The 288,358-nt window shown below is 42.0% G+C and overlaps 12 protein-coding genes across 32 annotated transcripts in view; 7 read left to right on the top strand and 5 right to left on the bottom strand.

The window, feature by feature from the left end:
- col1a2 (collagen, type I, alpha 2) overlaps positions 1-14,633 on the top strand; it is a 15,062-nt gene extending 429 nt beyond the window's left edge. Inside the window, exons 2-48 of the mRNA XM_084378580.1 lie at positions 103-186; positions 773-829; positions 1,057-1,101; positions 1,219-1,272; positions 1,423-1,476; positions 1,569-1,622; positions 1,735-1,788; positions 2,405-2,458; positions 2,651-2,695; positions 2,889-2,987; positions 3,171-3,224; positions 3,572-3,670; positions 4,015-4,059; positions 4,364-4,462; positions 4,616-4,669; positions 4,786-4,893; positions 5,002-5,055; positions 5,202-5,300; positions 5,552-5,605; positions 5,743-5,841; positions 5,933-5,986; positions 6,103-6,156; positions 6,292-6,345; positions 6,477-6,530; positions 6,641-6,685; positions 6,830-6,928; positions 7,418-7,525; positions 7,624-7,677; positions 7,799-7,852; positions 8,874-8,927; positions 9,088-9,141; positions 9,230-9,337; positions 9,516-9,569; positions 10,025-10,078; positions 10,220-10,381; positions 10,503-10,610; positions 10,905-11,012; positions 11,128-11,181; positions 11,272-11,379; positions 11,508-11,561; positions 11,685-11,792; positions 11,978-12,031; positions 12,281-12,388; positions 12,546-12,789; positions 12,914-13,098; positions 13,207-13,449; positions 13,558-14,633. Coding sequence (XP_084234706.1) covers positions 827-829; positions 1,057-1,101; positions 1,219-1,272; positions 1,423-1,476; positions 1,569-1,622; positions 1,735-1,788; positions 2,405-2,458; positions 2,651-2,695; positions 2,889-2,987; positions 3,171-3,224; positions 3,572-3,670; positions 4,015-4,059; positions 4,364-4,462; positions 4,616-4,669; positions 4,786-4,893; positions 5,002-5,055; positions 5,202-5,300; positions 5,552-5,605; positions 5,743-5,841; positions 5,933-5,986; positions 6,103-6,156; positions 6,292-6,345; positions 6,477-6,530; positions 6,641-6,685; positions 6,830-6,928; positions 7,418-7,525; positions 7,624-7,677; positions 7,799-7,852; positions 8,874-8,927; positions 9,088-9,141; positions 9,230-9,337; positions 9,516-9,569; positions 10,025-10,078; positions 10,220-10,381; positions 10,503-10,610; positions 10,905-11,012; positions 11,128-11,181; positions 11,272-11,379; positions 11,508-11,561; positions 11,685-11,792; positions 11,978-12,031; positions 12,281-12,388; positions 12,546-12,789; positions 12,914-13,098; positions 13,207-13,449; positions 13,558-13,704 — 3,810 coding nt within the window. The 5' untranslated portion in view covers positions 103-186; positions 773-826 and the 3' untranslated portion in view covers positions 13,705-14,633. The remainder of the gene's footprint in view (positions 1-102; positions 187-772; positions 830-1,056; positions 1,102-1,218; positions 1,273-1,422; positions 1,477-1,568; positions 1,623-1,734; positions 1,789-2,404; positions 2,459-2,650; positions 2,696-2,888; positions 2,988-3,170; positions 3,225-3,571; positions 3,671-4,014; positions 4,060-4,363; positions 4,463-4,615; positions 4,670-4,785; positions 4,894-5,001; positions 5,056-5,201; positions 5,301-5,551; positions 5,606-5,742; positions 5,842-5,932; positions 5,987-6,102; positions 6,157-6,291; positions 6,346-6,476; positions 6,531-6,640; positions 6,686-6,829; positions 6,929-7,417; positions 7,526-7,623; positions 7,678-7,798; positions 7,853-8,873; positions 8,928-9,087; positions 9,142-9,229; positions 9,338-9,515; positions 9,570-10,024; positions 10,079-10,219; positions 10,382-10,502; positions 10,611-10,904; positions 11,013-11,127; positions 11,182-11,271; positions 11,380-11,507; positions 11,562-11,684; positions 11,793-11,977; positions 12,032-12,280; positions 12,389-12,545; positions 12,790-12,913; positions 13,099-13,206; positions 13,450-13,557) is intronic.
- A 3,039-nt stretch (positions 14,634-17,672) lies between these two features.
- casd1 (CAS1 domain containing 1) lies at positions 17,673-29,860 on the top strand. Its single transcript, XM_084379843.1, has 18 exons — positions 17,673-18,087; positions 19,277-19,373; positions 19,647-19,767; positions 20,534-20,578; positions 20,666-20,728; positions 21,040-21,084; positions 21,199-21,322; positions 21,754-21,968; positions 22,102-22,521; positions 23,794-23,883; positions 23,995-24,114; positions 24,313-24,469; positions 24,587-24,666; positions 24,999-25,100; positions 25,243-25,383; positions 26,320-26,397; positions 26,944-27,036; positions 27,344-29,860. Exons 1-18 carry the CDS (start codon positions 17,847-17,849, stop codon positions 27,611-27,613), a joined length of 2,502 nt encoding a protein of 833 aa, XP_084235969.1. The 5' UTR covers positions 17,673-17,846; the 3' UTR covers positions 27,614-29,860.
- A 90-nt stretch (positions 29,861-29,950) lies between these two features.
- On the bottom strand, positions 29,951-42,887 carry sgce (sarcoglycan, epsilon). Of its 4 annotated transcripts, XM_084379844.1 has the most exons (13): positions 42,569-42,887; positions 40,925-41,032; positions 37,397-37,519; positions 36,127-36,284; positions 35,537-35,609; positions 33,841-34,039; positions 33,146-33,308; positions 32,461-32,675; positions 32,003-32,029; positions 31,382-31,570; positions 30,960-31,003; positions 30,493-30,530; positions 29,951-30,353 (listed from the first exon to the last, which is right to left on the bottom strand). In XM_084379844.1, exons 1-13 carry the CDS (start codon positions 42,615-42,617, stop codon positions 30,303-30,305), a joined length of 1,437 nt encoding a protein of 478 aa, XP_084235970.1. In that variant the 5' UTR covers positions 42,618-42,887; the 3' UTR covers positions 29,951-30,302. The 4 variants fall into 4 exon arrangements, with proteins under 4 accessions (XP_084235970.1, XP_084235973.1, XP_084235972.1 ...); XM_084379847.1 differs by lacking the exon at positions 40,925-41,032 and having other exon boundaries at positions 42,569-42,884; XM_084379846.1 differs by lacking the exon at positions 30,493-30,530 and having other exon boundaries at positions 42,569-42,883.
- A 2,729-nt stretch (positions 42,888-45,616) lies between these two features.
- Positions 45,617-97,914, top strand: ppp1r9a (protein phosphatase 1, regulatory subunit 9A). Of its 4 annotated transcripts, none has more exons than XM_084379838.1 (20): positions 45,617-46,013; positions 47,397-48,912; positions 63,602-63,734; positions 65,259-65,379; positions 69,428-69,532; positions 75,083-75,218; positions 80,136-80,288; positions 83,759-83,812; positions 84,757-84,986; positions 86,459-86,555; positions 87,720-87,855; positions 89,535-89,623; positions 90,334-90,496; positions 90,625-90,694; positions 90,888-90,935; positions 91,094-91,151; positions 93,148-93,267; positions 94,152-94,175; positions 94,531-94,713; positions 95,265-97,914. In XM_084379838.1, the coding sequence occupies exons 2-20, from the start codon at positions 47,539-47,541 to the stop codon at positions 95,448-95,450; spliced, it is 3,480 nt and encodes a 1,159-aa protein (XP_084235964.1). In that variant the 5' UTR covers positions 45,617-46,013; positions 47,397-47,538; the 3' UTR covers positions 95,451-97,914. The 4 variants fall into 4 exon arrangements, with proteins under 4 accessions (XP_084235964.1, XP_084235966.1, XP_084235967.1 ...); XM_084379840.1 differs by having other exon boundaries at positions 91,094-91,142; XM_084379839.1 differs by lacking the exon at positions 45,617-46,013 and adding an exon at positions 46,023-46,119.
- Positions 97,915-98,808: 894 nt separating this feature from the next.
- Positions 98,809-103,883, top strand: asb4 (ankyrin repeat and SOCS box containing 4; the record flags this gene model as incomplete). Its single annotated transcript, XM_084378695.1, has 6 exons — positions 98,809-99,124; positions 99,878-100,177; positions 100,267-100,509; positions 100,618-100,865; positions 100,977-101,090; positions 101,289-103,883. 6 exons carry the CDS (start codon positions 98,809-98,811, stop codon positions 101,475-101,477), a joined length of 1,410 nt encoding a protein of 469 aa, XP_084234821.1. The 3' UTR covers positions 101,478-103,883.
- Positions 103,884-104,833: 950 nt separating this feature from the next.
- Positions 104,834-113,950, bottom strand: pdk4 (pyruvate dehydrogenase kinase, isozyme 4). The gene is made up of 11 exons (XM_084378968.1): positions 113,598-113,950; positions 113,006-113,147; positions 110,138-110,209; positions 109,287-109,471; positions 108,915-109,004; positions 108,525-108,602; positions 107,863-107,939; positions 107,673-107,771; positions 107,430-107,543; positions 106,947-107,060; positions 104,834-106,659 (listed from the first exon to the last, which is right to left on the bottom strand). The coding sequence occupies exons 1-11, from the start codon at positions 113,713-113,715 to the stop codon at positions 106,522-106,524; spliced, it is 1,227 nt and encodes a 408-aa protein (XP_084235094.1). The 5' UTR covers positions 113,716-113,950; the 3' UTR covers positions 104,834-106,521.
- A 1,176-nt stretch (positions 113,951-115,126) lies between these two features.
- On the top strand, positions 115,127-171,278 carry dync1i1a (dynein cytoplasmic 1 intermediate chain 1a). Of its 13 annotated transcripts, none has more exons than XM_084378846.1 (18): positions 115,127-115,978; positions 117,040-117,173; positions 117,431-117,545; positions 118,119-118,257; positions 119,575-119,616; positions 121,216-121,275; positions 121,407-121,522; positions 139,397-139,489; positions 141,665-141,836; positions 143,463-143,562; positions 143,665-143,790; positions 155,281-155,427; positions 156,945-157,058; positions 157,343-157,476; positions 158,008-158,152; positions 164,165-164,305; positions 167,562-167,687; positions 170,427-171,278. In XM_084378846.1, exons 2-18 carry the CDS (start codon positions 117,054-117,056, stop codon positions 170,535-170,537), a joined length of 2,001 nt encoding a protein of 666 aa, XP_084234972.1. In that variant the 5' UTR covers positions 115,127-115,978; positions 117,040-117,053; the 3' UTR covers positions 170,538-171,278. The 13 variants fall into 13 exon arrangements, with proteins under 13 accessions (XP_084234972.1, XP_084234970.1, XP_084234971.1 ...); XM_084378844.1 differs by having other exon boundaries at positions 117,040-117,161; XM_084378845.1 differs by having other exon boundaries at positions 117,048-117,173; positions 139,394-139,489.
- Positions 171,279-171,884: 606 nt separating this feature from the next.
- slc25a13 (solute carrier family 25 member 13) lies at positions 171,885-221,587 on the bottom strand. The gene is made up of 18 exons (XM_084378839.1): positions 221,488-221,587; positions 219,456-219,509; positions 219,149-219,291; positions 213,192-213,307; positions 209,590-209,729; positions 203,937-204,083; positions 200,988-201,126; positions 194,928-195,021; positions 193,825-193,909; positions 191,353-191,437; positions 189,549-189,707; positions 187,290-187,342; positions 186,743-186,823; positions 181,099-181,239; positions 177,242-177,380; positions 173,556-173,714; positions 173,182-173,272; positions 171,885-172,178 (listed from the first exon to the last, which is right to left on the bottom strand). Exons 1-18 carry the CDS (start codon positions 221,497-221,499, stop codon positions 171,977-171,979), a joined length of 2,040 nt encoding a protein of 679 aa, XP_084234965.1. The 5' UTR covers positions 221,500-221,587; the 3' UTR covers positions 171,885-171,976.
- A 15,209-nt stretch (positions 221,588-236,796) lies between these two features.
- On the bottom strand, positions 236,797-239,174 carry sem1 (SEM1 26S proteasome subunit). The gene is made up of 3 exons (XM_084379256.1): positions 239,009-239,174; positions 238,405-238,498; positions 236,797-237,011 (listed from the first exon to the last, which is right to left on the bottom strand). The coding sequence occupies exons 1-3, from the start codon at positions 239,082-239,084 to the stop codon at positions 236,969-236,971; spliced, it is 213 nt and encodes a 70-aa protein (XP_084235382.1). The 5' UTR covers positions 239,085-239,174; the 3' UTR covers positions 236,797-236,968.
- A 37,317-nt stretch (positions 239,175-276,491) lies between these two features.
- Positions 276,492-278,893, top strand: dlx6a (distal-less homeobox 6a). The gene is made up of 3 exons (XM_084379280.1): positions 276,492-277,053; positions 277,737-277,930; positions 278,140-278,893. The coding sequence occupies exons 1-3, from the start codon at positions 276,747-276,749 to the stop codon at positions 278,377-278,379; spliced, it is 741 nt and encodes a 246-aa protein (XP_084235406.1). The 5' UTR covers positions 276,492-276,746; the 3' UTR covers positions 278,380-278,893.
- Positions 278,894-282,698: 3,805 nt separating this feature from the next.
- dlx5a (distal-less homeobox 5a) lies at positions 282,699-284,588 on the bottom strand. The gene is made up of 3 exons (XM_084378925.1): positions 284,034-284,588; positions 283,430-283,614; positions 282,699-283,229 (listed from the first exon to the last, which is right to left on the bottom strand). Exons 1-3 carry the CDS (start codon positions 284,389-284,391, stop codon positions 282,915-282,917), a joined length of 858 nt encoding a protein of 285 aa, XP_084235051.1. The 5' UTR covers positions 284,392-284,588; the 3' UTR covers positions 282,699-282,914.
- Positions 284,589-286,765: 2,177 nt separating this feature from the next.
- The window catches only part of ago2 (argonaute RISC catalytic component 2), a 21,409-nt gene continuing 19,816 nt past the window's right edge, over positions 286,766-288,358 (top strand). For all 3 annotated transcript variants that reach the window (XM_084379678.1, XM_084379679.1, XM_084379680.1), the window contains exons 1-2: positions 286,766-286,980; positions 288,255-288,302. In XM_084379678.1, the coding sequence (XP_084235804.1) occupies positions 286,962-286,980; positions 288,255-288,302 (67 nt within the window). In that variant the 5' untranslated portion in view covers positions 286,766-286,961. The remainder of the gene's footprint in view (positions 286,981-288,254; positions 288,303-288,358) is intronic.

The following is a 288,358-nucleotide window of genomic DNA, read 5'->3' on the forward strand; positions in this document are numbered from 1 at the left end:
ATTTCATGAAATAGAATAACCTGAAACTCACAAGAAACCCTTCTGTCAGCGGCTGTTCATGCAGTTCCAGTGTTCACTCACCACACCATCTGTCTTTTACAGGGTCCTAAGGGCCCAAATGGAAGAGATGGCAAACCCGGACTCCCTGGCCCCGCTGGCCCCCCTGGTCCCCCTGGACTTGGAGGAGTAAGTCAGCTGTTTATACTCGCAAAATTGGTTGTCTGGCTTTGCAGTGTTTAGCTCAAAGGTGGTGCGGGAACTTTGACGGTGCAAATGCACAAGCTGTGATTTGACTTCCAGCGTTGGTCATGATGACAACCGTGCAGAAAAATATGTCTGCTCGATGTGTGAATTTGACCCACATTAGGGGTTGCAGATTGTTTGTCTGTGTCACACGAATCATGAACTATCTTGGAATGGCAAAAAAGAAATGGCTTTTAATAATGATGTCATAACCCTGTGACCTTTGACCTTTGGTCCTTAAGCCATCTGACACCATGGCTAACAGATAACACACGGATAATACACAACTACCTTACTACTGTAGTGCTAATTAAGTCTTCAAAACATAAAAAATACAGGATTCTCACTTGCTTTTTACAGTGCATCAGTTTCTATTTGTGTCATGCCGATAACATAGGCACGGACAATACTGGAAACCACTGCTATTTATCTGACCTGGATCGAGGCTCTGCCTGTCCGATAATGTCCTGATATATTATGAGAAGTTTGTCTACTGGCTAATTAATCTGTGTTTGTTTCTGTTTCACAGAATTTTGCTGCTCAGTATGATGGTTCAAAAGCCCCTGATCCCGGCCCTGGACCCATGGTGAGGGCCAAGCATACACATGATGACATCACACATGCTCCCACGCTGGTCCCATTCAATCCACAGCACTATTCAGATACCTTTATGTCAATAGTGTCTCTACAGTCTTACCTACACATGAATAATTTTGATTCCAGTTGCATTAACCCTAATGCCAAATTACACTAGCATAGGTTGACTTAATGTTAATGAATGACATTACTAATTGACTTATTTCTCCTTTTCAGGGTATGATGGGTGCTAGAGGCCCTCCCGGACCTCCTGGACCCCCTGTAAGTTCACACTTTTTTGATCAAACTTGACTCCATACCTACAACCTGAACACACAGCGTACTGTTGCTATGGTGTCTAAATGAAGACTAATTGCTGTGCCTCTTATCATTCAACAGGGTCCTCAGGGACACACTGGACACGCTGGTGAGCCCGGAGAGCCTGGACAGACTGTAAGATAATCCCCCAGTTTTCATATTATCACGTGATGATAAGCATGCTTTAGTATTACTTCTTTGTCACTGTCAGATGTCATAGATGCCATTGTATTTAAAGTAGTTGTTATATTTGAGATCTTATATGTTTTGTTTTTCTTTCCTTAGGGCTCCGTTGGTGCTCGTGGCCCCCCTGGACCCCCTGGCAAATCCGGAGAGGACGTATGTATATATTTGTGTTTCAACAAGCATTTTCAAGGGCCGCTGTTGTTTACGGGAATGTCACATACTAACGTCTTTTTGTGCTCTCACAGGGTAACAACGGCAGACCCGGCAAGCCCGGAGACAGAGGTACCCCCGGCCCACAGGTGAGACATTCTCTCCTAAACAAGGAGAATGAAACACAGAAAGATACAAACAGATATCTGAACTGTAAATATGGACTTCATCTAAGTCATATTTCTTTGTTTTGAATCGCAGGGTGCTCGTGGATTCCCCGGAACCCCCGGACTTCCAGGAATGAAGGGACACAGAGTGAGTGTTGATCGTGATTCCTCTGCTTGACCTGCCTGCGTGGTAATCACCTGAACCCCACTGGTCTGCAGCAAGCAGCCGAAACGCTCCAAAAATAAAAACATATGGCGGAAGAGCTCTACCTGCGTTTTGTAAAATGTGGACTCAAATGACTTGGAGTGTCACTTGAAAGGATTATGGAGCTATCTTCCTTATTACTCTTCTTTGCTGAGGAGCTAACTAGAAATAAAAGGAGTCTAATGGCTGCTATTTAAGATTTTTAGTCCCCGTTTTGTGTGAGAATGTCTCATCTGTGAAGTCACTTCATGGCTTTTAGGTATTGGAAGGCCCCTTCCATATAACCCAGAGCCAGGTGTTAACTTCCTGTGAAACTGCTTTTGAAGATACAAACGCTCCCTTATTGTCTCACAAGGGACACTGGATGTCTTATTGTCAATACGTATTCTTAATGGACGTCAAACAAGCATGCAGTATGTCGTGTTAAAAATCCGATTTTATCTAACAATCCCTGTCTCATCATTTTGTCCCTTATTTCATCTTTTTTATGTTTGTGTCTGTAGTATTTTAGTATGTGATTGTAAGCCTCTCCCATCATCACTTTCCCTCTGTGTTTCAGGGTTACACTGGTCTGGATGGACGTAAGGGAGAGCCCGGTACCGCTGGCGCCAAGGTAAGAAAGGCACTTTCCTCATAACTGCAGCAAAATGAGTACTTTATTTAATATAGGAGCACAGTTTTCTTTAAGTCTTAATATATTAATATTGATATAAGCCTGCTGATAACAAATCATTGACCCTTCAACCTTTGACCTTGAGTCACTTCACCCCAGACACTTCATCATCTTCTCCTGTCTCCCCTATAGGGTGAGCCCGGTGCACACGGAGCTGCTGGAAGTCCTGGACTCGCTGTAAGTTTTTTTATCGAGTTCAAGATTCACCATTTATGCACAAAACCTTAGTAAACCTCAGTAAAAGCCATAGCCACAGCCATATTAGATGCTTTATCACTCATGTTCCTCATTCTTATCATTCATTATTACATGATTGCAGTAAAGACGCTTTTCTCATCACTTCTGTTCTTCTTGTGTGTCCTCGCTTTAGGGATCTCGTGGTATGCCTGGTGAGAGAGGTCGTGCTGGCCCTGCTGGCCCCGCTGGTGCTCGTGGTGCTGATGGCAATGTTGGCCCCGCTGGCCCTGCTGTGAGTATTGACCTTTTAAACCCCTTTGCGATTGTGAGATTAATCCCCTTTGTGAATATTGAACTCAAAAGGAAGGTATCATCAAGGTACCTGTCCAGAATGTGCTTTGTAATATCTTATAACTTATAACTTGACCTTAATGTGACCTTACATTGATGCCATGTCTGGTGTTCTTCTACCTAGGGTCCCCTCGGTGCTGCTGGTCCCCCAGGTTTCCCCGGTGGTCCCGGCCCCAAGGTAAGTGTGATGCCACTTCCTGTTGCATTTCCTGTTCTTTGAGAACATATCCTCCAAGAGAAGCTCATGTTTAGTGTCACAAAAGGACGCAGTTCTCATTGACATGTAGTATGAGCATCTTCTTGTACTGTATAATATCCCCATGGGGATAGTTCATGCATGTAGCAGCCTCAGTAACTTCAGACCAAACATTCAAACCACTCATATCTAAACCACTGTCTGATCATTTAAATACACACCAACACATCCTTATACAATACCAGTAAATCGTTTAACTCCTTTCATCACAGTATTGATTTTTGTTTAATTTCATTATATGATTGTGGATGTGTTTTTGTCTTTGATAGGGAGAGATTGGACCCGCTGGAGCTACTGGCCCATCTGGAGCTCAGGGAGCAAGAGGAGAGCCCGGTGTCAATGGTGCTGTTGGTCCCGTTGGTCCCTCTGTAAGTATCCTGACTGAAGATGTTTCCACTCACCTCTCTGTCACTCTGTAAAACCTGGAAAACTTATAAGCAAAAACATTTATTTTTGTTTGTTTGAGTCCTGGATTTAGTCTTGATTGTTTTGTTGTTCCAGATTGAATAAATCAATCCACAAACTTATGTAGATGATTAAATGATTTGCATGCCCATCCTATCCATGTATTTGTCCCTTAACTTAAAAAGTTCTGTAAATAATGTTCCTTGACAGAACAGTTATATTGTTATTTAGCGACAGTGCCTGATATTATCACATTCCCCATATTATAGTGCTTTGGATTTCCTAATGTCTCTTTCTTCCCCTGCAGGGTAACCCTGGTGCTAATGGCCTGAACGGAGCCAAGGGAGCTGCTGTAAGTATTCAAGTTGTCTCATTTGAGTAGACATAGGTTAAAAGTCAATTAGGGTCGCACAGAGGTTACAAAAATTCACCTTTGTCATGTTGCAAAAACAACACATAAATATTTAGATTGTTTCAATCACAGAATATCAAGTCATTTTACTGATAGCAGGATGCAATTTTAATTTTCATATACTCTATTATTTATTGTGTATATATATTATGTTATATAAACAATAAAGGTTAAACACCAAGACATAGGCACAAGACAGTTAGGCTTGAGTGATGCTCACCTGTCTGCCTTTGCTGTTATTTAGGGTACCCCTGGTGTTGCTGGAGCCCCTGGCTTCCCCGGACCAAGAGGAGGACCTGGACCCCAGGGCCCTCAGGGTGCTGCTGGACAGAGAGGTCTTGGTGTAAGTACACACACCAACAGCCACAACATTAATAACCATAATACTCACTTGGAAGCATGCAGATGTACACACAACACATACGCCCTCACGCAGACACACAGAAACATTTGATGATTGATCTTTACATTGATGGTGTCTGTTTATGTGTTTCAGGGAGATCCTGGCCCTCAGGGAGTGAAGGGAGATGGTGGTCCCAAAGGAGAGCCTGTAAGTTCATATCCTGATCCTGTTCTTTACTTTATAATTCCACCAAACTGAATCTGAAACTGAATCTTCGCTTATACACTGTTTATGACTCATAACTTCTCTATTGCTTTCCTCAGGGTAACTCTGGACCTCAGGGATCCCCTGGACCTCAGGGTGAGGAGGGCAAGAGAGGACCATCTGGTGAGCTTGGTGCTACTGGACCTGCTGGCAACCGTGGAGCTAGAGTGAGTACCAGATAGCCATCTCTGAATGGATGATGATGCACCATACCAACACAAATCCAGAGGTTATGGTACTTGGATCCCCTGCTAATGCGTGTGCGTCTCCTTTAGGGTGCTTCTGGCGGCCGTGGTATGCCTGGTGGTGAGGGAAGAACTGGCCCAATTGTGAGTGTTCAGTGAGCAAATCTCATTCCACCAACATGCTATACATAACGCAAATCTCTCTTCTACTTCAAAATAAAGTCAACATTCAGTGATGAGATGAAGCTTCCTCCTCATTTCTCTTGGACCTCTTTGTCTCCTTGTCGTAGGGTATGCCCGGTGCCCGTGGTGCCACTGGTGCCGGTGGACCTCGTGGACCCCCCGGAGATGCTGGCCGTGCTGGTGAGCCTGGCGCAGCTGGTCTCAGGGTGAGTCTTATGCTAAATTCTTACCTGGTCTCTGTGTGAGTCTAGTAAATCACAGAAACCTGAAGGGGAAGTGGGAAATTGGGAAATTGGATTAGCTGAGTTAGATTAGCTTGGAGCAGTAGTCCGGTAATGGTTTTGCTACAAAGCTGCTGACATTGTGAATAATTAAACTCAAGAATTCAATGCAAGATAACAGTACACATTAATAATTACAGATACATATTAATTACTGACTAATGTTCATTTTTCAGGGTCTCCCAGGAAGCCCTGGAAGCTCTGGACCCCCAGGAAAGGAGGGACCTGCTGTGAGTAAATCTGAATGTCATAAATTTTACTTAAGAACACGGACATTGCTCTCAGTCTGCACTGTTTTACAATCATATTTGCTCTAATGAATGCCAAAAACATGACTTCCTTCTTTACTTCCTATTTTCTCCTCCAGGGTCCTGCTGGACAAGATGGCCGCTCTGGACCTCCCGGCCCAACTGGACCTAGAGGCCAGCCTGGAAACATTGGCTTCCCCGGACCCAAGGGACCTTCTGTAAGTAGAAAAAAGGCCAAGACTGAAAATGTTTCAGTATATCATTAAGTTTATCATAACCTGTGGTTAACTGACCTTTGACCTCCTTCAGGGTGAGGCTGGCAAGCCTGGAGACAAGGGAGCCACTGGCCCCACTGGACTGAGAGTAAGTAAAAAAACACCCAGCAACAAATTCCACTGTCGCTCACTGATAAAACATTTAAACTTTTAAACCATAGGATTTTTCTGTTGTTATAACAGTTAATTTATCTTTGTCTTTAGGGAGCCCCTGGAGCTGACGGCAACAACGGAGCCACTGGTGCCACTGGACCCGCTGTAAGTATCCTTAAATACAACATTCATGTTGCTCATACATACATTCATACGCACAAATACTTGCATTTATGATGTGATTACCACAGCCATCAGTGTGCCATTTTAAACATCGATCTTCTGTCTTTCTTCCTACAGGGTGGTTCTGGTGAGAAGGGAGAGCAGGGACCCTCTGGAGCTCCTGGCTTCCAGGTTTGGATCCATCTTCTGACTCTATTTAAACAATTTAGAGCAAATTTGCTTAGGAAATTCAGAAATTCAGTACATCGTTTCACTGCTCTTTTGAGTCTGTTGGTCCTGATCTTGCGGCTTGATGTTTTCAGGGTCTGCCTGGCCCCGCTGGACCTGGTGGAGAGGCTGGCAAGGCCGGAGACAGAGTAAGTAACACACAAACAGACACTGAATTTCTCCCATGTTACAGTACAATCAGACCACAGAAAATGTGGAATAAGCAGAACATCTTTAACCAACCATTTGTCTCTTTTAGGGTATCCCAGGAGACCAGGGAGTTGCTGGAGCTGCTGGTGGAAAGGTAAGTTAACCTGCCCATGCCATCCCTCTGGGTGTGTTTGCATCAAATGAAGCAATTTATTTTCTAGTAGCCTCACAGATTTTTGTAAGATGCTGAAATCATTCAAATAGATAAAACACTGATATCCTCAATGTGTTCCTCCAGGGAGAGCGTGGTAACCCCGGTGCTGCTGGTGCTTCTGGACCTCAGGGATCAATGGGAGCCCGTGGACCTGCTGGAGCCCCTGGATCTGATGGTGGCAAGGTAGGATGAGGCCATTGCAAAAAGAATGATCCTCTTTCAACCTTATTTTAACTCAGATGTACATTGAGGTAGAGACCTCATTCACAATACAGCCGATTAAAAAAACAGACAAAAGATTCTAGACACCAACAAACATGAAAAGGAAACTTTTGCACATTGGAAGAAAGTAGGTTTTTTTATAAGCGCAAACACAATCCAGTAATTTGCACATTTAAAGAAAAAAAACAGGAACTACGGACAAAAGTTAGCTAACTAGCTACCTATGGTACAATTACATTAATGTCTAAACTGAAATGTTGATTAATGTCTGTTGTCTCTGCTAAATTAAAAGCATGCAGTTATGATAGATATTGCCAGTTATAAATCTTAGTGCACAGTGATAGACAGCATCTAAGGGCTTCAGTGCTGCACCTGAAGCATTCATGTATATGTCAAGCTAATATATGTTTTATGGAAAAATGAACCATAGCTTGCCATGTTTGTTTCCAGGGAGAGCCTGGTGCTGCTGGAGCTGCTGGAGGTCCTGGACACCAGGGACCCGGTGGCATGCCTGGTGAGCGTGGAGCTGCTGGAACCCCTGGACCCAAAGGAGAGAAGGTAAGTTCCTAAATCTACCAGCTGCAAATAAAGCAGGATTTCACCCCTTAAATTAGCTCACGTTTGTTAATGAGAACATCTTCATCCATCTCCTATAGGGAGAGGGTGGACACAAAGGACCTGATGGTAACGCTGGCAGAGATGGAGCCCGTGTAAGTTAAACTCTCTAATTCTTCATGAGGCACTTGATATAAACGTTGTTGCCATTCACTCAATTAGAGAGTGTATCAACCAGAGCCTCAGTCTTAGTGTCCTATCCTCTGTCTTTTTTAGGGTATGCCCGGACCCGCTGGACCTCCCGGACCAACTGGAGCCAATGGTGATAAGGTAAGCAGCTAATGTATGGATATTATTTACCACAAAACAAATAACGACACAAAAGATTTGAATAAAGGTGTTTAGGGTGTATACTGTAACACAAATTAATTAATGTAACGGAGCTTTGTTACAGCCTAAAAATGGCTGCCTCCAGCATTAATCAAGATGGCTGACAGACTCTTGCAACAGTAGCTTACAATAGACAACCATCAACATGTGTTATTGAGATCAAGAAATGCTCACTGTTGACAAATCGGACTCCATATCTTTGGACATCCCACTTTTCTGGATGAGAAAATTGCGATTACCGGCACCTATACGATGCACTGTATCTGTAGTTACAAGCTCCACGCTGCCACCTGATGGCCATTTTATAATATTACAGTAATCACTCCACTATAATCTAGGACAGCACTGGTAATAACAAAACAAATGGGCACTTTATACATTATTTGTCATTTAAGTTTGATTTATTTTGACACATTTACTGTATCCCAAAGTACTGATGATACAGAACAAGTAAAAAAAACAACAAAAGAAACAAAACACACGACACCCCAATAATTCTACACACATACTGTATAAACATACAGTATATACATTCACACATACACATCCTATCCACTAGTACCCTACACCCTTTTTATGTTGTTGCTCCTTTGACTAGTGTTAAGCTACTCTGTAAAATTTGTCCTATGTGGGCTCTGCCAGTTGTGTAGAGGTTTGATACATTTAAATATTTTCATGATTTTGTGCATTTTATTGCATGTTTGCCTATGTAGACAACTACTAGAGGCAGAAATACAACCAAAACAATGACAAAACATTTGTGTTACTTGGCACAATTAAGAAAACAGAATGGATTTCCTCTTGTAGCAGCACATCAACTGATCAAGTTTTCAAATTAAAAAAACATATTTGAATAATCAGACAGCAAATGTGTTTCTTCTTCTACATACTACTGCTATTACTGTCTTAACAAAAGTCACCAGAGTACATTTAAAATAATGCTGATTTTGACCTCCTCCAGGGTGAGAGCGGCTCCTTCGGACCTGCTGGACCCGCTGGACCCCGTGGAACCCCTGTAAGTAGCTGTGGCTAATTTCCCTCGTCATATTACCTGTTTTACCACATCCATGCCAAAGGACCTGTTCACATTAATACAGGATGAAGAGATTATAACAAAAAACAGCTTTTGTGTGCAGTTCAATCAGTCTTCATGACCAATTGCTTGTTGTCCACAGGGTGAGCGTGGAGAGGTTGGACCTGCTGGATCTTCTGGATTCGCTGGGCCCCCTGTAAGAAAGCCGTCAATCACCTTTCAATGTAATATATACATAGTTACATATTGATATTGACCTAGCCCCTTACTCTTCCTCCCTACAGGGCGCTGACGGTCAGCCTGGAGCAAGAGGAGAGCGTGGACCTTCTGGAGGAAAGGGAGAGCTCGGCCCCGCTGGCCCTGCTGGACCCGCTGGACAGTCTGGACCTCCTGTTAGTACCATTTACACCAGAAAAATAGGATAGATCTGATATAATAGACTCAGTGTATGATTTAAGGAGCAGGAGAAGGTTAATCAGGTGTCAGAAAGATTCAAGATAGTTTAGGAATTTAGGATTGTAGTTGTGTACTCAGAAGCATGATGTCTGGTTTCTTCATCTGCTTATCTAGGGTCCTTCTGGTTCTTCTGGACCTGCTGGCGCTCGTGGAGACACCGGACCTTCTGTGAGTATTAAAACATAAAAAAGAATTCCCCCAAATTCCACTCATTGCATCCGTAAGCATGTAGGAGCCATAAAAACATGACAGCACAATTTAACCGCAGATATTATCACTGCTGCACAACAAGCACCTGCCACACTCACGCACTCACTTCAGCCCTTTCAAATCAAGGTAAAGCTACTAGAGCGTGGAGTGACTGAAATCTAATGAGTCATTTTGATCATAGATGTCTGTTGATTTTTTGTTTTCTAGTTTTTAAGTATAAAGTATACAAAATAGAACAATTGGTGTTCTTTAGATTTATTTCTTCACCTGTGGTCCATGGCCAGAAAATACAGAAAATACCCCCATCATATCTCCGATGTCCACTCTTATACAGACACACAGAGACACAGTTTACACCACACATCCTTGATGTCCCATCGATAACCTATGATTGTGTGTGTTTCCGATGTCAGGGTCTGACTGGTTTCCCTGGTGCTGCTGGTAGAGTTGGACCCGCTGGTCCCGCTGTGAGTATTGATCTTATATTTACAACCATTAGGAAACACACACGCATTCAGACCCACACTGGACACAATGGATTACATGAGTAGCTTCTTTAAATACAAACACACACTCACCCACCTGTACTATTCCTCTTACCTTCTCAGGGCATTGTTGGACCCCCTGGCTCTTCTGGTCCCGCTGGTAAGGATGGTCCTCGTGGACTCCGTGGTGACCCTGGTCCCGCTGGTCCTTCTGGAGAGCAGGGTATGGTTGGACCACCTGGTCTGGCTGGAGAGAAGGGATCCTCTGGAGAGTCTGGTCCTCCTGTAAGTTATCGCTCTTTTTTTCAGTCGAAATTATGAAGCTGTGGTGCACTGACATTTTGAAAGCAGCAACAGTTGGATGAATAAATATAGCTAAGCACTGATATGTGGTGTGTGTGTTCAGGGTCCTTCTGGTACTCCTGGAACCAGTGGTCCTCTTGGACTTCAAGGATTTGTTGGTCTGCCTGGTGCTAGAGGAGATCGTGGTTCTCCTGGTGGTCCTGGTGGTGCTGTAAGTACACATTAATCAAAAAAGTGGTAGAAACTACAATATTTGCCTCTTAAATTTAATGATGATAATGATGAAGAATTGTTAAGTAACATAAAATTGACATTGAAACTGACATTGGGTTTCAGGCATGCAATATTTTAAATGTGCATTTTATCAGAATAAAAGCCCATTTTGCAGCGTAGTTTGAATGAACAAGCGCTAAAGAAAAGATCAACACAGAAGGTCAAACATTGCTTCACATACAGTATGAAGCCTTTGATATGACCCAGTGATTTTCTCTGCATCCCATCACAGGGAGAGCCTGGTAGAGTTGGACCTGCTGGTTCCTCTGGAGCCCGTGGTCCTCCTGGAAACATCGGTCTGCCTGGTATGACCGGACCTCAGGGAGAGGCTGGACGTGAGGTAAGGCCAATTACAAGTACTGCAAAGATCTGTTAACAGTGACCTGTCTCGCACAAAAACAACTCAATTGAAGACTAGAAACTTTTAGTTGAAGCTTGATATTCTCTGCCTATAGGGTAGCCCTGGTAACGATGGACCCCCTGGCCGTCCTGGAATCGCTGGATTCAAGGTAATGCCCTCTCACACACCATAACTATGTTTGTATACACAACACACACACATATGCCTTGCTCTGACCTGCACTTTTAACCTTCTTCAGGGAGACCGTGGTGAGCCTGGATCTGCTGGTGCCATGGGACTTGCTGGTGCCCCCGGACCTGCTGGACCCACTGGAGGAGCTGGCAGACATGGAAACCGTGGAGAGTCTGTACGTATAAATAGTAACCCGGACACAACTACACAGATTATTTTCTATTACCTTGCAGCAACATTTGCAGGGTACAATCATCTGCTTGATTCACTCATCCTTTCATTCTTGTCTTTCTTTGTCTCTAGGGCCCTGGAGGTCCCGCAGGACCCGTTGGACAAGCTGGAGCTAGAGGCGCTGCTGTAAGTACAATAAACCTATATAGGTATAGAAATCACACATAGAAGAGTGCTCATTTCACATGTGCAGGACAAATTGTATCCTATTCTAGCAACGTGAGGTTTCTGGGTGTGTGTGTGTTATAGGGACCTGCTGGAGGCCGTGGTGAGAAGGGAGGTGCTGGAGACAAGGGAGAGAGAGGCATGAAGGGTCTGCGCGGACATCCTGGTCTCCAGGGAATGCCCGGACCATCTGTGAGTGACGGCACACCATCATAATTCACACGAAAATATGAAAGTGCTGATTTTTACCTGATACCCACGGACTCCAAATGCATCAGTTGGCATTTGTAATAGCACCATCATGTAAACACTGCATGTAGAGGAAGTCTCGTTCATCGTTACAATGTCATTCAATGATGCACTTTGTCTCCCTACAGGGACCCTCCGGTGACACTGGATCTGCTGGTGCTAACGGACCTGCTGGACCCAGAGTGAGTAGAATCCTAATAACTTGCAGTACACCTGTGGTTTTCTTGTTCCACCTGTAACCAGAGAGGCACCAGCTCTTACAGATGAGTTAGTAATGAGCAGGCATATAGATAACCACAGCAAGGAAGGTATCTGGGATTGATCGCCAAAGTACCAAAAGCAGGAGATTCTGTAATTTACAGTCATCTGTGATGAAGGATTGCTAAAAAGGACAAATATGTGACTGTGTCATGTGATGATCTCCTCTTCAGGGACCTGCTGGACCCCACGGACCCCCTGGTAAGGATGGTAGAGCTGGTGGACATGGTTCCATTGGTTCTCCTGGTGCTCGTGGACCCCCTGGATACGTTGGACCTGCTGTAAGCACTTCTACTTTGTCTTCATCTGCTCCAATACAGAATTTGGTCATTTTCGTAAACCAGATAGACAAGCTCCATTCTAAATGAAAGGATCCTCTGCTAAGGATCTGACTTCAACCCTGGTCTACATTTAAATCCACTCTCTTATCCATATCAGGGTCCTCCAGGATCTCCCGGTCTGCCCGGACCTCCCGGCCCATCTGGTGGTGGATATGATGTTTCTGGATATGATGAGTACAGAGCTGATCAGCCCGCTATGAGAGCCAAGGACTACGAGGTCGATGCCACCATCAAGTCCCTCAACACTCAGATCGATAACCTGCTCACCCCTGAGGGATCCAGGAAGAACCCCGCCCGCACCTGCCGTGACATCAAGCTCAGCCACCCCGAGTGGACCAGCGGTAAGCTCAACAAAATCTAGACCCACCTACATGGAGTACGGTTTAGATGCCTCTTTGAGCCCATATTAGTAAGAGTAAAGTAGTCTCTTTCCATCAGCTTGACTCTCTCTTTTCTGTCCTGCAGGATTCTACTGGATTGACCCCAACCAGGGCTGCACCAATGATGCCATCAAGGTCTTCTGCGACTTCACCACCCGCGAGACCTGCATCTATGCCCACCCTGAGAGCATCGCCAAGAAGAACTGGTACAGAAGCACCGAGAACAAGAAGCACGTCTGGTTCGGAGAGACCATCAATGGAGATTCCGAGGTGAGCAAGAAAGGACTATTCAAGCAGGATTCAGGCAGGAAATGACAAATATTTACATTTTCTACATATATTCCAAATGTTGACTGTCCTTCCTTTCCCTCCACGCAGTTTACCTACAACGACGAGACCATCAGCTCCCAGAGCATGGCCACCCAGCTGGCCTTCATGCGCCTGCTGTCCAACCAGGCTAGCCAGAACATCACCTACCACTGCAAGAACAGCGTTGCCTACATGGATGGTGCGAGCGGCAACCTGAAGAAGGCTGTGGTGCTCATGGGCTCCAACGATGTGGAGCTGAGGGCTGAGGGCAACAGCCGCTTCACCTTCTCCGTGCTGGAGGACGGCTGCACTGTAAGTAGCTTCTTTAATTGTTTTCCGTTTTCTGTTTATAAACTGCTAAATTAATGCAATTTTGGTGGCACTATTCTAAAACCTTCTTTTCTTTCCTTACGCCTGCAGACACACACTGGTGAATGGAGCAAGACAGTGATTGAGTACAGAACAAATAAACCATCTCGCCTGCCCATCCTCGACATTGCACCTTTGGACATTGGTGGAGCTGAACAGGAGTTTGGTTTGGACATTGGCCCAGTCTGTTTCAAATAAATAGACTCATGATAAATTAACACCAAAAAAGAGAGAAAGAACGAAAAAACAAAATCTCTGCCCTTCTTTCTGTGTTGTTTTTTTTATACTGAATGCTGATTTCTCTCTGCACATCCACTTGCTTAAGATGGGCAACTATCTGAGAGGACTGAACGGACTGAGAGGAGCGTTTGTGCAATGCAAATTAATACAGCAACCCAAAGGGACGCGGGAAAACACCTTGTTGTGGGACATCATGCCATCCTTTTGTAAAAAATAAAAGAAGTGTAATAAAAACGCTGAAAGTATGCATCACTTTGTGGTCTTTGTATATCTTCCAAAGAGGAGGTTTAAAACCACAATTTCCATGAAAAAAAGGTTTAAACTACCTCATGCCTGTACTTAAAGAAAATACTATTGACAAAACCTGGGTCCACAACAGAGATGTTACGACTTCTAATGCTTCAAGCTTTGTCTCGTATCGGAAGGTGCTCAGTTACTTGAAGCAGAGATCTATGGTGCTAATATGCAGCTGTGGAGCAAACCACTCTTATACTGTATTACTTTGTATTGACCTTTGAGGAGTCTTGCATTCGTCCCCTGATGCTCCCCCACTTTAAGCATGTGGAATGTTTCTAAACCTGATGTCTGGTTTTTTGTTTTGTTTCATTTCGGTTTTTTGTTTTTGTTTTGTTTTGTCTAGAAGGTTTTTTTTTTTTTTGTTTGTTTTGGTTTTTTGTTCAGGCTTTTTTTACTCTCCAAACCCCACACAGTGTTCATACTGACAGCACATATTTCATCCAATTCTGAATGGTTTTTTTAGGCGGCCTCTCTCTCTCTCAAAAAATGACACCACAAAGTCTATTGTACCTATTTTGTATATGTGAGATGTTTAAATAAATTGTGAAAAGTTCTGAAATAAAGCATGTCCAATGTTCCAAAACACACTACTCAGTGACTTAAGTGCTTTCGTGTTTTAATGACACCACTGAAGGTGCGTCACTGTATTTTGGTTCTCAGTTTGGCTGATGATTTACATATCATCTCTGACTTAAACACCTTCCTATTGTGGAAGCACAGCCATATTCTCATTCACCATCCCCCCGTTTTTTCTTGCTTTTCAACGGTACATCCAATTTTAATGTACAGTAAATTTCTGTTGACACTGTCCATGCCAATGTGTGATTACTAAAGTGCATTGTTTCTTGTAAATATGCATCCTCTGATGTTGCTTTTCTTTGCATAATACAGCTTTTGCATCCAAATAAATTTCTGTGATTTGGATCAAGGTTTGAATTGCAGTGATGCATTCATACCAATATGAGTTAGATTAAATATAATAGAATTACTGCAAAAATCACTTTTTTATCAGCTCTGCTCAGCCGGTGTCGAAGGGCGTCAATTCACTTGCAATACTTTCTATAACCACAAGAGGGCAGTATGATATTTATAAAGTAGCATCCCTAATTTAGCCTGATGGCCAGAAAAAAATTAAATTAAGGGTTACAAACACACATTTTTGTTGGTGCTGACAATGTATGGTATCTTTTTGAACAGTGGTGGTGGAACGCAGCAAAGTACATTTACTCAAGTACTTCACTAAAATACTATTTCAGACACTTCTTTGTCCTTTTTCTTCTTTTCCACTACATTTCTCTGACGGCACGACTTTGCAGGTTCAAGATTTTGCATTCAAAACAAATGATTGTCTAAAAAATATTTTTGCAAAAGTATAGTAGGCAGCCCCTGGAACAAGACTTTGCTGTTGGGACCCTTTGCCTCCTCCTTCATTCTCTTCTATGACACCAACCAGTACCTCTCTGCCGGAGTACATGTTCATGCAGGGTGACATGTAGCAAAGGGCCACAGTTCAGATTTGAACCCTACCAACTGAGCTACCAGGGCGCCCCATGAATGCATTTTCATTGAGGGATATGCATTATGTGAATACGGTGTAAAGTCTTAAAGTTATAGTTCAACACAGGGCCACAAAGACTGAGAGTGGATGGGTAATAATGCAGGGCCCACCTCAGCAAATGTATCAACATACAACCAACCTGCAGACAGTGAATCTGGTGGTGATGGAATGTACTGTAACTGAGTACATTTACTCAAGTACTCTGCTTAAGTACAATTTAAAGGTGTCTGAATCTTACATGAGTTTTTCCATTTTCTGCTTCCTTGCTCCCACTAGAGATAGCAGACTGCACGCTTCATCAGAGCCAAAGCACCAGATTGATGAAAAAAAACCCACTGATAGTCAGAAAATAGCTGAAAATCAGGCCCAGTTATTAGTCAGGAGGATAATTGGTCAGCCCATAGTATATACTGTATATACATACTTGTAAATGTATGTAGACTTTATGTAACGTATACATACATGCTTCTTGTTTCTTGCCCTTCTCTGGGGGCTCTTTGTCCGTCCCACCCAGGTGAAGCAATAGTAGCTGAGAGTATGTTTATACTTATGTTAAGTATGCCATGTTGTAATTGGCAGATTACAGTAATACTAGTGAATGACTGTGCAGCACGTAAATCCTAAGGAGTTATTCAGCCCTTTACAGAAACAAGCCTCAAAATACAGTAAAAAATCCAAAAAGACCCATAGGACACACACACACACACACACACACACACATTTACAAATCTCAAGCCAGGGGGCTCATACAATGGATTTCTATTTGAGTGAAATCTCTGTCACGGACATCAGTGCAGAAAACAGCTTTTAGATTCAGTTATTCCTCAGAAAAAGTACAAAAAACAGCCATTTATATTTAACAACATGGTCTTGTGTTACATGCTGCCCAGTGGGCCCAGGGGGAGAACAGCTGTGTCAGTCACTCAATGAAAGACTAATAGACTACACTGCGTCTTTGTTGGTCTCGCCGTCCAAAGAGTTATCTGTCGTTTGATCACAGGATGTCACGCGGCGATGATTAATTACAACATTTAACTACCCACACATAGTGGGGTGAATTAATGTAGGGCACTCTTTACTCTCTAGACTTCTGGAATATAATGTGAAGCCATACATTAAATCCACACTCAATAATTCTCTGAAATCCACAGGATGTGTCCCAAGCAAACCAAAAGAGAAAACACAGATATCACACTGATAGAAAAGATCAGCAATGTTAGTGTCAGGTTGTCTCAGACTATTTTGCTGCACAGGTCTGTGGGACACTGAAAAGTCTATGTTAAAAGGTCTAAATCACTGTAATTCATGTTATAAAAACGTATCAGATGAGAATTATACCACTTATAATGTTATTACTGCCTATGCTTATATGTGTGGATATTATATGGGGAATAAATCAACATCAGAGAAACAACAGACTACAATAGTGGTTGATGTTAGATGCATCTTGCCACATTAACGTACACATTAACACAACAAAGGGCCATAAAGGCAGCAACAGTAGCCCTTCCAATAACCCCTTATTTCCTTTGCAAATATTTTACGAGGAACACGCTGTGTCAAATCTCGAGGACACACACAATGTTTTTTTTTTGCAAGTAACACTTTGTTTTGTTAACAAAAACCTACACAAGGCATCTTTAATCTTAAATGTGTAAAAAAAAAAAATACACTAAAACACTAAAAACCCTGTAAATGACTGATATTATTGCACAGTCCATGCCCGTCCACACATTAGACAAATCAAACTGACCCTTACATGTCCTCTAGTAGGACAATGGAGGGTCTGATTATGGGGTGACCATATTATATTATAATGTTTCTGATGAACAAACACAGAAACAACTCATGATTATTTACCAGAAATTCAAACCCTCAGTTAACATTACGTGTGTCTACACTCTCCGTCATTGACCTCTGTGGTGCTTCCAGTTAGTTTGAGATGATTGGACATTTGGGAGATCATGTGGTTTTGAAAAACAAGTTTTCCTTTCATTTGTTTGCGCAACACCACAGAAGCTTAAGGAAATGGTCCAAGTCCAAAGATCCCGTTGCCTCAGCGAGTTAATTCACCTCGTCTCCGGTGATGACGCTCACAGTTTTGCTTTTTGAAGTCGTCAAACTTTGAACTGTCCCCGCAAAGTTCTCCTAAAGTTACTGTGGTCTCGTTTGTTTGAGTAATTTAGACTTGAGACACTTTCTGAAGCGTATTTGTGACGTGTTCCTGCGCTGACACACCGCGGTGATGCAGGAGGAGGCGGTGCCGCGGGGAGCAGCAGACCGGGCAGATGGTGCACCCGGAGAGGCGCCGCCGCGAGACTGCACAGGTGCTTGTTGTCATGGAGGAGCAAAGATGGCGGTCCTGGCCTATAGCCTGGGCAAACGCGAAATAAATCAACATTTCACCATCAAAAATGCCAAATTGATATCGATAGCGCTCGTCTTTTTACTCCTCGTGTTTCACACAGCTTCGCGGTATTATGGAGGTAAGTGGTCTCCCGTTTATTTAACTAGTATTGATGCAGCCAGTTAACACAAGCTATTGCTAATGTTAGCTAGCTAGTTAGCTGCTTGTGTCTGTGGCTACTTCTCTCTGCTGGTCGGCGCAGCGTCGGTATCCAGCGCTGCTACATACAGGTTATAGACCTTAAACCATATAGATAGAGGGTAGCGCACAAAGTTAGACTAAATTGACTAATGGTAACTTAGCTGCACGAATTTAAATCGGTTTTGACTGGCCAGCTTAGCTGACTTAAGCTAACACTGCGTTTAGCCAGCGTTAGCAGTGTTTACATGCTCCTGTCAGGACACGCTTGATTACTGCTTGGGAAGCCGTGTGTGGGTTGATGCATCTAGCAATTTACAGAACAAGGTTTTTAATAGTAGGAGATTAATGCCCTTTAATCGCCGGTAGCAAGTATTCAGTCAGCTTCTACAAAAAGGATAAATGCTGTCAGAAATGTGGTGTAGTAATGCGATCAGCAGCAGCTTTAACTTAGTGGTGTTGAACAGTATTGTAGCAGCCTGCTGTCTGTCTCCGGTCTGTCACAAGTTTGCATTGGCTTGTCTGGCAGATTAGTTAGGTACACTGATGCACACTTGGCACTCGTTTTCAGGTGTAATGGGTTAGATCTCATTTTCCTTGTCTCACATCCCTAGACAGACTGTGACAGCGATGGCACAAAGCCCAGAGTTGGACTGTAAAGAAATATGAGCATGGCATAGATCCACCTTCCAGCTGGGTTGCATATAGTGGACTTTGCCCATGAAAGGAGATAGGAACCAGAGACCTCTGTGTACACACACTCAGAGCAGCTGCTTTGGCTGGCGATGACACTACATGCCCACTTCTCTCGCCAGCCCGCCGACCCTTCATGTTCGCCTGTTTCTATGGGTTGATTCAGTTGCAGATGGCTCCTTTCATTTTACACACAAATGAATAGCTGGACAGATTTATAGTGGAGCTAAATTGCTGATGGCTTCATTTTGTACCATGGCCCCCAGCAGAGCCCTGTATTGTATACAAGCCTTTTGACAGCAGTGAATAAAAAGCCAGGGAACCAAAGAGACAGCAGGTTTCAGTTCTAGTCAGGGAGAAACTAAAAATGAAAGCGAGAGCTGTGTTTTTTTTGTTTGGTCTTACTTACTGGTAGATTCTGTGTGTCTTGCCTGCAGGCGGAGACTCATGTGAATGGCTGCTGTCCAGAGGACGGTACTTGGGGGAGAACGTATGGCAGCCGTACGGCTGCATGATGCACAAATACAAAAGCATGTGAGTCACACCAACAGTGCAAGGCTCCTACACGTACAGTATGTTTGAGTCAAATAATCAAGTGTCCTGCAGTGATAGATGAGGTGTGTGTCTGTCTGTAAGGGTGGATGGGTAATTTGTGAGCAAACTAACCAACTGAGTAGGTACTATCACATGGATAGACTGTAATAAGATCTGCTTTTGATTAGGTTATTAAAACAACCACTCAGCACATGAGTATTTGCTGTCTGTTATTGTTTTAAGGGGGTAGTTTTCCGTCATTTTGTCTTGCAGTGAAGCCAAAACCTGCCTTGCTGAAAAGCGGGTGGCCTTTGTTGGTGATTCACGAATCAGGCAGCTATTTTATTCCTTCATCAAAGTGATTGATCCTGAGCGAAGAGAAGATGGAAACAAGGTAATTCTGAGAAAGAGCACAAGGGTTTTTCTTTGAAAATTGTTCAGCAGCAGTAGCCAGAGTAAATATAGGATGAATCTAAAAACTTGTCTTTCTGCTTTAAAATCCACCTCATCCCATCACACTATAGTCACTCAACCACTATATTATGACAACTCCCATTCAAGATTCCAACCAAAGGCGTATGTAGAAGAGCAGACAGAGTGGTAGCGCTGCATCTGTTACAGCAGTGGGATGCAGGGCTGTTTGTGTCTTCCTGTACAACATGTTTTTTCCTCACACACTTCCCCAGTTGATTATGACAGATTGAGTGTAAAGATGTTTTGTTTTGAAGAAAAACTCGAAACATTTCTCTTGCTCCTTGGCACTGCAATACTCTGCTCTGATTATGTACAAAGATGACATCCTGTCATAATGCAAAATGTAGGCCTCATCACTGACTTCCATTCACACAGCTGAAATCTGAAAATATTCCACCATTTGTGATCAGTTTAAGATTTCATTAAAATGTGTAACTATCATTCAGCCTCTATAATGAACACCAGGAAACCCTGAAATAGGTGGCATTTAAAAAATGTACTGTGGCACTAATGTAAGTAAATACCAAGTGGTTTGGACAAAAAAATGTATCTACAAATAATAAAGCACTGGTATGCACTGAAATTATGCAACAGTCCTGACTATTTTGGGTCTGATCTCAAGAAGGGGAAAAAGAGGATCTGCCTCACAGCCTTTCTCTCTGTCTGTTCCTATGTAATGTCTGAAGCACGAGGACATTTCCTTTGAAGATGAGAGTTCCTCTGTTAATGTGGTAAGCTATTTCTGGTTACCTTTGTATCTCCTATTCTCAGTCTGTAAACACACGCCGATAGAAATGAAAAATGTCCTTTGTGTGTAGGACTTCCTGTGGCATCCAGAGGCAAATAATTCAATGAAGGAGCGTTTGACATCATGGACAAAAGTAAGATTAGATTGTTATTAACAAGTGATGAGCATTGTTATGTGAGGAAGTTTCAAAAACCTGCAGAGCTGCAATGATTTGTTGAGCCAAAAGAAAAATTAAATAAATGATTAAAGGATTTGCTGCTTGTCTTTGTCATCTATAATACTAAATGAAGAGTCAAGAGGAAATTGCAATGAGCATTTTCACAGTTCTTTTACACTTTATAGACTGAATGTTAATATGCAGATGAATGATGAAAATAAGTGTTAGATGCAGCCATATAAACCTGGATTTGCTTTTCTAATCTCAACTACTCCCATGTGCTGCAGGAAGCTTCAGCAAAGCCAGATGTTGTCATCCTGGGAGCTGCCACAGTAAGCTGTATAAATGAGTGCTTAGCAAAGCTTGCACATTTCGCGTTGGCTGAAAACAAGGCGGTGGCTGAGTTATGTCAATCTTAATCTCATCCATGAATCTATTTACCACAGTGGTCCATCAAGTTGCACGGTGGCAGCAACGAGGCCCTGCAGCAGTACAAAGTCAACCTGACGGCCATCGCTGTGCACCTGGAGAGGCTGGCTGACCACGGAGAGGTCTACTGGGTCCTGCAAGGTGAGCTCAGCTTTGAGGTTCCTTCGCTCCGTCATGTTAGTGAAGTATCACTGCATGTTCTCCTTCACCACAGTGAACTCTTTGTATTCATGTCAAATGGGATAACTGTTAGAACGACTTGATGGTTCACACCTTCCAAGTTATTTGACATGTATATTTTAGTCCCTCGTGATCATCTACACTTTATCATGCATGGCTTTGTGATGGCTAAACCTTGCTCTTCAGCAAACAAAACAGTCAAAACAAAAACATTAAAAGGCCTTACAGTTTAGGTGTTACTGTTTCATCACAAGATCCAAATTGTAATAGTAGAGCTTTTGACTAAAAAGTCTACATGACTGAAAGAGTTGCAGAATTTTGTGCGTGTCATTTTCTCATACATGCAGCCTCTAAACTAAATCTCACTCTGCACAAAACTACCTGTCCTCTAGACCCAGTAAATGAGGAGGTGTTGAGTGACAACAGGAAAATGATCACCAACCAGCAGCTTGAGCTCTACAATGAAGCGGCGGTGGACGTGCTCAACAGCAGCAAGCGTAATGGCAGGTCCCGGGTCAAGCTGTTGGCTGCGTCCCGCCAGGCTGCGATGGAAACTATCACCCTCTCAGATGACGGCTTGCACCTGCCTGAGAGCACCAGGAATGTGGTAGGCAGGATAACAAATTATTTGGTGGTAATTAGATGGTTCTGTTCAGTGGCTCAGGTTCAGCAATCATGGTAGCACAGTCTGGTTATATTACTCACATCTTGCTCACAACCCTGTGTAATCCTCGTGTCAGGGCGCCATGGTCCTCATGAACTCGGTGTGCAACAAGCGGCTAAGGCCCATTGACGGCTCCTGCTGCCAGACCTTACCACACCCAAACCTCCTCCAGAAGCTTTCAGCGTGTTTCTTCCTGGGCTCTGCCCTCATCTTCCTGGTCCTCCACCTCCTTGGCAACAACCGCCATCGCCGACCTGTGCCCCCAGACGTGGAGAGCCTTGAGGAGAAGAAGCCAGCGACTGCAGCTGTCCCCCTGGGTCCAAAGGCACCCTTCCAGGCCCTCTGCAGGATGGGCATCATCATGGGCTATTTTTACCTTTGTGACAGAGCAGATGTGTTCATGAAGGAGCAGAAGTTCTACACACACTCGACATTCTTCATCCCTCTCATCTATATATTTGTACTGGGAGTGTTCTACAATGAGAGCAGCAAGGAGGTGAGATGGCACTGCTCAGTGCAATATGTTTTATTATGGGGAAGCTTTAAACAAACAGTCTTATTTAGACATCAATTAACTTTAATCAATTCTGAGTTGGTGTTTAAAAAAAAAAAGATATAATTCCTGAAATGTAGCTTTGTTTGTCTGCCTACCAGATGTATTGATGGATGTGTTATGTGTGAATGTAGTGTGAAGTTATAATTTCCATCCAACGTTTTAACTGCATGCAAAACATATGAAAAGTATCCACGAGTTTTAACAGGGTTCCTACATAGTGAGAAAGAGTATGGAGTTTCATTTTAGTACTTTCAAGATCTTTGATAAGTGTGGTCGAAAAAAAGAAATTGAATGAAGCTCCGTCTAACAGCCAATATGGCAAAGTCAGTGGATTTCAGTTCTATTACTAGTGGGGTTGAAGGTATATAGTGGTTTAAATTAACATGATAAAAACTGATAACATTGCACATTATTTTAGCATTGCAGCATGAATATAATGTTTGGCATTGAACTTGTCGGGGTACATTACCCAGCTATAGTCTTGTAGCAGTTGTTACCTCTGCGAAGGAGGTTATATTTACATCTGTCGGATAGATTGGATGATTGATGACACAAAAACTACTGAACGGATTTCCATGAAACTTGGATGGACTATTGGTGCGGATCTGGATGAAAGGGTAGATCTGGGGATTTTTCTCACTTTCTTTAACGTTGAGAGATAATTTTTTCTACATTTTCGTTAATTTTCTCAGGGAATAATGTATGCCTCTTGATGAAAACAGGTGTATTTAGGTGTCTGGTATCTATTAATGAGTACACTTTGATGTGAATCCTAGATATGGTGAGCCTAAATTATAGTTAAGCAGTCATGGGTGGTGCGACAGGCCTGTCAACATTGATATTGGATTGGCTTGATTAAATTAAAGGGAACTTTTTGGCCTAGGTGGAGGTATGCGCTCTACTGAGTGTCATGTCAAATACATGTTAACAGTTGGCTTTATAAAACCATTTATTGACATAATAAACATCTAACTATTTGTACTCGTATGTCAAATATGGTCTGGAAATCTACCATGTAGTCTGGAAATTTGAGTCTGGAATTCAAATATAATTTTTAATTTGAAATGTGTATGATGTAAATTAGGACACAGAGTGGGAAAAAAAATCCCCCAAAACTGGATTAACCTAGCAGTTGGTAATAATGTACCAAGTTAAAGGTTGTGCTATCAGGCATACAATTCTACATGTTCTTTCTTTTCCTCTGTCAAACAGACCAAATTACTCAACAGAGAACAAACAGATGAGTGGAAAGGCTGGATGCAGTTGGTCATCCTAATCTATCACATATCTGGAGCCAGCGCGGTGAGTGCTAAATTGAGATTCTACACATCCATTTGGGAGTCACCAGCTTTGAGGCATTTTACATTGATATTCGATTTAAAGGCATACATGAATTTTCTTTCTGTCTTTCAGTTCATTCCGGTGTACATGCATGTGCGGGTGCTGGTGGCAGCGTACCTTTTCCAGACTGGCTATGGACACTTTTCCTTTTTCTGGCTCAAAGGAGACTTTGGCCTGTATAGAGTGTGCCAGGTGAGAGTACAGTTAGTTATACTTTAACCAGGATATACTGTAACTCTGCTATCATTATATTTTCATACTCGTATGAGATAACGGCAAATTCATAATAAAACAAACACAGATGTTTGGACTGGTGTGTTTATCAATGGGGTGTCGTCATCGATTAATCCATGTTCCTTTCTATGTTTTCATATAATTATTTCACTACAGGTGCTGTTCCGCCTAAACTTCCTGGTCTTGGTGCTGTGTGTGGTAATGGACAGACCCTACCAGTTCTATTACTTTGTCCCACTGGTCACCTTCTGGTTTGTCGTCATCTACGGCACGCTGGCTATGTGGCCTCAGATCCTTCAGAAGAAGGCCAACAGTAGGTTTTTATTTGTTTCACTCTTTAATATACATAATATACCAGACTCTGTGAATCAATAGCAGGTTTGCATTTCGAAAAACACTTTTTCTGATGGCTGTCTCGTCCTCCGAACAGATAGTGGCATGTGGCACCTTGGGGTCTTGGCGAAGTTACTGGGCCTCCTGATGTTCATCTGCTTCTTTGCTTATTCACAGGTAGGTGAATTCATAACATTGTAATCCCCCCAGTCACAACTGTAGTTTAGGGTTTGTAAAACATTAAATTGAAAACTGAATTGAACTTTATTACAGGCTTTTATTGATGCATGCAAGAGCTCACGTTAGTGTTATGCCACGCAGCACAATTTGAAAGAAAATGTAATTTGTTATATGAAATAGTTGAATATGCATCCAAATTGTGAATTTGTAGTCAATATGACTATTACTTAATGGACTATGCTATCACAGTTTTTTACTCAAATTCCTGGTTTGGTCCTCGTTGGAAGCCCTGATTATGTGATATTGATGTTTTGGCGCTGTCACTTCAGGGTTTCTTTGAGAGTATCTTCTCTGTGTGGCCCATCTCCAAACTCTTTGAGCTGAACGGAAGCATCCATGAGTGGTGGTTCAGGTGGAAGCTGGACCGATTTGTAAGTTAAATTTCTTTTGCTTCAGTTGCACCCAGTCAAGTCTTTGCATTAATACACATTCTGTGAAATAAAATGTGTGTCAAAGTAGATCACAAGCTTTTTCTAGTGGGGCCAAATTTTGAAACATTTTTTATTTTTGTAGGCAGTGATACACGGAATGCTGTTTGCCTTCATCTATCTGGTGCTTCAGAAGCGCCAGGTGCTGTCGGAGGGCAAAGGAGATGCTCTCTTCTCTGCCAAGATTTCCAACCTGCTCCTCTTCCTCTCTGTCGTCTCCTTCATAGTAAGACTCTTCTCACTTGGCCTTCTCAGACATGTTTTGTTCATACACGTAACACTTTATTTTATACTGCTGTAATTTATTCCATCTATGAGCATTATCCTTTTAATTCCTTAAAAGGAATTTAGCTTAGGACAGAATGGTTTCAGAGGGAGAGGTGGCCATTTATTAGTAACACCCCTTGTAGCTGCCTTGGCAACCACAATCTTCTGCTCTTAATGCTCTTGTGTATGTCTGGAGGAAGGTCTTCTTTCTATTGAGGAATGTCTGCAGTCGGAAGCCAAGAAGGGACGTGCTAGCAATAATTTCTTTGATGCTATTATGTGAGATAATAAAGTTTGTTTTCTCATGAAAACGGGGTAAATTTATGTCACTATCACAAGGAAGACATTTTCACAGGGTCACTGAAGTGCACTCTCCTGTGAAGTTGCAGCCAGACTAGTCTTCTCCTTAAATGACGTGGACTGATCTGAATGTTATCTCTAACAAATCAGTTGCTACAGTTGACACGACACCATTTACGCATTTGGCACTCCTGGTTTCTGGTTATCATAAGTGATAACGTGGCCTTTTGTTATCTTGTGATAATGGGTGATTATCTCCTTATCATGAGATAACAAAGCTTCTTTCTTCATCATAGTGAAATCAATAACTTGCGATCTTGAAAACAGCAATTACAGAATACTTTAAATTATGGCTGTTCTCGACGTCCATGCTGCAGAATGTAACATGAGCGCAGTATAGTAACAATCGGTTCATCTCACATAGATGATGCCTACCAGGTGCCAAATGTAGATTGTGTGGCAGTGAGTCAGCATTCTGTTCTTTGTTGAGTCCCTCAAACCAGTTCAGGATTGCAGTAGAGCCAGCTTTGGTTAAGGTCTGATCAAACAAGTCAACCAAGCTCAGTTAACTCTAACCCCCCCTTCGTTATTTCAGACTTACTCAATATGGGCCAGCAGCTGCAAAACCAAAACGGAGTGTAACGAAATGCATCCTTACATCTCTGTGGTCCAGGTAACGATTTTTATGTCCATCTCTTTTTTCTTCTTTTTTGCTTTTTTTGTTTTACAGCAAACATGTTGTGTCATTACTCATCTTTGGATAACTGTTGATCCTACAAGTGTCTTCTTTTAATGAAAGTGTGAAATGGTATTATTTTTAATTGCCCAACTGTAATTCCTGTGGATTTGCCTTGAGATGTCATTATCCTAGTTGCATAATGGGCAGAATGATGTGAATGTTACAACAAGGGAGTGCCTTCTTTCATGGATTAAGATAGTACTTGTATCATGTGGGGCCAATCCCCACTGGGAAACCGTTTGAAGTTGTACATTAGATGAGGTCATTAACAACATAGTTGAGCTTTTTCCTCCTGAACTTGCCAGGATAGCACATTGTTTATATCCTTCATTGGACTTCCTGTCTTTCTTTCACTCTAACTTTAGTAGTTTTGACGCTTTCACTTCAGCCTGCACCTTCATACCATAAGAATCTCATATTACACTCACTGTCTGTATGCATTTACTCTTTGAAGTGCCTTCACTCTGTCTTTGTCAACAGATTTTGGCCTTCATTCTCATCAGGAACATTCCTGGCTACGCCCGCTCTATATATAGCTCATTCTTTGCATGGTTTGGCAAGATCTCTTTGGAGGTAAGACGGAGCTGGCAGTAAAGTTGCAATAATATAATAAAAAGTCTACTTTTATACCCCACACTAAAGCGTGTGTATTTGCAAAGGGTAGAACAATATATGATTTAATCAGCAAAAACTGAGTTACGGTAATGGTCATAAAATGTAGGACCATCACCAATAAAATACCAGTAACAAGAATATGACTGCAAGTCAACGTCAAAAAAGCAACTGATAATTCATCCCAGCTTTATAAGTAATGTTGTGTTGCTCCCTGGAGCACAATTACATGAATTACTACTGATCATGCTTCGTTTGTCTCCCCCAGCTGTTCATATGCCAGTACCACATCTGGCTGGCAGCAGACACCAAGGGAATTTTGGTCCTGATCCCAGGAAACCCTTCCCTGAACATCATGGTCAGCACCTTCATCTTTGTCTGTGTGGCGCATGAGATTTCCCTCATCACCAATGACCTGGCCCAGGTGGTCATTCCCAAAGACAGCGTGGCCCTGCTGAAGAGAATGGGGGCCATGGCGCTCTTCAGTCTGGCTGTATTGCTGTTAGCCAGGGGCAGCCAGCCCACACCCGGCGCCTGATGGACACCTTGATCACTTCAAACTCGCCACGCCCCGGCCAAGTTTGGAGTGAGGTAACAGATTGCAGCGAGGAGCAGGCCTGGTTTTTCAGCCTGCCGGCTGCCACAGGAGTCTCCCTCAGTTGTGTTGAGTGAAAACACAGGGACACACAGGAAGACAGTGTCTCTCTGCTGGCCATGTTTGGGCAGAGTCTGTACTCTATTTGACTGTTGTGAAAGTCGCACACTGAAGAAAAGAAAATGCCCAAAAAAAGAGGGAGGTGATGCTCCTTACAGGGCAAAGTGCAAATTGCAAGAAAGAAAAAAAAAAAAAGGACAAAACGCTCAAAACGTCGCAGCGTCGCTTCTATTTAGCCAAACGTACTAATAAGAAGTTTATTTTGTCACATACTGTACTTCCTGTCATTACATCACTCTGGAAGGGATCACTAGGCACACGCTCCGTCCACATGGCAGTCGCAGTTGAAGGTGTTTTTTTCACTCAGGTGGATCCATAACCTACATATTCAGATATCTACAAGAAAATGTTCAATTGTGCTGCATTTTATTATCAAATTACTTTGTACAGTATTTCTGGTGACTTTCAAAATAGTGTTAGATATCTAAATATACAAAATATGGACCAACAATTAGCTTGGGTGATTAAAATTTAAAAAAAAAAAGGTCAGGAGTTAAGTAAAAACTTTTGAGTGCAATTGTTAAAATGTTGGATTATCCCTCAACATATTTTTGCTAATGTTTTTGTGAGTAATTTACAAATGTTTGCCTTGTGCTGAAAGGTACCGTGGTCACCTGCTGTAGCTCTGAAATTCTATGTGATATGTACAGTATTTAATGATTTAAATTAAGCTTATATTTTATACTTCTTTTTTTTTTTCTTTTTTTGGGCTTTGTTTTATTTTGTACTTTGCGCTCATGACTGCTGTTTGTGAAGGAAGTATTACACATAGATAGTTTTGTACCCATCCCAGCATCTCATAGATGATAACCTGCCTCAGAGACACATTGCAGAGGTTGAGCCTTTACAGTCTGACACCCAGTCTGTCCCATTAGCTCACTTCAAACTTTGTGTATATTTGTATGATAGAGGGCGAGACGTATTTTATACAGCAATGCTTCAGCTGTGTTTTTAGTCTGTTATCCTTCCATTGCAGTTAAAAACATGCCTCATAGCTCCGGTGGAAACTGCACCAGCTTGCACATGTTATTGTAAAATAGGACTAACAACTATATATAGATCCTCCCTCTGCTTTTGCAGCCAGTGAACCTTTCGGTCAGCGTGTGAGTGACTGAGCGAATAAGTGATTTCTTAAGACTCAATGCCTTTGAACATAGAGCTTTTCTCAGTGGCTTCTACATACAGAACATCTTCTGTGATGTAGCCTGGGATCACAATCTTCCATTTTATTTGACACTTTGCATCAGAGCCACATCAGCAATTCACAACCACTAGGCAATGCACTGACTGATCTGGAAAAAAAGAAAAAAATGGTATATTTTGTCATTTGACAAATAGATGATGTCTCTTTGCCTATATATCCTCAGACAATTAAGAGAGATTAGCACTTTTTATTGTACAACCTGCATTTTTGTTTCATCTTTGCAGTGAAATACACGGTTAAACACGAGTTTAACATGATGCCAGCACATTTTTATTGGATATATCAAATGTTTTCCAGGTCATTTAACAGATACAAAAAAGTATATTGTAATCTGTATTGAATACGAGTTTTGAGTATTTCATCTACCACAGGGTACTAAAAGGTTGCGGTGTTGATTGTTTTCTACACATTTATGTAGCTTCTCTATAAAAGAAAATATTTTTTTTCTGCATCCTGAAACAAACCGTCTTTCAAGGCTTCTCCTGTCATTCATCTGATGATGTGCGGTTCGGGTTGTGTTTTCAAACTGAATACGAGCCAAGAAGATTTATTACTTCTATAACCGGTCTCCACCTCATTATATAGACAAGAATGGCATTTCCATATTGCTAATTCCATTATTGTGTGAAGTTTACTGACCGTTTTCTCATCTTTGACTGGCTATAAATTTGGTAATTGTTTCAGGCCTTAATAGATCTTTTTGGTCGTGTAAAAGCAACAACTATTTATACCCCTGTGCAGGGCCTCTTTGAAATATGTTACATGTAAATCTTTTTGTGATGTCTTAAAAATGTGAAATGTATCCATATTATTTATAAATGCCTTTATTCTGTTGTACATTGTTAATAATACGTTCATAAAATGTGCTGGTTTGGCTTCTTTTTTTGGACAAACACCCTTTTCATGTCGTTCAGACATTACTAGAGTCTGGTAGAGGGACTTACAGTAGATGCAAATTACTTTGAAAGTATTTATTTTTATCATGTGACACAACACACAGTAACACATGACAACTAAAGCATTTCCATGTAAAACTCCCTTTTCCTCTATGAGGTCCATTGTGCAAAGCAAGTAGAAATACAAACATCATAATTTGAACATCTACACAAATATTTCAAAATATTCTCATTTATTTTATAATTGGCTAAGCTCTTTTGTTCTTCAACACTCTCTTTAAGGTGTAAGTGCATGTGGACGATAAATCTTTGCAAAGACACTTCTGAGGCATGCAGATTGGCACAAATGTTAGAAAAAAATAAAAAATATAGATATAGAATAGAAAGTCGGCTCCGACACCGATGTCTCTGGTCACAAATCCAGTGCCTCGGCCACCTTTCTCTCTTCAGGAATACCATTTACCTAGAATAAACATGAGAAAACAACACAAGATGTTATTGCATTGACATTTTGACATGATCTTTGTCCTTTTTAGCAGAAGAGATGAGCTGAAATAACTTTTTATTTCTGCATTAACTCACAAACATATTGCAACACCTACCTCCAGCCTTCGGAATGTCGACATGACATAATTATCTCCTTTGTTAGCAGTGAACAGAGAGAGCAGCAGGTTAGTGCAGCTTAACGGCATGCACATTGGAGGGCGCTCACACACCAATACCAGAATTGCAGCCATCCGAGAAGAAGTAAAGCTCTCATGCCTGATATCTTGCAGAGCCGTAGCAAAATAATTTGCTCTCAATAATCTGAGTCCAATTGAATAAAGTCTGGATGTTTGTATTGTTACAGGAAAGCAGGAGGGGGATGATCTAAGGACAGACTGTGGTTGTGAGCAACACAGCGAAATAACTAGGACTCCAATGTAGAAAGATGTGAAAACGCCCACGACAATAACTAGTCAAAGCTTAGGTGTTGCTCTGACATCTGCTCCTGTGACTATTAATCAAATATTAAACATGCAGATGGAGTCAGTCAGACTGCTATACAGAGATTTAAGGAGATACTAACCTGATGGCCGCTGCTGTGGTATCGTAATCTGGTTTTGCAGATTCCTGGAATTATATAAAACAGACATTCACACACAATACATGAGCCTTTAGTATCATGTGAAAGCGTGTTGTACTTAATATTAGCAAATTTTTCTGAGTTTCAAGCCCATTAGGTAAAATCATGGGACAGCTTGAACCTCTTAAGCTGCAGTCGCCCGACTCACTCGCTGCAGCTTTGGCTGTCCACATAGCACCGAAAACAAGATTAAACGATAATGGTGTTGTTTCGACTTATATTTCCCCATAATGACGCCTGTAAGCCATACATCTGCGTGCCTGCTAATGAGCGTGGGCGCATTTCATGTGTGCACAAATGAGCGTGTGAATGTTTGTGCACGTGCAATTCCCCCTCCACTCACGCCCAGTAACCCTCCAACTCACGTCTGCGTCTGCATGAGGGGCATGCTGGTGGTCTCGTAGTTGTCAGGGTGGATGGGCGGCACCACCTCGCCGCTGACCGGGTTGAAGACGGGCAGGGTGGAGAGGGGCCACGAGATCTCCCGGTTCTTAGACATGCTCCGCAGCTCCTTGCTGGACTTCTGGATGGAGCTGTGGTGAACCAGCTGGATGCTGGAGAGAGGAGACGTCAACATGCATGAGCTTGTGTCATAATGTTAATGGTCTCATCCCGTGTGCAATGCTTCACTTACTGAAACACATTTAAAGTACTTGAATATGCAACCATGCACAACAGAAATATAACATCCACCCTTACCTATCGCTGTGACTTCACTGACTTATGGTGCAAGATATGCTCTTCAAGATGTTTTTAAGCAATTTGTTACCGCTACAGCATGAATAACCTACATCTGGTCATTGAGTTTTTGAGCAGCCCATTGGATGAATGGATGTCAACACACAGATGAGCATATGAATGGTAATGAGGAAGCCGTCAATGATAACATGAGTGACAAAACTGCAAAGCAAAGAGAGAGAGAGAGAGGGGGGAGGGGACAGAAACAGACCCAAAATAAAGAAAAACACGAGAGGTAAAACACTTACTCTGGTGTTTGCATGTTTCTTTTTTCCCTAGAAACAAAACAAAATGGATGAATTAAATACTAATATTAATAGTTAAACAGACATCTACACACAAGTGAATGGATTGTTGGGTGGAAATGATGATGGGATGTGGAACAATGAGTGAACGAGGGGGGCACGTCTCTCCCAGCCTGTAAAATGATGAAGGATGATGAATGGCTATCGATGTCACGGCTTCGAAACATAAAGACGTATGTGATGACATTTAAAAAAAAAAAGAAGCTGTGACACATATTCATGGGGAACTCAATGTAAATGTACAACTGGATGGTAATGGCAAGCTGCAATTCCAGTCCAGATTATTGCTCTTATCCTGCACTAACCATCCTGTCTCCCACTTAATGTAACAGTTTTTTCCTCAAATGTCGTGGTGTTCGGTGCAATATTTGCATAGAAAATATAAGACCAAGCACACTTACACCCCTTCCCGTCTGCAGCACATAGTGTAGCCGAGGATGAAGAAGAGGACTAGTGCCACAGCGGAGGGAACAGCCAGTGTGATAAGGAAGTCTGAAAAGAAGTCTCTAGCCTTCAGGGACTCGGAGGGGGGGTCGTATTCCCCAAATTCAGGTAGGATCCCGGTGCCTGGGTCTGGACGGGTAATGTATACCGGAACCACTTTGTTGATGTCGACCTAAGAAAGTAGAAGTTAATAATAAAGCATTTGTGAAGTTTGTGTAAACTGATGAGGGTGTCAGTTGTTTAAAGGTGCAATATGTAAAATCTTAGTTAAAACACATGTTTTAATTAAATTAAATAATCAACAGAATCCGAAAAAATGACGTTAAGACGTTTGTGTATTGTCTTGCAGAGACAGCTACTGAAGTTAGCATGCTGGCCAGCTAGCCCCGGCCCGTCCTGGTTCAAAGCTCCTGTGCTAGTGATTTAGACACCAACGCTTCTCAAGTTCCGAGTCCGGGCTGCTAGCTGTATGGCTAACTGAGCTAACCAATCAACGGCAGCTAGTTAGCCACAGTTAGCGGTTACTCTAGCGATATGCTGCCACCTATTCGTTCCAGTTCTTACATGTTGCAACTTTAAAACTGGTAAACTTGTTCCTCCCGGGCCTCAGCATTAAAGAAACTGTACAAAAATGTTTCTTACCAGAGATATTTTGCACCAATCAATGTGAAACTGAGCTCTGAACTTCTTGTCACAGCTGATGACAGGGTCCATCTCCTGACTGCAGCGCAGTTGGTTATGTGGGCTTTCCACCTCCCGCAGGCACGACGAGAAGGGAACATCAGCACCAACCATCACATACACTCTGGGGAGAGGAGGAGAAGGTGAAATACAAAGCATGAGAGGGGAGAGGAGAGGAGAGGAGCCTCATTTTACATGTTCGTGCTGAGGCTCGTTATAGTTGCTGTATTCCTCCTCCACTGAGTGTTCTTTGAGATTCTTTTATCTTCCAAAACGTCAGCATGAATCTTTGATGCACAACTTATGGCAGTTCATGTGGGCTATTCCCCTCTGAAACAGACCAACTGACAGTGTCTGTCAGCGCTGATGGCCAAGTGTACTCATATAATTCACAGTGAGCCGTGGATCCCTAAGGCCCCAATTAAATAAAATGTCAGCACGACGTGAGGGGGCTGAAATTATAAGCAATTTGTTTGATTGAGAGAGGTGAAGACATTGCTCATGGAGAAATCTTTAAGGCTATTAAAGCTCATCCTTATCCTGCAATGTTTTTTTAAAAAAAAATACAAAATCAATGCAAAGTACTCTTAAATGAAAAGAAAAGAAAACTCATCTCACATCTCAGCTTCAGTATGAAAAATTAAAAGCATCCTCACCCTTCCTTGAGGTTGTTGATAGGCAGGGGCACACGGCCGCCGCGGTCCAGCGCCGAGGTGATGTTGATGGCATTGAGACGCTCAGGCTGCCATACGTTCTTCACTGCCCCCAGGAAGTCCCCCAGCACCTCGCTGGCAAGCATCTCCTCCACGTTCATGTTCTTGATGTAAAACTCTGCCTGGAAGGGCAGGGGGAACTCTGTGCACAGAGACAGAGAAGAGAAAGTGCGAGGAAAATGAGAAAAAGGTGGACGAGGGATGGAGAAGACAGGAGGGCAGCTCCAGTGCAGCTCTGCTGACTAAGACATCATTAATACTTTATTACTGCTGCATAGATGACACTGATTCCACCAGTCTGTCCAGCAGACGCTGGTGAGTCTGCTCCGCTCTGCTATGATTCGTCCTTCTGGGGCCAGATGGCAGATGACATCACAGCATAGGGAGAGTGATGTCATGTTAGCGCTGCAAACATCTGCTGAGTGTTCAACCAGCTCGGTTCATGTTGTACTGCATGCACCGTGACTGGTCAACGAGCCACTGCGCAAACATACCGATGCACAGATGTGAGGTGCAATCACAAAGATGGAAGAAACAGCTGCTTCATATAGATAATAATTTATAACTGTAACATGCTGCACAGGACTGTGTTTACAGCAGCCACAACATATACTGATTCATGATGACTAACCTGTCCCACAATTAAGACTCATTTTTAGTTGATTTTAAAACTAATAACTGTCGGTCATCAGCAGATATTTAGCTTATTGTCAAGCCAGCACATATCAGTCATATTGTGTTAAATGCTTGCAATACTAACACTGAATCTGGCTATTTTATTCTATAATCTTTAGGGTATAAACACTTTTTATCAATTCCCCTACCACTGTCATCAAAAGGAATTTAATGAATGGGATGTTTTTTGTGCTGTAAACAAGATGTCATCACTCTGTTCTATCTCCAACTTCTTCTTTTTCTGTATTGTTTGCTTGTTTATATGTTTTTTTTCTTTTTTTAAAGGTGCAATATGTAAGAATTTAAGTTTAAAACATTCAGGGGTTAACAACTAAAAGTTGATACTAAAATTATCAACAGAATGCAAACAAGTGTTTTGATGTTGTTTCAGAGTCATTAAGTTATTGTTTTGCAGAGATATAGTACCTACCAAAGTTTGCATGCTAACCAGCTAGCCCCACTCCCAAAATAATAAAACACTTCCAGCTCCCAGTCCGGACCAGTAGCTGCATGGCTAACTGAGCTAACTAGCTAACAGCAGCTACAGTTAGCAGCAGTTAGTGCTTACTCTGGTGATATGCTATTTTTTGGAGTTCGAGCGGTGGCAAATTCTTACAAATCTGCACCTTTAATTGTTTGTGTTTTTTATATTTACATAATAATATAAAAGAGTAATGATAAGAAAGGTCTATTGTGTAAAAAACAAATTAATTTGAAATTCTATAATATAATACTAATGAAAACTATCGCTGATTCTGTCAGAAAATATCTATCTATAATATATATGAACACGTGGTTAGATAAACACAATATGTTGCTCTTTAGAAGTAATTAGATCTTGTTAACAAAAGTAATCAAAGTTACATTTCCTCTTCCAGTACTGACTGCGCCCTCGGGATTTAATCAGGGAAGTTGCACAGTCTGATCTCTGTTTGCTCTAAGCTCCCATACTGGCACTTCTTACCTTCTGTACCCATGATGTTTATGACCAAGTTGTGCCGCGCCGTCTCGAAAGTGCGTCTGTTATAGGCAGTAATCTGCAACACACAGGGGTGAAAGTTTAAACCCAGATCAGTGCAGCTTATAATGCTGCAGCCCTCTGGACAAGGCTGAGCTAGATACACTACGCGGGCTCTGTACCCAACTGAGACGCCGTATAGAGGCACATGTGCGCCGCTGGGAACGTTAAGCCTTTTGGGAAAAGAATTTCTACAGTAGCTTATGGGGGACAAGAAAGCATAAAAAAACATAATGGAATCTAAGTCTGAAGACTCAGAGCGTAACATCACTAAATGCATACAAATCAGCTGTGCTCAGTAAAATCAATTCAAAATGTGTCACTACTCGATTATGTGTGCCTTGGCAAAGACTGCTAAGTATCTGATACTGTCTTGCCTTTAAATGACTGTCGATGTCTTTTGATTTAACGCTTTCATTTATTTCAACACTTTTATCACAAAAGCAGAATTCCTCTTCCTTCCTCAACACATTAAACAGAAGCACAAATGCATTCATCTTCCCTCTCCTCACTTTGAAAGCGGTCCAACCACCCACCTCTATGATGGTGGCCTTGCCAACATGCTCTGCAGTGGGGGAGCCATAGAGCACTCCGTCGCTGTGTGGAGTCCTCTGGATGTAGCGCAGCCAGCCCGGCCTGTCAGGGTAGCCCATCAGGTTGGTGTTGAAAGTGATTGGGTCATTGCTGGCATCACCTGTAGGCAGAGCTGTTTAATGTAGGGTGACCTGGTGAACTGTTACGGGTCAGAACCAATTCAGTAATGTACATTCAGACCCATTAGCTGAATTGTGGATGTGTTGCCAGCAGCAGGTAAGCATTTTTTTCTTTTTACTGGTGAAATACGATGAATGGACAACTCAATTTACACGACGACTGTGCCAACAACTCCCTGTACAAATGGTTCTCAAAGAGATTTAGATAATAAAAATAAAATTAGTTTTACACACACAACATTCACAACAGTTCACAATGCTCTTACCCTTTGGAAGGGTGTCCGGTACTTCGTTATTATATGATCATTATGTTAGTAAAAAGATACTTCACCCAGTCTAATTCCCTCACAGTTACAACACCAAGAAGAGCATTTCTCAACTGTGCTGTGTTATAGTGATGCCAGAAAACTGGGGGAGAGACACAAGCATTTACTAACTACTACCAAGTTAAAAATAGTAAAAAAAAATGTAACATTTTTAACACATTCAATGACTCCATGTCTACATAGTTCTTTTCTGATTGTCTTGATTGTTTTCTCATAATTCACAAACTTTCAATGATTTCAACTACTCGGCTTGGGAACCCCGTCATTGGCATAAAAAGGTCTTAAAATGACAATAATATTGTTTTTACAATTATTCCTGGGACAATAAAAGTCATCATGACTCGAGTCTGTCACTTTATATTTAAAAGTGGTGGGGACATAAAAGTGTGCTCAGATGAAATACATTTTTCTTCAACATTTGAAAATGAGGACAATGTAATAGGGAGATCTTTGTGGTCGTACACATATGGAGGACATAATTGCGGTAGGGATACGCAATACTACATGTGCAGATATCATAGTGTACTGTATGCTGTTTATATCCTTATATCATATCATATATCATTACGATTATATCATATTTCACACCAAAATCAGCAATGGACACTTTCAACTGCAGGAGCTGATTCCTTATTTGTTAGTTAACATTTCCATTGCAAGCTAATTTTAAGAACATTTCAAACAAATTATGCTTTGAAAAAGTAATGGGGACGATACACTTGTGTCCTGACAGGCCTACAGATTATGTGAATGTGGTGGTGTTATACCTGATTTTGGGTAGGGAGGAAACTCTCCTTTGAAGTACTCTCTCTCCAGAACATGGACAAACAGGACTCCCGCAGATGGGTAGACGTTACGGTCTGCGTGCGATCTTGACAAGATGGTGACCACTGAAACAGAGATTTCAAACAAACAGGAAATCACTTCCTGAAAGCACAACTTTTTCTATTTTTTCTGTTTCATAATGCATCATTAATGACTTGCCAGCAGCACTAATTAGAAGAAGAAGAGAAGGCATTAATAGAGGTGAAAACAAACAAAGCAAAGTTACTAGCACTTGCTAACCTACTTCACACTTGAGAATCAATAATTCCCACAAAGATAGATGTGCCTACTTTTCTTTACTGGCTCCTGCGTTCTTGTGAAGGCAAATGCACTCACTTTACATAAGGATGCAGTACAGAAACATCCAGGCTTGAAGGCGAGAATTTTAGCAGCCAGAAAAACTATGATTATGTATACGTGAAAAGCAAGCCGCTAAACCACAACAATGAATTTCAGGGGGCAAGGAGTGAGGTACTGGGAGTAAAAGCACCAGTAATGAGAGTCATTCAGACTGTACAGAGCTGTTTTCATCTCCTCCTCCCGCGCTGCCTCAATTATGCTCTTCTGTTTAGCCCCACTCCATTTCAAACACAAACATTTTAGTCTTTATTTGTGAAGGGCATTGCTAGGAAAATGGCAGCCCCATTAACAGAAGTTTACACAATGGAAGACTGGAGGTGATTTTCCAGGCTCTCTCCGTCTCTTTGCATCTTTCTCTTTCACTATTTTGTCCTCTTCTCTTGCTCACTTGTCTTCTTTAAACCTCTCAGCATTTTTGCACCACTCTCACTTCTTTCCCCTCTTTTCTCTCTCCCACGGTGGGTGGGCACTCCATTTTTAATCACCATTGGAGACAGAGTGTACGAGGAAGAAGAGGAGGAGGAGGAGGGGGAAGAGAAAGAGCAAGGGAGGGAAAACTGTAGATCTGTGCTATGGAGTGCAAGAGGAGGAGAAAGAGTTTGAACTGTTTTTGCCCTGTTATGCTCAGGATACATTAAGCAGCTACAAGAAGGCCAAATGTCACTATTGTTTATCTCCTGCTTCATCGACTTATGACCATCAAACCATCATAATATTACTGTACTGTAAGCCCTCTCTTGAATAGAAGATGATTTCGAAGGAGAGTCCCGGCTGAAGAGAGTAATAGAGCGGGATTTACATTTTAATCTGTGTCCATGAAAGAGGAAGTCAGTATGTGATCTTTGGTTGTGATCTATTACCAGGGTGCACAAAGGGGTTATAGAAGATTAGGTGACACAGTAAGCTCCGGATTATTAAGGAAGTCTACAAGGCCAAATTGCCCAACTGCAATCTAAGGGCACTGATGAGCTGCTGGGATTGTAAAGGTTATAAAACGGTCCCATATGTATGTGTGCTACATCTGTGGCCACAAACAGAGACGCCTGAACCAGCCATATGTCCCATCTCCCCGAGGGCTCGCTGACATCTAGATACAATCAATAGCATTTAGCGGCCACTAAATGTGGTGTTACTTATAGAAACCCGAGGTTATATCCACCACATCTCTTTCCAAGAACCACCTTAGTGCGACTAATCCATGCGATAGCTCTTCTTGCTGCTCCCGCTGCACCCGTGACATTAGGATCTAGGTTATTCAGACACCAAGAATAAAACCTCATTCAGTCTCATCTCACCAGTGGCGCCCTTCGCTGAAGACTTGAGTCGATGTGCAAATCCCACTCTGAATGCGCACGCTCGGATTCTATTACCCGACCCGTTGGGCCTCATCAATTCTTCGCCACACAAAGCACCGCAGTCACACACTCCCAGTCAAGGTCAAGCGCTGGCTATTCTGTTCTTCTCAGAGGCCGACTGGACGTGGTGTAACATTTACGACAGATGAGACAGGCAGGACATGCAAGCGAGGCCCAGATGGTCTGGTCTCACCTAATAGGCGGAGGAATAGGAAATGACCTGTGGGATTTGAAATGTGTTTTAGCCTATCAACATTCAAGCTTTGATTTAACAGCAAACACTTAGGCCTGAGACACACTCCTGACAGCCTTATGTTAGCCAGGCTAGCTTAGGGGTTCCTACTGGACTGTGTCACCACCGTATAAAATATGGACAGTGCTTCCAGGTCTTAAAAGCGTGCCGATGTGGAAGTGCCTTTAACCTGCGTTCATTCTTATGAAAGCTGCTCAGAGGCCAAAAAAGCTCAGTTCCCAGGTACAAAATTACCCAGATCTTTAGCGTTGTGGCTCCTAAAAACCATGATGGCGACTGCTGTAATGTCTCAAGTCTACAAACCAATGGGTGACATCACAGTGGGTTTACATTTGGTTTCACCCTCTCTCTTCTTGGTGTCTTCCATTCAAGAGCACCTAAGTAAAGATCATTGACTAAGCTACACTGAATCTCTGCTAATAGCATCAGATCTGCTTATTTGCGGCAGGCTGACTTCCTGCCAAGCCTTCTCGAGATGATGGACTGCAGCGCTCCTGCTCTAGATAATACATCACCAATTAAAGGTTAATACCAAACTGTCCGCTGAAGACTAACCTGTCAGCTCCTGCTGCAGGACAAATGTATAGACGGACTAACGATAAGCTACACTTTCCTGGTAATTGGTCTCCCGCAGACACTAGTATTCGAGTGTTCTTCACACATAGCACATAATAATAATACACTGACACACACGCCCATAAATGACACAGTAGATCACTAACAGGCCTTGGGGGTGGTGGAAATGGCTAACCAGATTTTATGCTTCTCTGGGCTGACCTTGAGCTAGCTGAAGTCTCAGGAGTGATGCTTTAGTTAAACCAGCCTTGTCCCTCTAATGGCTCCAGCTATCTGGGGCCTGCAGCTATCTGAGGCAGAGGCAAGGGAGGGATGTTCCTTCAGTTCGGCTGAATCAGTTTTGTACGTGCATGATGTCCGGGTCAGGAGGAATGCATGTGCTTCTTTGGTGTTTAGAGGGGAAGCAGAGACAACAAGGATTGCTACTGTTTGGACGGTAGCTTTGGTGTTCTGCCGGTGATGCGTTTGAGCCTCATGTTCGAAACACAGACCTGGAAGTGAAAGTAGCTGGCGTCATCACGAGCAGACGGCAATGGCTAAGGAACAGAGTGCACATAAAACAGCCTGTTCACTCTTCTTGTGCTCAAAAAGGTAAGTAAATTACTAATTTGCCTACTGTTGAGAAGTTGTGTGACATTCACAGTAATGAATCGGTGCTGGTATTATGTTAAGCAGAAGAAATAGATCATCGTCACAGAGTTAATGATTTAGGATAAATTCTACCTCTACCAAGGAAAAGGTTTAGTCAAATATGTAACTGCTGTTACAGCCAACGTAAGTGGGCCAAGTCTGTGGGACGGCAGACAACTGAAAACAATAAACCAGTATTAATGGGGAACCAGTTGAGCGTGTCACTGTGTTATGACAGGGGGGAGGGGACAGCTGGTCAACACATGAAGTGCACCACTGCACACATACCCACTCACCATCTCTGTACAGGGCTGTTCTGTGCTTCAAGCCCAAGGATCGCTCCATATGGACATTTCTCTCATGAAAAGGGGTGTCTTTGGCATCATAGGCATGCACAATGTAAACTATTGGATCAATGAATACAAGCATGAATTGAACATGTGTGTCTTTCAAGGGCATTTTGAAATATACACTTTGTTTCTCGCCAGTTTATTAGGTGCACCTAAGTGAGTTAACAGAGAGCAACAGCCGTGCAATAAATGCTTCATTCATAAAGGTTATAATGTTCATTTCTTTCTATTTTTGCAATGCAGGCATATCAGTTGATTATTTTCTCGATTAACTGATTTGTTAAAAAATATAAAATCTATAAAATGGTGAAAAATGTTTCCCACTTAGCTGTAATGATAGCCGGTGGTTTCCCCTAAGCTGACATCCTCAAATGTGTTGCTTGAGCCCAGTTCATTTTAGTGTCACAGAGGAACAAAGAAACCAGAAAATATTCACATTTGAGGAACTGGAATCAGTGAATATTTACTTATTTTTTTCTTAATTACTCAAACTGATTAATTGATTACCAAAATAGGTGAAAAAGTTGGAGCTCCAAAGAAAATAATGCAATTAACTTTTAGTTTCACTACAAGATAAAAGAAAACCCTTTAACCCTTGCTTTTTAAAATGATAGCAGGCTCATTTTGTATTATCTAACTGAATGTATCTAAGTACATACAGTATGTTTAAGTACTGTACTTAGGTACAATTCTGCGGTAGTAGTACTTTACTTGAGTATTTCCATTTTCTGCTACTTGATACTTCTACTCCATGACAATTGGGAGGTAGATATTGTACCTTTTACTCACTTTACTAGTTACTTTGCAAATTGCACGCTGCATCAGAGCAGAAGTAGCACATTTTAAGTTTAACTTATTTGATTGGCAATCAGATTAAAAAAACACTGATTCCAATAATCGATTGATCGTTAATATATACATACATGTAAATATATGTAATATCTGTTTTTTCTTACATACAGGCAGAACATATTGCAGGGCTGTTGTATTAGACTACTTTTAACTGTGTGTACTTAATAAACTGGGTAGTGTACAGTACATATTTTGCCCATAAACAATTTTTTTCCAGAGATAAGCAGCTGTAACAATAAGGATACTGTCACTGAGTTATTCCACGTGATGGAGCCATGTATAAATATTATCTCATCCATCCCCCACTTGTAAATATTGATAACATGAGCTGCTTTAACTAGCATTAGCTATTAAATTAGGCATTCATAACACACCTGGTCTGCATGTAAACACAGGCCTGCCAGGGGACGGCTCTTCTCCCAGAGGTAATTAAAGCTAGATGAATGACATAACTAGCAAGACGACGCATACTGTTAACCTCGCTGGAGATGTAAGTTTCTGTCCAAAACACACTTTTAAAGGTTGAATGTTTCGGCTCTCCGCCCGTATAACGGTACAGCTTGTCTACTGTTAGCCATTTTTCCATGTCTCCTCCTCCTCAGCCTCTTGGAAAAACTGAGCCGAGCAGCTAACCCGCAGCAGGCTAACGAGCTAGCTAGCTAACTAGCATAGATACCGCATCAAAGGGCAAACGCGTAGAAAACCCCCCCGATGTTCCCGAGTTTAATCGATACGTACCCGTACCAAGCCATACCGCGACAGCTGCAGCGGACATGGTGGACATCATCCTCGTAAATCTCACATGAAAACGTGTGTTTTATCTGACATAATCGCCACTGGGTTTGACAGCCATAATAATAAGCATCCTGCAGCATTCCTTCCTCCGCCTCCTTCTTGCTCCACTGGAAACAGCACGAGTCCTCATTGGCTGAACATCTGGATGGAAAAAGATGGTTGTCTCGTGAAAAGGGAGAGCCAAAAAAACCCTGATGTGACTCAGAAGAGGGGCGACATGTTTCTGTGGGATGTTGCTCGAGTTAAATTTGAACTGGGTCCGCCTGTATATCAAATATAAGGAGTGGCTGTTCCTGCTGTTCTGGCTCCTGGTGATCTGGGGCAGCATGTGGATGTCATTTCACTGTCATCATCTAATAGCTTCTTTTATTTATTTTTTTTGCTATGCTCCACTGAGCATCAGTGCTTTTTGATCAATGAGCTTGATGATTTCCAGATAATGAACTGAGGACCTGGACCCTAGACTTATGAGGACAGACACACCCTCTTACGCCGGTGTAAACATCATCACCTCAGGGGCTCGACCTCTTAAGCCCAGCTGTAAGAGGGCACAGGCATGTTTGAGGAGTCTGCTGCAGTCTGTCCAGACCCCCTGCAGAGACAGCCCTAGCAGACAGATGGTCATGTTTTGGCCCCTTGGGCTCCAAGTCAGTCCTGCTAAAGGGCTGTGGGATCCTTAATTCACCCCCCACTTCCCCCCTCGATGTCAGCCACCACTAAGAGAGCACTTTGATCCAGCAGAAAAGGATCCTAATTCTTGCTAACATGCTGTCAGTTGCCCACTGCATGCGTCTTGTTTGATAAAGGCAAATATTAAAGTGGATTCATGGCTTTCTCTGTGGTGATAAACACGATGCCATCCATCCTCTGGCTCTGCAGTGCGAGGCTGTTCTGTTCTCTCACCCTCCCTTTTATCCCCTTAAGATTATTTTTAGGGTTGCTTAGCAACATCTTCACATAGCCAGTGTTTAGAGCGGGTATGAATGTATCATAACAATCACTAAAAGTCAATGCATGCGGTAAGATGCATGAAGACTTGGGAAAACAGATCATTTCCCACATGGGGAAGAGGCTAAGATGTTTGCCAAATGAGCCTTGATTCAGATTGATTTGAGTCCAGTTCTGTTTCAGTAAAGTCTGCAGTGAGTTACACTAATTGTCCTGAATTTGCTTGTTTTGAGCAGCGAGGCAAGATGCAACATTCCCGTTCTCCTTAGCAGCGAGGGCTGTTGCTAATGTAGGAAAAACTGTCACTCATGTAGGTCTGTTTCCTGTGCCGCAGATACAATAGACCTTATGGCAAAGACACACTTTCACAAAAAATACTCTCTCAAGACACTAGTATGGAAAAATGTGTACGGTTCATTAAAAAAAAGAATAAATATGCAAACCGCCTCCGCTTTCAGTGAGCTCAGTACGGTCTGAAATGTTACATAAACGTGTAAATCACATATTTTGTCAGATTATATGACTGCGCACATTCATAAATGAGATTCAGATGATGTGATTTGAGAAGGTGACATTAAAATCATAAATATCTCATTCAATTTGATTTGGCAGCTTTAATCTGATAAATCAACCTTGAATGTATTAATACAAATTTTGATTCAAAAGGTTATTTATAACTTGTTTGCTAAAATATTCACATATCAGGATGTTGACAAAGCTGCCTTTCTAGTGCTTTATCACATGAACTCAGTCCCGTGCTCCAGCCGGGTTCTGTTGACTCCTGTGTGACCCAGCCAGCTAGAACTTTTACACTCTGATCTTCTTCAATATTAGACTGTTCAAATATTAATGCCCACAGATTGATTGAAGAAAGAGGCTGCAAACTTAAGAAAAAAAATGTTTTAAGCATCGTGTTTGATGTGTTTAGTGTGCAACTTTAATATTCAGAGGCTTTAATTTGATTATATTTGGCTAAATTCAGTCTGCTTAAAAACATTTGTCACCCTACAGACTGACTCAATGGCTATGAAAGGATAAGTTCACCGAAAAATCATTATCTACTCACCCCCCGTGTGGATGAAAGTCAAGTGAAGTTACATAGTCCAAAAAACTTTTCTGGAGCTTCACAGCAAAACAGCGTTGCAGCATTCTCGTAAAAACAACTGAAGTAGATGGGGACTAGTTTCAAAATGTAAAAAAACAAAACTCAAAAGAAACATATAATGGCTCTACACTGCTCATCTGGCCTAATCCAAGTCTCAGAGATCCCCAAGTGATTTGAAAAGATGCTTTTTACACTGAAATCTTCAGTGTAGCTGCTAAGCTAAAAGCGTTAGCGCACGCTCTGTCTGAAGTGGGTGCACAAGCTTAACCGCGCGGTGTAGATAAAGGTCTTCTCAAATCAATTTGAGATCTACGGGCTTCAGCAGACTTGGATTCAACTGGACGAGCTGTATGGCGCCATTTTATGTTATTTTTGGTTGGTTTTGTTTAAGTCCCCATCTACTTGAGTTGATTGGGAGAATACTGCAATGCTGTTTTGCTGTGAAGCTCCAGAAACGTTTTGTGGACTACGAAACTTCCCCTGACTTTCCATCTGCACAGGGATGGGTGGATACTGAATGAATTTTCCTTTTTGGGTGACGTTATCCTTTAATGCATCTCTATACAGCCTGATATGGTGGAGGAGGGAGTCAATTTTATAATACATTATCCTTATTTCTATCACTATTATGACTTTCATGAGTAAATCAACACAGAAATCAGACTTTACCTCTGATCTCTCTGGCTCTACCCCTCCTTTAAACTCATTAGGTCCCCTGGTGGTCCCTCACACCACATTTCTGAGCACCCCTAATTTGGCACAACCCTTCCTTGACCCCATCTACCCCACCCCAAAAACCCCACTGATGAACAATAAGCAGCCCAGTGAAGTTACAGTTGCTGTGTGCTGGTATTTATGCCAGACTGCAGCTCGCTGAAACCCCCTCCGCGCAGCAGATTATCGGACCAAACCATTGCCGCAGTTCAGGTTTTAGCACCTGTCACATGAGGCTTTACGCTCGCAAAACCACCGGCTATCATTACAGCTAAGTGTGTTTACTTTGCCACCGCCGCAGACGCATATCGGACGCTGCCCTCCTGCAGACGCAGCCACAGTGCAGCCCTCAGTGAGATGAGCTGCCAAATCGCACCGACACCCCTCCAGTGCGCCTGGCAGCAGCATCATCCACTGCCTGCAATGGCGTTGTAGCGGCTCCGGTGTGTCCAACGCGTCTCCTGTAGTGGCGATTCCGTCCCCGGACTATTTACGAGCGTATGGGATAACATGTTTATAACGAAGGCTTTTGCAGCGAGAGCATCCGTATTCCCCGCGAGTGCGCCCTTTGGATTACAGTTTATTCACATCACGCGTCAAAACGAAGCCGGAGCCATGAATGTAAGTCCGACTCTTTTGTTTTTGTAACATTGGAGCAACATCGCTGCCTGTGCGGTTTGTGGTCAACAGTTCAACTTGCTTCCTTTATTTGTCGATCATAGACGAGGTCAGTGTTGTTTTTTATACTGTTAAATGAAAATCTGCACGAGAGGGGAAATATGTGAATAGATAAATGTTTGATAGTGTGAGAAAAGGGGGAAACCTGAGCTGTCATGTTGTGTGCGGTGTGGCTGATGTGCGGGGCTCTGCCTGTTTGTCTGATCCCACTGACACACAATGTTAAAGCCCCAGTTTCATCTTTCATCTTTCACCTCTAACTTTATTTTTTATTTCTCCTCCGTGCAAAACACAGGGTGTTCCTCAAGTTCAAACGGATGATTATTATTGTTATTATTTAATTATTTATTTTTATGCACAAGGATTTCATGGAGCAGCAAGAGTCCGGCATGGTGAATAATGAATATTGAACCAGGACATGTAGGTTTCAGCCACTGCTGCTGTTGCTGCTGCTGCTGATGCATCCATACCATCAATGCAGGCTGTGGGTTTCAGGACAACTTAGATTAATGGATTCTCTGTGTCCCAAATCTCAGCTTTATTGTGTCATATTTCATCTGCCTCTTTGTGGGATGCATTTTCCAAACAGGATTAAACATTAATGGCTGTATGTATGGAATATTTAACTCAATGCTTCCCTGCTCTAACCCAGTATTACTGTCACTGGTGGGCGAACGCATAATCTCAAGCAAGTCTCTCAGTTCATGAAATGTTTTCTATTTTTGGTCCCTGGGATGGTATCAACACATTTTTGGTGCATTTCCTATGTGCAGTAAAGGTTGTAACTACCAGGCAATGCTTTGTTGGAGGGCTGACATTTAGGAGGAACCACTATAATGTCAGTGATGGTTTAGAGAGCTGTGGGTTGGGCTGTGCACAGGGGTCACAGCTTACTATAGAAAACATAGGGAGCGGGAGAGAGAAGAGAGGAAAACAGCAATATTTCATACAATATAGCTCCAGTTTAAACATGAAGGGCTCCAATCTTTCGACTGTTGTCTACAGTAAGTAAGTATTGATTTTTAGAAGGTAAACAGTGCAGCAGTGCTGAAAAGACAACATCATCAGAGTGCTTCTGGAGTCCAGTATGCTCTTATAACTAGTTCATCATTGCATGCATCTGAAATTCATTTGGCCCCCATGTTTCTGCATTAGTGATGGTGAAAATTATCTCCTGACAAGCTTTTGATCAAAAAGTGCCACTTTGAGCGTGTGTTAATATTGTGTTCATGTTTGAATCTCTCTTGAACTCACATAATGGTGCAGTGTTACAAAACGTTTCTATCTTATTTATGTTGTTTCTTTTTTTTTTTTTTATCTCTGCAGGTGTGAATGTGCCTAAAGGAACTTTAACATCAGCTGGATCAGATTAGGCAGCGCCGCAGTAGGTCAAACTAGACTCCTCACTCCCACTTTCTAATGAGGCCACGGCGATGCTGACATCCCCTCTGAATCCAAAGACATCATCATGCTGAAGACGGAGGCCTCGGGGGAGAGGACCAGCCTCCGGAGTGCCTCCCCCCACCGCAATGCCTACCGGGCTGAGTTTCAGGCACTCAAGAAGGCCTTTGACCAGCCTCGGATCGATGGAGACTCCAAGCCCAAAGACCTTGAGCGGGTGAAACAGCCGAGGGGCCGCCAATATGGCAGCCATGTCAGTCGCATTAAGGACATGTTCATGCAGATGGGCACAGAAACTCCCTCAGCTAAAGCCAAGGGTTGTGATGAATCCTCGCCGCAAAAGCTGGTCAAGCCCACCAACTTCATCAACAAGGCCGATGGATCGGTGATAAAACTCCAGCATTCCTCATCATCTGAAAGGATTGGAGGTGCTGGAGCAAAGTTCTCTGAAACCAGGAAGCTGTTTGAGCAGCAGTCACGTGACCAGTCCCAATCACCAGTCTTTCCATCCGGACGTGATAAAAGGGGTTCCCATGAGCACCTTGATGACTGGCGAGGTGCGAGGTCTAACAGAGGCAGCACAGACTCCTTGGACTCGCTTTGCTCCAGAAATGAGGCGTCCTCGCCAACTGTTAGTCAACTCAGTGCTGTTTTTGAGAACGCCGACCACCAAAACCAAGGTGTGTCCTACAAAGGAGTCAGCAGACGGGCCCTCTACTCACCCGATGGGTTCCAACGCCACGGAGGTGACCTCAGTGAGGATGATTCACGACAATCTCCAGTACGTGGAAGCTACCGGAGCAAGGTAGGGGGGAGGTTTCCCACGTCCTCGTCTTCGGAGGACCTTCTGAGCCCAAGTCCTGGGACAGAGACTTCGGAGCTGAAACCAGTACCACAAGAGGAAAAAGTCAAAGCAGACAAGGTTGAGACTACGGGTGGAGATAAACGCTGTCTTCCTGGGGTCACCACCAATGGAACCCAGGTCAATGGCTCTTATGAAGAAGAGGAGAAACATACAGAAACGAGAAAACATATTGAGGATCTGGGGGTGTCCAAAACTTCAAAACCTACAGAAGACAAAACTTTCGAAGATACAACCCCTGAGCCATTACCGACCCCAAATACACCTGCTGGGGAAAGCCAGGAGGACGGGTATGGTTCGAGAGAAGACAAGGCCTCTGAATCTCCCAAGGAGCAGATGGAAGATCCTGATGAGGAATACACGGGAAACGAGCGGGTGATTTTTAACGCAGACGGGGACGCCTGTTACCAGGGTTGGGGGGAAAGCTGCACGGATCCCGAGGACGACCTCTACGGAGACGATGAGGATATTGTCTACGACCCGGGCTCTGACCTGACAGAGATTCCAGGTCTACCAGAAGAACACAAAGAGGACGTCCCTCCAAAGAGAAAGATTTGCTTCAGCACTGCTCCCATCACAGTAAGTTGGGCTTCTGAACAAAACTGTTGTGGAAGCCTTAATTGTGTAAACACAGTGAACACAATCCAACATAAAAGCCCTTGTGCAGCTCTTATCCAAAGTAGGTTAAAACAACAGAGAGTTAATATCGTATTCAGAGCTCCCTTTTTTTTTTGGGCTCGTATTTTTAGTAACCGTTGAACTACTCATTGTGTTTAGCTTTGGTGTTTTCACATATATTTGAGGTTGTGTGATCTGACTTCAGTAATCTTTATCCTCGTAAAGCCTTTATAAAGTGCCTTCTTTTACAAATTTTCTTCCTTTAATACAGTCTGCTATCTTGTAGATAAGATAGCCGTTGCTCTCTGATGACGGGGGTTGTAGCTATTTTGTGATGCAGAGCTTCAGGGTCAAAACATCGCCCTCTGGGAAATTGACGTGTTCATGAGAAGAACATCTGTGCATGTGTTAGTCATGCTGGTTCTGCACCCACACAGTTTTCACACAAGATACTTTGTTTGTTTTTCTCATGCTGTTCCATCACCGTCTTTTAAAATTAGGAAGCGTTTCATGGAGCAGTTTGTTGAGGATATTTTGAAAATTTCAGTGGTCAGTTCTACAAAAATCCATCATATATACTGCTGGGGACCTGGTGTCTGTTTGTGTGTAGTATGTAACCTTGTTGTGTCCATTATGCGCAGTGGTATCAGGAGACTTGTGGTAAGAGATTACAGTACATATATTTTTATCTTCCATCCCACAAGGATTTCACCGGGGCAGCAAAGGTGGTGATTATACCACAGTAAGGTCATTGTTTCGGGTGAAAATGCAGCCATATTGCCTACTTCCTACACACCATTTCTTCTTCTTTTTCAATAAGCAGAATTGTTATCATGTCCCTTGAAGTATTTTGATACCGTTTTCAGTGCTGAGTTGGACACAATGCAGCCAGTGTTGTTTGTGGATTGGAAAGATGGATTTGAAAGATTACTGGAAATATTTTTCAGTCTTTATCCTCAAGCATTTTGAATCAATAAGCTTAACATTTGTAGTAGTAAACAACATATTTTACGTTGCCCTTTTTCATTTTTTAAGTCTTTTAAATCTACTTTTATTTCTGAGATATTTAGCCTGTTGACACAGAAGCGATGTGTGTTTGTGTGTGTGTGTGTCTTGGTAACATGTAAGGGCAACACAGTGGTGATTGAGAGAGCGAGGTTTATGTATGAAAGATTTTCGAGCTAACGCAAACATTCCACAGGTTGAAGATCAATCCTATTAACATGCTGTAACGAACCAGAACAATTAGCCCAGTTATTCTGAGGGGAAAACGTGATGTTGGCTCACTAATTACCCATGCACTGTCTCTGCAATGTGTGTCCTTTTGCGTCTTTGTCTTTTTTTTGCCCCTCAGGACCCGCCACACATGCATGAAAACACAACTTATATTATCCGGCCCAAAAATAGCCTCAAAAGTGATATAAATGTATGTTTTTGATACCATTTAGCCTGTTTTTGATTATTTTAAACATGTTTTTTCTTGACAAGTTAAGCAAATTTTATTTCCATTATGAAGTGAAGGTGACCACTACAAAGCGTGTTGTCCCATGGAGGTTGAACAGGAGGGGAATATGCTCCTCTAGTGTTGTCTGTGGCTTCAAGGCTTCTGTTTTCTGTGAAAAGGACCGACGCTCGTTCATCATATGGAATATTCAAGAGAGGCACTGCCCCCCTTCACACAGATGCACAAGCACAATTAGACATGCACCCCTCCCACTTTTCCATCATACTCGCCCCTCCTCTCAGCACACGAGGAACAAACAGGGTTCTGTCTTTTGTTCGTCTATATAGTGAAAGAGACAAAGCTATTTTCTCAGTCCTCTGCCCCACACGAGTCCAGCTTGACCCCTGTGGGAGGAGACGGCAGAGAAGAAACTGAAAAAAAAACTGCTGTCTTCTAATCTGATACTTAATATTCCCTCCCCTTCGTGTAATATTTCTTAGTCCTGCCCCGAAAAGCGGATAAATAATTTGAACATCCCGGCTTTGAAAGCTTAATTAATTTAGAAATCATCATGGCAGCCACAGGGAGAAGATGACACACAACCAGCTTTTGGCAACATTTTTGTAAGCATGCACGCTGACTTCTGTTTGAGAAAATGAAAAACAAGTCCAGATGCTCATAGGAAACTATAATTGTGTTGACTTTATACATCTTGTTTTTTGCAATGCTAGATGCACGGGTCTCTGGAGGGCAATATATATCTTTATTTATCTACCGCCACCAAGAGAGTGACATGTTTAGCTTGATATGTCTCAACATCTACGGGATGGATTGGCACGAAATTGTTGTGCACAGATCCATGATACCAAAACGATTAATGCTAATGACGCTGGTAATAACTTGACTTTCCTCAAGAGCCACCATGAAGTTCACACTTGTGTGAAATGTCTCAACAGGAGTATATATTGCCATTGCTGGTTCCAGCTTCTGCTTTTCTCTGTCATTTCTGATAGTAAATAAAGAGTTTTGGGGTTTGGACCGTTGGTTGGACAAAAGTAGCAATATGAAGTGTTCACTTTGTGCTCTAGGAAATTGTGATGACCATTTGTGATGATTTTGTGACATTTTATAGAGTAAATGATTGTAATTGATTGATTGTAAAAAATAATGCAGCTTAATCGATAATGAAAATAATCATCAATTGTAGGCCGATAGCTAATTAGCAAAAATTAGCATGCTTATACGCTAAACTAAGCTTGTGAACATAGTGAACATTATACCTGCTGAACATCAGCATATTAGAATTGTCGTTGGGACCACGTTAGCATGCTAACATTTAGCATTTAGCTCAAAGTAATGTGAAGCTGGAGCAAGTACATATCCACAGAGTTGCTGCTGTGTTGATACTACACATGGAGGGCTTTGTTTTTTATAATAATGATTACTTCCACATCCTTTCACTTAGCTGTAACATCCTTACTGACCCAGTGAGATGTGACTGCTTTGAGCCACCCAAGGCGAAGGCAGCCTTTCCTCCCGGAGGCACTGACCTACAGAGGAGAATTGGATCTCATGTTCATTCAAGCAACTTGTTTTATCCTTGACATTACTACCTCCAGTGTGGTTGTTCAGTCTGAGACGTATAGATCAATGTATTGTATTGAAATGGATTCACTTTGTGAAGTCCTGTTGTCAGAGTATGTTCTCTGCAGCTGATATGACATCGAGAATACAAAGTTTGATCTGAAGGTATCACACACACTCAGCCAGCGTTCAGAGTCCCTGTGTGGTTGTCTCAGGGCTTTAGAAATACCAGCCTTGAAAGCTTAAACCATCTCGCACTTGTTGCAGATTTCTTTCCATGCAGTTTGTTTTCTTTCTTTCTTTGTTGAACCGCACCCCAGGAGTTTGACAGAAGAAGTCTTCTCTCGCCACATGATGTCTGCTGTGTCAGTCTCCTCTTGTTTTCCTCTCTCCCTCTTTACGTGAATGGCATTCATATCGTCTTTTTAATGACACTTTTTGTGCCTGTAGAGCAACTGCATTTTCATCAGTTGAGACACTGTGATATCTTAATGGAATTAAACAGATGTGATGAGTGGAGCACTGGTTAAATGGCCACTGAAGTGGCTCTGTAATCAGCCCCTCCACTCTGCATGATGTCTGTTACTGGATCAAAGAGACTGGCATTTTGTCCATTAGATTCTGCTGCTGCACCGTTAGTGGAATGCTGAGTAGCATAGATCTGAGCTCAGAGCCATAATCAATATGATAGATGTGTGCTCTTGTCTGTGTAGCTGCAAGACTTTGTATATTTTTATGAATGTCTTTTACTGGTGTGTTGTTCTGAAACTTGAGGATGGTTGTGCTCATTCTTTTGTATTTTGTTTTTGAGATGTAGTTTCCTGTATTTATAAACACAGAGGGAATATGAGGCCACTTATGTGACAGTTTCCTCCCCCCCCCCCAGGGGCAAATGCCATCCTGAGTACACCCAGTTCAGAAGGTGATAGGTAGCTGGCTTGTTTGTATCATGGATAGATTACTGAACAGGCCTATGGGCCCTATAGCTCCTCTGGAAGAAGTGTGTTAACATTTCTTGTTGCAAAATAAATCAAAGAACCAAAAAGATACCAAAACAACTACAAAGACATGCACGACAACCACAAATAGACAAACAACAATGACAAATTCTTGTTTTTGGTTTGGTTTTTGTTGTTGTTTTGCACAGTAGTACAATAAATGAATCTTGAAACAAGACATGCACAATAACAAGACAAAAAAGCTCAGTCATAAAGAGATACAAAACAACTACAAAGAGTGTATGACTTCCATGAACCAGGACAGTTCACCTTAAAATCAAAAATACATATTTTACCTTGCACTGTACCTGTATATCCATTTATCTCTTTATGTCTGCCTTCTCTTGAATATAATGGAGTTAGATGGCATGCCACCCGTATCAGCGCGCAACAGGAAGCGTGTTCTAATCATGAACACGAGGCTTTTGCTTGTTACAGAGCTGGATGTAAACATTAGGGGCATTCTCCGCCACCAAGATATATAACGTTAGCTAGCTAGGTGGTGATGCACACTTCCTCTGCGGGGTTGAGTTGGCAGTCGTAGTTTAGTAGAAAGTTCCTACAAGTTCTGTGGATTATACTGAGTAACCAGGTCATGATATGTCTATATATATGTCTATATGCCGATATCTCCAAACTTGGCAACACCAAAACATCCTAGACAGATAAATAGATCTATATGTAAAAGGAAAATATGTATTTTTGATTTTGGGGGTAAACTGTCCCTTTAAATTTGAGTCTGCTGTGCCCCCAGTCTGCCCTCCTCAACCTGCGCACATTCCTTTCCTTGTACTTTTGCTGTATGCGGGTTTGCATTTCAGGCTGCAGCACATCAAACCAATTCAGAGGCTCATCTTGTACCGTGGTGAGGCATGAAAGAACATAAAGACAAAGTCGCTGATGCTTAGAAACAGAGAAAATGCCAACTAGCAGCCTCCCAGTGCTGTTCCACAGACTTACTGTACCAGGCATTTAGAGACAGTTATTTCTTTTGAGCATTTGAAAGCTCATTTGTCTGCCCTTAATACAGTACATGACCAGAGACTGCAAGCTTTTTGTCAGGATGTGAGTTCTGGCCGGTCCTCACTGCTGTACATGACTGCTCAAATCCTACAATGTTGTTACATCCATGCATCAACAGTAAACATCTGTATGATTGAAACGCCATCCTTATCTGGAACAGTCTTGTGCTTCACAAGCTCAAATGAGATGGCCCCCAGCCAGGCACTTAGCTTTCTGACCGTGTTTTCTGATGGAAAGGATTGCTCTACTTTAGGGCTGTCTGTCTTTCTGGCTGATGGTATATGTGAAACAGCACTGCTCAAATGTTGGAACCAATACTGACATGGATTTTGGCTGTGTCAGTTTTAAATAGCATTTAGGTCTGTATAGCATTGCTACAGCTTAGCCTCCTTCAGTGGATGTGCTGCAGTGGATGCCTCCATTAGGTAAACATATAAGTCCTTTCTGTTCCTATCTTTGTCAATGATTGCATAAAAGTATCCAAAAACATGTAACCTAATACATAACATATAACTGCCACTAAATTTTATTTTTCCATGTTATGTGTGTAACTTTCTGTACATCTCTTGCTACATTCTTAAGCATCAGCTATCTTCTGCTCTGATTTTTCTAGTGAAGCTGGCTGTCAACTTCCTAATTATGCAATCTGTGGCTGGGCATAATGGGAGAGAACAGGGTTTTGTTGGAAGAGAGATCTAACACTCTGCTACAGCAGCTATACAGCAGCTGACATTTTGGTTAGACCAGCAAAAACAGCAGCTGAGCTCAGGCGGAACGACAGTCGGGTATTTTGGTTAAGCCTCTTTCAGGGAGGCTAAATCGAAAATCTTGACTCACAGCTCGACTCATTACAAATCATCCGGTAGAAAGTTGTTTGATGGCTTTAGATATTATTATGTAGATATTACACTAAACAGCCAGAATATACAATCCAGCAGCAGCCCAATCAAATGAACTTGTATGTTTGTGTAATAGTCAAGCTGTGAATGAAAAAAGCGTCATGACTGTGAGGATTTTTGCTACCTGTCTTATCTCTGACAGGTACAAGTAATCCAAACTGTACTGGGTATGTGCATATTTGTGCGTATGTAGCTTAGTCACTCCATTATTAATGCAGTGGTGTTTTTGTTTGCTTGTTTCGGTGCCACCCGATCCTCCCTGGGGGATGCATTTTTAATGATCCGGGAAAGGCGAGACGTGCCCTCCGGGGTTTTTGAGGCCGGTCAGTTACCTCACACTGGACTGTGTCATGAACCATCATCTATCCAACCCCCTCGCCTACCCAATCTGCCCTGCTGCTAACAATATCATCAGCACACAGCCAGTTTTTTTTTATTGCAGTGTAAAAGAAACAGCACAGAACAGACCGTCTCACTGACGCAGTGTTCTCAGTGATTGCTAAGCCGGTGCTGAGGAAGATTCAGACTGCTGCACTATCACCATGTCCTTGCTTATAGTGAGTCAGGGACATGATTTAGTTGAATTTAAACATCTTCAGACCCTGAAATACCAACTGTCAGATGGATTTCTGTTGTTCCAGATCACACACAGTGGCTTTTATGCTGTGTATAATTATGAATACAGTGTGGTCCCAAACTCTGCCAAGTCATTGTTGCAGCATAGCATAGCAAGTGGGCATTAGAGCGTCAGTGCTGTAACAAGCAACACGTTGTTATTGTGTTACTTCTGATCCCAGCCTCCCACTCACTGTATATGACCAAGACGGGAAATAAAGCAGAGCATTGTCTGCAGCCATTCAGTTGCAGTTGTTTACTACGCTCTGCCCTCTGTTTAAAGCTGCGCTCTCTCTCTCTCTCTCTCTCTCTCTCTCTCTGTGTGTGTCTCTCATCCTATAGTTGACCAGTGGCTTGGTTTAGTTGGTGGGAGGGAGTCATGGCACCCAGTGGTAAATTAATTCTTCATCAGCTGACAATAAAACACAACTCTTGAATTAAATCGTAGTTTCATTTTGAAAAGAGTACATCTCGGTCTTTCCCTCCGTTTGCACAAACGGTGTGTGTGTCTCCTCTGTATGCAGAAGCTCCAACTGAAGTTAAAAAAAGAAACGCTGACTCGGCATCCCCCATCGTGTCAAAAGTCAGTGTCACTTCCTCAGTCAATGAGCGTCGATGTACATCAAGATGACAGAGAGGTGGGCTTTGAATTGGCTGTAAAATCCTGTGAGTTCACACTTATCTTTATATAGATCGGGTTACTGAACATCTCCATTTGTTTCGCACTCTCGCTTCTTCCAATCTCCACCTCTTTACATCCGTCAGTCACAGTCTGTTCTTGCAAGACATGAATTTATTTCCATCATCAGCAACTGTCTTGTCCCCTCAGTATCCAGACGCTTTCTTCAGCACCTGTCAGCTCTCCCCGGTGTTGCGTGAGTGGGTGGGTGGGTGGTCACAGGTAGAAAGTAATGGAATGTAAATGTGCTGAGCTGTCGCAGACTGTGTGTGTGCGTGTGTGTGTGTGTGTGTGTGTGTGTGTGTGTGTGTGTGTGTGTGTGTGTGTGTGGTGTGTGTGTGTGTGTGCACGCCAGGCTGTAGTTAATCCACTGCAGGGTTTGCTGGGCTCGTGCCACAGCAGTAGGAACATTTCTCCGGGGTTTTCCAGGCTCGTATTGCCCTGGGCAGCGTCCACTGTCTGGAAGGTGCAGTGGCGGGCGATGGCACTGGCACCCACGCACCGAAGGCCTAGTTTAATACCATCAGAGGTGGTTGGCTCGGCATGGGCACCATGCTGTGACATCTTAGGCAGGGACTCAAACAACCCTGGAGCAAATTACCCCTAGCCTCACCCGCTCCTCAGCTTTCCTTTTTTTTTTCAATTTCTTTTCTGTATTTCTGTCTTATTGCCTGTTTGGCTCTTCAATAGCCTTACTGTCTGCTGCTGCTGTAACCCATGAATCACATGAGTCACCCGGTTTCTCTCTCTCTCTCAGTGGATATTGCCTCCGATCTTCTGTAAGCTTGATTCTTCCTTTTCATTTGCTACTCTTTCATTTTCTCATCATCTTAAAGCCTGCTGCATTGCTTCTTGTGTCCTCTTTTGTCCCCATCCACCACCCCTGTTTCTAATTTTTACATCCCCTTCTTTTCCTCCCAATTCATGTTTTTCCTTTATTACCTTTTCTCCCCCGGCCTTACCCCCATCATGTTTCTGCTGCTCCCTCAGCCTCTCTCCTCCCCTTTGGCTTAATGGGCCCTTGGTTAAATTGTAACCCCAACTCACCTGATGTTCACATGTTGTTTTGTCTAAGTGAGTAATGAGGACGACAGTCTTTAGAATTAGTCTAGGATTGAGTGACACCGCTGCACCTGGCAGCCGCAGAATGGGCCGCATGTAATCCTTTAGGGCAACTGCGCACAGTCAAAGTACGACCAGTTAAAGTGCTTGCTTTTGACACTGACAGGCCCAGAGAGTTATTCCAAGTGTCTGACAACATTTTTAAAAGGATCCCTACTGAGATAGACCTTTTAGTTAAAGAGCAAGATCCTTTTTTTTCACCAGAAACTGTGGTTATCGCTCTCGATAACCACATCGCTCACCAGACTCCAGTAATTCTATCATTGTATAAAACACTTGATTCCAACCCTACATACAAAAAAGAGGATGAAAAATGCCGGTGTTACCCTTTAATCCATGCTACTCTGTCCCAGAAGAGAGCCATCGGGCTAGCACATGATTCTTGATTCAGGACACTAGTTTGGCATGCTTGTGCAGACATGTACTGTACCCGCAATGAAATTTCAACTGGCTGCACACACATGCACACAAAGCCTGCCTGCATACTCCTATTGTTATGACTCAGATACCTGATGTGCGCTTTAGCAATTCATACTCAAGCACCCATATACAAACAGGGCAGCACTTACGGTATACCGAGTGAGAGGGCTCAGCTTTAATCAAGTCGGTGGCTGAGGGCGTCTGCAGAGCCACAGCTACTGCTGCAGTGTCCACAGATGACAGTCAAACAGCATTTCATCTCAACAGTCAAGACCGAACTCCCTCCATCCTCCTGCGAGGCCGAGAGATCAGATAACAAGACTGCCGATTTGTGGATGCCCAAGCAGAACTGCTGTCCGCACTTGTGCCGGTAGCTTCATTGTGTAAGGGGTTAGATTACCAACAAAACATAAAAATGTCTGCGTCTGTATTTGGTGTCAGGGGCATCGATTAGTGTGCTGTTTGGGTGAAAGATGAGGATAAGCAGATAAAGAGGAGAGATATTGGTTGATACGATGAGGAATGACAGAATGAGAGAGAGAGAGGATGTAGTCATTATCAGACTTTACAGTTTGTCTGTTAGATAATATAGAAACAGGTGTGCCTGCATGTGTGTGGGTGGATCCGAAGTGATGTTACACTGAAAGAATTGCTGTAAGATGATGAGTGTATTTACTAGCTCCCATTTTAAAGGTGCATTATTTAAGAATTGGCCATCTGTTTGAATAGGCAGCATCAAGCAAGCAGGTGAACAGTAACTGTTGCTAACTCGCTGCTGTTCACTAGTCACCTGAGATAGCTGTGCAGCTGCTGTAGTGTTAAGGACTGGGAGCACCACGGGATTGTTGGTGTTGTTTACACTGCTAGCACAAGAGCTTTCGACCTTCGGCAGGAGATTTTAGGCCCAGGACGGGAGGAACATGCATTAGATCTAGAGCTGGGTGAGCTTGCAACGGTCAGGTACTATCTGACTCTTGTCTTTTGAGGTACGAAGTGGTATTACGAGACAGAACAGGATGGGGCTAGCTGGTAAGCATGCTAACTTCAGTAAATATCTGCAAAGTAGACATCAGATTATTATTTCCTCCTATTTTGTGGATAATTTTATCTTATTTTGATGATTCCTACATGTATTATCTTTATGTACGCCACTTACAGAAGTTTTAGATTTATATTTCTGCATTAAAATTGGGTAGCTCCAATTACCATTACCGCAGAGTCCATTGAACTATTTAAAACCCTATTTTATGATTTTGAATATAAATGGGGCCAGCCATCTGAATATAAGCCACCTTTACATATATCAATCCCACAAATCAGACTTTTTGTTGGCTCGAGCTTTTTTCATCCAAAGAAGTGTGTTAAGCTTGAGAGAAGAAGCAGGCAGTGCAGAGGAATATATTTACATGTAAATGGTTGTGTGTTGTGTTTAATCCTCCAAAAGACTATCCAGATTTAATTCCAAAGGGGCGCCACAGGGAGAGACGGCCCATTATACTCCTGTCTACTTTCACATTTAGTGATTGTCCTTGTGTGCTGCCTCTTCAATAAAAATGGAATTACAATTCAGCAGAATGACCTGCCTCAGCACACACCAACTGCACTTGAAAGTGGAAATTCATGGGTGTTTGTCATCTTGACGCGATGAGGATATAGATTTCACACAGTTATTACAGCAGATGAGGATGAAATGCTCTGACATTGCTGTTTCCAAGGGATCAGTTTATTGGATTATGTGGGTCAACCTATAGGACTGATATGAGTCATATTCGGTTTGAAGGAGCTGTCAAGATTTATTTTATCTCTTGAGCCATTCACTACATGCGGACAGTGTTTGGCTGTGTCACCTCTGTCAAGTTTTGCACCTTGTTTGTTTGCCTTAGATGGTGCATCCTGTTAAAGCCGACAAACACCTCCTCAGAGCAACCCAGACTATGAAAGTGTGGATCTTTAAAGTCAGAAGGATTCATCCTGTGGGAAACTGTGGGTAGATGTCAAGATATTTCTGCCTGGACCAAAATGGTAGACTAAACCAACCTAGACACCCCGAGAGCCATGCTGCCAGTGATGGATAGGAAAATTCTATAAAAGACAGATGTATAGGTAACAGGTCAGGTGTGAGGTTAGCTGCAGCCCCACCCGTCTTCTCCACAGCTGTCAGACTTGCGGTCTGTACTCTTTTCAGCTGCCTAAATGAGCAGAGACAGCAGTGTCCTGTCATGCCAACGAGGTTAAAACAGTTACACACATTACTGTATCATCCGACAATCTCCCTGTCTTTTTATGCCTCCACACCAGCTATAGCCAGTGCCGGAGGCGTCATGTTTTCAGGTTGTCCATCTGTCCCATTCTCATGAATGTGATATCTCAGGAACGCCTTGAGGGAATTTCTTCCAATTGGGCTCGACCGTCCACTTAAACTCAAGAATGAACTGCCATGAATTGGGTGGTCAGAGGTCACTTTCGCCCAAGCGTTCGCTGATAATGATTACAACTTTTCACAAAAATGTCTAAGGGGATAAAATGAAGAGGTAGTAATATATTATATTCAAAAGGTCAAAGGTCAACTTCACTGTGACATCTTAAAGTTCTGCAAAACCACTTTTCTGACCATTATTCCATGCCAAAACTCAGAAACAGAGGGGTACATGGGTACAAATTGTGTGGTGATTTAGTCGATCTGTGCTGCCTGGTTGAACATGCGTGAGAAGCATCCAGTTTTAAAATTTTTAAACAAGAACAACATCCATGGTTGAAGTATTGCAATTAACCACAGGCTCCATGGTTTTGCTGATATTTAGCTTCAGGTGGCTGTAATCGCACCACATGATGAAGCTCTCTATCAGTCCTCTGTACTCCTCCTTAAAATAGTCTCCAAGTGAAGACAGCTAGTTTCTCACTGGAAGTTATTCACTGGAATCATACAGTGATATCTTCCAGTTCACCCAAAAATACACTTAATACATTATTTAAATTCTGTTAGTCTTCACCACATGTATACTATTAAAAGGTGCACAGAGGCATACAATACTTGTTTGTCTTATCTTGAGTCTCTTCTGTTGCATCAAGAAGTTGTATTATAAGTCCAATTATTATTTTATGAGAATTGAATCTTAACATTTCATCAAACTCGTCCATCTCTTTTTATCCTTTTTAAGAAAGGGTCATTTTTGAGCTGTGTTGTTTCTTTGGATGCCTTAATATTGACCAGATTGACTCAACACAGCCTTCTCTCTCTGGGAAACCAGGTTGTGTTCGGACAATCTAAAGATATATACAGGTAGTTTTCATTTAGAGCCAGACGACGAATCTTGTGGGTAAATGCTTTCCATTTGATGGTGCAGTCTGTCTCTGTGTGTCTCTTTCTCTCTCTTTCTGCCTACCTATTCTTATTTCCCATGTGCATGCTCTTTCATTTATCTCTTCACTCCCCCTCTCATTCACCGTTGCTCTCTTGTCCACCCGTTCGCTTCTCAGTTCATCGTCTTTTTGAATTCCCCCTGCTGCCCTTTACTTATCTATCTCCATCTCTGCGCCTTCTCTGTCTGCTCTTCGTCTGCCCTCTTTCATGGATCCACCCTCATCCGTCCTCCTCTCTCCTCATGACCTCTCTCTCTCTCTCTCTCTCTCTCTTTCATTCTGACTGGCCACATGCTAATGTGTTTGTAGATAGCACACAGTGACAGAGAGAGGCCATTAGAGAGTGTGCCGACTGCCAATGGTGGCATCGTGTCCGGGACATCCAGGACAGTGCAAGTGCTGGTGTTAGCATTCATCAGCAGTGTGTGTCTATGTGTGTGGAGGGAAAGAGAGGTGTTTGTGCACCTATGTTTTTGTTTATATATTTCTTTAATGCTATGCATAACATTATCATGTATGTGTGTGAGTGTGTGTGTGCGTGAGTGCATGCAAGCGTTAATAATGCAGGCTTGTTGATCACACTGAATGATTGATGACAGCGGGGTCATGGATAGAGCTCACGCAGGCTCACACAGAGGAAAGAATAGAAACTAACCCTGGCAGCATCACGCTACATCAGTGTGCCCAAGCTGTGTGTACAACCGGCACAGTGTCTCTTACACAGAGAGCCGTTTATTTATTTATTTACCGCAGTTTGTTGGATCTTTATCATGTGGTAAGATATTAGTCAAACCCACGCTACATCCGCTGCAGTGTGAAAAATGTGCAGCTAAAAAGAACAAATAGCTTGACTGACATTATTCATGCTTTCATTTTTTATCTTTTGAACTTGTCCTCACACAGCTGAGATCCTGCTCCACTTCTGCGCACGAGTGACGAGCATAAATCTGGCTTTAGGCTTTAATCAATTCATGTCATGACAATGACATGACGCCTTATTGATCTCTATTGAAAATGTATTTCCTCTTCACCCACTTCAAAGAGGTCATGACCCTGGTATAGGAAGTGACACTGTGGGAATGAGATGTCATCTTTGCATCCTCAGTGTGTTTATTTCCCTCATCTAATGTAGTTCTGATTCGTGTACTCACAGATGAATAGCATGCAGCGCAGTGAATAACTTTGATAATGACTGATGTCATTAAAGAAGACTTATTATGGTTTTTGGTTTTCCCTTTCCTTCAGTGTTTTATAAAGGTTCTTGTGCATGTAAAAAATCTTGAAAGTTAAAAAGGTCCACACCTACAGAAGCTCCTCTCTCCCACAGAAAACACAGCTCCTGAAACGCCTCGTCAGTAGCCCTGCCTTTAATTCCGTGACTTTTCACACTAAGTCATAGAGTCACAAATTAATTTGCATACTGAATGTCTCTAAGATAGTCTGGCACGTTTGGCAAGAATTAGCACAGGTGCTCTGTTGTTGTTAGCGGTCCTGGGTCAGACATATGTGAGTTAACCAATCAGAACAGACCGGGTATCCAGGAGGAGGGCCGTAAAGAAACAGGAGCTAAAACAGTGTTTCAGACAGAGGGGGAATACGGTGCTGCAGCACTGGACAGTTTGAGCACTAAAGCATGTAAGCATATTCCAGCAGCAACCAAAAATGAAATTATGAACCTTAAAATTAGCACAAAATGTCTCCTTCAAGCTATATGTGTGCTCTCCTTCCCTGAACTTCCTGCTTTTAAGAGACAACACCATGTGGCATATGTCGCTAGTTTTTAGCTGCAATCAGTGTTGGTCTGCAGAGACGCACAGACAGCCGGTGTGATGCTTATATCGTTATACGTATCTGCATGAACACTTTTATACCCTTTTATTGAGCCCCAGCCGCCATCACAGAAGGCTGCACTACAGACGTGACAACAGCATGCACGTTCAAGCCTGCTTGTCCACAACTCTCTCATCTCCTCCCCTCCCTCTCTGGTGCAGAGAGCATTGAGATGCTTGGCCGGGATGAGATGTGAAGTGATGGCAGACTCTTGCTGTGGAGGAGAGGTTCATACGAGGAGGGCCACACAGCTTAGAGCAGGAGGAAGGCCTCCCTATCCTCATAATGTTTCTCCACACTAGGCTTTTCTCTTGTTGTGGCTGTAGCTGTGGCTTTGTTCTCAGGGCCTTTGTATACCACAGTGTTGTTAGCTTTGTTGTGTAGATAATGCATGGGTTGAGAACAAAAAGGCTCTTATTTACTTCCATCCATATTCATAAACTTGTAAAGAAGCTGCATTACTCTGCCTGCAGGGCAACCGTTGTTATCATCAAAGAATAGGAGCGCCTTGTCATATTTGTATGAGTTGTGATTGTTGATTAGTGTAGCATTGTAAACTTCGTTTAACCAAACCTTGCTGTATTTGAGACATTCAGTACAATATCTCCTGTTAAAAAACTTTATTCAACATCCAGAATCATGCTGCTCCGCTAACTCTTCGTGCCTTCCTCTCCAGGTGTTCAACACCTACTCCAACGAGGACTACGACCGCCGTAACGAGGAGGTGGATCCCGTGGCCTCCTCCGCAGAGTACGAGCTGGAGAAGAGGGTGGAGAAACTGGAGCTCTTCCCTGTGGAGCTGGAGAAAGGTGGGAAAGAAAATCTAAAAGCATCGTAATGCGGAGGTGGATCCTCTCAGTTATACCCAGTGGACAGATTCACCCACATATGGGTTGTCATTTTTTTTTTTTAATTAAAGGTGTGATATTTCTACTCTTCATCTTTATGTCCAGGTTCTGCATTTCCTTCTTTCAGAATTTCTTCATCTCCTGTCCCCCATTATGATTTAAGTTTTGAATTTTTGGCCCGACCATTAACAATGAGGCTGTCTCATCTTCAAACGCACAAAAATAACTTATTTTCAGTCATTTTTCAATGTGGCAGTTCAGTTCAGTTCTCCTCAGATCACATGAAAAGACATCATAGTAGCACAGTTTGTCCTAATTTCCCAGCACGAGCTACAAAGAGGTGATATTTCATCCTCCTCACTCATCTTTTCCTGTTGAGGTTTTCCTGTGTTGAAATCCAATAACGCCAAGGACCCAAAATAGAATGGCTTCACATCGTGGGGGGTTTCACCATCCACCCCCTGTTATGTAACTGTGACAACTCGTGAATAATTAACACAGGATGGAGATGGACGGATGCTACACGGGAAGGGAAATTTCCCATTATGTGAAGGCCACCATGCCTATATAGTAAATGCTCCATTAATAAAACAGTTGTTCTTCTGTTTAAGTGTATTCATTCAACCATTTTTCCATATTCAGCCCACATGACACCAGTTTTTACTGGGAGCCATTTTGGGTTTGTTCCAAGGTCATTGGAAAGTTGGGAAATGGAGGCTCTTACCCTGCTGTGCCGCATCACAAACTTAAACAGACCTAAAACACACTCATAATGTATGGTCCAATGCTGCAAGGATTAGTCGATTGATCAATTATTCATTTAACAGAAAAATAAATGCCAACTTATCAATAATTGATACTTGGCATAAAAATTACTGTTTTCAATTTTGGACTGACAAAACCAGACATGAAAAAGTTCACCTCGGACTTTGAGAAACACGAATGAAGGACATCAGGCCATATTTCAAAATAAAACAACATATATGATGACCCATTAGCTAACGTTAGTGTTTTACGTCTTCCTAGCTAACTTGCCGTTTAATTACATCCAGGGGTTTCACTTCTATTTTAGTACTATCAATCAATGTACATTGATATTTTAAAGTTAATATATTTATTTCCTATCGTACCCTTTCACACTGTCAACTAGTAATGTAAGCTAGGAAGTGGTTGACTGGTAACGTTAGTTCTTGCTAATGGGTCATCAAATATATTGTTTTACCTTGAAATATGGCCCCATGTCCCTCCGGATTTTCACTAGCCATCATCTTTTCAGCTGCTAATAAATCAGAAAGCATCGACATTTTGTCAGATTTCCTGCGTTCATACAACTTGCGACCTAGAAAAAAGCAGAATGACATCACCTTGGACTTCGAGAAACTAGGATGGACGCTTTTTGCTTTTTCCTGACATTTTATAGACCACATGATTGATCAGTAATGAAAAATAACAGTTGCAGCCCTAATGTAGTCTGTATGTTTCCAGATGACGACGGCCTGGGGATCAGTATCATCGGGATGGGTGTTGGTGCTGACGCAGGCCTGGAGAAGCTGGGTATCTTCGTCAAGACCGTCATAGAGGGCGGAGCTGCTGAGAGAGACAGCAGGTGAGAGCTGCTTTCCCATTGGACATCTCACAGACAGTATGACTCAGCGATTAGTAAGTCTGGAGACACTTTAAAGCAGATAAGAGCACAAGGAAGCTCAGCATGTGCACACCCAAACATGCACTTATCAAATATTGTCCAAAAACACACAGAGCAATTAAACAGCTATCTTGTTTCCGTTTAACGCCTTCTCCACCTCTCTGTAACAAACACACACACACACTCACTCACACACACAGTCACACACAAACTCACACTAACACTCTGTCCCTGTCAGATTTAGCAGCAGGGGTTCGGATTAGATCCACTGGGAGAGGCGCAGTCTGGGACATGAAGTCTCACACAAACAACGTACAGTGTGCAGTGTATGGTTGTGTGGGCGTGTGTGTGTGTATGTGTGACAGAGAGATGCATTAGGGTGTGTTATGTCACTTGTATTCCTTGCAAAAGTTAGTTTGAAGAAAATGAAAGGCCCTCCATATTCACAGTGCGTCTATGATGATGTGTGTGTTTTTGCGAGGCAGAAACTGTGTTGTGTGTCTGTGAGCATTATAAAGCGTCAACAGTGCAGAGTAAGCACTCAGGCAGGGGTAGAGGAGGAGATGACAGCTTCTCAGCAGGCAAGCTGTGGTTTTTTTTTCCACCTCTAAACCACCAGCTTCTACCTATTAGTGTGGCTGTGTGGTTCAGGTTCCCCATAACCAGATTAAAAACCTGATAGGCACTTCCATTCCAGGCAGTATGAGAGCAGTAAGTACTGTAAGCTCAGTATACACACCGGGAACCCTAGTGCACTGGGGTTGTTTGCGGTAGGTGTGTTTTTTCTTCGGGGATTAATTTTTTTTTCTTTCTTTTATGCAGCAGCCGGCGCTGGCATTTTCAGGAACACATGAGAGCGAGATTAGTTAAAATGTAGCGAGGCGGGGGAGAGGAGTGAGGGAAAGAAACAGCTTGTTCCAAAGTGACAAAAGTTGATCCTGTTCTAAGATGACAGTCGCACTGATTTCAAAATGTCTCAGTGATTGGGAAAAGTATGGAGAGTTGAAAAGATCAGAGGAAGGCTGCGCTGTAGCTCAAGTTCAATTCACTTCTGAGCCTGGAGGTTTTTTCCTCCTTTCTCTCACTTATTAAAAATGAACAAAGTCTCAGTTCTCCACAATCTACTCAATGTCGTCGCTGTTTTGTTGACAATTAATGAATGCGTCCCTCAAAAAACAGGGCCCATGTTGTTCTTGAGAAACTATGCTCGCTTACATTTTTAGCCTCACTAGCGGCATGGGTTCAGGGATTTTCGCATAATGAGAGTCAGTCTGCTTTGTGTGAGCATGCTAACACACTAAATTAAGGTGGTAAGAATGGTCAACATTATCAAAAAATACATTATAGTGTTATCTGTGTAGCATGTCAGCAATCAACTATCAACTATCTACTATTAAAATGTGGACATTTGTTAGATGGTACTGTAGATATAGATATTGTTGGAGTATATGGACCAAAGAACATATCGTGTTCTTTAACCCTCTCATCCAGATACTGCTAGTTTATCTCAATAAAATGAAATAGTTGTGGACTATAGTGTATACACAGCATTAACAACTGTATGAAGTGTGTGAAATACTCCATGTAGGGCAGGGAGATCACACACAGTAAAAATCCTTTCTGTGAAAACGCTCCGTTTACTAATCGGTCAGTGTCAACTTTGATCCCATTTGCTGCTGACCTTTGCACATAATGAGAAGGAGATAGAGGAGAAACACTTCTTCTTGACCTCTTTTAATAATGTTTTTGATTTAATGTAGTGTTCAGACACATGGCTCGTGCCTCTATTGCTGTAGGTGGCGGAAACAGAAAAATCCTTTTTTGTGAACCAGCAGTTCTGCAAGTGTTTCTACGACGGATTTCACAATAAACCTCCATCAAAATATGAGATAAAATAACTGAGATAACTTGTGCGTGTTAATTCGTCCTCTAAGTCCTGTCCCTCTGTCTCTCTCTCTCTCTCTCACACACACACACACACACACACGCACACATACTCAACGGAGAAGACACTAGCCAGAATGTAATTTCCTCCCATCATTACCCTCTCCAGCTTTAGGGTTTTCTCTCTTCTCTTGCTGAGTCAGACGTGATGGTCTGACACACACACACACACACACACACACACACACACACACACAAACACACACACACACGCACACACACAGAGTCAGACAGATAGATGGGCTTGGCTGTTGCTCACTGTATTGTTTGGTGCAGATGACCAAAGGTGTGTGTGCATGCTGTGGTAAGAATGAAGGTGTGTATGTGTGTTCTTTTGTGTCATCCTCCTTTGTTGTCAGTTTTTTTGTCTTGTTTCCCGCCTCCTTTGGTGTCAGTCAGCCATCGGCCCCACAAAGCCAGATTGAGATGTTAGATGCCATGAAGGTCAGAAAAGCATCTGAGCTGCTGACTGACAGACAACCAGCTCGCTCTCTGTCTACCTGTCAGGCTCTATACATCCATATGACAGCTCCGGTTGATGTGTTGAGTGTCAGGGTCGGATTGGATCGTGCTGTGCAGCTGCTAGATGTTGTGACAGTCTGAGACGGGAGCTGACAAGGACACTGGTTACTGCAGTTGTGGGTACAGCCGTCATTGCTTGATTTTGATCTTGACTTTGCAGGGAATTTGATCTAAACTTCAAATACAATCTGCAGAGGTTTGGCAGTAAGGAAATGTTGTTGAGTTGGAAATTGTAGGTGCCTGGGGCCTCATTTATAAAATCAGACTGAAATCTAAAAGTTAGACATAAGGGATTTCCCTGCTGGTTATGGGGGGGTATTGCAGTTTGCGATGCATAAGTGTCCAAGCCTATGAGCTGTGCGTCACAGGTGCATAAGTTACAAACTGGATTCTTAGAAGGTCAAGGTTTTTTTGTGCTCAGCATCTTTTTTGAATCAACCGTAAGCACACTGTCGTTAATGACCACTCTTTATTTGATCCGTCCCTTGTAAGTCACTCAAGTTTATGGATGAGAAATCAAAATTCATAAACGTTTGCACCAAATATTATAGAGTCTGCGTGCTTGTGTGTATTGTAGTAGTGTAATGTAGAATTAGTTTATCTAAAGGGTCAGGATATATGGAAGTTGTAGGCAGTGCATGTTAAGTGATCTCTGTAGAACTGGAGAAAACTCTCTTTTCACTGTCCTCTCAATTTACGTCGGTGTCATCCCTCTCCAGTCACCAGAGTGCTGGAGCTGGAATTGATTGGATCAATTGTCTGTGTTCATCTATTGAAGACATTGCTCCTTTATTTCTGCAGGCTTCTTACACATTGTTATTACTTGGACCAAATAGAAGCAGGAGCTTTGCAGAGGAGACCAAAGTTATTTGCTGTAGAAGAAATTGATGCATGCGTTGTGCCTTCACGCTGTGAAGTCTTACAACAATATGGTGTTTTGTTGAAAGAGAATGAGAGCTACTTATTGTTTTATTCATATGTCCAAGAAATTATTCAAAACTCAGATTTATAATCCTTCTTAGTCTGTTTGTTATGCAAATGTATAAGTGGATTTAAATCGAATATTTAGCAAGTGCATCTATTTGTTCACACAATTCACCCGTGTCATGAATAGTGGATCATCATGACTTTCATTTCAGGTCAAGAACTTAGTTGACCTCCCATCGTTACCAGAGCAGAAATTCCGGCTGTGTTGTGGCCCAGGGAACGGCTCGCCATGTCCTCGTTAGCCCTCCTAGTTTGTTTTGAGTCTCATCGCTTCTGTCTCTTTGTTAGGTAATAGTCTGGAGCTACCACAGTGGAAATCTGTGACCACAAGACAGTCTGGCACTTTTTTTGTGTGTAATTTGCAAAAAAATGTGAATATGCATGATAGGCCAGTTTGTTTGTCCCTTGTGCATGTTGTGGTAGTTTTGCTGCATGAGTCATAACATAATTTTGTTTTGAATTTTTCTAGACTGCATCCAAGACAGTAAACTTGCACAAAGGATTGTTACGCAAAGTGCTGACTTTTTGCTTGCTTGTGTGTGTGTGTGTTTGTCAGGATCAAGGTGAATGACCAGATCGTGGAGGTGGATGGGACCAGTCTGGTGGGTGTGACGCAGAGCTTCGCTGCCTCCGTCCTCAGGAACACATCAGGAGTGGTCAGGTAAGACCCACAGACATTTTATGATCCCATATTTTCTCAAGACGCAAAGATTTTGCCGCTGAGATGAGGTCATTTGAACATGAATGCAGGTCAAAGCAATGCCAGTGTGAAATATAATTCAAGAAAGTTATCAGAACGATGATTTACACTGGACAAAAAGTCAGATTAAAGTACTCCACCGTCAGATTAAATAAATTAATCATCAAATAAGATGTTCATTTCTTCTTAGATTGCAGACACACATAAGATTTGTATGTTTTCACCCACTGATGAGGATCTTTGGATTACTGTGAGATTATAGAAACCAAAGTGTGTCAAGCAGTTATCAGCCCCAAGAACCAGACGCCATCATCCATCATCGGACATAAGTGCTAACACACTTAGAAACGTCCTTTGAATTCAGCAACGATCGGTGACGTCCACGCATAAGAAGACAGCCTTCTCTCGGTGTAATTCTGCTGGTCCTGCTGTCGTGGTGCAAAAGTTGCTGAACACAGCCGCCTAAGCCGCCACACTCGGCGAGATTTTGTTTGGCAAGCGTCATTACCATATCTGAGACGGCTGACGATGTGGGAGCACAATATGTGACAAAAGTCTTGTGTGTTTGACAGTTGAGTGTTTTTTGGCAGGGGTCCGCTTAGAGCAGTGGGGAGCAGACCGCACACATACACAAACAGCATGGCAGGAAGGCTTTGATTTGGAAAGCCAGTGCTTATCCTTGCATCTCTTCTTTCTGTGTTGTTTCTGTCTCTTGTCTTTCCCTTTGCTTGGTATGGTTTATTATGGTCTTGCCTTTTTTCTCTTTGTCTTACCAACATCATCTGATGTTCGGCACTCTCCATCCTGTCTAACTCTTCTTTTTACTCTTACTCTCTTCTCCCTACATATCATATTCTGTTTTCACACCTCTTTACATCCTTCTGAAGCCTGCTATTCCTGTCTCAATTCATTGATCCGTCCGTCTGTAGACACACTACACATGATGAGACAGCTGTTATATTGAATAAAACAAGGCCTCTGTGTGGTTTTCAACCTCCATCTCTGTGGGATGTGGAAAGATAGATGTGTGTGTGGTGAGTACAGTGCCCGGGGAAATGCTGGTGGCTGAACAAAGACATGTCCGACAGTATCGGAACAGACTGCTGGCTGGACTGATGCTGTTTGCTAAGCTAATATTGACAATGAGGGTTTTCCACATACCAGGATGTGACACTACAGGTGAGGCAGCCTTGAAAAGGAGCTATCTATCACCTGTCCATCTATCTAGCAGGTATATATAGGTTTACATGAGCAGTGCAGAGAGATTTATAGTCGGATCCGTCTATTAAAGTGCTAGAACTACACTGAATTACATATAAGATATAGGACATTTTAAATTTAACACAAGTTGTAATAGAATCACCAGACCTATTTTCACTCTCCTCTCCTGCTCTGCTCTCTCACTATTTCAGTCTTCCTCCATCATGTCTCACCCACTCACGCCTCCTCCGCCTCCTCCTCCCACTCCTTGGTAAATCCTTCCCTCTCTCTATCTGATCACCAGAGGTTTCGTGGCCAACTGTCCTATATTTGCCATTTTAGCTATATTTAACCCGACTTCCAGCAGCAAATCATCCAGGTTTTAGTCAGAAGCCCCCTGACAGCATGAAACACAGTGTTTTAAAGGCTCTGTTTCACAGTATAGATCACTTGTGGGGGGTACACGAGAGAAAAAAGCACTTAATAGCAATAAATGAGAAAGAGAATGCATCACCTATGGAAGACATTTGCTGAATTTAGACCTAATTTTAGCCCAACATAGTTTGATGCATCTTTATTACCTATAAAGGGACGAGGTATTATTAAATAAATTGTGCAATATATCAGGTCTGTGCAATATCATGTGCCATTATTCTGCTGTTATTTTAGCAACTCTTCAACGTGGCAATTACTCCGGCGTACTGTGGCATCTTAATGTAAATTGTTGTCAATTATATTTAGTTATTACACAATATTATCTACAATGTAGCTATACTGCAGTATCAGGCACATATGTTTACATATTTTTATTTCAAGTACTATTTCTATTTCTCTCTATATATGTATATAAAGTTGTCATATGTAATACAATTCTTAATATATTTTTATTTTTACTTGTTTCTAATTATCTACTCTATATTTAGTTTTTTTCTCATAATTTTGCTATCGTGTGATATTTCTAAATTTAGAAGAAGCAACTGCAGCAGCATCCTACTCCGCATTAGTGCACAAAAGTCTGCAGCAAATGCACTTATTATTCTTGTTTGTGTTACATTTACTAAAAGACTCAGACTCCCTTTATTGTCACCCTGTCTACGTACAAATACACATTTGGTATGAAACGCTGACACTAGACAATGCAAGACATAAAATATGCAACATAGAAAGTAGGACATGAGCTGATCAAATCTGTGCATAACATCATAATGCAAGAGATGGAGACTGTAAACACAACATAGACTATAAGACAGGACACAAATGACAAAAACAGTGTGAAAATGGAAGGAAAGTGTAAAATTGTGAGGTTTTTAGCAGCAGGTACTTCAGAAAAGAAGAAGCATTTCTATAGCACTTTTCCAGTCTACTGACCACTCAAAGTGCTTTACAACACTTGTCACATTCACCCATTCACACACACTGATGGCAGAGGCTGCCATGCAAGGTGCCAACTGCTCATCAGGAGCAATTTGGGGTTCAGTATCTTGCTCAAGGACACTTCGACATGCAGCCGGGGCAAGCAGGGATTCGAACTAGTGACCTTCCGTTTACTGGACGACCTGCTCTACCTCCTGAGCTACAGACATTTTGGTCGCTGAGTTGCTGCTACGTTCTGCCACACAGCCTCTTTACTCTCTACAGTGACCAGGTATTTTTAGGAAACCTCTTCAGCTTTAGGCTTTTTCAAAAATGTAACAATATGCTGTATATGTGGCCTGTTTTTAAGGTTTAAAATCTCCTGTTCAACAGATTGGCTGAAGGCCACAGACTTAAATATTTACAGCATGATTAAAACAAAAACATAGTAAAACATCATATTTATCCTTTAACTAAGTCAACTATAATACACCAGATGTTCACAACCAACAGGAAAAAACAATTGAGCAAAAAGAGGAAATCCTTAAATGAGCCTATATATACACACACACTTCCACCTTGGTTGACCCCTCATATCTGTGAAGTGTGAAACTGTGCTCACATCCTCAAATGCTTGACAACCCAGCGCCACCTATTAGACACTGTTCCTGTTCTCCCAACCTAACTTTGAGCTTTTTTCACTCTTCAAGCAAATATTAGAAATGTTGTCCCTTCAAGTTCCTTAACTTTAAGAGCCATGTCTGTATGAATTAGAGTAAATGAGATCAGAAGTGAAGGTTTCTGCAGTTGAAGTGACACAGTGCTGTGTGGAAGCCCCAGAACAGTGGGAGGCAGGGAGGAACTAAGACAGACTCCCCTTGCGTGAGGAGAAAGGCTGTTTCCAGGTCAGCTGCTCCTCAGACCTCCCTGCTGTCCGAAGGCTTGTTCCAGTACAGTACTTAGCTTAGCCGGGGCCTCCTCTCCGTTTCCTTTTTTTTTCTTCTTATTTTCTATCTCTGTCGTGCCCTTCAGTTGTTCCTTCACATGTAGATCAAACACGCCTCTCTGCTGGAGCGTAAGGCCTTTTCCACATCGCCTTTAGAAATATATGAAAGAGCTCTCGGGAACTGTATTCACTTGATTAGGCCCTATCTTGAATCCACTCTCTCTCTCCCTTTCGCTTTCTTTCTGTCTCCCTGTCTCAGTCTTACACACTAACTTGTGCACAGACAGTAGATAGGACCACACACACACAGTGACAGAGCCCCTGCTGGGTTGGAGATTTCTTGGAACGGGTCTGAGGGGTTTTCAGACACCGTTGCTTGGTTTTCTTTGAGTTATGAGACGAATGAACTGGAGATGATGTTGGGAATGTTACAATGGAGGGAGAGTTCATCATTCTGCCTCTAGCCGTTTTTGTCAACTGTGTGTTCTTGAATCAAAGACGCTTCTTAGTCCCTGTCATACATACAAACACAAAAAAAGGCAGGAAGGCAGGTTGTATTTGCATGTTTTTCAGTTTCATCTGCTCGTTCCCCTTTTTCACTTTTTCTACAGTTTATCATAGTTGGGTCCCATGTGTGACTACAGTAGTCAGTAGTCCGTATAGCTCGGAGGCACTGCCTGTGTCTCTCTCCATTTCTATGCCAGGCTAATAACAGGCCGCCTGGCCGAGCTGACTGCCTTTTCACATTATTATGTGTGTCCCGTCTCCCGGCCCTGCCCTGATACGTCAGCAGATATTGCTGTCATCGCTATGTGGCTGTGGGCTCTGGCTGCTCTCACACAGTGGCTGCAGTGGTCATTTCACAAAAACACACACACACACACACTGTTAGAGGGAGACAAGAAATTGGAGCAGATATTTAGCAAAAGTGCAGGTGTATGAATGCTAATAGGTGTGATGCTCAGTGTACCTGTATATCTAAATGGAAATTCTGTGGAAGAAATACTATGTTGATAAACTTTTTTCATTTATTTGAAGGTGTTGACTGTCTTATTTTCAAACTTCTATATGACATTGTAAAATGAATAGTTTATTAACAAATATGACTTAGGCTAGAGATATGCTTGCTTTTTAACCACATATTTGTGTCGACAATCGGCTGCATCATGGACATTATTGGTCACACGCTTGTCTATATACTATGCATGTTACGGGAGGAATAGGAACAGCTGAAACTTTTTAGCCAGTTCAGGCATCTGATGTCTGGTGAACAAAACATGCCGTAGACTCTTTCCCCACTCCATTTTTGAACGTTTTCCGCTATACACAGACGTTACAGTCTTGGACTGGTACTTAGCTTTTGTCAGCTATTTTTACAAGCGTATTTGTCACTGTGCAGCGACAATGACACATCTTACCGATGCAGACTTGATCCATCAGCTTGTCTTCAAAGTTTTCTACCATTGTTGTTGCTGCTGATGTGCCTACTGACCCCTGATCCAACAAAAGAGCACCACCAGTGCTTTAAATTAGAGCTTAAAATTACTCGATTTTTGGGGCTGATGCCAATACAGATATTAGAAAGTAAACAATTCTGTTGAAATCGACATCTGCCAATAGTCTTATCCAAATATGCGAGGCAGACATAATGTGCATATGGACACATACTTAAAACTAAGTATATCTCTGGCCTTAGACAAATGGTCAACCCTTTTACGTACAAGCATTTATCGAAGACTACATTTCCCATAAACCCTTTCACTTCCTATTGCAACCCTTTGCTACAGAATCAGATTTTCTGAAATGAAAATGATGACAGATGGTGTAAAATGCATTCTGGAGGCTTGTGATGATAATTTTAACAGCTGTACTTACAACATAATTATTGAGTCATTAAATTAAAAGGCTCATGTAAATGCTGCAGTTATTACATGCAGTAGTAACTTTAATGTTTATAGCTGACATTGTGTATGTGTTGCCAGGGCTGTCTATAACAGCGCGTGTCGTTGCAGGTTTGTGATTGGCCGAGAGCGTCCGGGCCAGCAGAGTGAGGTGGCCACGCTCATCCAGCAGACCCTGGAGCAAGAGAGGAGACAGAGAGAGCTGCTGGAGCAGCAGTACGCCCACTATGATGCTGATGACGATGAGGTAATGACTACACATGACCCTGATACTAAAGTTTGAGTATTTCCAGTGTGCAAACAGGGAAAGATGCTACTTTAATAAACGGAACCTTATCTTATATTAATATGTATTTATTTTATATATAACTTTTTTCTACATATATTCATCTTTAAATATCTTTGAAATATCATTAAAAAAATGCACAGCTGGGATGGAAAGGCTCATTATATCGGCATCCATTTGAAGTTAATCTGCTATCAGTACACACTCTTCTTACACATGACACTATATCAGAAAAATGAGGTTTCTAGTTGTCACTTAATGTGAATCAGCTCCCTTTCATGACAGCTGACTTGAAGTTTTATCTTATTAATGCCATAAAACTGACTGACAGCAGGCTTTGATGCTGGCACACAAACACTCTCTCACAGACACACACACACACACACACACACACACTCTTAGAGGACACCATGTGAGCTTCAGTCCTAGAAAGCATCCCTCAGCGTTTCCCCCTCTCACTGTGCTGCTTACTCACAGCACATTTAATCCACCAGACACTGAGCTCATGGCCCTGCAACTCATGCTATCCGTGTGTGTGTGTGCCCTGGAGACACACATGTATGTAGACACGCTGTAAACACACCGTAGTAAAGTAAATCAATGCAAAGTGTACCCTCTCTAAACACATTTACATGCAAACACGCAGTCAGGCGTCTCTCCGTGCGGTATCTTCATCAGTGTTTGAAGTCTCTCATTTGCTGCTGAATGGTGGATCAAGAGCCTTCATGCATAAGAAAACTCGTCACCAGGGCCCAGAAGCTGATCCCAGCACTCCCATACTCACAGCCCCATTATAGAAATTTGAGGCTGGAATTCAGCCACTAACTGCGAGAAACCTCCCTCCGTCTGTTTTCTTCCTGGTCTCTGTCATCATCTCGATATTGACAGTGGTGGAGGACATGTTAATGTTGTTTACTTAAATATAATTACTACTGTGGTACTGTAAAAATACTCTGTTGCACGTAGAAGCCCTACATTGAAAATGTTACTTTTTAGTAAAAATATGCAGGTATAATCAGGAAAAAGAACTTTAAAGGTGTAATATGTAAGAATTATTGTTCAAAACATTAAAAAAATGAAGAAAAATGGACCTGGGCCTGAAAACCTCTTTTTCCCTCCGGTCCAAAGCTCCTGTGCTAGTTTATGTAAACACCAACACTCCCCTGGTAGTCTGGCTAGCTGCACAGCCAACTGAGCTAACAAGCTAACAGTAGCTACAGATCATGTACAGATGGATGTATAAAAGGAATAGCAGACAGCAGTTATACTGGCAATATGCTGCCCCTATGTGTTACTAGTATGGATTCAAGATGGCCAATTGGTTGGTTCTTAAAGCAACATTATATAGAAATTGGCATTTTGTGCAATTTGGCGCCCCCACAGTTTCTAAATGCAACTCCACTGTCTTAAATATAAAGCCCAGGTCTGTAACAATGTGTATGCTAACTACAAACAAAACTCATTACGTCGTAACAATGTTATATGTTGAAAACTTGGGACGGAGTGGCTGAGACAGAGACACCATTCATCCTATTACAAGACACTGTAGCATCAACATGATGTTGAAGCTGTTTTTTAAGCTAAAAAAGTTAAATAATGTTGCTTTAATTACTGTAAACTTGAATAAATATACTCAAAAAAAATTATTAAAATTAGGAGAAAAACTTGAGCTTTCTTTTCATTCAAATGAACAGCTTGTGCCACAGATCCCCCAAAGGACTAAAAAACATAAAAATGGTGATGGTATTCAAATTTTTAATCCATACATAGATTAGAAAAAGCTATAAGAACACTTAACCATCTATAACTGCCTACGTAAGTGCCGATAGGGTAAACAGTTACAAAACCATTACAAAGATCTATGGGGCAATAAAAGGAGCTCATCAATATTAATATCTCTATAAATATTAGAACGAGTTCTCACCGGGTGGGAGGTTATTTCTCACTCTGAGTGCTCCATGGGTAGATGTGACAGACAGCTCTTTATTGGTGCTGAGGGTCCTGTCCCAAGAGGAAGGGATGCTCCTTCAGTTAGCAACATCACACACACACACATCCGTCCATTTGTGTGTTTGATTATATCTAATCTAACACACATGCATGCCCATCTGTCAGCAGCTAAATCGAACACACAAGGGAAAAACATGTAGACACACACACACTAGAAAATATAATCTCAACTATTCCCATATTAACCTTTATTGTTGATTTATATGATTGTTAATTAAATTAGTTTGATTTTGAACTGTTATCTGGACAAAACAAGCAATTTGAGAAAATTGTGATGGTCATTTTACTGTGTTTTCTAATATATTATAAGCAATAAATAAATATCATTCATGAAAATAATCACAAGTTACAGCTTGAGACTGAGATACAATTATGCTTCTGTTACACATTATGTAAATGTGAAGCTGCAGAATAAAAGACGGCTTGTTCCACTCGACGCAACAAAAAGCAACACATCAATCAAGATTGAATAGAACTAGCGGATTTGCATTAACGTACTGGTGGATCAATTCTCTCATGGATTTCAAGACCAAAAACGAGACGCATGCACACACACACACATGCACACACCCACACACAAACACATGCACACACCCACACACACACGCTGTGTTTAGATCATATGGGATGAATGGTAAAGATGGAAAAGAGTCACATTTATCAGAACAGTTGCATGATTGCAAGGTTGGTCAAGTGAGGGTAAAAACGATGTGTAAATATCTGGAAGTACTTGTGTTGACATTTTAACAATAAATCCATAAAATGTAGGTGTAATTATCTTGAGCAGCCTATTTGTGGTTTATGTGAGGCATCCATTTTCTTTATTTTTCTTTATTATTTAGCGACTAGTCAGATATATTTTACTTATATTATTTTATTTATTGCACTTTCAGAAAAAGTTGATTTTCCCAGTCGTATTACAGATGTGGATGTTAGCCTGAACAATCTGTGAACTGCTAATTTTGATAACTCCCATATATCCTGAACACTGTTGTAAAAAGTAAAGTCATATTTAAGTAAAACCAAAGATATCATGTTAAAATATAAGTTTAGTCAAAGCAGGGTTGGAAGTAACTGATTACAGCTACTCAGGTAACACACACTAAGTCAAGGCTGCACACACAGTCAAAGGAGCAGCCAGCTCTTTCCCTCCAGTAAGTGACAGTCATTATGCCAACATCATGCTCATATTAGACATTCATAGTGCAGATCATCACACGCTGAGCACCTTCTGAAGAGCAAGCTTCCTCCTTAAATCGTCCCTTCCTGTCCTGATTCCTCATGCATGTGGTCACCGCTGGTGCATTTATCATATGCAAATGGCTGTTTGACTGCCCTCCCATGCATTTGACAGTTAACTCCACCTTCAGTAAATGGGGCCTTAATGTTGGATGCTGGTACCATGGCAACAAGCAAGCCTATTATGGAGAAGGGACGGCCATGCGTGCAAAGAAATCAGACCTGAGTGCTGTTATCTGAGTGGGAGATAGATGTAGGGAAATGCAGAGAAATAGATGAGGAGAAGATATAGGGCAAGCTGATGAGAGAGGAGATGAGACTGTGTGTGTGTGTGTGTGTGTGTGTGTGTGTGTGTGTGTGTGTGTGTGTGTGTGTGTGTGTACTACATGTGTGTGACAGATCAAGACAGAACGACAAGTAACTACAGAGACTTCAAATAGAAAGAGAGAAAAAAAGGAGAGTAGTGACAGAAAAATAATGAATTATGAATATTTACATGTAGATGATGACATGGAAAACAAGGACCGGAAGGGATAGGATCGTGTGATGTTAAGAGGGAGCCAGAGATGTTTTCAGAATAGCTCCACTGGAAATATCCGGCTCTGTTGGTCATCAGCCAAAGAGTGAATCAGCCAATCCATTTAGATCCGATGCCTAATGGCCAATGCCAACATTCATTATACAGTATTTTGAGAAAACAGAAAATGGCCTACATTAATCTCAAGCAGACAAAATGTTCAGTGTTTCAATCATTTTGAGTATTTTAAAGCTGTAATTAAAGATTGATTTAAAAATGCTAACATCTCCAAAGACACTATTATGGGCTCAAACCTCACCAGCTCCTGTAACCTCCTTAGACTTGAGGCAAGATGGTAACTTATGTTTAAAAGATAATAAAAAGTGACATTCAAATTTGGCCAGTAAAACTTCTCTTTTGGCTTATTTTTTATGAAAATGACACTCACGGCCGACTAGGCTGTCAAAGCAATTTATTTTGACAAAGTTCTGGCCAACTAAGTGGGTTAACCTAAGTCTTATATAACTGGTGGCATTAAAATAGCATTACTCATGCAAAGTAGAAAGTAAAAAAAAAAAAAAAAAAAAGAGGATGGCATGAGAAAAACGGCTGGGAATTCATGTTGGTGCTTGACACGCGATGTGCAGCAGGTAGTGCAACGTGATCGATGCACTCTGACTGGAGTAGCTTTGAGGAAAGATGTGTGGTAGAAGGATGAGGGAAGACAGAAAGAAAGAGAGAGACGACAAACAGATGCTGCAGTTGGATGTTTATTTAAAGTGTTTGTTTTGTTTTTGTTTTAAGTAATTTCCAGAATCCTCAGAGACCTTTATAACCATCTGGATGAATAAATAGTCTGTGTACTACGACATACTTTTTTTTTTTAACCCTTTTTAGGCTACGCAACCTTTTCCTAATCCAAACAAAGACGGTTGCTTTTAATTCTTTCATGCAAAATAATGTTATATTTTGGTTGTGTTTTACAAAAAAAGCAAGGACAACTGTCTCTCCAGCTATCTGGATTAGGAAATACACTAGGCCTAGATCTCAGAGTATTCTGTGCATGTGCAGAAAAGTCAACCACACGACTGACTTTGCATTTGTTATCACAGCAGACAGGAGAGTACGCCACAGATGAGGAGGACGCGGGGACGACAGTGCCAGGCGGGGAGAAGAGCATCGAGGTGTTTGACTTGCCGGAGACGGAGGACATCTTGTCTCCCTCGGAGTTAGACGCCACTAAACTCTACCAGAAGTTCAGAGAGGTAAACTCTACACGCTGTTAATCAGTGTGAAGATTACACAACTGATGGGAGCCCAGCACATTTTTATCTGTCAGTGCTTTGAAGAAATATATAAATATACCCTCACACCCACAAGAACAACCACAGAAGAAAAAGATCATTTAATTAAAACAACAAAAGATACCAACACAATGGATCCTATTACAACTGCTTTACTTGGCAGACTTCTAGTCTTTGTCAGGATCTAAGATCCGCTTACCCTCCCTAATTCCTAATCTGGATGATTAGAGGCGTGAACACAAACGCCATGTAAAACCTGTGCAGATTTCAACTCTAATTACCTGTGTTTGCTTAAAACCCACACATGAGGAGAAAGAGCGGACACTTAAACTTGCGTTTGAATCGATTCGTATCCTGAACTTGGCAGCTCTTCAAACAACCACCCTCTGAGAATAGAAACCCATTTTTGTTGAACTTTTGCTGCCATCGCTTACAATGAACTTGCCTTAAAATGCACAGCTATTAAATGGAAAAGTGAAATCACCGGCTGGTAACTCATTTATGCTTTTGTTGGCTGCAGAGACGCTGCTGATATTGATTGAACACTCCCGCACAGTTTTTGGCAGCGTAACACTTGAGCCCTTCTGCAGACTGCCACAATAGCTGTATGACACATTTAACAAATGGCTTCAGTTGCACCGCAGGCGCCACTGGGGATATCTAGTGAAGCTATAATGTAATCCCTGCTCACAGGATGTGTACATTTGTTCCATTTTCTAGGGATCTTGACCTCTCTCTCCCATTGTGTAGCTTTTACCTTCTGCTTCTGTTTAAAGGGCTCTCCATTTCCCACGTCTTCCTTGCTGCATTTACACACCCACAGAAAAGAAGAAGCCAGGCAGCTGGGAAATAAGCCTTTAAGAAACAAACGACAGCATGAAAGTGTGATAGTAAAAATGTTCTTGTAGTTCGACAGTGAACAAATCTCTTTTAAAATCTCTCTTTTATCTTTTTAATGTCCTTTAAAAAATGTTACTACCCACCAGGCTGCTGTTCAAGTCCATTTACTGTGTGATGATGTTTTGAACTATGTTCTGGAGGCAAGAGTCATCATAAATGCCTTCAGTCAACACAGACGCACTACTGACTGATTTACTTACACTTTCCTGGGCACGCACACGGCTGAATGCTCACACCAGAACCCACCGCCCTTCCCATCAGAAACTGTCGAACACTTGACATTTTTCTTCACTTTATTTCTCTGTTTTATAACATGGGGAACATGAGGTCACATGATTACACTGAAAGATATACACAGGAGTTGTTCGCCACAAAATGGCACCATTTCATTTACATTCACTTCTGTTTGATAGTCACACCCACCGTAGTTTCAGTTATTCATTAGCCAGGTATGTAACCCATTAAGCCCAACACTCTTCTCCCTTTTCTTTCTGTAATCTTACAGTGAATGTCATACGTTCAATACTGTCTGTGATATTTACAATATTAAGAAGGTGGGAGGCTCTTTAAGAAGCCGTCATCTTGTTATTGCTTTGTTATAAGCTTTTAAAACTTGAATTTAGGATGGTATTTATGTTATGTGCAAATAGTTTCAAAACTATTGATCAAATTTAATTAAGCCTGCAGGCGTCAACATATATCAATATAGATGGACTTCCATTACATTCAGTCCCTTGCCAAACAAGTTCTCACATCACCGGCAGATAAATCTCTCAGTATTTGTCATTATAGTCGAGTTTTTAAATCTGAAGTCTGTGGCGACCTTCCACGCTATGGAGCCCTGGTAGCAACAAGCAAAGATTGGTTTGCCAGAGCCGAAGGGGGAGAAACCGTAGTGACAGAGTGGGCTACAGCAACTAGGACTACGGCAGTGGCGATTGTCTCAAAAAAGCATGTAGACAGTGTTTGTGTAATTACTGTCACGAACAAAAAAAAGGGGGACAAAACTTAACATTTCGAAGTAATTTCATGAGATCACACCCTAAACTCTAAACAAGATGTCAAGAATAGCAAAAATGCCAAATATGACTTGCTGAGCTGAGGAAATGTGTTTAAAACTATGCCAATGTGTTTGAAAGATTTCAGTTTGATGTAATAGCGTAGCCAGAAGAAACATGGCACTTGGTTTTAAGCATCATAAAGCTTCAATTCACTTGGAACAAGCAAATACAGACTGTGAGCAAAATTATATTCTAACTTTAAAAGTACTTGCTGCTTCCAGTGGGAGTGATCCAGAAATCCAAAGTCCTCGTTTTGTGAAGAAAAACTTGAATGAAAAGGTGTCGAGTGTTGCTTTCTGCGCTGCAGAGGGATCGTAACAGAATGTGGGAATTTGTTACTAGAAAGACTTTTGAAGCTACAGACTCACTCAGACTGTTCGCTGCAATCTTACAAAGTTATTTTGTTAATTTGTCAAAAATATCTCATTACACTTTATATAAGACACAGTCATCCCAGAAAGTAGCACTTCAGTGCGTTAATGTGACCACTTCTTGGGTAATTTTCTTTACTTATTACAGGCAACAAACATCTTGTATTCATTGTATGTTTTTTTTACTTACCTTTGAAGTGCCACTTTTTCTGGTGTTGAAGCCTCATAATAACTGTGGAATGTGTTTTTGCACAGACGAGGAATGTGGATTTTGTCCACTTACTCTTACTCGTTCATTAAAGGCCAATTAGGACGGGATTATAACAGGAGGAATGATAAGAACACACAAAAGCTGTTGCCCCTAATGTTCATACAGGCTATTGTTTCTAGGATGGACTAAACCTATCCTTTAATGTGGGGAAAAAAAAATCAGACTTCAAAAGTTAAAAGAAAGTACGGTCATTGTTATTCTTCAAACTTCCTCCCCTCTTGTCTGTTTCTGCCTCACTTACTAGAGCCCTCATTTGCTCCTATTTCCACTTCTTTTGTTCCATATCCAGCTCTTTCTCTCCATCTCATTTTTATATCTGCTCGTCATTATCTTCCTCCGTGTCAGCCTCTAAATGACTGCTCATCTCGTCTTCCGTCCATAACTCTTTTGTCGCTTCCTCTCCATTTCCGACTCCATCTATCTTCCATGTTACACTTCAGAAAACATATAAGCCTTTCCTTTTTCTCTTAAGATCTTTTTTTTTCATCAGTTTTAGTCATTACTTTGGGAAAAAAAGGGACATTAACTCATAAAAAGATTTGTTCCCCGTTGCTCATGTAATTCTATGTCAAATGACTTTTTAAAGCTATCTAGATATTAATCTCCAGCATCTCTATCGTTCCATCTCTTGCCTCTCTTTGCCTCTCCTCTGAGAGTGTGTGTCAGCGCCGGAGCTGGGATGCTGTCAGGGGTAGGATGGGGTCGGCTGCCTCCGTCAGTCACACTGTATCGACAGCGGAGAGAGCCTGCGCAGCCATGCACTTGATTATCTGACCGCCCTCTCTTTTCTCTCCTGTCTTCTCTCTCCTCCGCCTCTGCTCCCAACAGCTCCAGATCAAACACACAGTGACCGAGGCTGAGATCCAGAAGCTCAAAAACAAGGTAAGGGATTAAAACTGATGCCGCCCATTGGTGCTGGTTGTGGACGCAAATGGCAGAAGTTTGTCAGAGGTCAAACTATTTGTAAGTGGGTGTGGGAGTGGTGTCAGGACAACAGGGGAGGCAGGGGAGTCATGTTTGGTTGGAAAGCTTTAGGAATGGATGTTGTTCAGCAGATTAGTTTACTAAAATAATTGCTGGTAAGGAATCTGTTTCTTCTGCAAATGTAGAAATCAATCAAGCTTATTTGAAGAGGCTAACTTTGCACTATATATAAAAAGTCTGTCATTGCATGTATGGTCGCAAATGTCTTTTAAGACAGTGAGAGCACCAAGTTTATTTCTTTTTCTGCAATGTTAATGGCTTACATTGATAAATTGGCAATTGACACGTCCAAGCAAGATTTAGAAAAGATCATCATGCTTTTATCCTTCGCAAGCTCGAGTACTGTAATGCACTTCTAACTAGCCTCCCCAATACGACCATAACATGACTACATCTCATTCAGAACGCTGCTGCAAGAATATTAACTTACACCAAAAAGAGAGAACAGATTCCTCCAATACTCCAGGTAATTAGTAAGTAATACATTTTTAAAGGAACCCTGCCAACCCTGTCTGTAAGTCACTCAGTGGTCTGGGCCCAAAACGTTTCATAGATATGTTTACTGAGTACAAGTCGGGCAGGTCTCTCACATCTGCAGGGTCTGCTCAGAGTTAAAACCAAGCATGGTGAAACCGCTGCAATCAGTTACCCTTGGAGCTAAGACTTACCTCAACTGTAAACCAAAGACTGTTCTATTTTCTACTGCTTCTAGCTGATCAGTTTTATGGTGCTTTTAGTAATTTTATTACATTGATTTTAAACTTGCCTGTACTTTTATTAAACTTGACTGTATTTTTATTAATCTGATCAGATTATATTGTGTTATTTTTGTCCCTGTCCAGTTGGCGTCGGTGGAGAGGGAGAAGCAGCGCTGGGAGAAAGAGAAGAGCCAGCTGAAGGCCAGCATCGAGGAGAACAAGGAGAGGATGCTGAAGCTGGAGAGCTACTGGATCGAGGCGCAGACCCTGTGCCACACAGTCAACGAACACCTGAAGGAGGCCCAGGCGCAGTACGGGGCACTGGAGAAGAAGTACAACAAAGCCAAGAAACTCATCAAGGACTTCCAGCAGAAGTGAGTATACCTGGGTCAAACTGGTCACCATAATCTACGATTGGGGAAGGAGGGATTAATGCGACTATAGCACGTTTCAGATTATTCTGATGGCATTTTTGTTTGCAGAAAAAGAGATAATTCCAGTGAGAATTTGTGCAGTCTTATGTTTTGCCTTTTAACCTCAGTGTTAAGTACAGCAGACAGGACGAGACTAAAGCTTCTTAGCTCAAGGTCGACTGACAAGCTTTTTCCAGAGCTGGGATGGAGTTTGCAGCATGGAACTGGTGAAAACAGGTCATATATGTCAGAGTTTGATGTAAACAGCCTCCTTGATCTTCTCTTTAACTCACTCTTACCTTTTACTCAGATACTGTATATTTGTGGGTATCCTAAATAATGTTGCTCCGGATACTTTATTCTTTGCTTTTCTTTCTTTATCTCTCGCGATATAATTTTACCTTATTCTTTTGATATAATTCTTTACCTTTATACATTATGTGTCATTGAAGGCACTCAGAGTGGAGAGCAGAGGAAGAATTTCATTGTACAGGGAGACTTCTCTTTAACTGTTCATATGACAATAAACGCTTTGACTTGACTTAACCTGTTTTGATCATAGGCAGCTTCAGTTATTGCGTCTTTAATGAGTTTTTGTTCATTTGCTTTGATTGAATGGAGCATAATGCAGTCAGAAAACTTCCTCTTCTCCACCGACTCTTTCACTTGCTGAGAGAGGCGCATCACAGCTTCAAATGAAACACCATTTTCATGTTTATTACAACACGTACACTTAAACCTTTTCTTGAATGAGTTCATTCAATCAAACCTGCCAATAAACATGCACTTTAGTTAATCATTTTAGATGAATTCCTTCATTATTCTTTTTACAGCCTCACTTTCTTCAATGAGTAGAAAAGACATTATCGAGTGGCAGAGCAGCTCTTTTTATAGCCTGAGTCTTGTCCCATTTCAACAGTAAGAGCCGTGTTTCCATTCTAATGCAGCGCAGCTCTCCTGCTTTTCACTGGGTTGATCTCTTTGGTCAGTCCCATCACAACCTCTCCAGCTCAGCTCCAGTCTGACTGCCTCTAATTGGCTCTGGCCCTGCAGGCCAAACGGAAGCTAACTGATGAAACAAACGCTCCATGCTGATCTGTAGAGAGAAAAGACAGCGAGCCCACAGACCAAGGGCAAAGCAGGCATGAGGAAATGGCAGAATTTTCTTAGGCATGCAAATTTATGTGTGTGTGTGTGTGTGTGTGTGTGTGTTTTAAGTGTAGATATGTGTTCACTACGAACAGCTGGGTCAGAGTGAACTGAGTCACAGTAAAATCCTGAAATAACCTCGGCTCCCTTATCGCCGCAGCTGAGCGAGAGGCAGGCCTCGTCACACATGGCAGAACACACACACACACACATACTGAGAGTGTATCTCCTGCGCTAACACACACCAGCACATTTACGTTTTGCCCTCCCTCTTGTCTTTCCAGAGAGGTGGAGTTCATCCAGAAGGAGGATGCGGAGAGGAAGCGACTGGAGGAGGCTGAGAAAGCTCACCTGGCTGAGATCCAGGGACTGCAAGTCAGGGTAAAGCAGATGTTTTTAACTGGGTTTCCATGGGGGGCTTAAAATCCTTGAAAATGTGTGAATTAGAGTGGGGAACATGTATGCCTTGAAAGTTTTGGAATATTGACAGGGGTCACTGAAAGTTCTTTGGATATTTTTCTTACTTAACATTAGTAAATAGGCTACGTTCTGCTGTCTGCATGTGTGTCCCGAGCAGCTTTTGAGATTGAGAAGTGTTCACACATTCAAGCCTCTCACTCTTATTTGTTGTCTTTGGGCTTCTGTAAAGCCTACTTATTATTCCTGGTGTTGTAACAGTAATTAACCTTGATCCGTGTGTCAAAGTTTGCTGTTTTGGGGTCATTGAATTTGAAGTAATTGGGCATGCAAAGCCCTTGAAAAGTCCTCAAATCTGAGAATACAGAACCCTATTTGAAGTTTAACATGTCCGTCTCTCACCTCCATCCTTCTCTGCATGCCTGTCTATGTTGTTAGTTGTTTTGTCTGTCTGCAGGATTGACCCCTCATGTGTGCTGCAGTACTTCTGTGTTTAATGATCAAGATCATTGGGTTTTGCACGTTTTTCAGAGACTCTTTCCAGTGATTAACGTGATCATGAGCATCTGAAATATCTGTACCACTTCTCCCACATAGAGAAAGCTTTCCTGCTCTTCAGACAATGACAGCACTTTGGCCCCTGGTCGGCTCCCTTGTTACACTCTGTATTGATTTTTTGTTTTCCTAGTCTAAAAACATGACAGTTGGGTTGATTTTTCCTCAAGTCTCAGGCCTTGCCCCACAGTTGAATGGGCAGTCAACCCGACTGCACCCTGCTATTATTCTGCACACTGAGCATCCATTCTCCGACTGCACTGCATTGCTAAGGGTGAATGGTGAAGTGTGGCTCAGGCTAGAGTGGTGAGGAAAGAGTATAATCTTGAATTTAAGCCAAGGGCGAGACGGGAGGCTTTAACTAAACATGATCAAATGAGGTGTAGAGTCAAACACTATTCATGTGCACTTGGCTGACCACTGTGAGACACTTAAGTATTTCCAAATGGAATCAAAAGATGAATTATGTGCTCCTCATCATGTAGGCCACTTGTTTCCATGCTTTAAAGCAGCTGTTTTGACAGGTAAAAGCCTCCGGCTGATTAACATTGATCTGTTCTTGTCCCTCCACAGATCGCAGCGTTAGAGTCAGAGCTAATGCAGCTGATGAAGCAGAACGGCATCCAGGTCAACAACAACAACAGCAACAGTGCTGAAAGGCTGAGCGCTCAGCAGTACAGTCCTAAAAGGGCTGCAGCACAAGCCAGAGGTTTGTTTGTGCGGGGACAGGGTCGTCGTTATGTTCGTACAATTCAGAAGGATAGTTCTACACTTTAAATGGCTGTTTTGTTCAAGAGTTACATGACAAGATCGACACAACTCTCACCTCTGTTAGCTTAGCTTAGCATAACGACTGAAAACCGGGGGAAACAGTTAGCCTGGCTCTGTCCAGAAGTAACATATTCAGCCGGTCAGCACCTCAAAAGCTCTCTAATTAACATGTTAAATCTCACTTGTTTAATCTGTACAGAGGAGAAAGTTTAATAACAACCTGAGGTTTTTTATAAGAGGGTTACGTGCGGAACTGTTTCTTGGTGGGGTGCATTGACTTCCAGAAATCACTGCTGGTTTCCTGTCTTTTGTACAGATTACACTAACAACGTGTTAAGTAGTGAGTTTCAGAGGGGCTGGTAGGCAGATTTTATCGATGGAGTAACGCTAGCGATTTCTCCCTGCTCCCAGTGTTTGTGCTAAGCTAAGCTAACAGAGCACTGGCTGTAGCTAGTAGTACTGGCTGAAGAGAGCAGTACCGATTTTTTCTTTTATCTATCAGCAAGTTAGAGTGTAAGCACATTATCCAAAACATAATCCAAAGTACATGTATTTATGTCTGATGTGCCCTACTGCATTTCTTGTTTAATTAAAGCAGTGGCTCTCTAACTTTTTCTGGCGTGCCCTCATTAACAGTGATAAGGGAAACAACTTATTAAATAGGAATAAGTTGAATTTTAAAGTCAGCAGGATAGCATCAGCAAACTCTTGTTTATTTCCCTTTTTTTTTCTAAATCCGTGGATTCAACGGAGCGAAGTTGCCCTTTACCTTTTCTTTGCCCCAGCAGTTCATCGACCATTCTTGCCCTTTGAAGGACAAAAATTGCTCTCAGAGTTTATGTTTGTTGTAAACATAAACTCTTACTACACACACACAGAATGCATTACATACACAGAGAGTGAGGCCTGGATCACTTAAGGCACGCAGTAGCTTCATTTTGGACCACCGGAAACAAAATAACAAACACGTAATCCCTTTTGAGCACATCTGTCTGCCTTTGTTCTCCTCCAGTCTTTTTAAGCTCGGCTGGCTTTATTTCACCGGCTGCATCTGTCAGAACGGAGCATGCACGGAGAAGTGCCGTATCTGATACTGTGCGGTGCAGACGGGGTAACAGAGTGATTGAATCTGCATTGATGCGAATAATGCAGCCCATTATGCAATATTAAAAAAAAGGAGGGGACCGACTGAGGGAGATGGCTGAAACAGGATATAAAGGAGAAAGAGGGAGAATGTGGGAGGAGAAGACAAACGTATCTTTCAAATTTAAGCGATTTCAGTTTTTGTCTCATCTGACAGCGTCTCCCTGTGCTCCCAAGAAATGAACATAAAAATGATAATTGCCTGCCTAATTAATAGTGTTACTTTGCAGGCAAGACTTGATATTTTAACTGAGTTGATGTATTTTTAATAGACTTATTTAATGGGGATGTCAACACCGGGGTCAGGCCGACTCAAGTGCATCTTAATAAGAGTGGGAAGAAAAATTAAAAACATGCACATAATTAATGGACGAATAATTTGATGAACGTGTCAGCTTAATCACAGTTGTTTTTACTTTCTTTTCTTTGTGTGTGTGTGTGTGTGTGTGTGTGTGTGTGTGTGTGTGACTCTAGACTTGAGGGAGGGCTCTCCCCATTCACCGAGCAAAAAGAAGAGCTACAGGGGAGTCGCCCGAGACAGCATCAGCTCCACCGAGGGAGAGGTTTGTATTAAAACACACACACAAACACACACACACATACTGTACATGCAAACACAGCATCATTAGCAACATTCTGATGAAATATTGATCAGATGTGATTTTTAATAAAAACAAGCGCTATTTTTCTGATTAGAATATTCTCACGTTCGACATGTCATTTAATTTCACCACAAGGTGTTTGATCAGTGTGTGTGTGTGTGTTGTGTGTGTCTGTCTATAAGCCTGTTTGTGTGTCTTTAACCCCTGTCCATTCCACTTTATCCCCTTAATGGATTAATTGCCGTGTTTTGCTCTGTGGCACTAATTGAGTCTGTCACAACTTATTGTCTCTCCCAGTGTGATAATAACAGCCACAGTCTTTTTTTCTCTGGATGAGAGGCTCTCGTCTGGCTAATGCTGTCACTTAACTCAGCTAGAGCAGGACCGAGTTCAGATCGGATAAACAACTCCGGAAAAGTGGATCAGAATTGGCAGGGACACAGAAAGCAGGCAGCGTGAGGCTTCCAGGGAAAAAGAGGGCGAGGAATTAGAAAATGGTGAAAGTATGTCAAGTGACTTCTTTCAGATTAGTCTGCCACTCTGGCTGTTCGCATCAGTTTTACTTTGATTGCACTTCTGTGACCGCTTCTGAACCCTTGCTTTCCTCTCTTTCAAATTACTTTTCCTTCTCCCTTCTATACAATTTGCTTCATCTTTACATCTTTCTTTAGGTCTCAGAGGGGCACGGCAGTCCAGCGCACAGTCGTTCCGGTTCGATTCGTAGTGTGGCCTCTTGTGATGGAGGAGCCACGGTCCTCAGAGGGCATGGCAGTGCAGAGAGCTCCCCCAGACGAACGCTGCACCCGCCGTCCACCGCAGGAGCCCTGCAGGACGGTTAGTACACCTGCACCCTCACTACATCATGTACTAAATTTCTCTCATTAACATACGTCTGTGTTTGCTATGTAAGCTCATCAATTAGGAGTAGGAGTAACCTCAATGTGGGGTGTTTGTGATCGCAGGTTCTCACTCTCCTGCAGTGTCGAGCCCCGCCCACGGTCTGGATGAACACAGACAAGCTCTGGACCCTGGGTAAGAAGATAAATAGTGGAATGACATGTTTTAGGATACAGAGTGTAATTTATTATTTCAAAGGGTTAACACTGTCAGAGTTGTACTAGTAATGAGGAAAACTAGACAATAGGGGTGACATATTCATATTTCAATGTTCAGCAGAATACATACGGTTAATATGTTTTCTCACTCTACCTTTTGTCCCGTTCAGATCCTCCCTCAGGAAATCTAAAGATCCCAGAGCCTCACCTGGAAACAGGTAATTAACAATTCCATCAGTTTACCAGTGTTATTTTCCTGCTGCTGTTCAGGTCCTGAAACTGTTCATGAAGGTGTGGTACAGTACAGTAATCGTCACCACTGACCGCTATCTAATTACTCCCTCCCTCCATTTCTCCCTCTCTCTCTCTCTCCCAGCTCCACAGAGCCGTCAGCAGAGGACAGCCCGGAGAAACTCAAGGCCAAGGTACATGAGGTCTGGCAACTGTAAATCCAGCAAATAATGATTCACTTGACAGATACTATGCAGTGAGGACATTAAAGGACACTTTGTTTCGCCCTCCAGTCAGAGCAGGCTTTTTGCCAGACCTACAGTACACAGTTATAGTCACATACTGGAAGTTTAATGACAAGTTTTCTTATGATGTTATTTCTGTTGAACAGACCTCCCTTTCATGGCCCCACTTCTTCTCCTATTCATATTACTTGGTATTGTATTCTGTTGTGTTTTGTTCCATTATACACCTCAATCCACTGAAATGAAAATGAGTTGGTCCTCTAAGAGGTAAACGGTTTGTTTTAACAAAGGGAATTATTGTACTGCAATTATAGAAATGCGTGATTGCATTGATAATCCTAAGAAAATCAATCAGGAAGCCCTCTTAATCCCAAATATCTCTCAACTGTCTGTAAAAAATGTCCGTCTGGTAATCGTATGGCTGGTTTTAAAGGAGCAGTTCACCTCAAAATCGAAAAGACATACAGTAGGAGCCGTGCATCTACTCGTGGATGAGAGGCTCGTGCTTGTGACAGTGCAGAATGTTAACATTAATGGCGTCCTCCTCAGCTGAGCTGTAACTTTAGCTAGTTTAGTTAGCTAAGGTAGATAGCGCCCTGTCCATGAGCGGTAATACAGTTGGCAGGTTTAGTTCAGTAGGAAGAAAATAGTTCCTACATGAAATGTGCCAAGAACAAGGCCTGTGGAGTAACCGGGTCATGATTTCTGGAAAGACACACCGCTGTTGAGTTTTCCATATGTAATTATTTGGCATTTTGAGCACCACAAGCCAAATTCTTTCTAGTTCCATTCTATTCAAGAGACGGTATACATCTCTGCAGCCAATATCTCCAAAACTTGGCAACTCGCACCAAAACAATCTAGAAAAAAGTGTATTTTTAATTTTGGGGTGAACTGTACCTTTAGTATTCAATTCCAAATTTGTGGAAACATCTTGAATCAGTTACATGTAATACTGATACGATGTGATTGATGCTGTTACCATGGACATTTGTTGCATTGGAGGAATTTGCATGAAAACTTTTTCTAATCCAGTGTCAAATCAGATGTATGTAGTTACCAGGACTGGAGATTGTTTTTGATTCTGTATTCTCTCTCCAAGGACATGCTCTCAGCCTAATATGAGTGCACATCAGACGATAATGTATGCCCAGTGATAATTATGTTGAGCTTTTAAGTAAGGATTCAGCCCCAAAAGCTCAAAATCTGAACTTGCGAGATTATTCTCGCTTTCACCACAGACAGCGCTGAGATTCAAAGACCTCCCTCCAGCTACACTGTATAGCTAAATGTAAGACAAAGCTCTACACGTTTAACTCAGAATCTTATATAAATGTAATCTTTGACGTCCCAGTAAATCTCTTTTACTCAGAAGAACAATGGATAAACTGATAAAAGGAGGTACAACACACTATTAGTTTAAACATGATGTTTTGACCTTCATCTGATATTTCCCGGCAGCAGCTTGTCTCTGGATGTTTCAGCGTACGTCCTGGACCTTAATACTGTAATTCCATCAGTGTCCACGCTCTCACACACTCACAAGGACACACAGAGGGAGAGAGAGGAGGAGAAATAGAGGGATTTTTGGAGTTGGAAAGCATCCAGCTCAATCATTTCCAGCCACTAATCACATTCACAGTTTCCGCCATAATGGCACGTCTTAAAAATGAGGGACGTGCACAACCGTGCCTTCTTCAAGTCAATCAAACATCTTAAATATGTTAGTCTAATGTACTTTTTATTGACTGTCAAATATTAGGAAGAAGCACGTAAGTCATCGTGTTGCATGCTCAGAGGAAAAGTCTTGATTCTCTTGATTCATTCACTCCTCGTTAATTCTCCCTGTTTAAGAAATTGAAATAGAGTAGCACTCCATCTAATCAACTCAATTCAGCCTCAGAGCCAGTTGGCTCTCACCACCAGTCTTATAAGTGCACTGTTGATTTCTCAGGGACCCACTTTGAACGATGATCTGAGTGCCAGCAGCAGCAGCTCAGCGGAGATCAGCGGGCTGCTAAATGAAGCGAAGACATCGGGACGCTCGCAGACGCTGATGCTCTCCTCAGACGAGGTACACAAACTTAAAATATTTATATTCAATATTTAATATTTAAAATATAAGTTCACCTTTTGGCAAGGTGATGATAGCTCCAAATAATCATTATATCCACATTACGGATGATTATTTATCAAAACTCTAACACTGTGTTAATATTTTGTGAAACTACCAATAGTCATCCCTACAATATTGAGTTATTTGATCAAAAAAATGTTGATATTTGATTATGTCACCCAGTCCTAACATTTATAAAGTGCTTTAGAGAATATTTCAAATGATCTAGATATGTACTGTGTATCGCAAAAGAGCCTAAAGATATTGCAATATTATTTTTAAGGGGCAATATGTAGTTTTAGAGAAGAAAAGCAATCACAGAAATGTAATATTTACAATATGAATGAGGTAGTAATACAAACTCAGAAGTATTTATCTTTTCCTTAACTGAGTAAACAAGCTGTTCTCAGAGGATAATAAGGTTCCCGGAACAGTTTGGAGCTAGAAAGGTGGCAGGGTCCGCCAAATATAAACAAAGTTAAACAATATGAAAATGAACTAAAAAATGTCGGCATCTGTCAGGTCATTTTTTGTAAAGACATTTTGCAAAAACATTTAAATGCAAGCAACATCTACATTATACATTTTCTCCCACAATGCACCTCTTTATTCTTTTTTCATTTGTGTCATTTGTGCCCCCATTTATAATCTTTATGGATTTCTCTGCAGCTTCTCTCACATTCCTCTGGCAGAAAACAATAAGCTAAAAATCATCGCTCCACTTAAGTCTCATTGTATTCAAACGCTGGCCGAGGCTGCTGGAGTGAAAGCCATATTGTTTTGTTTTTTTCTCTGCTAACAAGCCAGTCATCTTCTTTTGTTTCCAATGCTGCCACATTCAGAGCCTGGATATGATAGATGATGAGGTGAGGCTGAGGCTACAGGCCTCCAGAGGCTTGTGTGTTACTGCATGCGTGTTTTTGTGTCCGCTGAGTGTAGGCCATTTGTCTGCGTCTCGTTCCCACGCATCATTCATGGTGAATTTTTCGTGTCCCGCAGGGTGATATGTGTCGCTACAGGATACTGTCACTTGGGAAATGTGTTGAATGTGTTGTTGATTTCATCTGAACTCATTAAATGTTAACAAGCGTTGTGATTAAGCATTCTGTAGAAGGTTCACTGTTAGTACACGGTTAAACACAGTAAAATATGTTCGAGTTGGAAGGTTTTCTGCCTCTTTCTCACTGCCCCCGTCTGTCTCTCTCTATTGTATTTATTCAGATCCTTGACGAGGCTCAGTTTTCAAAGCAGTATCAGTGGCAGAGCTGCAGCATCACAGAGTGGACCTCCCAGCAAGTGGCCCGCTGGCTCACGGGCCTCAACTTAGAACACCATATCCCAGAATTCACTGCCCAAAACATAGATGGAGAACAGCTGCTACAGCTGGAGAGCCCTGAGCTCAAGGTCAGCTATCATGTTTATTCAATGAATTGTCTTAATTTATTTTATATATTTATTGACTTTTATTTAACTTAACACTTTGTTTTATTGCTGTAAGTCTTGCAAAATTGTATTTATTGTCTACTTTTCTTCCCTTTTTTGTCTGTGCCATTATTATTTTGCTCTGCGACGCATGCACCCCTAGAGAGAGCAAGCATCGCTCTAAATTTTAAAACACTGATTACTGCTCACAGTAATTAAGGCTCACCAGATCTAGGATCTGCATCAAATTGCACTATATATGCCAGATTTTTTTCTGTCAAGATCCACAAGTTATTCCCTGAGAAATGATCAAAAATGTCAAAAAACACAATGTTAAAGAAAGTGAGAATAAAAATTCCTGGATTCGTCCCTTTATCCCAGTCCTCACCAAAAGTTAATGGGGTCCATTCTGGGCTGAGACCCATCCTCCATCCAAGTCTCATGGAAATCTGTTCAGTAGTTTTTGTGTAATCCTGCTGACAAACCGACCAACAAACGGACACAGTTGTAATATCAATACTCATTTCTTTCAGGCCCTTGGAGTTACTTCTTCCCAGGACCGTGCCCTGATCAAGAAAAAGATCAAAGACCTTAAAGTCCTGATGGAGAAGGCCAAGAGGAACAGAGAGAAAGTGGAGAAACAGCGGGAGAAGCTACGGAAAAGAGAGCTGGAGCAGCAGCAGCAGAGAGAGGTGCGCAAAGAGTGCGCGACAGAATGAAGTGAACTCTTAGATCACCTCCTGCTTTACTGTAGCACCACACCAAGTAGCATCTCGAGAAACGGAACGTCAAGAGGCCCCGAAAGTGAACCCTGAGGGACGCCTACTCAGTAGTTCAATAGTTCTCAGTGGTGGAGCTACACACCCAACTGTTGGACAATGTGGAGTGACTTTTTTCACCAAGCAAATTAAACCAAAACGAGCAGTTGGATAATAGGATGCTACCCCGCTCATTCATTTGCCTCATTTTACGCCCACCCTGTGTTTTTAGCCATTTTAAGAATTTACTCAGTTCTATTTATTTTTGCTGTTTATTGCTGTAAATGGGGTTTATTTATTCCTATCCAGAGTAAGTCTGTGAAAGTGCACCTCATCCTCAACCCATATCATCTTCAGAGCCGTCTGTGTTACCCACCACAGCACCTTTAGACATGACGACCATGTACATGTACAGCGATGAATACAGATACTAATATGTCTGACGTGCCATTTTGATAGACTTGTGTATATCCTGTTCAGCTAGATAGATCAGCGGAGTCTCTCACATACAGGTCGAGCCTGTGTGGTGGAACATATGAGGCAGTATTCATCTCCCACCACTGGGTGTCCCCATGCTGCTTACTCTCACTACTGAAGAAGGCAACACTGGAACTGAGGAGGGAGAAACAAACGAACACTGGAAGTGCAAACACTGTAAATTTAACCTCTGTTCTGGCTTGTCCAATGCTCCTTACAGTATACATGTACCATACTGAAGCAATTCACAAAGTATGAATGACAACAAGGACATATTGTGCTCACTGGACTGGTTTTAATGGAGACTTCAGGTACAATATAATCATGAAATTTGTATCTTACCAATCCCGTACCACAAAAACAACAACAAAAAAAGTTAAAATGAAGATTCCTGCTTATATGCATAATGTTGCTTTGACTCCACTTGTAACCTGCTTTTGACCTCTTTTTATATCCTCTCTCAATAACAAAGTAATACCCCGCCGCTGCCTTTAGAAATTCTAGAGTAGTAGAATTTTTCTGAACTCTACCCGCTTCTGTGTGAGTGTCGAAACACATACAGTAGACTAAACATTTCTAATTGTCTATTATTGTTTCTTTCATTAAAATGACAGGTCACCATGCAAATTACTTTGGAATAATATTTAGGAATGCTGCCATATAGAAGGACACGTGCAGTGGGTCCGGAAATTGTCTTAAAAAAATAATCGTACTACTGGTGTTACACTGGAAATTGCACCCGATAGATGCAATATAGTTTTGATTTTCTTATGAAACCGGTTCAGTAAGACTTAACATTTTTGATTAACTTGTTAGATTTAAAAGAATATACCTTTGAAATTATTTTGACATATGTATTTTATGCAATTCTTTGTTTTAGGATTATGAAGCTCACTGAGAGACGTGTTCCCTGTGTTACTTCTTTATCATTCCCGAGAATCATTCCGTAGGTTTACATGAAATATAGAGACTCCAGTGTCACCGTGATAAAAAAAAAAAACTAAGGCAGCTCTGGTTATTTGAGTCCCTTTTTGTCCTACAAGGGCCCTGCCTGGTGCACTGTTAAGAACAAGAAGAATAGTTACAGATACCTCCATGCAATGCCACATTAACACAGGTATCACTGATCTCTTAATGTTATTATTTATTTATTTCTGTATTTAATGAAGCAACTGACTACTGTTTATGATAACTTATACAAAATAAGAGTATTATTAACACCTAATAATGATTTATCCAGAATTGTATGATTACTTCCTATTGCCAAAACATAATTAAAACTGTTCATGAAAAGTGATTTCCAATGGTTGTCGAATGGAGGATTTGAAGAAAACACAGTAAAACTTTCCCATCGTGCTTGTGGTTTTCCTTTAATACAACCATAGTGCTGCTCCAGTAGTGCTAGTCCAATAAACTGCTCATGATGTGTTCTTAGGAAAATTTTGTAACTCTTGAACCTTTCTGTGGATACCTGCCTCCCCTCCCCCTGTCGAGTCAGTCAGCCGACTGCACTCCTTTGACTCTTTTGTATGTATAGTAAAACACTGAGAGCAATACGCTGTAAGAATCCTAAAGAAGCCTTGTTTTCTATTTTGTCCGTGTGTGTGCGCAGTTTGTCTGAGGAGGCTAAAAGGTCCCACCTGAGGCCAAAAATGTGATTCCGGATATTTTCTACGTGCTTTACTGACTATGGATGAGACCCTGTTGCTCCTGGCAGGCAACAGATACACGTGTTTGAGTCGTGTCTGGAAGGGTTTGTCTTTCGTGTGCATAAAGAGCAAAAGATAATCGCCACAAACTGCTAACCATGCTTTCCCTCTTCTCAAAAGCTGTGCTTCTCCTCCCCTTCCTCCTTCTTTTGTCATTACCCTGCTCTCTTTTCGCATTCTAGAAAAAAGTTTGAAAGGGCAGCTACCTGTCACACTGAATAAAATGTGCAGCCACTGTCCATAGTTTGTTTCTTACTTTTTTCACCACTTGTCTGACTTTCTCTTCCTGAGTTTCGGTGTTAATTTGTTAGCCCGAGACAGAAATCTGTCACTTGCAGTCAAAAAAACCCCCAAACATTTTATGACCCTTATGATTGTTTGACCCTTTGTTGTTTTTCTTAGTTTATATTTTGTCAATGTAAACCTGATAGTTTACAATTTTAAAAAAATATGTATTAGCGTTAGCTAGCTTAGTTAGCTAGTTTCTTATCCGTGAGTAGATGCAGGTTTTCTGTCTGCACAGTGATGCCACTGGCAGATGTAGTTTGGTCAAAAATAATAATAGTTCCGACTTGAAACTCACAACAAGGCCGGTAGATCATCTCAAGTTACAGGGTCATGCTTTCTCAAAAGAGACATTGCTGTTGAGTTTTTCAGATGGTATTTTTTTTTTTACAAGTTGATTTACTATTGAGTTCCACAATATTCACCACTCACACCAAAGCAATCTAGATGGATCAGTAGCACTGCAGGTCAGAGGAGAAATGTGTATTTTTGATTTGGGGCTGAACTGTCCCTTTAAGATAGAAGAATAGAGCAGTAAAAGATAAACAGCTCTCTCTCCAAAACTGCATGCCATAATCACATGACATGTTATTTTTACCATGTGGCCATCCACTTCTCAGTGGACATCTGAGCAGACTGGCTGACATGGAGTCATCACAGTCAGTTGTAGCTCTGCAGTCCCTCCCTCTCTCCTTTCTATTTATATTCACCCTAATTTCCCTCCAGGTCTAATTTCTCCCTCGTGTCACTTGTTGCCTTTTTTTCTCCTTCTACTTCATTTCCATCTTCCTTCCTCATAAACCTCTCATATCTGATGGCTGGGCTCATGGAGGCCTTCCATTGTGGGTATGGTTGAGACTTTCATCTTTACCATTTGTGCCTTTATTTCCAATCTCCTCCATGCTGTGTGGAGGACGTTAGTGTCAGACTGGCCGGCTGGTTTGGCAGCGGCACGCGGAGAGCGAGTCCTCTCTTTAAGGGAGCTCATGGAGGAGCTGAGCCCCAGACAACTGGCTGTCAAACAGCTGAAGCAACAGTTCCTGGAGGCCCTGCAGGCCAATAATGCTCAGGAGGTCCTGCAGATTCTGCACACTGGGAAACTAGACATTGACACTGTGCTGGAGGTGGACGATCCCAGCATGGTACTGGCCTCATACAAACAAGGTAAAGAGGAACAGAGTGACCCACATTTCAACAGCAGCAATAAAATGAATGGTTATTTACTACTTGTTTATAAGCATTTAGGCCCAGAAAGATGAGTCCAACAAGAGCGGGGGATATATTTTCACAAAGCATTTATAAATATAGAACAGAAGGAAAAACTGAATGTAAACACCTCCTGAATGTCATTGTTAGAGGATTAGTTCTGTAGTTTATCCACTAGGTGGTGCAAAATCCCCATGGATCCTAATGTTGGACATTACAAAAACACTGTTGACACCAGGTGGATTGCAGGCTATTGGTGAATAAGCAGACTGCAATACAACAGCGAAGCCACTATGAGATATAAATCTGTGAGTCAGAAATGAGAAATGCACATTTGATCTTTACCTTAATAAGTCGGAATACACTGCCAATATTTTCCAACTCATTTTGGCCGATGCTGATTTGTGCACATTTTTTCTTTCTTAATTGCAGTGAACATTTAGTCTCTCCTGTACAAGAAATAATACATATTAGTGTGCCCACTGGTAGATGCAGACTTGTGATGCGTTTCAAAATGTACACGTTCACTGGGCAAAATAAGAAAACTCCTTAGTCAAGAGTTCATGTCACATGTGCATAATAGTCATCTTAAGAAAAAAAAAAGTAGAAAGGTAAAGAGAGAACACCAAAGTAAGTGCCTTCATCTTTTCTTTAAAACAAAAAAAAAGGGTTAATCAGACCTTTTAACATTATTGGTTGACTCATTTTTAGGTTATTGGCTCCCAGGCTACAAACTGGAGAAGTCCTGGGCGATGGGCATTCATGTCTGTGTGATGTACAATGCTCTGGAAACAGCACTGGTGCTCCTTGAGAATGGTGCAGCTGTCAACCGGATGCCCAATGGGAAGACGCCGCTGCACGTGGCCTGCGAGGTCGCCAACAGCGACTGTGTTGCGCTGCTTTTGGCTCACGGGGCAAAGGTCAACAGCCTGTCACTGAGCGGACACACACCGCTGCACTACTGCGTCACCGCGGAGTCTGTTGACTGTGCCAAGCAGCTCATCCATAAAGGTGAGGAGGGATGGATGTATGAATGGATGAAACTGCAAACACAGACAACCAAAACAACCAAATAACTTTGTTGTTTTCTTGAAATGAAGGTGCAACAGTCAATGTGCCCAGCCACAGCAATGAAGAGGACACACCTCTACACACAGTAGCCAGGGTTGGTGTCCCAGAGCTGTTGGCTCTCTACTTGGCCCACGGAGCGTCTGTGGATGTGGTCAACTCCAACCAGGAGACGGCTCTGATGACTGCAGTCTTCTGGTCTTATGACAGTAAAGAGCAAAACTACAGCCAGGATCACCATTTTGTCTGTCGCCTCCTGCTGGACCACCATGCAGGTCAGTTTTTGGACCAACAACTGCACATTATTTCCAGTTTGTTTACTCATATTGTGTGTGGTTTACCATGGAGGCCTTGGTTTCTATTCCATTGCCATTCTGTTGCAGATCCAAACCTCCAAGAAGAGGACCATAAAACAGCTCTCCACAAAGCAGCCTGGAACTGCGATCACATCCTGATGCAGATGCTGCTGGAGGCTGGAGCAGATGCTCGAGCCATGGACATCAATGGATGTGCCCCAATTCAGTATGTCCTCAAAGTGACTGGCGTCAGGCCCATGGCCATACCTGAGCTCTGCTATCAGCTGCTGCTCAACTACAACGCAGCACGGATCTACCCACCCCAGTTCCACAAGGTACAGACATGTGGTCGTTTACCTATTAACTACACTATCTACAGCAAATTAAATGTTGATAGCAAAAGGTATTGTGCTGTTTAATGTCATGTTTTGTGTTGTTTTTTGCAGGTGTTGCAGGCCTGCCATGATTACCCCAGAGTAGTAGAGATCCTGGTCAACTCTTATGAACGCTTGAAGCCCACAAGGAAGTGGAGAGCTGCTATTCCTGATGACTGCTACAAGGTAGGAAAGTGATGTAGTGTGTCTTCAGTGTAGAATCAAGCAGTAAAGTGTCACTAGTCTCTTTACTAAAGGCCCAGTGTGTAGGATTTAGGGGGCAGAAAAACACTGTGCACATGAATTGTAAAACAAATAACTCCTTACCTTGAATTATAATTCAGTTCATTCTAAATTGCCCTCTGTTTTTCTTTGTTTCCTCAGCGACATCAAGACTTCTACGACTCTGTGTTTGCGGTTTGCACCAACACGCCTCGCAGCCTGCTCCACCTGACCAGATGTGCCATCAGAGCCGCCCTGGGTGGGTTCTGTCAAAGAGGTGTAGCACAGCTGCCTCTGCCATCTCCCATGAAGAAATATCTACTGCTGGAGCCTGAGGGGATATTGTACTGATGGAGAGACTTTTGTTCATAAAATTCAACTACAGCATGGGCTGATTCTCTAATGTGCAGACTGTGCAGAATGAATGTGCTGCTAGTTGGAACTGGCACCAACATGTGTACCTTTTATATTTTTGCCATGCATACCATTCCCAGTGGCTTTTGTCAGGATTGTAAGAAATGCTGATTTATGAAAGCGATTTGAGGCTGGACATAACACAGGACGCCATCCAACTAATAAAAAAAGTATGAATCAACCATAAATATGCAGGGACAGGTGAGAAAATGGCAATTTACTGTGTATTTCTCCACATGGAACCATGTAATCACTGTATTATTTATACCTTTCACCTTCTATAGAGGCCCTATTTGTCTGTGAAAGTGACACGAGTGTCTGTAAGAATAATTAGCAGTTATTTTCCACCAACAGTGCTGCCTCATACTTGAGAGGATCCAAATCTACCTGGCAACCATGCCTTATAGCTCACTCTCAAGCTCGTGCTCTCGTGAAACTCCACTGTTTGCAGAGCAAACACTTGGCAAAGCCCTCAACAACAAGGGCTTATGTTTGCAGTGGATTGTACATGTAGACATGTACACGGACCAATACTGTTTGTCAGAAATACTTAACAAGCTGTGGTGGAGGAAGTATTCGGTTCTAATATTAAAGGAGACTTATTATGCGTTCATTCTTGTGCATGTAAAAGATCTTGAAATTTAAAAAGGTCAAAGTCCGCTCAAATCTTCACAGTTGAGAAGCTGGAACCATGAAATGTTTTTTGCATGAAAATGACTTAAAAAAGATTTATTTTCTGTCAATTGACTAATCATTGACTAATTGGCATAATCCTTTCAGCTCTACTTGTATGGACCGGTGGAAAGTTTAATTTCTAACAAAACATCATATTTTATACCCTTTTCATATCTTTTGCATGCAAAAATATGAATCTGTAAAGCTCTCCCTGAGATGTAGTGGAGTAGAAGTAGACAGTGGAATGAAAGGGAAAGACTCAAGTCAAGTACCAGTACCTCAAATTTGTGTTTATGGACACTACTCGAGTAAATATATTTAGTTACTTCCCACTGCTGTAAACAACACAGCACAAGGAGGCAAACTGACGCTTATTTTCTCAGCTCCCTCAAAACAGTGGTCACTCTGCAAATACAGTGACAGTAACTTCATATCAGCAGCAGATGTTATTTTAGAACTGCTTTCTACCTTCAAAGCTACTCCCAAAATGCACTCTGGACTTCCCCCCTAGAGGAAGCCCACTAAACCACTTTGAAAAGTCTCATGTGGACCTTTAATTCTGTACGAAGCGTGACCTGGGCCAATCATCGCAGTCACAGCAGCATGCAGTAATGGTGTGAGCCTCTCAGTCTCTTTTATCCAGGCGTTGAGGCTAATTTAACATGTGGAGATAATGCCAGTGTGCTATAGAAGGAAGCCCTCATGAGGCCGAGGCTGCCGCCTGTTGAGAGAGGCGCTGCTGAGCTATTAGTGGCTTTGTTGAGGAGCAGAAAAGGGAGAAAATGTACTTCAGGAAACATCATGATTTCAGTAACGAAGGATGAATTAGTGCAGGAGAAAGGAAATGCAGCTTCCTTTACTGGTCTTTTTCTTCATCTCCAATCACACAGATACACATATAGGAAAAGGTTATTTTAAAGTGTCACTAGAAAGGTATGTCTAGGATAAAGGACAATAGTTTTTCCAGCTAACATTTGAAGGAATGATTAATGAAATGTTTTTGAGTGTATTACTTTGAATATTTCCAGTCTGCATACATTCTTTGAACAATCCTAGTAATTGCTGTAATGTTGGCAGTCCACATGTCTGCAAACCATAGATATGTTAAAACTTTACATTGCTTTATATTAAATCTTTTGTTTTACGCTGTGACAATGCTGTTCTCATGGTCTGGTTTAGGTTTCGGCACTTGGTTAGGGTCAGGAAAAGATCATGTCTCGGCTTACTTGGCTCTGTTTCCACAAACTCGGCTGAAATTATCTCAACCTCTTGTCAAAATATCTGGTTATGTTGCCACTTTGACGACTGGAAAATATTCTGACATCTGGCCAAAAATATCAGGTTTTGGGGCCACTGGCACAGCTGGAAAATGTCCCAACATCTCGTTTAAAATATTCAGTGGTTTCATACTTACACATGTTAAAACTCCTTCTCCAACAGTGGTCATGGCTTCTCGCCTAGCTGTAACAGACCAACATCCTCTACCCCGACGTACAAATGACACAAGAAATGCCACCATTTTCTTTCGAGGGTCTGCAGTGCTCCAAATACAGTGCCTTATCTTTTCTTCCTATGACATTAAAAGCCACTTGGTAACTGACTTCACTGTCTAGCTCAACTGTAAATAATGTATGTAACGCAATTAAACATAAATGAATCGATATTGTATGTTGCTGCGTCTCAGCTCGTGCAGACTTGTACATGTGTGAATGCAAGGAAATGATCAGGTTCAACGCTGGAGGCCTTAATTTAACTCTCTGTAAAGCCCTGCACTAATGACCCTACAAGGGTTTAATTAACATAACAAAGCACAGGGGTGCGCTGTAGTTCCAACATTTACTCTTCATTTACATCAGCAAAAGTATAAATTAAGAAAGCAGCCTATTACTGTCTTAAAGCAGTTTCTTTCCCATTGAAATCAAAGCCTATAACAAAGTAACGGTCTAAAAGAGACCTCTGTTGTTGCTCTGTAAGTCTAAATGTGTGCCAGGCATCTTCTGCAAAGGCAACATTGTCTGGATGACTAAAGAGTCAGACCAGCTCCCTGACATCCTAAAATAAACCAGTAAAAGTCAGACAACGGAGATTACGTTCTTAAATCAGGCATTACAATACCGGGAAGGGGAAATTAGTTTCACATGTAATTGAACTTTGCTATAGTGACTCAGACTTTTTAAGAATTCATTCATCTTTGAGAGTGAGCTTGCATAACGCTGTCTTTTCATTGCTGCCATGCCAGTAACATCTCAACTGGAAAACAAAGAGACAAACAGAGAAAAGTAACACAACCAGAATGGAGCACACTAATGATGGGGCAAATCAGAATGGGACAGCCTGTTCTCGGCCTATTGGCAGCTGGCCACGAAAAGCCACTGAACTGTGTCTGCGACGATGACAGAGAGACAGAGCAAAGTTTCCGAAAACAAGCTGTGGAGAGAGGAGGGAAACAGGGACAAGGAGGGGAACAACAACTTACTTCTGAGATCTAATGAAACCTGGATCCTTTCATGTTGCCTGGATGAATTTGTCACAAAATGCCAACAAACATACAACAACCAGTAACTGAGGGCAAATAGAAGCCCAGGGCTGAGTCTACAAGAATACCAAATGATGCCATGAGAAGTTACACAAGATTTTTATTTGCTACATTCACTGGTCCTTTGTGTGGTGAGCCACAGCTTCAGTGCACTTGGCCTTTGAGAGTGATGTTTTTATTACACAAATGTTCCCAAATCATACAAATCTAAAACATATGAATTAATCAGCAAGTTCCCAGGGCAATTCTAAACGTTTCAAACTTGGCAAAGACTGAATTTGCTCTTACAAGAGAAGTGAATGAAAGTCTGGTATGCTATGAAGACACAGCAATGTGAAATTGTTGGATACAGATACGTAAATATCTATTACACAAATACAGCTTGCAATGTCTAAGCACCTTTCTGTGTCAGTGTCTATCATCCTAATATATATCACCAACCCGAGCATGATGGTTTACAGTATGTCACTCGGCAGAAAGCTTAAGTAGAGTTTCTGCAACATTTAACATCTCACACAGGCCTCAACACCCTCTAATGTGAGTTACTTAAATATACAATGCATGCATCATTACAAAACAATTTGGGTGAAATTATCATTAATGACCTTTAACGTGCAGACAAACACAGAAAATTCTCTTGGAAAAGGTGTAAAATGTGTGTATTTTAGCTCCTGCTGCCATTAAACACGTTTCAACAGAGGGAAATTATTGCGAAAGTCGAGGTTACCTTGGCAGTTGTTCCAAGTAAAATACAATTTCTCACACATCAACCATACATATTAACTTCAAATAGGTTGCAATACTATGTTTTAACAGAAAGCGCTTCTGTGGAAGGATGCCTACACGTCTTACAATACATTGTCTCAATATTCATAATCTTTTAAAAATGATTCAGCTTGCATGTGTTGATCGCTAAGGCACAAGGCAGGGAGATCATTAATAAACAGAATCCTCCATCAAAAATGATCGTATTTTGTTTACATCTTATCTTGAACAAGCTAAATAATTAAAAATTGAACAATTGTTTGAACAATAAAATAATTCTATTATACACCAATGTATAACCAGTGCAGATTCTTCTTATAGTGTCTTTGAAATGCTGGAGAAATGTCGAAGTTGTGCGTAGTGCTGCAAAGACTGAAAATGCCTATATGAACAAACGTAATGGAACATACTTTGTTCCCTTTGTGTGTATGCTGGAGTCATTGAACATATCCCCCCTGTGTTTCGTTACCCAGTAATTCAATTAACCAAAGAGCACCAGTCTTTAGATTACGAAATTATACGTTATGAAAGGCAAACCTGACATAAACACAACAGCTTGCATGCTTGATCTACAGTGTAACCATGCTGTTTTAACTAGATAACTGAAAAGTGTGTAATGAGTGAGGCAAGAAGACATTAATACTAGTTCCATTACCATTAGCAGCCTTTAAGAGTGTATAATGAAATTAAATGAGGTGACAGCTTGTTGGGTTAAATTGCCTATAGAGGCTGGCTGTAATAGTCCAGCAGCATTTATCTGATTCTTGACACCAACAATGAGCGTTTTTGTGTTTTGCGAGTGTTTTGTCCATCTAGGTTTCTCTAGATGTGATGTGGATTCCTTTCTCACACAAGTCCAGGTCCAGCAAAGTGCTGATTTGATGCCTTCTCCCACGTACAGTACAAGTCGATTCATTTCTTCCAACATGGACCTTCTTCTTAATCCTATTATTCTTTTATTCAAACTATTTTGTAGTGTCCTCCATTTCCTGCCTCGGCCCACCATCACCTGTCATACTTGCCCAGTTTCCTTGGATCCTTGCTGGGCATGCACCAGTCGTCAGCCTCTGTGGTCGTCTGGTAATGCCGTAGGGCTGACTTATTGAAAACAGGAAGTCTCTCCACTGACTCTGAGGACAAGGCCTGTGATACAGAGCAGAAGGGAACTTATTAGTCTGGAGTCAACATCTTTGTCGAACATTCAAAAGATGTCCACGAGGAGTCTATGAAAACCATATTTTACCATGTCAAACATTCATTGTGTTGGTTGTTGTTCCACTTTTTAAGAAACCTGATTCTAAACAAGTTAGGATGCTGTGTAAAACTAATCAGACACAATGTGATAACTGAAAGCCATGTTTTTGTCTAATTCCCACCATCCTGGCACCTTTTATTTTTGACATAGTGTAAAGAGGTGATGCTGTTCTCACTTTCAAGTATATGACAGCTGAGGTGCCGTAGCCCTCCATGGAGTAGAGCTGCAGGTCTCCCTGGAAGTACTTGGCATACAGACGGGAGATGGGAAGGCCATAGCCGAAACCAGCCTGAAGGAAGGAGGGAGGGAAGGAAAAATAACATGGTTACAGTATCAATATAGAAAATTAGATACTGAGCTACTGTCGAAGAGGGTTTTCTTTGTAGCAACTCGTCAGTTCTCATGTGGTAACACTTTAATCCAATGACATGAGGCTGACCGCATTTCTCTTCGTAATAAGCTAATATGCAACCATGCTCAGTTGTCTGAGTCTCAATTTAGTTTATTTTTAATCCCAGTTTACAACATCACAGGGAGGTTTTACTGAGCTGCATCTCATGTTTAAAGCTTGTAGTTTTGCAGCACAATGGGCACTAAGACACTCATCAACACCCAAGACATGAGCAATAAAGTGGTTATAAAACAGGTTTAATCTCACCAGAGGTGCATTGCGGGAGTTGTCTGCGTGGACTGGACTGGGAGCCGTGGAGTACATGTAGCTGAACAGACGCTCGATCTTCCTCAGAGGGACTCCGCCTCCTCTGTCAGACATCTAAAAATGTAGGAGAGGTATGTTAAGAATCACAAGGGTCTTCTCATTGTTCTGTCAGCAGGCTCACATCCAGTAAAATAGCACCTACAACAGTTGTTCTCCATCTAAACACTCTGTGTCTTCAGTTACCTTGATAGTGAGGTCCTCGCTTCCCAGTGAGACTCGCACTTTGATCGGGGGCAACGTCAGGCTCGTCTCATGGGTCTCTACTGTAGCTCTCATAGCGTTCTGACAGAGAACAATCACAGTGGATGAGAAAATTACAGAGCAGACACACGGTGAGGATAATATACATCTTCAGGTTCGTTGGGTACTGTACCTTGAAAAGCTCAAACAGCATATGGTAGAGATGGGATGGCACATAGACAATGTGGAGGGGCTGGCCAGGGTTTTTGGCTGTGAAAGACATTAAAATATTGCTCACATGACTGAAAGTACACCAGTGAGTGTGCCACAGTATGTTGAAACTTCTGGGAGAGCTGTGTGCTTTTTAAAAATACATACTAACTCTTTCAAGACCAACCAGCTAAAAAAGATTAGAGCCACTGTTGCCAAATCAAGCAAAGTACAAGACATGACTTCATTCATCATTTTGATTTGTATCATGTAGATCTCATCTGCCAAGAACATTCTGTACAGTTCATATTTAAAGCCACTGCAACAGGATTTTGAGTATAACTTATTTAATCTGTTTAATCATACTACCCCCAGTTTTTTCCAGTCTTTCCCTGGTCTGTCTCTGATTAGGTCATCTTTTTCTCAACTGTGGAATGTCAAATGCTACTGCTGGCTCTTGCCAGTTCAGCTGACAGTAAACAGACACAAAGGGCCTCAAAGATCAACAAATGATTAATCCTAGCAGCAGATGGTATGCAGAAAAATGCAGTGCAGACAAGAGCTTTGACCTATAAAAAATTTGGACAAACACATACAAGAAAATACCTGCAAAGAAAAACATCATGGCTGTCTTGCATGACTTACAGTTGACTTCTGTGATCTCCATATCAGGAGAGGTCAGGTAATACTGCTCGCACAACATCTTTGACGTCTCATAGGCATCTGCACAGTGAAACAAAATACATCTGTGGTTACTTTTCACCATGAGAAATTCTTAAGACTCGTGCTGAAATGCAGAAGAACATTGTTTTTTAGTGAATTAGTTCACACAGCATTCAAATGTGGGTCTATTACAGCCATGCACATAACGATAACACATTTCCACTTCCCCACTCTGTACAATGATTCTAAAAATATCTGATAATAAGAAGGTCAAACTGTCATGAATCTGCACAAACACAGGGCTGGAATATAGATAACACAATCAGCGTGTGTGTGTCTGTGTGTGTATAGCTGAAGAAGATCACTCATTACCTTTTACTACCTCCACAGTGTCACAGCTGGGGTCAATGCTGCCAATATGTTTGGGATGGGCTGGGTTCACACTGCCTTCGAAGATTAATGCTACAGGGCACAATGCAACAAATGTGTGTGACTCAAAAATGTACAGACGCGCGGTTCACTGTCCGAAGATGTTGTACAATCGTCAATATTCAAATCAAATACAAAGTACAGGCTGAGTGAGGTCTTTGCAGCTGGAGCACGTATTGCTAACAGAGCCTTAACACCTCTGAATGCTCACTCTCAAGCATCATCAGCACTCCGAGTTCAATTTAATGACATTAGCTTCGAGTGTGAGCAACTGTGTTGATTAACTCACAGTCAATCACCCAGTGCAATACTGACTGTGCTGGTTCATGAGCATGCGTGTGGAGATGCGGCTCATGTAGAAGCGGTCCAGGAAGTACTGGACGTTCTGGTTGGTGACGGGGTCCACGCCAAAGGCCTCCTTGTACTCCACCACGCCCTGAGCCATGGTGGGCACCACGTTGTTGTGCCGATTACGGACGTTCACCAGAGTCTGTGTGAAGCTGTGGGCAAAGACGTGATGGATATGTGAGTATATGATGGTACATGGCAAACTGTAGCATATTCAAATGACAAAAGGGCGTTTTGTGGAAAAAAGTTATGTAGTTGATTTCTATCTAATTGTATTGAAATGGGAATTTAAACTAGAACATTTTAATGGCATTTGCTGTGTTGTGTGAAAAATATATTCACATGTACAAAGCTGGAATCAGATCATTTTGTTTCTGTTTTTTAATAGTTGACAGCTAAATTATTTATCATTGCAGCTCCAGCACATGCATACACTTACATGCACAGACAAGCCTACTAAGAATCTACCAATATCCACTGGAGCTACTTCAAACAAGAGAGCACAAGCAGTCAGAGCAGTTAAATCTACTCAAATCAGTGCTGAAGTGTCCACTGGTGGCTGCAGGAGTGCTAATTATAACAGCATAATTCAATCATCAATTTGAAGTAACCCTATTCAAAGATTCAAAAGCTCTAACAGACGGCGCCGAATAAAAAGTCCCCACCAAAGCAGCAAATATTGAACTGTATGCTGAACATAAATTATATGACCACACCTGTTTACAATACAGCCAGTTTTCAGGCTCACCTGACAGAGACATTCTCAAGGTTTACACAGGTAAAAAGTATATGGTGGAAAGTGTCTGTACATGACTTACCTTTTCAGGACATCCTTATCATCTGGATCTCTTTCTAAAAAATCTATGAGCTCCATCAAACTCTGTGAATACCTGGTGGACAGAGAAGGAAGGGTCTCAAATGAAATAAACATCTCATGAAAACATTAAAGCAACATTATGTAAAGCCTAGGTGGAAGGTTTGCAAAATAAAAGGCTGCATTCCAGACGCCGCTCTGGACTTGTTGCTGTTCAACTATTTAGTAATTTTATTGGCTTACTTCTTGTGTTGTTGCACTTGCTCGATGCTTGCCTGTGCTCACAATGTCAATGTGCTAGTTTTTGTTCATAGGCCAAGTCAGTCCACTTAGACACCAATTTATCCGGTAGCATGATAGAGCCACGTGTTATTGTCTCAGCTTGTCTCTGGCTCAGCTCACTGTTCTGAGTAATGTGCAAGCTTGTGCAAACTTTGACTGTCGCACAGCAATGAAGGACTGAGCATGCATGCTTACTTCATAATATAAGTAAGTAAGTAAAAGGACATGGCATTGGTAAGATGCATCAGAATTTAGTTTGTAGTTAGCACGTACCTTTACTTACATCAACAACTAACATCTCACAATATTGTTACAGAAACATGTGAGGGTGACAAATCACTAAAAAATTCCAATTTCTATGTAATGCTGCTTTAATGTGAAACTATGCCTTTACATTAATGCATTATAATTAGGCATAAAGCATTTCCAAATGATTAGAATAGCACTGTCTACTCTTTATATAACAGCTGCTTGTTTTATCAGTACACTTCTTCACGGATGAGGAAGACTGAGAGTGCTGAGCTCATTAAGTCACACTCTCTCTCTCTCTCTCTGTCTCGCTGCAGAAAAGTGGGTGAAAGGTGAACAACAGCAGTGTGGCTGGGACTTTTTACATGCTCAGTTTGTCCCTCAACTGACCTTCGGCTCTTGGATTTGGCCAGTGCACCTTGAAATAGACTTTTTGCTGCTTGTAATTGTGCAAGCTTGCCAACAGATATCATGGCGTTGCCTCTTTCAACTGATCGGCAACATTAGCAAGAGGCAGATCAACTGTTTTGCTGTGAATCTAAAGAGCTCCGCAGCATTGTACAGTCCAGGAGGTGCAGTGGCCAAATACAGACGCTACTGTGGCAGGGGCTGGGTATTGACCTTATGTCTTCACGTTTACAGTAGAATACTGTGGTGTAACAGAATGCTAACAGGAAGTACAGCTGTGGTGGAAAAAAGAAATCCACAGAGAGATCTGGCAACTCTCCTACAGCTGTCTTCTTTAGCACTTATTCGTTGCAGTATAAGTAACAAACTGGAGGTACAAGACAGGAGAGTGCGGTTGATTTCCACCCAGTCCCGTGCGTCCAGGCTTAACTTCTGAAAGCCAAAGACTGACATAATTATCATAAACACACCTATACTTGGGTGCACACTCAATGCTTACAGCCTTGCACTCATTGTAGCATGTATACATGTTCAAGTGTTCTTAGAAATGAGTGTGTGGACATGCTGGTATAACTCTGTCTGAGGCTTGTAACCACAAACGAACAAAAAACTGTGGAACTGGTGAGTTGTATGCTTTCGGTACAATTCAAAGTCTGCGCTGCATCTTTATGGTACAACATGAAATCGCACAGTCTATACATAATCTACATAAGACACCTAATCTATTTAGGTCTATTACATAACATGACAACAGGGGCTGGGAGGTTAGTCAGTACATTGCCTATCTAATCCAAACAAAGATCATGGAGCATGTTCCCAGATCAATGGTGAGCGAGTGCACAGAGAGCAGCACTGTGAGGCAGGAGGGGAGTGACACGAGGACAAACCTCACACGACCTCTGACAACATCAACAGCTTTCAGCAGATGACAGCTGGAAGCATGTGACTAGTAGGCCTGCCACAATAATTACGTATACTGTCCAGAGATAGTTGCAATAAACTATTATTATTGTAATTTTATGACCATTTTATGCCACTGATATAACAATAATATAATAGTATAATAATGCATAAAAGTGCATCCTTTCAAAGATCGATGAACTATCAACTCTTAAAGGGGCAGTGTGTAGGATTTATGGGGCTCTATTGACAGAAATGGACTATAATATTCGCAGTTACGTAAAATTGTTGTGTTTAGATGTGTTTAGGTGGTTGTAATCTGCTAGATGCCACTAAATCCTTTAATATTTAGACATTGGAACTGTAATGTGAAAAACACTAAAATAGCATAAATAATAAACAGAAATAAAATGAAAACACACAACCTAAACAATAAATAAAATAAGAAAGAATGCTTTGGGACTGCACCCAAATCTTAAAATGACAGGGAAAACCCTGCTGGCATCGTGTTGGCATGGAAACACAACAGGCAATATCGAGGTCAGCAAAAACGATCGAGGTCATGTACAGTACATACAATTGATAGATGTGTACGATAAGATAAGATGTGTACAATAAGTCAATAAAGTAGTTACATCATGGCATTAAACAAAACTAAAGGGGGAATACTGCATACAGTGTATAAGAGGGCTGGAATACAAGTGAAGAATGCTTTATGAGACAATAACGAGAGACTTTAAATGACCCAGACACTACTGTTTCATAAACATCCCCTGTCAAATGGAGAACCAAACCCTGTACGACCTTGTGCAGTTGCGGAACATGAAAATAAGTGACAGCAGACGCACAGCAGGACTTTCTGTCTACAGTCTCTCGGCACCCTGATGTTCCCTTTCCTCATTTCTGTTATAACAAGATGTGACAATGTGTTGCAGAGAAGATTTGTTATTTTAGAGTTTGGTGACACTGATTTTTCGGGTACGACAGATTACAGGGCTATAGACAGATTTGCAGTGGAGTCTAGGGATCCTACCAGCTGGTGAGGAGCTTTAGGGATGGAGTGCCGAGGAGCTTGTCAGGGAGAAAATCAATTTCCTTCATGATGTTGGCCAGTCTGACAGGAAGCTCCTGCCGCAGGAACACAAACGAGGTCTTCTCACATGCATTGGCCGAGCCTGCAGTCACATGAGGGACAGAGAGAGGTGGGAAATTACTGAGCAAGCATCCAACTTTGACCCCATCCTGACAAAAAACAGCAGCTTTGTCCAGAATTAATTGTGAACTTATTCGTGCATATTTGTATGCCTATTTTTTTTTTTTTTTTTTTTTTTTTTGCTGAGGTAGCAGAAACATGAGCGGTTCAAATGTCAATGCAGAGATAAACCACATTGTGTTTCTTCTGATAATCATTGCAGGACCCAACTGTGTCCACCACTGAAGATTCAATCAGTCAGAGGTCAAAGTGGTAACCTCACAATCTTATACAGTGCATGTGTATTACAACTGCAGTCCTCCGTTATTGACTTGTAGCTACACAACTGTAGAGTTGTGCAACTGCCGTGTGAGTGTGTGGAAGAGTTATAAGTAACGTGCAGTGTCCAATACAAGCCACCCCAAACACTCACCAAAGTCAAGGAACTGCTTCATGGACAGGGGAGAGGGAGAAAACTTGGCAAACCTCTCCACTTGTTTCGGTATTCCCGCGACGGAGCCATTTTTCAGCAAAAACTGAGCAAACTTCATGTTTCCTCTCTTTTAACCTACAGACTCCAAGTGTCAGTGAATCGGGGACGAACTGTCCTTCCTTTCTTCAGCACGCTCCAGTTTGACCACAGTGAAGCTAGCAGGGCTAAAGCTACAAGAAACCAACAAGAAACCTTTCGTTAAACTGACATCTGTACGGATGCTGTTCACGAGTTCCCCATCATTGTTTTTCTCGGGCAGTTTCCTTCCATCTCGGCAAGTTGTTGAATGTCCTTCAAACACTACTTCCAACGCCGAGTGACGTGGGTTGTTGTTGGGCGGGGAGAGGGCGGGATTGACGTCAAAGACAACCATTGAGGGCACAGAGTTTTCCGGCATTGAAGTATGTGGTGGAAGTGTTATAGTAGTTTGTAAAGGGCCTATTGTAACCAGCAGTGGAAGGTAACTAAGTACATTTATAACAATGCTGTACTTAAATTAAAAAAAGTACTTTATATACTTAATAACACAAAACATATAAGCGCTTGTAGTGCTTTATTGCAGACATGTGACTCAATTTTGGTTCAAGTCCCAAAACAAGTCACATGTTGTGTCAAGTCAACACAAGTCGAGTGCCTGTGATATAATGATATTATTGGCCAGCCTGTTTGCAAAGTATGACAATTAATTAAATGTGTATTATGATTATTAATTGTCGGGGAAATATATGTAATCAAAGAAAAAACAAATAATTTTATAAAAGCTAGTGTACACAAAATTGTATGTTTTCAGTTGAGTTTCAGCTGCGTAGGAGCAGTAAGACCTTACCTGTGTGTACCTTACAAGTCGAGACATGAAAAATGCCACTAAGCAGAGAGAGCAAGTCTAAGTCAACTATTGGATGGATTTGTGAGGTCATGGAGACACCCACCCTAAAGCTTACTGGGAAGAGGAGAAAACATCAAAAACAAATCTTGGCTATAGGACGCAGCAGCAAGAGACTAGGAAAAGGAGTTTTTCCACCTGGGATATAGGTTATATGTGTGTTGACTAGAATCTCTGATGGTAGATTTGGAATTGCTTCTAATTGAGGGAAGAAATAAAAGTGCAGATTGACAAACAAGATTAAGCAGGTGTTGACCTATGGATCGAAAGATCCAATAACAGACAGTGTAATGATAGACTTTAAAGATAGCATTAAGGGGTCACATTGATTTGGGTTCTTGCTCATATAAGTGCTTTCAAAATAAGAGGGAAAGGACATTACATGGAAGAAAATCATTAAAGAGGGGCAACAGCGCTTGGATCAAGAGATGGCAACACAGAAGAAGAAGAAGAAGAAGAAGAAGAAGAAGTAGAAGAAGAAGAAGAAGAAGAAGAAGAAGAAGAAGAAAAGCTGTTAAAATAAAAAGACATCTGTCTCAAACTTTCAAAATCAGAGTTCAGGACATTATACCGAAGAAAATAATAATTAAGAAGCACTGAGATCCAGAGATGGCAGTAATACAAACACTAAGGATGCCAGCACCGACAAAACCTCCAAGAAGAAGAAGAAGAAGAAGAAAAGGAAGAAGAAGAAGAAGAAGAAGAATAAGCCTTTTTTCCTCACAACATCCAACGAGCTGTAAAACAGTATACTCCTTTATTACAGCATCCCCTACCGACGAGTTAACCAAAATACCTTTACATTATTTTACATTTTTCAACGCTTGTCGAATTATTTAAAAGACTATTTCTGAGATAATACAGGTCTTCATTTAGGACACAGCTGGACCAGCCGTTGCAATGTAGCTAACTCACGTTGCTGCTTCACTTTTTCGGTATTAAATATTAGCTGTCCGCTAACTAAAACTCACCAGGAAGGGGTTCAACCACGAGTTACATACTTTCTACCTGTCCCAAAACTTTCGAGACGGCGTATTATGGTTAAGTAATGTCTGAAAAGTATTAACAGTTGTTATAATCGGTTTTGGCTCCTCGAACGCACTTCTCCAAATGGCCAGAAGATGGCGGCGTTGCAAAAGCCATGAGACGATGACGGTGCGTGTCAGAGGAGGTGGGATTTCCTCTCCTCCTGCTCAGCATCATCCTACTCTTCCTAGGGATGTATCGGCGTGCTGTGCACCTGTTTTATGTCTTATTTGGGTCATCGACCGCTGAAATGCTCCGTTTCAACCAGTGTCACCAATAGCCACACGAAAAGGTTCAAACGACCTATTCGTTGGTGCCCGAGAGGCCTCGATTGATTTCCTTTCTTTCGGGGTGCAGCAGTGAGACAGCATCTTTGCCGGGTGACACATCATTATCAGTGCGAGTGGACAAGGTACGAGTGAAACAATAACAGTGCCTCATACGGTTATTTGAGATAAAATAGTCCCTTTTTTTGTTGGGTGTACGTTACCAGAATCCATTATAGTATTTATTTCAAGGCCTTAAACGCATTGACGTAATCACAAATGCTGTCATATTTGTGATTAGCTAGCTGCTAATGTATGCATGCCCTGCTAGCGTCAATTAGCTGGTTAAACGACCACGTAAAGGTTTTTTTTCTTTTCTTCCTATATTCACAATTATCTATATGGCTGTGTTTATTCTGTAAATGCATCAGTTCCTTTATTTTTCATGTTGTAACTGCGTACATACATGTATTAATCTCCCATTTATTGTTACAAATAGCTTTGACAGACGTTTTCAAACCCCCAGGGTCAAGCCTCCTCCATTCATTTGCATTGTCTGGGATGTAGGGATGTGACACTGGCCTAATACCCAGCAAATCACTGGCCTGGGTGCAGACTGCTATAAATAGGTGGCCCACCTTTCTGAAATAGCTCAGTGCATAGTCAGTGAGCCTGATACTAGAATCGCAGGGCTACTTTTAGTATGTTTCCCCCGACTTAGACTCAGTTATCTTCTGAATTAATCACGCTAGTATTTTCTGAATGTTCAGCGAACCTGAATAGTGGCAATAGAAGTGTTAATGTTTTACACCTTACTATGAAATCATCATCAAATTATTAAGCACAGTAGACTCATATTTGGGGAGTATTTTGCAACTATCGTGATCAACTAGGGAAGTGAACAGAAGAAGAAGTGGCTGTCTATATATAGCCTACATGCACTGGACCAGTTCTGCAGGAATAGGTATTCAAGTGTCACACCAATGTGAAAGTCCCTCTCGGCTCGGTGTGGCCTAGTATCGACAGCTGTTTTGCCAATATCAAGTCCTTGTAACTGCCACACCCATTGGGCTCTTTGAAGCATCACTGACGCTCACTGGACAAACCTATGCTCCTCTATACAATATCATGTAACAGTGAGAACAGAGCATATTGTCACATTGCCATACATAGCTCATCCCTGTCTGATCCTCTTCCTTCCTTGAAGCCCTATAGGACGCCATGTCGGACAAAAGCGACCTAAAAGCGGAGCTGGAGCGCAAGAAGCAGCGCCTCGCCCAAATCAGGGAGGAGAAAAAGAGAAAGGAGGAGGAGAGGAAGAAGAAAGAGGTAAGGAAAAAAGTGAGTAAAATCATACAACTGGCACTCATACCGTATGGCACTCTAGTGTGTGTTGTTTGTGTGTTCGATTGCTTTTTGTCAGGCCGTGACACAAAAAAGGCTGAGGTTGTGTGTGTCCATGCGTGCATACAAACATCTCTGTGTTTGCAGAAGGTTGGTCTTAGAATTCTTGATCAAAATGTGCATGCACGTGCATGTTTTTATTTGTTCTTTGACACGTGATGATAAGCTGACACTTCTCCATGTTTCCTGAGCAGTCAGAGAGCCAGCAGAAGAGAGAGATGACCCCAGAGGATTCAGACTTAGACCGCAAGCGCAGAGAGACTGAGGCCCTGCTACAGAGTATCGGCATCTCACCGGAGCCTCCTCTAGGTACATGATGGTCTTATACCCTAAACAATAAATGAATTTCCAAATGTTCTTTCACTGTTCTCTTGTGACTGTGCTGTGAAAGGTTTAGTTAGCAGTTACGACCTTGCCCATATTAAATGACACAAAACTTCATTAATAACAGCCTCTGAGGAACACTTAAATAGTCAAACTGAACTCAGCATACAGCAGAAATAATCTGCTTATTTCTAAGAAGCCCACATGTATTTAGAAAAGTTTGCTGCTCTTCCTTTTACTTGTGCCACAAATCTTAAAATTACTGCAGGTTGAGTCTCCTGGGTGTCTGTCACCTCCAGTAAGCTGGAAGCACTGTACTCTAGTGGTCGGAAACTGTAACAACACCTTCATCAGCACCGTAAATTTGGGTCACTGCTACGCCTGTTATCAGCTTAAGTTATTTATAATGCATCCTTAAACGAAGCTGAGTACGAATGAATAATGAATATAAAATCAGCCTTGCATTTAATGCCCTGCCTTCCCTCTCCTTCTTTTAATAATTTTATTTGTCCATCCCTCGTTTTACTACTTGCTTTTCATCACAATTTCTTTGAGCAGTCCATTCTTTACAGCCTTTAATGTTCGACTCATGTTATTTTCATTATTTAGTCCCGACCCCTGTGTCCCCATCCAAATCAGTGAGCACGCCCAGTGAGACGGGAAGCCAGGATTCAGCTGATGGAGGAGCAGCAAGCAGGTAACAAGGCACACAGAGTTCAATGTCCCGGACTGAAATGTGGACTTGGGTTAAGAAATGTCCTGTTTTAAATTACAAAGCTAAAAAATTAAAATACCTCAATATTTTTCTAAAAAGTAAGCGCTATAAATGTGAAAGAAATATCACACTTTATCAACCTCATTAAGGTAACCGGTAAACTGTGTGTGGTGCCTGAGTCTTACACTTGAAAGAATCTTCTTCAAGATGATGAAGATGTGAAGTTGCTTTGGGCTGTGGATATTTCTAGACACTTCTGACAAATATTCTGTCCCCTTTTTTTGTCAATGGCACAGCAGGTTTAGGTAAGGATGAGTGTGAGGTCGTGGTGCCTTGTTAGGTTTTAAATGTGGTATCTGTCACTTGTCATGGCATCTGGTGTTTTGATGACCACTGTAGCACAGCTTGTTGCGTCTCATGAATAGTCCTTAGATGTTAGGTCTGATCTTGAGGTAAGTCTGTTAGTTGTTGGTTTGATATTAATTAGAGACACAAATCTCCAGATATTATTTATATCATTATGTAAACCTTCAGAAAGAAGCCTTAGTGAGCAAGTTCATGGAAAATGTTTTGAATATAGAGCCCGATAGGCATTAACGTCAACATTTGCTGGAAGGGCAAATAGCTGATTTGAGCACAAGTGACAAAATGTAAGATTTTCCCATTGTCACTGTTTTGAAGGGGTCTCTTCACAGTGCTTACATGCTTATGTGCCACTGCAGCATGTGTTTATATGCTTATATACCTGCTGCTGTCTTTATCCTGTGCTATACTGAGCCAAATGCAACAAAACTTAATTCTGATCTGCACTGTAAAGTGTAATTTTGAATGACAAATAAAGAAAGTCTAAGTCTTATATATCCGCAACACCCAAGACCAGCATAGCAACAATTCACCTTTAAGGCCTGCACATGGCTGCTCTGGTGAATTGAACCCACAGTTGAGAAGAGAGTGGTCATCAAGCGCTTTCCATTTGCTTTTTAATGGCAGCTGACTGTAGAGGTCAGCGTGTGAGTGATGCCCTCAGGAGTCATTAGTGATGTGTTGTTCTGGTATGGCCAGGGGTGGAATTGGGGATGAAGAATGTGTGGGAACTCGCTCAAGTTCCCAGCAGAAATAAATTATCATATACTGCATAAGACTCTTTGTTCCTTTTTAGATTTTACCAATTGGATTTTACAAATTGGTGAGTCAGTGTCTGGAATGAAAGATTTTTTTTCTCCCCCAAATCCACCCTGGATGATGGCATGCCATTTTGAGCTTCTCCATTTGTGGCTGTGTATGTGTGTCCCTTCATAGGTCAGGTTTCTCTAAAAACAAGTCCCAAGCACAGATCTCAAGGTAAGCATTTACACGTCAAACCCAGGAATCCCCCCCACCTCTTTTATTTACTTGAGTATACCCACATGTGAACACCGAGAGCCACCCACAGTGTTGTCAGTGGTCTTAGCAATGTGTTCCCATCGTGATTTGCAAAATCAAAACGGCGCAGTGCCTCTGTTTCCTTCGTTCCTCTGCTCTCCCCTGGTGACTTCCTGTCTGAAGCCCCGCTGTCTCCCTTAATACCAGCTCCAAAGATTTCTGCTCGCATGAGTTGAGCCACAGAAGTCATTTCAGCCTTCACAGAGTTGACAATCTGCTGCTTAAAAAGTGTCATCGCTGTTACTGAAAAAACAGCCGGTGTGTCAGGCTTAAAGAAATGCCTTGACACTCTCACCTGGCGCGGTGTGGCACAAGCTGAAGGTCCAGTGGGCGTCTTCACTGGCCCTAAAAGGTATCATCAAAAAGTGAAGCGATGTTGGAAGCTTTATCCTTTCACAGCCAGTAGATTCCAGCCAAGTTGTCATAAAACTCTCTCAAGGTTTCACTTGCTGTTTGATTTCCCTGTAGGCAAGATATCCCTACCTCCCCAATATAAAGCAAGTTATACCTGCTGAAGAACCAAGCAAATGCACTAAAGAGATCAGCAGTTTACTCATGGTTTGTCAAACTCACTGATCATGCATGGCAAGTACCTTGTCATGCATGTTGAGCAAGCTAAATCTTTATAAATGCATTTTAATTTGATTTTCATGTGCTGATTGTTGTTGTGTGAATATACTGTATGTACAAAGATGATACACTGTATGTTGTGCTGTGGGTGTGAGGTGGAAATCATGTAGCTGATACATTGCTCATGGTTTTCATGTACAACCATGATAACAAAGAAGTTGGGACGCTGTGGTTCTTCTCACTTTGCTTGTTGCAGGCGTCAAATTCAACAAGTGTTTGACAATAAAGTTTCTCAATATATTGTTTTTGTACTGTTTTCAATGGAATATAGGTTGAAAAGGATTTCGCAGTATTCTGTTTGTATTTCCATTTTTCACAGCGTCCCAGCATTTTTGGAATTGAGATTGTATCGTTTGGCACACATTTGCATATGAAACAACAAGACAAAATATGTAATAAAAGAAACACAATATCACTCATGTTGCTAAAATTAGATGCTTTGTAAGATTAAAAAATCCAAATCAGCTTTTAAAAGTTGTTAAGTTGTTTTTCCACTGAAAACAATTATATCAGTTTGACCTTCTTCCACAAAACAATGAGATATTGTTTGTCCATAAATACACAGTATTTAACGAAATCTATTACAAGAGATAAGCAGAGATTTTAAATAAATACAAGACAGATTATATAGAATACATTGAAAAATAATGAAATATAATGTCTCCTTAATGTATAGCCCTCCCACAGTATATCCACTTATCTAAACATTTTCCATTAACAGTGCCTGCATGAATTCGATGGGAATCCCTGTGTTAAGCTGTTCTCTAGATAAGTGGTCTGTGGGTGAGTGTGTGTGTGCACATACATGTGGGCCAGTGTTTGTGTGTTTGTTATAATGTTTTTGTAAACATGCATGTCCTCTCTTCCCCCCCCTGTTGGTGACATCAGGACGCTGCAGTGGGACACAGACCCGTCTGTGCTGCAGCTGCAGGCTGATTCTGAGCTCGGGTACGTCTTCCTTTCCCTCTAATGACTCAATGTTCTGAATATTGAGCTCTACATGTTATTTATTGATTCAAACCTGTTGTATGTAGACAATGTAACTCTGCTAATAGGAACATCTTGTCTCTGTTACCCAGGCGCAGGATGCAGAGGCTGGGGGCCTCTAAGATCACACAGGTAGACTTCCTTCCCAAAGAGGTGGTCTCTTACTGCAAGGAGACACAGACACCGCTAACCGCCCACCTGTCTGAAGGTGAGTATATGTGTATGCATGTGCATGAGTGATTCCTCTTGACATTCCTATAATCTATAGTCTATGATTCAAGCTGTTTTAGGGTCCATGGGGCAGCAGAGGTTACAAGAAGCAACAAAAGGTTTCATGTTGCAGTGATTGTCGCCGTTGTGTGGTTGAATTTGATACTCTTTCGGTTAGCCAGTTCACAGCCTGGAAACCTGGAGTGATTTAAAGGCTGACAGATGAAAGTGAGCCAAGATGATTCTTTAAGGATGTGGGAGCATGGCTGTGTGTATGCATGTGGTATGCACACATAGATATATATTTGTGTATGTGTCTTACATATTCTTCAAATTGTTACATTTTTAAATACGGTTGCATAATTAATTAAAATATTATTGAAATTGCGATATTGCCATGTGCAATATCCAAGATAAAATGTGTGACAAAGCAGCATTATTATTAAAGTGGCAACAGATAACTTTCCCCCCAAGTGTTTCGAAGTGGCATTATTGTTACCACAGCTTTTGCAAAGACAGCTGGATTGTTTCTGTTGTCCTCAGAGTCGCAAATAACAACAACACAGGACAAAACGTGACTTTATTTAATCATTTAGTCTATAATAGAAATGGTTCACCAGGTAACCTTCACTTTTCCGGGTGACTGCTTGCCTGGTGGCAGACAAAATTGTGAAGTGACAGCGAGGTTTATAGGGAACCAGTGTTACACAGACGGTTTTATTATTCTATATCCCTTACATTGTGCAATCAGCATTTACTTCATAATGATATCTTGAAGCAGAAAACTTGTCTATTGACAGTTTAAGCACTGTAGTGCTGCAGAGAGCCCCTGTCGTACAAATCTTAATCTCCAAATGTAAGAATACATGTTTTTACAACTGACAGACAAAGGGATGACAGACAGGATCATCAAAGGTGAAAGTGAAATTCTTGACATCAATAACTAGAAGTGAAAAGAAGCTAGGTTACATGCAGTGTCCATGACTTTGAGTCATGTAAAGCTGTTGATTCTGTTCTCCTTACTTCAGAAGGAAAAACAAATGCATACATAGTAAGGAAATCACTTTTTTCCTGTATTTTTCACATTTTCCAGTAGCATGTCTGAGAGAAAAGCTCAATTGTTTGATACTATAAATGTCCTAAACTAATTGTTTCCATTCAGGTGTGGTTGGAGTCTCTTTACACAGCCATTTCCTGATTATTGCTTTTTTGTTACCTGCTATTAGTATTTGTATTAAATATCTTTCTTACTTTTTCAGCCCAAATACATAATGCTGAAATGAAAATCAAGGTCTGAGCTTATCATTGATCTGATCTCTGAGAGTTATCCTATTTTCAGTTGTATATGTATTAAAGTAATTACCAGATATTTGAGTGTCATTCCATCATGATTTAGTTTGGAAGTAATAATGGAATAGATTTGGAAGAAGATGGTACCCAAGAAAGCTTATGTGTGCTTCTGTGCGTGTGTGTGAATGAGTGTGTTTGCATGTGAGGTTATGTGTGCATAGATGTGTCTCTTCAAGTAGGCGTTCACATGTGTTCTGAGCTGCAGTTGCTAAACACATCCATATGGTGAAAACTGAGGTTAGTCCTTCACTGGATTTGGCATCATGTTGGTGGTTGTAAATTCAAGGCATATACATCCGAATTTTTCCTAATGGAGGAGAAAGACAATGGAGATTTGGATGGTTGACAGTTGTAGTTGTTCCACTTATTTAAAGTTCAAGCCTTTGTTCTTATTACAAGTGCAGATATACCATTTAGAAATGCCATCCTCACGTGTAGGAATGCACAGATACCGCTCCACTTACACATTCTCTATCCTAATTATATATATATATATGTGTATATATATATATATATATATATATATATATATATATATATATATATATATGTATATATATATATATATACCACGCACACACACACACACACACACACACACACACACACACACACGCGCGCACACACACATGCTCCCTATCATCTTCTCTATCTTCCCTCTTGTAGTTGCCAAGACAGCTGGCAGCCATGTGACTGTGAAGGGGTTGTACTTCCTGCTTCCTGTCATTATAATAGATGGTCTGGTGTGGATTCCACTGCCCTCCTCCACCATCAACCACCACACACCCACATACACACACGTCTGTCCTGATCAGCATCCAAATGGCCCGCCTCAACTCCCCCCACTTCCTTGACAGACCCAGGAATAGATCGTTTATTCAACAAGTGCACAGGCACTGACTCACATGTGTTTGCTGGGAGACATACACATGAATACACACATGCTCTCGCGCCAGAATCAGAATCAGGTTTTTTTTTGGCCAAGTCCGCTTGAACATACAAGGACTCCTGTTCACAAAAGCTGTCAGTGTACCTGTGTGGAGCGCCAAAACAACACACACACACACACACACACACACACACACACACACACACACACACACACACACACACAAACAATAGAACTGTCGCAAACAGTACAAGGCAATTATGTAGAAAGGTAAACACTAACAAGAAAACATCCAAACAAATAAACATGGAGTAGTGACTATACACAGGTCAAGTAGTCTGCGTATACATGCAAACAAATACACAGTCTGTGGCTGGTTATTGCCTCTGGCGATGCTTTATGTCGGTCCATTTAAGGTTGTTTGTGTTCAGCTTCCAACTTCATTTTCTGGAGGTCCCTGTGGAGGTGTGTATGTGCGTGAACATCTGTGAGCCAGAGCAGTGCTGTGGTGGTCTACAGGGAGGTGACCTTGGCCTTAAGAGACCCTGTCTTTGCAGACTAGCACAAAGCTTGTGTGTCTGGAGAAAGAGGGAAAGAGGCTGATGGTAGCACCTGCCTGCACTTCTAGATGTATGTTTGTTCAGGTCAGTTCCTTTTGTTGATTACTGAACCTAACATGCATCTCATTTTCAGGTTGCAGTTACAGGTTGCATGCATAATTATTAAGGCTACCAGCCAACATTCTCATTGTATGTGCACTGGTGGTTTCAGGTTTTTACATCATACTTTCATAAGCTGCAAATTTGAGCAGGATCGGCTTCCAAACTATTTGTGATGTCATAAATCATCCTTGTAGGCCCACCACTTCTGAGTCTGATTTTCAGTGAGCACAGAGAAACTTCCTTCTTTCAGCACAAACTTTGAAAACAGCCTTCTGGTGACAACCTCAACACATCCTTTTCTGAACAGTTAAGCTCAAACATCCAACTGTAGGGACAAGACGAAAATCATATTTTTGACTGGAGGAAGACTAATATTGAATATAAATCATTTGTGGATTTGTTTAGGGATCTACAACGATTCACATAATAGTGTTATTGAGGTGAACTGTAAGGTCGCACACCTCTAGGATTAAGTATGAGGTATTAAATGCAGGCTTATGTTCAGTATTTGTCAGTGTGTTTTTGCGTTTGTGTGATTGTGTTTGTCTTTCATGTACATCTATGCAGGCCATCAGTGTGTGTGTAGCTTTGATCTAAGAAAGCCAGTGAGCTCACCTTGAAGCTCCTGGTGGTTTTCACAAAAAGTGTTTCTAAAGGCTGTACTCTAACTGCTTGACAGATTTGACATGGCCAGGATAATACTGCGCTAACAGGGTGATCACTGAACCAAAGATAGTTTAGTTTTAATTTAGGACTTGCATGTATGCAAAAAGTTATTTATTTTCATGTATTTCTTTTTTATCCGACAAATAACTCACATTGAAAAGTGCCCTTCCTCCCTCTAATTCTGCAAAAAAAAAAAAAAAAGAAAAAAAAAAATGGTTTGTCCACCTTAATTTTATTATGCTTGGCACCATTTCAGTGTATTTTTACTCTTCTTGTACCTAAGGCTGTATTCTGCTTTATACTAAACCATATAAACTAAGAGAAGAAAGAGTGGGATTTAATGGGGGAGAAACCCAGCTGACTGCTGTGGGGGAATGAACAGAAGAAGTCTCTTTGTCTCAATGATGGTGGTGTGTCTCAGGACTGTATAAAGCTCCATGGAGGGACCTGTATCTCCTTTTAAACCACTGTATGTTGTTAATTCGTATTTATTGCATTTAATTTCAACAGTCGTCTCTATTATAAAACAATTTTAAATGTCACATGCGGCTAATTGATGCGTTTTATATAATTCAGATACAATCTCTATAACTGTGTTCATTGTTGTCCTTATCATATGTTATTAGGGCCTGAATTTGCGTGACGACTCTCAATGTAAGAGGTTGTTTCACATTAAAACTGTAATATTTATATCAAGTGTGTGTGAACGGAAGGATAAGTGTTGTCTCATCGTAATCACTTTACATGGTTGACGGATGACTCAGCGTTTCTCACAGCTCGTTCTCCTCATGAACTTCTGACCTCAACACTTCTCATATCTGACCTTAGTGCATGTGTGTGACGTGAGTATGCTTTAGAGCAGTGTGTGTGTTGGAGACTGAATACAGCTTAATCAAATTGGATTTGATCTGACTTTGTGCGTGTGCATCTTCTACACAAGAGTTTGTGTTTTAAAGCTCCCGTGGAGTTTGTGTGTGTGACTCTCATTTAAACCAGTTAATGATATGGCTTTTCATTTCCGTGACCAATTGCCTTCCTATAATCGTGATGTGTAGCTGGTCTATGTGTGCTCCTTTTCCCATTGGCTGCTCACTCATATGTCTATCCCAAGTGTCCATTGTGTCAGTCAATCAGATTAGCCCCAGTCACGGTTGGCTCCAACTATTTACTGCCATCCTAATGGGTATGAATGGACACGGTTGTCGCGAGGGACGGACGCTTTGTCTAACGACATAGCAGGGAAATAAAGTGAGGTCTAATGTGGTGTGTGATAGTAACCTAACCGACTGAGGTCAAACAAAGTGTGTGTTGGGTAGTTGCTGTTTCATGCCTCTATCTTGTGCCTGACCATGTTGACATGTTCTTGAGAAAAAGAACTGGCTTCTATTTCAAGTTGACTATTTACTTTTCACCTCTAATTGAATCTAATATAAATCAATACTGTTGGTTGGTTTATACTCTTGGCTTTAGTCTTCAAAGTAATTTAATACATTTTCTTAATACAAGCAAGGCTCAAAATTAGCACCAGCCACCAGCCAAATGTTAGCAAAATGTGCAAAGTGGCTGATAGATTTGCTTCACTCACCAACCAAAAATCTGTGATAATGTGTGGAGTGACAATACATTCAATAGTATTCAAAAGTATGGTGTGACAGGTGGATGCCTTTCACCACACCTGTGGCAGTGTTTGAGAGAGCTATAGCTGTTAGAGTTTAAAATGAGACTGCAAATATCATTCATTTCATCGTGATATGAAACAGAAAAAGCTTTACATCCTCACATTTGAAGCTGGACAATATTTTCATACTGACACCGGATAAAATCACCATGTGTAATATGAAAGTGGTTACTTGTTTGTCACCCAGCTCTGCAGTTCCTTTCAGCTCTGTGGAGCATTTTAGTGTCTTTCAGCTTATTGGTTTGGTTTCTATTAGTGATACACGATATATATATATATTGCCTCATAAATTGGCCTGATATTGAGACTATTGGACTGGCCAATTATTTATTATTTATATGAACATTTTTCATTATCAGAATCACTGCTTTTTTGTGTGAGGTTCCAGATGAATTAAATTAATTTAAATTGTGCTATCTTGATTCTAATGTCAGCTGCGTCTCTCTGTCTCTAGTCACCACTCTTTGGTCTCACTCAACGTCCAGCCTACAACACTTCCTGATTGGTTGCATGTCATGATAAATAGCCCATCAAAACTGAATAATATGAATCTACAAAGTAACTAGTAACTGAAGCTATCAAGATTTTCATTTGTACTGCAAATGCACATTGGTTTCAAATATCGGTTATTGGACTCCATTGTTACGAAAATTAGGTATCAGCCCTAAAACAAACGTATTGGTTGATTCCTAGCATTAGCAGCTTCATAGTCAGATACTTCCCTCAATAGTCAGATAGCCTGTTTACCAACATGTTTGCCAATGCAACTTCATGAGGTGTGGCCAAAACACATCAATTAGTGCAGGTTTAAGATACTGTAAAAGTAAAATTTTGACATTTGACAAAACATTGTTAGAAATATTTGGGATGATAATAGATTAAACAAGAGTTACAGATTGCTGTTTGCTTCTTAGACTACGGAAAATCCAGGCTATATTCGTATATTTTAATACCATCAGTGTAGTAAAAATGTAGGTTTAACAGGGTTTTTTGTTTTTGGGCTTGACCAAAACTTTACTCTGTTGTGACAGTCCTAAAAGCATTATTTGCAAACATATGCCTATGCTTAATGAAAATTGTGCAATATTTTTTCCTCATGTTCTATAATACAAAATGTAATCTTCGCTGTTGAACCCCTTGTCATGTCAACTATTTAACCACAACAGTTGCAATGGTCCAGCTCCATTTTCCCCAGGCCTGATAAAAAATTTTATAGAGCCAAGTTTTAAAGGTTCTACAGATGGGTGGAGGGTGTGAGATTTAACATAGTTTCAGCAAAATATGGGCAACCTTTCTGTCTCTCTCTTTGTTTCTCCTTGCATCCCTCCTCTGGACTGGTCAACCCCACTTGGCCATGAACAGAATGAATGTCAGTACTGTGACAAACCCACTCTTTTACTTTGCTGATCCCAATCTGAAGATAACTATCTATGTGTGTGTGTGTGTGTGTGTGTGTGTGTGTGTGTGTGTGTGTGTGTGTGTGTGTGTGTGTGTGTGTGCGCGTGTCTGCGCGTGTCTGCGTGCTTACTTGAAATGTTGGCAAGAGCAAGAAAGGTCAAGGGGATTGAAGCCATTTTGTGCATGTGCTTGTACACGTATGCATGTGTGCAGGTTGGCATGGGTGCAGTGTGAGCTTGACCCAGTTTGTAGAAATTGGTTTTGCTCAGTTGAGCCTTAAAAGATCCATAATAGGCTGCGGAGGAAAGGTTGCCAAAGAAATAGAGAGAAAATAGAGGGAAGTGAGAAAGAGGGAATATAAAAGAAGATGAGAAATCTTTGGACATGAGAGAATGAATAGAGGGATGGAGGAGAAACAGAGAGAGAGAAAAAAGAGGAGAAGCAGGCGAGGCCACCTAGGGATGTTGCTGCAGTTATGATATTACAGCAGTAATTGTTCGCAGTAAACCACCAGTGGGCCTTCAGAAATACAACTCTGTGTGTGTTTGTGTATAATTTGATGTTGCAACTTTGGAAAACCCCATTATTATTATTTAAGGTTAAAAGGTCACAAGGTCAAAAGTGTGTGTTAATGTTTGTGCATCCGTATGCAAAAGTATGTGTGCATGACTCTCCCCACCTCATGTATTTTCTGGCCCATTAGTTTTCAGGGTCTGTACAGCTTGAGTGTATAGTTGGTCAGTAATTCACTCCTTAAGTATATTTACGGCAATGAGAGGTTTTTCTTTTGACATGTGGTGGGCTGGTAATGGCCTCTAATTGCAAGAGAAACCCCATTTCCAAGCACTGATCTGAAAAGACATATATTTTTGTGAATGTACTTATACACATGCAGCTATAAGCAGACAGATTCATAAATGTAAACACACATGTGCAGACTAACATGCATGGGAATAAACAAGCATGCACATACACTGGTGTACATAGAAGCACACATGTGCACACAGGCAAAGTGGCCACACACATGACCTGAGCTCTACATAATACCATAATAGAGTAGTTAAGAAACCAAACTGCAAATTTAAGAAATTATCTTTGCATATTTGCAGCATGTTGGTCTGGTTAGAGTTTTCTACAAACTTCTAAATTTATTGAATATGGTTCAACAAGTCCTGACCTGGTTGGTTTTTATCAGCACTTGAGCAAAAATGTCCTTCAGGTATTAATCATGACTTTAAATTGGCACCAAAAGTATTGGAATATCTGTCTGAAATGTATTTAGAGTACTATATGACTTAATAGTTTATAAAAGAAGAATCTTTATTTTATCACAAACCATCATACAATTCACAACTTAATGAAACTGCCAGCGAACGTAAAGCGCTCGGGCACCAACCGGGTCAAGGGCAGTGACCAGAGAATTAACCTTATCTATATGTTTTGATGGTGGGGGAAACCAGAGCACCCGAAGGAAACCCATGCAAGCACAGGGAGAACATGCAAACTCCACACAGAAAGGCTCTGCCACAGCACTAAGTTATTGAAGTTTTTCTTTCACGAATGTGATGACTTTGTCTGTTATGCTGCGTAACGATATTGCGATATTGATTTAAACCATACTGCCAGTTCTAACTGGTTCACTTAACAGACCCTTAAAATCTTTTTCTAAAATCTATTCTTTGCAACCTGATGAAACTTTAAAGGATTTGTTTCAAAATGTGAGCACTAAATTTGAGTTCATATCGGTGCATTTGTAGCCATGATTTGTTGTAAAATGTGACTGATCAAACTGACATAGGGTCGCTCCAGTAGATCAGTGTGCAGCCCATGTACAGAGGCTGTGTCCCTGCCGCTGTGGCCCAGCGTTCAATTTCAACCTGTGGCCCTCTGCTGCGTATAATCCCCCCTCGCTCCCTGTTTCCTGTCACTCCTTGCCTGTCCAATCAAATACAGCCATGACAAGTTATAATAATAATAAAAAACACTAAAGCAAGTAAGCCAACTATCATAGCCTGGATTTTGTTATTTTTGAAATGCAGTAAGATTAGAGTTGTTCTGATAAGTAGTCTGGTCATCTTGTTTGATGCTTCTTTAATCAGATTTCTGTACAAATTCTTCTCAGAGTCTTGTGTTCAAGCAACATTTTAGTATTTTGTGGTCTGTGTTGTTGCAGTTTCTCCAACAGGTCATCATGCGAAAAGGAAATTTTACTGTGTTGGGCTGTGGGCTGAGGCTCAGAGCAAAACTCTCAGAACTCAGCCAGTTTATCAAGTGTCTGTCTATGGTATTTCTACAATCCAGTGAAGCACCGATGCATTCAAATAAAAACAGTGAATGAAACACACTCCCAGTCTATATGAAACGGACATGACTGAGGGGTTTGTGGGCAGTCTACATGGTCCTGAAGGGAGGAATGTGGTTGCACGAGTGTGTGTTTTGCACGGTTAGGTACTTATATGTTTCTGTATGTGTCTGCGTATGGTATGTGCGCATATATGTGTATGCAGCCACATATGGAAGCGGTTGTCTCATACATTGTTGTTGTTCCAGCCAGGCGGCTACAACAGCGACTGAACAGACCAGAGGATGTATGTGTGTGCGTGTGTGAGAGAATACATGTGTGTTTTCTACAGTCAAAATGCAAGTCAAATAGAGAATAACCACAGCGAGTGTAACCAGAGGACAAAATGTACTCCGTTGTTTTACTTTAAATGTGTTACACTGAAAGTGAATTTTAAAATTGACTTTCTCTGTTTGGTGACTTCTGGACATTTGGAAGAGTAAAGGTAGCTTCTAGAAGTGTTTTTTAAAACAAGTGTGCATGTGCTGTACGTGCATGTTCACACACAAACTCAAACTCCCGATCAGACTCAGGCTTTGCTATTATGATCCCCCCTCGTCTTTTCCCTGCAGACGCACATAATCGGCCGCTTCTCACTTTCTCTCTTCATAAAACAACTCTTGAGTTTTACTTTCATCATCATCGCCCTCAAAAGGGCGCAGCCTTCACTCCTGTTTCATTTCTAAAATTGATGCAGAGGTTCCCAGGCGGTTTCTGTCAAAATGGCCATGGCAGTCAAAACCCAGAGAAAACTCTTGATATTAGAGGAAAATAATGTCTTTCACAGTGTGTAAGGTATTCCAAGTGAGTCACAGATGATTGCAATTTTCCCCTATGACCACCGTATAATAAGGTACATGAACCCCCTTCTTCATCTCCCTCCCTTCCGGCTTTTTGTTTCTCTCTTTGGCAAAATGGCCATCATCCAAAATAATATTTGCCATCTGATGAGTGCTTGAGATGAGTAGGAATACAGTTTCATGTGCCCCCTTTTTTCTCTTTTTAACCGTGCTCCTTTTCACTCGCATTTTGTTGAACTTGACTTTTTGACATGTGTGCCCCACCCTCAACCCCCCCCCCCTCCCTGTTGCATTTTTTATACGTGTGTAAAACAACAGTGGGTCTTGAACGTTTGCCTGGGTGGTCTCCCTTGTACTCCGAGATCCCTTTCGCCTCTCCAGGGGTTTTCATTTGAGAGTGTAGCGGTTCACTGCCACAGCTAGCCTGCAGCTTATAGCCCTGCTTCACTTTAGTTGTTTCAGTTTGATGTTTGTTAACCCTTTGTTGTCATGTTTGTGCCTTTTCACTGTTTTATACTCTTCAAGAATTGGTGCCTTTTTAAGAAGTCAGTTAAACATATAACCCCGAACATTATTTGTCAAGTCAAAATAAATCTAGGTTGAAAACATGTAAGTTTGTTTTCAATTATTCTTCAGTCAAGCCTTCTAATCAAATTCAACAGGCTTTCAAATCAGCTCATTTTGTTTCAGGTTGCAGCCGATTAAAACTTTACATTTCCAGATCATTATCACAGTTTACGGCTTGACAGGTGATAGAAGAGAAATTTGATAACCGTGCTGATTTTCTGTTTGGCTGCAGTTGCATGCTATTTTGCAACGCTCCAGCAGGGAGCACTCTTGGCACACATACTTGAGGGCTCCCTCAAAGTCTCACCAACCAAAGATGTCAGAGATTTTTATTAGAATCGAGTATTAGATGAAGTCAAATTATTGGAATTAGAAAATAATAGTTTACAATTAATCTCAAACATGTGTTGGCTTTTCAGTTCTTAGTTTGATTGACAAAATCCCACTAGATTTTTGATTGGTGAAGGCATTGAGCAGAATAAGGGTTTGAGGTGCTCCGAATAATTGTGTCTATTTTACTGCATTCCAAAAAGATTCCACCACAAGCATTAACCTTTAGCACGCCTATAAAAACTGGCCCATCTGCCCATCCGTCCCTCATCAAAACAAAATGAAACACCAGCATCCTGAGCCACACACACAGATGCACACAGCCCTGTTTCTGAGTGACACAAATCCCAGCTCAGATGACGCGTTGAAAAGTGAGTCGATGCCACAGCGGTGATTTTTATGTAAGATTTTTTCTGTCGGTCTCCCTCTCTGACTGGGTTTTTGACAGTTTGGAAAGTTTGAAGTCATAGGTTTTAATCAGGGGCCTTGCGGCTGGGCTCATAGCATGGCGTGGCGTGGCATGATGGCTCAGTTTAAAGATGTGGGTCTGGGTTGGGGCCAAGCCTGGGTGGCACTGCTAGGAAGAGGGGGGGAGAGAGAAAGAGAGACAGAGGGAACGAGAGAGAAAGAGATGGGGGCAGAATCTATCCACAGCACACAGCAGAGTTGGCCGCAGACCCCCAAAGGCCTGAATGGGCTGCATTAACCAAAGCTGATTATGTGTGGGCATGCGTGTGTGCATTCAGTGCAGACTCCGTTGAACATAGACTTGAACACACACGCACACACGCACAATGTTTGATCAGTGTGGCGAAGTGTGGTGAAGAGATGAATTAATCTAAATCATCCTGCGGGTTTTAGCCTCACCAGTTTAACATCAAGTCCTGCTGCTAATGTGTGTGTATGTGGCAAATACTTTTACCCCTACTGTGGTAATCATGACTTGATGAACCATGATGAATTTTAAACATTATTTGCTATTAAAACAAAAAAAAGAAAACCCAACACGGAATCAAATTAACAAACAAAGGTACAAGGGTAGAGAGAATGAAAAGTCACCAATATTTTACACATTTTCACTTCTAGCTAAATTAAATCTTGGGTCACTCTGGGGGAAAAAAAGCCTTTTACAAGCAGTTACTCACCATTTAAGTCACTTCTTAGGAATACGATTTAACTTGTAAGAAGTTACAACTGTCTACTCGCACTGTTTCACTTCTGTCCACAGTCTGTCCTGTCTGTCTCAACCATCTACAAAACAGTGAGATTCTTCAGCAGGGTTGGACCGCCCTCTCACCTCTCAGAAAAAGATCTGTTCGACTTTACTGCGTGGCTGGCTCTCACCCATCAATTTGCTGTCCAACCTGACTAGCAGAGGTCCCTTAAAGTGTGAGCAGTGTTTCTCTGTGTTCAGAAAGAGAGTTATGGGTGTGAGTCCAACTGAGTTTTAACAAAAAGCCATGGATCTGCCTTGTTCACCAAGACACTTGTCAAGTCAAGTCACTTTTATATATATATATATATATATATATATATATATGTGTATATACATATATATATATATATATATATATAGCACATTTATTAACAACAGGAGAAGTTAGAATCGGCCTCAACACAGGTATACATGAAACAGTACATGTATAATACAGAGAAGGCACCTAAAACTAGTAAAAAAGGAAATTAAGAGAAATTGAATGAAAACCAACAGCAGATTAAAAAGCCCTTAAGAGTATGTTAGAAATTAGCTAAAAACAGGAGAAAAAGGTGGGTGTCTTATGTAATATAAATATAATAAGTAACCTTTCCGAATTAAAATATTTAAAAACTTTGTCATATATTTAGCCATGTTGTGTATTTGCATTACAGAAATCCGTAATTTTACTGAAGGTAACGGTCACCTATCGCTACTATCTCGCTACTACTTCCAAGAGAGACAGTCAGAGTCAGGGAATTAGACAAAACATAATGTGACATTACCTTTAAAAAATGACCATGTGCGACACATAGCAGCAGAAATCACGTACTGTGTGTTTGAATTTGATTTAAAATTGTAAATGGTGGAACAGAACTTAATATGGGATGATGAATCTGGAGCAGAAAACAGAAAAAGCCTGTTCACCTTTTGGTTTAGAGGCATAAGTGAAGGACTGAGAGGAGTTGTTGTGAGGATGACCTACATGACGTGGGCACAGAAAAAGCCATTAGCAGATAAATAATGTAATGTGGAGCTAATCTGTTTTTGTCACTTTCAAAACAAATAGTAAGAATTTAAAACTGATTCTGTATACCATTGCTAACTTATGCCAGTGAGCCTGAACAGAAGTGATTTGTAGTCTATTCTTTGCTCCAGTTTGTGAATGAGAAGAATAATTTAAAAGAGATGACTGGTTTAACTGTTAAGAGCATGAACATGAGGTAATTAGCAGTGTGTATTTTAATCTGTGGGTCTAAACTCATGAGCTTGTTGATGGCCTAAAATATGATGTTTGTCCTTTAGCTAAATTAGTCACCGAACAGTCTTCTGAGTTTTTCCAGATTTTGTAGAATCATCCTATAGCTACATATCTTTTAAAAAATGTTCATGATATCCCATGTGGAAAGACACATTTCCTGTAGGCCTGTCATATCACTTTTTTATTTATTGTAGAATTGCATTATTTTATTTGTGACCTCTATCATTTATGCTGTCTTTCATTATGGCTATATAAATCTTCTTTTGACACTTTAGATAACAAGGATTATATTACTGGAGGTGGGATGAATAAAAGTGAGAGAATTCCCCTGGTGCCTCAGGTCATGTGTAATATACGCAGAGGTGAAGTGGATGCAGTGTGAGTATGTGTGTGTCGAGTCTTTCTCTGACAATAAGAGTTCTCAGTGTAGTTAATTCATTTGAGTATGTGTGTGTCGTGCCAGGGCCACATTAGAGGGGCCTTTCAAGTCATGTCAGCCTCCTCCTACTCCTCTGCAATAGTGCATGTGTTGTGGTCAGCTCAACAGCCAACATCCCAGAACCCCTGCGAACTCTGAATGTGTGTATGTGTCCATATGAATGTGTGTATAATGTTGTAGGGTTATTCCCAGCGCGTGGGATCCCCCAAAATCTTGCTGTATTTGTCTTGTGTTTCCGCCGCCTCTTCACTCTCATATCAGTATCTGTCTTTCTTTGTGATTAATACAATAGAGAGCTGTAAAAATTATGAGTACTGTCAACTTGGATTGTGTGTGACTCAGTTTAGTAGTCACCTCCATACGGCTATGATAAGTCTGCAGCTCTGTTCCCATAATGTAGTCGATGACAAACTTGGGGCCCGGTCTCATCCTCTCCACTACACACACACCCACAGGTCTCTTTGATAACTATGCCAGTCGCTCCAAGCATGCACTGAGATATTTCAGCACACTAGCACTTACTGTGGATTGGGTTCAGAAGAAAAGGTTAGCTCAAGCTTTGATCCTTACCAAACAGAACACATGCTAGCACATTATTGCCGTGACACACCGCACCATTGTGCTTCGTGTACTAGCCGAAGGGGGAGCAGAAGAGAGCGTGTACGTCTTTTATATGCTGTCAGTATCTTCAAAACTCTTCTCGCCACATGCGCAATAGTAGCTGCCTACTGTGAAATAATACAAGATGTTTAAGCTAATGAAACTCTCAGCGGTGTATCACCCCTTCGTTAAGGCTATGTTTTCTTTAATCCACAAACAGATCAGCACATTACTCTCACCTGAACTATTTCACTCTTCTGTAGGTCCATAAAAGCAATAATGATGTTTATACCGACTAACAAGAGAAACATGATTATATAGTGCTAATTGGTCTCAATACAGTATTGCATTGAAACATAATTAGCTATCTTGTCTGATGAAAAGAGTTAAGAGGAGAGTAAATCTGGAGGAGAGATGTGTCTTAGAAGATTATTGATGTGGTAACAGCTAATGTTGCTAAGTTATATACACAAATTATATATACTATATATATACAATACCAAGTACCAGGTTGATACCAGTACTCCCTTTTCCCCCAGTAACCCCCTTTCTGTGGAGAACTTAATGGAACCATTTTTAATCGTTAAGTAGCATGAAAACTGATTTCGCTGTCAAATATATATAACAATGATTTTTTTTATGATAATGATAAAAGATCATGTGATTATATTATATATATATATATATATATATATATATAGGAGCATTGTCTTATATTATATTATTATATGACTTATGTAGAGTCTGACAGAGAAGAAAGGAAGGCTATGTTAGGTAATGTTGTTTTTCCATTCTTGTTAGCAGTGTAACATTTTTGTGCTTCCAAACAATTTAACTGATTCAGACGTGTGGGTTTGTGCCTCTGTTGTGCATGTGTGTGTGCATATGCATTTACAAACACCTTTACACGTCTTGTGTGTACTTGCGTATCTCCACACTGTGGATCTGTGTGTCTACATACCTGCTGGGCTGTACTGAATTGACTGGGCCCGGTCAGCATGAGTAAGCAGCCAGGGGAAGATTGAGGCAGCCAGATGCGGCGGCCCCGGGCTACCGAGGATATCATTACCCCGGGTGGGTAGCTGGCCAAAACGGGAGCCCCCAAGCGGAGTTTCATCAAGGTGGACCCCCGTCTGTGGCGAGGGGGAGGATACCAGTTAACCTGTTGTCCTGCAGTGAGGAGCGGTATTAAGCGGCAGGTGGAAAGAGAAAGCATCCCGTGACTAGAATGAGGTGGAAACAAGAAAGTGTGCAGATACTTGCAGGGTAGCAGGCAGACACACTCAAACTGTGGAAGATTGTCTCTTTTGATTTCCCTTCCCTGCTTCTTTTGCAACTCAACAGGAAACCCTGCAGTGCGTCTATGTGTGTGTTTGCATGCACATTTTACATAAAGTTTTATCATTTCTAACCCATGAGTCTTCCTTTCAAATATAATTTTTCCGCAATATAGCTTTTGCTTTACTTTGAACACACACACACAAATGAATCAGAAAATTTCCATTCAAAAGAAATATCCGGGATATTTTCAGTGCTGACAGAACAACTTGATGCATGGCCGCTGGCAACGACATCAGCAGTATCTTCATGCGGGAATTGGACCGTCTCCCCTCAGTGAGGTAACCCATAGGCCATGAATCACGCTGCCTTGCTCCGGAGTCCTGTGGTCCCGGGGGTTGACGGTTTGACCGCTCCTCAATGTGGTTTCTCTCCTCCACTCACGCTCCTCCCATTCCCATCGCCACACATTCCAACCACCGGACCGGTCACGTAAGGTCAAGAAAATAGAATAGAATAGAAAGCGATAGAATAGAAGTTGTGTATAATGTATCTTTTCCAATGCTGGTTAGCAATACCCCAGTTGCTGCCTCACATCCCGAGGCTCTTGCAGATTAATGACCACAGTTTGTGGAGGGGAAGAGGTGACTGACGGATGCCAAAACCATCAGAAGCAAATAAAGCATGGATGGAGAGACAAAAGGGCCTGAAAGGAGTGTTTTCCTGTTCCTTTCTGTTTGCAGCTTGTCTGTTTTGGCAGCTCAGACATGGAGCTAGTCTGGCAGTCTGCCTGTCTGGTCCTCTCTGGTCTCTCCTCCATACTGGTGGGTCACTGGTGTTTGGATCACTACAGCTGGCTGTTAACCACTGACTTGGACTGAGCCTGGCCGCCATGTGTTTGATTTAGCTTAGTCATTTATTATACACACACGGCATGAAAATTAAAGTCATCTATCAAAAGCTGTAGGTTGGGAGTGACAAAGAAAAGCAAACATGAAGACAGGGTGAGAGAAGGATGTACCAGGATGGCTAAAATAAAAAAATGAAATTAGGCCAGAAATGAGCGCAATCATAGTAATACAACCACTGAAGTGTTCCACCAATTACAATCGCATTTGTACCTTTTAAAGAGCAGCAGTGAGTTCATCAAAAGCTCAGGCGAGTCCGAGTGATAAATGGACAGTTCATCCGGTGCAAGGACGGCCCTTGAGCGAGTGGTTTCAACAGTGCCCCGGGCCATACTCCAACTGAGTTAAACACACCCCGACGTGTGTGTGTGTGTGTGTATGCTTGAGTTCATGTGTGTGAGAGAGAGACATGACACGTCTGAGGGTGTGATGTAGTCACTTCCTCCCACTGGACTGAGCGACTGTTGTCAGCTTGACCCTGCGCCAGTTAACCCCTCGCCACCCCTGGCATGGCAGGCGAGGGCCCCGGGTGTGTGTGCTTGAGAGAGAGAGAGAGAAAAGACAGATTGTACGTGTGTGTGTGTGTGTGTGTGTGTGGGTAGCGTGTGTGTGTTGGCAGACCACAGGTGTCTGGTCACGGTGTCAGGGTGTTAAGAGGTCCTCTGAGAGGCCCCCTCCCTGACTCTCGGCATCTGTTTTCGGAGGGAGGGAGGGACAAAAAAGAGGAGGAGAGGTTGGCGAGGGTTACCAACACATACCCCGAGGGGTGCGGGGGCTTGTTCATGGGGGGAGCGGGGGGGTAGTAGCTCACAAGCAGGTGCCTATGTTGACAGTAACCCTTCATACTTGAACCCCACCTCCTCACAAACACGCACACACACACTGCACACACTTACAATAAATCCTGGAGAGGCAAGCATAATTGCAGAGCCTGATTGGAGGGAATGCACAGGGAATCCCCTTTAACACACACATCACTGGATCTTTTTGCTTGGGGTCAAAGGTGAGCGAAAAAGGAGAGCGCACACAACTCTGACATTTCCTGCTGTGTGTCTTTGTGTGTGTCTGTGTGTGTGTGTGTGTGGTTGATTTGCATGCAGAGTGACCAATATGTCCACACATGCAGACCATGTGAGCACATGCTACAGCTACAGCCGAAAATGAGCTCAGGCTTACTTTATATTTCTACTTCCAAGACTACCCAATAACTAATACTTAATATTCATGTGCAAAAGTAACAGAGATTCTGCAGCATTTATGCTTCACATGTTTTTGTTTTCTGAAAAAACAAAAGGAAGAAATGCAAATACAAGTGCGTGTGTTTGTAAATGAAACCCATTTGGACCAAATGTTAGTTAGTCAGGTGTACTGGTGCATGTCTGGGAGTGATTATTTTGGTAAGGAGGGGGGGAAGGCAGCACACAGCGGGAGGTCGAGGAAAATTGGAACAGCTGTTGATTAACATGAGTGCTCTCTCTCTCTTTCTTTTTATTTTACTCTCTCTCAGTAGAGGAGGAAGAGGAAGATGAGGAGATGATGGAGGCGAAGCCGGGCCCCGAGTCGGAGCAGCAAGATGATGACGAGAACAGGGAAACCAAAGAAGGTACAAAGGGAGGATGGATGGATGATGGAAGAATAAAAATCATCAATTATTATAATTGTAGTGATCCTGAACCACCTTGTTAATTAAGTTGTCTTGAAGTCGTGTTAGCATGCAGATTTGAAGCATATTGGCTCTTTATTAGTGATTATAAAGCATTTATTAATGCCCCATTCTGCATGCTAGTATTCTACAACTACTTGGTCATTAGCTAAGAGTTCTCCCTCCTCAATACTGCTAATTATATATACATACACATACCTTAACAATTGTTGAAACAGAGCAGCTAATACTGCTCTAGGGAGAGCAACAATTTAGCAGACTGTAGAGTCAGATGCTCTGTCTGTCTGTTGACCAGTTTTTTCCTTAAAACCAAAATTATTTCCACACTGATTATTGATTCCCAAGAGGGCCGAACATGTCATCATCATCGTTTTCTTGGCTGCTTGCAATTATCTGACTGGCGCTAAAACGGTTTGAATGTTTCAGAAGGAGGTACGCTGCAGACGGACAAGTTGACAGATGTGGTATGGGAATTTCAAAATAAAGGCTGATCATAGAAATGATCATACGAATTGACGTTTTCACTGTGCATCGATGACATCGACGATCACATCATTAATCATTGATTCAATAAATAGATCCAGATTGATGGAACCCCTAGTAACAAAACACAAATCTGCAAATGTTAATTGTGTCCAAACAACCTTAAATGAAATCTTTCTAACTCGGTATATAAAGGGCCAATATGCTACTTACATTCATGCTAATAAGCAACTAGTTAGTGGTTAATATGTGTACCCTAATATAAAGTGATACCAAATTATGTAGCAGTTACCCAACACAGAGCAACCTTTCTCTCTCGACTTCTCACATGTTGTTGGTCAAACTGTCACGAAATGTGGTCACTTGTGTGTGACACCCGCATCCAGTCAGTGGGTGTATCAGATGGAAGGGTGGGGAGGTTAAGGCGGGTCCAGCATATCAGTTCCATGGCATGTGGGGGTCAGCACTGATTAAAAACCTGTCACTTGACCTCCCCGACCACACTTCAAAGTCGAGAGGCATGGAGAAGCGTGTGTGTGCATGCGTATGTGGTAGTTTCACGTAGTAAAATATGGAGAGTAGGCCTCGAGTGAGTAAAAACACAACGCATGATGCACAAACATATTCATATTCACTTGCATACACAGTCCTGACTGTGCCGTGTGTGAGTCAAACACACACACAGACAGATGTATGCACACACACACACTCATAAACACACAGTCATCCGTCTCCTCTCCATCCTGGCCTATTAGAAGGTCTGGCCTTTGATCTCTGCCACTCGATTCACTGGCTCTTTTCTGACAACTCGTAAGAAATACAAAGGGATGGAGGGGGATCAAAGTCAAGAGGCAGGGTAAAGGTCGATATATGTGTGTCTGTGCGTGCTTGTGTGTGTAAAATCGCATGTGTGCTGCTTGGGGACAGTGACTTCAAAAACAGGACGCCGTGCTGTGCGACCATTACGTTCAAAGGGAGGCGGGCTGCTCAGAGGGCTTTGTTTTTCTCTTGTTTATGAAGTTCTTACTGTAGGGTTTTATTAGAAAAGATGCATTAGGGACTGTTTGTAGTTTATTATGTCCCGGATGTGATTCTGGTTTTGATAGAGATGAAGTGAATGTTAATCTGACATCAGAAGCACATGATGTACTCAATTTTCTATTTTTTACTGTGTACTGTCAGATACAGTAAGATATCTGTACCGTTGTCAGTAATGACGGGACCCTTCCGAGTTTGACGCTCCTGAACAGCGATTTCAAAATAGGAACATACCTATACTTTACACATCATATCAAATACAGTGTACTTGAATATATTAGATTTAATTGTTAGATTTATTATATTTTGTATACCATATATAGTCCTCACAAATGCCTAAAACCTTTTCCTCTTTTCTTTCTCTTATAATTAGGATAAATGTAATATCTTTGGAACTTGGGCTAAAACATACATTTTTAGGATGTCACCTTGTGCTTTAGAAAAGTGTGATGGTCATTGTTAATCGCTTTCTGACAGAAAAGATATAAAGAACAAGAAGAAAGAAGAAGACAGAAAACACATTTAAAATATTTGTGAGATGACTCGATAATTAGAATAAGGCACATGTTTTTATGTTTATGTCCCCTCTAACAGGCTCATTTCCTGTGCTGCGGGAGCTGACAGAGGAGGAGAGGCAGCAGATCTTGCACTCTTCTGAGTTTCAGAGCTTTTTCGACTGCAGCATCCGGGTGATGGAGAGAGCTCTGGCCGAAGACGGTGACATCTTCTTTGACTACAGCGGCCGGGACCTGGAGGACAAAGAGGGGTGAGCAGGCAGGAGGGAGGGAGGGAGGGAGGGAGGAAAGGCGTCTGTGTTTGGACGTGAGCGAGCACATGTGAGTGTTTACTCACATGCCTCCAACTAAGAAATGTTCTCTCAGGCTGACTCATGCCCACTGTGTCACTCTAGGGGCCTGGAAGCTGCTTTGTTCTTCAAAATACATTTCTTCCTGCTGATGTCACAATCTCAGGGGGTTAAAAACTCCTCTGAACTGACAACCACTACATCCTAAGGAGCATTGTCTTGCCATCTGAAGGCCTCCAAATGGAGGTTATCAAAGTGTTGGTTGAAGTTATAAGTCATAAGTGCAGAGCTGCTATTACAGAAGAATTCTGCTTTCACCAGCTCACTTCAACTTTGACCACTGCAGCCTCAGAGGAGCATCAAGCCTGTGGTCAAATAGAGATTATGTCTAAAACAGGCCATGGCCCAGTGCTTCACATCAGCCCTCTTCTTTTTTCCATGGATGTGCTATTTGTGAAGTTGTAACAACATAACCTACATTTCACTACCTTGTTCCATTGCTGTTCATTCTCACATACTACTGCAGACAAAGCGGACCATTTGCAATTTTTAGTGTACAGAATTTGTTGTAGTTACTGCTCAAACAGGAGTTTATCTACAATTAAAGGTCTGGAAACTGTGGTGATGCAACATTCTGAAGTGGCCAGTGGCAATCTGTACAGGATCTAGTTTGACCGCAGGCAACATGTTGGCTGAAATTACTGACTCACAAGGGTGGACAGCGTCAGACAGCTCTCTCTCCAAATTCCTCTCATGTCAAGTCAATATGCTGAATCAGCCAATGGGTGCTGTTAAAGACTGACTTGAAAGTTTATTAGGCTGCAGCTAACGATTATTTTCATTTTAGATTAATCTGCTGATTATTTTTAGAATTATTCAATAAATCTTTTAGAAAAATGCTCATCACGTAAAGTATGAAAAATGCACATCACAATTTCCACAGTCCAAAGTGATGTCTTGAAATTGATTCCTTTGTCCAAACAACAGTCCAAAATCCAAAGATTCTTAAAATCCTTACATTTAAGAAATGAAAATGACAAACATGAATTGATTATCAACGATTTAATATGCTTCCCATCGACTAGTCATTGCAGCTCTTAACTTTAGACAACATTGATTGCCAACTGTCAACATGGCCTATCAGAAACTTAAATAATAAATACTGTATGATTGTTAAACAGAAAGACCTTGTTCCGTAAAGACTACTTTTGACTAAATCCATCTCAGTGAATTTGTATTTCTGACATAAGTCATGATATGATATATAATTCCACTTTACAAGTCAGTAAACTGTAGTGTAGCTCTGTGAATCAGTGATTGGTGTCAGCTGTCACAGGCTCTGTCTGCAATGTTTTAAAGCAAAAAAGCTTCTCCTCCTCCTCCGTACTTACTATGGCTGGTACGCTTTGTAAATATCTAGACTCAAGATACCTTAGCAGTGATCACAATTGACTCCTGCAGACAGAAGGCATTTTTTTCTTGGCAGGTACCTATTTCATGTCTCTTATGCGACTGGAACAAACCCGTTGTCTTCAGGTTTGTTCACAAAGTAACCTTTGACTGTTTTCTCTCATATCTTTCTCTCAGAGACTCGGGCAGTGGCTCCAGTTTGTCCTTAAGCAGACTATTCTATGATGAACACTGGTCGAAACATCGTGTAATCACCTGCCTTGACTGGTCCCCTCAGGTGAGTCCTGTAGCCTTGTGTATGTAGCTCAGAAAAGTCTTAGCAGCGATAATGCAAGTTTTATCACAAGTTGCTCTCTCTCTCTCTCTCTCTCTCTCTCAGTATCCTGAGTTGCTGGTTGCCTCTTATAACAATAACGAAGATGCTCCTCATGAACCGGATGGTGTTGCCCTAGTATGGAACATCAAATTTAAGAAGGCCACGCCAGAGTACATCTTCCACTGTCAGGTAATTATACTTATCAAACCTCAGGCGTTTTTCCTCAGCTGGGGAATATGATGTGAGTCATGATTGCAGGTCGTTGTAGGGAAGAAGTTAGTTGTGCTCTTTCTTTTGTTTCCCCCTGTATTGTGGGCGACTAGTTGAAAGTACAATCCTACAAACAGCTGCTGAAGAGCTGCATGAGGAAAAAAGAACAAGACATCTTCTTTTTGTGTCCTTGTTTTGCAGCTCAGAATTTCACACTCAAAAGCTTCTCCATTATTTGTCAGGCTTTACCTGGTAACCTGAGTTGCGCCGCATCCGGTAATCTACAGCGTGTTACTCTTTTCCACACTTTTCCATGACAACAGCACCGTTGTGACTTATAAACAAAGAGTAAAGAGGAGGTAAATGAAAGGCAGCTCCACATACATCTATTGGAAATTGGATTATAGGTGAACGCTGCCGCTTGGAGGTCAGTTTTAATGCGAGAAAGTTTAGTTTTGGTGGGAAAGAAACCCACTGATGGGCGGGATGCTAATCGCAAATGACACTGAGAAAATGGTGGAAGGAGGGAGGGAGGAGAGAATGGGTGGAAGGATTGGGTGTGAGGGCTTCATGGCTCCCACGAGACAGGCGAGGCCATATAGAGACGTCTTGGTAGTAATGTGATGTGGCCTACCACTTCCTAATCCGACGCTGCTACATGTGTGTGTTAGCCCACCCACATTGATGCTACGCCTAATGTCAGCAGTGCTGCATTTCCCAATATTTGACAAGTCTTCCTCATACACGTCACTGGAAATGAGGAAATACACCTGTGAAAGTATTAACGTCAGAGGCATTCACCTCACTGCTGAGAAATAATGTTAGAAATGCTCACACGTGATCTCAAATTCAAGTCTCAGCTAGGGGAAAAAAAGTCTCACTTTTTCTCAAACACACACAGAACCACATATTCCTGCAGACCGCACGCTGCGTGCAAATATTTCGATATGACGCTTGCCATATAAGACCAGCTCCATAATGGATTTTTAAAGCGCTCCATTCTTTCACTGCACCATAATTTATGTCGCTGCTGAAATCCATGTGGTCTCACGGATAGATTACAGCTATGCATCTTGTAGCTGTAGGATTCAGTAGTTTTTCCATGTGGCTCTCTGAGGAAGTATGTACAATACATCTGACTTTATTAACAGTGCGGTTTACTGAGCATGCTGATCTGTGAATTGTCAGTGTTTGAATATAAGACGTTGGGGAGCAAGGATATTTGTGTAAGCAGCCGATAAAACGCTCGGTTTATCAAAAGGGGGCAATCAGCGGCAAATGTCTACAGCAGAGGTGAGCTGGGAATGCGATCACTGGAATAGAGAAATCGTTATCTGTAACATAAAAAAAAAAAAAAACCTTGTTTCTGATTCTCTGACACATACAAACCACTTCTACAAGCACAAACTTGTTCATATCCATGAGAATGGTTTTAAGTGAGTGTTTACTGGAAAGATGTGCATCAGATGAAGTGATATCAGATGGAGAAGAGACATAAGAAAAACTGAGAAAGAACAGAAACTCCCAAGTGCCTCACTTTCCTACCCTGCCCCCCCCCCCCCCCCCCCCCCCACCACACACACACACACACACACACATGTTAGTCAGGGAGTTAGTGTGGCCTGGGGTTGTGCCATGTTCTTTTCATGAGGGGAGAAAGAAAAGTGAATGACAGAAAAACAGAGAAACATAGATAGAAAGATAGAGTTAGAAATGGAGTGGCCATATAAACAGTAGAGGATAAAATTGAGTGGAAAGAAAAAGAAAGAAGAGGTTGCAAGTCATTTGGAATCAGCCACGACTTCTCCTGTCACTCTTGGATTCGGATGAAAGGAGCACAGGAGCGGTTAGACGAGAGGAGAGACTTTTTTTTTTTTCTTGCTCCTTCTTTCTTTCTTTCTGCAGGGCCTTTTGCAAACAGAGTCGCGACTCTCTAGTTAGCCGCGGATCAGATGGCTCTTAATGTGCGAGCATGTTCTGCCGTTTAACCCCCGGAAACCACAGGGCCGGGCGCCTCTTCCCCTCTCTGTCTCTACTTTCTCCCATTTCTCTCCTCACCTTCCACCTCCCATCCTTGGCTAGAGGAACAAGCTGTTCACGTGCATTCTCCTTCTATCTGTAATCATACACACTCACTGTTTACTGCAGGTACACACAAATATATATGAGTTGGCACTCACTACTAGTGTTGGCAGCCCACAATAGACCTTATTTCAGGCATTTGAGACATTTTTTTCCCCACAGAAGCTGCTTTCATCTGTTGGAAGGATAGGTATCTGTGTGTATGCATATGTTGCATATGTGAGTATTGTACACATCTGTAAAGGCTGTGGCGTGTGTGTGTGTGTGTGTGTGTGTGTGTGTGTGTGTGTGTGTGTGTGGAGGATACAAAAGAATGACAGTGCTGGGTCAGTATTGGAGGCTTGGGGTTTGTGGTTGAGGTCTGCTTCAGCAGGAGCTTTATTGTATAAGGCTATGGCTCGTAGAAGGCTTCATGTTTCAGATGGGGTTTCGGTGAGGTCAGGCTTCTATATTTCTTGTCTGGCTGTGTGCAGTTTGGTGAATGGGCCTAGCAATGCAAAACTGTCCTTTTTAACAACATTGAACCTCATATTCAGGGTTAAAATATGTTTTGCCTAATCTCGGGTGTTTCCAGTGCATTTGTTTTTAATTCTGGACTGTTTGGTGCTGAATTTTTATATCGATTATCGTAATGATCTAATTTATTTGCACTGGACCCTACAATCTTTTCTGAAGTTAAACTATATTTACTTTGCATCAGCGTTGTCCTTGACGTGCTGGTGTGGTGGAAAGTGAAATATGTAAATGCTGGTGTCGGTTTGATTTTGGGAGTGTCAGTGTGTCTGCCTTTGGGCAAGTGCAATCTGGGGATTGTGCACAAAATTTTTTGGCAATGAGCAGCAGTGTTGTAATATTGTATTCTACTGCAATGCAATAGTTGGACAGACAGGTCCTGGTTTGACAAATGTTGTTCCCCTGTCGACTCAACAGATTTTAGTTATGCATTCAGTGTTCCATCTTTTTCTTTTCTTCCTGCTTTGCTGCATCATATCTTCCAGTCCTCAAGCTCTTATTTAGTGACCTTACTCTTTTTTATTGCAGCCATTCACAGAAATTTCTGGCCTTTAAGTTTAATGTTCTCAGGATTCTAACGAAAACATTCAAGGCGAAAATGTAATTTTAGAATATATTTCTGCAGATTTAACATTGCAATTTAAAGTAATCTTTGGTTGTTTATGCCCCTTTTTCATTCAGCTGTTGTTGCTCTTTGTGATGTTTTACTATGTACATCTGGTTAAGGTAAAACATCTTTTTTTATCATGAACTGCACTATACAAGTTAAAAGTATAATTGTTATCTTACTCTGTTTAATTAAGTAAATAAACTATAACTGAAATGAAACAGTATCTCAGTACACTACAGGGCCTTTTACGATCTTTTTAAGGGCTTGTGGCAGTTTCATGACCCCACTTAAAGAGCCATTGATTTGTAATATAGTGGAGGAAGTGTGTGAGCCATCAGTGTGTGGGTTGGGCTTGTACTTTAGGAAAGGGGCTGCCGCCGCTGTGGGTTCTGGTACCAGTTGAACGTGCCTTCCCTCATCATGGCCGTCCCAGCAGTTGGACCCATCATCGCCCCATCCCAGTTGGGTCCAATCTTGTAACTTCACACCAGCCTCTCAAGTGGGCAAAGTCACACCACATTAAAGGGCCCGTTTGACTTAAAACCTCTGCTGAACCCCCCAAACCACACGCCTGCCTGTAACAACCCCCGCCGCTACTGTCATATCCCATTGGACTCAGTCATATTTTTATTAATATCTCGCTGCCTTGCGTCGCTCCCTAGGCCTTTGGCACTTCTAGAAAGGTTGAGTAAGAGAAGCAGAGCAGGAGGAGAGGGAGGGAGGGTGAAGGTAGAGAGAGTTATAGAGAGGACTGTGCAACAACATTAATCACAGGCCTTGTCTAGGTTCAAACCCGATTGAAAATGCACCGAAGGATGAAGCTGCAGTGTGTTCAGAAAACATAGCAAAGATATCCTCTAAGTGCTAAAGTTAAAACTATGTGACTGTTTATTATTTGTGGCACACTTCTATTGGCAAAAATCAGTGTTAGAGTGTTGAGGTTTGGGTAAATTAGATAATTTTATTATATGGAGAAATTAAGACAGTCAATCTTTCAAGTGTCTCTCATTGTGAAGAAGAACTCAGAGAAACTATACTACAGAGTCTGTGGACCCAATACCATTTAAGCACCAGCCGAAAGGCAAATGAGTATGAAGACTGGCAAAAAATTCTTTACTCAGTACTCATGCATTCAGCATTTTGGCATGTTTTGAAATGATAATAGTTGAAGGAGTTCAATGTTTTACTTAATATGCTAATTTGATTTATTGCGGAGAGTACAATTTAATAAGATCGAGTACAATTAGATAAGATCGATACCACTCTTAACTGTAGCCAGCAGCCAGTTATCACAAGCTTAGCAGAAGTCTGGAAATGGGGAACGAGCTAGCCAAAATCAGCAGACAAGCTCCTCTAAAGCTCACTGATTACCAGGCTGCCACTCCCTTGGTTAATTAGAACAAAAATCCTTTTTCTTTTTTCTAAAATATTAAACAATTTCTTAAGATTCAGATTGCAACGTGTCACCCTCCTGAATGGTGGGAAAGGCCTTCTCTAGAGCCAGTGTTTGGTTTGTCTGTTCTGGGCTACTTTAGAAACATGATGGTGCATCATGGCAGACTATGTGGAAGAGGACCTGCTCATTCTAAGGCACCATAAACAAAAGGGTTCTTAGTTACAGGTGATTATACACTGATTAAAACATAACTCTGAATATTATATTCCATTTCTGCGAATTGATCCCCCTAAATCCTAAATACTGGACCTTCCCGCTTTGGAGTCCATAAATCCACACTTGTTTTTGCACCAATATGGAAAAATATTGTCACCCAGCCATGAAACTACAGCAATTGTTCAAGAGGAATTAAACATTTGAGTCCTTAACAGTTACATTTTATGTTTATTTTATGTCATTTCAGTTCTATAAAACTCTCACCCAAGTTTGTGTATGTGGCAATATTATCCTGTAAAATGCGATTGATATAAATTTCCAGAGAAGGAACTTGTACCATCTATATTTAGTATAGTATCGATATCTATCTAAGTTTCAATAGCAGAATAGAAACAAATGCATTATATTTATAACAGGAATCCAGCATTAAAGCCACAAACCAGCAAGAGTGAAAATATGAGCCAAGCAAACAAACAAGATATGGAAAATAAAGGGAAAGGAGCTGTAGGAGGCAGAGAAAGGCCTGTTTGTGTTCCCAGAGCTCTCACTCTGTCAAACCCTCATTCTTTGCCTGCTGAAATCGAGACTCGGCTTGGTATTTCTCTCTCCTTGCCAGAAACCACAGAGTGACAAAATCCGTGGGGTGTCATAAACGAGCGAAGCCAGGGGGAGAAAGGGAGGAGAAAGGTGGTCGGGAGGAGGGGGGAGGCTGAGAAGAGGGGATGCAAGGGAAGACAGTCAGATCCATCTGGTCCTGATAAGGCAGAGTGGAAAACAGATGAGTGCGGTGAGCGAGGGGGGAGAGGCGGGAGGAGAGGAGGGATGGAGCGTGGATCTACTTGGGAGGATATACTGTCTGGCGTGCCCTATCACCCCCCCACCCTGTCTCCCTCTTTCTTCTCACCATAGCACTCGCGATCCATTTCTGCCTTCCCAAGCCGACTTAAGCAACAGTTTGTTGCCCGAGGAAAGAACGAAAGAGAAGAGGAGGCAACAAAGGAGGGAGTGTTCGACTCTCTCTAGCCTTCTTTCTCCCTCTGTCATTCCTCCAAACCTCCCTAATCCCTCGCTGGGTGCCATCTTTCATCACAGCCTACCATGTGTGTATTATCCTCTACAGAACACTTCCCATTAATATAATAAGGGCTGCCAGAAGCACTTAGCCTTGTGAGCCTTGTGTGAGATACGGTAGATGATACTTTCTGTGTGTGAGTTTCTCCATCATGCACACACACACACACACACACAGAACAGACCTTGCCCGAGGAAAGAAATGAAGCCCACTGTTCTGACTGCGTGAGCGTCTCCCTGTAAAACTTCCACAATTTATCTCGGGCCCAATATACCGAAGTGACTCTCTCTGCTGCTTTTTCTTCCGGGAGCTGTCACTCCCCCACATCCTCTCCGTCTGGGCTGGCAGGAGATGACTTGGCAGGTGTCTGACCCGCGCCGCATGCGAGATGAGAACCATCCACAGAGCCACTCTGCGTTTGGAAATGAAATGTCAGGCTCGGTATCCAGTCAGCCCCTGATATGGAGATGCAATCATAGCGGGAGTATTGCCGACACGAGAGTTGTTGAGGTGTTATTTAGACAGATGTGGTGCTCGTGTGACTGGTATGTCCAGACTTATGAATCTGAAATATAGAGGAGCTGCAGGGGATGGGAGGAGTGTGGCTGTATTTCATTTAAAGGAAAAGATCGAGTTTTTGGGGAAAATATGCTTATTCACTTTCTTACCGAGCTAGATTGGTCTGAAGTATGAATGCTAAAGCCAGCAACAGGCTAAGTAAGCTTAGCACAAAGATTGGAAGTGAGAAACAGTTCGTCTGGCACCTCTAACACTCGCTAATTGATTTGTATTTCTTTTTAATACTGTAGGTACTAAAACCAGGGTGTTACTAGGGATGGGATTTGATAACACTCTATTGATATCAATGCCATTATCGATACTGATTGTTGATCAAATTCTTTTTGATTTCTTATTCATTCTTGATCAATTTTCTGTGTGGATGAATGTGCTTAGTCTGACTGCGTGGCACTAAAGTTATTATAACATAGGATATTTACCCTCTGTAATGGATGTGCTGCTCATTGGGAGGCAGCGGCACTTGTTCCTGGCTTTAAAGCTCATGTTTTGTTGAAAGATGTTTCAGGATATTGCTGCTGTTTCCACCCTGACTTGAATTTATATATTATGGATACAACAACCATCTCTGTTTCCCTCTTTGTAATTGAAAATAAGCTATGCTTTGGACGGTTTATTCCTCTCCACCGTGACTCTTCCTTGTTGCAAGTTTCCAGCAGTGTAGAGGCATGACTTTGATGTCATTGTTTTGTAATGCGCTACTCTCAGAAAAACATGGCCACATCAATAAAAGGAATAGATAAGCTCAAAGGCATACGATTCTGATGGATTGGACGTTAATTTGCCTCGTTTCAGGGTTTTATGTACCAGACCATTTCTTGGCCAAGACTGGTAACTGAAGTTAGCCTGTTGCAATCAGTAGCTTCGTATTTACTGTACAGACATGACAGTGATATTTAACCTCTCATTTAACTCTCAGCCAGAATGTGAATGCACATATTCCCCAAAATGTAAAACTTTTCCTCAGATTCAGTCATGTTTACAATTCTCTCCAAGAAATATATATGCAAAAACAATATTTGAGTCATTGATGCCAAAGCTTCATGAGTGAATAAAAAGTCTACAGAAAGACTTCCAGTCGAAACATAATCAAGCTCTCCATAATTCAGCTCTGAACTCAGTCATTAATATTTTACATGACATTCAAATTGAGAATCTACTTTAGAGTGTCAAGCAATTCCCCTCGAGCTTAAATCATAAACTTCCTTATAGCGCGGGACAAATTGATCTTATTTCAGCACCAAATGACATACAGTACATTTAAAAGGCACATAACTCTAAAACATATGTGCTGATGTGACATTTGATTAGAACCATTTAGGGAGAATTGCTTTCATGTTAAGTCCAAGTCGCTGCTGGCAGGCGCCTCAAAGAGCGCCATGGGGACAAAGTCGGGCTAATTTTCAGTAGCTCTTTCACTAAGCCCGACGGTACACGAGGGGAATGATGGCATAACCTGTGGTTTCTCAAAGAGGGGATTCAGAGTTTAGTCAGGATTTTTCCTCTTAAGATGGGGACACTGATAGGGCTTAGGAGTTAAACTAACATATGGAGCAAATAGAGGGGGGTCTTGATTTGATTTGGCTTCTCTTTGTCATTACTCATGTGGGGTAGAGATGTTTACTTAGGGTGATAACTGGTGGAAGAACGACAAGGAAGAGTAGAGAGCAGGGATGTTTTCTATTTGCTTGTGGATTTGTGTGTTTATTTGCTGGTGTTAATAGTAAAAGTAGGGCCATACTGGTCTTTACTGGAAGGATAAAATAGATGAAAGTTTCCACAGTGAGTTTAAAGATAATATAGTAATAGATCAAAGGTAGCATACTGTCTATGTTGCATTCCAGATTGTTCCCATTTAATAAAGATATTCAAAATTCAAATTGGAAATGACACTTTTATAGCCAGCTTATGGTTTCTATCTCTTTGGGCATGTAGATAAAGATATAGACTTCAAGACAGTGAGCAATGATGGAGGAAAAAGAATTGTTTCAGTAGTTTTGGGATATGCTTCGATTTGTTTTCTTGCCAAGAGTTGATGAGAAGAATGATACCACTCTAATATCTGCTGGAAAAATATTAGAATACAGCCAGCAGCCGTTAGCTTAGCTCAGGATGAAAACAGGGGGAAACAGCTAGCTTTGATGATGTTGTTTGTACACATTTTCTTACCAAACATGTGAGAGTGGTATCGATCTTATCGTCTAACTCTTGGCAAGAAAACAAATTTATATTTGCAAGAGTGATAAATGTTTGTGGTGGTGGAACCATGTGCGTGCATACAGTAAGTGTGTGTGATTGTGTGTGTTTGTGTACACAGATGACAGAGAGGGCAGGACTTGGTTTCATTAGCCCGCGGATGGAGTCTGATGGAGGGGGAGCAAACCTCAGACAGCAGCCTGTCAGACCACGAGTGTAAAGGTCATCCCAAAACTCTAGGATATTAAAAGTGATCTAGTGCAAGGCAGACTCATCCATGTGTATATGAGTGTGAGTGCTGTAGTTTTAGCTTTTGGCCTATGGTACTTTTCACCGTGAAAAAAACCTTCAGTCAATAGCCTCTGGCCTTCAAATCTTGTGCGCTAATGCATGCTAATAAACCTGAATTCCCTTTTAGTCTGACTGTTCAGATAAACTTTTCAGAGAGCGACTTTATTTTTATCACTGAAGTTCAGTTTATTTTGAGTCTTGACATCTGAAGCAACTCCCGAGCCATTCGTCCAGAGGCCGCGACTCCTCAGAAGACACAAAAAAGAGAGAGTGTTTTCTTTCCTTATGGTTTGTTTTCCAGTCTCCTTCCAAAATGAACTGGGGTTGGAGTTGGCTGCTTCACACATGGTGTGGTGGCGGGGACGGAGAGAGAGGGGGAGCGCCAGGGAGAAAAGTGAAAAACAAGACAAATGTTAAACTATTGAATACTTGTAGGTTGTCTCAGTTCAGTAAGGTCATCTTATTGAGCTTCATGTTAAGGTAAACTCTCTTGAGCTACTTTGAGCAAGAACAACTGTTGTGAGTGTGAGTGAGCCCTTTGTCTGAGGCTACCTTAGCACAGTTAGGTTTCAGTGGTCCCAATAAATTGATTCGTACATTCACATTTAGCATTAACACAATTGCTCTGTTATTAAATAATATCTATGTGGTCACATAACTTTAGAGGTATAAGAAACTCTTGAAAGAAAAGTCATAAAGGATGAGATATTCCAAATGTAAAATTTAGAATGGTCAGTTGACCTTTATGGTATTAAAACCATGACAATGTAACTTCTGAAATCATAAATGACAATAATCTTAGAAATGATACTTGATCCGGTATGACCAGCAGATTATGGTCACTAAGGTGAGCTAATGTTAGCAAACTTTATCTAGAATCTAGCTGAGTTTTGCAATATATATCTGAGTCAATACTGAGTTAGATTGCTGACTTTATAACTATTCTCTACTCTTGACAGTTTTACAGTATGATTTAGTGTTTGCCATTAGCCCATAGTTGTCCCCTCGTAGCTGCTGTTTAGCAAAAGATACAGAGTATCACCCATCGTTCTGAGTATTAGCTCAGTCTCACTGGTGTGGAACATTAAAATCACACAGTCCCTGATGTGAACTATTATCTGTTTTGGCTTACTGGCACCCGCAGGTGGGTTGCTCCCCAAAACGCCATGACAACAATGAATACTGGAAAAGTAGTTCCTTGTGCACCCTTGTGCTTCAAGTGTGTATATGAGGTTCAAACTGATGTTTTACAAAGATGTAATAACTATGTAATAACTGTATGATTACATACTGTATGTTCACCAATATAATTATTGGACAATATTAGAGGTCATTCCTATGAGGGGATTCATGTAAGCCATAACCGGATCATCATAGAGGTAATTAATTCTCAGAATCACATTCATTGTTGTCTTACTGGCTATTAAAACCAAATCAAATTAGTAGTATCATAACTCTGTAAATGTATTACATATATCTTAGAATCATTAACTTGTTAATACAGCTATTCATTTTGGATGGTTCTGATAATTAATAGCAAGCTTTCTCTCCAAACATCGTCTCGGAGCTGTTCATCTGCCACGCTGTTTCCAGGAACACTAAAACTGTCAGCGGCAGCTCTTCCAACAAAATCTACGACCATATTGGGCAACAGTGCTTTTGCGAAATTCACCCTGCATGTTTTTATAGTTTACTGTTTTTAATTGTGCTGCATGTTTGTGAGCTTCTTGTTTAATGCTCTCATGGCCCCATCTTGACTATAAATTATCATTCCTCTCAACATGATCATGCTGCGTTACTAGATGGATGGATAGAGGGATGAATTTGTAACACCACTTACCCTCCTGTAGCACCACGATGCTAAAACAATTTCTCATAACTTCACAGCGCAGATGCTTCATTGGCTCTGGGTCAGGGGAGGCTAGCTGCTGCACGCAGAAGCCCATATGGGACAAGCACTGAAGAGGAACCAAAACTCAATAAACACGGCATCGGGGAGGGAGGGAGTTCAAGGGTGCGCTTGTCATGATGGAGGCTACAGTGAGCGCTCCAGTGGCTGCTGGGGTTTTGATGCTGTAATGTGAAACGGCTGGGGGAAAGAGGACTACAATTCCCCTCTTTGTCTGGTCTCCGCCCTAGCGTCACCCCTCTCTCCTCTCCTCGGCGGACCCTCACCGTAGCCAGACTCATCATCTCCCTCGCCGTCTATCTCCCCTCATCTGCCACCCATCACGCTGCCTTGATCACTCGTTCTCGCTCACGCTCCGTCTAGCGTTACCGTTTTCGCTTCATATCTTTCATTGTTTTTGCTCTTTTCTCACTGTCTGCTGTTCTATCTCCACGTTTCATCGGACTGAAGCATTCCAATTGTCACCATGTTCCTTGCTCTGTCGATTCATGATATTCTGTCTTTTTCATAACTTTTCCCACAAAATAACCTCACATCAGAATCATATGTGTTATGTTCCTGCTATCTCATCCTCTCCTCTCCTCTTCTCTCTCTTTCTGTTTCCTCAGTCTCCTGTAGTATCTGTGGGCTTCGCCAGGTTTCATCCCAACCTGGTGGTGGGGGGGACATACTCGGGACAGATCGTCCTGTGGGACAACCGCAGTCACCGCCGGACCCCTGTCCAGAGGACTCCTCTGTCAGCTGCTGCACACACTGTAAGGCTGGCTCCATTGTCAACATGACATACAGTTAAAGTCCAATACAACAAACTGTGTGCAGGGATCTGACTGCGACTCACATCACTCAATGGTAGATTCAGTACACAGCTGATATTTTTAGTTTTGACACAAAACATACAAAAAATCATTTCAAAAAGCATTAGATGTATGCCTCAATTTTGAAGTACTTTCTTAATTTTTTACAGGCTATGTGTTGTTTTTATCACTGAAATGATTTGATTTGTTGATTGAGAGAAATTAATCACATTTTGATCATCAGTTTAATAATTAAGCCATTTATCGAGCAAAAATGTCAATTATTTGCTAGTTTTAGCTCCTTAAATGTGAAAATACTGTAATTTCCCCTGGTTTATATGATTACTAATTTGAGTACTGAATACATTTGAAGACTTTTTACTATTTTCTGATATTTTTATAAACTGAACGATTAATTCTATTATGAAGAAAAATAATCAAAAGTTTAATCAAAAACAATTGTTTGTCGCAGCCCTGTTGAAACAAGCCCTGACCTAAATGAAAAAGCTCCCTGTCGTGCTTTGATTAGTTACATAAAACAATTGGAAATAAACATATTCAGAAGAAAAATTCCCAAAGAGAGTTAAGATTTAAAATATTGTGTTATAAACATCCTGATGTTCAGGTATGAAATTATATATCGACATACTGTTTTTGAGAGCCAAGTATTGCATTTTTCATATGATAACACACACACACACACACACACACACACACACACACACACACACACATAACTGAAAGGACAGCTCAGTTTTGATGCTCCAGTGAACTCACTGACCCTCAACAAATTACTGACCGCTATACACTAGTAATATCTTAAGACCTGGGCCCATTTATAATCACAGCTACAGAGGGTATGTAGAAACACACACATACACACACACACACACACCACTACACACCACTACATGCCGTCCACGCTGTAGGTTTAAACCCCAATAATGAGGCCGTCGCTCTCGTCCTCTCCAGTCAGTGAGTCCAGCCTGCTAGCATGTTGCTGATTGCTGAATGGATTCTTTGTGCTGCCCGTCCGGTACACAAATCAATTACTGCCCAGTAATGACATAATGCTTTCACACACTGCTGTGGATTTGCAGAGCAGCGCATGTCTCCAAACGGAAGGAAGGAACGGCTGCACACTGGCATGTGAGCTGTCTGTGTGACCGCTGCATCTGCTGGTCCACACAGTGTCTAATGATGTCATGTGTTTAAGGTTAAAACTATGTTTTAAGATCATTTTTCAAATCGTATTTTATTAATAGTAACATATCAAATGATGTAAATATTTTATGTCCATGACATTAATCAAATATTCTATTAGACAAGCTGCCAGATGTGGAGAGATTTAGTGGAGCGTTTGTTGTAGTCGTATCATAATCATACTGAAAACATTATTTATTGTATTGTGCAAGTGCTTATCTCCACCCATGTCCTCCATTTTGTGTGTCTTTGTCTCTTTGTGTGTGTGCGTTTAGCACCCAGTGTACTGCGTAAACGTGGTCGGCACCCAGAATGCCAACAACTTGATCACTGTGTCTACAGACGGCAGGATGTGCTCCTGGAGTCTGGACATGCTCTCCCAGCCGCAGGTACACAACACTTAGCACACTGTCCACACAATCTGCTGAAAGCTCAAAAAGACTCAGTGAGTCAAAGGTTGAGTCACTGAGGGTAAACAGTGTTTTGTTGCCTAATGCTAGATAAAATGAGTTTTAGTGTTAATGCATCTGGAATTCCACATGTATTTCTATAAATGTTGTAATGTGTTTAAATAGGCTCACAATAAGGCTTCCTTCTGTGTGTGTGTGTGTGTGTGTGTGTGTGTGTGTGTGTGTGTGTGTGTGTGTGTGTGTGTGTGTGTGTGTGTGTGTAGGAGACCATGGAACTTGTGTACAATAAATCCAAACCTGTGGCGGTGACAGGCATGGCTTTTCCCACGGGAGACGTTAACAACTATGTGGTGGGGAGTGAGGAGGGCACTGTGTACACTGCATCCAGACATGGCAGGTTTGTGGACACACACACACACACACACACACACACACACGCATACACACACAACAAAACATCAGAGACAAATCTTTGCTGGATCATAATGTATATGTATGTTTTGACTGTTGCATTCAGTCTATATGCAATCCTAATGCTTTTGCTTAGATGATGAAGAATTATATCACGACAAAAGAACTCTGCCCAAAAAAAGAAACCAAAAAACACTCAGGTAGTTAACATAAAAAAAAGAGTCTTTCTAAATTACGTACATTGAAGTGTTTTTTCTGCCTTGTTGCCTTTGAAAATTGAATAAAGTCAGAATTACAGGTAGGGTTAGAATTGTTTTACTAAAATTAAATGGATTATTTTCTCCCAATTTAAGGAGTTAATCGTTTAATTTTAATCAAAGCTCCCTGACTGCGCTGCTAATTTATTTTGAGCATGAGCACCCTCAGTAAGGTGCAAACCACTTCACTGCCTTGTATTTAAAAAAGTTAAGACCACTTAAACACAGCAGAGCTGAACCACCTGTGTCCCTCTCCCCAGTAAGGCAGGTATCTGTGAGATGTTCGAGGGCCACCAGGGGCCCGTGACGGGCATCAGCTGCCACAGCGCTGTGGGCACCGTCGACTTTTCCCACCTCTTTATCACATCCTCCTTTGACTGGACCGTCAAACTCTGGAGCACCAAGGTATGGTGTGTGTGTGTGTGTGTGTGTTTGTATGTGTGTGCAAGACAGAGCGAGAGGATGTGGTGGGGGGTTGATTGTGGATTGTGGAGGTTGTAGAGAGAGAAAAAATGTGTGTGTGTGCGTGTGTGTGTGTCAGAGAGAGAATTAACTAGTTAGTGGAGGGGGGCTAAGTACTTTAGGGGAGCAACTTCTTGGAAAATCAGTCTTTCTCTCACAACTTGTATGCATCTGTGTGTATGTGTGAGTGAGAATAAGTTGGGTAATATCTGATACTGAGTGTACAAGTGCTGGAGGTTGTGTAGTATTTAATAGTAGAGTGACACAATTTGAGCCTTTGACAAGCTGCACTTTTAGCTCCACAAGTTGTTTTGGCACGCTGATTATTACGACCTGAATTTAGCCGCCCATGTTGTGTGCTGCCCCCGCTGTAAACCCTACTAACAAAGTTTAATCGATGGTAGAGAACAGGTGTACAGCCGATACTGCAGAAGTAAGCCGGATGACTTGACTACATCAGAGGAAGATTTGCCTGTGAGGCCTAACTGAAGGAAGATATCCTCCTCCTCCTCCTATTATTTTCATACCTTCGTACCTTCCTGGTATTTCACAGGGGTAGACGATACCATTTATGACATTGGGCAACACTTCATAAAACTTTAGTTAATAGTTATTTCTCTGTTAACAAACTTACTTTGTCATGTCTTGCTTGGTTTAAATACTTGAGAGGAAATAAGCTCCCTTCTTCCATAGATTCTTGCTGGCAGACCAGATGACACTCGTTGCTGTGGGGCTGAATTGAGGTGGTGTGCAGGTGGTGGTGGCAGCAGACTGGCAGATGAATAAAATTACGTGGCTAATAAACTTTTCCCGTGTTAGCTGCTTGAACTTTATCATCTGCCAGGGCTCTGTTAGCTGTAATCTAATAGCTCCATTAACTGTTAGCTCTGTCAGCTAAACACACCGCAGGACTCTGCTGCCCATTGGGCTGCTGACAGCTAACTAGCTTTCCTCCTGCTGATTTTCAGCATGGCTTTGTTGTACACAATGTAGCATTATCAGGGAAAAGGCAGGGTGCTTCCTCCGTGAATAGTGAGTTTACTGTGTCCTTTCTGATCTTAACGTGTCATATTTTTCACGTCTTATGCCGAGTATGAACTATAATGAACTATAGTCAGATTATTTCAAGTGACTATTTGGCATTGTAATGAAAAAAAAAAAAGGCACACAGAGATCATTCAGAAATCTTTAACTGCAAAGATCTGTTAACCCGTTATAGTTTAATCAGGTCAGTTACTAATATCAGACGGTCTTCATCAGATCTGAAACACTGCGCACATCACTGAGTGTCAGATTCTGAGTGCACCTCGGGCACTCCAAAGGTGGACGCTCCTCCTCTCGCTGGTTTTTGAGTGACCTCGTCCACTCTGCATTTGTTCTCCCTTCAAACTGATGTGACAAATTCCATTTCAGTGGCAGTAAAAAAGCAAACTGTCACTGTTTCTGTCAAAGTAAGTGTTGGAGAACAGAAAAGTTAGCTAATACATTCAAAGACACTTTTGTGGGGGTGGTGGTGAAACACAGAGGAGTACGCTCAGGTACAGAGAGAAGAAATTCTGCAATGGAAACAAGAGTACAGGATGAGATGTTTCAGTGTGAATGTGAGGATGAAAAGTAATGGAGCAGCAAGACGTAGCAATACAGGTGAGCCTGCACTCAGAAGAAGTGAGAGACAGGAAACTGGATTGAGAGTCAGCAGGGGGGAGAGTGAGAGGAAAAGGGCCGGGAGGCGAAGACAAAAAAAATATAATTCTTTATAGTGAAGGTGACGCTAACGTTGAAGGACAGAGGTATCAACATGAGCAGGGCGTCGAACAGCAAGCACAGCCAGAAATCAAAGAGAGACCTCTTCAGTATGAGGAAAATACATAATGTATATTGCATAATACCTTCAGCTTTATGCGAGATCCAGTTTCATTTTTTATACTCGGCTGTGACAGGCAGTAAAGCATTCTGATGAATTTTAGCTCATGTTTGCATGCAGCCAGTCCATCAGTCTTCCACCAAGGGTCCCGCGACACATATTAAAACATTTCTGCGGATTTTCATCAGAAGAGTGTGTTATTTTTCAGGATTTGGGAATTCCCTTTCCTTTGAGGGGCACCGCAGGAATGTGTGTCTGTCTCTCATCCCACATAACCCATATTTGTGTGTGGGCAGGCGGAATACCTGCGTCCGTGTGTGCGTGTGTGTAAACACACACACACCACTCATGCCTCTCGTGCACCTTAAGCAAGCTGCCTTTGCTTACTTAAAACCCCCTCGAGGTTTGCCTTCAACCCAACTGTTGTAACACACATTCGCAGCGAATTCTCTTTGCATTCACACACACGTTTGCCCTCACGGTTCAAAAAGGGCCGTCGCACAGAAGTCTGCTGATGTTTTTACACTCAGCGGTGCAAATATTGTGGTTAGCGAAAACATTTTGAGACAGAGTGTGAGGACGTCGCAACAGCTGGGAGTTGGATCATGATTGTGCATTACGTTCTTGCTCTCTTGACCCCAAAACCAGCATCTAATAAGTGATTGGATGTGGCATAACCATTACACATTTGCTCTCATAAGAAGTTAATTAAAGGCCTAAATCTCTGTCAGCTCAGGTGATTATAAATGTGTATCTGTGTGCTGGAAATGAGATCTGGATGTTCAGTGATAGATTTTGTGGTGTTGTTCTGGGGGTGGTTTTGGCATCAAAACATTTCCTAACTTAAGGACAAAATCTCAGTCCCCTCAGTGTCTGGTTATTAAATCTGGTGTGAAGGGAACATGCTATCTTGTGATGCAGATGCAGCCAGAATGGAACCAGTATAATTATACGACTGCTGCAGAGACAAGATGGTTTGGATCCAGCTTAAAGTCCAAGTGTTGAGGGTTTTCTGTAAGACTGTGACAGTCTGAATCAGGCCTGCACGTCATTGGAAAAAAAAAAACTGACATTGTGATGTTTTTGTTTTCTGTGATGAATATATTGCAATATGAAAAACACAAGAATTTTCAGAAAACTTGAGTAGCTTCATTTGATCATTCCAGAATGATTCATTTGATTTTGTTGTGCTGTTTATTGTTCATTCGATCAAACAACCATATTGATCAGGAATGACTGTGATTGGTGATTCGCGGTTCATGCAGAGCCCGCACGTTACTCACAAGCGACAAACTCCCTCGTATCCAAGAACTCTTAAATCGGACTAAATTATCTAATATCAGACAGACTCCTCTTAGATTAGATGGGGATTCTTTTTCCATTTCTCTTGCCCTGATCTGCTTACCTGAACAGCCAATCAGTGATTTCTCTCACCGACGAGCCGCCTCCATTTCTGCGCGATCAATCGGCCAAAGTGGCGCCGACAAGGGCCGTCCAGTGCCAACGGATGTCGCCCTGTCACTCTTAATTTAACTTGCATCCATCCATGTATTTTCTAAACTGCTTTATGTCAATAAATTGTCATAGCGATGTGATGTAAACTGTCAGTATCCAGAGTTTCCGCGATGGTTTTTCCAGTTCAGACGTGCTAGAAGCTCCCCAGCTTCTCAGCACAGGACAGATAATGACAAGCAGTTGCTTCACGTGCGGCGCCACAAGGATTAAACTTCATTTTAAGATTAGTTTTAAGACTTGTTGCTCCAGATCACCTTATTTAAGACAGGTAGATTATGGACAGACTACGGTAAAACAGTAGTTTACATTTTGAAAAAGTCGGTCGATACAAGGAGCACTTTATTCGTCACAACTCTAATGTGATGTTCTGCTTGAAGTGTATGGCCCAATATATCATTAAGGAGATATTTCAGAAAGGTAGCTTGAGGCGGATTATCAAAATAAAAAATGATTTTATTGAGTAATATGAAATACTGATACGGATGACCGTAGTTTAGTTACAAATAATGGGGACCAAAACAAGGAGAAGATAAGAGAGAGAGAGAGAGAGAACATAAACAGGAATCGCTCAGCTGATCGAATGCTGAAACTGTGAGATGGAGTAAAATGACCTCTGCTGTCACCCCACCGGCTGGAAAACAGGTTCAATCGAGGCTTGAAATTGGCTCGGCTCTGTTTGTTTGTGCTTGTGCGTGCGAGTGTGTGCACTGCTATCTGTCTGCAGGTCTCAGAGCCTTTCAGAACGACCGTGGAGTGAGAGAGTAAAGGTGATGGAGAAAAAGAAGAGGAATGAGAGGAGGAGCAGGAGAGAGAGAGAGAGAGAGAGAGAGAGGGACAACATTCTTTCATTTGCTCTTCCAGCCAACCTGTCTCCTCTCCTCCTCCCCTCCCACTCTACCTGTCAGGAATGCAGTTTGTAAGCCTCTGGAATCCTAACAGCCGCTCTGAGAGACAGACACACACACACACACACACACACACACACACACAGACACGTATTAAATGATAAGTTCACCCAAAAATGAAAATATCAGTCATTATCTTCTCACCTCTATGACGATGGAAAGTTGGGTGACGGTTTGTTGTCCACTAAACATTTCTGGAGCTTCAAAGCAAAATAGCATCCAGTAATCAGAAGGTTGCTGGTTCGAATCCCAGGCACCCCTGGCTGCATGTCAAGCAAGACTGGACCTAATGAGCAGGTTGGCACCTTGCATGGCAGCCTCTACCATCAATGGGTGAATGTGAAAAGTGTTGTTCTTAAGTCCATTTAGCTTAGAAGCTACATTTGAAACAAATTGGCTAAAAAGCATGTAAGCAATACCTTTTCAAATCAATTTAGCATCTTGGGGGCTTCTGGAATGGAGCCATTTTATGTTTTCTTTGATGTGAGTTGCTATTTTACGATTTAACAAGTCCTTATCTGTTTAGGAGAATGCTGCCACAGTGTTTTGCTGTGAAGCTCCAGGAATGTTTTGTAGACTGTGAAACTTAAAGAAAACTTTCCATCAGATAAGGACTGATATTTCACTTTTGGGTGAACTTATCCTTTAAGCCTTTAACTTATTGCTTCTTACTCCATCTTTAATTGCAGCACAGGCAGTAGCCTCAGCCGGGTCAGTGCAGCTCATGATGGACAGAGTGGGTGCAAAAGCTGTTTCTCTGCACTGACGTGTACACAATTTTAGTACACCTCAAAAGACCTTTACTGATCACACGTGTCCCTTAGCCCTCCGAGCCTAACCTTCAACGAGGAAGGAATTAGTCGTTTAAATATTTAAACCTACTTTTTTGTCATCCTGCTCTGGTTTTTTTTAGCACATTTTGTCTTTGCAGCTTAACATATTTAGAAGTAAAACCGTATCACCTCATCACAGGTATATCGGTAATAGGTGGATATTTTGGCCAATAAGTAACAAGAAACTGCAATAAAGAAATGCCTCAGGTATGTTGTAAGTCACAATGTAATAGTTTTTCCACCAGAGAGCATTGACATGTTTATTTTTCACTGGAAAAAAACATGCCAGTCAGTGCATGTCTCTGAACCAATTCTTACATAATGTGTGTTTGTGTAAAAAGCCAAGTCATCATCAAAAATTTTTTTTTCCTCTCAAAATTAATATTACTGTAGGCCTAAAGTAATCCATCAGCCGGTCTCCACGCACACACACAAACACACCCACACACCCACACACCCACACACACACACATCCTCTTTCCAGCACCTTCCTCTCCGTCCATTGTCCACCCCTCCTTTTCCTCCCATTTCCATCTCTTCCCATCTCTCCCTCAGACAGCTGTTGTGTTGAGGTTACAGTACACCTTGTGGAGGGGCCCTCCCTTTCATCTCTCCCAGCGGTTTTATGGTGCTGTGTGAATGTGCGAGGCTTTTTAATTAGGCTCTGCACCCAGACAGGCCCCAAGGCTGAGGCAGCGCCGCTCTGTCTGAAGCTCGCTCACTCCCTCTCTCCATTCCTTCTCTCTCCCTCTCTCTCCGTCTTTCTTTTCTTTCTATCTCTACTGTGTCATCTACTATAATCCCTGACGCTCTCTCTCTCTTTTTCTCTCTCTTTCAGCACAACAAGCCTCTGTACTCGTTCGAGGACAACGCAGACTATGTCTATGACGTAATGTGGTCGCCCGTGCATCCTGCGCTCTTTGCCGCCGTGGATGGCATGGGCCGCTTAGACCTGTGGAACCTCAACAACGACACTGAGGTATGTGTGTGTAAATAGGTCACTATGGGCGTGTTTTCAGCGTCAACTCTTTGTGTTGACGTGCGTGTGTGTTTGGTGTTCTCAGGGCCTGTTGCTGGGCCTCGGCCCGAACCGCACAACCAAACACCCAAGCCTTTCCCCTCCCACCGGCCCCCCACCGCCAACTCCTCCACATCCCTCGCCACACACACGAATTCAAGATTCCCCCGTGGGCGTTTCCCACAGCCCTCACTGTAAATCAGACTTAGTGACATCTCCTCATCCCGCCTCCCACCCAGACGTCCCGCTATAATATTCCAGCAACCTCTGTCCAACGTTCAGGCAACCTCAGGACCCCGCCGCCTCTTCTCATCTGCCTCCCACACTCTGTCCCTTCAGTGGAGCACACAGATGTGCAGGAGACCGCGAGCAGAGAGCCCCAGCCCTCAGTCCGCAGTCCCATGAACATAAAGGAGAAAGTTCAAGACAGGGGTTGAGTTTCTGTGCGCTGTGGGGCGACATTTATTTTCAGAGGAGAGCATTTGAGGCCAGTGACGGAAAGATTTTGTTATTCAGCTTAATTATATACAGTATGAAACATTGAATAAAATATAATTAGTATATAGTATAAAATAATAACTTACACACCTATTTTTATAAGAGAGTAGCAATCTTAACTGTTGGTTGGACGTCACTTTGGGTTGAATTGAGATTATTTTTTAAAAAAGTTTGACATTTTATGACTAAACAATTAGTTCATTAATCACCAAAATAAGTGGCAGATTAATCAGTGGTGAATGTTAGTTGTAGCCCTAAAAAACTGTATGAAGCTACAGTCAGCAGCTGGTTTGCTTATGTCTTGGCCACACTACACGACTTTCACAGTTGCCAGATCGCTGTGCTGTTCACACTACACAACTTTCTGCCTTGTAATCATTCAGTCGTTGGGCTTTGCACACTACATAACTGATCAGCGACATGGGGTCACACCAAAGATCACAAAAGTGAAACGTGACGCGGCCCAAGCAGTCAAAGTTGTGTTGCGCCTGCTGATTCGCAGCAATAAAACACGGAAGAAAAAGTTAAAGAACATGAGCGAGATGATAAATCTGGAGAATGCGCAAAAAAAGTGCCTGCTTGGATCATGGTTCTTTGAACAGTTCACACAAACTGATCGTCGTTCACGGGAGTGTCTTAGATCTTGGCATTGGCGACATCAGGGCAAAAATCCTGTAGTGTGAACTTGGCATTAGCTTAGGATGAAGACTGAAAACAGCGGGAAACAGCTAGCTCAGCTCTGTCAAATGGAAACGAAATCCACATACCAGCACCTCTAAAGGACCACACTTGTTCACACTTGTAGGGATTAAGAAAATAAGATAGAAGATATTAATTAGGGAGCTTCTGAGACACGTGTTAGTTGACATGTTGTTTTACTTGGGACAGAGTCAGGCTAACTGTTTCCACGTTTCTTATCTTTGTGCTAAGCTCATTATATACTGACTGTAGCTTCAAATTTAGTTTGATCTTCTCATCTCACCCTGGACAAGAAAGTGAATACTGCTAAACATATTTCCCAAAATGTTGAACTTTTCCTTTGAGGAAGAAAAAGTAGCATTATCGGGAAAACACATTTTCAGCCATGAGTCTCCAAACCATACTTTTTATAATTCAGATAGTGGGTACCAAAGCTTTGATCACTCGGGTAAAAGTAGGGCTAAAAGGATCCTCCATCCTCCTTCAGCCTTAATACCAGTCTGCAGCTCTACAGATGCTCTCCCCTCATCAGGTCTTTCACTCTTCTTCTCATTTCCTTGCAGCCCCTTCTTGCTGTCCACATATAAAATTCCCAACTCGTCATTATGTCACATCTCAGTTGTCACGTCTCATCTTTTAACCTCAACACTGCCTCATTGGTCCAATCACCAGTGTCTTCCCTCTGCAGCACAGATGAGAAGTTTCCCATGGTCGCCCAAACAGCAGCCTTTTCACCGACAGAGGAAGAGTTCATTATCGACTGCCTAACTCTGCTAACAATGTGCTTTATGAGAAACATTCGCTCAGACACACACACGTACACACACAAACGGATGTACCAAACACAAGCACACACATTCGCTCATACACAGTCAGACTAATAGCAACAGACTTCCATTGTTGCCATCATATTAAAAACACACAGGCATAACGACACTAACGGAGCAGTGCGGCGCGCCTGGTTCTCATTTCCAGCACACACACACACACACACACACACACAGAGCCAATTTAAAGCGCTCAGTTCAGATCCACTCGGGCGGAGCGGTGGTGGAAGCTAGCAGGCTAATGGCAGTCAGTCTGTGGTTAGCGCTGCTTTAAATACGCAGGAGCTCGGTGTGTGAGGCGACATGATGCCAAGGCCTCTGTCTCCACTGGTGACATGTGTCAGACTCGCCTGCCACATGTCAGGAACAGTTTATGGAAACGCTGCAGATGGTTTTAGGTTTTTAAAGGTGCAACACACACACGCGCGGCTGTTTACTAAAAAAAAGGGGCATCGGCTCACCCACAACAGCAAACATGGGCTCAGTTATTATACAGTAAACAGCCGCGTGTGTGTCCACATTTGGATGAGAAGCGGTTAAATTGACAGCTACAGAATGTTTGTCTAACCTCCAGAGTATTTGTATTAAATCAGACTGTAATGACTAAATGCTCCCAATTTGCAATTAACATTAAGAATAGCTTAAACTGCAGTTAGGGTCATTAAATAAAGAAGTGGTGTGAAAGTAAACATTATTTCAGTGTGTTTAGTTTAAAAATAGGAATTTATAGTACGTATCTATCAAACTGGTGAAGCTCTGGTTTATCTGGTTTGTTACTAACTTACACAAACAGCAAGCTGCATTTATCAACCAGGTAAATATAAAATGCCAGCGTACTCAAACACAAACAGCTGCAACTAAGAAAAAAATGTATGAACAGTCTCCTGCAGGCGGCAGGCTGGAGGTGTTGTTGTTTTAATGGATTTTTAGAGGGTTTTATAAAAGTTTATGTGCCTCGTTTGAGGTATTTTAACTTCTTACCAAAGTGCACAATGTGCTGTAGGTCCTCTGGAGCTGTCGTAGGTCTTTGCAGCTTGTTGTCTCAATATGTTGTTTAGTATACAGTACATCCTAGCTTACATGGAAGTGTCTGGTTGGCCTGAATGCGATGAAGTGTACAATATTATATAATAACATTTGGATTGATATTGAATACTTTCCCGGTTTTGTATGTTTTCTTCTTCGTCCACCAGGTACCAACTGCCAGCGTGACCATCGAGGGCGCGTCGGCCCTCAACAGAGTCCGCTGGTCGTCAGGAGGGAAGGAGGTGGCTGTGGGCGACTCTGAAGGCCGAGTGTGGATCTACGACACCGGAGAGGTACAGATGACAGTCGTGTACTATTCAGCACAACCCTGATTGAAACTTTTTTGAATTGGGGTGTAGATGAATGACATCATAACTTTACTGTAAGGCAGAAACATACTGTTTGTCTGTGACCAGAATCTTTTTTTGTACCGAGAAGTAAGGACAGAGTGAGCCCTCCTTTCTTCAGGTGTAGTCTTAATCATCACAGGGTAAAATCTCTGACATTTTAAATAGTGTTGTGCTGATATAATGTTAATATTTTGGCAGCCTGGTCTGGTTTAAAAAAAAAAACAAAACAGTTGAGTACATTGTTGTTGGATTCACATTGAGCGCTTTGATGCATGCAGCTGGTGGTTCTCGCGGGTTTAGTTTTCAGACAATCAAGATTTAATTACACCCTAGGTGCCAAAAGCATGAGTGAACTACAATGACCAAAATTTATTGCACCGTCGCAATTAAGTTGTACTACAGGAGATTGAGAGATTTTAGTGCCTGAAATTTGAGTCACTGACGTTGCTAAATGAAACATCAGTTACAGCTCTCGCTCTCTCCTGATTCTACCAAGATAAACTGCCATGTGGCGGGAAAACTGCAGCAAATATGGAAATTATGTATGTAATTTTAACTCAAGCATGATTTTACAAATATATACAAACTGTACTCTTGTTGTGTTTCATGTATATGTGGTTCACTGACATTAGCGAAAGGCTGGAGGAGAAGTAAGAGAATTTTTTTCACAGTAAAACCTCCACATGCACCACAACCGACCGTTTTAGGTCTTTTAACCCGGTATGTTTACCCAACTGTCAGCATTACCATGGATGTACGTGTTTGACTTTTTCTTCCCTCCCTCTTTCGTTTCCCCGTAAAATGGCCTCCGCATGACTTTGCCATCACCACAAAGCGGCCAACCACCCTGCCTGAGCCTGTATGTTCTCTCATGTTTGGAGGGCTCTGGTTAGGATCCCCATGTGAGGGCGCGTTAGCCTAGCCGCACGGCTAATTTTAGCGTCTTTTTGTTGTGTGGTGAGTTGGAGAGAGGCTCGGCTGAGCTGGTGGCCTCCACGCTGGGTTGATGGTAACGAAGAGTCATCAATAAAAGTGAGCGGGGTTGAGAGGTTTTTATGACTCCAAAGAGGGGGTGTGTATGTGTGCGTGTGTGTGTGTGTGTGTGTGTGGTGGTGATGGGGGTATTTTCTTCACTCGAAACTCCCCCCACATCGCTAAAACTAGGAACAGTGCATGAAAAAAGTTGTGGCAGCAGTTCCGTGAGACCAACAGAGACCCTTGAGACGATTCCAGGAAAGTAAAATACCAAATCCTTATATTTCAGTATTATTTTACTCAGTACAAATTAGTTTTATGTAATTTATCAGCAGGGATTTGGACTGTTTTGGTTAGTCCTCTGCTTGTTATTGCTCTGTATGGAAAGTCCAAATCATAAAACTAAAGTCTTTCAGATTGGGGTCAGTGGCTTTACGCTGCTCCATGACATGAAAATGTTTTTAAAAGCCTGACGATACAAAATCCAGCAGTGCTTCTTTGACACTTGAGCTTCTTGTACTCTGTTTAAAACGCTGCTAAAACTGAAGTCACTCAGGCACCATATACACAGTGTTCTGTCAGAGCCCCCTGCTGTGGCCAGCTCAGCTCTGTGGGGGGCTGGATGGTGGTGGTGGTGGGTGGGTGGGTTGGGGTTCAAAATGGCTGCCTCCCTCCTCCTGGTTCCTGTTTAATTACAGCCTGGCCATGCAAAGCGGTTGCAGACAGCTTGGGTGGCGGTCGCGGCTTCTGTCCCACTCATTCTGAGTCCCACAGTGCACGATTCTTAAAGAGGAACAGAGTCCTGTATTAGCACTACGGTCAGTGCACTTCATGGTCAGTTGACTTCTTTGATCCGGACTGAAATATCTCAGCAACTATTTGATGGACTTTTGTTTGTTTGTTTGTTTAGTTTGTTCAGTCTATGATTGTTCCCAGAGGATGAATCCTTATGATTTGGGTTATTTTACTTTTCCTGCAGCGTCACCGTGAGGTTGACTCTGTGTTTTTAGATGAAATGTTTTGACAACTATTGGATGAGTTACCATGAAATTTGGTGCACATATTTATCTTCTCCACTGGATGAACTGTAATAACTTTGGTGATCTTTGACCAAAGGCGTCACTTTGTGTTGACAGTTGTTGGAGCCATAAGGGCTCAGATGACAAAACATTTTTAAATGTTAAACAGCATCTGATTCAGGCAATGTGATGGGGGATCATATGAGAAAGGGAGAAGATGTCCTTTGACAGCAGTACTGTATTATAAGTCACTATAAGATCCAACAAATAAAATGCAGCGATCCATGTTTGCAAACTTTAGGCTACTCTAGCTAGCTCACTAATTAGTCCATTAGATGTATTTCTTTCTGATTTTTACTGTATATATTGATCTATTCTCCTGCATGCATGTAGGCTGTAGTGAACGTGTAGTGAATATTGGTTTAAAACTTTGTTCTAATTCACACATACAGCCAGTCTCAGCTGATGGCGAGCAAAGCCTTCTCATTTTTGACTTAACTGTTCTTGGTGCACACTAACATTCTTGACAAATTATGCTTGTACAGTACGGACAAAAGAAAAACAAACTAAAAGTACCTAAAAACTAAAACTAAACCTTTCTGAAAAACTGAAGCTAAACTCAAACAAGTTTGTAAGTGTCAAAACTAGTATGCTAATTCCCTGTACCTGTCTCTAATGTCTCCTACAGCTGTCCATGGCTCACACTGACGACTGGGGCCGCTTCGCTCGGACGCTGATGGAGATCCGTGCTAACCGGGCGGACGGCGAGGAGGAGGGGCCTATGGAGCTGGCTTCATAGAGCGGTACTCCACACCAAAGCGGAGGGACTCAGAGACCTGGCGTGCTTTTATCGATGTCACTGTAGCATGTGCACTCAGTTTTGTTTTCGTTCCTTCACCTTTATGTACAGCTCCTGTCTGGTCCAAACTGTATTTTTGCATTTGCTCCCCTGTAGATGCAAACTGTCTGTTGATGGGTAAACTGTTGACCTCTACCGATTTGTCCGCCCTTATTTATTCGTTGAACGATTTAAGGTGATGTGTTGCTTGCAACTCGTGAGCCTACAGTGTATACAAAGTGGCAGTCTTATAGCCTTATGAAGATATGTGTACTGTAATGATGCTTTGCACTACCGTAAAATGAAAGCAGGGTCCATAGACTAGTCATGTAATGTTTACAAAACGTCATGTTCACTTTATGTTGTGCTTCTTTTCTCTGTATTCTGCCTGCATGCGACACAATCCTGAAATATTCCAGATGCATAAACATGGGGGTTGCTATGGTGACGTTTCCACACGTGGGGCTTTGTGGCTGCTTTATGTCAGTGTATCAGGGGAAGTGTGATATTAGCACTTTGTCTTTTGTTCTTAATGAGAGCGACAACTGTATATTCTTTAATGAACTGTAACGATTATCAAGAGATATATTGTAACGCAGAGTGCTCGCTGTCAAACCCACTATGTTTAATATTAAAGCGTAGTTAATGATGAACTGCTGTGTGTCAAACTGGGGATTGAAATAAAAACTCCAGCAAACATCAGTTAACTAATATAAGTTTCTCTTTACTCTCGCTACACATGTTGCTGCCAAACGTACAGTAAGGCACGATGATTACACACCACATGTAACTCCTACATCCTCCGTACTGTACAGATTTAAATACTCGTGCCAGCTGTCTCTCGCATATTTACACATCTGCTTACATTAAGACCCGAAACCAAACATGTTACAACAGTAAACATTGTGTATAGTCTTTACATTCAAGTACTTTTTGGTCATATATGGTGATCAGCACACTATTGAAAGAGCGACGCAGGACTAAAATAGCTGTATAGATATGAAAATATGTCTCTGGATATCTCTTATGTACAGATGTGCAACATTCGTGATCGGTTATTAGCCAGCGAGGTGATCATATGAGGAATGTGCAAAAGGAAGACACGGGAAAAAGCTGCAACTTCCAAAAAACGTGTGCAGTTAAGTCCTTCTGCTGCCTGTGTGCATACTGTACCTGCTGAACTGTATGAAAAACAGCTGCATTATAATACGACTCTATACAATGTCAATGAACGGTAAAATAAATACTGCACGACTTTCAAAGCATTGTCTTCGTGTACCCGTGCTAATCAGCTAAATTACCATATATATGATTAAAAGAGGAAAAATTACAAATACTACAAATAATAACTTGGTGAAAAAACAGTCAAGTCTTCCACCCCCTCCCCCACCCGTGAAGGTTCAGGGGGTGCTCTCACTGGAGGGGGCCTCCGCCGCTGCTGCTGCTGCCGTCTGCACCGTGTAGCGTGGGAGATGGAGTCCAAACTTGCTCTCGATGCCAGCGAACGTGGCCACGGCCAACCTGAAGCCTCCGATGTGGTCGGGGTTGGGCGCCGGCAGGCTGATCCGAGACTTGGGGGTGGGCTCCGAGCCAGCCGGCTTTCTGTGGTGTGGAGAGACGGGGAAAGAGAGACGGGGGGGGGAGGAAGCCAGAGGCACCGCGAGAGAGTTGAAAAAATGAGGGGAGAGAAAGGTGAGTAAGAGTGTTAAACAACATAAACACAGATGTTATTTTAACGCGACTTGGGAGAAAGGGAGTTTATTATCGTCATTTATTAATATTATCAGATTCACCACAGAAATCTTAATAGGAAATCTGAAGTGGAACATTTCTCCCTGAGAGCAGATCTATATCTAATCCCTCAATTTCACGTCCAGCTTCGTGATACGCTGCCAGACACAGCTCACATTCACAGAACCACATCTTCACGGGATCTGCAGTTGATTTTGTTTCACTGTCTCTGAGCAAGAGGGAGCTTCATGTAAAAGTCACGAGCCATTCAGCGAATACATGCATGTGCAAAACAGCTGTCCATTAAAAGAAGCGTTTTTCTGAGTTTCACTTTGAGAGGTTCACCACCTCTCTTCCCCGCTGGACCTTTTTAACTGTAGAAAAAGGGGTGAATTATTCCTGAGAGGGACCTATTTCGAGGAGGAAAATGAGCTTGTTTCAATCCCAGAAGTGGGGCAAAGTACGTGCACAAGTCAAATGGGTGCTGCCTGCCCTGATCACCGTGCGGTAAAACTCTCTCCAGTTGGAGAAAATTGTCACATCCAGAGTTTTGAGTGAGTTCTGTCGGCGAATGTGCACAGAAATTATTTTTGGTCTTGTGGCATTTCTTTCTCTCTGGTGGAGGAGGGAGGAGCAGCTACTGTCTGTTGAAATTAAGTCTATTGTTCTGGTGGGAGACGGTCTCTGATAACGAGATGAGCTCACTGTCGTATTCTGTCTTCAGAAAAACACAGGCAAGAATAAATATCTGTAAGTTTTTTATTGTTTCACTGGTAGATGACGGGGAGGTTTAGAGTTCTGTGACCACAGTAACAGCAAAGTAAAATGGGAAACTGAGCTCGTTGGAGGGTCAATAAGAGAAAATGAGACTTACTGTCCTCCAAAGTCGACATAGAACCAGCGCTGCAGGAGTTCATAGGTCACCAAGGTCACTCCAAACTGAGGCGAGGATCTGAACACACGAGCTGCAGGAAGGAGAACAAATGTGTTTATTTACGTTCGTGTGGGCACTTATCTACACGAAGTGTGTAATCTAGAGCTTTCTCAACTGCAAAATGATGCTATTTCTATATATTTATATCAATCTAGCAAGTAAAGAATGATTAAATTAGTTATCATGCTTTCCATGATAATCTTGAAATCCTTAAAACTATTAGAAATACAAGATACTTAGTGAATAAAAATATAGGTTCAGGGCAGCCTGTCTACAGCCTGACAGGTAAAAGTTTAGGTCTTGGTGAACATTACCTCCAGCTCCTTTCCAGAAAGCCCGAGGTCCCTCCTCTCTGAGAATCTTCCAGAAACAGTCCACCAGCCCGCTGTAGGTGGTCTGACCGGCGCGTGCCGCCACCTGTAGCCTGGTCTTGATCACGTCAGCTGGGGTCACCAGAGAGGCCGCTGGCATGCCTGGAGAGGAGAGCACAAGAGCTGTTACAGTCGTGTGACACATTTTCTTTTAAACAGCCGGATGTGTTTGATTCTAAATAAGCCCAAATTTAAAAATCAGCCCCAAACAAATGAGATGATTTGTAGAAAGCAGCCATCAGCGAGCCAATGAAATCTTCCTAAGTGGATCTGATAGAGTGGTTTTAGCGTTCTTTGTTCCCTCTTTTAAAACACGTCATCACGGATCTTGACCATCTTGCAGGAACTCTGCCACATACATACACTATACACAAGTAGGGGCCAGTTCCTATCACTTCACCATCAACCAATCCATACCACCAGCAAGGCCATTATTTAATCTCTACCTTTTTTCTTCCTTTCCTCTCTCTCCCACTTTCCTTAGAGCCGTTTGAAAGGGTCCAGACAATGGACGGTAATGAGAGCAATGCACACTGTGCCCCGTGTGTCGGCGAGAGTGACTGGCTGACTGAAGGGAGTGACTGCAAAACCTCCTCTCCAGCCACTTCAGCCATGAATGGACTCAATCATTGATGGCTCGGTCATTACCATCAACTGCCCTCTTGACGATTTACTCTGACTTCTTGGTTTTTGTAACGGCCAAACGAGCTATTCAGCAAGTCTAATCAACTCAGCATTAGCTAGCAGACTGGCACCCGGTGGAGACTGACCACCTGCACTGAACTGAGAGGAGAGGAGAGGAGAGGAGAGGAGAGGAGAGGAGAGGAGAGGAGGACGGCACAAAGGAGGCTCATCTGCCACTGTGCAACCATCACTCGATGGAGAGCGCTCCAGTGTTGTGTTAAAGTCTGTTCCCCTTACCACCAGGACAGTTTAAAACTGGATGGATCAGCATATATGATATATAGATCAAATTGTGTTGTTTGGCCAGTGGCCAGTCTGTCGTTGCACCAGTGGCACTAACAGTAACACCACAGGGAAATTTGAAAAGTTGCCTATTTCCATTTATTTTCATGTTTTTGTTCACATTCATGTTTGGAGATTAATATTAATTAAAAATGTCATAGTAATCTGGCCAGGAGTTGTCTGGATATTCACCAACAGTCGGACTGAACAACATGGATATTCCTTAGACCACACAGCAAATCAGGCCAAAAACTCCCTCCATAACTCTTTCTAACGTACAGAGCTAATGTGAGTTAGAGATGGCCAACACCATGTTCTTCATAGACGGAGTAATGCCTAGCTAAATAATGCTGTGCAAACTGAGCGTGTAATTCAATTTCCTGTGCCGACTGTAAAACACTAATTGCCAGAATGCTGTAACCGCTGATAAATATATATGAAAGAAGGATGATAAATGTGTCGAAGTCATGAAAAAAATAAAGAAATCATGAGGCTCGTTTGGGCTCGGGAGTCTGCGGGCCGTGGCTGCCAGTCCTGTGGTGAGAAACCAGAGTAAAAAACGGAGGAGGGAGGCAGGATTTATGATATTTCCGTGTTGTGCTGAGCCTCTGCTTCAAGAAGAGAGTGCTGCTGACACATCTCTGAGGATTCAAAACAAATATTAAGTCTTTTATGCAAATGCTCTAAAGCCTTTTAACTTGGCAGGGGAGTGATGGTCTGTTATTGCAGTTTTCTTTGGGGATGAATCCAATGTTAAAGCTCTGCTCATATTTTTCAGGATAAAGTTGTTAAGTCATCAGTACACTGTTATGACTAACCTACAGACAGGACTGTATGCATTCTTGCAGGGTGAACGTGTATAAAGTATGCACAGGCATGTTCGCCTTTGTGTGTGTGTGTGTGCGTGTGCAATATTATTAGGATTGGAAAGCCTCCTTGCCGGCCTGGTTGGCAGGCATCTGAGGCGCTTCCCTGCTGCAGAGCTCCAAAACCCCAGTCCCCAATCACTGAGCAGCGCTCTAATTAGCAGCTACCGCCATGGAGCCTGCGGTCAGAGGCTGCCTGCCTTCCAAACTCTGGGCTCTGCTACTGTTACTGCAGGCCTGTGGAGGTCTGAGGGGAGAGCAGAGCGAGACCTGCTCTAACACTGTTAGACAAATGTTTAAAACTGGACCTGGCCAAAGATTTTGTTTCATAAACTTCAGAGATCTACACGTTGCCTCTGGGACCGAAGCTTTTTGGCTCACTGTGAAAGGTCAAATATTTTACAAGACAAAACACTGGTTTTAGAGTTATGGACAAACTAGAGTCCAAACATATGAACGGAAAGGATCTGGCATCACTAGATCCACTCTTCTACCAACTGCTGACAGTGATGACAGGATTTTTAAGGCATGTTGTATTTTAACTGATTACAGTCTGAGATTTGAGTGACTCATTCTGTTTTTTTTCGTCTAGTGTAAAATATCTTGGATAAAGTCTCATAAGAGGAGATCCAAAAATTAAGTTCTACATTAAAGCTACACATTTGTTTTCACAGAGAATTATAACCCCGATTCCTCCATTCCTCTTAACTCTAAGAAGCGTTTTACTGTGTTTCAGCTCATTGTTTTGGTCTTAAACATAATACTTAAAGGATAAGTTCATGCAAAAAGGGATATTCAGTCATTATGTCCTCACCACTATATGTTGATGGAAAGTTGGGTACAATTTTGTCACCCACGACACATCTCTGGAGCTTTGCAGCAAAGCAGTGTTGCGGCATTCTGCTAAACAACTGAAGTAGAACATAACATGTCTCCATATAGCTCGTCCAGCATAATCAAAGTCTCCTGAAGCCCTGAGATCCCAAAAAGATTTGAGAAGATGTTATATGCACCCTGGGGGCCGAATCATGTACCCACATCAGACGGGGTGCATGCTAACGCTTTTAGCTAAGCAGCTTCAGTGAAGATTTGTGATATAAAAAGGGGTAGAAATTATATTTTTTAAGTCAATTTGGGATCTTGGGGCTTACGGACACTTGGATTGTGCCTGATTGTGGAATTTATCCTTAAATTCTAACAATCACCACTCTCATCAGTGTTGTTTTGGGCTCAGTGGGCAGCGAAAAAGCTCTTAAAGTTCACTACATGCTACCAATACCAAAAGGCAGACGGACACTGTTAGTGACTAGCTGGTGAACGCTAAAATGAGAGTGAATATTTGACTATGACTGTAACTGAATTCTAATGTCACTCTATAAGGGCTAGATGTGTTAACAGGTTTGCTCAGTAGTTCATATAACTTCACATGACATGTCATAATATATCAGAGTTTTGTTTACAGCTCATCTTTGCTGCCTACCAGACGAGGTACACTACCAATTCACAACACAAATGCATGAATATTGTTTTTTTTTTACCATTTACAGGGACAAAAATAGGCAAATTAAAATGTTCCTGCTTTTTATTATTTCTAGTGACTATACATGTACACAGTACGTTCCTGACTTTAACAACAGTGTCCCAGGGAGCACACACAGGTGCTTTTGATTTTTAATCAAGGACCCCGCAGGTACAATTCTTGCGAGAAGGAAAAATTGATGTTATCTGGAAAATTAAAACTAATTTGCCTCTAATCTTGATACTATTGTTTATGTGTTTTTTGTTTTAGTATTTTACCTGATAGCGCTCCAGCAAACAGCATCTTGGCTGGCCCTATCTGTCCATCATCATCACTGAGGTAAGCCTTGGTGTGGGCATAACAGGGGAAGTAGATGGCTGAGAAGGGGATGTCTCGCAGGAAACAGGCCTTGGCACCCTAGAGAAAGGCAGTCGGAAGGAAAAGGAGATGTTTTGGGTCATAACAAAGGGTTAAGAGTTAAACAAAGACAAGGATAAATGTAAAGGAGAGCAGAGAAAGAGTAATGGGGCTCAGGGGATCAAGCTTTGACTTCTGGCTCGAGTCTCTAGTCATATGTAACATCAACTGCCGGCTCACAAACCAGCTATTCAAGCATCAATTGATGTTACCGCCAAAGAAACTACTTCCAAAAGACTCCTTATGGCAGAGTGAAATATGGACCGCAACATGTCAGACATGTCTTTCTCTATGCAAACGATCTGTGTCCTCAGCAGCAGGTGAGGGAGGCAGCTCCGCAAGCAGAGCTGGCAGACAGAAAAAAAAAGGAGTGGGAAAACCAGAGAAAGACAGACTGGCTGACGAAGATGACTCCTTGTCTGCCACTGTAAACAACACTACATCATCATCAAGCATATTAAGTTTCCTGCTGTATTTCAAGCTTGTTGGCTCGCTGCCACCTTCTTGATACAACAAGTACAGTCAACAGAAGCCGTTTAAAGAGCTGGGCAGGGTCTCCCTGTTTTGGACAGGCTTCATTTAACTCCTATGGGATAATCCTTTGGTTCCTACACACACACACATAAACAGAGAGAGGATTGGCAGGTACCTGGGCTATCTCTTTCCCTCTCTTTCCTCTGGCACTTCTTGTCTGCCTGTCCCTCTTGCAGGCTGGCTGGGGCCCGAGCGGCTGCTGAAAGCTGGGAGATTCTATCGAGGCAGGACAGACAAGCAGCGTCACAGGGACTGGGACGCGAAGCCTTAATATCAGGGCATTGCTGTTGGGTTGGCCCTGAGCGTGTGTGTATGTTTGTGTGCAGAAAACTTTAACACCAAAAGACTTAGCTGAGTAGGAAAATGCAAGAAAGTTAATCGCAATTCCAAGTCCATAAACATGAAACATCATCTAGGTCAATATTCCTACACTGTCAACTTTCCCCCAGTGATGAATGGTGGCGCTAGTGCGTTAGCCACCCTACCCTACCGGTAGCTCCACCAGCAGAGGGTGAGCGTCAGGATAATTACCCTGACAAAGGCAGCTCTGTGCCTGGGTGCAGCCCCTCCGGAGCCAGCCCGTCTGGGGCTTGCAGGCTGGAGCTCGTCTCCTCCCCGCCTCCCCTCCTCCACCACCACCACCACCACCAACACTGCTACTGCTTTCTCAATGCACTTTGTCTCCTCTCTATGAGAGGAGCAGGACACGAACACAATGAAGCATGTGCACGAGCATGCACACGTTTACATGCACTAAAGAAAGACAGCTGAATGGAGACAGTCGCTAAAGGACACTCTGACATCATTGTAAATCAGGGCAGGTAGACAGAGACAATCTACTACAGCCTTGCTAACAGAGCCAAAAGGTTTACACAGGAGTTTTCTGTGCTGACAGGTGGTCAGCAGCAGAAACACGAACCTGGGACGCATTTGGTGTGACGAGGTCCACTCACAGTGTAGCTAATAATCACCAAAGAAAGCTAAATCCTCTCTTAAAATAGTTTACAACTTGGGATGAGTGCCATCATCTTACTTGCAAATTAACACAACCGCAGGTATGAGATTGACATTTTCACAGTTGATTGTGTTTACGGTTGAAGCACAATCTCCCCTGCCAAGCTCCATTAGGACTTATTTATGTAATTTAATTAGACATGCTCTGTTTTACCCTGAGGGCTAACTGGCTCGCCAGTTAAGCTGCCAACGTTAGCAGCTCATGCACTGATTCCTATTCTGGTAGCATCTTGTAGCATCCAAAGAAGACTGTGTGTGTGTGCACCTCTCAAACAGACTGATGTTAGAAATCATAGTATTTATAAGAATGATTATAAAATGCAGAAAATATTGTTTCAAAAACACCAACACGACTATATTTTTATATTAGCCTCTTTGGACACTATAATCTTTCACGCTTGCTTTACGATGTGTTGTGTCCACAATATCATACAACTCTAATATGTTCAAACAGTGCACTGTAATTTTTAACCCCCGTGCCACAGAAAAATACCAATTATGGTAATTAAGGTTAAATACAGCTTTTAGCATAAATTGTGCCTTTTCTCGTTCTTGAGCAGAGGACCACATGGAATTGTTGATATAAATGATAGCTGACGTGGGCCGACATAAAATGTATAGTTGAATAGTTAATCGAAAAATCACAGTAATGAGAAATAAGGGATTGTTGTAAAAATTGCAAGGCTGATCAAAATAATAATAGAATGGATACCAGATTGCTGTATCTGATATCCCAGTGTTGGTGTTGGTCCTACAATATTAGCATTAATGTAGTTACAGGAACATAACTGCAACCGATCAGTCACGCTGTTATGGCATCACAGCTTTGCAACTCGTGATGGTGTTGTCCCTAGAGAAGCATAACTAATGTTGCTCCGGCAACGTCATCTCAACTTGAGAAAAAGCGCCTAAGTGCTTCTCTAGACTGAGCTGCCACGTCTGATTGGTAGGACTCTCACACAGGTGACTGGGGTTTGTATCCCATTTCTATTTCTTTTCAGTGTTCTGTTGCTGTTTGTGAACAAACACAACAGGAAAACATGGTTAGGGTTAAAAACGCCCTTTCACAACGTTAAACACAAGTGTGAAAGGATAACTTTTCCCATATGCATTTTTTTCCCAGAGTCCCAAAGCTATGACATTAGGAAAACATGATTTGTCAGTTGCAATTATGGTCCTGGAGCAACCTTAATTATGATACTCCAGAAAGACCAACATGGTGATATCAAATCATGCATACGAGACGTCTGGCAACAATTAGCCAATTAATTTAGTAGCAACAAATCTAGCTTGAATTCAGTGTCATGTATAAATATGGCTCTGGGCTTCCTCTACATCTTTATTTACAACATTTAGAGACAAAAGTGATCACAGTTGAAACTGAATGAAACTATGACCACTTTCTGTTAGTCCTATTGCCAAAGTAAGCAATGTCCAATTACTAATATGTTGTAGTGGATTGATTTTTAACTGCTTTGAGTTCATTTCTTCAGCCCATTCACAAAGCATTCATTGTTTCACAGTGTATAAACTGTCCCCATCACTCCTGGAACAGACATTAACCAGCTACACGCTGAGATGCGAGTAAGACAAAATGAAAAAGTGGCTTTGTAATTGTTGGGATAGGAGACCAAGAGGTTGACAACAAATTACACAATGATCCCAAATATGCAGAACAAGACAACACTCTCTAATGAGGTTTTGGCATTAAGAGGTTATGACGGTGACAATTCAGCTGTGAAGAGGAATGGAGGAAAAATAATTTCTCTACATCTCTAAATTCCCAGAATTTTGTAACACTACACTTTGTTCTTCTTGCCATGGTATCGTTCTTTGTTTTTTTTCAGTATCATGTAGTCTGTTAGCTGTTACTTTGTAGGATTATGCTGCTGTTTTTCTACACAGCACTACACAAACTACTTGCTTGTGATCATCTGGTCAGAAAATAGTGTCAGCCTTAATATCCTGTAATTGTAAAGTTAAAAAATGCACCCAGGAGACATCAAAAGAATCAAAATGAACCATTCAAACCTCAATACTATGTTCTCGGGTGAAAAATAGTATTGTAGTTCACAAAGAGAAGATATCTCAACTACATTAGCTACACATGAGGCTTTAGTGCACTGTATTCATCTATACATGCACCTCTGACCCCAAGGACAATTCTCACCTTGTAAAGTCCAAAGAAGCCGAGGTCCCTGATGACAGAAAGGGCGCTGACCCTCGGCCCTGTGGTGATCTCTCCCGCCACCTGCAGACGGATCTTTACAATCTCCAGAGGGTTGGTGAAGATCACCTGGGAGCCACCAGCCTGGATGAACAGAAGGACAAAAAGAAATGAATGCAATGAACTTCAGGAGGAGTGAAATTCCTGATTCTTGATTGGATACTTGAGTTGAACACGAAACCAGACTTTCAACATTAGTTTTGTATATGTTTATTATGCGATTTTGAGCGTCTGTGTTCTGCTGAAGATGAGGTGTTCATTTCAAAAACCACAACACTTACTAAATGAACAAAAATCATCAAAATACAATCAAGACTGACAATGTAACTACTATCTGTCTTGGGGCCAATTTGAAGGAAGTGATGCAACTTAATAGTGCCGGCTCAGCAACCAGCTACAAAACAAACATGTGGAGAGGAGGAGAGTTCAGGAGAGTACCGGGAAATCCAGCTGATGCAGCTCGGGTCTGTCAGCTGTTTGTCTTCATCACTCACACCCTGCGGGGGACTCTGACTTCTCTTTTTCTCTCTAACCTCTCACTTCACACCATCCTCCAAACCTGTACTTGTAAGGGGAGGGCAACAATACTGCAGCAGGTTCAGACTGGTCTGCTGGGTTGTGGCAAGACAAATGGTTAACTGTGTCTAGTCAGGGAACATGACGACATTTCCAAAAAGCTTCTTGGTGCTGAGAAATGTTTACAGTGGTTTTTATTTGGAAAGTGGTCTTTCTCTGACTTGTGCGTCTTCCTTTTTCCTTGAATTGTTGCTCTCACTTTCCTCTCCAGTATTGTCTCTCTCTGACCTCCTCTCAAACGATCTCTCTCATCTTCTCTAATATTGTCCTGCTCTTGCTACGGTTGCCAGTGGTTACTGTAGCTACACGCAAAAAAGGGCGGCTCATCGCAATTAGATAGCAATCGGTTGCCATGGCGCCGTTTGTGTCTTAAATAGGCCTGGTCTGTTTGTTGTTGTTTCTGTCCTTGTCTCCCCCTCCTTCAGTCGCTGCGTTATGAATGATGGATTGTGCTTGTCGCCTCTCGCCTTACGGGAAAGCATCAAGCTCCAATCTGCAACATGAGCATTTTTGGGGCTAAATGTCCCTCAGTTTTAAGTGTTACCATATATTGCCTAAGAGAAGAGAGGGGAGGAGGGAGAGACAGAGATCATAATAGTCTCATTGAAGGTGTGTGCAGCCGCTATAGTGGACTATAGCTTCCCTTCCAGACCCGACAAATGAGAGACTGTGAATAGCGGGAGGGCTGCCGCTCTAAAGCTGCTACATCTCACAGCTAAACTCTTTATGACTTGTTTTATGGAAATAACCTAGTTGATTACATGCTGGCTAATAGCTAGAGCATTAAGAGGCTATTGGCTCCGGCCCCTAGCAGCGTTGGCTGCTTCAATCGGATACTAATGAGACTGGAGATTGAGGAGATGGAGATGTTGTTTACTCTCCTTGGGTAAACAACAACATTGTTCAGAGAGACGAGCTGACAATTAGGCCTGACAACGTGAGATAAAAGGAGTGACAATGCGGATCATTTTGTGTGCTCCGCCGTCCCACGTCTCCTCTAAACTGTGGAAAATCACTCAAAAACTTCTGAGCATCCCGGACAGATAGAATGGAGAGAAACGGACAAATAAACAGAGCTAATGAGAGAGAGAGGCAGAAGCAGAGAGAGAGGAGTAAGTCAAAACACGAGAAGTGAGGGAAGGTCGAGGTTGGGGCGGAGAGGTTGAGGGTTGTGATTATGGAGTGACAGCGTCGGCGGCTCTCTCATGATTCCCAGGTAATTACAAGGCAAGGTGATCCTTAGAAACCTGGGACGTCAGCACCTTATGCACGCACCAGAGCTCCTAGCTATGTGCGAGTGTGATGCAGAAAGAGCTTAGTAAAGTTTGAGGATTCCCAGACGCCAACCACTCACTTTTGGCCATATAACAGATTAGCACCGACTGAAAACATTCGCCGCCATCAATAAATAACAATCACACTTTTATTTTTGCTTAACACCCTTCATGCTACATGTGTTTTTGTGTTTATTAGATTCTCTGATAATGTCTTCATAATTCACATCAGGCCTGAATAAGAAACCCATTACAAAGACGTAAACCAGCCGTGCAAACGAACAAAGTATTACTGTATTTTTTCACTCCGAGCCCTCTTCTCCTCACAGCAATGACCCACCAAGTATTTTTGTGTAACTTAAGTCCTAAAATGCAGGCCAGGAACTGCCAGATAAGCATCCAGCCAGCTCAGTCGATGGAGCATGCCATTCTTACCAAATAATCATTAGAAACTGGCAACCTGCACTGGAGCTTAATGGTGCTGAGCCACAGGGTTTAGAGAGGGATAGAGGAAGGAGCAAGAGGAGGAGGTGAGGAGAGGAATAGCTAGGTGAGAAGAGGAGAGGAGCAGAGAAAGAGAGAGCAGCACAGTCACAGGACTCATCACAATTTCCCAGAGCCCAAGGTGACGTCTTCAAATTGCTTCTTTTGTCCAAATAACAGTCAAAAACCCAACACTCTTCATTTACTCTGAAAAGCAAGTCCTTCCATTTACGAAGCTGAAACCAGCAAATGTTTGACATTTTTGCTTAAAGGTACGATTTGTAGAATTTAAAGGCAGCTTCAAAAACACAGGGGGCAGCATATCACCAGAGTAACCTACAACTGCTGCTCATTGGTAGCTATCCTTGGTTTTCGCTAGTCAACGTTAGCAAATTGACTCATGGCTTAGTAAGCGCAAGAGAAGGGACAGAGAGTCAATGAGTTAATGAGGCAATTAAGCTCTTCTTAGTTTGATAAAAGAGAAAAACTGGAATTGAGAAGTTGTACAGTTCTATTTTTCTATTTAGTAAGGAAGATTGAAGCAAGGGTATTTAATTTCATCACATTTTGAGCTTATTTTATTACATTTTTTTTACGCTAACAGCTAGCATACACTGCCACTGCTATCGGACTATCACCTCTTGCCGGTACAAAGTGGTATTACAGACAGGACAGGCCAGGGCTAGCTGGTTAGCATGCTAACTTCAGTAGACGTGCAAGACATCTTTGACATAACCTCAAGACTGTAGTAAGTTCATTTTTGATTTTTTTAAAATGGAAATTTAGGCCATATCTTACAAATTGCTCCTTTTAAAATGACTGAAATGATAAAAAGATTATTGAAAAACTTCAGACAAGTTTAGGACACAGAAAGCGAACATGCAATGTAACTATTCCCTTGTTCGCTCCATTCTTTTCTCTCTCTGTGTCTTTTGCTTTATAGACTGTGGACCTGAGGCTGACACTGTGGTCCAAACCAACACTTTCACAGCTACCAAATGATATAAACAGATTTCATGTGCTGTGGCTGGAGCCTCACTAAAAAAGGGTTCAGGAGGGTTCGACTTCTATATGTGTGTACGGTGTGTGTGTGAGTGTGCGAGTGTGTGAGATAAAGTGGCAGGCAGAGTGCAGTGCCAGCACTAACACCGGGGCCTCAGCCAGGATGAAAGGAGCTGTCACGACGGCTCTCGGGGGGGAAAAGAGGAAAAATCCATCCGTCCACGCTCCTCTCCTCTACATTTATCCTCTCCTCTCCATATGCATCTGTTATGGTTCTGCTTCTCAATCCATATGGGTTGTATAAAAATAAGACAACCGCTACTTTTCACACCTAGTCCAGTGCTAAACATTTCTTCAGTGCATTTGCTTTCCTGTAGTTAATACACCTTATTTTTATTTTTCATTTTACTCAACATAGCTATCCAAGATGGAACGCTACATTTAAGTTGCAGCAAATGTGCCGTGCTAAAACATTTCTTAAACATACTCCTCAAACTAATAGGGTCAATTGAATGTGCCCGAGTGGAGCTAAACCCATAATGACTTGTGTATCCTGAAATACTTTGCTTTAGTGATCAGCATCAAAAGAGGGTTGAGTGAAAGACCTTCTTTCATTTGCTCAGGCTAAAGCTGCCGGCCTTGGTGGACTCAGAGTGTGTGTGTCCGTGTGTGTGTGTGTGTGCATACATGCATTGGGGGTAGGCTGTGACAGCTCAGTGATCAAAACCTCTGATGGGAGGGGAGCAGGTAACAGACTGGTGGTGGTGGCGGTGGTGGGGGAGTCTCAGGTAGCAGCCGCTGTCAATCATCTTCTCCCTGTGAGTGTGTGTGTGTGTGTGTGCACTTGCATGCTCTTCTATTTGTCACGTATGCACAGACGCGAGCATGTACAGTATGCGCATTTGCTCTTTCATGTGTGATCGTTACACGTTTCCATCAACAAACGGTGGCTTCTGGCGTCCAAACAGGTCCGCGTCTGTCTGCTCGACTGTCAGAGGGGCGGCACTCAGGAGACAGGTAAACATAGTTAAGAGATGTATGCTGCACTAGTACTGTATACAGTGTCTGTGTGCTGTGCAGCATCATTTAAACACCGTGCACGTTGAAGAGCCTAGATGATGAAGAGGGAGACAGATGCTCCATGTTTGGGCTTTTATGGAAAAATTAAGGAATAAGGAACACTGAAATATGTAATGTTGACTGTATTTGAACTGAGTACTTGCAGTGTCATCTACATCTGTGGCCATATTCACACTGACAACACTCTCACAGATCTTGTAGGAGAGATTTGGGAGAAGAACTGAGAGGACTTTTTATCTTGGTGAAGAGATGTGACTGTAGGGTCTGATTAGAAACTCTCATTTGATCCAGAAAAATTCTCAGCATTGCTGTTTTGATCATTCAGAATTCACATGTAGAAGCAGACATCATGATTATACCAATATGAACATCCCTCTTTGATAAATACTGAGAGCAACGTAATGCTTTTGACAAGTGATTTAAAAAACATTTATTCAATATATCGCATATATTCCTCTCTCCACTTTTAGCTCTCCTCCCCAAGTTGCAAGACCCGAAGTGCATAAATGCAAATCCTTGAGTTCCAATGTAATGTGAACTATTTCCTTCTCTACGTGTTTTGTAAAGAAAATGCAGCTAGTCATGTGAGGAGGAAAACACTGCCTCACAGTAAAGGGTGTGAGGACCTTATCTACCTATCCTATCCTATTGCCCCTTTTTGCAGCTACCCTTTTCAGTCACATAAAGCCATAAAACCATGTTTATATTGCCAAAGTTGCCTCTTATTTTGGAGTGAACAGTGGAGGCTGCGGTGCTGTTACTTTCAGCCGAGCTTGCTGCTGTTGTATGTAGTAATGACGTGTATTTGTTACAAAATTATTATTATTCAAAACATGACAAATTGTTATCGCACTGAACAATCTGCCAGTGTCATTATGAACTACATGATATGGCACAACCTTAGGTTGGATTGGATTCTTCAATAATTACTCAAAACTAAAGCTCTGCCTGCAAAATAGTAAGAGGGAGGCCTACTTATAGTATTTTCTTACATTAGGTCGTGGCTTAATGTAACTGTCGGGATGAAAAAAAGTCTCTGAATGTAACACTTAATAATCTTAAATTCTCTCCAGGTTGTTACCACTGTCCTAGTCCAACATTATACTTTCAAATGTGCACAAAAAATTCTCATCACAAAATGTAATAAATGCAACAGTTGGCTTGAGACTTACACATCCACCAGCCATGATCTCAGCTCCCAATGGGACTGTGCCATCTTTCTGTCTGGTCTTTCCTCGAACAAAGTCATTCACCTGGAAACACAAATATCAGGAAAAGATCAAGATCAAGCAGAAAATAGTGGAACACAATATAAATATACAATCAAAATAGAGCATACACTGTTTTATGTAGGACCTGTACATTTAGAACAAAAACATTTAGAGTTAACTATACTAAATAACTATACTGACAAGCCTACAGCATTGAACAGCAGGTGTAGAGCAGACGTCTTTTAACAACAAGAGTACTGCTGTTTGTCCCACAAAAGCTATAAATGCATTTCATCAAGATGCTTTATTAAACAGATGCAGGAAAAGATGAAGGCTGAGCAGGTTGTGTGCATGTGTAACTATGCAGTACGTAATGGTCTGTTAAGTGTGTTGTATCACATAATATAAAATCCATCCATTAGGTTGGAGTGATGGAAGAAGCTCACGGATCTCTGTCTGTGTGAATGTGCATGCATGTGTCTATGTGCTCTCTAACACAGTGACTTACTGTGAGCTTTATGGCTTTCTCGGGCGCCACACCCAGTAGCTGTGGTACGAGACCTATCATTAGAAAACGACGAAATGATTAGAAAAAAAGAGTGCTGTGGTACCCCTACTCACTCTCACACACACACTCATAGCAATGCATATACAGTACATATACCACTTCCACACACTCCACATGATGTGCGGCTTCCCGCCACATGCGTCCGACCCTGCAAGATCCCCCCATACGTTAATGAAATCTATTGATGTGGAGTGTGGGGACATCAGAGTAGCAACAAGAGAGAGACAGAGAGAGAGAGAGAGAGACAGAGAGAGAGGAAGAAAGAGGGGATGAAGAGAGAGAAACTGCTTCCCAAAATAGGAAAAAAGGGCAGAGTATAAAACAAACCGACCAAAAGTTTACGCAGACCTCAATTACAACCCAAAGCAGGATAAAAATAAACAAAATAATCACAACAGAGCACAATGAAACTTGGCCCCCTACCCAGCCCCAAGGCAAGAAGCACACACACACACAAACACACAAATACACACTATTTCCTAAAAGTAACAAACACAGTTAATATTCTACAGTAGTTTGTGTGTAACAAGGCCACACACACATAATCATATACTCAATTTGTAGCTTTGGCGAAAGGACTTGCCTGGACCTCATAAAAAAGCAAACAAAGATCATTTTTGAAACATTTTTTTCTAAATGCTCACATACTTTCTTCAACACCAGGGGTTTAACGTTCCTCCAAATCCATGGTTTGGTTCATAACTCAGCTATTGTTGTTTGTGTGTTTGTTTTGTGTGTGTGTGTATGTGTGTGTGTGTGTGTGCGTGCAGTCAGTCAACAGAAGCAAGCAGCTGGTTACTGCGGGCCAACAGTCCACTAAAACTAGAGTGAAGACACAAGAAAGGAGTCTGGTTTGAGGGGAAAATGTATTTTTCCACAGTTATTGTCCTTTTGGGGACAGGACTGAAGGTGAACACTTTGAAGTGAGTCAGGTTAAAAGTGAAAGTAAAAGTGATGACCATGTGATGCGTGGCAGTAGGTTGTCAGGGATGATATTCAACACACAATGTACATGCATACAGACACAAAAGGATATAGGAAAAGCACATCTAATTTATTTTTGTAAAATCTTCTCCATAAAAAAACCCTGGAAATATTCTCCTCATTCCTTTGGGCTGCTTTGTTTTTATGAAATCTCTTCTGGCATCATACTACATTAGCAATTGTGTCAATTTTGTGCTTCTGATTCCACATTCTTCACTAAGCAGATTTTCCCGTGGTTTTCAGTGAAGGCACTTTCAACTTATATTACATAACTACAGTTTGGCTGGCAGGATACCTGTCTGGCCATCTATTTGGAGCCGGACCTGTCTGTCTCTGTCTGTGAAGCCATTCCACTCTTGATGGCCTTTGTGTTTCCCACAGAAATTCAAGCATTCAAGTTTCCTCTCGGGAGCCCGGAGCTGTCAATCAAAATCATGAGGTTTAAAAAAGGCTCCAGCCACCGTTCCAGGGGACCTTTTTTCCAATCCGACCCGAACAATACCAACACAGACATCCTAACCTCTGTTTTGAAGACAGGGCAGGTAGTCATTAGGGATGTCAGACCCCGGTATGTGCGTACCTGCATGCCCAAGAAGTCACCTGCCATCGGTGTGTGCATGCCTACATACTTGTGCGTCTGCTCTGTGTCTGTGTGTGTGTTTGTATGAGTGTGTAAGTCCAGACATGCGACATCACCACGTCGTGACACAGGCCTAAAGGTATGTGGCTTTGCGTGTGACGTTCATTGTCCTGCTCTGAAAGTCCCCAGCCAGCCGGTAATCACTTCAAAGGAGACAGGTCAGCAGAGAGGTGAACTCACAACGCCCTCCATCCACCCTACACTTTGCTTCTCCTCTCGTCTCCTCTTCTTTTTTATTGTCCCTTGTACTCACTACTTCTTTCTTCTCTACCATCTCAGCTCCCTTCTTTCTAAACCTGTATTGTGGATTTGACTGCCTGACTTAATAAGATGTATGTTAAAACTACATTGGTATAGTGCTCTCTAGCATGACCGTGGTAACCGCCATGATGTTAAAAAATCCTGCTGTTGGAGTATATAAGCTGCTGCACTATTAATGCTGCAGATAATGCATGAAGAACTCAAAGATGGTTTCAACTTTCCAATCTGCAACCACAACTTATTTGCCGAACAAACACTTTGTGGACATGACATCTTACACACTTGAACGTGAATTTTTAGTCTTGCATACTGACCTCGGTAAAGGCCGAAGAAGCCCTCGTAGCGCACCACCTTCTTGAAGCAGTCAAAGCTGCTCTTGTACATGAGCTCTCCAACCAGGGAGCCACTGCTCCTCTGGTTTTGCATGCGTGTTTTCACCAGATCGATGGGGTACACTGCTGTGGCACCCACAGCTACAGAGAAGACAAAAAAAGAAGCTTATTTATATACACTTTTTGTTTATTTCAATACAAATATTCGCTTAAGGGGTTTACTGATATGACTGCGCCACCATTGTCCTCCTCTTTTCTACAGATCAGTACACATTTGTGTTGAGAGTGAAGACATCACTAATAAAAATGATGGTGCAAAACACTACAGAGATAGATGAGAGGAGTAAAGGGAAAACAGTGTTGTTCTATGTCACATGATATTAGATGATGACTTTAACCTACAGTTTCTTATGAAACTATTGGGAAAAACCTGTTTGAAGTGCGTGTTGATTAAATTATCGCCAGTGTGGATGCATAGAAATACAAACTTTTTCGTAGGGACTACAGTAGTTCTGAGTAGAAAGAACTGTAAAAACTGTCAGTGGGTTCATTGTCCAAATAGATGAAGAGAACTGAAGAGAATTTGTCACATTCTGCAACTACAAGGTCTATTTGAATAATCAAGGTATCACAATAAAGGTAACACTTGAAGTATTTGTTCAGATGTGAAAGTATAAGTATATATGTCACTGGGTCCAAGTAAATTAAGTTGGCACACAGTATAAATGAAAGATTTTTTTTTTTTCAATTACAGTTTTTGAATGACTATCCCTTAGGAGTGATGCAGCTGCATGAAGTTTTTCTTGAAACTCTTTGGTGACATTTTCATGAATGAAACAAATCTCATGAACACACACCCACTCATGAAAAGGTAGCATTCATCAGGTTGAAACTGGCAATCTAGGGCACATTTGAGGGGTTAAGACTGATTGGTAATGCCAACTGCAGCACTGGTACGAGCAAACCTTGATAAAAGAAGTAATAAAAGATTTAGGGTAAGAATATGATTATATTGGGGTGAAAAACGAAAACTCCTTTGCTAAATTCCACTCGAGATAGGTGACAAAATATGTCTTTGTAATCTGGGTGACAGGACCTTTTGAGAGGAAGAAAAGGAAAAAGGCGGAGGAGGAAGGGGAAGTCTGTAGGGTAATGTTAAGGACGACATTGAAGTGTTTTGAGTCCCAGTGTCTTCGGCCGTCAGACGGACACAAACAAAAAGAACCGACCCAAGGCGACAGACTTAATTAGAGAGAGGCCGAGAGAGAAGAAGGGATGGCGGACCCATACCTCCTTATTAAGCTGTCTCCCTTGGGATAGAAGGAGGAGGAGAAGGGAGGAATGAAGGAAGGGAGCAGGAGGAGGAGTAGGAAAACAGTGGGGAGTCTGAAGCCAAACACAAGGCCCAGGCGCCGCCCTTCACCCCCACCTTCATCCTCCCCCTTCTGATCACTCACACAGGTACAAAAGAATCCACACAGGAGGGTTTTCCCATGGCACGCACAGAGGCGAGGGACAGGACAGAGCGAGACAGAGGGATGGTGGAGAGCGGGAAAAGAGATAGAGAGAGATTGAGCAAGAAAGAGAGGGAGCACTTCTCTTTAAGCAGGGGAGCGACTGTTGCTCTTGTAAGCAAGGTAAGGGGCAATAGAGGGGCCATTGTCCTCTATCTCTCTCACCCTTTTCTTATGAGGACAGCAGAGGGCGGGGGGCAGGTAGGCACGTAAGCAGGTAGGTGGGTGGTGGGGTGAAGGTATGCAGGAAGCCAATGGGGCGTGACTCTTACCCCCTGCCACTGAGCCAAGGGCGAACCTGTAGGCCGACTCTGCCACCTGGACTAGGATGGGGCGGGAGTGGTCACTGCCCAACTGCTGCTCCGACCATGGAAAGGAGACAACAGATACATTAGTGCAGAAGGGGAACACAACGAATAAAAACTGTTGGATGGAGCAACCGGAGAGAGACATGACTCTAGACAAGCCACTGTTTCAGACATTGATATTTCAATACTGTTTCACATTAAACGTTGCATGCTATGCATGGCTATTATATCAATCATTTGTCACACCTGCTGTACAGTGTTTGACAGCAAGTCCAAGTGTCATGATGGATATTGGTAAGAGTATGTACATGTTTTTGAGAAAGTCACAGAATACACAACACAAGTTGTTTTTATATAAATTTGAATAAATGAACTTCAGATAACGAGTACACATTTTACTTGAATGATACTCGTACCTTTATAAAATACATTGTCTGTACCAGTTACTTGTCCCAACCTGGTACTCACTCAACCCAATTAATTCATAATACTTAATAAATACTTTGTTATCAAAATTGTCTTTTTGTCGTTGTTGATAGACTAATCAGCTAACAGAAAACTCATTTCAGCACTAGAGAAAATAATTGGTGAAAGCAACACAAAGCCCTGCACAAGTGGTCAGATGGTAGATTCAAATTATCAGGGTTAGTAAAGTCTGAAAGTAGAAGCCACTGTTGATGAAGTTCCAGTGGGTCTACTGAAGGGTGTGTGTGATACATCTTGAGTTAGGGTTAGAAATACAGAAGATATTAAGCTTTTCTAGGTTAGAAAATTAGAAAGTAGAAATTAAAACAGACCATTGTATGAAACACTATTAATCTACTGATTAAAAGATTTTTTCCCCCTTACATTTAATTAAGAATTACTTCTTTCGAACACACTATTTATTCACTAACTAAGGATTAATGCAAAGATGCTTATATTATCTGGCATATTTGATCATCTTTATTTTCACTTCACCATGCCTAACTAATCCAGTCTACACCAGTGTGTCGGCACATTTGTGAACTAAACCTGGACTCAAAGTGATCTTAGTATAGCCCTGTGATCATCACCATGCTATGCAACCAGCAAAAGAGTGTTAGTAGCCAGCATTAGTAACACACAGTAACATTAGCCACACTCCCCCCTCCACCTGAGGTACCTGTTGCTTGTCTGGTCTGCCCAGCTCTGGCCTCTCGACCCTGGGGAGAGCGGGGGTTGGAGCGTTGTAAGCATGTGAGTGCGAGTGTGTGCGTGTGTGTGTGTGTGCCTTTGAGGGGGATGGGAGACTCTAGAACAGGTCCACCTGCCAGAGTAAACTCCCACCCCCATCTACACTATAGTTTCTTCCTCCCCAAATGTCTCCTTCAGACACAACCTCCTCCAACTCTACCATCTTCTTCAGCTCTGTCTGCCTGTGGACAGAAACTTGGCAATACCAAAAATCAGGATGTTTGAGGGATAAAGAGGGAACAAGAAAGGGCGACGCGACAAACATGTAGAGAAATAAGAGAGAGTGAGAGAGAGAGAAGTAGATCAAAAAAAGGAAATGGAAGAGAACGAGCAAAAGATGAGAGAGAGCTCCAGCTAGCTGGCGGCCAGCCCCCGAGGCCAAACCACAAGGGCCTAAAGTGGCTCATTGTGGTGGGACTGGCGTCTGTGTAGTGCTGGGCCCCTTTGCTTTCTCCCCTTTGGCCCCCGCCTGCTCCAATATGGCCTGGCCAAGCCTTCACTGTAGCGCTGGAACCCACCAGGCAACACAACTCTGACCAAACAGGCCCGGGGAGGGAAAACAGTCCTCTGCTCATCTGTCTGGCTCTCCATACATCTTCCTCTTCTTCATTACAAATTGCTCTTGTTCACTACTGCAAAGTCTCTTCACATCTATTATTTGCAACTTGAAGCACGTTAGAGGTTCATCAAGTTTCGAGGACGGTTCCACTCGTCTTTATTTCCCTGGATTTGTGACTTTGGTGTGCATGTTTTTTTAAGACCGCATGTCAGAGAGAGGTCTCATCATGTTTTCTCTCAAGAAAGTCTCCTAAAGTCTGTGATGGGAAATGACTTGGACACAACTTGGTCTAAACCTTAGTATGAACTCTTGAATATGAGCAGGACTGACAAGCAATGGCCGAATGGCATTTTGGGGGGCAAACGCTCAACTTTATTCCACTTGTTTGGATCTGTGTCACATGTCTTTTGTTTTCATTCACTCACACACAACTCTTAAATGTCTCAAGGAATTAATTGTGCAATTGTTGCCATAATCAAATAGATGTTTTGTTTTGAGGGATTAATTGCATGTGAACAGGAGATATCATTATCCTTAATCATCTTACTAATCTTAGTCATCTACATGGCGACATCTAGCCCAAGAGAATGTGCTGAGACTGAAAAGCGCTGCCAGTGTGGAAGAGGAAACCAAACACATCAACAAGTCTTCATATTCTGTACCTGTCTCTGGACCTCAGCCAAGTTGTAGGGCAGGGCGCCTTCCTCCAGAGGAGCGATGTTCTCAATGTCCGCTAAACCAACACGTCTGATGAGGAGAGAGAATGAGAAGTCTCAAGTAACTTGTAAAAACTCTCAGAGGATTATAATATTTCATCAATGAATCACCGTGTCCATGACCTTTGGAAGCACCATCTGTCAGGCTGAAATTTCTCTAAGTTTACGGATGCTTGCCATCATTCCATGAGAAAACACTGTGGCATTCAAAAATCCAGACCTGCGCTTGGCATGATTGAGTAAGGTCTATAGGAACTGACAACTCCCACTCCTTTATGCCTACATCCAAGTATAACAAAGATGTTAAACCTTTGGATGTAAAACTATTGCCTTTCCATTTTCATCTCTATGATGGTCCCAGATTTCCCAGGCTGAAGGAACGGGAAAGCCAAATCCCCCCCCACACACACACCCCTCTCCTCTGAATATTGGGGCTATTATCTCCCGCATCTCCAATCAAGGGGAGTGGAGAGGGCTATTAAAGTATCCCATTGCCCAGAAATAATAATCAGGTGGTGTCCCAGGCCGGGGTTAGAAATTATGAGCACACTGGTCGGGCCGCGAGGCAGACGCAAAGGAAGTGGGGGAATGTGAGACGCATACAGTTGTTGTGTGCCACGGATCATAGGGACTAGAATTGCCCCTTTTTTAAAGATAAATGGGAGTTTGGATTTGTTTTGGAATGAAAGAGGATTCTCTGGCACTGATGTAGTCATGTCTGACTCTTTTGATCCTTTGCAGAGAAGTTTGAGAGGGAAGAAAGAGCTCATCTGGACCCTGGGGCTAAAGGTGCGCTTTGGGGGGCAAGTGTAGGATAGACTTACTCTGCACAACTCCCTGATGAACTGAGGAAAAAGTGAAACGACTTAGGTATGATCAGATGGTTCAGATGTGAGATGCTATTCCACCATTACTGCATATTTATATGCAGATTTAATATTGCAAAGAAAGTTGTACCCAAAGCACTGTCATATTATCAAAATTGAGATATTATATCAAAGCTAGCATGATTTTTGTGTGTGTTTTTTTTCGGAGTGTGTCGTTCTTACCCACGGGGATCTGACAGGTCAGCCAGCTGAAAGAGGATGTCTACCTCCATGGGGGTCACCTGGCCAAACCTCTGAGCTGCCACAATGAACTCCTCTACAAAGAAACAGAGATTTTTGTTTAGTGTTCACTAAAATGATGTGCACCAAACCTTATTCTGATCCAAACCAACATTTACAGATAGGCATACATTTGAAAATGGAATAAAAAAGAGAAACACAATAACATAAAAGCATTGTCATGTTTATCTCAATTCCAAATCTAATCATTTTCCACTGCCCATCTGTGTCCAGGTCACAGTTGCAGCAGATTCATCAGGAGACACTTTTCTCTTCAGCCACATCCCCTATCTAGAGCTATTCTCAGGCCAGATGGGATAAATACAATTACATCAGTGTGCAGTAGATCTGGGGACTTTCAAAGCAAGGCACACAGAGAGCATCATCTGCCTGAACAACCTATACAGCCACAATCTCTGAGCTCCTTCTGATGTCTGAGTTCTCAGATATCCACTCTAAGCTCGTAGAGGATGTGCTGTACACAGAATCATCTGATAAGTCAACCTTGGAAACAGTTTAGACAAAGGACGGGCACTTTAAAAAAAACTTGGCAGGTGATTGGATGAACCATCTGTCTATCACTGTCTATCACACGCTATCTCTTCCTGCCATCATCACATCTCAACCAAGTCCACTGCAGCCAGAAGTTCCCCATTGGTTGGCTGTGATTGGTCCAAACCACTGTGGTTCCGCCACAAACGCATAACTTGAAGCCTGACAAGATGGATTCCCACGTTATGTCGTGACTCTCGTGTGATCATGTGATTTGGAGAATCCACCAAGGAACATAGATCAACAGGTGACTTGAGAGCCTTGCTTTTAAGCTTAGGTTACCTGTCACCAGTGTTGAGACTAACGCCGTTAGAATAAACGCGATTACGTAACGCCGTTACATTCCTCTGTAATTTGTAATCTAATTAATTACTTTATCCAGCGTTACTAACGCCGTTTCCGTTACTAACATGACTTGTGTTGCCGTTACTAAAATCGGGGCCCCAGCGCGATCATGGTAAAAAAAAAAAAGCCTGCAGCCAGCATGAGTTCTAGGCTATTGTTTTTTCTTTTCTTCCTTTCCTCCTCCTCACTTCATAAGCGGGCTGCAGAGTAGAGAGCACACTAGTACAACACGGTTTCGATAAATACCAAGGATAAGACAGGTCATGTTTTGCGGATATGGAACAAGGAAGTAACTGACTTGACGATGTATAGCTGCGTGACATCATTGACGAATCCTTGTAGGAGTTTATTTTACACACAAACCGACGTAGCTTCTGTGCGGCGCACACACACAACTTTCGACCGGTAAAACCAAAGTGATAGACAGAGAAGAAATGGCGAGTACAGAAGAGGAGGATAAAGTGGGAAAGTCGGCGTTTAGCAAGTGGAAATATAAACACTCTACTCTATGAAACTGGCGTGTGAAACATGCTTCTAAAAAGCCGAATTCTTTGACATATTACTTTGTTTTAGTAACGCAAAAATTACTTTTCCTAGTAATTAGTTACTTTTATAATAGAGTAATTGAGTTACTAACTCAATTACTTTTTTAAGAAGTAATTTGTAATTGTAATTAGTTACTTTTTCAAAGTAATTTGCCCATCACTGCCTGTCACCATGAGAGTACAAGGGTACAACATCTACAAGACTGTGGACGGGGCACCAATCTGGCTGTTCATCTCATGTTCCTTTATACATACCCTCACTTTCAACTTCTTATCTCTAGCTTATAAACTCAAGGCAGTAACTCTGTCTTAAGTGAGAGCAGGCAATTGGTCTTTTTCCAGCCTAAAATTTGCTGACAGTATATCATAACAGCTGCACAGCTGGCTGCAAACTGCCTGAGTGCATGCAGAAGGTCATGTCCTGATGAAGCCAACAGACCTTAAGCATTGGCAAAGAGCCATGAAATTGAGATGTCACCAAACGTAATACTCTCCACTCCCTGGCTGAGCTTTGAGATTCTGTCCATGGATATTACAAACATCATAGGTGATGAAGAACAGTTTTGGTGGACTCAAAGCCCACTGAGAACATGTCTGACCTACCGCAGAGAATGAAGACACAGCACTCAGTGCAGTTATACACGGACTGGCACCCCATTTTGTCAAAGCAGTTTGCATGCAAGGGTGAATAGCTGGTCCGCTGTTTCACAACAAGGACAGATTATTCATTGCTACATCCAAGGCTCAATAAACAATCCTTCTATGATTCTGTATTTTTAGTTTAGGTTCAAGGCATTGTTATATGTTAAAAGTTTATTCATTTTTTTCCATGGTAAAGGAACACGATGATGCATTCATCCACGTCAGTTGGTTTGTCAGACTGTTGGTATGTTTCAATGCCAATGTCATAGTCTATAAACTACAGTTTGACAGAAAAGCACCATATTGCTTTTAATATCTACCTACAGATTGTTGGTACATTCATTTCCTCATGATATATTTTCATCAATGTGTGATATATTACACACAGCCGCTACAACACAAAAATGAGTCAAAATATGCAGTACTGAGCTGAATGAATAACCTAAAACCAAAATCTGTTATCAAAACAAGAGTGGTTTCCTTTGACTGACAACTTTGACTGACGTCTCTGTTGTTCTGTTACCAAGCGTGCATGATACTGCATCCTAGACTCAGTATCATCAACTGACATTATGTAACATACAATGCACCAACATAATATGATCAATTGCACATTTGCTGCTATTATGATGTGCAATAAGATCAAATATGTACAGTTACATACATTGTATGTCAATTATTTTGTGCGTGTTGTATCTTTAATATGCTATTTTTTATTTTTGGTGTTACCATTTTATCATAACCAGCCCTCATTAATGTCTACATCAGCCAGTGATTCCTTATGTTTCCTGAAAAGATAGATCTGTGATGAGTATCTTTCATCTATATTCAGATAGATGGCCATTGAGAAAATTTACAGTGGATCGTGCTTCTTGGTAAAACGTTGCATTTCATTATCTTATTTTTGCTCCTGTCATTGTAGAGGAATATATAGGCTACATAAAGTATGATGACTGGCATGAGTTATTGCCAGTACCTGTTACACTGTTTTATGGTGATTTTTCTCTAAAGCTCTGGCACTCACACCTCTTACATTCTGTGACTTGGTTGTAACTTTCGAGTAAGAAGGGAAACATTCTGAATTAACTATATAAAAAAAGAATATAAGATATGGCCACGGAGAGTTATGGACTTCAAGAGTTCTTCTGAGGCAGCTTTAGTATGCCGTAACTTAAGACCTGGTCTATTGTTGGTGGAATAAAGAACAGGTTGACTGTAGGCTGGCTTACAGTGGAGGAGTCAGCATTGTTTGACCCGCTTTATTCAAAGAGCAGCAGGCTGGGGTTGTGACAAAGTCGTTCTACACTGGAGCCATTCACCCCACCGAGGCTCGGCTTACCCCTGAGGCATGCTCTCTTTTTCTCACACACACACACACACACACACACACACACACACACACACACACACACACACACATATCCATGGGTACATGCAGGTAATGCTCACAAGCATGTAAGATAGCATACTCACACAAGAATAAACTCACACACACATACACACTCACGCATAGACATAGACCGAGCTCTGTCTAGGGGAGATCACAGATCACAATGCTGATAACCTGTCTACCTGTCTGCCTGTGGTCACCACTACACACACACACACACACACACACACACGCACACGCACACGCACACACACACACACACACACACACACACACACACACTCACACACACACACACACACCTACACATTTTACAATTACCTGTCTCTCTTTGAAGTGGTCATGGCTGGACATACAGTAGCTGCTGACATTTTTGGACTGACACTGAGACAACCTAAGACTAAGAGCATTTAAGCAGCTAAATATTGGAGTTATTCAAATTAAACTCTTCCCACCATCCTTTGTTAAGGCAATTGGCGCTCTGTTGTTAATGAGTGCCTAATGGAGGTCTGTTCAAAGCATTATAATAATTGTTATTTATACAGCACTTTCGAAAACAATTACAAAGCGCATTACAAGTGGATTAAAAAAAGAGAAGAAATAAAGAACATTTTAACAACAGTCTACAGCCACGTTAGCTGCTCCATGAGTCTGTACTTAACGTCAGCAGACTAACATTCTCACAATGACAACGCTAACATGCTGTACTGTATGTTAGCAGATATATATTTAAGTATAATGTGCAACATTTTGGTTTAGCATGTTAGCAAACTAGCATTTGCTAATTAGCACCAAACACAAAGAAGAGCTTTGACTGAATGGAATGATATTAGTTTTGCAGGTATTTGGATATAAAATGTTGATCTGATGATCGCTCGTGATGAAAAGTCAGGGGATGATCCAAGTTGTTGAAATGTGTCCTGAGTGAACTATGATGATTCACTAAATATTACAGTAGTCTATCTAAAAAAACCAGGTCACTGCAAATTATATTTTAAAACAATTAATTGGCTCACATACTGTATCATATCTTCTTGTGCTATCTAGTTAAGATGCATTCACAGTATTATGTTTACTTTGTCAACACACACTTGATTAAAACCTGTTCACAAACATGCACAGTCATGATTTGCCTTGTGGTGTACACTGCTGCCACAATAAAAGGTGTGTTCTCTAAAGGTCTCATGTGCACGTATAGACACAAACGTTCACACACATGTGTGCACTCTGTGTAGGCGTTAAGCACTGTAATGGCGTCCCCAAGGCAAAACAGTGGCCTTGCTGCACATACGGAATCAATCAGGATTATTACGCATGTGTGCTGGCTTGGCTTTGTTAATGTATCCGAATGCTTGTGTGTACGTGAGAAATGTTTGAAACAGTGTGTAACAAAGTGCGCACACACTTAATACATGCGAGTGTGTGTACTGTATGTTTGTCAGCCAGCCAGTAGTGCATGTAGCCGAGCACTTGCAGTCCTAAGGGAGGCCTTAATGACTCAGGGAGTAGAGGGTGGTGGCTGTGGAGGTCTGGCTGGCTACGGGCCACCACGGGTCGAGCCAAGCCCAGTCTCGGTGTACCCATGGTGGGAACAGCCTAGGGAGAGCATGGGCTCTTGGTCTGGGTCGGCTCTGGTCCACACCCCTGATAAGGCTTCAGATAGCATCACAAGGCTACACTGGTGGCCCTGGGCCATGTGGAGAGAGGTCAGAATGGTTTCTTAAAGAAGGCCAGAGCTGGAGAGAGACTCAGAAAGAGACAGAGAAAGGTGGAAAGACAGAAAAAGCTAACTAGGCCTCCTGCCAAGTGCTGAGGAAAGGAATGAGAGACAGCAAGTGGTGCAAGCAAGTGAGACAGATAAGGATTGAAAGGAACTAACCATGGGAGACAGAGAGACCGAGAGACAATGTCTGAAAAAGACAAAGACTGTTGGATCAATGGATAAAAATACCTCAATCTCATCACCTTGTAGCTTTATATCTTCACAGAAATGTAGGTGATTTAATAGGTAAGAAACCGCTTATAAAATGTTTTTAACTGCCTAACCTTGAGTAGAAGATTTTGACAAAGCAAGCATTCCTCATTTTTGTGTGTTTTTTGAAAAACTAAAAAAATCTCATTATCAACCAAAAACACCCCAGGACAAATAAAGTGGTCCACAGATCAGTGCCAGGATGTCTAATAGACAAGACAGGCTCCATCAGGGATTGTGGGTATGCAGTACGTGTGCTGGGTCGGATCCAGCGTGCCCATTTAAATGCCACCGGGAAGAAAGAAAACCAAACAAAAACAAGTTTCCACCCTCCCCTTAACACGCACAGATGTAAATACATTATCTGGAAAACACATTTAATACTGGCTGTAGTGCAGGACTGCATCAGTGCATGCTCGCATTTGTTTTGTGGATGTGTCCTGTGTGTACTTATACTCATAAATGTGCATCTGCATTTTTGCTGCATGTGGCAATATATATATAAGTAATGTAAGTTTGTGTTAGAGTTTATGTATGTTTTTATCCTCGTCGAATACCTTTGGTGACTTCCAAGTCTCTACGGTTGCCAGCCAAGGTGCTGTGGATCTTTCTGATCAGCTCCATGTTGTTGAGAAGAGAATTGAAGCCATTGAAGTATGAGAAGCTGACCTGGTGAGAAGTGCTGCCACCAGCAACCTGGGCAAGGATGGAAACATGTAAACATTTAAACATGCAGTGAAGTGGGGCAGCAACTAACAAGTATTCTCATTGTTGATTAGTCTGTTGATTATTTTCTCGATTATTATATTAGTTGCTGGGTCTGTAAAATGTCTTGTCCATAAATGTTAGAGACTGAAACGAGATATTTACAATGTGGGATCTGGAATCAGGGAGTTTTTACCTTGTTTTTTCTCAATAACGTACTCAAACTGATTATTCAGTTATCATAACAGTTCACCATTCATTTAATAGTTGACGACAAAGCGATTAATCATTGCAACTCTACGGTAAAGTCATAAAATAACTCACATTTACAAACACAATCACACTACACTCCAATCAGATTAAATGTTTGAGAGACGCATGATGATGACATGTACACACAGAAGAAATATGCTAAAACATCACGTCAAGAGGAAATCTTGACAAAAACCAGTGTCTAATCATCAACTTTTCCTCTTTAACATCGCTCCATGGGGAGAAGTAAACCTACTTCAACCACTACTTTTTCCATCGTACAACGAACACACTCAGGGAGTTTAATTAACTTTCTTTATGAGGTGGAGGAAGTGGTAAAAGAACAGAAAATAGAAAAAAAGGTAACGGATTAAAAATAGACGCTGGGTTCTTGAGGACATTCCAGACTGCGTAGAAACGCTTTATGTGAACCGGCAGCTCATCTTTATCAAATCAGGCTCTCAAAACTCTTCAAGGAGCAACTCTAATTTCTGTCTGTTCGAGTACCTTTCATAGATGCTGTTGCCTGTTTTGGAAAGCTTAGACCAGAGGATCAGATGAGCCTGGAGGCTTTTGCAGCTCTTAACAATGTTGAGGGTTGAGGCAATAAAAAATGTAGGGCGTCCTTTCACTAGATGGCACTGTTTGCTTTACAGACACATTCAAGAAGGTTATTTGCAGCTTGCTGTGTTTGCAACAAGGGGTGGAAGCTCTTCTCTAACAGAGAGACACTTTATCTGTTCATATCTATTAGCCTATAGGCATGGATCTTCCCACCATATCCAACACTGAGTCTTTCACTCAGAGGGAGAAGAGAACAATATTTGGGTGAAAAGAGTGAGGCGCTGATCATTTAGCATGTTTGGTGAGTGGATTAAAGGTTGTTGTTTGTGGCATAATACCACCTTTAATGTGTCTGCGGTGTTTATGGGTTTTTTTTTATGCGTGTGTGTGTGTGTGTGTGTGTGTGTGTGTGTGTGTGTGTGTGTGTGAGAGAGAGAGAGAGAGAGTTTACTAACAGCACACCAAGATGTCTGGTCGGTGAGGTAAACACAGCGGAGAAAATGACAGAGTCTACAAGGTGTTTATGAAATGGGGCAAGACATGGACACAGACACAAGGCGCACACACGCGCAACACAAACACTGACACACATAAAGAAAAGACAGGACACAAAAAGACAAACATCTCAGAGTTCAAAACAAATAGAGCACACGCGCACAGCCACTCGCACACAAACACACGGGCAAAGATGATGGACTGTAAAGCTCCAGTCGCCATCTATCTCTGTCTCTATCTTCCCATTCAGCTGGCCTGCTCGGCTTTGACACTGCCAGAGAGGTTAGACTTAATGACATGTTGGGAGAGAGACAGAGACACGGGGGAGGGAGGGAGGCTGAGAGAGAGAAGGAGAAAAAAATGAAGGGAGGGAAGAAGAGAGAGAGAGGAGGGATGAGAGGTGACAGAGAAAAAGTAAAGAGGAAGAAGAAGGAATGAACGATGGACAGCTGGATAGGAAAGAGAAAGCCACGGTGTTTGGTTGCGGGGGTGTGAGAGAAAGAAGTAAACACTGGGAGAAGAAAAAGACAGAAAGAAAGAAAGAAAGAAAGAAAGAAAGAAAGAAAGAAAGACGGATAGACAGACAGACAGACAGACAGAAAGAAAGAAAGAAAGAAAGAAAGAAAGAAAGAAAGAAAGAAAGAAAGTCTTGCCTTTAACTCTTTTATGGAGAATAAACTAACGTTAGGTTGCCAGTTTGCCTAGTAGGAATTAGCACCTGAATCAGCAGCAAACATTGTTTATAAAGTATATATGTAGGATAGATTGATGTTATATTGTTATCGTGATATGGGACTATACATCATTTCAGAGTTTGGATATCATAATATCGTGATGTGGCAGAAGTGTTGTCTTTTCCTGCTTTTAACAACGACATTGCAGTAGTGCTGTAATTATCTGAACTTATCAGACAGTTCTACTTCTCCTAATACTTGCCTTAACTTACTTAGTCATTATATCCACATTATTGATGATTATTTATCAAAAATCTCATTGTGTTAATTTTTTATTAAAGTATTAACAGTCATCCCTATAATATCACTATCAAGGTAAATGGTCAAAAATATTATGATTTTAGTGAAGGTTTTCAAGGTTATCAAGATGTTTATTGTGTATTGCAATACAGCTAGAAAATATCGCAATATTTCCTTAACATAGGGGCACTCCTCCATTTTTGAAAATTCAGTTACATTTGATCCTACAAAGATTTTAGTAAATATACAGATACTTTTCTGTACACTGAGGAATTGAATTTTACATCAGGCTGTGCCACGATAAAAATTATAATTTGTGTGCTGCTTTTATAAGGAACAGCTTATTTATCCCACAATATTTGTTTAACATTTAATGACAAAGCACCATAAGTCCCAGGTGTACAGCCGTGACCAATCCCTCTATTTATTTTTTTTATCCAGCCTGACTTTGGCGCTTGTGGATGACAGAAAAAAAACAAAAGGAAGAGAGAACCACGGAGCTAAACAAAAACCCACCGCCACGAGGCATTCCTCCACAAAGGATGTGAGCATGTGCGGCCGGATGGTGACCATGATGTCCCTGAAGTCCAGGGCTGACACGGAGCCGCTGTGGGCTTGGTCCCGCTGGATGAAAGCCTGCCTCGCGTGCTCCAGCTGCATCTCCTGTGGAAGGGAGTGGAGAACGGAGGGAAGTTTAGGTGTTAGATCATACAGTAAATGCATATTATTGTACACATATGTGGGTCATACACCTCTTTAAGTTGCCTTCATAAATTGAAATCCACATAAACTCACTGATATAAACACATATGCGAAAAAAAACACAGGCTTTGCTTTGATGGGCCCCTTGGTGTCGTCTCCCCCTCTCAGTTACGGGGGGGAGCCAGCGTTTGGCCAGGCTTTACGCTCGTCTCCTCTCCCAACAGCGGCTTGCCTACTGTGAGGCGTCGCTTGGGCTTTTCACACCCTCCCCAAATCCCCATTAAACCCACTTGAGGGAGAAACATACAAACATACACACACAGAGACGTGCACACACAGGCAAGATGGCTAATCACCCAACTGCTCACTTTGTCTCTCTTCCTGCTGCATGCACGTACACACAAAAGGTCCGCGGGGAAGAGAGCAGGCTGCGGTGGGGACAGATCCCACAAGGCCTTTGAAATTAGCAGCCATTATCGGTACCTGCAACCACAAGTCTACAGAGGGAGGCTGTAAACAAACCTCTGCCACCAGCGCTTCCTCTGTCTTAAGACAAGAAACTCGGGGACATAGGAACAATAATAACACACAAAGAGACTTTGTGAAATAAGGCCATAAGCATTAGGACAGCAAGCTAAAACTGGTTGGTTTGACTGTTTGACTCACTTGCAGGGTATCACAGCCTTTAGGTCAAAAACAGTATTTTTACTCATGAGGTTTCTCACACGGTGACACAATACCAACAGCCTCAATGACCAATTCAAGTTTAGTTGCTGTAAAGCACACATCAATGTGTTTACTCAACTGAAACACCCATGTAAACATGTTTTGGAGAGCTTTTTTTAATTCTATTTTGCAAATTCCCACAGACATGTAGAGCTGAAATGATCCATTATAAATATATGGATTGACAGGAAATTAATCTGCAGCAATTTTTTTAATTGATTTGTCTTTCAAAAACTAGTACATTCCCTGTTTCCAGCTGCTTAAAAGTGAAGATTTGTTTAAAGAAAATTTTACTTTGCAAACAATAAAAGAACACTAACATTATTATAATGTTTTAAAACTAATTTTATTTTTTTTCTTCACAAGAGAGATCTGGCCCACTTATGGCAGGGAAACATTGGCCTGGGGGGCCCATGATTAATTTGGGAAATAATCAGCTGAGTAATTGATAATGAAAATAATCATAGCTCCAGCCCTACATGCATGTCGTAGAAGATTATGAAATATTTCTCTATTTAAAAAGGCACCGTTCAACTTACATATGAAGTTAATTTATAACCGACATAATCCCATAAGTATCCTGAAACTAAATAAGATTATATCCATTAGGAACACTGTTAAAGTTTTATACAAAAAAAAGGGAGGGGAGGGAGGATGTTTATAAATGACGTTTCTTATTAAAGCACGTAGTTATAGTACAATAAGTAAGTTAGTAATTCAGTTCAAAATAAATGACGAACAATTTGTCCAAGAAGAATGGACATTCTTTTTCAAGCCACACATGTTGGACAAAAAATGCTGAAGGGGGACTGATTGAATCTTGAACATGCATGGCATTATTCAACTGATTGATTCAGATGTTAAATGCAACTCAAAAAAGTGGTATTACCACAACACAAAACCCTATGAGGCTATGACTTATTGTTGTGCTGAATTTGAGTGATATTTCACTGACAGCATAACTGATCGAACTCTCAATTCGTAGCGCCTGAGAGAAACGACTGGGGAAGAGTGACATTTACACAAAGCTGAGTGGAGACCGGAGGGGAGTAAGAATAGACATTGCAACAAAAGAGGCAGATTTGCAAAAACAGCAAATGTAGCAGCCGTGTGTCAGTATCACCTATGAGCGCAGCAGGGGCTCCGGAGAGTGTATAAGTGAAAGGAAGGCAAGGAAACGAAGAGAGATTGACACACATAAACACTCCCAAAGTAAATAAGGTGAGATATTTTGGTGTCAGCATCCCGAATGTCGTGACTCACTTCTGTGCTCGGTTGTGAGTAGGTCAAAACACTTTGGTGAGAAATAAACTGGGCCGAGAAGAGGGAGGAGGATATTTAAAGTCAAAACCAAAAAAAGGAAAGTGAACAAGAAGATAATGTGTGCATGTGCAAAAAACAAGGGTGAGCATTTATCTGTGTCTTTGTGTACATCGTCATATGAAGAACAGAAAATTAGATCCAGTTTCTCTGGACAAGTCAAGCGTCTGGAAAGCCACACACACCAACCACACAGAACAGCAAAACAACTGTGGTCCATGGGATGGAGCAGTTTATAGTCTCAGCCTCTTAAAACCTTAACTTGTTGCAACTGTATGAGTGTTGCAGGGACTTGGCTTTTATTTGGGAGGGGAGCGAGGGAGGCAGGAGACATAAAGCTGGGGGCTAAAGACAGCCAGCAACCGCTGAGGCATTTGCAAGTCGTTTTAATTGTCCTTGGACGAGAATATAAACACATGATGAGCCACCTCTGTTTGTTTTCAACGGCTGTGATTCACCCACCCGAGTCTCTTCAAAACCTAAAAGATCAATATGAGTGGAGCAGGATTGTTTCTCTCTTTTCCCAATTTCTGCTTCACATCAGCACAGAGCTAAAACTATTACAAGGAGAAGCTTTAGCACAACTGCTATTTACATGTTTGCCAGTGAGCCCTCTACACAGTGATGTTAAGGGCTGGCCACTGATTCTTGGGAGAGTCAAACATATAATTGGGACTTTTAAAATCCGAGCAATGCCAACAATTCACTTTTTTGGAGCGCTTAGGAAAAGAAGTGGGACATGTGGTGTCCCCCTCAGTGTAATTCGAGCCCTTCACTTGCCAGGATTTATAATATGGGCTACTATGTGCCACTTCTCTGGACACTGGTAATACCACTGCCAGAGACAACACCACGCTGACAGTGAGCCTTGGCCGCCGTCCACACGTGAGACGGGAAAAATGCGTGTAATTGGTGAGAATCTCTGGCTTCCATCAAGACAGTAATTGGCCAGAGAGAGCCCTTGTGAGAAATATGCGGTGCAAACGTTTTCCCCGATAATCCCATCTTGTGAGCATCTGGCAGCGGCGTGGCTACAATGGCAGAAAAACACAATAAACACATGCATGTATGGCAGGAAGAGGGGGAAATAAAGGATGGGAACATTCTTGGAAGGGGAAAGGCCAGGTGGTAGGGAATTATAAAAAATAGCTGAAAAATATTTAGTGTTGGTTTTCACAGCTCTGAGAACTTTTATAGCTGCGGAGTGCACCTTTGTTGTTCTGGCTGACATTTACAAATGCTTTGTCTCTTAATAAAAGTATCATAACAGCGTTGGGTAGTAGTGCAATCACAAAGTGTGCAGTAATTGCACAGGTTTAAATTCTGATTGAGGAAATGTTGTTGTGCCTACCCTAATTGCCCTGTCATCAATCACTGGAGCAGCTGATAACACACTATAAGAGTGAACTTCCAATATCTGAATTTTACCTGTGCCTCAAGAGCCTCATTACTGACCTGTCTTGAGTCTGAAATCCTATCTGAAATCACTGACTGCATTTCGGAAAATTCTATCTTATCTTAGGGTGAAAATTGGAAAAATGGAAGATTTTTTATTCCATAGCTCGAATGAGATATGTTGTTTTAAAACTTGAAAACTTGTATTTATCGTGCACCACTATATCTATCCTCTCCTCCACTGACACTCATCAAAGCTAAAACTGAATGCCCGTCTTTTTCTTCTCCGTTTCAGCAGGCTAGCTAGCCAGTAACAAGTTAAGTGAGACAGCCATTGTCATTGATACAGGCAGCCTTGTGTACACTCTAAACACAGATACAAGCATGACAGGGCGAGTGATGAATGAAGAATTGAGTTTACACTTCTAGGTAAGATGTCGTAAGATAAGATGTCGTAGGATAAGATACAAGGGCTGAGAAAGGTTAGGACACAGTCATTAGTTTAGGAATTGCTTCTGGAAAAGCATGATCTTTTTCCTGTCTTTGAAACTTCAGTTAAGACACGACAAAAAAATTTCACTAGTGAGGCCACTGCAGGATAACTGCAGTATTTAACACGCTGTCACAGTGATATAAATGTGTCTTTTAATGCAAACATTATACCTCTCAAGTTAAAATATTTTGAATATTCTTCATAATATTTCTATTTTATGAGTATCAGTGGACTAGTGAAGCAAGTGCTAGAGGATGAAATGCATGAAAATATTTACAACATGTAAAATAAATTCTCTGTTAACCATCCCTCACCCTTACCTAAACAGAGAGGCATCCTACAATAATGTGAAAGTCACTCGCTTCTGTCACTTATTAAGACATGAATCAAAAGCTATGAGAAATGATCAAATACAGAGAGCATGAGCAGGAAATGTGCATTTCATATTGAGCAATGAGTGCGGCTGGCTGCTGGCCTGCTGCTGTGATGGAGCTGGAAACCACTGAGTGACTGACTGGGAGAGAACCGGGCACGCTGTCAATGTAAAAGTACAGCGTCCACTGGCCACAATGCCATAGACTTGCACACACACACACACACACACACACACACACACACACACACACACACAGATACAGACAAAAAAAAGCACAGACATAAACACAGATGCACAAAGCTTGCACGCCACTGTTCACACATAAAGTAAAGCAGATAAGTAAGATAAACACGCACACGAAGAACCCACGCATAGACACACATACTGTGCATTCATACAAATGCACACACCCAAGGACGCACGCACATACAACAATGTCCCAATATCCATGCGCTGCTGCCCACTGTGTGTACGCCATCTGGTCTAAGTTAAGTGTAATATAAAAAGCTCATTCAGATACATGGTGAGTGTGGATGCAAACTTGGCACAGCTCAGGCCTCTCTCTCCCACCCTCCTCCACCACCTCTCCCTCTGCTCAGGCCCGGTTTAAGTCTAGACATCATATTGGAAAATGGCTCGCACACCACAAATACACAAGGAATATTCCAGCTATACTATTTATGGAGGTAGAACTACGTCTCTACCTGCTTCAGAGTAGGTGGAGCGGAGTAATGCTAGGTGTACGACGTCAGCTAATGGAAAGCAAATGCAGAAAACGTCTCAAATATATAACCTCAGTGTTTCATTAATGACTAATCTGGTCAATATGGAGGGCTGTGTTTGAGAGGGGAAGGGAACCTGTGTGTCTCTGCACAGTATGCGCTTACATTCATCTGGCCAAGCTCAGACAAGTATCTGACAATACAGTTAGATGACAGGATTGTATAAGCACCCTGTAAACAACATGCAAGGATAAGACTGCGTGTACAGACATATAAATCGAATAATAAAGATTTATTGACTATCAATCATGGTCACTGGAAATAAGATTCGTCACAGACTCACACAAAGGGCCAAAGACAGAAATGTAGAGGAAAAAGAGAAAAGAGAGCAGAGGAGAAATGGCGAGGGGAGCAGGTGATCTACATGAAACCTACCAAGAGAAACTGGGTGAACTCCCCATAGCTGAGCTGCTTGTCCCTCTGTGTGCCGAAGTGCAGCCTTATGAACTCACAGTCCCAGTTGAAGGGGATGCGCTGATGAATGGTGGTCTGGTTGAAGACCTGTTTCACATCCTCTGTAACAGAGACAAAAAAAGACAATTAATTGTGACTGAATGATGACAAGTTGCTGTTGACAGCCTAATAACAAGATGCAGCAACTGAATATTGGAGCGTACCAGCACTGCTTGCAGTGGTGGAGGAAGTATTTTACTAAGAGAAAGTACACAACAGTGTAAAAATGCTCCATTAGAAGTAAAAGCATACAAGAGGTAAATGTAAAGAAGTATTATGAGCAAAATGTAACCAGAGTAAACATACTTGTGATACAAACAAACAGCCCATGTGATTATTATATATTATAGGATTATTGTTACTTATGCATCAATGTGTAAGTAACTTTTTACTGTTGTAGGCAGTCAACTGGATCTAATTTTGTACACAATATATATCATTGGTAGTTTAAAGTGTAACAATATGTCATATTTTATTAGACAATAAAATAACAAATGTGTTTTTCTGGCAAAGCTATCAAATAAATGCACCTACTGAAATGCAGTGTAGAACTATAACTTAACATAAAATAAAAGCACTTAAGTCAAATGCAAGCCTCTGAAAAATGTATTTGAGTTATACTCCACTTTTTGTCCTGTGCAAAAGTATATAAAATATACACAATTTAAACCAAAATCAGAAACCAAGGCTAAGGCAAAACAGTTTATCTTTAAATCCTTTATGATGACAGAATAACAGCTGTGTTTAGGTTGTACAGATTACACCCTACTTTTAAAGCTAATGACCAGCATACAGTCACCATGCATAGGGCCTTCACCACTATTTAAATCCTTCCATATTATCCTTTCTGTATCTTCACGCTTACATAACAAGCAATTATCAAATACTTCTTCCATCTTAAGTTTTTAGTTTGCTCTAATAAAGACCTAAATTCTGTTGGGACAAAGCTTTGTGAGTCAGCTCTTAACAAACAGCATGTGTTTCCTATCATGTGGTTAACATTAGTAATTATTTGATTTTGGGGAGAAAAAAAAATGTCTGCGACTGTTTGTGACAAAATGTCAACGTCAATCTCCAGAACACAATTCTGCTCTGATTGAGCCTTAAGTTCCTCAACTCTAAATCAGTCTTGAATGACACATGGCAGAACTTGTTTGAGCTGTGTAGGCTCTGTATTCAGAAGGAAAAGCCTTTTCTTCTCACTCGTGTTCCTCTGCCTGAACCCTCTAAGCCTCTACAGCCGGTGGAGTGGAGAGACACTGAACATGACTCCTAAATTACAGCCTTACTAAAGAAACAAAAACAAACCAATAGAGCGACCTGTTTCTTATTACCAAACAAGCTGCGCTGAACGAGTGGAGAAAGGAGAGGAGGAAAGAAACAATTTTTTTTTATATAAAGACAGAAAGGGAGGGAAAAAGAGAGAGAGAAAGGTGATATTTACTTCAGCTCAGCCGTACCTTCTGAAGATAGACAGCTTGTGCATTGTTTTTTTTTTACACTTTAATGAGGCAATAAATATACAGCCTTTAACTCTTTAAAGGAGAGGCCGCCTCAGAGCTCGCCGTTTATATTATCAGCTTTTATAGACCTGTCAACACTCAGTCCTCTTTCTTTTTTTGTCTTTTCTGGCTGAGGCACAGCGGCATTTCACTTGCTGTGTTACAATTTTTATTAACTCGACATTCCACCAAATTATGTATTTATTTTTTCGAGTGCTAAAAATTCAGAGCACTGCGCCGCCTGTACTTAACAGAAATTACTCGGGTTATTATCAAATAAAAACAGGCTTTATAGAAAAATGAAATAAAAAGAAATCAGAGTACAGACGTTTATAGCATGGGAAAACAAACGGGCCTTTAATGCAATGTAAGCTGCAGCTATTAATGTTTTTAATAGGTAATAAAGAGGGCAGTTCTTGATTTTGTGGTGCTTTAATCTAATGAACGGCAGAGAGAAAAAGGGAGCGGGGGAGAAAAAGGGAGAATTCTGTAATGTATCACAATAAAGCAACTTTGACAAGTCTATAATCTGAGTCACAAGTTATTTGCTTTTGGTGAAACGTTAGCCCGATGCAAGTGGCAGACACTGAAGTCAGTGTTTGTGCACGGCATGATGTGTGTTATGTTTTTCATGCAATTTTCCACTTGTATGTGAGTCTCATAACTCACAGGCATTGGGATATTCATTAACCTTTGGGAGACGCAGAAAAACAGCAGACCTTTTAATTGCCACCGAGACAACGTCACTCTAATTGATCCTTTTAAATATGAAAATTTACATATGTGCATATATAATCAGCCGCAATGATCTTGCACCCTGTCGACAGCAACAATTAAAATGAAATTCACTTACTCTTCCCTGTTTTGCGAGTGGGATGTGTGCGCTGCATTTCAAATCAAGCCTAATGCGCTAACGCCTCGCACACCTACAGAAGGCTGGCATTAGACTTGTTTAAATCAATTAGGCAAATGTGAAATAAGCAACGAGTACAAATGTCTTCCCTTTTCAACCTCGGAGCTTCCAGGCATCAGAGTAATGGTGCCAATCATGCACACACACATACACACACATACAGAGAGCTACCCACCCCCTCCCTCCATCTTCATCTCCATCGTTTAGTTGCCACCAGCCCTCTCCACCTCCAAACCTAACCTTATCTTCTTTTCAGGCAAGATACAGGACCGCAAACAGTATTTTTGTTTGTGGATGCAACCATGACGAAGAATAGATGAGTGGAGGTCAGACCCTCACATAAATAAAAGAGGAGTTTGTATGAAAACTTCTTTAGTGGTGCATTTAAGAGTAACATGCTCCCTGTAAGGACTGGCTGAATAAGTCTTTGTTAAATGTCAAATGCAAAGTGTTTAGGATTGAACTTTTGTTTCGAGTTACATAAGAACATTACGGTTATTTAAATAATCTTTCAAAAATATTCCTGACTTACAACTTTATTTATTGAGGGAGAACATGCACAGCTCCACAATTTCCGAAGATGATGATGAGAGGTTATCTTGTTTTGTGGAAATTACAGAAAAAGTGAAATGCCTGAAGTTTATATGGGAAAAGTAACAATACTCACAGAAGAGTGGAGGACGAGACATACTTAATACCATAACAGCACTATCAATTATTACAAAAAATGTCTTTACGTAACATATTTGTTCATGTGTTTCTGGGATTTGTACTTTCCAGGGGTCAGTACATGATTCCAGGTCTCTTGTAAAGCACATGCGAATGGTTTAGTAAAATGCGAGGCACATCTGTGCAAACCTCACTAAGACAAGATACAACTTTATTTACTACGAGGGCATTGGTGTGCAAGAGATTGCTCAAAATTACATTAACTTAAGAACAGAAAATCCAAAACACAAAAGAGCAATTATATAAAGTGTAAAGGAAGACGATGCTGACATTAGTGCCTCAATGAATAGCATTCAAAAATAAGATACATTTTGCCAAAAGAAAATGTGACTGCAGTATTATTTTATATAACCTTATAAATCAGGAGCAGAGTTACTCACCAAAAGTGGTCACTCCGTTGCCCGCTTTATCAAACAGCAGGAAGGCAACCATGAAAAGGGAGTCTGGGGCACACAGCACCGACTCGAATGCTACAAACTCCGGAAAGGAAATCAAACTGAGAGGGAAGAGAAGGGCAGAAAAATGGAGAATACTGTGAAAGACTGGTAAATGCAGTCATTTGAGTTCATTTGTTAATGTGGTAGTCGTGTTTCAAGTTCCCTGTATAAATACCTAATCAGCTACACATGTGAGACACTGAGTCTTTGATATTCATTTAGTTGTGTAATAGGTAATTACGGCTTAACCTAAGTTGCACTAATAAAATGGAATATTCAATTAAAAAACAAGCTATTTTAACACTGCATTAAACCACAAAGTCCATTGTAATTACTGCCACACAGTGGCAAACCAGCACACTGAGACAACCTATCAATCTGCGCTACGCGTAATTCAAGCGGCCCCTTTATCCAGTAGTCTGTTATTCCGTATATAATGTCATAAACTCATTGAGTGTGACAGTAAGAAAATAAAACATTTTTTAAAAGCTCAGTGTGTGTTCCCGGTCTGAGCTGGCAGCTGGTAGAGAGGGCCAACTTTACACCAACAGGAAAAAAAGAGGTATTAATAATTATTAAGTTTCATATTTTAGCGTGCCATTTTAAACAAGTAGACAGGCGAGGAGGGAGTCAGGAGGCAGTTAAGGAAATATAATTCCACTCAATATAAACCTAATACAATATGTGGTTTAGAGTGTAACTCAAGAGAAGCCAAGGTGGTAAAAACTTTAAGTGATGGAAATTGATTTGTCTGCATCAATGTGAGTATGTCATGACTTGAAAGTAAACAGAAAAGATGAGTTCTCTCTTTAACACTTCTTTTTTTCCCCTAATATTGTCAGTGTACGCAGAATGTTATCTCCTTTCTCTGCATAGTAACACAAATGCCCACATGCTTTCTCAACAAGAAATAAAAAAAACCCCCATAAACATCACTATTGTGTGAGAGCCTGTGAGCCCCCACGGGAGAATCCTGCTGCGGGGAACTGGACCACGCAGTCTAGCCTTTATTCAGGCCCTGGTTCACAGTTGCCACAAGTCCATTATGAATTTCACAAATGGCTCTGATAATTACAGCAGGGGTCAGTGCTAATGAGCCGTCCCCGAGCATCCATCTATTAAACCTATTTCAATTTCCAAAGGGGGAGTGTGGGGAAGGAGGGAGGGGGGATGCAATGGCTACATTTTCCTGTTTGCTGTAATTAATTATGGTACTGATGAAATTTAGAGGTGTTTGTTTGGACTCTTTCAGGTTTGCATGTGGGTGCTTGTGTGCATCCTTAAATGTACTTGTATGTACGGACTGAGAAGGAGAAGAGCTGTGCACTGACAAGAAGTACCCCTTATCAAAGTAATAACCAGGAAAACAGAAATATTCTTAAAAATGGCGAGTGCCATTGATATCTTATAAAGGCTGAAAAGCATGTTTAGATTACTGGCTTCAAAGACTCATGAATGTAGTCTGCTAAAAATGTTATTCTTCCCTTCAACCAAGAGGCCAAAATAGTCAGCACAAAAGACCAAGATTAATTCTTGGTTTGAGTATAGCATCTATATGCATCTATATGCTTCCAGAAAGGAGCAGAGGTGTGTGTTTGAGCGAGAGCTACAGAGGAATCATAAGAAAGAGGGAATAAAAGCGAGAACATTTCCCTCAGATTTCCTCTGTGGCAAATCAAATGAGCTGTCGTTGTTTCAAAGGCAAGAAAAATTGTTTGATTAACTAAGCAGGTAGTTCTTAAGAGCAGGGCCCTGCTGATGGCAAGTAGGTGGGAGGGGGCACAAAAGCACACTGCTGTGACCATGGATCCACTGTTAGAAACAAAGCCAACACCATTGCTGCAGACGCTGCTGGAATATTATAGAACTCTGCATTAATGATAATTTTTTTGTGACAAATGTATAGTACAGTCTGAAATTATACCTCAGAGAGGTTAATAGAGGAGTTTAAGCAGGTATAGGTTGCAGCACACAGAGTGCTCCCAGTAGGGTTGCACAATTAATCGAAATATTAACGAAATCGCAATGTGCCCAAGTGCAATATCCAAATTGCAGAAGTTGCAGTTTTCTTTGATAAAGATACAATGTGTGACAAATCAGTATTTCAATCAAGTACTGCAGTAGAGCCAGACCGATGTACTGTACAGTATGAATCTGCCGATTGGCCTATCGCATATATATTGTTGTCCAATATGAATCCCATCACTTTCAGTGCACTATTGTCATTTTAGACAATAAAGTTTACTGATAAAGTGTGAAATATTCTGCCTACACCACATCACCATGATTTCAATAGTTTTGAAATTAAAATTAAAATTGTGATGCAAAAATGACAATTCCCACTAATCATGACTCATATTGCAAATGTAATATATGCATATTGTATGTTTATATGTAATATAGTAAATGCAGTATGATTTCTTTATACCATTTTGTGCAGCACTAGTTCTGGGGCAGAACCGAGGGAAAAAGTCAGATCCCTTCTTTTTTACACGCATCAGTTTACATGCACACCCGGTCGTCCTGTCTGTGTTTTCCCAGACGTTGATAATCAGCATATTAGTGTAACTGAGAGGGCTGCTGATCATGAAGGGATTGGACCACGATTTAGACCAAGGAGCCCAGACAAGATCCAGGGGGCATCTCCATAACACACACACACACACACACACACACACACACGGGAAGTAGTCCACGTGAGCATTTACACACTGCTTTGTAGCCGGGGATGAAGCTTATGATGGTTGATTAGCAGCGCCATGACGGCTGCAAAATGATTACCCACAGAAGGGGGAGCCATTTTTTTGCTTTGTGGACGCAACCCCAACGAGACACTCAATAATCAAATTAACCGACAGCATCTCCCAACCATCAACTGCTATGGCGTTCATCCAGGGCTGCCCGATACATGTACGCAGCCCAGGATGAACTTTGGAGACAGTGCTAATGTGATACTAGCACATGGCATCTCCTCAGTGTTCTGTGTACTTACTTACTTTACTCCTGTGATTTTGTTAAATCTTGTGCAGACATATCTGTGACATGTATCAGCCGAGAGATGTAGCACACAAGACTTGATTCTATCATGTGCTTCTATAGATGACAGCTGAATGATGTTTTTGTTAGGGTGCAGATACAATACAATTTAAACTGTCTGTGATACATCTGTCCGGCATCAGAACTCCACCCTATATTTCATATATTTTTGTTTGTTTTTTATCTCATCTTCGTCACCCAGCTTTTATCTCTATCTCCTCTCAGCGGGCATCTAAATACACTCCTCTGAACCGAAAACCAGGCTTGGAAACATTGTTTACAAGTAACGTAAATGCATGGTGTTGGTTAGGCCCAGCTGATAGAAAGACAGCTCTCCTTCGTTGATAGTAGCGGGAGAGAGGGGCCTAGAGGGGCTTCAATAATCCCCTGTCCCTGGCATCTTGGCATTGTTACTGACAGCCTTCCACCCACCTAGAGCATTCGTGCACACACACACATACACACACCCAGGTGAGTGCTATCTGCCAGTATCTGTTCGGTTTCGAAGAGTGGACACCCACCAGTCCAAGTCCGAGTCCAGAATGTCCACAGCGGCTGGCAGACTGCTATTTTCCCAGCACGCTCCCTTAACAAAGTTTTTTTTTTCCCCTGTTTTTTTAAGAGTCTATGGGGAAGTGGGTTTTTTCACACTTGAACAGATGCTTCTATCAAAATATCAGAGGGAAGAAGGCAAAGAGAGAGGCAGAGAGGTAGGGAGTCTGAGCCAAAACCAAACGGAGGGAGCTCAGAGTGCATCGTCGTATGTAAGAGAGTGAAGAGAGAGTGATGATGAGGGCGGAGGAATGCAAAGAAAGTCAAAGGCGAAAAAAGAGAGGACATAAGTATGTTGGGTGAAGGAGGAAAATCTTTAAACCATCTTTTAGTTCTGTATGTCAGTGCACACATACACAAAACATTTGATTCCTTGAAATTGAGACCCTCTACCCTCCAAACGCTTTCTTTCTTTCTCTCTCTCTTTATCTATCTACTCTTTATCTGTCTCTCTGTCTCACTGGGAGCGGCAAGAATAAGAGGGAGAAAAGTGATTTCCACATAACAGATTGTTACAACTGTCACTATATCCCCTGATTTACACAGTCGCGGAGGGGGGAGGCAGACAAATGCATTTCCACTGTTTACATCCCCCCACACACACACACTCACATACACACTCAAACAACACATCTAAGTTAAATTTCTTTCACAGAGATACACTCCAAAAGAAAAGTAAGCGAGCACGCTGCCTGCCGTCCGACCCCCTGCTAAATCTATTACCCCTGACTCATCTTGCCGAAATGGAGTCCTACCTGGCAAAAACAGCAGCAGGCGCACTAGCTTGGAATATACTACACTCATATACCAACCAAATCTTATTGTTCGCAAACAGATTTGCATGAGATCGGAACACTAAAGTGGTTTGTTTTGTCTTGCGCCTGTTCTTTTCATAAGGTCTGCGCGGATGAGCGCTTGAAAAACAATGCATTCGTGTCTCCAGCTAGCGCTGACGGCGCTGATGTTGCCGCGTCTCTACTTTTCTATATCCATTTTGTTTTGTGCTCACGACACACAGGTCTGCAGAATAATCATCTAGACTCTGTCTCATCAAATCATTTATCTATCAAAGTTCAGGAGGAAAATAACACATCACACAATATGAGCATCATAAGGCCTTTACAATGTCAACTGTAAAAAAAAGAAAAAAAGAAAAAGGAATCACATCCAAACCAAGGTCGAAACAGACTTTTTTTTTTTACCCTGTTTTGCCCCCGTATCATTTCCATTCCCCTCCACAAAACCAAAATGAGGTTTAGATACAAAGCCTGGGCCATGGGTTCCTAATAGATTTACCCTGATGCCACGGCCACCATTTATCCTGCTCCAAAGCCACACAATGCAACCGAGTGCTCCTGAATAGCATGGGCAATTACAGTGCATGTGTGTGTTTTTTTTATGTCTGTGTGTGCGTGCGTGCGTGTGTGGCTGCCTTGCTCTCTCTTTTTTCCAATTCCAAAACCCCCACTACTCCATCTCACCATCCTCTGCACACACACACACACACACACAAACAGTCACACACACCTTAAAGCAGATGTAATAACATGAAACTACGCACCCATGTGCACTTTGCTCTTTGTAGAAGCTCAGGTGGTTACCATGGCAATGTGTTTTTTTTTTTGTTTTTTTTTTATCTTTTTTGACTTACCCTAACATTTTATTACCCATCATTATGTATCATTAAATACATACATATTAATGTAAAAAACAGGGGTGATGGGGATGGGGGGAGGAGTAAGTGTGAAATTGGGGGTATATCTACAAAGAAGGAAACACCTGAAAGGGCCCTTTGGTGGTTTGATGTCTCTTTGCTATATAATTCAAGTATGAGCATCCCTCTGTGATTTTTTTTACACCAAAGGATTCAGTCATAGGTTTGTTTATAAAATGCAAAATAACACTAGAAAGGTAGTCACACGAGATCAAAGGGATACATAATACATGTACTGATAGCTTTAATAAGAGTCCTTCATAAGCTCACTACTTAGCAGTTGGCTTGATATTAATGAGAAGAGATAAATGTGTGGCTTAAATAGAGACGCAGAAGCACAGCAATTTCACAGCAACTTCTGCCACAGATATTTTCAAACTATAATGATGTCAATCCTCATGGGAACTGTTGTTGATCCTCTATTTCTGTCATTTTGTAAAGAATCTATGGCTATATTTGCCCTCTTTGTATCACAGTCGAGTAAATCCTCCAAGGTGCAACAATTATCTGATAAATTCTGTTTCAAACCCATTGTACAAACGCGTTCATTTATGTGAAACAAAAGATCCTATTAAAAGAGAAATATCAGAGCACCAACCCATCTTTCTTCTGATCCACAACTCCAGCCAGCAGATTCGTGGCCTCGTCTGACAGTCGGATGTCTGTGTGGGCATGGAGGAAACGGCTCACAAAGTCCTGCGGCGACATGAAGCAGTCGTCATTCTTCTTGACGCTGGCATACTGTAAAGAGAAAAACAGACGCAAGATGCAAGGACGCACGCTGAGCTTTAGAATCTGATCGAAAAGGAAACAAACGTAAATCGAATGGCAAGTGAAAAGCTTCTTTTATAAGAGAGCGAGCACAAAAGAGAAAAACAAAAAAGAATACATAGGTAAAATCCTACCTTTTCAAAAATGGCTTTCAACTCAGTGGGGTCGGCCCTCCTAGGCAGACCTGCCTGCAAGACAATAAGTGAACATTTTGTGAATACGACTTTGATACACCAAGTGAATACAACAGCTCATTTTGCAACGCTGTTTTAGAAACAGGACAGAACAGCAGTTCAGACATGTTTAATTTGAATACTTTGAGGGGCCTGAAGATGTAAACATACCCAGTACTTCATGAACAAAGAAAAAGATTACAAAAAAACTCAATTAAATATAATTTTGAGCTTTGAGATTCATTCTTTGGGAACACATATCTCAGACCAAATATTCTAAACTCAAGGTTAATTTACTCTCACTTATTATGGAGCTCACTGGATCACTCTGGGGAACTTGCTCAGGTGTCATCACATGTAGTTGCTCTGCAGGTCACGTGATGATAACTGAGCAAGTTCCAGTCACTGAAAAGGGCAGTAAACTTAGAAAGTTCAAGGAAAACCTTGAGTTTAGATTCATAAATTCAGATACTGTCATACAGGCCAATATTCTTATATACACAGAATATAGACATTAATAGAAAATTTTTTGCAATGATCCCTCAAACACTTTGCAAAGATACGTATGTAATGGAGGAAAGATATTTTACAGTTAAACCATAAACCTTATTGCCCAAAATGATACTGAAACAGTAAACTTCACTGAACATCTGTTTCTGTATTGTTCTGTAAGCTCATATCGCACAACATACGTATACGATATAGATACAGATACAGATACAGATATCGATATATCTCTGATAAACCAATATCGGCCAACAGATATATCGGTCGGGCTCTAGCTATATCACATATTTTGTGTAGAAAAATGTTTCTAGTTTTCTTGTAATGTCTTCTCCATCTCCTCAATCACTTTACGACCCCTCAGATTTAAATTGCGACCACTTTGCGGGTCCAGACCCCCTGTGTAGACCATAATGCTGTTTCTGGGGTGATATTCTAAACATCAGAAAGCAAAGGGGCTGTAAATGATGGAAGTTCTGGTTGAAGACAATTCAATATTATTATGAACAATTATTGAGTATTAATATTATTTTAATTTTGAGATTTAAAAAATCAGAATTAAGAGATAAAAAGGTGAAATAATGAGATAAGTCATAATTGAATGTGTGATTGGATAAAATGTCAACATTTACCTCGTGATTTTGACTTCTAATTTAACAATTTCAGCTTTTGATTGCACAATTATGACATTTCATCTCATAATTATGACTTTTTATTGCAGAATTTCAGCATTTCATCTCAGAATCAGCACTTCTTTCTCATAATTTCAACTTTTATCTCATACTAATGACTTTCTATCTCATGATTTTGACTTTTCTCTCATAATTTTGCCTTACAATTGGGTTTGTTTTTGTTTTTTTAATCAAGGCTACGTTTTATTTATTTTTTCTTTAACTGGCGCAAATGGGCTTCCATAGGTACAGAACTATTAGATGATCCAGATAAGTTGTGTATAGTACATCATGAGCGTGTAAATTAAACCCTTCTCTAAAAATAGTCCATTGGTTGTATACACACAAGGACAGGGCAGTTAAACGACTCCTGGCACCGGTAAGTTGATTAACGTTACTTTATGAGAGGTTACCGGTTACTTCTGACAGAGACAGCCCAGTAAACCAGACACGGGGCCCAAAGTGTTAAACAAAAAAAAAAAGCAGCAACAGTATCAGAACTGAGCTCTACACCAGTGCTGAAGCTACAGCTCAGCAAGTTTGACTCGGTAACCGTTAGACAAATGCACTTTAAGTTAGTTAGCGTTAACTAGCTAACCGGCTACAGCAAAGCCTCAATGTCATTGCCGTGTGGCCAGTGGTAACCTCTAGCACATCCTCTTAGCAGGCTAACCGGCAGTTAACGACCCCCCCGGCCAGACATCCTAACGGGCGGAGACCTCCGGAGCAGACCCTCCGGGGACCGAGCACATCACCGACAAGGCGACAGCTCCCCGGAAGGAGGAGAAACTGATGTGTTAAAAAAGTCTCCAGCTTACCTTTGCTGCCATGCTAAGCAAGCTCGCTGTCAAACAGTCCCGTTCACTTCCTCCTGCGTGACGACGTTCCCATGGAGATCACGCGCCGGTGCAGTGAAAGGAGGATGAGAGAGGATCAGCTGCGCACGTGGTGCACGGTGGGGGCACGAGAGGTCAAGTGGTCAGTGTCTTCTGCACGTCTCATACATACAGTATACTGATCCATGTAAGTGTGAGAGAGAGTTACTTCTGCCCTGGTGTCTTGTTAAAAACTTTACATACCAACTAAATGAAGATGGCATTTAATGTTATCCTGTCTATAATAACCTCCTGCCCGAGTCCCTGGATATGTTGTGCATGGATTACTGAATGAGCCCACAAGACACAGACCCAGGAGCCCAAGGTGTCTTGGGGCCCCTGAGCAAGATCATATGTTAGAATTGATTATAATAAGCATTTCTCATTAGGGCTCCAGGGCACAGGTCACTTTAGTACTCCTGATTCTTCACTATAGAGAATGAGCTGTCTCATCTTGTACTATTGTTTGTGATATTTTGGTTTAAAATTCCCTAATGCAGCTACACAATGCATACTTAGACTATAGTAAGCCTACATTAGAAACTACTAAAGCCATTCAAACGTCCCTGCTTGATAAAGATATCAACAGAATATAACAGAATTAATATTTTGTGTGCTATAGTAGGCTATTTTTTATCCATGAAGAGGAGTGATAGATTTGGGGCCTCTCTTTATCCCGAGCATGGGCAAAAAAATGTTTTAACCAACAGCAAAACCTTAGAGTTGAGATTTAACGTGTAAAGCATGCAAAGTGACTGCTAACAATGTGAGGGGGCTGCGATGGTATTAAGAGATGGGGACTTTTATGTGTCTGTGCCCGGGGGCCCATCCACAATGATCATGTAAACAACTTGACCACTTCCTCCCTCTTGAAAAAAAATCACCATCATACTCAACAGCGCGTGATTTTTGGCCTCCGGCAGCAGCAAAGTATTTAAAAGTTTCAGCTGCAATCTTTGCTCCAAGCTTTATTGTATATTACACATGATAACACAGAAATAACCGTGTGGGTTTATTCTTATGCACAGTGAGTCTCCGCTGTACTAAGAAACAGAGGTCTGCAGACGTCAGAATAAAAGCCTTAGTTCCTTCCCCACACCTATTCTTTCCTCGCAGTAAATGGTTCCTATACTTTATTTCCAGCTTTTCCAGCCCATCTGTGCTTTGTGCCAGGAGGGAAAAAGGTGCAGAGAGAATTTCATGACTACAAAAGCAAAGGTTAACATTACTCACAGCATAAAAACAATTTAAAAGGGAGCAAAAGGGCTCTAATGGCCCGACAGTCTTCAAAGAAAATGTATTTTGCGCTCAAAATAATTCATAGCTTTTTGCCGGTGGCTTTTCAGCTTCCCGGAGACCCAGCATGAACCACTGTATTTTTCCCAGCAGGCTCTCTGCTCCTCGCAAAATGGCCTTCGCTAGGGCATACCTCGCATCCCCTCCAAATATTGACAGCACTGAGTCCATTGCTTATTGGAAAAATGGCTGTAAGTAATGTTTTATCAGCCGATGCAATCTCCACACCTGTATTTTCCCCTGTCATATGACAATATTTGACAAGATTAATGATTTGATCCCATGACATTTTATTTCCCATCACTGTCAATCTGCCGGCAAACAACTCACTTACTTGTGGCATTTGGTGTAGGAAGCATGTAGCAGCATTTGCTTTGCTCGTGTTTTATTCATGAACTGCAAAATTTACTTGAGACATGTAAACTACCATGTCTAGCAGTTTTTGACATGAAACTCTTGACTGTTTATGTGGAAAAATTCTTTAAAAATTACCTTTTTTAGAAGAGAAATTCAGCCTCTATTTTTGGAAATCAAACAAACAATGATTCTGTCAAGCGCCACAGAGTACGTGGGTAATAATGATAAACCTCCCGACCTTTGAACTTTGGTGGCTCGAGGGGTCTCCTGCCCACGTCCCCAAGGGCCCACGTGTCTTGACAGCTTGAATGATGAGTGGCGGACGGCCATCTCAATCTGCCTCCTGCTATTTTTAACCCCACACTAAACACAGAGCTTCCAAAATAGGCCCGAGCTCTAAACAAATGATTAATAGGGCACTTAGGGTCTCCCCACTGACCAGCGCTTCCCTATTAACAGCCAATAACGGAGGCCCTCTGGGGTCAAAAGGTTTAAAGACTTTCTAATAAAAGTAACAGAGACATGGGGATGTGTTTTGGGGGAGAAAAAGTTGTGTCTCGGTTTGAAATGCTGACAAGTTAATAATCCCTTCTCAAATGGCCCTACCGCAGTAAAATGGCCAGTTTGTTCTTACTTTTATTGCTATCATCTGTCAGTCACTCACATCTTTTTTTTTTCTGCCTCCTCTTAAGTGGACTGAAAAAGCTAAAACAGCTTTACAGTAATGTTCTCGCCCAGGCTTTATTCTCATTCCCCCTCTCTTTCTTTTCTTTTTAGCTTGAGTGTGAATTCTCATTGTAGTTTAAGGCAGGAAATGCCTAATGGATTCCCAAAGACGTATTCATGACATGGTAATGAGATTCAAATTTGTAAGACATTTCTGACCTGAAAAAAAAAAGAGGCCGCTTGTGGCAATGGCTTTGTCCTGTTTTTCACAATTCAAGAATACTTTCTATTCCTATTGTCATTTTTAAATGTATGGGATGGGGAGACAAAGCAAAAAACAGAAGAGTAAAAATGAGGAATCAACTTAGAAATGTATTGATCTGTCACTTCCTGCCAAAATAGTTTCCTAGGGTTGATGTAGAACATGGGTCAATGGTAAATTGTACTGTATTATACTGTTGCATCTGTAAATGGGTTGTGTTCGAGGTGCAAGATTTCATTAGTTTTTGACAGTACGCGTCATACATGCTAACAAATATGAGTGAACTGAAAATTTCTAAAACTGCAGATTTTGCCTTTGCCATACCCCAAAACACTGATCTGAAATAAATGATGCTTCTATGTTAAATGCCTCCAACAACCTCTATAGCCTCATAAAGCAGCTTGTTAGCAACCATAAACACTTTACTTGGAATATTTACTGATATAGTTAATGTATAACAACAAAACGTGAAAATATCTCAAGCTTGTGTGAACCACAGACCTTATTTCAGGCATCAAACTGAAAACCCATTCAAAAAAACCATTGACTTCAAGAGGAGGGAACAGGAAGTGAAAAAGTGCCAACTTATTTCCTGGTTTTGGGACTCATTTCTGTGGCACTCAATGGCTTCGGGGTTGAGTTCCACTGATAAGTAAAGGAAGTTGGAGAGTATTGAGACATGGATGAACACATTGTTAGTTTGGGTCTTTTAATGGGATTTTTCAACAAGAATGCTGTCAAATAATATCAGATTTATCTTTTAAATATTAGTCAAAAATAGCAGCTGTAATACAGAGCATGAAAGGTTAAATGCCAGGATGCAGAGTTGAGTCAAAAATAGCTTAAGGCAAACTGGAGAAATGTGTTTTTTATGAACTTGTGGGCCATATAATGAGCTGTTTGTGACTTTGATTTATTAACTCCGTGAGCACAATTATTTTAAACTAAAAACAGTTAAAGGTGGAGAAAAATGGGCTTTTATTCCCATCAAGAATGGCAAAAACAAATTATATGTCCCCAGTTGGGTGGCCTTGACAAACCACATCTTAATTCATCCAAGAATCACTTTTTGTTTTGTACAACTTTAGCTGATGTTCTTAATCAGATCTGTCGCTTGCTCAAGGAAACATCAGCAGGATGCATGGCTTCTGATGGACACAGTGGCTACAAACCTGCAACCACTTAATTATAACCACGTTATTTCCCCTCGAATTAAATAGGTTTCATGTAAGAAACGAGATTGATGCCAGAGTTGTTCCAGTTGTGCGCAGCATTTGAAAATAACACAAATTCATTCCATTGTGCAACGAGAAACCATTGCAAACTTCACACTTGCCAAAGTGGGAATTTTATATAACTTAGAAATGTCACAGAAACCACACAGTAGACAGCCTGCCCAGATAGAAGGACGACTCAGACAAATCTGTTTTGCATAAAGGACAAGAAGGTGGCGAGGAGAGAAATGAAGCAAGAAAATAGCCATTCTTATGAAACCAGCCATTTAATCCATCTAATGTGCAGTATGTCCAAGACAAAAAAGTACTTCTTATGTATATTTTGACATTTTTATGGTGGACGACTTCTCCCATAAGGAAAAAAAAACACTATTTGTGCTAATACATAAAAGCTATTATGTCCTTTCTTTATCAGTCATATAGGGAGCCTATTAGCAAAATAATAGAGTTCGCTCTGTTTGCATAGTCTCCGCTGTCTGTCTTACAACAAAACAATGCCGCTTATGATCTACTTTCATTTCCCCAATCAGTCGGTTGTCAAACACTATCCTTAATCATCATACATAACATGCACTGCATTAAAGTGGCATTCTTGTAAACACCATATCTGTAATAGCGTGTGACAAGCCGCCTTTGTTTACACCATAATAACTGGGTGTTTGAATAACTTCTCAATGACTTTAAGTAAGCAGCCAGACTCACTCTGCTTCCATTCAGCTGTGCAGTCTGATAACCCGCACTGACGTCTGGCACGGAGTGGACTGTGGATTATACCAAACAGAAGGGCTGAATGGACCTCTCAGTCATTTCACCTGCGGTCTTGAGACATGGGAGTGCATTTCCTGCAAACGTATTGCGGATGTAGTGTGCATCCGCTTGTCTCATTATGCAAATGTTGACGTGTGCATTCATAAACATGTGAGACACGTAAAGTTAACATCGGCCCCACCTACACCCACCCACACACATTTATTTGAAGCACCAGCTTTGCTTCCTCTGCAGACTCTCCCTCTTTTCCATCTGCCACGAAACTCCCCTAAACCTCAAGTCAGGCTGTCTTCGCTGTAGCTTCTGGATGAATCTGTTTAGCATCTTTCAGTTCAGATGAAGCGCTACACTAACCATGCTTCAGGGCATCTGGGATGGGCCGGGGGCCTGGCGAAACAGGGGAAGGGGTGGACAAGCGCTTTGAGATGGTCCAGACGGGCTAGTGGGCAGGCTCGAGCTCCTCTCTTCCACAACAACAAGGAGCCACACTGAAGCATGCTCAGACCCTGCAACCCGAGAGGGCACAGGGGTCCTCCAGCCTGCCTGGGCTGGGATAAATGAACCCAGATGCTTCCCGCAAAATGCAGAGCGACCAGGCTGAGGGAATGAGGGCGGGGGAGTAGGTGGTAGAAACAGAGAAGGAGGAGGCCTACCTCCTTTTTTTTCTTCTTCTTCTTGTGCCCCTGGTTGAGGCAGTTATCTGTCAGATTCCTGCGCTTTCTCATAACCGCTGATCACAGAGGCCTCCGTGCAAGGAGCATTGTGGGAAATTATCAGAGGGACATTTGTCTTTGAAGGAGAACGAGAGCAGCAGCAAATCTTTAAGTCCTTTCCTGTTCCTCTTCCTGTCAAGCTGCCACCTGGACTGAGAGAGAAGGAAGGAGCGAGAGAGTGATGGTCGCATTTGTGGAAATGACTTAATTGAAGTTCAAGTTGGCGCAGGGAGTTTTAGAATGTTACAAAGGAGAGTGTGATGAAACGTTTAGCAGGGATTTGTTTTATAGATGTCGGTTAGCTGTTAATCTTATCTCTTAGCTTTTATGTTAAGGGATAATACCTGTTTCAGGAAAAGTGACAGTAACAGCTAGCCTGGCTCTGTCCAACGCTGACAAAATCCACATATTTCTTGGCCAGCACAGTCCTGCACACAACCACCATAAAACATAAACATGTTGTTTTTACAGTCACAATGCCTCTTATGATGCCTTTTATTTGTATAGTTTAAGCAAACAACATATAACCTGTTAAAAAGTGAGCTTTAGAGGTGCTCGTAGGCAGATTTTGTTACCTTTGGCCGTGTTTCCTACTGTTTTCAGTCTCTATGCTAAGCTAAGCATCTGCTAGCATAAGCTTCATAATTACCATATAATCATGAGAGTGGTATCTATCGCCGCATCTAACTGTTTAACCTGATGTACCAGATGGTTGCAAAGTTGATATAGGAAGCTATCGCAGGCTAACCTCAACCAATCAGATTTCCAAACCATATGATGTACTGGGACAGCACTACCAGTTTCGCCCATTGGTAGAGCTCTCACCAAAGCCAGTTGAGAGACGGTATCTTTTCCACTGATAAAACCCTTCAGTGCCATTCTTTACTCTTCTTTCAATGAAATATACTCTCCAGTTCTGATATAACAGATGTTAAAGCAGCATCTATGCGAGCCCCTTGAGGAGCAACCATTTTTCTTTTTAAACAGTCACTTATCTCACTGGTAGTCACACCTAAACCATGTAGCTGCCAGTAGATCATCATGGGATGCTTGGTTCAACCGCTGTAGACAGAAGCACAATGTTTGAAGCCTGGCAAGATGGACTCACAAGACCACATGATCACGTGATCTTTTAAATCCAGCAGCTCTCAGCAAGTAAGCAAAAATGAGCGTATTTCCCAGTATGTCAAACTATTACTGTGAGACAACTATGGCTGTGTGATATGTTCAAAGTGCTGATTCTTCTATCAACAGCACTGCATCCATGAAATATAAGTATTCTGTCTTGGCTGGCTTTTCCTGACTGATTTTCACTTGTTTGTCATTGCAAACAAACTCTTACCAGTGGTCCACCTGCAAAAGTGCAACCCTATATTCAGCCAAAAATATATAGTTGAATGAAACTGTTGGAATGCAGATGTGTTCTTCAGTGGTGCTTCAAAGCTCCTTTTCTACTGCAGACTGCAGTGATGTGTTTCTCTACAGGGACCTCAGGAGTAACCTGTGTCACTACCAATCTGCCAGGCCCTCCTGATGCCATCCAGATGCCCCATCCTGAAACACACACCGGCCTCTTTGTTTGCTCCACTTGAGGTTTAGGGCGCTTTTTTCCCCACAAAGTTGGACATGCACTAACACATATGCAGATGCACGCCCGCTTACACTAATTCACAAGAGTAGATACACACTTTTAAAGCAACATGATGCACACACCCTAACTCACAAACCACCCCCTGTCTGAGGTAGATGCAGCACTGAGGGATAAACGACAAATTTCCTATTTCATTTCACCAAGTCTCGCCTGTTTTAGCTCACTCCTAACCTGCCTTGCCACGTCGGAAGACCAAGAGTTAAATTAAAGAGGACTGAATTTCCTGAAATGAAATGACTGTCAACTCAAGTTTGCTCCATCATCTTAGAAGAGCGCAAGGGAAACGCCCCACTCCTTCCATTCTGTTTTTGGGTAATGAACAGCAAACATAGTTGGAAATATCAAAGGCAGCTGCCGTAAAAAGGCATCGCTCTCAAATGAATTATGAAGGAAAGTTGAGTTGTTTTAGTCTCTCTTTGATCTGGGAGATTTGTAGTAAGCCAGCAGCATGTAGCTCCTGTATATGTCATCATGGCCATTAGGAAGTGCTGACATCTATCTGATTAGGATGACAAAACAGCGAGCACCTGTGTGGGAGTGTGTGTGTCCGTGCATCGCCAAATGTCATTCACATCTGCTGTAGAATGTGTACATGCATTAATGTGTTTTTTCTTCCGTGCATGTGTTCATTTAAGTGTATTTGGAAGTGTCTGTATTTTTGTTCTTCCACATCAGCCAGTGTGTGTGTGTGTGTGTGTGTGTGTGTGTGATAGAGAGAGAGAGAGGATGAGAGAGTGCATGCCTACGTGGTGCGCTGGCTGGCTGTCCTGCCTTGAGGGGAGATAAATGGCTGAGTGTTGTTGTTGTCCAGAGAGCAGACACTCAGACAGCCGCTCACACATGATTAATTGTTTCCTTGTTGGGACTGGGACCAGTTGACTGTGCCTGGGCCAAGGCCTCCCACCCAGTCTTACCAGATGTGTGTGTGTGTGTGTGTGTGTGTGTGTGTGTGTGTGTGTGTGTGTGTGTGTGTGTGTGTGTGTGTGTGAGGGAGAGACAGAGAGAGAAAGAGAGTGCTGAAAGGCAAAGACAGCAAAAGAGAGAGCGAGAATGTTATGTCCCATTTTATGAGTTTGTCTGTCATTGAACTCTCTTTTTAAACATGTGCTATTGTTTTGAACGCGGCCACAGTGAAGTGGTGAGATTTTTTGGTTGAATGTGGTGAAGATGATCGATGTGAATTGAGAGGATGGTTTGTCCTGCAACCTTTTTATGTGCACTTGAATTGGATTGTGGAATGTTAAAGGTCTTTAATGGACTTCTACAACAGTTTCCCTCCCTTGTGTAGTTGTGATGCAGAAACTGCGTGAAGTGTAATTATCCGCACGCTAATTACTTGATCAAGAAGCTCTAGTTTATTGCCTTGAATTATGGCTGCACATTGATTTCTCATAGGTCAACACTGCTCAGGTTGATCTACGGCGATGCTGGGTTTCATAGGAGTGCATGAGTGAGTCTGATGATTGATTAATTACAATTATCAGAGGCCTGATAATTCACCAGAGATGATAATAACATCAAGTGTGCTTTATTGCTCTGGCGGAAAAAGCCTCTCCGGTGTCTAAATTGTCCCCCCTGTTAATTTCTCTTCCTTCACTGTCCAATGCTTTTAAGTGCAGCAGGACAGGTGGATGGCTGATCTGGTGTGTTCAAATATTGGAGGTTCGGGAGGGGATGGGGGTAAAAACCAGGAGCAAAAATAGAAAACAAACTCCCTAATTGCCAGGTATCATGGGCGTACGGGAAGGATACGCGGCAGGGGGTGTTGTTGCCACAGACGTCACTGTTAAAAACACGCTGCCATCCTCGCAGGGCCATTTGGCTCGGTTGCACATTGTGGTTTAATGATGGCACGAGGATGACTCACATGCAACACTGATTCACTTTACAATAAACTCTTAATCACAGCGGCTATTATCCCCCCTTTGTGTTGATAAAAGTACTGGACTCTGCTCAGACTTGTGTTAAATAGATGCAAAACATTTACTCAGTAAGAATTTCTACGTCAGCGATGTTTGTTATTTCACAGCGCGCGCAGGTTGTAGGCTACTATCAGCCGAAAAATGAGCAGTATTGGTCTTTATGGGATATTACCAAGGTCCATGATGTGTCATATTCCACATACCGATCACATAACTCATTACAGATATAGTCAAGGGGTTGGAAGTTCAAAAAATAATTACATTTCAATAATTTGAATTATTTCCAAAGACGTAAAATAAAAAATAAACAAAAGAAAGACCATTGTGATACTGCACTCATTGTTCGTGCAGTGGAAACATGTCTGCAAACAAAACACGTTCTTGTTTCTTGCTCAGCCATTTTTAAAAAACATTATTATTTAGTTAAAAACATTCAAACATGTGATTTAAAGGTAGGTTAACCACCTCAAATCATGTGAAATTCACTCAGGCTTCAGAGACACCAGTAACTGCGAGTCTGCTAAGCTAGGCTAGTTCATTTTTAGCAGTTTCCATTCTGTTTCTTCGCAAACAATAGACCATATTCATACAGCGGCCATTTTTCTCTGACGTCACGTTCAGGGTAGAGAGCTCGAATGCTAAGATAATGTTATACTGCTGTGGATAGTGAAAATCTGCAGGGACATTGGCCCATATTTGAAGGTAAAATAACACATTGGATAACCTGTTGGCTAATGTTAGCATTTAGCCACTTCCTAGCTAAGACTGTGTAGGCAGTGTGTTTCGTTTCCAGGGTAAAATAAATATATACAAAATGTGCATCGATATTTTACAATTAATTGACATTTCTTATCGTATAACACTAAACAGTAGCGTTAGCTAGGAGGTGTTAAGAATGCTAACATTAGCTGTTGTCTAACTGAATGATGGAGTATCAAAATCTTGAAAAACAGACCAATGTCCTTCCAGATCTTCACTATCTAGCATCTTTACAGTTTCTGATCAGTCAGAAAGTGGTTATAACGATTTGTCATATTCCCTACGTTCATTCCCTATGTTTACTACTCCTACATTCAAGCTTCCCAATCTGAGCGTGAATCAATTTCTGGTTTGAGTCTGGTCTTTTACTCAATTATGACCAGACATGTTGTTTTATCCTTGTAGGGTGGTATAGTCTACCTACATACACTCCCTGCGCTCTGTTTTTTACGGTTGTTAAATTATACTTATATCTGTCAAAGTCCTGCGGGATGGATCATGTCATAAACTGCACAGTTGAAACAGGGCACTCATAATCCGTCCTGACATCAAACCAAACTCTTGTGTTTTCATAGTGATTCAACCACCAGGGATAGCGTTAAACTGAAACATACCCATCTGTTTCTTTCTGTGTGCCAGCACGTCAGATCGGGTTAAAATCCGGACGGGTTTAAGCGACGGTGAGGCTGTGGCGTGATCCCACACCGTCTCAACTATCCAGTGTCATGTTCACATGCTCGAATGAGTTTATCCTCATTTTCAGTTGAGCTGTGATGACTCAAAAACACACAGAGTTTTTGGAGCAAAGCGTGAAATACAACCCAGATATTGTATCTGTTAGTTGTATGTGAAACTTGGTGGGCTAAAATATTTCCATTTTAGATATTTACGTTCCTCATAACCACAAGTATGAAATTTTAGATCAAAGTACGATGCTGGATGCTCACAGTAGTGTCAAAGTGAAGGCTTCTGAAGAGCAAAGACGTGTCAACATTTGCTCTTCGTTTTAGAATAAAAGGTAATTCGGCTTTTGTGGCTTGAGTTTGGAATGATTTGTGCTGAATCTGCAGTGAGAGAGCAGGATCTTAATAAAAGGAAGGAAATCAAACACAAATACATAAAGGCAGTGCTCAGAAAACAAGTAACTGTTGCTTTTACACTTAGGTTTTTTCATTCCATTTTTCCATTAATGAGATTTGATAGCAGGCTAGCTGTTTCCCGTTGTTTCCAGCTTTTATGCTAAGCTATGCTAACTCTAACTAAAGCGTTTTTCCCAAAATGTTGACGCTTTTGCCTGACACAAGGCTTAAATAAGAAGGATGCAGGAGCTCAGATGATGGAACGACATCATAACACGAACAGAAGCAACATGATTAATACTGATGGAATTGATAATTCCTCATTATAGTCTTTGTCATACACGGCATACAAGGTTCACTACTGTGAACAGAATTTTACTTTGCTCATGATATTATTGGTATATTTTTTGATTGTCTGTGTTCATTCTGATCCCATAGAAAGGGAAGGAAAAATTCAAGACAACAACAGGATCGTTTTGATGAGAATGAATGGAGCTGGAAAAGTAGCCTGTGGTCAGTCCATACTGGTTAATTGAGGCAGTTTAGGGTAGAAGTGACTTAAAAGCCACAGTCCTCCTTGACACTGATGGCTGTCCTATAAGGGACCCTCAGTAAGGCCCTCTGGTCTTTTGATAGGACATTCGCCAGCGTCCTTTGGGGCTGCTTCACCCCCCACAATAAACAGGCAGCCCTTTGTCACTGGGAGTAAGGGGGTCTGAAGGGTTGCTCCTCGTTATTATTTTCTAAAGTAATTATACCTTATTATCTGTGTTTACTTTAGCGGGGGTGCGAGCGTGCAGGTGTGGGCCATTCGGCATCGGGTTGGCAGTCTCAGAGTGGTGAACGCACTCGGAGTGTCTTTTTTTTTTTTTTTTTTTAATCTCTCCCCTCCATCTTTACTTGGAGGTTTTTGGGGGATTTAGAAGTAGTATTGTAGCCCCGCCGATAATTTCAGCTCAACAAAAGAAACGTGCAATTAGGGCTATTATAGTAGCAGCTGCACGCTTCCTAGCTGTGCAGCGACAGCTTCGTCTTCTCCGTGGCTCGGCGGTGAGGGGATTGGAGAGGGGAGAAGAGCAGGGCCTGCAGCGGTGGGGAGAGAACGCTGGAACGGTCACAGTAGCCTCCAGTGTTTGCAGAAAAGAGAGGAAAATATAGCCTGGGAGGCTGGTGTGTTCCCTCAGTGTAGACACAGCAGGGACTCTCGCCCACAGGCTTGTGGGCCTTGAGAACAATGGATCTGCCATCTCCCAACATGAAGTGTTATGAAATAGTCCTCGCTACTGTTCCATTGGCTGATCTCTTGCATGAAGTCATGTGGTGTCAGAACTGCGTGGGCCGAGGGAAAACGGTTTCCAAATAAGAAAATGCTTTTTGAAGAATCCAGGCTTTAAGAATCGGTTTACAGCGTTCGGAGCATTCAGTAGTTCCCATAGAGCGATCCAGAGCGTAATCTGGTGAAAGTATTACACATGGCTTGGGTTTCTGTGCAAATGCTCAACTTTGCTGACCACAAAATCAAGGATAGAAAAGTACCATTTTAAAAAGTAAGGCATTGTTTATAAGATTTGAAACGTGACCCTTCAATGATGCCAGAATAATCACCCAGCAGATTGTTATTCTCCTCTCTCCAAGTCAGTCAATATCAGCCACAGTGAGCCTTCTCATACATGTCAAGGTGAATCATGTGGGTCACAAAGGAACAACAAAAATGCTTGCACAAATTAAATTCAGGATTAAATGGGATCAAAGAAGGAGTAGCGCAGAGGCACTGTGTGAGGTTGAAATGTTGAGGGCCAATCGAGGCCCTCATGGCGTCAAACACAAGGGACCAATCTCATGCTCTCAGCACAAACAAAATGGTCACAGGTCCTCCTCTGTTGCTCTCACTTAACGATTCTCTCACTTCACTGACTTCCCAACCCTTAGAATAATCATCAGGCCCAGGGCCCTTAGTTTCAAGGGCATAAACAGATCGGAGTATCGCGTATGTATGATTTAGAGCTCTTTGAGTTCACTTGATGAATATGTGACCTTGCTTTATTCTCTTCAGTACTCACCAACAAAATATTTATTTTCTTTATTGACATGTATATCAGTAGCAGCTGGAGCATTGTCTTTCAATCACAATATGGGCTCAGGAGAGCTGTTGGGCTGTGATATGCAGCTGATTGGGATAATAACTGGTAGTAAACAGGGATTTTGTATTATCCCAGAGGAGAACGAGAGACTGTCAGATGCTCGTCAGTGTGCTTTCGGTTGCCAACATTCGAACGCTTGACCTCAGCTAACAGATTTCCACTTCCACCTCTTCCAGCCTTCAGTGCCAAAATCTGAGTGTAACACTTTCAAGTGCAGATTGACTCTTTCCAAATATAAACAGCAAATAGTTGCTGGTAAATCAGATCCACAAGAGGAAACGAACAAAAGCTAGCAGGAATGGCCACCCACGGGAGCGCTGGAAAAAAATATTCTAAATGTGGCAGAAATTATCATTATCATAATGGAACAACGGTTATATAAAAGCTGCTGCAATCAAACTTCACTTCATTAAACGTCTATAAATATTACGTGTTAGAAATCACTTTTGTCGCATTAAAAGGTTTTAAGATCTGTGATCAATTATTTTTGTCTGTTATTTCCTAAGCTACGCACATGAAAACTAAAACTATACAGACTTACTGTGATACTTCTGTATCTTTTGCCAGGCGGCAGCGGGGTGAGCAGATTATGGCTGGGATTGGGTTTGGACTTTTGGATAATCATTGTAAACTCAACATGTTTATAAGGTTATTTCTGCGGTAACTTTCCTTGAAAAAGGAAAAATTGTAGACTGGAAGCAGAAATGACTTGATAAAGATGGGATTTCTGTCAGTGTATGAACATTTATTGAGGACACTAGAAGACAACACCCATTCCAGCCAGTTTGTTCACCCTGCTGCCATCTGGCAAAATATACATAAGTATCTGCTGCTGTGCCACCAGACTACAGAGCAGCTTCATTCCTCAGGCTGTGAGACTCCTCGATTCATTCTCCACTCCACTCTTTATACTAGTGTTTTATTGTAGTTGTGACTGTGATTTTGCTTAAAAGAACTATGCCTCGTTTTGCAACCCTGGTGTTGCAAAATGATAAATGAACCTTGATTAATGTGGAGCCAACATTCCTGTGACACACTTCATGCAGCTTATCGAGTGTTTGAGTGCAAATAAATCCATGTTATCCAGAGAACTAACAGCTACTTTAATTTGATGTAGTGGATTCAAAACCATTCTTTGTCTCAAATGAAGTTGCACAGAATGGTAATATAAAAGGAATATACAAAAACGACACGTAGATGCAGTACTTGAGTAAACATATTTAGATTACTTTTCACTTTCTAGAGGCAGAGGAAGGATGTTTTCAGGATGAAAGCTGCTCTTGCAGCCTTGGTCTTACTGGCATCCATTTCACATCATTAGGACCCTGGGACTGAGAGTCGACAAAACACTGAGAGAAATCATTTTGCTGGGGGAGTGTGGCAGGGATAAATTGGCCTCTGGTTCAGTACAGGAGTCCCCGCTGTGCCAAGCGGAAGAGAAGGGCCTGGCTGGCAGTAGGGGCAGGCCCGGGCAAGGCAGGCTGGGAGGCCCCATGCTGAGACCCCCTCCCTGCCTCTGACAAACACGGCAGTGGATAATCTCTCCTTCAGGGACTCGGCCCTGCGCTGTGGGGCTGAGAGGGAAGGGGGCTGTTATACAGCACAGTGTAGAAGAACTGCCTCTGTATGTGTGCAGCATGTGCCGCAAACACACACTTGTTTGCATTGAATGTACTTCCACTGCACACTGCTTATGTGCATCTCTATTTCCTCCTGTGGACACGTTTCCCTTTTCCCTCTCATCACTTTGACAGTTCAATAAACTGAGCCTTACAAAAAAAGTGCAGCTGCAACAAAGCCATCACGAATGTCTGTGATAAATTCTGTTGAGCACTTGAACTCGAGTAATATCGTTCAAAATACATGTAGCTTAAAACAAATGGACAATGTGTCAGAGGGCAAAAACAAGCTGTCCATTACAAGTAGATTGGATTGACTTGGCAGGTGTGTCTCGGAGATCAACAGCTCTTACAAAGACTGTAATTTGTAGATATTTTAGCCAAACCCTGAGTCCTCTTCAATTCAAAAACTAATAACCTCCAAGATGGGTTTAGTTTATGTAACAAGGACTAAGAGCAGTCCAAGAACTAGGTGAAACAGAGGAACATGGGTTACATTTCTGGTAATGAACATTACTTAAATTTAGCCATCGGTGACGCTGCGTGAATTGGATGTATGAAGGCGACTGATGTTCCCGTAATTACTGAAGAAATGCAGTTCAATTTCTTCAGGTTAGATGTCAAGGACCACTCTGTAGATCAGAATAAATATTACCAAGCTGTTCACCACACAAAAAGGTGAAATAAACTCAGATGTAGTGTGTGAACAACAGCAAATGTATTACATATAAATTGCATGGTGTAGACATTAGCAGTACAGGTGGTCAGTAAAAAGACTCAAAGGAACGGTTTTCTCCAAACACTTTACTTCCATCAATATTTCTTACAAAAAAAAAAAAAGAGAAACAAATTAAGATCCTCAAATCTCCTCCGGTGGTGTGTGTGGTCAACAACTAATATTCAAATATAAAGTCCATATCCAACATCTTTGAATACTGAAGAGGCCCTGTCAGCCGTTATGATGTCTCCATCTTGTAACCATGTTTTTCCAGCTCGGCCCTGCGGGGAGGAAAGAGGAAAATAGAAAGATCAAGTCAGGAGAGATGATTACAGGTGGGTGGTTGAGGCATAAGTACCCTTGGCTATTGATTGTGCGAACCATTAAGAGATGGGAGTGAGAAAATATATAAATATTGCATAATGCGTGCAGCTATGGATTTGATGATTACATATATGGCAGCTGTGCCCTTTAACTATAATGATATCTTTAAGGAACAGCTTAATAGCACGGCCATCATAATTGTCCTAAATAAAACAATAGCATATTACTGTCCAAAGTGTACTCAAATAAAAACAGAGCAGCCACTTATCTACCAACAGTTATTGATTATTCAATAAGTATAAGTGTAGGCCTTGAATGCATGACAACTCTTATAGATTAATTTGATGTGTAATGCATAACTCTACTAAGAGTAACACTGTTAAACTCAAGATAGTTAAAGAAGTTGTCTTCCCTATTTTTTTTGTTTTCAAGGTGTTTTTAGCACAATAACTGAAGTGAACATACAGCAGCAATTAACAAGCCCAAGCTGGTAAGAAGGGCTGCACACTGGCTGCATAATAAGAAGTAATACGTTTTATATTTGTATAAGTAGCTTACTAGCTTCCAACAATTCAAGCTATACATTAGAGAAAACTTTTCTGATATTATCTTCTCTATTGGAGAAAAACTTTTCAAAATTAAAAAGACCATAAGCTATCTACTGGATTTTCAGTTTTATTTGAAATGTCCTGCAAGAATTTATGAGGAAATTATTTTTTAAACTATCTATCTGGTGGCAAGTTTTAAAAAAATATATCACTTTTACCTGGTCCTGTCATCAATGTTTAACTCTGTCTTATCACTAGCATTTGTTTCAGTGTTTATGTGGCCATTTTGTTTGCTCATTCGTGTTTCTAATTTCTTGATTGTGCACATTTAAATAAGATATTACAGAATAATAATTTTCAAATACATCACCCTTTGGTTTTACAGTAATACTTTACAGTACAGCCAAGTCAACCAAATAATTGTTAACAATGACAGTTAACACATGAATCAAAAGTAGCTAATTGTACAGTAAAATCTGGAAATATTTCAAGGATCAATATCTTGTAACTAAATAATTGATGTACTTATCTGTGGACACATGTTGGGTCAGTTAGTTTGTGTAAAATAATGAATCAAAGAGCTGTGTGTCTCATGTATGTGGTTTTGATCTGCAACTGTGTCTGGCGAACTACACATTGAGACTGACTTCAACATGTTAGTGCCCTGTTCAAGTCACAGCAGATATGATTCAACTGTGCCCAGCACTTAACTTGACCTGCTGTACTTGATACACTGACAGCATGCAAAGAGTGTGGTGTAGCTACACACTGTGAATTTTGCTAAATGTCCAGATTATGTTACCTCAGTTGATTTGAGAAATCATCCTCCACATTGTCATCATCCCAGTTGTCTTCCCAGACATGAGCATCTTCATCCTCATCCAGCCCCGTCCAATCTAAACATAAAACATTAGGATAACACCAATATTAGAAAACAAAGTAGATATATCCTCCAGCAGCAGGTTTGTCTGAAACTGTCACACACAGCTTGACTTCACTATAGCTTTCCGTTTACCTGAACGGATAACACAGCTTGGTTGTAAGCGTAAAAGCATGAGTTTATGTTATCTAGCTAGCAAGCAAACATTAGCAAAGAAGCTAACGTGTACAGGCTAGCATAACACTTGAGAAGTAAATTCAAAACAATAAAAGCACATGGCTGTGACACTAGAAGAAGACAGATAGCTTCGACTTCAACCTCAACTTCAACTTAAGAGTTTAAGTTAGCTTGTATAAATGAGCTAGCTGTGGTGTTGACAGTAAGTTCGCTAGCTGATGCTAACGCTAATAAGGCTAGGCTAGCTGAGTCACTGTAGCAGGGCCTAGCACAGAAAAAGCCGTCGCAGTTCAGTTACCAATGCGCAGTAAAAGTACAAACAAGAGCAAGTATTATCTGTATTATTTACCTTCGGCTGGGAATTCTTCAAACTCATCATCCTCCTCCAGTAAGCCCAGGTCCACGGTCTGTTTCTTGTCTGACATGTTAGCAGTGCTGTCGCTGTGTTGCTGTCGGGTAATGAATGGCTCTAACAGGACCTGCGGGAGGCTGAAGCTGTTCAAGCGGATAGAGGTTGCGCTAACTGCGCAGGAGAGCGCAGCAGTAACCTCGCTTTACGGCAAGGCAAGGTGAGACGGCACAGAAACAGTCACACCCACAGCAAGCTTGATAAAATACATACGTTATGAAAGATGGCATGACAGTAGGCTTAGTGTTACCTGTTAGGAATCAATATATCATCTGCTAGGATGTAAATCCTTTGTTATATTGAGTTATATTGAGTTTGAAAGCTCAAAATACAAAATAACCCAGAGGTTCCTTACCTGCCCGCTGTAATCCAGAAACAAAGTGATTCTTCAGTGTGAACACGTGTCAGTCTTATGTTTATTACAAAAAAATAAAAAAATAAGTAGCCTAACTGGGATCACCAATACATTTTACTGGGTTGTCATTCTGTAGGTGTGACAATGAAATGTTGGATGTGCATGACACCATGTAATCTGCACCACATGGTTGTGGGGCACTGTCCATAACATGATTTAGTAATACGTATTTTGTTATTTGCGTGTCTACACACACACACACATTTTATCAATAACAACATGGGCCCTAATATGCAGATTTATGTAGTCCATGCAATGTTTTGTCTTGAGGTTTATTGTGTGGAAGTGACTTTTCTTACATAATTGAACTTTCTGGGACTGGCTCCAAACCATAGTTTTCTTCATTTTATTGTCAAACTCTAACAGTGTGGCAACGATGTGAAAAGCAAAAAAGACTTCTAGATTAATTTGGTTTGATGTGAACTTGAAGGAAAAAAAAAGGCCCTCATGCAGAGCTTTGGCTAAAGCATCTGTTGTCAGCATAGATGGTTTTCAATAACAGTAGTTCGGCAGGCAAAGGGTGGCGCAACGCTTACAAGAAACTTGCAAATATTTGGGAAAACAGAAAACTCTTTCTCTCTCCCCCTCTGAATTTCTCTCCCACAGCACCACTAAAGCCACGTGCAGTTTCCTCAAAACATATGCACACAAGTCAGTCAAATTCAGGCAAAGATTTTTCATTTAGGAACAAATGCACATTGTAACCCATGTGGCCTGCTCAAATAATGAAGCGGCAGCCACAGCTTAGGATGTATTTTAGATAAATGAGAGCGTGCATTTACCACAAAACCACTCGTACCACAATGAAAATTGCTCTGCAGCTGTCATATGTTGACAGACGGAGCAAACCTCAACTTAGGCTCGACGTACTTATTCTATTTTCAAATTATTTTGTAATCATCCTAAGCCTTTACACATGACAATGCCACAACACTCGGAGGGAAGAGGAACGAGACGTGGGGAGAAAGTGCAGGAAGTAAATGCCACTGTGTTTTAAAAGCCTCATTCCAGTTGGATGTAGAAATGCTTGTTAAAAATGCAGGTTTTAGTTATAACGCACCATTTAAAACAGAAGATCATGTCTGCACACATTAGAGTAAATTAAGCAGCAATTCTTAGGAATAAAAATACTGTTTTCATTTGAAGAGATGATTAAAGGAGTAAGACTTGCTTCTTGTTACTGGCTGCAACTAATAATTATCATCACTGATTAGTCTGCAGATAATTTTTTCAACTCACTGGTCAATCGTTTTATTTATAAAATGTTGAAACATATTGAAAAATACCTTAAAGGATAAGTTCACCCAAAAATGAAAATTCCAGTCATTATCTACAGTTTAGTAGTCCACAAACCATTTCTGGAGCTTCACGGCAAAACAGCGTTGCGGCGTTGCTAAGAGCATAGGCGTACACCCCGTCCGAAGTGGGTGCATGAGTTTGACAGCACCTCAAGGGTGTAAATAACATCTTTTCCCATTAATTTGGGTTCTTGGGGCGGCTGGAGAGTTGGATTGCGCTGGACGAGCTGTATTGAGCCATTTTATGTTGGGTTTTTTTCAGTCATTTTTTTACATTTTAAAACTAGTCCCCATCTACTTCTTGCTTTAGGAGAATGATGCAACGCTGTTTTGCTGTGAAGCTCCAGAAATGTTTTGTTGACTACAGAAGTTCACCTGACTTTCCATTGACATGGGGGTGAGTCGATAATGACTGAAATGTATCCTTTATCCTTTAAGCGGATTTCCTAAAGTGTCCAAAGCTTAAGGATAACTGTCAGTTAACTGTCAAATAAGACGGATAACACATCAGAAAAGCAGCTAATTGTTGCACTTGAGAAGCTGGAATGAACACAAATTTACTTGAAAGCTGATTAATCGATTATCAGATTGGCTGCAGCACACACATACATACATAGAGCACCTGAAAGCTCTTCAGTTATTAGCTGCCCTCACGATGACTGACAACATTTTTGACAGCAGAATAAGTTTGTGTCACAATGTCCATTTATATAGGATTGAAATGATGGGTCCAATCAAATGTAATTGCTGTAAGCTATACAACGACAACTGAATAGGCCAGAATTTGATTTATGAATGATACTCTGTCTGTATTTTGAGCTGCCCTCCCTGAGCCGATCACGGTGCCCGCGTCACTCAGTCTCAGGTGCAGGTGAAGCCCTGGGAAGTGACTGCGACGTCCTCCCAGCATACCTGAGACTGCAGTTACACCGCGCCTGGCGCCTGGAGTCTCTCTGCTCGGGTAAAATAGGAGGAGGTGGAGGAGTGGGGAGGGGGGTACAACATCTCCACTATAACTTGCGTCTGAGTAGCAGCATCACATTTCTGTCCTTTCACAAAGCCCTCTGGGAAAGGACAGGTCGGCAGCCGCTATAAGTACACTGAAAGAGACAGACGGGGCAGACAGAAGAAGACTCCAGCTGAAGCCTGCTCGGCCAGTCTGACGTCTGCCCCCCTCCACAACACCCCCTCCCACCGGCTGCCTGGCTCTTTATCACAAGGCCCGGCTCATGATATGGCCTAGAGGCGGTGCACAGTGAGAGGTGGATGGATGGAAATGGGTGGAGAGAAGAGAGAAGTGTGTGTGTCACCAAATAATCCAGATCACCACCTCAAAGATAACAGACAGGACGTCTTCTTCATGTCAGAGAAAGTGACAGCGCATAGGAAGACAGCCGGCTGTCTGCAGCGTCCTCCAGCTGTATACTTGCTGTACCTGCGGACACTTTGTCTAGACACCCCCTCCCAACAGCTACACTTTGCATTGCCGTTCTCCTCCGACTCAAAATGGAGGCTTCCTCCGGTGCCACTCAAAACTGAGCATGCCTCGGAAAGTTCAGCTGTCTCCGAGCTTCATTTTGTTTGCGAAAGCTGTGAAGTATTAAGGCGAGGAAAAGTAACGGGATATGCGGGCTTAAAGAAATGCCCTTAGACATACAAGAAAGTGATCATCGTGGATTAAGGGGACTTAGCTAGCCAATTAATGAGGCAAATCCAAGAAAAAACATGTAAGCTTTGCTCCTAGGAAATCTGCAGATGGAGCGAAATGCTTCCAGGATATGTCTGTCAAGATCATGTATTAAATTTAATCCCAGCCAGTCAGTAAGTCTACTCCATTGTGTGTTGTGTGGAAAACCAGGTCTCTCTTTTCATATACATCCAGTAGAGAACAGTGAATATGATGAATTCATGCGGAAACGTGAGCAGTAATAATCAATTAAAATTCCCACAGGTGTCAAAATGAGCATAAAAATGGGAAAAAATAAAGGATCTCTCTGTTTGTTTTGCTTCACAGAGTCTTTTTCTGGGGGTCTCATTCATTGAGATGTCTGTCATGACGAATTTAAGTTTCATATTTTCCCCCCCTGTCCGTCTTGAAAAGCTCTGTCATCTTGGGCTTGAGGTACAGTTTGCCAGGAGGCTAATGGCCCTTTATGACAGTACAATCTGATGCCTGTCCCGGCTAGCCTCCAGGTAATCCTGTCCACCTCGGCGGCTTAGCCCTGCTCGGGCTTAAGTTGCATATTTTGTTTTTATCAGGACACTGCTGATAAATGCTATCAGCGAGGGAGAAATGAAATATGGGGGGTCTAGCTCCGTTTTTTCGCCCGAGCCCCTTAGTTGAAATCTAGAGTTGAGGAACAATGACACCTCTATTGGTGGAGCTAGACGGCCTATAGGCCTGGAATAAACTCCCAGTCCTCATTAATCGTTCATTACCAGTATTATTTAATATCATTACCAACACTGAGATGATACAAATTCCACACCCAGGCGTCAGATTTTTTATTTCTTTGCATAAATGCATGATAATCCTGCCGCTTAAAACACTTTCAATCACAATTACAGCTGCTGTACTTTTAGACCTCCAAAATATCATTTAATAAAATGATAAAATTACATGCTAATTTATTTCCAGTAATGTGCGCTAATAGTGTACTACCTCTGTGTCCACGGTCCAATGCCATGGACCTATACTGTACGTGAAAAGCACTTACACACTCTTACCATAGGTGATAACCCCCTCTGTGAAAAGCACTCTTATTGGAAGTACCCATTATCTGCAAAGTCTGTCCTCATGCTGACACTAAGTCATTAGCTTAAGCTGTCCTCTGTGTAAAATCATTGTTAATTTCTTTGGCAGTGGTGCGTGCGTGGCGAATTGACACATATTTTCATTGACTGCTGCAAATAAATTACAGGTAAATGACGCAGTGGAAGCCACAGATATGAAATGACACTTGTACTGTATATTAGGGGTGTCGCAATAAACTGCATTGACGAAAACCAAGATATCAAAAAATGAAATACTGATATTATGTTAATAATACACATATTATGTGACTAATCCAGTGCAGATGTGAGGCTTTGTGAGCCTTTTATCAGTTTATTTGGTTGCCTTTTCACTATTCATTTGGTGTAATTGTTCATTTTGTACAGTTTGTTGTATTGTAATTGTAGCTACACCGGTCCAATGAAGTAATGGCCACGCATCTAACAGACTTTTGAAGTTGTATTTCTGCTCTGTCTCTTTCTTCAGCAGACTACTACAAAATAAAAGTCGTTGATACGTCTCAAAATAGTGTCCATTGATAAGCAGTCCGAAACACACACACAGCATGAAATAAAAAGCAACGACTGAAAATGCAACGCCACTGTCCATGTCAAGGCACATTAACAACATTATTCATTAATGTGAAACAAGTGAAAGACAATTACAGTGTGCACCATTTGGACCACATGTAGAATAGCGTTATTTTGAAGCCATGTGTTCTTCCTTTGCAGCCATGGTGGTTCTGACCCATGATGCTACTGACCCATGACATCATTACACGGCACTACAACATTTCCCACAATGCCCTTAACTAAACTGTGGTCCTTTAACATTCTGCATCAAATAAACCTCATACATAAAGACATTAAAGGCCCCTTTAGACACTTTTCTTATCAACCTTTTTAACACCTTATTTATTACATTTTAATAACTTTTTAATGGCTTTATGAACTCAAATAATCATGAATTTATGACTGAAATATACACATTCATTTGCCTTGCTTACACAATGCTTTTCAATTAATGGCAGTATGAGGATAATTGTCTTCATTTAGGCCAATAAGGTGAAATAATGCACGTTTTCTCTCCTTCATTCTTACTGAGGCTTTGTTAATTTAGGCCTGAGGTGCATCTATTGTGCTGTCACGTGTCCCAAGACCAGCACCACAAAAGGGCTTTGTAAGCGATGACACGTGTCACATGGAGTAAAGCTGGCTACCTGGATTTCTAACCTTTGTTGCTCTAAAACATCTTTCGCGCTCTCCCAATGTGCCAAACAAATACGACTGTCCTTATGCAGACATTATACACTTATATACTCCTTCAGTTGTTTTGTTTTTTTGTCTGCTTGCTATTTTAAGAGGACCGTTCCATGCTGTTTGTTGCAACCATATCTTTCATATCTCCTTTCTCCCATTTTTCTCCCTTTTCCTCGGTCATTTCCTATTTCTCTGTCACAGAAGCAGACACACCTTTTTCTCTCCGTAGTTACAGTCATGGTATATCAAAGCGTGCATGTCGCACGCAGCGGGGGGTGAGCGAGTGAATAACTGACAAGACCTGTTCTGCTCTCCCCCGACACCTGTCAGAGCCTCGTCTGTCATCTGTGTGCAGAGATGGAAATGAGCAGGAGTGACACAACATGCCAGAGGTGACGGTGACGGCTCGTCTCCCTCCGCCGACTTCTAAATCAGTTGCACAGCTCGCGGCTCGTGTGCTGGCTGGGTAACAATAATTATCTACTCCCAGCTTTCAGATGAACCTTATTTGTAATGCGGTGATGTCACACCACTTTGACATTTGAGTTGCGATGCTGTGGACGTGGCGTGGCCAGACTGTGTAACTTTTGAGGGAAGAAATTACTAATTATTTCTCTCTTAAATTAAAAGCTGTCTTCGTAAGCCACAAAATGCAGCATTACTCAATTCAACACACTTGGGGTTTTGCTGTTACAGCCTGGTACGACCAGCATAGCTCATGGTGGCTCATATTAGCAAAATTTGATACAAATGTTGCTGTATAAAGCCAAGTTTCTGATTTTATGACTCTTCTATGCCGCTGTTACAATAGCTTAGCATTTTAGCTAAATGTACGGAGAAGTCCTGGCTTCAAGCTGGGTTTTTCCCAAGTCCCAACAAATTGAGTGCCACAGGAATGAGTCCTAAACCTTGTTCTACAACATAGAATAAGCCAGTAAGAGCCCGATGTTTGATACCATACCATACCACAATTAAAATAATAATTGTTTGTCACTCATTATTACCTAACCCAATATAAAAACATAAACAATGCAAAATGGCCGCAAACTGATTTGTTTAACTATCAGAATCTGAGCCATTAGGTCCAATGACATCTGGAGAGTCTAGAAGAGCCGCACGATTAAATTGTTTTATTCCCACCACTGTATCGAGATTTCTCTTACTTGATCCATATCTATGAGGCTTGTAGTTCTTTCCGACAGGACCTGTCAGTGCGCCAAGCTGCCACGCCAAAGAGAAAGTCAGTCTAATCTAAAGAGCTCCAGGAGGCTCACTCATTTCTTTGTAATATACCACGCTATGAAAATGCTACACTCACGGTGTCCATGGTGTTGAAAGGTGTGCTTGGTAGGTGTGCTAAGCGCTGAAATAATTGTCCCTGCTAGTGTGCTTGCGTAAGCGTACATGTGTCCACATGCATGAATGTCACAAGGTTCTCGGTTTTGAGGTTGGAAAATATGGTCACCCTGGCTAAATGCTAAACAGTAGTTCAGTTTCTGGTCTTATCCTATATTGTCATTTGTAGCTGCTGTGGTCTCTGGTTAGTGAAAATGATATAGTTTCATTTCTAAGAGTTTTGAATTTACATTGATTCATGATACCCGGACCACATCGATCCAGCTGCAAGTGCTGTGTAATCCAACTCTTTTCATTGTTGATTTGCTATAATCTCTAACTGACTAACTCTCCACAATTTGGTTGTACTGAATTCCCCGCGCCTAATCCCCAACATGTGGCCATCCCTAGCCCCGGAAAAGTCTGTGATTGGTCTGATTGATAAATGAAGCCCTTTTGGGCGTCCGTTCTAAGGGGGCCTCAGTGGGTCTGGACTATGTCCAGGAAACCTGGGACAGCCACTTATTAAGTAGTTAGACCCTCAAGACGAGGCTGCAGACAGGGACCGCTGGTGGTCACCTGGACTTGGATTTAGCTTAGCCATCAGTCAGGTCTGGAGGTCTGACTGTGGTTTCATATTGTGAATGTGACACAGTCCGCTCTTCTGCGATGAGGTCAAGGGTCGTGTGTTTGTTCAGCCTGGCCAGGTAAAAAGACGTAATTATTTATCAAAACAACCAGGAAACCATCCTCCTTTTTGGATTTGCATGATAAAAAAAATCCAACTTTGTCCACAAAATAGGACAACATGAAGTCTAGATTTTAAATTAAGCATGTTCATGTTGTTATTTGTATTGGGGAAGCTGATGATAAAACAGAGAGAAAGGTATGCAAGAGCAGGCACTGAACTCCCCCCCTTTGGTTAAGTCATTACCGTTTGTTAATTGTTTCTTCTCCTTCAGTGAATTTTTAAACAAAGATGCACAGTGTGTCTGTTCATCGTCAATTTTACAAGTTTGAGGGAGAAAATAAACATCTTAAATGAAGCAGAGAGGAAAGGCTACAATAAACTATATATGGAACAAATGTAACGCAGTAGTTTGGTTCTCATGTTAAAAGGCATGTATGATTTATAATTTAAGATTTTTTTTTTTGCAAGGGAGTCGATCCCTGCACCGCAACAGAACACCACAATTCCCACATGCTTTGCCTGTCTGCGATAACAGTCAGTGGTAACAGTAAAAGTCCATTTAGCACAGAAGGTCCAGGCAGGCATAAAACCAAAAATGTTTGCTTGAGAATATGGCCATGGGCGAGGCTTAAGCGGCTCAGCCAATGATGTGGCGCTCTGGATGTGAGCAGAGCACCCTGGGTAGAGCCCAGATGAAACACGAGGAGGTGAAAGGGAAAGTGGTGATTTGTCATTAAGACTTTTCAAAGAAAGGCCAATGCCAAGGGTCCAATTTATGCTTGTTAAATTTCACCCCAATCGCTCCCCCATGCACCTAAACGCATTCTTCTTCCAGGTATCAAACGCGCCACACAAGCTGCAACTAGAAGGATGTGATTAAATGCAAAAATAGCACATACCTCACAATACCAGAAATGTTTTTATAACGTTGCTATACATTTTCAGCTTGGATTTTGGATTCGCGGATTCATAACAGAAATATTTTTGAACGTTAATTGTTTTAATCTGTCTCTGTTAAACGTGACAGGATCCAGCTCGGCATCTTTTCAGCAGCACTTGTGCCGACGTCTGTCATGCAACGTGCTTAGCAACTGCCTCACGCCGCATGTAATCTATTCTGGCTTCGAGTCCGAGCTGTTTCTGGCCTCATTAATACCGAGAGAAGGTGAGGAAAGCCTTTTTCGGCACGACTGCCAGGTACAGTTTCTCTTGGCTCGTGCGGCATTTGTAAAACATGCTCTCATAAAAGCGAAAATCAAACGCTCCAATTCTTGAATGGGATGTTGGAAAATTATTTACAGGCAAATAAAAGTTGCGTGCGACCATGTTAAGAAGCCGCCCAGTTCTTGTTCAGTTCTCGTTTGGTGTATGGTTCTGTTTAGCAGAAATCATTTTCACTCAGAAATTTGGAAGCCTCGCCTGTGATTTGCTGCAGACTCTTGTTAATCCCTTGCACACACTCGAAAGTTGATCATCCAAATTGCTTTCTGCAGACGCCAACGACATGATTTTTTTCGTGTGAACTGTGTAAAAGTGTGCGGGATACATTGTATTTAAAAAACTCGGACGAGGCATGCTGCTCCATACCTTCCGGACGGCACACACAAGACACACAGATGTGCATCATCGCCGGTTGATTGTCGGTGACCTCAGCTGATTGAGCTGGCAAAGGGCAGCCAGTTGTGCAGCTGGGGCCGGCTGTCTGGCCAGCGTAGGGGAGAAATGGTAGCGTGACAGCGAGGGACCGCCGAGCAGTCATATCATGACCCTTGCAGACACACTCCCAAGTCTGCGCACTGTGCTGCACTTGTTTCCCCTGGCAGAGTCGGCCGAGACAAAAGAGCAAGGAACTTCCCCAGACCTTCATTTCGGGGTGTTTGGACAACTCCAAGGCCCTCGCAGTGCCCCCAGGGGCCTCTCAGCTGGCCTGGAGAGTGAGAGCGACCGAGAAATAAGGCAAAGCAGTGAACACTGAGCAATTAAGAGGGGAAGTGTGTGTGTGTGTCTGCAAGTGTGTATGTGTTGTGAGCAATGGGGCAAGGAGGAATCTATGACATCATTGTTACAGGGAATTTATAAAAGCCATTTGTCATGTGTAGCTGCAGTTATTCATATCTCTAATTAGAATTTACCAAATAATGAACAGTAATTTAATCAGACAAAAGTGCAATGTCTCTCTTTTTTTTTGGGCCGCGTGTTTTTAGAAGATAAATCTTGCTTCTGTTTTATAAGTTTGGGAAAAGCCTTCCTTTTTATCGACTGTCTGTGACTTTTATGGACATATAAAGTCTGTTCTACTCTATTATTATCCCTACAGTGTACAGGAAGCATGCATAAAAATCAAATATTTGTGTAGTTTATGTCAGCAGGACGGCCGTATCCAAGGTTTTATAGAACTATGACTCAATGTTTCTCCACTGCATGTTTATTTGTTTGTTTATTTGTTGGCCATATATTCTGCAGGATAATGACCCACCTCAGCGAACCACATAAAGCAAAAAGGGGAAACATTTGTAATGGCCAATGCACTGTTTATTTTTCCAGCAATAGTAATGGCCAAAACGGTGAATAAAAGAGACTGCGACAGAAAAAAAACAAGTCAAGAGAAACCAAAGTGAGCCTTGTCCCGTGGATGTCTATAAGTGTTTATAATTATCCTCATATGGAGGGACAGAAAGAAAACAGCTTTTGTTAAGAGGCTGGTTTTGAGCTGAGATGCCGAGACTTCAAGGAAGTAGTCGAAAGGGCGAGTCAAAAAGTCATCAAGGGAGGTTTTTAGCAAGGGGAGAGACGGAGAGGAGAGAGGTTCAGGTGTAGTTACATGAACGCAGCTTGGCCTCGTCGGATGACAAATTGTCCGGCAGCGGGACAGGACGGTTCAGCCAGCTGGTCGGCCCCATCGGCCGGTTGATTGATGGTGTTGATGTTCTAAATTGGCCGCCAACACACCGAGTACAGGAATCGTAATAGCACAGCTTTAGATTGGCCCCGGAGATAGCAGGAAGTGGATGGGGAGGGGGGGACTGCAGGGGGAAAAGGACAAGTTCCCATGCATGCATATACTGTAGCGGGATGTGAGATTTGAAGTGCAGCTGCAGCTCAAGTAAAGTTAAAGAGGAGAGAATGGGCTGGCGTTAGTGAACTCTACCATCTCCCTGCCTGTTTAACCGTCCTGTTGCAAGTCGTACAAATGGTGTGTTGTGTATCATATCACCCCAGCATCTTGCTTAGTCATGTCTCGACAAAATACGTGCAGGGTCATCATCACTCAGACAAAAAAGCCCGGGGTAAAGGGCGCGATCATTACTGTCAAACAGAGGTCAGAGCCGGTGCTCTCATGTCCACAACCGTCCGACCAACGCATCTACGAGACGAGGACGGGGGAGGGGCAGCGGCGGTGGTGAAAAATGTACAACGTCCCACTAATTGTAACAGCGGCCCCTTTATCATACTTTCAGGCTCTCTGAATAACACACTGTACCTTTGATCAAGAGCAAGGCAGTCTGGGATTGTGTGGGAAGTTCTCAGATCCCCGACACACGCAAAGGGGAAACACGGGGCAGCTCGGGGCTGCACGGGATCCTTTCCACTGCTGTTCCAGAAGATAATGAGATTTTTCTTAAAAGTTAAAATTGTGCCGATGTGATTTTAAAGTAAGATTGCGGTTCATAATGAGGATGGAAGTTCATGGGACCCACCCACCTGCCAGGAAAAGATGGTTGGAGAAGATAACCTGGTGTTTTGATCCAGAATGAGTCAATTAATCAACATCAACGTATTCGCTCTGTAGCTATTTCAGGCAATTTCCCCTGAAAAAACACTTGCTGCAAAAAAAATATATATATGTGCTGTATATATAAATAAACTAAATTAAGAAAACTAAATAAAGAAACTCAAAGTCAGTGGCATTTATTGTTAAGGCTGCAGAATCAATTTTCCCACCACACACAAACACAGCCACGTGCATGCAGGTGTTTTACACTAGTTTCCCAAAAAAAATCCTCTCATGTGATAAAGTGCACGCTTTTTAAATGCTTTTAACTGTGTGAAGAGTCGATAAAGAGTTTAAAATGATGTAACTTTGAGTTGACCTGTTCAGTGAAACACCTCTTCTCTTCCATTATGTGAACATCCACAGCCCTGAATAATAAGCTTAAAAAAAACACATAACCGGTAATATCAGCAGTAACACTACACGCTGTACACAGCAGCGGTGTGAAGAGGTTAGCTCCTAACACTAATGAAATAAAAATCCAGCTGATTCTGGGCAGTAATAAAATCAGGGGAAATTAAAAACAACAGCAACCGAGTTCGTCATTGCGCTTTAACTATAGAAACTTTGTATGTTGCTCTGTCGAATATCGACCTGTTCGTCTTCCTCTGAGTGGGCCAGAAGAGCGCACTAAGAAGGGTTTATCACATCAAGTATTTTCCCTTGCAGGCTAGGCTGTCATTTTGAATCTGTGAGCATGATGATATCTTTGTGATCATCCTCAAGTTTTGCTACTGATTCTATTCATTAGCCTCTGTAAAAGGCCAGAGAACACAGAGTAGTTCTGGCTGGCTGGTTGGGGGAAGATAATGGGCGAGAAGCCAAGGAGTCATCTGTATGAGCTGTTGTTGAGCCGGCGTCCTTCTGGCCTTGGGCCGCTTGCAGTGGCGTCTATGAACCGGTCCCATTGTTTACAGGCTTGCATGCGCAGACATAGGCCTACACAGACACACAGACACACACACACACACACACTCAGAGGTAATGGCCAGTCACATGTGTTTGCACATACAGCAAGTAAGTCTACACACTTAATGAATAAAGAATTCTCAACTAAATATAAGTACGCAATGTTGGGCAAGTTACTCATCTGATCGATGAGTCATTTCTTCTTACTTGTTTAAAAATGTATTGCACTACTTTACCAACTACTCAACAGTGAAAGTATTTGGGAAGTAACTTTCCATTACTCTGCGTAACTCCATCAGAGATGCCTTTAAATATCCAAAGTCACCACACCCACACATCACATCTGAAAAAGGACACACTGGTGAATTTACATGTAGACAGCTTGCAGTTTTAGGGTATTAACTGACCATCAAAAGCTATCTTATGCTGCAGCTTCACACATGGAACAACTCTGAGCAAAACCCAGGTGATTCATAGAGTTTAACCAGCGACTCGCTCGCCAGCTGAAAGAGATTTCATGTCAAGACAAGTTTGGAGTAACTTTTTGGCACATACTGTATGTCTTATTTTGGCAGAAGCTAGCTACAACCTTTGACCTCCAGCCCCTTTGCCAAGCTAACGAGTCCTGGAACGCAGTCTTTGCTGAGCACACACATACAAAAATTAAAGATACAGTGTGGAGTATTCTTGTAAACAAACAGCAGTTATGTTTACACTGTGTTGCTCGCCAAAATGCATTTTAATCCCTGCATAGTTTACACCCATGTTGACTTGCTGGCAGTCTTCGTCATTGCTTTTGTTGACACATTCCTGCATATCTTAGCACATTACCTCCACCTGTAGATTATCTCAATAGCCTGATAAAATCTGAAGTAATGTTTTCTGCACCGATTACTTGTGAAAACCTGACTCAATAGCACTACTACTGGTTAAAAAATCATCAGGGCACCTTTAAATCAATCTCCCATTCAGGCCATGGATAGATTAACATAAATTAACTGAGTAAAAACTGTAACAAAGCAATAGATCTCAGATTTTTAAAGTAATCACCGCAATGTAAGACATGCTCAATAATGTATTACTGCCAAACACTGTAGGACAAGATGAAACATAAAATGTAAATCAAGAAGTAAGAAATAAAATACATGTTATTACCTTGGCCCGTGTCCGTTTGTTGGTTGGTTTGTCAGCAGGATTTACACACAAACTACTTAACGGATTTCTGTTTACAATTTAAATGCGGATAAAGGACTGTTGGGCAGAGGTATGCGCTCTACTGGGTGACATTCAAGCAACGTAATGACTTTAATTTTTGATTTAAGTGCAAACTGTTCACTGACAGCACTAATTATTCAAAACGTTCGCTGTCAATGTATTTCATTTCTTTTCCTCACTGTATCCACTCCTAGTAACTAAAGCACGATTAAGATTTTTATTGTTATGTTGAGTATCAATCTCTAATATTAGGCCGAAATTGGAGGTATCATGTTGACAAACAAACAAATGAATAAAGCAACACTGTCAACCAGCACACACACACACCTACACACTGTCCTCCCTTTTACAGAAGGCTTTCCAACCCCCCGGTGTATGATCCACTCTCTGGACATGTGTGCAGAGGTGTAATTTTCACCCTTTCCTCCTGAATTAGGACACCCCCTACAACACACACACACACACACGGTTCACCCTGGATTCTTGGATAATTTTGGTCACTTTTCACCCTTGGCAGACTAGTGCTGTTCAAATGACAGAGCAGGCCTTGCAGCTGTGTTTCTGAGACCTCACCCACCCCCTAAGAGAGACACATTTATACACACACTTACAAACACACACACTTGTTCACACATACCACCTACTGGCACAGCAGTAGAAAGAAAGAGAACTGTGGTTACCTCACTATTATGTTCTGCTACTATTGTGTGTGTGTGTGTGTGTGTGTGTGTGTGTGTGTGTGTGTGTGTGATTGTCTCTTTCTCCTTTATCTCGTTCTCCCCATGTCTCTCTCTCTCTCTGCCCCCTCCCTCTCCCACTCTTGTCCTCCTCCTCTCAGATCCTTCTTCCTCGCCATGATTTCACAGACCTCCACTTACTCCATTGTGCTGAGAAACAAAAAATAAAAGGAACACAATCGCCTTGTCCTCTTTCTCATCTTAATAAGCAGCTCCAAGTTTGATAATTACACGTTCAGCCCGCCGCATGAGTTTCTATGCAGTGTTCACATCAGGGAGAAAGCCATTGACTCCGCTGTTGAGGGGAGCAACTATTAGGAATGACTGACAACTGTCCCCCTCCCCCTTTTAGTCGTGGAGGCTGTAAAAGTGAGAACAGCGCTGATCAATTCTGTCTCCTCGTTAGGGAGTGTGTCCCTGAACGCCAACCATCGAGGCAGCCAGCGGACCACATACGTCGCAAGGCCCATAATCCATTCCATAACCTATCACCATGTGCTGCCGATTAATGGGGTTTCTGCGGAGCAAGCGCCGAGGAGACGGCCAGACTGAGGGTTTTCTTCTGTGGCGGAAGCCAATCTGTTTAGGATTAGGGGAATAACTGGTGTGGCTGACACCGAGGCATCCAACATGCAGGGCTGAGGAGAAGAGAAGGGAAGAGGGGAGAGAAAAGAGGAAGAAGCGCAGCGAATGTGTTGACAGGGAAGTTGATTGTGTTTTGGCAGAGGTCTGTTTATTGGTGATGGTTTGAATCTGATTGTCTTGGGAGTCCAAAATCTGAGAGCCATCTGCGGTTGTTTAGTCCACTGCATCATGTTTAGAAAGCATCTTTCTTCTGTATGAAATTATGTTAATTTCCAGTTTGGCTGATGAGTGCAACTTCCAGGTGAAACGGTTTGGGAGTATCGTCTTATCCGTGATCATCAATATAAAGGAAACACTGTTCTCCTCTCCTGTGTTTCCAGTCTGTTTGAAGCAGAGACATACCTTATCTGACTCCTCCACACAGAGAGGCCTTCTTTTGTGAACCAGTGGCCCACTCAGCCATTATGATGGCAATCTTGATGATTAAAGACCCGTGGAACAAACTGGGCTACCTGTTGCCATGATGTCATGTCTCGTCTAGAGCAACGGCAATGATTAAGATTTAAGGCCATTAGAGAACTTTACTGGATGCTGTTTGTGGAAAAATATCAATTAGCTCTTGGCTGCAAAACAGCGGTTTATGTTTTGGATCTGAAGTTTGGCTCTTAGTGAACATTAAGGGGCACATATAGGTGCAAATGTATTTTTTTTTTTTTGTTAGGCTATGTATAAGAAACAGCTGTTTCTTCAAACCACACAGTATCCAGACTTGACGCAACCAATTATCACTCTTGGATTAAAAGGATCAGCTCTTCAACTCTTGGCTCATGGGTTAGTGGTAGATGTCTGGGTTTGGATTCAATAGCAAAGTGCCATATTAATCTAACGGCGCACAGTTGCAATTAGTTTGAGGAATTGGGTACATTTGAATTTATGAAGTCCATATTTCAACCACAACTTTTCTGTCATTACTGTCAAATGGATTCAAAACAGTAGTTACATAAAACAAATTTTATGAAACTCTAAAAAAACATGCCAGCAGCAGCAGGAGCTCTAAGACAGCTACTGCTGAAGCTGCACTAATGTTTTCATTATATGAAAGGTGTTGCTTATAGTGAAAAAACAGAGAATTATCACCTGACTCTGCAGTTAACTTCAGCTCTGCACGGTATTTTAACGTCTTTCAGCTTATTGTTTTGGTTTTTCCACCCTTACATCAACCGTACTTCCAGATGTTTTCAGCGTAAACACTCTGATAAACCCATTGCATGCTACCTGCTCAGCAACACTTCTTTTGGTGGAACAATTGCACATGGAAAGTCGAGCCCTGGCATTAAAATGGCCAAATTCAAAAAGAAAAGGTAATTACAGCTGCTAGCTTGTCTACGTTCATGCCGTTAGCAACCATGTCAGGGTGAGGGTAACCTATCATTTTGTGTGTAGGTTGCCAGCTAGGATTTTCTTGTTGTTTCCTGTTTAAATATGCTAAAACACATTGATTGAATAGTTGTCGGCCACTGGCCGGCTAATACCCACAGTCTACATTAGATAAGTCAGACTGCTATTATATTTGCTTTGCCTCAAACCCTATGCACAATAAAGGCCTCAGCAGTGAGCAGTAACAGCCAGCGAGGTAGCTTTTTCAGACTGAGGTAAGTTCTCTGTGGCTATTTTGCTTGTGCTTACAGTATATAATCGTATATCCATTCACAGAGTTGTTTATTTATGCATTTAATAGACTTAAACGGCTTAGAGAGCTTGTTAAATGTAACAAATTAGACACTAACACATCTCCTTGCTGGCCAGCGAGAGCCATGGGGCAGTCGGTGGCTCTGGAGGGAGGCTTGAAGGGAGAAGTTGGGATTTTCAGTTGGATTCTTTCAAAATATAGCTTGCTCTTCCTGGTTTCTACAATCTTACCGACCCAAACTCTAAATAAGGAAACTACGGAGAGAGGTGACTGATGCAGAAAGTAGAGCGAGGAGATTGAAGAGATGAAGATGCCGAGCAAACAACCGTTTAGCAGAAAGGTTGTTTCAGGTGTGGAGAAACACACACCGCTCTTTATGTGCACTAACCCCTGTGATAGCTTACTGATGTTTCCTCACCTCACTGCACAGTTATATAGGTTCATTGGACCTGCCTGATCACACAGCTTCACCTCCACCTCTGCAAACCACAGCACCAGGCATCCCTACGAATGGATGAGCCGACAAATGCTGTATAACACAGGCCGTATTATTTTTCTTCCCTCCTCTGTCCTGAATTTATTCATCACAATATATCTTTCTCTCACCATCTCTTATTTCCCTTCCTCCCTCGTCCTCCTCCTCAACCTTCTCACAGGTGGCTGTGCCCCAGCCTCGCTCACATGGAAGCAGGCTCTTCTCACTGCCCGGGGCCTCGGCCTCTGAAGCACTCCTCTGGGAGACTCCACCAGAGATCCAGGCCTGCACTCTTAATGCAAATGTGCAGCCACACTCGAATTAAAAATTGGAGAGACTGCGGCCCTTGGAACATTTTTTATTTTTTAAACAGGAGACACACACACACAGCACGTAACACAGATACCTACGCATGCAACTTAGACACCCAACAAAGCACTTGCCTTCTCCTCCGTCGTCCTCCCTCAGGGCGGTGTTATTTTTGGCCCGGGCAGGGACATATGTCACTGGGGAGCGCGTGTAGTGGCTGGTTAATTAAGGCTACCTCAAAGCAGGCATAAAAACGGAGGCGATATTTATTAGGCAGCATTTTAGCTGCTTGTCATGAGTGCGTGTCAGCGCTGTAAAACAAAGTTTGAATGAGTGAGTCAGAAAATGTTCTGCAACCATCGCTTCCCTGCTGCTCATGGAGAGATTGACATTTCAAGTTTCTTTGCCCCAATTCATAAATACATCCTGGTGCTGGGCTCCACACACACTCTCACGGAAGATGTATCCGTCTCCCAGTAGTATTTATTTGTTGTAATCAAGCGGACAGAGCGATGTTTGTCCCCTAGCGCTTGCTGTACATGACTCGTCTTACAGCAGAAGTACAACACTGTTACACACCATAAGCGTCTGTTAATGTGTGATAATTTACGACGGCCATTTTGAGGTGGTTATGTAAAAGCAGACTTGTTTAATTTTGCACTGAAAGCTAATAAATCCCAGAGGCAGTGGGAGTTAGTGTTACTGTAACCGTTGTGACACAAATTAGCTACACCCAGTAGGTGTTGATACACTTAGTGTATAGATTATATATTCCCCTTCATATACTGTATGTATTTCCTCAGAGCGGTTAGTCTCAGTCCCTATGAAGAGTGCTGTGCTTTGAAGCGATTCAGAATCCAGAATTTCATCCATTCGATCCGTCCAATAACGTTTGGAAAGTCTAGAAGAGCCACACAATTAAATCATTTTATTCCTAGTTAAGAGCTAAAGCGGAAGTTAGCCTGTTGTACGCATGCGGACCCCAGGCGTGATCCAGTTTCAGTGCTAAGTCTTGGAAGACATCTGTTGGTTCTAGCGAGCAAACATGATGCACGAAGTTCCAGTTAGCTAGTAGCAGTAGCAGTAACACTAACCAAGACTAAACAAAGCTAGCTCTTGCAAGTATTAATAAAGTACCTTTGTGTGTCTGAAACTATTAATGGGCAGCGTGGGATAAAAGCACAGTAGCCCCCTCACACAATTAACATTAGCATAAATTTAATTGTTCCGACGGCTCATTATTCCGAAGTCCCAATAGTCCGAAAAATATCCAATTGTACTGAACGCCAAGTTGTCCGGCAGCCTGTTATCCCAAACACAAAGATCCACTCCCCCGAAGGCCCGTTTTCCCGAGAATACACAGTCTCCCTGGAGTTTTTTGCGTAGTCTATTTGGACATGCAGGAAAGTGAGCTTTTCCAGGTGACCTTCGCTGTCATGGTAACATAATATTCACATGGTTAATGTTGTGAAATGGTCACAGAAAGGTCCATAGTTTGGGATAAATATGTACATTAATTAAGCTAGTGAATTGGTGATACCAGGGTGTGTATTTTGTATGTGTGTATTATAAGCATAACATGATACATTTTCCATCCAGTCAGAAACTTATATCAAATTAATTATTTAGCATTGGTCAAAGTGCCAGACAAATGTTTGTGATATTCATTTAACAGCTTAAACACACAGTGACTGGGTGTTTTACTGTAAGTGGGCCTTTCCTCATAATGCAGTTTCTGAACAAAACCACCTGAATAAAACCCAAGACACAGACCAGATCACTAGATCTACTCAATTGCAAGGTGGTTTCGCTCCCAGTGCTGCCTGTTAGTACCCTACAGCATGTTAAAACCAGTAATCCCCCAGAAAAATACTGAACACATGCTTAATATCTCCACATCTCGCCACATATGAGACAGGGTTGAATAGAACATTTGCCATAAAAGAAAGACCAAGATCCACTATTTTGATAGAAATCCTTCCTTTTTATCCACTTTTTCATGATTGTTTGGCTGATGTAAAACACAAGCAGTATTCACTTTTCAATTTCTTTCCCTCATAAGTGGAATTCCAGAAATCAGCAGTCCATCCGAGGAAAAACAAACATCCGCCACTTTTTTTTTTTTTCAGAGCCTTCAATGTGACATTGATGCAGCATGTCACGCACAAACTCTTTGTCCCATGTTTGTCTTCCTCCAGCAAACACAAAGACTATTGTTTTTGGTTGTGTATGGAGTATTTTGGCCACTTCACACCTGTCATTCACATCTATCCCAGCCTGTCCATTCAGCAGCGTAAAGGCAGGGTTATTTTTTCCTGTGAACTGCACTCATTTTCCCAGTGAATGCACAAACATGTGATTGTCCGATTTATACAAAAGACCAACTACCTAATAATTGGTCCCACAAAGACATGTTCTTCCAATGAATGACTTTGACCCTAGACTGGATTTTCACATCTGAGCATTCTTGTACTAAAAACACCAATGTCACAGCTGCATTTTCACTTTTTTTCACCATTTTGCACAGTTATGAAAGCTCCTACAACAGTGTAGTGTGAGCTGGTTGATTCAAGGGTTCTGGTTTCATGATTCTTGGCCCGGAGGAGAGCGGGTTGTGGTTAGGAGAGAGGGTGCCAACAGAGGCCATGTGATAGGCATTACCTCAGAGCGAGGGTCCATGGAGATGATTGCACTTTAAGAGCTTTTTAATGCTCATTAACACTTCTGGCTCCTCTCAGACTTGGGTTTAAGTCCTGGCTACTTAAATCCTTTTAAATGATGTGAACCTGTACCTGAAATATGAGAGATTAAAACGTTCTTGAAAAATCACGCATGAAAAAGACAAATTCCAAAATTGTGTAAAATTTAAAAGGAATTTGGCAGAAATGTCTTTGACGTTTTGATACGTGTGTGTATCATTCTGACACCAGTGCCACAATATATTATCCAGACCCTCTCAAGCCTCCATAAACATCAAGTTAGTATGCTGCTACTGGAATGTATATGAAATCACTTAAATAATCAACACATATTACATTACTCATTGAGCACAATTTGTCACGGAATGACTGAAAGCAGAGCGTTCACTCTGAGCTGTGGACATGTTTTTTGTTACTTTACATTCAAGTTTACCGCACGTTTTCTAAAGTTTTGCACAAAGATGGAAATACACCACACACAGGTCGATCTGCTTCTCCTGCAAAGTTACAATAGTTTGTTGTTTCTGGGATTAGAGGAAAATATCCAACTCGCCCAGTGTTGTTAGGCGCACGCAGCGATTGTTAGTACAGGCCTGTTGTAATAGACTCACAAATAGGTATTTTCCACCTCGCGTGCATGAATAAATGCGATTATGGTGAGAACAGCATGATCACCAACTAGAATTAGACATAGCTCTATTACACTATTTAAAATTATTACTCCGTCTCATAATTTTACGAGCCATCATTCAAAGTTTTTCTGCAGTTTTTTCTCCGTTCCACTTTAACTTCATACCTCCTCGGCTCTGGCAACTCAGCATTAATAATTTAGTGATGGCCACACTGCAGAAACATTAGAAAGATGGAAAGAAAGCTCTGCGCTGGTCACTCACTCCAACAGGGAGTTGTTGAAATGGAGGACATAATTTATGGTTGACGTGTTACATTCATAAATATGATTCGTCGTGCCATTCTCCTTGCTGAAACCTCAAAACTTTTTCCTTGATTTTACAGCAGTAGCCCACTTGGTTTCTCTGCTGGCATGATTTGGCCCTCACAGACTGGTTTTAGGGTGCCTGTAAATTCTGCCAGACCCTAAGAAATTGAGACCATAAGGACTTCACCAAACCGTAGCACTGACCCAGACACTAATCACAGGTTGCTAAACCAAGTCTTGATAGCTGGTATACTATTTATGAATGTGCAAAATCAACAGGGGACTAAGTGAAAGTAGTCTTTTTTCATTATCTGACACAGGGATTCGTCTTGTCATCTGTCAGTGATGCCTTATTTTTGATGGTGTATCAGGTGTGCGCTATGACGCATATCACTCCTGTTACTTTATATCTACAATCCAGACGTTCTGGTTTGTCAGGGATTGTCCTGGTTTCAAGCTGGGTGTCCCAAGTCCTGACAAATGTCAGTAAAGCACTAAAATGTCCCGGTATTTAACATTCACTACCCAGTTTGACCATTAAATTAACAGCTAGAATGCCACTCAATACAGCACATGCCTCCGCCAAGGCCTCTGGATCCGTCCCCTTTATTCCGATGCACACAAAAAGTTATTGGGGTCCGTTCTGGGCCGAGACACTTCTTTCATCCAAGTTTCGTGGAAATCTGTTCAGCAGTTTTTGTCTACTCCTGCTGACAAACCAACAAGCAAATCGACACAGGTGAGAACATAACTTCCTTGGTGGAGGTAAATATTATGCTAGTTTTCAGAGCTTACATAGACCTTTATCATGTGTTGTCCACCTCATTACTACCAGACGTAGACAAATGCCACCCGTCTGAATTCAACACTGATTTGTCTGTATGTGTTTCATCAATAAATGTGTCGTTGTCAAGGCTGTTGCTAGCCTATGAGTCATCGCAGCTCTTTCTGACAGGACCCAGACAGTATGCTAACGGTTAGCTGTCATGCCGAAGTTTCCAAAGCGGCCCGGGAAGCTTATTCCTTCTCTGGCAACAAAAATGCTGCATTCATGGCGTCCATGGTGTGGAAAAGTACGCTTGGTAGGTGTGCGCTGAAAAAACAGCTATCGCATGCATGAATCTGCAGTAACATTACACTTAAGGGTTCTGCTAAGAGTTAGCAAATATGGTCATCCTAATCTGAAATGAAGAGGGAGGTGGAAATATTCTCAGTTAATTTGATAACACTGCATTCTTTAATGCCATGAACATTTCAATCTTAAAGGAAGTTCAACATTTTAGGAAATACGTTAGCCTAACCACAGTAGCTAGGACCCTAGTGACCATGCGTTTTCCCTGCTGCGTTGAGTAAAAAGCTAACGTTACTGTGAGGCAGTACTGTGAGTTTTACAAGGTCAGCAAATAGCCTTAGATTTATGCGCAACTGTTCTGCTCATGGTGTAAAATTCAAACTTCAGGCTGCTTCCACTCATTACCCCTCAGATGGTTTGATGGCATGATCATCCGTTCAGCTCAGATTGCTCGACTTCTCCATTTTTCGTTTGCAAAGCTTCAGCACATAACTCCCCGCTGAAACCACAAATTGTCCTTCTTAATTTTATTTACAGGTTAAACACACAATGATGTACGATGATGATGTGCTCATTAGTCAGCCTTTGAGTATTCTGGTAGGCTTTGCACTTTGGACAGAGCCTGGCTAGCTGTCTCCGGCTCGGCTAAACATGTTTTGACTCCAGAAAAGATAAGACTGATTCCCAAATTGTCGAACCGCTCGTTTAATATATTACTAATAACAAAGACTTAAACCTGACAAAGAACCCTGCAACAACATTACAGGATCTTCCATCATCAGTAAGTTTGGTTTATGTGATTTATACTTCTGGGGTTTCCATCAAACAGTGGGTTTACTTGAATATTTATGCAGCCTCTCTGTGAATTGCATGGGCCTTGCATAAACTCCCTCCAGTCTTGATTAATTTGATTAATTGATAACACAGCCAAGCACGCTGCAGAAGATTTATTCAACACGAAGGTCTAACATATTGAAAAGCTGAGGCTGAAAAATGGCAAAGGGGACACACTGGTTTGTTTTGGCTTGGGAGCCTTGTTCCATTCTACGAAAATGGGTTTGCAGACTACTGGTGTGGAGCCGCTCTCTTTTATTTGACTATGTGCCTCACTGTGAGAAAGGAAAAAATGGCTTTGTATAATCACCAAGCAGCCATATGGCCCCCCCAAAAAAAATGTTGGCAACTGTTTTTTTGTGCAGAACATTAAAAAGAGAGCAAGAGAGAGAGAGAGAGTAAGCGTAAGAGAGAGAGAGGGGCAGAGGGAGAGACGTTTCTGACCGCAACTCATAAACCGCACTTTATTTAGACTGGCGTGCACCCATTATTTGTTCACAGGGGCTTTCAGTCAGTCTGAGGGAAATATGTTCCAGCATCTGGGGGGGAGGGAGGGAGGGAGGGAAAGTGGGGGAGGAGGGGGTGATGGAGGAGAGAGAGAGAGAGGGAGAGAGAGGAGGTGGGATGAACTCTTGCCAGGTGTCGGCCGTTGCCATGGCGTTCCATCAGGCGACTCCATTGCAGCTCTGCGGGCTCATCAGAGACTGAATGCCAATGGGAGGGCGTTTGCGCCGCGGAGAAACCGAAAGTGGCTCTAAAGCACTGGGCTCAAACCAGCCTCCCCCCCTCCTCCTTCCCCCTGGCTGCCACCCACCCCAGCCTACGGGATTGTATAGAATGTGACCTGTTTGTGTGATGCGTGATTGACAGGGAGAGTCTCGCTATGTAATGCACTCAAGGCTGGCTTTTCTCGGTTAAGTGTGTCACCGCGAATTCAGCGCGCCGCGCTGAAGAGACTTTAAAATACCGCCTCGTGATTCCCGTCAGGTGGATTGGTTTTTGCTTCGCGAGCAGATTTGCATGATTTTTATTTATGCATCCAGCCGATCCGAGCGCCAAGGGCTGTATGGGCTTTCATTTCCTTTAGGACGACGTGCTCCAGCTGCAGCCATGGCAGGAGCTGAGATGTCATTTTGACATTTAGCCTCCTCGTGCTGCCATGGTATGAATGGTGTACATCACCACCCCCCTCCACCACTGCATGGTCCCTGGCGAGAGCTCCCATGTTCGTGAATATTATGTGGCATTGTTGCAAATGTCACCATCATCATCACTGATACACAAAACAGCCCTATCTCTATTCACCTATATCCCCTGCTCCTGCCTCCACTGTACATATTCACAAACTGAATAGGCCTCGCTCCGCTGCAACTCTTAGCAACTGTTGCTATGTGTAACATCGTTGAACTCCACCTCGCGCTCGCTCTTCAAACGCGAATGACTAATCATCCATCGCGGAGCGCACTGAAAGCTCTCGGTGAGGCCTCTGGAGCCGCTTGACGCCCCCCGTGACCCTCTCCTGGATGTTTCCTCATTACTTTATAATGTATTCACGCTTATGCTTCCATGGCGCTCGCCCTGGCCTCGTAATGGGAGGAAGCAGTGAGCTGTTCCAATGCATGCGAGCCCGGCACAATTTGCACTTCATTTTTTATTAACAAAAAAACAGCGAGCCCAGCTTCTGGCGCTGCCTTGCCAAAGCGCACCAGGCTCCCACCGCCATGCGCACTGCCGACAGATTTTCCTGCAATGTGACGACAGGATAGAGTCTCTCAGCATCAGTGGGGTACCTCCGCCGGCCCCCGGGAGATGCTGTCATTATGCGTGTTTGCAATCATGGGAGCTGAATACCTTGGCTGGAAGTGAGGGAGAGGACCGACGGAGGCAGAGGGGAGAGAGGGGTGGGGGGTGGGGGGGGGAGAAAGAGATTGAGAGTGTGGGGGGGGGAGAGAATGAATGTTTCGGGCTCCTCGGCGGTGTTTGGAGCTTTCTGAAATGCATGTGCTATCATAGCAATGTTGTGTTTACCGCAGCGGGAGGCAAACACAGTGGAGAGGCGCGGAAACGCCAGACACAGTAAAATGAGCAAAATACATACATTAGGACTCTCTGTATTCACTACACACAAGCCGAGCGGAGAGGGAAAAAACTCATTTCAATATAAATGGATGACAAGCAGGGAGTGTGTGTCTTTATATCAGCTTTTGAACATCTCTTTTTTTCCCTCTCTCTCTTTCTCTCTCTCCCTCGCCCCATGGAAATATCCAGCAGAAGCCCTGGGACGAGTTTTGTGCCGGGGAGTCAGGATGTCAATGTTAATTTTCCTCTCTCTCTCGTCTTCCTCCAGGCCCCGGCTCCCTCCCCCATGGTCACCAAAGCTTTTCAGCCCCTTTTTCTGTTTTCTTCTGCGTCTTCTCCGTCGCGCAATCAGACATCGAGGAACATCTCAGGGCCGCCGTGGACCGGGAGACCCGCAACATCTGGGGGGGGGGGGGGGATGTATTGATTGCCAGTGTGCGTGAGCGTGCGTGCGTAGGGAGCTCTCCCTTGCGAGCTATTCAGAGCAGCTCCTGGCCAATCTTCTGCTGTGATTGTCATGCCAGTGTTTTGGTGGCAGGCTCTAGTGGCCGCTTGTCTCACACGAGCGAGCACTTTAATATATCAATACCATACCCCCCTTCGAGCTGGAGGCTTAGCTGGTAGCCACATCAAGGGGAAATTGCTAATGTGAGGACAAGTTGCAAGGAGAGCGTTGTAAACAGTGGACATTTTAGCCTGTCAACGCCTAGTCAGGAGTGGAAATCACTGAAACAAATAGCTGTTGTGTGGCTGCCACGGAAAACATCTCGCAGCCTCCACAGTCACCTTGTTCCTGACTGACACGCTGCGCGAGTTATCATGTAACACATCAGGAGCTTAAGGGGCTTTAGATGATATGCTGTATGAACCCTTTCACCTCGCAGAAAACCGCAGCCCAGGTCAGTCAATTATCTCAAGCTCGGCTCCGTCATATTCTGAGCTGCGTCGAGCATTTTCACGTTTTTGAGTCGAAATCGATCAATCGGAAGAGGAGCTCCTGAGATTGGGGTGGGGGATTTTTTTTTTTAAAGAGGCATTGTGTTGCTCCGAGATTCACACCTGATGTGGCTGCACCTCCCCGCAGCATCATTTCATCCTCCTGATAATCTTTGTTCGTGTGCCTCCTTTAAAAATGTCTGCAACAAGCTCAGGTGGAGGCTGCTGTTTGAGAAATGGATGCATGTTGAAAATGAACACCAGAGAGAGGGAGTATTGTACAATGGATTTTATTAATTTTTTAAGAGTCATACACAGCCTCGTAGATATCATTACAAAAGATATGTCTACATTTACAATACAATTATTTTCATTTTACATGTACATCATTGGTTTAAAGGTGCACTATGTTCAGACACTCAGAATTGTAATATCTACAAAATTTATAAGGTAAAAATACAAGCTATTTATTATTCTATAGCTGAATAAATAACCCTTCCTCAAAGGATAATAAGGTCCCCAGAACACCGTTTGAGGCAAGAAAGGTGGCAGGGTCCGCCGCATATAAACAAAGTAAAACCGTATGAATTGTGTTGTCCTTTAAGGTCAGTTTGTTTATTCAGTCACGAAAATGAAAAGAGTTTGTTGATTTAGTTTAAGTGAAAATAAAACAATGAAGATTTTTCTCTTCTGATTAAAATTTCTTCCCAAAAACTACATAGTGCACCTTTAAGTTTGAATCAATGTGTATTATAAAGCTTTTATTTCACACTCAGATGCAGGGCTAGGACAGATTATATTCTAGATGTCTATGAAATGTCAAAAAGTAGTGAATAAATGTCCTTCAGCATCTCCAAATATCTTGTTTTATCTGACCAACAGCCTCAAAACACCAAAATATTCACACAAAACAGACAAAAACAGCAAATGCTCACATTAAAGGCAGCAAGCTGGTGACCATGTGGCAGTATCATAATTAATTGATTATAACAACAGTTGCTGATCAATTTTCTGCCTTGAGTGTTTGATTCAATCAACATGTTTTATTACACATGCAGAACACATGCAGGATGTCAGCCGCACACTTGCCTCTAACATGGAAATTGCCCGAGCCATAAGACAACATCTTAAACTGATTTCTCCTAAGTGCATATGCGGGCAACAGAGTTGCTGGCTGAGGGCTAAACAGGGAAAAGACAAAAATGACAGGGATTTCACCATCGAATCCCTTTAGCAGGCCACTGACACATGAATGAGGGAAAAGAGAGGAAAGGGAGAGAGAGAGAAAGCGAGGGAGGGAGGGAGAAAAAAAGAGTAGACAACCAATTTGGGAGTAATGCAACTAAAAACTGACAAGTGTAATTTCATCCATCTGGGCCGATGTGTAAAAAGCGCTGCTCCGAACATTCCCCATGATTCCCCCTGATTGATCTTCCCCTGGTCTGAAACACCTATTATTAGCCACGAGCCTAATAGCACCAGGATGGCTCAGCGCTCTCCCAGGGGCCAATTCTCCGGTCATCTGCCCCTCACTCACCACAGCTGTGGAAACCAACCAGGGAGAGGGGAGGAGAGACGGATGGGGGGGGAGGCGAGGAGGAGATGGAGCTGCCAAGAGGGGGATGGAGGCGTGTACCTATAGAGGGAGTAGGGAGGGGGGGGTAAGGAGGTGCGGGGTTAGGGAGAGGGAGCGAGGTTGAGGGGAGAGGAAGAGAGGGGTAGAGTGGGTATGAAGAGGAATATGGAGAGGAAGAGAAGGGGACCAGCGGCTGGACATGCATGGGGGGGCATGAGAGGGAGGTGGGCGTGATGGAAAAAGCCAGGGGAGAGATATTGGAGAGGGGAAAACAGGGAGACAAAGAGAGGGGGAAAAAAGTTAGTCAGGAGCATTTTGTACAAAATTCAACATCACGCAGTATATTCACTCATTTCGATCATTCAAGGGGGAAACAAGTGAGTGAAAAGGCGATCAGTGGGACATGAGGCCTGACTCATGTTCATCTCTCAAGTCCTGCAGGTGAGGAAGCTGTGCTCACATGTTACTGCCAGGCCCACAATACACCAGAGAGAGCTTGACACAAGGCACAATGAGCTTATTTAAATTCAATTAAAACTGCCCGGCCACAGAGTATTTTCAGGTGTGACGATGCAAAATGATGGACAATTCTTCTTCTTCTGTGGTGGTTGTTGGTCACACCATGTTGTGGCTATTTAAAGGTGCATTATGTAGTTTTTTGGAAAGAAATTTTAATCAGAAAATTTTTCATTGTTTGTTTTTCTTGACTGAATAAACAAACGATTTTATACTGTTCAAGTAGCCACTTTCTAGCTTCGAACGCTGTTCTTATTTCCCTTTGAGGACAGCTCCTTTATACAGTGATGGAAAATATATTGATCAAATAAATATGATAAGAATAATTTTATTCTTATTGTAAATATTACATTTCTGTGTTTAATTTTCTTTTCCAAAACTACATAGTGCACCTTTAAGTTTTCCATTTTATTTATTATTATCAGGAGCCTGTTAGCATTTATAATCAGTATATAAACATTTAATAAATGGTTTATAATGCACTATAATGTAGTTTGAAGCAGATCTAAATGTTAGAATGTATTTATCAATAACCAAAAGTCTTCCTGTGGAGGCTGCTGTATAATCTGATAATGAATGACAGAATATTAGGGCTGCAACTGACGATTATTATTATTATTATTATTATTAAGTCTTAATTTGTCCCGGCACAATTTGCCAGAGCCCAAAATGTCGTCTTCAAATTGCTTGTTTTGTCCAACCAACAGCCCAAAACCCAAATAGTTATCATAAATGACAAAGAAAATTAGCAAATCATTACATTTAGGAAGCTGGAAAAAGCAAATGTTTGATATTTTTGCTTGAGAAGTTGCAGAAATTATTAGTCAATTATCAAAATAGCTGGCATTTATTTATTTATTTCGATGGAGTATTTGACCAATTGTTGCCGCTTTACAAAATATTTTATTCACAGGAGAAAGTTAATGTTGACAAATAATAAAATGTCCTTATATCTGCTTACAGCTACATTACGGTGCCATAAACCATTTATTAAATGTCGATGTCTAATAATAAATGCTAAATAATGGTACTTTCAGGAAAATGTTACCAATTAAATCAAGAAATTAACACATTTTTCATAGAAATTAAGCGGACTGACTGACACCTGAAATTGCTCCCTTTGATTCACTCACGAACCCATTTTCAAACAATATTAACAAAAAGACAATGCTCGTGGTCCCGAACCCAAAAACCCCATTATGAAGCCCAAGGTCAGATGTCAACAATAAGAAAGTTTGCAACATGAAACTAGGTGAGAAATGTTGATTGCTGTCTGGCTCTTTTGGCTGATTCTGCGATGGATTAAGGTCAGAAGTCATCTGTTAATCGCCCCTTCAGTCTCTTTGATTGAGTGAGCCCTCAGGTGAGGCGTAATGCATTTTCAAGGGCAATGGTGACAATAATTGGCTCCCTTCACTTCACCAAAATGGACCAAGTCCTAAAAAATCTCTCCACTCCAATCTGACAGTTCAGAGCAAATGAAAATAAAGGCTCGGAGGGCTTTCCAGGCAACGAATTAATAACTATGATATTATGAGTCTGGCTGTAGACGTGATCCTTCGGCCAAATCACTAAGCTGATCTCTGATCTGTGGTGTGTTAACGTAGTGGACTTTGGACTGTCCAGCGTACAAGAAGTGTCCCACAGCGGTTTATATATTTCTCTAAGAAAAGCTCATGTTTAGATTTCCAAGGCCCAAGTGATGTTTTTATGGTTTGATTCATAAATGGAGACTTTTTGATTTCAGGAGGGAAACATTTGTCATAATGCTACAGGTCACTAAATCTGACAGGCCGATGGATTGATGAGATTTTGTCTGCTAGTTTTATTTTTTCTGCAGTCAGAACATGAAAGAAGGCTGATCATTTTACACAAATAGTCAAATTTAAAAAATAATCTTAATGCTCACCATAGCTGGCCATAGTTTCCTTTGGGTACATTCAGTGTATCCTATAATCCTGTGACACCAAGGCATTTAAAATGTCCCTGTGTAGATCTTAGCTTGTCTTTAAAAAAAAACCTCTTACAAAAATATTCTGTAATAATCCGCTCTCCTAATATTTTTTCTACCTTTTTGTATTTTGAGGTACTGTTTTGAAGACTGGCTGCAGTAATATGGCAAATACACGATCTGAGCACATTAAACGAACTGGAGATGTGATGAATGTAATGATGATTATTATGATGATATTAGCAGCAACAGCAACAACACAAGCACCAAAATAAACCTCAAGAGCCAGCTAATAATGATAATGGTAATAGTAATGATGAAAATAATGATGATGGTGATGATGATGAAGGTAAGAGCTGCAGCTCAACAAATAAATAGCCATTTTTTTTCCCACACAGGTGAAAAAAACCTGGTTGTTTTTGAGAGCAAAATATATGTTAAATATATTTAAACGGAGCACAAAAGCTGCTTTGATAGATTTAATATTATTTCTCAGCGTGAGAATAAAACCTTGTAATAATGTGATCTGATTTGTACTTTCTATGAAACAGATCATTTATCAGCTCTTTGCACTTTTGCACCTGGAGAAGAATGTTTCTTTCTTTTATTCAGTGCAAAATACCCAGAAATGAATGCACAGAATCAGAATTTGGACTTTTACATTGCAGGCCTACCCCAGCGGAACATTTTTGCACAAACACCACACATCATTTACTCGGTCACTCCAACTTTCTGTGTGCAAGACGATGACTAAAGAGGGCAGAGCACATGGACCTAAACCAAAACCCAGCCTGATCTGAAATGCAGTTTCAGGTAGGTGTGTCTAAAGGTGCAGCAGACAAAGGTCCCCAGCTATCACCTGACTCCTCCAACCAGCTCCTGAGAACCCGAGCAGCATCTGAGAACGACAAGTGCTCGCCCACCACACCATATCTCACCAGGTGTGACTCCTTTTCTCTTCACCTTCTTTACACTCCAGTTCACACCGCTCTGCTCTTAAATTTCAACCTCTTTTATTTTGCAGTCAGTGTTGGCTATTGTGTGCAGCACTTCCTCCAGCGGGGCATTCATTCCTATATGAGAACCAGGACCTGTCCTGTTGGAGCACACACACTATTTGGTTATTAGTTTGTACTATTTTGTTCATGGAGGATATGTTTTCTTTCTTTTATTGTCAAAGTTTATCCTGTATAATAATAAATCTTTGTGTCACTAGCAGTCTGTATTGTCTGTGGTGCCAGTTTAAAGCTCTACATGGAGAGTTATGTGCTCTCTCTGTGTTTATTTGTCTTTTATGAGGTTCATCTGGTTGCATTTGCAGATGAGCCTCTTAATTGGTCAGCAGTGGTTTTATTTATCCACCATATGCTCCACATTTTAAAGCCTCACTTTCATTATTATCCTATAAAGATTATATATATATGTTTACGCAGGTTGATCCCATTAAAATATGTTGACATGAGTCCATGCAGACCTTAGAAAGCATATAACTCAGTTTATAGTAAAATGGCGGGATGTTTGTCTACATATTACAGGATATATGTGAGGTGGGAAACAAAGAATTGTGTGGATCTAATGAGCTTCATTTATTTATCACATATTCAGGAGTAATATCCCTTTATCCCTCGCACTCGTACCAAACCTCGTTTAGAATCCAGCCAATTTTAATCACCATTGATTCCCAAACGAAAACCACAATGTTGAACGATTTATTATATGCCTCCTTAAGGGTTCCCTATAATCCAGTGTTTCGGGTGTCATTTCTGCATCCATCAGGCTCCAGGCAGCGTGTGGCGGAGCTCAGAGCCTGTGGAGGGGTTTTAAACCACCTGCCTGCTCGGACACAGACAGTAACCCCCCCCCACCCTCCTCTCCTCCTGTATACTGATGATGGCCTCTCTGCAGGATCTGTCTGTGTCACTGATAAATAATCCCCAGATTACAGATAATTATGTTCCCTTAACGAAAAAAAACCACAAAAAAAAACCCAATGGAGGCCTCGAAATATCCTCAATCCTGACATGATATGCTTGTTTTTAAACCTCGTGCATTAATACGTATTTCTGTTATATACTCGGTTTTTTAAAAATATTAAGATTTTATATTTTAGTGTTTTGACGGGATGGTTTGAAAGATGCAAAGATGTCAAATGCAAGATTTAAACACTTCACACGAACAGGTGATGCAACATCAATAATAATAATAATAATAATAATAATAATAATAGGGCTAGTATATTTTATGTATTCTGTGTGTGTTGCCAGATTTCGTCCTTCAATATTCAGCTTTTTCTCCACTGTGACACGTTTCTGTTCGTTTGCCAAATGGTTAAATGTCTCAGGATTTTGCTTAATGCTCCTCGTTGTCAAGTCTTTCTTAATTTCACCCTCTCTCTCTCCCTCTCTCTCTCTCTCTCCTCTTTTTCTCCCCTCTCTCTGTCACGACAGATGAAAAGGCGCTCTAATTATTCCAGGAGGTTGCAGGGAAATAAATGATTGTCTTTGAAGTACAGGCCCGGGCCTCGGACTACATTAGAAGCCAAGCATGTGATTTGCAACTGTTGAAGTAAAAAGCCCTCTCTGCTGCTGCTGCTGCTGCTGCTGCTGCAGGACGAGAGAAAAAAACAAAAAACAGAAACAAAAAAAAAAACAGGGGAAATGAGGAGGGTGGATTCTCGGCAACAAGAAAATGGTATCTTTGTTTGCTCCCCTTTGTTTACCAGGGGATTCTTTCTCATTTTTCCCTTTAATTTTTTTTTTTCTTCCATTTTTTACTAATTCATTTCAATGGCTTTCAAACTGGAAAATGGAAATGTTGCTCCTGCCCTCTATTTCAGCGCCAGCGTCCTGGCAACAGAGCAATTTTCTATCATCAGGGATAAACGGCATCGAACAGTACATTCTGATAAAAAAAGAGCCCATGATTGCTGGCCTTCCTGTCTGTCATCTATCGACCAAATCCTCTCCTTCAAGACCGACCACTGTGCTGTCAGACCTAATAATGTCGCGTATTAAGTCGAGAGAGGGGGAAAAGGTGGGGGGGGGGGGGGACCAATGCAAACCCCTTCTCTCACTATAGTCTTATTTGTCACCAACATAAAATTCAGATCAACTTTTTGGGATATAGCTCCTTTTGTCACTGACTTCACATCCAGAGCGCATCCAGCGTCACTGGGCCCAAACCGATAAAACAGCTGAGTTGCGTGGAGATAAAACTGCAAATTTAAACCCTTGTATCTTCCTCCTCAGCCTTTTCTCCACGTATTGTCTTAATAATATTGACAATGTGGCCAGAAATGTGCGGCAAATCTTGCCATTTCCGCTGTTTTCGTTCATATTCTGCGTTTTAATGGCTGAATTTCAGCTCCGCTGGCCTTGCTTTCCTCTCACCACCTCTGAAACAAACGATAAAATATGTAAAAACCATATGCCCGGTGCAGGAAACCGAACAACGCAATCACTCAGGTGGAGCTAAATATGCAGCGAGAGAAAGGCGACAAGAGAAACAAGCGGTCTTAATTAGGACGGAGTGGGACCAGTGCAGCTCCATCCGTGCCAAATTCAATCCATTAAGTCCGTGAGAGGCTGTGAAGACTCACTGGTGCAGGCCTTTTGCTTATTTGTGGTCATTTAGCTCCCACTAACCATCACGCTACGCTGGATCCATCCGAGGCGAAGGCCCTCGCCTGCACCTGGGGGCCATGCATATGCCAATTTTTCTATTTACTCGAGAGATAATGCGATCCTAATTTATGATGCAAAACTTATTGTAAACAGTCGCCTGCCCGCGAGCGCGTGGTTTTCTTTATGACAAAACCGCACTAATTTTTCTTAGTGTAGTTGCACGCTTTTTCCCCCCCTTTTTTTCTTTTACAACACACATCAAAGCTGTGCATAAGTGGGTTTGCATTAGCTCGCCGTGCGCAATTTACGTGCGTAAAAGCGGCGCGCCACCATTTGGGCACGGGTGAATTCGACTGGAGCATTAAAGGCTGATCGGTGATCGTTTTGGGGGGGCTTGTGTGCGTGTGTGTGTGTGTGTGTGTGTGTGTGTGTGTGGTGAGGGAGAGGGTGGGGGGTGCTAACCGTGTTATCCTAACAGCTGCGTGCATGTGCAGAGATGGAGACGCCGTCGACGCCTGGCTGTCTGTGCAGCGCCAGTGGCTTTTGCGTTGTGGAGACGAAGAAGGGGAGACATGTTGTTTAAGCGGCTCCCGGTCTCTCTTTTTTTCTGCAGTGACACAAGCCTCAGCGTCCACAACCGCCCGGGTCCCCGAGCAGCCAAGGAGGTGGCTTTTCCATGCGAGCCAGTCGATAGCTGTTAGAGGGACCCGACCGCAAACGCCCTGCCTTCTCGCGACAATTATGACCCGTGTCTTTCTGGAACTTAACGCTCAGATATGATTAACACATGTGGCCAGATGTAGCGGGAAAGACGTGCGGTGTTAAAAGAGACACACAGTCAGAGAGAGAGGAGAGGAAGCTGGTTATATTTTATCTTTTAAAAAATCTAATCTCTGTGCGTAAAGGAGCTTATCAGTGCCAAAATATCGCCTCTCCCGCCTTAATAACATTCAAACTGACAGTGACTGTGTTAACCATTAAATAACGCCAGGTTGCACCTACAGTGCGATGTAAAATGGTCTCAGTTTCCATGTATCAGACAGTGGATGTCAGGGAAATCCCAGGCCTGGAGTGATTTTAGAGAGTCATTCATCAGCGTTTATAAGACAGCTGGAAATAAAGACCACTTCTATTAAACCACCACGGCCATTGATTGTGCTGAAGGTCAATCATCTACTTAGGGACAAAGTGATTTCTAGATTTGCGGCTGAATGCTGTTCATTTTTGTGATTGACATTTTTTGACGAAGTGAAATATAAAATCGTTTCTCTCCAGGAATAAGGCTATGAACTGCTAATAGGGGGGCAGGGAGGCATGATACAGCAGGTGAAGCATATGCGGAATAGAAAAACAAAAAAAACAAACGCGTAAAATCTGTCCAGTGATAACATCCCATACAGGCCCGTGGTTCCTCCTCGCGCCTTTACAATTAGACACAGTTGTCAGCGTGCGTGCAATGGGCTCCATCTTACAGATTTTCGAAAAGCAGCCAGGTCGAGTATGTCATGTTCTCTCTGTTCAAACAAATCCGCTCTTTCACCACTTCACTTAATCTCAGTGAGCCTCCAAACACGCCTGCGGGACACCGAGACTTTAACATCACCCGCACTGGACTGGTTATCCCGCAACTTAATAATCCTGCGGTGGCACACACACACACACACACACACACACACACATCCATACACAAGAATAAAGACGTCTCATCCAATCTAGCCTGGAGATTTTAGCCCGCGGGGGGAAACATCGCCGCAATAAAATAAAAAAAAACATGCATGTCTTTGTAGTGGCTCTCAAAGGGCGATTAGAAAAGGTATAGGATCTGGTTTCTCCACTGCGTGTCCAAGTGGAACGCGGGCAGGGGAATTGGCCACTATGTCAGATCACTGAGGGGTGACCAGAGGTGTGCTGCTGACTCCCTGCAAAGGTCTGCATGCGTGGCCACGCTACCGCTGCTGTGCGTAAAGACACAGAATTATCGGAGGCAGTAACATCAATCAGGAAGAAGCTCTTACCTTGCAGCCCAACAGAAGCTCCCTGAATTTTTTTTTTTTTAAACAAATTTGAAATGAACTGAGTCTGGGAAGAATAAAAAGCAATCCGTGTGGATGTCTCGCAGCTCTCTCTCATCCCCCTGCCTCTGTGAGCTCCTCTCTTGGTCCGCTGCTGTAAAAATGATTACCCGGCTGGGTTGTGCACTTTTTAAATCCCCACAAAGTAAATAACAACCGTAGCTGAGGATAATAGCAAGGTACCAAGTTCTTGTTACAGAAAAGGAGAAAATTGAAACTAAACGCTGCATTTAGACAACCATTTTTGATAAGAGGATAATTGAGGCGACACTGGCGTATAATTAGGGGATAATTTATGCTATATCCACTTTTATTCCACCCTCCCAAAATAAATCCAGTCCATAATCATTACAGGCGAATTGTTCTTAATTTTATAGCTGCAATTTGAGTAAAGTGTGGCCGCTAATCAAATAGGTTTTCGCAGTAACTTGATTGCAACCATAATTATTTTTCGTCTCCTCTTTTTTTTTTTTTTTTTTCTTTTTTGGGGGGTGGGGGGGTGAAAACGCTGAAATGCGGCGAAAAAACTGTGGTGGAAACATGATTTGAATACCTATCGCGGAAACAGATTTTTTATTCTTTATTTGCGAATCGAACAACGCAGCCCTCAGAGGCAAACTGTATAATTTACATATATTGAGGACCCTATCAAGCCTCATATTACAAGAGGGATAAAAGACACTGTCAGTTTATCTCCGTATCCACCCTTCTATCTGCAAAATAACCTATTGTACCTCAGGCATATTGTTATTTGATGTGTCACATGTGCTGGATTTTGAATTGTCTGAAGATCCTTAATCATATGGTCAGTAGCCCCCAGGAGGAACGAGCAGTTATAATATATGTTACTCTCAAGGCGGAGAGGGGGGGTTGCCTCAAAGAGGGGGGCTGCTCATTAGGAGACATCACAGCAAAGACTGCACTGCAGAGGAGAAAAAGTTATTTAATAATCAGCGCAAAAATAAGTGCAAAAGTTCTGATTTGTGGAGCTGGAGGCCTCTTTTCACCTGTTTCAGGAGTTTCCTCGACATAAACCAGATCACCTCTCCAGTATAAATAAGTATAATCTCTAAAAAATAAAATATATTTAAAGGTTTATTCACGCCTGGGATTATTCCACACTCACTTGTAAATGTTTATAAATTCAATTTAAAGGTATTTATCCCTCCAAACGATGACAGATGACGTGTGAAGATGGATATCTTGTAAATAATTGATAAAGTCTCTCGGTTTGGAAGTCGGTTTCGACTTTTATTTTCTCTAAAGGGATGTTTGTGGGATGCTTTTCTATAAGTAATTAATGCCTGTGGAGAGGAGGAGTTAAAAGCTGAGATAAAGAAAGAGGCACATATAGAATGCCGGCTCATCAGGCTGTGAACCAAAGCGCGTCGTGCGTAATTTGGGCTGAAAAAGGAAAAAAAAAAACGAGATCGACTTCCAAAAAGAGCTGTTGTGTGGCTCGTCTGTAGGAATTATGCAGCGTCTTTTCCCACCATATATTATTTCCCCCCATAGTTGCGGTGGGAGCTGGTAAGGTGGGTTAACTCCAGCTCAAGTCTCCGTGAAGCGCAGAGCACTGATGACGTTGGGTTGGATGACCAATCGGGAGGCGCTGCCCTTTGGAGACAAACCATTTTACTTGTAGTGTCTGCATCAAGTCTGGAAGCAAGGGCTCAATTTTAACAGAATCCACCTAAAAATCTCTCCCTTAACTTATGCCTACCTTCCGGCACTTTGAGTGAGAATATCACAGGACGAGAGGGGGGGAAATAAAGACGCCTCTGGAAAATTCGGGTGTTTAATAGGACAATATCTGCGCGCGGTGGAGAGGGGGAGAGAGACAACAGCACAGCGAGAGAGAGAAAAACCGATTTGGTCTTGAGAGAGAGGGGGGTGAGTGCTCTCAAGGCAGAAAATTCGATGATGACCATGACTACGATGGCTGACGGTCTGGAGGCTCAGGACTCGTCCAAGTCTGCTTTCATGGAGTTTGGGCAGCAGTCGCACTCACAGCAGAGCTCCCCGTCGATGGCCAGCGGCCACTACCCGCTGCACTGTCTCCACTCCGGCTCACACGCTCACCACCAGCACGAGAACAGCCCGTACACCGGGACCAACACCTACAACAGGTCGTTACCCTACCCCTACGTGAGCCATCCGCACCACAGCCCGTACCTGCCATCCTATCACAACAACACGGGAGGACAGACAAGGTTAGACGGCACAGGTAAGAGACCCACATTTGGAGAAAAAAATAAAAAGACGCGACGTTTCATGTCCATTTCCCCCCCGGCGCTCCTTCTTTTAATACGGCTGACCCACAGTGGGGGGATCAGACCTCGGTGTCGTGCCCAAGCCAGCGCGCGGCCACTCCAAAAACTCGGACGAATGGTCTTTGAAGCGTAGGTGGGCGATTACCATTGAAGAGAAAAATCGTGCGTAAATGGCACCGGATAATTCGAGATGCAGCCTGTGCTCAGCCTGTTTTTGCTGTCCTCTCCGTTTCCAACAAAACCTTGTTTTAATGCCCGGGGTGTGATCATGACGACCGTGCAATCCTCACCCAACTACTCGTGAAAATTAGGCAGCCCGCACGCCTCGAATGTTGTAATTAGCATTTAATTGACATGTCATTACCAGCAATATCCTAAATATGACAGCGTATGAGGATTGTGGCTGCCGCGGCGTTTAAAGGCAATGTGAGACGCCAGCGTGTATCAGGATGAATTTTTCATTTTTTTATTATTATTATTATTATTTTTTTAACACTGTTTCGATCTGAATTTATCTCCACCTTGCAGGAATATTGTTCTTTTTTTAAATAACAGATTCTCCACCCAGCACAGAAATGAAGACATGCAGGCAGGCGGAGGTTTTTCTGAATAATAACATTGCTTGTTTTTGTTGCAGAGCAGCAGAAAACGACGGTGATTGAAAACGGGGAAATTCGTTTTAATGGGAAAGGCAAGAAGATTCGCAAACCTCGGACAATTTATTCCAGTTTGCAGCTTCAAGCGCTCAACCACCGTTTCCAGCAAACACAGTACCTCGCTTTACCGGAGCGCGCCGAGCTGGCTGCCTCTCTAGGACTGACACAAACCCAGGTATGAGGAGGGATTCACACTCTGGATTTATTGTGCTCGAGCTCCTTGAAATCAAACTGTAGAATTATAATAAGAATTGGGATTATTTTTATTATTAATTCCTGCTTCTGTGTTTTGTTTTGTTTTTTTTGTGGGGGGGCCTTGATCTCTCACACGCCCTTTTATCCACACGTGCTCCGCTAATTACGCGCGCCCTCTCTCCCCCGCAGGTAAAGATTTGGTTCCAGAACAAGAGGTCAAAGTTCAAGAAGCTGCTCAAGCAAGGCGGCAACGTGCACGAGACCGACCCCATCCCGGGCTCCATGTCTCTGTCCCCGCGCTCCCCGACCATCCCACCGATATGGGACGTCTCGGCCTCTTCCAAAGGAGTAAACATGCCGGCCAACAGCTACATGCCCGGCTACTCTCACTGGTATTCCTCCCCACATCAGGACTCGATGCAGAGATAGACTGACGAGGGGGGCCTCCTCTCTCTCCGGATCTCCGCCATGCAGTTTCCAACGTAGCCTACAATTTGTGTCAGCGCACAGACTGGATGCTGAAGGATAAAAAACACTGCAGCCAAGCCTCGGTGTGATGACACAAACAAGGGAACTAACCTTTTTTTTTTTTCTTTTCTTTTTTTTTTTTTTAAAGCGTACATGGCTGTTCAGTTCAGTGGGCTCGCATCTTTGTTATGCTTTCATTCATGTCAACATCTGAACGTCAATATACCAAATATGATCAGTGACATTTTGGCCACTTCTGGACACAAAAAAAAAGAGAGAGACTGCTCACACACCTGAACCTGTCAGCCATGGTGGACTCCTCCTGACTGCTCTCCTTTTTTCTTTTCTTTTCTTTTCTTTTTTGGGTTGTTTCTCCAACATGCAAAACCAAGCAAATTGTCTGTCTGTAAATATAATCTGCGATTTTAGTTGTACATACACTTTTTATGTTTTGTCAGATTGAGTAAATCGTGACTCAAAACAGAAGCCTGCTGTTGCATGATTTCCACAGAAAGAAAGAAAGAAAAAAAAAAGAAATTAACTAGGCCCCTCTTTGATGCTTCATATTGGGCCAACATCACACCATAACAGGCCTATTTCCCGTCCCCCTGGTGCGCACAAGCTTCTTTCCAGACACCGTGAACATAAGCTGATGACACAGTGCTCAGTGAAAAGCCCATTTCACCCGAGTAAACATTTTAAATAAATCCAAAAAGGCGCCCAGTGGCTGATGAAGACAGTATATAGACTGATCAAAATGCACTCAACACCGGAGGAAATTAACTTACCCTGCCCCGCTGCTGCCTACATTCACCTCGAAAGACATTTGCTCCAGGTCCAGCTCATCTTGTCATTTCACCCTCAATTATTAGAAGTATTGACAAAATGTTTTCTCCCTTCTCTCCGTCCTAATGCAGGCCGTTAAATGCCAAGCTCCGCGGGATCGATGTTGAACAAAGCAGCCAGCTGCAGCGGCGTTCAATATGAAGGAGATATTTGGGACAATTTGTGGGTTTTTATCCAAGTGAGGCTTTTTTTTCCATTCTCATAAATGCAGGCATAATTAGGGTAATTTTTGATGTAGCCCGCTGATTACAGCGTTTTTACCGTCAAAGATAATTACCTGTAATTTTCTACCACTTTTAATACTAAAAGGCATCTTTATTTGGATTTGAGGTAGCACAGATGGAACAAAAGGGAAAATTATTCGGTTATTCATATACAAATTGCCGAGAAGAGTGAGCGCTCGGGATATTATCTGAAATTACAACGCTGAAAAGCTTCATGCAGCTGTCAAGTCGCGGATGTCCCACTGGCGCACATTCAGCCTACCTGGGGGCCCCCCCAACGCAGAGTGGGGGCCCTGTGCTGCTCCTGGGCCATGTGCACCCAGATCTGATCTGCAGGCTGCAGGGAGCCCGGAGCAGCAGTGGAGTAAACATCAACAGAGCTCATAAATACACATTCAGCTCCGAGAAGTGACACGTTTCATCATGTTTTTGCAAAAAAAGGCTTTGATGAGCTGAATCAGACTGAAGATAGATAGATAGATAGATAGATAGATAGATAGATAGATAGATAGATAGAGGTAAAGTGCAGCAGAGTGACAGATCAGGGGGTGGGGGATGCAGGGAGGGATGTGTCACTTCTTGCTCTGTGAAGCAGTAGCTGAGGCACTATATATATATATATATATATATATATATATATATATATGCAGGCTTCTCATATAAAAGCTCCTACAGCAGCACCTGACAAGATTTCACACATCACCACATTAACTACATACCTCAACAGTGCCGGAACACCCTCATAAAAACACATCCACAATCCAAACACCAACAAATAATAACAACATGAATCAGATTTTCAGAAAAAAAAGCACCATTCCTTCCTCCATTTCTCTGCCGACTCAAGCTTTTCAGCCAAGAGTGCCTCAGTCCTCATCCAAGACCAGGAACAGCCACAGGACAGGAAATATAAGACTCATCCTTACCTTCCTCCGCTTCTCTATAACACCGAGTAACCAAAAAACGCGCTGCGCTCTTTTACTGCTGGTGGTTGAATAAGCAAATCCAGGTGGGAAAGTGTTTGCACACCCCGGTAAGCTCTTATATATTGCCTGCAAAATTAGCTGTTATTACTGTCACTGTTTAGTGATGGCGAGCTTGAAAAAAAAAAAAAAAAAAAAAAAGCCCTCTGCAATCAAGAACCAAGCGCATCTTTGCAAATTATAGGTAATTGTCAATGTCCAGATTATGATAATGGAGGCCCTAATCCTGGAGAATAATTATTGTGGAGTGTTACAGTTGAAGCTGTCCAGTAAAGCTAACTGTCATTATTTAGACTCGATTTGCAAAACGGGGGGAAACTAGCTGAGTGGAAAATGTTCGGTTGGAAATAAACGGGGGCTCTCGATATAATGGCACCACTAGTGTGTGTGTGTGTGTGTGTGTGTGTGTGTGTGTGTGAGAGAGAGAGAGAGAGAGAGAGAGAGAGAGAGAGAGAGAGAGAGATGGATAGTGAGGGACATGGGCTACAGTAGTGGTGTGTATATGTGTTTATGAGAGAGATATAATATAAAGGCCTGTCTGTGTGTGTGTGTGTGTGTGTGTGTGTGTGTGTGTGTGTGTGTGTGTGTGTGTTTCTGTGCACGAGAGCTAGAGTGTTCAGGAGCGCGCACATGTGAAAAAAATAAATAAAAAGATCCCACATTTCTCGAGTGACCTGCGCGCAATTGTAATTACGGGACCGGCGTTTAGCCTATAAAGCAGGAATTAGGGCTGAAAACAACAAGAACAAGCACGGTGACGCTGGGGGTGAGGAAGAGTGTTTTCTGCTCCAGCATGTGTGTGTGTGTGTGTGTGTGTGTGTGTGTGTGTGTGTGTGAAGACTGCAATCAGGAAGAGGAAGAGGATCCTGCGTCAGGTGGAAATGGTGACATGCATGGGTCAGTGTGCGGGTCAGGAGCAGCAGCAGTGTGTGTGCAACATGTTTGTTTGTAGGAACACTTGTATGATGTGAGCGCATGTGGCCGAGGGAAATTCAATCAGATCCATGTTCAGGATCCTCAGTGTTTCTCACAGTGGCGCGGTTTGTTTAGCGGTTTTGCAGCGGCAGCGCTGGTATTACTGCCTGCTAATAACATGGTGAAATAGTGCAGGATTTTTCTTTTTCTTTTCTCTCCCTCCTCATTTTTTTTTCTCTCTCTTTTTTTTTTTTTATTTTACCCGGAAGGTGGGCTGCGGCCGGGAGTGGCAGAGCTCTGGAGCCGGTCTACCCCCACAGGAATGCGGATTGTCTCAGATCTCCGTGCCGCCCCCCTCGCCTCCTCTCTGCCATTCAAAGCGGCTAATTGTAGGGGACACAAAGCGAGAGCGACTGCAGACTGTCTGCTGCGAGCAGAGGAGAGGCATTTTACTTTACAGACGAGCTGCAGGCTCAATCAGGTTCTCCTCCAATGCAACATGAATGATTCAAAGTAAAGGTGATCGTTCTGCTGTGGCAGTAAACACAAATCCAACTATTTCAGAGTTTTAAATGTGAGGAGGAAATGGCAAAATAATGTGGGGTGACTGTAATAATTTGGGTAAATATAAATAAAATATTAGGTAAAAAACGCCTGTAATATCACCATAAATCAGATTTAATAAGAATTACTATCAAACAAATAAGCCAATATGACCTCCTTACATACAATATTAATCTACATAAAATATTATAATGATATTCTGCAGAAATCACAACCATAATATTAAATAAAGAAATCAATCAAGTTCAAAAACACCTGTATTCAATTAAGGTAAGTGCAGTTATTATGTTCCATGGTATCAAGGTTTACCGTGGAAGCCATGTTTTCTCAGTATTTACAAACCCTCTTTTTCTGTTTAATAAATTTGGATTCATTTTCCTTCCACACAATCACAATAAACGAGGGCTGAACTTCGCCCGATCACAAAGAAAATGAAGCCGAATTTCTCACAAAAAGCCAGCTATTTTTCATCGCCATCTCAAAGGTGAATATGAAATGTGTCTTCACTCGTGATGAAAAATAGAGAAAGTAACGCGATACACATGTTTTGTAGGTGTCACTGGCGATGAAAACGACCAGGATTAGATTTACGACAGGTTCATCTGAGCGCTGAGCGGCCGTGATTTACACCCCTGGTGTGGAAGTGTCACCTGAGGCTCACAAACATTATTTATGTGCGTGAGTCTTTGTCGTGATTTTCAGTGTAAACAGCAGAGGGTTAAAATAACAAGACTGCAGTGAGGCCGGAGGTTTTCAAAGTTCCATTGTCCATTTAAACGTTTAATAGTCTTCCAAAATGCAATAAATTACATGCACACATTTACACATTTTACACGTTTTCTTCTATGACTGTCATCAAATACATTGCATATTCCTCTGAAATTTGAACACGAGTCCCATAGAAGGAGAAAAAAAAAAAAAAAAAAGATTTGAAATGAACAACAGGGTTTTTTGTTTTCTTTTCTCAATATAACGTCCCCGCTCCAAGAGCCAACGAGTGCTGTATCGAGTTAGGGGTCTGCAGGTGGGAAGCCATGGAGCTGCCGGCTGAGGTGTACCACGACCCCGAGGTTTCCAAAAAGTTAGAAGCCGTCGTGTTGATGCTTTGTGGCTGTAGGCTGTGCGGCCTGGAGGGGCCCTGTGTGTCCCAGACGGCCGGGGACTGTGGGGAGTTGCACGCCATGGGGTCGCTGGAGCTGGGGCTGTGCTCCGGTGGAAGCTCGCCGTTTTTCATGATCTTCTTCAATTTTGATCTCCTGTTCTGGAACCAAATTTTGACCTGGGAAAGAGCGAGAAAGCAGCGACGTTAATATCTCATATTATTCACAGAAACAATAGATTTAGTGGAGGCGCGGTGCGTAAAGGCGCACGGGAAAGACGCTCACCAAAACGGGCATTGTTTTTAAAAGAAAGAGAATTTAAATAAACAACAAAACAACAAAAATGGATTAGACATAAATTCGATCATAAAAATCCCACCTGTGTTTGCGTGAGTCCCAGCGAGGCAGCCAGCTCGGCTCTCTCCGGCAGCGCCAGGTACTGTGTGTTCTGAAAGCGCCTCTGCAGGGCGGCCAGCTGGAAGCTGGAGTAGATCGTCCGTGGTTTCCTCACTTTCTTCGGCTTGCCGTTCACCATCCTCACCTCAGGCTCGCTTATTTCTTTTTCTGTAGAAAATAACCGTAACAAGAATAAGAATGCGTGCTTATCACAGACTGATCTTTCTTTTTTTAACATAATTTTTTACAGGAATCCTCGTCTATGTCTCCAAATTCCAAGAAAATCCAATTTCATAAACCTAATTATACCAAGCAGGACACAAAGGAAACCACGTGTATTCTCATAATGATTAAAAATAACTTTGAATCGCTTGGTATTTAAATATAAAGTAGCATTTAAATCCTTATTTAAACATTTTAGCTTCAAAATGCGCATTTCTTGTTTTTTACGCACGAGTAACAGCCAGAAAAACGCAAAGAAATGATAAAATAAGCTGCAAAATTTGACATTTCGGTTGTTTAATAAGTTTAGTTGACACCCACTAATAATCTGCTCTTATTACAAAGGATAAATGTGCGGCCCGTACCTTGTGGACTCGGCTGGGCTTGCACTCTGCTGTAAGTCCCAGCGTACTGGTGGTAGGCGGGGGTCGTGTACGAGCTGTAATCAGTGTAGGATTTTGTCGAGTAATTTCCAGCGGATCCATTTACACCCGGGTACTGGTACTGGTAGGCATTGAGCGGCTTCCCGTACGAGCTGGAGCTGGGCGAGCAGTAGCCGTGAGTGACTCCAGCGGCGGGACTGTAGTAGCCAGAATCCGTGGCGGTGGACTCGGGTAAAGTAGGAGATTCCTGAGACGGATGGTGCATGGTGGAGAGTTGAAAGGAGCTCTGGAAGTCTGCAGGTTTCACACTCGGGATCCTCCGGTCGAATACTCCAGTCATACTTCGAGACGAAACGCGTGGGATTGTTTTTATTTTATTAGCAACAAAAAAAAAACGAGGCAGTCTTGACTCCAAAGTGGTGAGAAAACTACACTGGCATTGTTGAAAGGCTCTCGGGCCGTCGGGCTCTGGTGAAGACTGCAGCCAGCCCCGCAGCAAAGACTTGGTTAAATCCTAAATCGCGCTCTTACGCACTGCAGGGAGGATCTGGTTCCATTGGCCAAGGCGCACACAGACACAGCTACACCCAATTCACTCAGCCAGCTTTCTTATAGGGGGGAAACCACCCGGGCTATGTGCCTGGCTGCATTGTTGTGTTTTTATACTATCAATCAATGGGAGCAATTAAAGTGTTGGCCGTGTGGCCAATCGACGTTTTCAGAGGGATGAATTAGAGGGGACAAAACCTCATTAACAAAAAGGCCTCCTGCTGCACGACTGGACGATTATTACGATTGTCTTCATTATTCTTTATTTATGCATTTTATTAAAACAGACTCGACGTAATTCTATTAACGTTTCCAGGCCACACAACGAGAAAATAACAGCATGAAATCAAATGTTTCAATCATGTGACATTAAAGAGAATTAAGACACAAATAAAACACAACAATTCAGGATTATCGTGACGCTCATTGCACGTGGACTAAACCCTGATTAGATATTCTACATAAAGCATCCACGAGAACGTAGTTTTACATCTAACAAGGTGTTAATGTCCAATATATACATTATCATCAGATCCAATGTATTTAAGGCGCCTTGTATAAAATATTTGACATCACTAACACTTGCTTCACACGTAAGCAGTTTCCCAAATCCATCCGACTGCTCTTTGATTGGGATGTAGGCCAATCATAATGCCAAAATTGACCAGCTTTCCACAAAGGGATCATTAAAGATTCATCTTATCTTATCTCATCTTAAAAGCTGCAGCCCAGCATGCTAAATCAACGCTCAGCCCCTCACTGCGCAACATTGAGTGGTGAGCAGCGCCGACCAGTGGGCAGACTGAGGAAGTGCACCGCCGAGCTCGACCTGGTGGCAAAGGATGATGAATTTGATCTCACCTTGAGGCGGGTGTAAGGGCGCTAAATACAAACGATGGACAACGTTTAATGCTTTAAATTAAATCTTATTGAGACATAACATAAAACAAATGTTCAAAGTGCTTCAGGGCAACAGGTGTGTGGATATAACTCAACATTAATGGATACAATAGGGCTACTTAGCATTACATAGTGCACAGGAAAAGTAAGTAGTGCACTGAGTACCAGAAAATGCTTTTGGAGCTGCATTTAGTCGACATATATTTCCAATTTAAGAACAGAAACTCCAAGCTTAAGCGTAATTACTGTTTTATTTGTCATTTTATTCATTATTTCTTCACAATTCAACACTTTTTTGCAAACATATCTTCTGTCTAAAGTGTTTCTTACATCTCACTTCAAGCCCCATGCTTTTAATTCCAAGCTGGGCCTAATTTTCTTAAGTATTATAATGTGTAAGTTCAATATTTTTCCAGTAGTCAGTGTTTTTCCACGTAGCCAGATATCACCGAACTGCTCCGCACAGTTGAACCTTCTGTAAACACTGTTAGCTGAGCCACTTTAGCAAATGGGCTCAGATGTTGCCAGATTTTTAAAATTATTTTCATATTAGCTTACCTGACTCTGTACCCCGGAAATACTCCCCCCACCGAGGCCTCCAATTTCTTCCTGTGGTGTGTTGCTTGCTCACAAGTTTTCACTCATTCGGTGTGTGGTTTATATTTTTTCTAAAAGTCTGGCCCATATTTTAAGCCACATAACATAGGCTAATGTTTTTTTTCATTATTAATAAAATTACCTTTGCTGTGGTTATTCGATTTGAATGCGGGTCAAGGCTGAGAGCGGGCAGCGTGCGTCTGACGTCACCGAAGAGTTCATTCATCAAGATAGTTCTCCTCCTTTTTACATGTACGAAAAAACGGTTGGTCCTTGGACACGAAAATGCAGCTTGTAACGCTTGCGCCACACGTCTGTTAGAGCACAGGTTAGCAGGTTAATAGCATGAATGTGCCAGACAAGTTAGTTCACATAAAGAAGAAAAAGCACAAATTATACATTTGTAATATTTTTTTCTTTTTTACAAATGAGCCGACCTTCAATAGATACAGATGTTAGACTTTTAACAGCTCAAACTGTAGTGCTGGTGGGGTATATGTATTTATTGATAATAAAAAAACATAACTATAATGACAAAATGTAAAGATTGAGGCTGTTAAACGAGAAGTAGTCAAAGACGGAAGTAGATGGGAGGGTAGCCTCTTGCCCTGCATGGGTCTTTTCTGTGCTATCTTTTTTCTCGTCTCCCGTTTTGTGTGTTGGGGGGATGGGGCCGTGCCGAGGATGAGACACTCCAAATATTTACCACTTGGCTAACTAAATATCTTTATTTCCCAACTGGGCTTCCTCCGTCGCTCTTGTAGATATAAATACTTTTCGACCACGCATGAGTTTGGGTGGAATTTGACGAGAATAAAGTGGAGTATCTGTACGTCCACGACACACGCTTAAAAAGTCGACAAAATGTACTCCTCTGCTGGAGGTAAGTGGTGCAGCTAACGTTAGCATCAGCTAAGTGATGCAGCTAGCAGGAAAATAACACAGCAGTTGCAGCATTTTTCTGCTACATTGCATCGAGCCGTTGCCGAAACACCGACTCGATCCCTGTTTCATTTAACTAGTTCTTATAAAACTCAACAAAACCTCTGATCAAGAACATGTCGTCCCAGTCTTAAGTGGAGGCATTAGTAGTAGGGGCAAGCTTAGCTAGCGTGCAACAACAAGAAGCTGCTGTTAGCCAAGTTAGCTACAACGGTAACTCGCTCCCGAACTTGTTAGTTAGCTTCCCAATATAATTTCACGAAAGTGGATCGGATGGCGTAGATTTTCTTCATATAATGTACAACCATAAACACACATAATTGTTTTCAGTGTCTCGCTGTTTAACAACAAATACAGAGTTGGATCAATATTTAGCGGCCGACCATGCTATCTAATCTCATCACGTATCGTAGCCGGGGTTAGCTAACAGTGTTCAACATACATTTGGTACATTTAGTACAGTTTCTTTGTGCAAGACATACATTTTTCTAACGCCATTAATTCGCCCCGTCAATGTAACGGGGGTAATGAGCCATTGTACGTATAAAGGTTGAAAGAGAAGTGTGCATATGAAGTTTTACTGTGGCTTTAGCACAGTTACAGTGTTAACAGTTGGCTCTCATTTGGCAGTATCAGTAGACTGATTATGTTATATTGCAGCTTTTATTGTTTTGTTTTTCCTGTTCATTTTAAGCCTAAGCTGCAAACAAGATCCCCAATTTATTGCACTTCTCTTAAATGTATTTATTGTTTTCTGGGCTTGTTTGTGTGCTGCAGATGCATCTTTGTAACACGAAAAACACAAATAGGACGTGTAGCATTAAGCTATATCCAGGAGAATGGGCGGCTTCAGCAGAGTTAGATTGCCAGCTTGCTTGACTCCTTCTGTGTGCATATTGATAAGAGTATGAAAAAAGTTGTCTCTGATTGTGGACGGTGGCGTTGTGGAGGAGATAAGAGAGCAAGACCTATTAAAATGGGTGCTTGCAGTAGAAATGTACTCGTAAAGATGACTTTGTGTCTTATTGCCACTTGCAACATTAAGAAATAGGATGTGAATTTTACATATAAGCTTAATTCTTCACTGCAGTTTTAACTTGTCAAACATTGAACTTAGATTTCTGCCATGTGTACATTTCCACTTCTCTGTTAATATAAGAAGTGTGTGTGTTGTATTGTCAAGCATTTATAACATGTCAGCTTTGTCCTCTCTAGCTTCTGAGATGCTCGAGGGACCCCGTTCCTCTGGGTCAGCAAGCTCTGGTAAGATTTTCCCATATTTGGCCTTTATTTTTGGCCCCAGCAGTGGTCAAGTGTTA

This window comes from Pagrus pagrus, assembly GCF_965226575.1.
Source record: "Pagrus pagrus genome assembly, chromosome: 17".
Classification (NCBI taxonomy): Eukaryota; Metazoa; Chordata; class Actinopteri; order Spariformes; family Sparidae; genus Pagrus; species Pagrus pagrus.

What these genes read in the sequence shown, in the direction of transcription:
- casd1 (XM_084379843.1), top strand. Translation starts at nt 17,847, where the DNA reads ATGCAGGAGGAGGCGGTGCCGCGGGGAGCAGCAGACCGGGCAGATGGT. An exon ending in GTTTGACATCATGGACAAAA is followed by an intron (nt 20,729 to 21,039) that starts GTAAGATTAGAT and finishes CATGTGCTGCAG; the next exon opens with GAAGCTTCAGCAAAGCCAGA. An exon ending in CTGAGAGCACCAGGAATGTG is followed by an intron (nt 21,969 to 22,101) that starts GTAGGCAGGATA and finishes TCCTCGTGTCAG; the next exon opens with GGCGCCATGGTCCTCATGAA.
- sgce (XM_084379844.1), bottom strand. Translation starts at nt 42,617, where the DNA reads ATGATGTCCACCATGTCCGCTGCAGCTGTCGCGGTATGGCTTGGTACG. An exon ending in ATTGGTGCAAAATATCTCTG is followed by an intron (nt 32,676 to 33,145) that starts GTAAGAAACATT and finishes CTACTTTCTTAG; the next exon opens with GTCGACATCAACAAAGTGGT. An exon ending in CCCCTCATGCAGACGCAGAC is followed by an intron (nt 31,004 to 31,381) that starts GTGAGTTGGAGG and finishes ATATAATTCCAG; the next exon opens with GAATCTGCAAAACCAGATTA.
- ppp1r9a (XM_084379838.1), top strand. Translation starts at nt 47,539, where the DNA reads ATGCTGAAGACGGAGGCCTCGGGGGAGAGGACCAGCCTCCGGAGTGCC. An exon ending in TCAGCACTGCTCCCATCACA is followed by an intron (nt 48,913 to 63,601) that starts GTAAGTTGGGCT and finishes CTTCCTCTCCAG; the next exon opens with GTGTTCAACACCTACTCCAA. An exon ending in GCTGCTGAGAGAGACAGCAG is followed by an intron (nt 65,380 to 69,427) that starts GTGAGAGCTGCT and finishes TGTGTTTGTCAG; the next exon opens with GATCAAGGTGAATGACCAGA.
- pdk4 (XM_084378968.1), bottom strand. Translation starts at nt 113,715, where the DNA reads ATGAAGTTTGCTCAGTTTTTGCTGAAAAATGGCTCCGTCGCGGGAATA. An exon ending in CACTGTGGAGGTAGTAAAAG is followed by an intron (nt 108,603 to 108,914) that starts GTAATGAGTGAT and finishes TTCACTGTGCAG; the next exon opens with ATGCCTATGAGACGTCAAAG. An exon ending in CAGCTGTCATATACTTGAAA is followed by an intron (nt 106,660 to 106,946) that starts GTGAGAACAGCA and finishes TCTGTATCACAG; the next exon opens with GCCTTGTCCTCAGAGTCAGT.
- dync1i1a (XM_084378845.1), top strand. Translation starts at nt 117,054, where the DNA reads ATGTCGGACAAAAGCGACCTAAAAGCGGAGCTGGAGCGCAAGAAGCAG. An exon ending in GCCTTGACTGGTCCCCTCAG is followed by an intron (nt 143,563 to 143,664) that starts GTGAGTCCTGTA and finishes TCTCTCTCTCAG; the next exon opens with TATCCTGAGTTGCTGGTTGC. An exon ending in TGTCAGCTGCTGCACACACT is followed by an intron (nt 155,428 to 156,944) that starts GTAAGGCTGGCT and finishes GTGTGCGTTTAG; the next exon opens with CACCCAGTGTACTGCGTAAA.
- slc25a13 (XM_084378839.1), bottom strand. An exon ending in AGATCATGGCTGGTGGATGT is followed by an intron (nt 181,240 to 186,742) that starts GTAAGTCTCAAG and finishes CTGTTCATCCAG; the next exon opens with GCTGGTGGCTCCCAGGTGAT. An exon ending in TATGTCGACTTTGGAGGACA is followed by an intron (nt 172,179 to 173,181) that starts GTAAGTCTCATT and finishes TCCACACCACAG; the next exon opens with AAAGCCGGCTGGCTCGGAGC.
- sem1 (XM_084379256.1), bottom strand. Translation starts at nt 239,084, where the DNA reads ATGTCAGACAAGAAACAGACCGTGGACCTGGGCTTACTGGAGGAGGAT. An exon ending in TGAAGAATTCCCAGCCGAAG is followed by an intron (nt 238,499 to 239,008) that starts GTAAATAATACA and finishes TTTTATGTTTAG; the next exon opens with ATTGGACGGGGCTGGATGAG. An exon ending in GATTTCTCAAATCAACTGAG is followed by an intron (nt 237,012 to 238,404) that starts GTAACATAATCT and finishes TCCTCCCCGCAG; the next exon opens with GGCCGAGCTGGAAAAACATG.
- dlx6a (XM_084379280.1), top strand. Translation starts at nt 276,747, where the DNA reads ATGATGACCATGACTACGATGGCTGACGGTCTGGAGGCTCAGGACTCG. An exon ending in GACAAGGTTAGACGGCACAG is followed by an intron (nt 277,054 to 277,736) that starts GTAAGAGACCCA and finishes TTTTTGTTGCAG; the next exon opens with AGCAGCAGAAAACGACGGTG. An exon ending in TAGGACTGACACAAACCCAG is followed by an intron (nt 277,931 to 278,139) that starts GTATGAGGAGGG and finishes TCTCCCCCGCAG; the next exon opens with GTAAAGATTTGGTTCCAGAA.
- dlx5a (XM_084378925.1), bottom strand. Translation starts at nt 284,391, where the DNA reads ATGACTGGAGTATTCGACCGGAGGATCCCGAGTGTGAAACCTGCAGAC. An exon ending in AGCCCAGCCGAGTCCACAAG is followed by an intron (nt 283,615 to 284,033) that starts GTACGGGCCGCA and finishes TATTTTCTACAG; the next exon opens with AAAAAGAAATAAGCGAGCCT. An exon ending in TGGGACTCACGCAAACACAG is followed by an intron (nt 283,230 to 283,429) that starts GTGGGATTTTTA and finishes GCTCTTTCCCAG; the next exon opens with GTCAAAATTTGGTTCCAGAA.